Raw genomic sequence first — 288,358 nt, 5'->3', positions numbered from 1 at the left:
CCGGCACCACATAAAAATAAACAAAATAAAGGTCTTGTGTCCATCTCCAACTAAAAAGTGTATTTTTAAAAGATTTTAAAAGGTTTTAAAATTAAATTTCCTTCCCCACATGTAACAGGAAAAGCAGATTCATTTCTGGGATCTGTGAAACCGTGAGAAATGTCCAGTGGAGGCCTTACCAACATTGGAAAGCTTTGCATAATAAATGTTCTGGAGACGCAGCTGATTCTTTTTTACAAAGTAATTCCAATAACAAGTTGTCCTATGAATAATTTTGTTGATCTGTCTTTTTTTTTCCTGAAAACAGTCATTAAAGTTTTCCTCTATATTTATTTTGGTTTTCCCGCTTAAAATTAAGGGCAATCGGCTAGGCTTATTTCCAGTTTCTTGGGTAAGAACAAGAAATGTATTTAACATAGGAATTGGCCAGCCAGAAGGACAAGTCTCAGTCACAAATCTAATCAGTTGCAAAGGAGAACAAAGATGGAATTCCTATGCCCATTGAAAAGCAGAGATATATTTTTTATCCAATGCTGATATTTCTGGAACCAGGTTCGCTGTGCTTTCAATAATTTTCTGTGGTTGGAAAATGTAAAGAGAACTGGATTTGGGGGTTCATAACCCACTTCAATCTAATGTATGAAATATGATATGTCAAGAGCTTTGTAATGTTGTGAACAACCAATAAAAAAAAAAAAAAGAACTGGATTTGTGATCCCTCAGTAATTTGACTAGTTTGAGACAGAAAAGTCAGGTCTCCTACCATCATTGTGGCCCTTCAAATTAATTCATCTTTGCCACCTTAAGCGCACACACAGCAAGTCAATTTCCTGACCATAAGTAATGGCTCGTTGTCTGAGCAGAAACATGTCCAGAGCTGTCACATCCTACAATCCTCCATATTGTGATGTCTCCAATCACTTATGATCAATGAATGGCAACAAACAGTAAAACTACTATGTGTCTCCACCCACTTGGAGATAAAGTGTGCTCAGTTAAAAGAAGATCATGGGGATGGCGGGAAGCTACTTCAAGGGAGTGAGGTCTGACTCTACTTTCTGCATTGTGAGGGGATAGTGGAGAGGAGGGAGCAGAGCTTTTGACTCATTGGGAAGTGAGGAGTCCTATGTTCTAGCATCTAGTAGAGTCAAACATACCAACCCTGCATCAACTGGGCTTTAAAGAGCAAAATGCTGACCCCCCAGACTCCAAAGATGGTCAGTTAGACGCCAATCACTATTTCTGATACTGGGACGATAGCCATGCACAAAACAGAACCGTCAGAGATAAAAACACCTGCCCTTATGAAATGTAGACATTAGCCGAAAAAAGGCAATAAATCACAGAAATAAGTAAAAGGTATTCATAAAATAGTTCAGATGATGGAAGACTTGGGCAGAAAAGTAAAGCAGTGGAGAGGTCTAAGGACAGCTGGAGGTACGCAATTTTAGGCCAGATGACCTGAGAAGGCCAACTGATGAAGTGACATTAAATCAACAGCAGAAGCACAGCCCAGGTGGAGGGACAGGCAGTATGGGAGCCCCGTGGCAGAAACAGGACTTTCAAGCCAAGGAATGACATGACCTACATCAGGACATGGGAATTTTGTTAAGAATTAGTTAAGATTAACAAGGCACGGTGCTGTACTCAATGTCCCCAAACACCTCCGTGTCACTAAAGGATTGCCAGTCGTGTCTTCACTTTGCCCTGAGCCGTAAGCAGCCTCTGTAAAGTTGAGCAACTCCCCCATCTGTCCTCACAGCCCACAATCTCCCCCAGATGGCCTCCTCCCCAGGTCCAGTCCTTGAGCCTCTTTTCTTCTCTGTCTACATTCACTCCCCGTGTAATGCACATGGGTGTACAGGTTTGAAACACTGTCCTGGTCACATTCCTGCAGTTGAACCTGCCACCAACTCTGGTACCCAGTACTGACTTGATACCCTCACTTGCCTGCACTCCAGATGTCTCAACCTCAGAATTCTCCTTCTGCCTATCAAAATCTCTTCTTCCAACACTGCTTCTCTTCTTGATGAATGGCTACTCCATCTTTTTTCAGCCTCATACATCAAATTCCTTGGAGGCTTCTTGTACCGCTCTTCCTCCAACCCACCTCCCAACTGCCAGCAGATCCCTGTGAATTATTTTCCAAACATTTCGAGACTTCAGCCACCTCTCCATTTTGTATATCTGTTGTTGCTGATCCAGGCCACCACCATCTCTTTCCTGGATTATTGCAGGGGCCTCCAAACCAGACCCTTTGGTCCTTCTTGTGCCCGCTGTGACTGATTTTTATAACAGAAGACAAGGTGGACCTTTCAAGTTATTCCTCTCCTCACAGCTCCCATTTCACCCAGTAAAAGCCAAATCGCTTATAGGAGCAAGAAGGTTCTACGTGACCTTCTGTCCCCCAGCTCTCTGATCCATGACTCTCTGGGCTTCTCACCCTTATGCCACAAGAAAGGCACTCTCCCTGTCCCTGCTCCTGAACACCCAACCTTGCTCCCACCTTGGAGTGCCCCTTTTGGCTCTTTCCTCCATCTTTTCCCTTCTGGGCATCTGTGCGGCGGCTCACTCCTGCCCTTTAATGAGGGCCCCCCTCCCCACCACCTAACCAGCTAACCACACACTTCCCGATTTTCCTTACCCTGTTCCATGTTTTTCTCATGGTGTTTACAACCTTCTAACATTACTGAATACTTGATTTATGCATCATTTTATTTGTTTTGTAAACTTACATACCCAGCCAGATGGTCCTCAATAAATATGTTTTGAATGGAAAAAAATAAATGAATTGACTATGTTACATAAACACAATGATTAATTTCATCTCCAAATATATATTTACTTAATTGAATCCTTGTCAGATTTAAGAATGCTTTTATTAGAAAGATGAAAGTAAAAAATAAGACGTGGGTAAATTAGCCAGAGATTTGACTCACAGGCTTGAGGCAAAAACTGTGTATCTGATTAATAATAAACAGAGACTGAAGGATAGAGAAAACAAAAAACCACAATTTCATGTTTCCATTGAACTTCTCGTTTGTTCAAAATACTCCCTTAATAAAAGCAGGAGCCCGCCGGGTGTGGTGGCGCACACCTGTAATCCCAGCAGCTCTGGCTGCTGAGGCATTGGATGGCAAGTTCAAAGCCAGCTTCAGCAATTTAGTGAGGCCCTAAGCAACTTAGTGAGAACCTGTCTCAAAGTAAATTATAAAAAAGGGAGGAGGGGCGCTGGAAATGTGGCTCAGTGGTTAAGCACCTCTAGGTTCAATTCCTTTAGTTTTCTGCCCAAGTCTTCCATCATCTAAAGTAGTTTATGAATACCTTTTACTTATTTCTGGGACCTATTGTCTTTTTCTGCTAATTTATATATTCCATAAGGGCAGGTACAAAAAAAAAAAGTGGATGCCAAACTCATTCTAAAGTCATTTGTGTAATCACCATGATTTAATAATGTCTTAGTTTTAAAAATCTTAATGTCAATCACTTTTGAAAAAGATTATTCACTTCCCATGAGGGTCAGTTTTCCTAGAGAATTCCTCTAATGCATTATTTCCGTGGTCTTTAAGAGTTGGTATCTGTATCTGGAATGATCTAACTGAAACTTGCCAGGGGACTAAACAGCTCAAATTTAGACATCACCGTTCAAAAAAAGAAAAAAAAAAAAGGAGCAAATTTGAACATTAAGATCAGAACTACCACAGTCCTGCTCAAAAAGAGATGAGAGAATTCACAAGTGACTGCTTTGTCCTGACCTCCAGGCTCATAGGGTGAAGCTCGAGGAAACTTATCTTGAACATGGGTATCAAGACTCTGTGCTTCCCTTCAGAGCCTGGGGCTGCTGCTCAGGTGGTGTCGTGAAGACCTTCAGTGGCCACTCCTGAAGTTGGTCACTGTGGAGTTCGTCCAGTCAAGCAGGCAGCAGAGGGTGGGGACTATTTTCTGATAACTAAGGACTGAGGGTGAAGAGGACTTATAGAAAATGCTGATTGGCCCCAAATATGCAGGGAGAGTGAGGAGCAGGGAGACTAATCAGGAGCCCCAGGGGCGCCCGCATCATCCCATTCCTTCCTCTATGGCATAAAACCCATCCTCAGTTGGGTTCAGTGGGGCCAAGAGACTGGAGGCTCCAGTGCTCAGGGACTCAGTCCTTGCTGCCTAGGTCCCACTTTGACTACAAGTCTTCTGGGAGGGAGGGAGAGAAAAATCTTGACTCCCGGCTGAGAATGGGCTCAAAACTAGCCACTGACATCCACCCTTAAATCACAGTTAAGGAAGTTGTCAAAAGACGGTGGTCTTGGGCAGGGTCTGCAGTTATTGAAATTCAAAACTATCTACCCACCTGGGGAAGAGGTTATAAGCAGTTATCTAAATCTCAGTGACATTTTAGTGGGCATCATGTATACTCTGCTTTTGCTTTTTTGTTTTCCATGAGGGCATCATCCCCTCCCACCTGGGACTCAGTCACACCTGACATCAGAACCAGTCCTGGGGACTCAAACCAACCACATGTGTGTCCACAAGGCTCTCAGTATCACCAGCTGAAGCACTGAGTCTGAGCCAATCAGATCTTGGTTTCCACCCCACTTTACATAGCTACCATACGAATGGCAGGATGTTATATATGGAAAGTACTCACCTTAGGGGCTAGCAGGGAGGAGAGTTCCTTCGGATGATTACTGACAGCTACTGCTACTTTATTATAAATGTGCTAAGGAAAAATGTGTTCCAGACAAGTTGGAAACTCCCCATCCCTTACCACATTCCCATTATGATCCCATATTCAGCCTGTCTACAGGACAAGGAGTTAAAATTCCCCAGAGTAGAAAAGGAAGAATATAAAAACAATGAAATCTGACATGTTGTTATTGTATGCTCAGTACAGTAATACTGAACACTCTATATTCATTTGATCTTCACCCACAGAACCATCAACAGGCTATAATTAAAGGTAAGATGTCCAAGAATTTAAAAAGTTCAGCGAATGATGTACAGTCATGCAACAAATAAGTGTAAGAGCAGGGATTAAATGCAGGTCTGCATCACCCTCAGTCCTTAGTTGTCAGAAAATAGCCCCCATCTTCTGCTGTATACATGGAATAGCCAAAATGGGACAATAAGGTTCATAAGGGGATTTGGGACAATGGCTCATGGATAGTTTGCCTCAAGATCTGGTAAAAGAGCTGTTGCAGCCACAGAGAAACATACCTCCACGGGCAGAATTAATATTGTCAAAATGGCCACATCACCAAAAGCAATCTATAGGATTAGTGCAATCCCCATCAAAATACAAATGACATTCTTTACAGAACTAGCAAAAATGATCCTAAAATCCATGTAGAAGAACAAAATGCCCATAATAGCTAAAACAATTCCGAACACTAAGAGTGATGCTGGAGGTATCACAATACCTGATCTCAAATTATGCTACAGACTAAAGTAACCGGAACAGCATAGAGACACATAAAGACAGAAATGAAGACCAATAGAACAGAAGACTCAGAGACAAATTTACACAAGTACAGTCTTCTAATCCTTGACAAAGGAGCCAAAAACATGCATTGGAGAAGAGATAGCCTTTTTAACAAATGGTGGCTGGGAAAACTGGCTATCCATATGTACAGATCCTTATCTCTCACCCTGAACAAATATTAACACAAAATGGACCAAAAACCTAGAAATCAGAACAGAAACCTTGCAACTACTAGAAGAAAATACAAGGTCAACACTCCAACATATTGGCACAGGCTTCAACTTCCTTAACAAGAATCCTAAACCTCAAGAAATAAAACCAGGAATCAATAAGTGAGACGGCATCAAATTAAAAAGTTTCCGCATAGCAAAAGAAACAAAATCATGAACAGAGCGCTTACAGAATGGAAGGAAACAATGACCAGTCTCTCCTTGGAGAAAACAATATCCAGAATACATAAAGAAAGCAAAAAAGCTACCACCAAGATCCCAAATAACACAGTCCACAGACAAATGTTCTTAATAGACATTTCCCAAAAGAAGAAATTCAAATGGCAAACAAATATACTTCAAAATGTTCAATGATCTTAGCAATTAGGGAAATGCAAACCAAAACCACACTAAGATTCCATTTCACACCAGTTAGAATGCCAATCATTGAGATTACAAATAATGAGTATTTCTAGAAAGGAAGTGGGGGGAAAGGTACACTAATACACTGCTGGTGGGATTGTAAATCAGTACAGCCACCATGGAAAGCAGTATAGAGGTTCCTCAAAAGACTAGGAATGGAACCATCATACAACCCAATTCTCCCGCTACTTGGTATTTATACCAAAGAAATAAAAGCAGCATACTAAGGGAAATGTGCATTCCAATGTTTATTGCAGCACAATTCCCAGCAGCCAAGTTAAGGAACCAGCCTAGGTGTCCGTCAATAGAGAAATGGATATTTTAAAAATAGTATATATCTACAATAAGTTTTACTCAACCACAGAGAACAATGAAATTTCGTCATTTGTTGGTAAATGGATAAATGGATGAAACTCCCTCACCCCTGTGGCTAGCAATCCCTTGCTCCCTTGGTTCTTTTTCCTTTCCCACCCTCGGAGTAGATACTACTTCTGGATTTTAGTGAATTCCGAAAATACTAATTCTGAGATATGCTCATTCTAGATGTATGCTGCAAGCACCCATTCATTCTTCCCTACCCTCAACCAGATCTTTTCCAATACATTAGACCAAAGTTCTATATCCTACAAACATGATTTCAAGGGACTACATCAACCTGCAACTTGGTTTTCCCATTGGTAATACAATTTTTCCCACAAGAAAAAAAAAACGATAGCAATTATTACGTTTAATCTAACTTTGTATTGGAAAGTTCTATCTCCTGTGAAATAAGTGCACTTTTGAAAAATAGCCTGAACCCACTCACCATCAGCCAGACTCCAGTTCTATTCGAGCTCTTTCTTCCTCAACTTGCTACATTTCTCTAGTTGCTTTATGCAAAATGCAATAGCTACCCAATCTTTAAAAACCTCCCATTTTTCTTATCAGTTAAGACACAGGAACCCAGTGACTGATAAGCTGAAATGGACAAACAATACTGTTAACAAATATCACCTGCAGTTTTCACCGCCTTCTCCGGTATTTCAAAGATCTTTGATGAAGTTGTCTTTCCTGTTCTAATCTTACGGAGCTCACATTTCATTTTAATTACAGTTTTCCTTCCTTGGAGGTGAATACCTCAACAAAACCAACCCGCCTCCACCTCCCTGACTGGGTGGCAGGTCCCTCATTGCTGTCTATGGGTCCATAGATTTAAGTTCCCCACAATTGCACCTCTAAGAGCAATAGTACATACTTCTGCAATAAGTTTCACTGCTGACGCATTAGTGTCAACATTTTAAAGATTCTGGCACTTTCTGCAGAGTGCTTAAATGTACACCTAGCTCTAGGTGCATCAACATGCAATCCTCAGAGGCTGCCAGGAGGCTCAGAGAGGCTAATTACTTTACCCAAAGTAGTGGATGATACAAGGTAAATCCAGATTCCAAAGCTCCCATAACTGGACTCTTTCCACATGCCCCCCACCCCAGATGACCTGTCTCAGACGGTGGTAATAGAGATTTTATGGACACATGTTGCAAGTATTAGGATTCTGGATAAACCAAGCTTATTTATGAATGCAATTCTTTTTCTAAATGTTGGTGACTTTTGAATAATCAGGAGATGCCGTCTGCCCAAATGTTCCAATAAAGAGAGAGAACAGGAGCTTTAGATATGACCTGGCTTTTCTCTTACTGGCTATGCGAATTTTTGGCAAATTTCCTACCCTCTCTAAATTTCTTGTGCAAGGGATATTATTGTTAATATTAAATGAATGACCTATGTAAAATGTTGTCCATAAGATTAGTACTAGTGACTTTTTGCCTTATCACTATTTATCTTTTCCACCCAGTATGATTGTGTTTAAAATAAAAAGAAACCTTCAGATGTATTTGAAAAGATAGTACTATTGCTGGGCACAATGGTGCATGCCTGTAATCCCAGCAGATTGGGAGGCTGAGGCAGGAAGATTTCGAGTTCAAAGCCATACTCAGCGACAGTGAGGCACTAAACAACTCAGTGAGACCCTGTCTCTAAGTAAAATGCAAAATAGGACTGACTGGGATGTGGTTCAGTGGTTGAGTACCTCTGAGTTCAATCCCCAGGACCAAAAAACAACAAAAAAAAAACGATAGTACTATTAATAATATGTACCATATCTAAATGCCACATCTATGTCAAGTCAATAACAAAATTAGGACAACACTCCACCTTCAGTCTTTCTACTTTTGTATTTGTATCAAGACTCCAGTTCCCATAAGGAACCCAAATCATCTCTTCCCCTTATTTATGGGCACCTTGCATTAAAAAAAAACCTCATATAGAAAGGAAAAATGATGATTCCAATTACCTACTATAAAATCTTCATATGAGGTCCTCTGTCATTTGTTTTCCACTGCTAGGGAACGGGAGAAAATGCACATAAGCAATATATCAAACAGTTCTTATTGATGTGCCCAACATTGTATCTTTCAGCTCTATTAGAGATGAAAGAGATGATGAGACTCATTCCTGAGCTCTAGGAACTTAAGACTATGAAAAACAAGTGGTGGGGGGATGTAGCATTTTATAAATCTGCAAATTTGTGATTTAAACTGAGAACTTTTCAAGAATCAGGGTATTTTTAAAAATTAGCATGGATTACTAAGAGATTGTTAGGTCTTTACTCAAGATTGAATGATTTTTCCATCTTTCTGGTGTGTTGAGCTATAAATCTTCCCTAATTCTATATCTCCTGATATCTGTTAGCATCATATAAGTATTATGATAGCATCATTTAGAAACCTGAATGATCTCTGCTGTGAAATTTATCCTTCAAAAAGACCTTATCACTCACATTTATGTACTTGATTGCTATCAAGATTAAAAATGGTATTTTCCATGCTGCCAGCAATGTTGTTAAATCCAGGAGGCCAACATCCAGACAGGTCATCTAGGGTTAAGAAGAAGAGGTCACACTTGAATGAAGATGTGAGGAAACTGAGAAGCTCCATGGGTGGCTTCAGGAAGTTTCTGTTTGCAAAGGGTCTTCAAGATATGGATTTAAAGATGCCTGTTCTTGCATATATTTGGCAAGAAGATTCTAGCTCCAGCCCCTTGCAGGATCTCACCCCAGTCCTGAAGATCTTGAAAGATGCACCCCAACTATGATCTACCCATTAAAATGACTGCACACCTTGGAGGTGACTCTTCTTGAAGAAAATGACCCCAAACCAACAAAAGGCAATTCTTTCCCGGAAAGGCAGAACGACATCTGTGACAACTCACCATTCAATGACATGAAGGGAGAGATCAAAATTAGTCGAACTCATTCATTTGAGATAAGGACAATAAGTTGGTGCTTCTAAACAGCAAATGAATGACTGGAGTGTGTGTGTGTGTGTGTGTGTGTGTGTGTGTGTGTGTGTGTGTACATACACATGTTTGCAAGTGCTTGTTCGTGTTTGGAGTAAGTCCACATGTAGAAGACATCTTAGCTGTTCACCCATACTAAAATGAGCTTTATTATTGTCCAAAATGCTAATTACTCCAATTTTATCAGTTCATGCAATGTGTGTGTAGAGAGGTCATACTATACTCTATTAATATGTACAATAATTATGTTAATCAAAAAAAATCTTTTAACCTCACTAAATTGACAAAAACAAGATGTTAGCTGGTCTTCCCTATGCCTTGAAAAACTAGAAATAATTTGTTCAGACACTAGCAGTTCACAACTTGTGACAACCCAGAGTCCCACTTATGTCTGCTAATTCCTAGGAGACTTGTTTTTGCGTGATCCCCGTGTCTCAAGCTTCTGTGTCCAGCAGTCCCATCTCTGTTCTGCTGGGAAGAACAGGAGAGAGCCTCTTCTCTACTCTGCATGAGAAATCTATTTACACCAAATCCATCTACATCTAAAATGCAATGTGATGCTACAGATTTGTACATCACATGGACAACTTCACAATCCCCCACAGGGCTGCCTACCCCCCACCAGGGTTCTCTCTTGCTCCCATCACCCACCACCACCATTTTCTCCTAGAGGTGTTTGGGAGCACATTGGTGCATGCAATATGTGTGCTCATCCCACATCCACCAAGGTGCTAGGCAGCTGGAAAGGCTGCACCTCTATTAGAAAGAATCTGAAGTAGTGTCAGCAAACCCAATTTTCTCTGTCACCTTTACGTCTGCATGACCACCCTTCTCCCCACTTCTAGACACTTCTCTCTCCTGGCCTCATTGCTACAATCTACTAAACAGGTTGACTAGTATGACTCACTCCTTTAATCTCCCAAGGAGTAGAATTTCTCAAAAAAAAAGAAAGAAAGAGAGAGAGAGAGAGAGAGAGAGAGAGAGAGAGAGAGAGAGAAGAGAGAAAGAAAGAAAGAAAGAAAGAAAGAAAGAAAGAAAGAAAGAAAGAAAGAAAGAAAGAAAGAAAGAAATGTTCTACAAATACAAATGTCTGAATGGCTTGTAAAATAACCCCACCATGTATGAAAAAGAAGGAAACTGGAGGGGGAGTAGAGTTTCAACCAAGAAAATTCTAATGGAGCCAAATACATAACCTAGCTTCCTGTTTCTACCTCACCCCTTACCCCGGGGCCCTTTTTTCCTGACATTGGGCAGGAAATGAACTTACTGTAGTAAGTTACTCTACAGTAAGTTCATTCAGATCTTTTATGATTCCACAATGGGTGAAAAAAAATCTTCCTGTGTTCAGGAATTGAAATGGCTGATCCTGATGCTACTGAAGCAGTTAGTGGGTAAAGACTTCGGACAGCATACCCTCTATATGAAAAATCCCAAATCCTAAGCAGGCCTGAAAGCTCTTCCCCATAGCTCCTGTTCTGAAGTTCAGAAAAGGTCCTTGTTTAGTGGAGAGTTAACAGAGGTTCTTGACTTGCGGATTTGGGAAAAAGGAGTTTCATGGAAAGGATAGATTCATCTAGAAGAAAAAATAATTTTGATCGTTTATCTCTCTCTCTCTCTCTCTCTCTCTCTCTCTCTCTCTCTCTCACACACACACACACACACACACACACACACACACACCCCTGACCTTTCCTTCTCCAAAATAAAAGAATAGAAAATGTTTAGACAATGGTTTCTAGAAAACATATTTAAATCTTACCACATTTTAGCAAGGTTCACATGTCCTTCCCCAGCACTGGCAAGTCTAAGCAAAAGAATGAGCAATGTAGAAGCTAGAAATTGTGAGCTCTCAATGAAAAGTCCCTTTAATAGGTATGACAGCCAGTCTCCAAGATGGTCCCAAATAATCTGTGCCTCCTGATGTTCATTCCCTTGTACATTTTTCTCTCACCCTGTACCAGTGCGGGTCAGTGTGACAAATATAATACAGAATAAGTAATCACACGCCCCTTCTGAGACTAGGTTATGAAAGGCAGTAGTACCCATCTGGGACTTTCTGCTCTTGAATAGTTCAGAAAGAAAACAAGACATGTACAGCCACAGCATGTGATCCGGATAGAGATGCTCTAACACCCACAGCCATACAAGTGACTTAGAAGTGAATCTTCAAATCCAGTCCAGTCTTCTGAGATGACAAAGTGTGGCCAATAGCCGGTCCGCAACTAATTGAGAGATCCTGAAGCAGAACCACCCACCTGAATCACTTTCAAATTCCTGACCCTCAAGATCCATGGGAGATGATAAACTGCAGTATCAGCTGCTAAACTTTAATTTGCTCTGTTGAAAGAGAGATAATAGTTGTTAGAGTTGTCACTCCTTGCTTTGTGCGTTTAATAAGGATGTAGGAGTCGGGATATTTGCAAAAATTTAATGACTTGATCTTCATGGCTTTTATCCTGTTTACTTGTTTTTGCATTTTATTTCCCCTACAAAGCAATCGACCATTCAACTTCTACCCCTACTCAGCGGGTGTTGGTGCTGTCAGGAAGCCACATCGATTGTAACTCTGGGGTTTCTATTATCAGAAGAAACTTTTGCTCTTAGAGATTTGTTCCATAGCTCTTAAAAGAACTTCTCGCCCAGTCTAATCAGATAAAGTCCTTTCCCTTCTATGTGTCTGTTCTAGATATTTGACAGATCTCGGCCCATCTATCAGAAGGAAACAGATTCATCTAGTCATGGAAAATGTCTTTCCATTATGCTGCTTTGACAATCTGAGGACAGCAGTGGCATATGAGAGGCTCGGTGGGGACAGGACTCTCTGGACAATGAGAAGACCCACAAAGGGGTAGCAGCAGGTGGCAACAGAAAGGGCTTTCAAGAGGAGTGGGGAGGAGCCAGGGACAGGGTTGGATGGGAGTTCATGACTTTGGGCAGACAGTCTTGTCTTGAGATCTTCTCTTGAGGGGAAACATTCCTGTCGTGGTGGACTTTGTCTCTGAATCACCAAACAACTCACCTTATAATACAGTAAGAACATCAGAAGGAAATGAGATTCGTGGGGCCTATGATCAGTGTCTTGCTGGTGGAGCACCTTGGTTCTCTGGCTGTCTCAAAGACACTCCTCACCTTCTGACACTGTGAGATCATGAGAGCAAAAGCTGATCTGTAGGTCATGTTCTCATTCTTTCCACCTATTTAAAAAATGTCAACATTTTCCTTTATGGTGAGAAGTCTCTAAAAACTAGATATCTAGAAGTTTCTATCTGAGGCTGGTAAAAACTCAATGCCCTTCATTTGCTGACTTCTCCTGTTCTGTAAATACGCCTGACAGATGACCCTGAGATCAAACCCAAATACACTGAAGCATTCCAAGAAAATTTTGACTTAGGAAGAAAAGAGGATGGTAGAAGTGATGATCTCAGATAGTATAAACACACGCACTTTCAGGAAGCCCATTTAGTCATCCACTTAAAATTGTTTTGCTTTGAGATCCTCCTCAGTTCTATTGAAATCAGCTTCCCTGACTGATGACACGTCTTTTTAAAACAACAGTTTATTTGCCAATATGCTTCCTTGATACATATGTACCACATAATGTCCAGCAGGTTCTGCCCTTACGCCAGAAGCTCAAAACACTGGAAGAGTTGGGCAACCAAGTCATTGTAAAATAATGTACTTCTCACAACATAATGTTCAGTGAAGAAATTTTAAAATGTATAGAAAATCATCATCAATGAAAACTTCTCACATCCTAATACAAAAGAGATAATTTTCTAACATGCCCACATAGTGTCTGCCAGTCCTTTTCCTGATTGGGTTGATAAAATTCTTGTGTGACATATATAAAAATGTAGAGATATAATACATAGATACACAATATCAAATGCAAAATTTGTTGGGAAGTATAAAAGAAAGTAAATACCCCGTCACGCTTCTAGAGGGGAAGACTCAATTTTTTAAAACTTACAATGAATTTTTTTTTAATTTAACAGAATAATTCTAAAATTAAAGATAAAATAAAATAGAAAAATTAGGACTGGGAGTGTAGCTAATCGGTAGAGCACTTGCTGAACATGTGCAAAGCCCTGGGTTTGATCCCCAACACGAAAGAAAGAAAGAAAGAGAGAGAGAGAGAGAGAGAGAGAGAGAGAGAGAGAGAGGGAGGGAGGGAGGGAGGGAGGGAGGGAGGGAGGAAGGAAGGAAGGAAGGAAGGAAGGAAGGAAGAAAGAAATAGCAGAAGTGACTTCTAGCTAGTTCCCACCTTCAAAGTAAATAAGGAACACTTAATAAAAAGTCAGGTTTGCTTTTTTTCATATTATATATATTTATATTTCCCTTGGTTTATGATAGGGTTATATTCTGAAAATCCATTTCCTAAGTTGAAAATATAAAAGTAAAAAATGCATTCGGTACACCCAACTCATAGTTGTTTACCTTTGTGATAGTGTGATTAACTGGATGCTAGGGCTCACAGCCATTGCTCAACATTATGAGCGATTCTTCAACCCTTCTCCTAATTCTGGGAAAAAATGGCATTTAACCTAATTTAGACAATAAGTCTCCTTATTTTAAAGAAGAAAAGAAAGGAAATTATGACATAATGCAGCTATAGGCACGCAAAGCTCTTGTCTCCCATAGGGAATTCTTTCTCTGCCAACCTTCTGTAATCATTTAGACCCATTTTACAAATGTTGCTCTTCTGTTCCCTGGTGCAATTTTAAGCCAGATGGCCAATTGTCAACCATCTGTATTCCAGGTTGTCCTAGCATACATTGCCAAGTTCAAGGAAGAATACAGATCTTAATTATTCAGTTAGTGCTCAGATGACCCATGCAACATATAAATCACACGCTCACTTCTCTTGCACGTTTTATTTATTTTTTGCTCGAGAAACATTAAAATAGCATGTTTTGAAATCCAAGTCATATGTTAGCTATTAAGAGAAAAAAGAGGGAATAGTGAATAATTCCTCTCTTTATGGGAATAGGCATTTAAACAAGTAACAATGATAAAAATGTACCAGAAAGTATCAAAGAGAATATATAGTTCTCATTATTTTAGGATTTCATACACCAATAAAATTTTAGCAATAAAAATATCACTCAGAATCTGAGGCCTTCTGAAATAATAACAATAATAAAATCTTCCTTGCTCCTTCTAGGACTACTCTTCTGCCTTAGACAAATTAAATCCTTAGACAAATCAAAACACATATGAATGCTGGGCAAAGTAGCCAGGAGTCTCATGGCAAGGTTGAATTTAATATCCTTATTACATTAGGAGACTTTGTTAGTTAATAATTTTTTTTAAAATTAATTCAACCCACATTTTACAAAGGAAAAATTCAAATGACCAAAAAATGCATTCAAATATTCTAATATTATTTTTATAATAAAAATGCATTTTAGATACTATTTTGTGGCATTTTTCATCTACCCAGCTGACAAAAGTCAGAAAGACTTCCAATGCTTGACATCTGAGTAAATGAGTTAATTTTCCAGGATCTGTAGTTGATGGAAGGGTCAAGTCAGAGAGGAATCCTGTTTTGCTTCACCCAATCCCATCAGTTGAGTGATATCTGCTCAGAGAGCCTTTTACTCTGGGCTTTAAAGGCCAATGCTAAAAATGAAACAGGGAGTTTTGAAAGGCCTTGTCAAAAAGACAACAATGCACTTTCTGAAACTCGGCTAAAGTGCCATCAGATAATCTTCTTGGTAAAATGGATTGTATCAGTTAGATTTTTGTCCAAAATTCTCAGTAAATGACAACTGTGAGAGAACTAAGAAGTACAAACTCTGAACAAAAGGCACTTTAAAGAATATCAGCCTGGTGCGGTGGCACACACCTGTAATTCCAGCGACTCAGGAGGCTGAGGCAGGAGGATCACGAGTTCAAATTCAGCCTCAGCAACTTAGTGAGGCCCTAAGCAACTCAGTGAGACCCTGTCTCTAATAAAATATATATATATATAAAAGGGCTGGGGATATGGCTCGGTGGTTAAGTGTCCCTGGTTTGAATCCCTGGTTGGTAACAAGAAAAAAAAATTATATATCTTCACCCAACTCCCTCACTTCTCCAATGGTGACGGTGAGGTCTGGTGACAGGATGGCTAACTCATGACACACTCAGAGACAAATTCAGTGGTGAGCAGAGGTCTTCATTTAGTGCAGTGGACTTGACCTTCCATGCTCTTTCCAGGACACTACTATTCTGCCCAGGAGACTTCTAACCCTCCAATATGTAGGAAAATCACTTAAATTCTCCCTAAGTCGTAGATATCTTATCTCTAAAAAGAGTAGATTCACAAGTTTCTGAGTGATATAATTAAGATAATATTTTTTTAAAAACTAGCTTAGTGTCTGGCAAGAGTAGACCCTTAATAACTGTTATTAATAACTTAATAACCCCTTAATAACTGTTAATTTCCAACTTTAAAGACTTTATCCTAACTGCAGGCTAATGATTCTGGAGCTCAGATTATACTAGTTAAATTAGTAATTACTTTTCTTCTCCCATAGACAAAATAAGAACAACGGGAGAGCTGAAGAATGGGTAGTTAATGGTAGAAACTTACAGGGTGACTTTAAGGAAGAAGCCACTTCAGTTCTTGCTCGAATAATAGCACAAAGAGATTTTGTACTTTACCTAAATGTAGGATAATTTCTGCTCTGCAAGCTAAATCTTTGTCCTAATGCTAAAACTAAACCAGAATAACATTTTAAACTAAACATTCCTACATAGAGAGATGTTGTATTGCCTACAAAAGATACGCCAAGGTTTTGGGCTAGCCTCTCTGTCACAAGCATCAAACACCTATTAGCACAAGTTTGCCAGAAACAGTGCAGAAGTTGTCATTGGCAGTGAGCCAGCTTCATCCAAGAGGATGAGGCCCACAGACAGGAAATGGCAGGGCAGTGAACTAGAAGGAGCCAGGGATTCTAAGTGACCTCAAGAAGGAGATCCATCTACCATTCCCAGAGCGTTTGCCTATTCAAGCTCTGTTACATAAGAAATAAGTTTTTTTGTCTTGATTAAGCCACGCTCTTTGGGGGTCTTTACTTTCAATACTGACTAATGCAGAAGGCATCGTGTATACAGTGACTAAGGGATGCTAATCCAGGCTAACCACAGGAAGGACCCTGTGCCTGGGAAATGTTTACAGACTCCTCCTCATTTAACTTGTGCAGGCGTCAAGGTAACTAACCACAGAGATGATTAAAAAGGGGAAGCTGAAACTAATTTTGAATTTTTCATTTTTTCTTCTTCTTTGTGACTTCTCCTTCCCAGCTAGCCTTTTGAACTCCTGTTACTTAACAGAGCCTCTTCATGGTGCAGATACTTTGCTTCATGCTTGCTATAAACCCTGAACAATTCTGTATCTTGTAACATTTGACCCTAACTGCAAAGGAGTCTGCTTTCATCACTGGATTTATTCTGGGCACGTACATCTTGGTCCTAAGATCCAGCTGGAATGCTGCAGGTGTGTGAATAACTGTATGAAACTATGTGACTGTAATCACCATCTTCATGTAGCACCTGGGGCTTTTCTAACTTAGTGCATTATGTCGACTTCAAGTGGATTTAGACTTCAAGTATAAACGTGATGAAATGAGAATTATTCACAATTTATTTTTCATATTTCATATGATTTATCAGTAGAATGACCTTGAATTTGTGACAAAAAAAGCAAGACAAATCCACAAGATGTATCCATAAGCAACTGTGTCACTTTTCAACATCTATTAAGAATTTTGAAGCAGCCCAGCTTGGTGGTGGATGCCAGTAATCCCAGCAGCTTGGGAGGCTGAGACAGGAAGATCACAATTTAGAGACCAGACTTAGCAAATTATCCAGGCCCTAAGCAACTTAGAGAGATCCTTAATTAAAATAAAATACATGAATAAAAAGGGAGGGCTGGGAATGGAGCTTAGTGGTAAAGTACCCCCCGGGTTCAATCCCAGTACCAAAAAAAATTAAAAGAATTTTGAAGTACACAGAATGCAAGATTCCTGTCAAGTCCCTTGACATTTATACCTGGGTAGGAAGACACATGCATATACATGAATCAAGACTCAAAACCATAGTATAATTTTTTTTATGTTAAGGGATCTGAATATATTTAAAAATTTGCATTAGTAATGCCTAAAAAATGAAAATACATTTTTTAAAAAGAATAATTGATTTAGACTTGTAACTTTAGTGGAATCTTCATTAAGATATATAAAATTTAAAGTTATATGTAGCATTGGAATTCCTAAGAGAACTCAACTTTTTAAGAATGAATTCAGCACTTGAAAAGGTTTTAGTTGAAATACTTATGAAGGAACACCAAATACATTAAGTTTATAATGCAGTTTAAAACATTTAAAAATATTTAGTCTACTAAATTGTAAAGGGACAATCTAGTGTTAAAGTTCATTACAATGTGCTAGATTTATAAATGGCAGATATTTTTAAGCTGCTCTTCAATCTGTAATAATCTGGATTTTAAAATTTCTAACTTTGACAAAATTAATATTAATTGTAAGACTAAAATAAATCCATGAATTGTCTTTCCTGGCCTGAAAATTCCCCAGGAAGGCACTTGAAATTCATCTGACAGAGCTATCAAGGATATTCACAGGATTTGGCTACCTGCCCCCATATCTCATTACAGAGATAAGCCTAATTCACTAGTATTTACCATGGGGCTGCTCTGCTGTGACCCCCCCCCCAGCTCAGCAACACCCCTGTTCCTTTGAATCAATCAGAACTGCTCTTAGGGAGGAGGATTAGCATTGCGTGCATCATATTTGTGACTGATGCTTTTGTGTTGGGGCTGCACAGATCTACTTTGATCAACACGCTTTCCAGGCCTCAGTATATAAGGCACTTGACCCTTCTACTGATAGGCAGTGCCTCTTCCTCACAGTGCCACATCACACTTCCCAGGTAACTACTTTCCACCGAGAGGTTACACCGGCTTCACCCCAACTCTGTACTGAGAAAGATGCCCGTCCTTTCTCCTCTCTCTCTTGCACTCCTTTCTCTGCGCATCTCCTCCTCCCTCGCCTCCTGGCTCATCTTGAGTATCCTCTCCTTTCCCTCCCAGGCTGCCAACTGCACTACTTGGCTTCCCTTCTTCAAGTTCTGGTCTTAGTCTTTTCAGAGTTCACCAGAAACTGCTGTCACAGCTGTCAATCATATTTTCTTTTCTTTCCCCCATATTTTTACCTGGGGCATTATAGTTGTACCTAATGGTGGGATTTGCCATTGCCTATTCACACATGCGCATGATACAAGAATACAGTTTGGCCAACAGCATTCCCTGATATTTGCCCTTGCCCTCCCCTGCGATCTCCCTCAGTCCCTTTCCTCCTCTCTACTGATCTCCCATCTCCAATCATATTTTCTTTTCCAATGAAAACAAAAATATTCTTTCTTACCATGAATTCAGACTCCTGCTACAAATTTAGCTGGATATTTACAAGCTCAGAGAATATGACTGATGGAGCAGAAAATGCCTGATGGGTTAAAGGAGCGGTCCAGAGACCAGACTGACAAAGGACAGGTCTGAAGAGGGCTTCACAAGGTGAGCTATGAAGTCAGAGGCAACGGGAAAGCACCAGAAAGGTTCGGTGCTGAAATGCGTCAACTTGGATGTGGTTTCTTGGCTCTATCACTTAGTCATCTTTCTGAGTCTAAATCTGCAAAATAGAGTCAACAATGGTACTTAGAGCACTGCTGGCAGGATTTAGTGAAGTCCTGCAGCACATACGCTCCATAAAATTACACTTACACAGTCATCAGTCATAAAATTACACTTACACAGTCATCATGGCTCCTGTCTCACGGACACAGGCAATCTATAAAGGAACATGTGGAACCAGTCTAGGCGTCCCTGAATAGAAGATTGGATGAAGAAAATGTGATTGATATGCACAATGGAGTTTTACTAAACCATAAAGAATGAAATTATGTTATTTCCTGATACATGGATAGAACTGGAGACTATCATGCTGAATGAAATAAGCCAGACTCAGAAAGTCAATGTCCTCTCTCCTATGCAGAATCTAGGGAGAAGCGAGGAATTTTTAAAAAGGGGGCTGCACAGATCTACTTTGATCAACACGCTTTCCAGGCCTCACTACATAAAACACTTGACAGGCAGGGCCTCTCCCTCAAGTTGCCACATCACACTTCCCATGAAACTACTTTCCACGGAGGGAAATCTCATGCAAATAAAAGGCAGGACAATGGAGCAGAGGAAGAGGAATTGGCAGGAAAGGAGTCTGGGAAAGGAAAGGAAGAGCAGAATGAAATTCATTTAGGTCATGGGCATGTATGAACACATCAGGTTGAATTCCACTTTTATGTATAACCAGAATATACCAATTAAAATAAATCAATTTAAAAAAAAAAGAATTTCAGAGAATGTTGTTTTGACTCAGTAGAGAAGCTTTAATGAATGAGGACTCTATGCTCAAAAAAACATTTATTCACTCATCACTTGTAGAACACATGCTGTTCTTCATTATGCCTCTCTCTTTCTCCCTCTGCCCCACCACAGCCACTAGAATGTGCCCCTTGGGATTAGGGCATGTCTCTGCTGAAATGCAGCTGGGCACTGCAGACCGAACAGAGTTCCTTAGGTTCACATTGTAGTTTGAGTTTTCCTGTCCAACATCTGGATGAGAGAGCTATCAGCAGGAAATGGGCTTCCAGAATAGTGTTTCTCAACATGTGATTCCCATACCAAAGTCTTCAGAGTTGCCTGAGGCTATCTGAAATTAGGAGGTTCCAGGAAAACTTCCACTTCCCAGCTCAGCCTTAAGCCTCTCCAGTGCTGACGTTTTCCAGAAACAAAGGGAAAGCTTGACCCCGGTTGACGTAAGGCTTGCAAATTGCAATATCATTTTGAAGAAAGCTCGGAAGCTAAACCAACTTCCTCTTTTCCAAAGCTCACAGCCCTCTGCCTATACTGGGTCATTGGAGAGCATTGGCCTCTTTCCCTCTTGGAATGTTGTTACACAGGGTTGGGGGTCCTGAGGTGCTACAAGCACTATAGATTTCTACTTCTAGCAAGTGTCGGCTGGCACAGTGACTTGGCATCCTGGGTCCCTGGAGGCAGGTCTCCTGGAGCAGAGCTAAACTAGAAGGAATGCTGCTCATTCCCTGACTCTGAGGTAGTTTCCCTGGGCACTCAGCAGGCCTTCAGAAGCTATTCCGTACCCAGCCAGGGAACAGAACTGGTTGCAGGAATTGGTTTAGAAGAACAAAAGCCAGGAGATTGGTTTAGAAGTGCCCAGAGTGACAATGATTCCACCTGGAGTTCCGGAGCAGGTCTCTGGCAAGGTAGACTCCTGCCTGGATCCTTGGTGCCGCAGGTGGATGCCAACCTGCCTCTCTGGCTTCCCTCTCTGTGGCCCTTGTCCTAAAGCTTGCTCTTCCTAAAGTGACTCTGCCCTCTTCCTAAGAAGGTTCCTATTCACACAAGCAATCTGTCACCTCTCCTGTCTTCCTAACCAGCCACCGTACCTGTAGGGCGATTCTTCACTTCCCCACAGTGGCCTGCCTCTCAGTGTCCCCTGTGCAGCGGCCGCTGCCCTTCTCCTGCTCTGCTGGAGCGCCCACCCACACCTCCACCTGTCTCAGCAGACCAGCTTGCGTCCTATTCTTCGGTGATAATTACATCTACCTTTCACTTCACTTTTCTTCACCTCTGTCCATCCTTTCCTTTTTCCCATCCCTCTTCCCCTCTTCTCAGAATCTTATTGCCCCCTACCATGGTCTCCCTGCCTCTCACCCGCAGGTTTCCTTCATTAGACTCTTACTCCCGGTTCATAAGCATGTCCCAGTCTTCTGCCTTGCTACTCTAGAAAAGCAAGAACAAAGAAGAACGCTCTTCGCCTTGCCACCCCTCCACCGGACGCGAGGCTTGTTTTCCAACTCCCACTTCTCATTACCCACTGACTGCTTCACCCTGAAATCAGGTTATCCCAGCCTGCACTGTCTTAAAGTTATTCTCAGTGAAGGTTATTGGTCCCTAGACACAAAATCCAGTGGACTCTTCTTAAAGTCTCCATCCTCCTCAATCTGCCTTTACCACATTGTCCTTCGGGTTACCTTTCTATCTAGGCTCCCAGGACACTCTATTAGAACAGTCCTGTTACTCAGGACTCTGGTCACAGTAACAGTTCTGAAACACTAGGGCCTCTGTGATCATACTACTATTGTAATGGAGGCCATTTAAAACTGGAAGCCCCCAATTTTTCTCTTCTCTCCATATGCAGTGCATTGCTGTTAACCTGCTCCCTGGGCTATTTTCCCCAGACCACCTCCTCATGTGGAGAACGGACGCTGAGTGTCCCTAAAGTCCTGGCTTGGTGCCAGGAGGATGTGACAAAAGATCAGAATACCAGAATTAAGACCTTTTCCTGGCTAGCACAGCCTGGCTGAACAGACTTATGTGTATTTTCTGGCTTTTTAAATCTATAAATGGTAACATTTCTGTGGGATGGAGAAGGCAGGTAAATTTGTCTTCCCAGTTTGGGCCCCAAAATTGAATGATTAAATTCACGTTTCCTTTTTATATCGCTTCCTCTTTTTTTTTTCTGGTGGGGACAGACCACCAAATCCAGTTGGTGGGAACCCCAGCAACCTCTGGCCTGGGCCCTGGAACCCTGTTACTTAGGACACTGTAACCATAGTAACAGCTACTACATGGGTGGGGCTGTGGTACTGGCGGGAGCTGCTTCATTACTCCCGTGTGGTACTGAAAGGTTAATAAAATAGGTACTTGTCACTCCGTTTTTCTATATGCTTAACAAAACACTGTTTGCTATTCTTGTTCCCAGGATGTGCTGTCCCCAACTGTGAACTGTTTGCTATTCTTGTTCCCAGAATGAGCTGTCCCCAACTGCCAAACTACAAAATGTAACTTTTCTCCCTGCCCTCTCCAAGGAAAGTATATAAGCTCTGCTTAAGCTGTTCTCAGGGCTCTATCTCTCTTTGCTATAGAGAGCTCTGGGCCCTAGCATGCTGGTCTCCAAATAAACCCTCCCTTCTGCTGTTGCATAAGACAGTCTCTTGTGGTCTCTTCCTCCGACGTTTCGCCAGACCCTTACATTTGGTGCATTGGCCGGGAACTGCGCATCGCCGAACAGGGAGACCTCAACAAGACTCCTTTAGGGGGGTAAGTAAGGCGCCTTTTCTTCTTCTTCTCCTCCTCCTTCTTCTCCTTCTTGTTTTTCCTTTGCGATCGCTCAGAGTCTGGTTTTTGGCTCAGCGGAGAGCGTAAGCTCTCAGAGCCTTCTGGTTTTTTGGTTTGGGTTGGCAGAGTGTGGTTGTCAGCGGAGAGCGTGAGCTCCCCTGGCGGTGGTGGACAGACGTGTCCCTGAAGCCACAGGCCACATCTTTCAAGGGACGCCTTGAGAGACTCTGGGAGAGACGAAGGTGCTCTCATCTGGGAGGGACAGAAGTGCCCTCATCTGGTATATTCTGCTGCCAACCCGTCTGGTCTTGCCAGCAATTCTTTCTCTCAGGTTGAATTCACTGTCTGTTTTTAATCTTTGCCTCTGAACTTGTGTTACACGTTTACTGTGTGTGTCCGTGTTTGTGTCATGTTTGTATTATCCCTGTCTTTATTCAAGTAACTTTCATTATGGGACAGAGCCATTCCACACCTCTGTCCCTGACCCTTGATCACTAGACTGAAGTCCGCTTAAGGGCTTAAAATCTTTCTTTTTCAGTAAAACACCGGACCTGGCAGACTCTCTGTGCCTCAGAATGGCCCACCTTTGGAGTCGGATGGCCCCCAGAAGGATCTTTCTACTTCCCACTAATTTGAAAAGTCAGAGATATTGTCTTTGTCTTTCAGCCGGGACCACATAGCCATCCAGATCAACAGCCGTATATCTTAACTTGGCAGGACCTCTGCAAATCTCCTCCTCCATGGGTGAAGCCTTTCCTTGTCCCTGCCCCCGCTCCTACTCCTTCCCCCACGATTCTGTCTCTCAAACCCTCTGCTCCTCCTCCTCCTCCACCCTCTGTTCTCCCTAAATCTCAAGATTTGACTCTACTGGACTCTCCTTCCCCTCCTTATCCCCTGCCCTCGTCCCCCAACCCCCAACACCCTCTAAGTGATTCCCCTGCTGCTGACTCAGCTTCTCCACCATTGGAGGAAGCTGAGCTGGCCCAGTGCCCTCCAGATGACTCCCCCATGGCACACACAGCCCCTCCTCTCCTGGAGGAAACTGGCCCAGCTAAAAGAACTCAAAGAACCCACCGACGTTTTCACACCAGCCTACTTGGGATGACTGCCAACAACTCCTAGGGACTCTCTTCATGACAGAGGAACGAGAGAGAATCCTCCTAAAAGCTAAAAAAAATATTCTCAGGCCAGATGGGCGACCGACACAACTTCCCCTTCAACCAACCCAACTGGGACCCCAACACCTTTAAAGGTAGGGAGCATCTGTCCACTTATCGCTGGGCTCTAATAGCGGGTCTCCAAGCAGCCATTAGATGGCCAACTAATTTGGCCAAGGTAAGAGAGATTATCCAAGGGCCTAATGAATCTCCCTCTATGTTTCTGGAAAAAATTATGGAGGCATATAGGAGATATACTCCTTTTGATCCTCAGGCAGAGGATCAAAAGGCATCTGTTACAATGGCCTTTATTGGGCAAGCTGCCCTGCATATTAAAAAAAAATTACAACGCTTAGATGGATTACAAGATATGACTTTGAGAGATTTAGTCAGAGAAGCCGAGAAGGTATACTATAAGAGAGAAACTGGGGAAGAGAAGGAGCAAAGGGAGGATGAAAGAAGCAAAAGACAGACTGAGGCATTGACTAAGGTCCTGGTCACAACAACAAATAGGCCAGAAGTTAAGAGACAGGGAGACAGAAAGGGATACCTGGGCCCACGCCAAAAGCCACCTCTGGCCTCAGATCAGTGTGCCTACTGTAGAAAAAAAGGACACTGGGCCAAAGAGTGCCCTAGAAAGAAACAGCCACGCCAGCCAGCCATTCTAACTCTGGAGGATGACTAGGAAAGTCGGGGCTCAGATTCCCTTCCCGAGCTCAAGATAACTTTTGAAGTGGAGGGGACCCCAGTAAACTCTGAAATGGATACAGGGGCAGTATACTCAGCCCTTAAGGCCCCATTGGGCCCCTCTATCAACTAAAAGGTCTCTAGTTCAAGGGGCTAACGGCAGTAAATATCGGGCTTGGACAACTAAGAGGACCATGGACCCCATGGACCTGGGGAAAGGAAAAGTCCATCACTCCTTCCTAGTGATCCCAGAATGCCCAGCCCCATTGATGGGCAGAGATCTGCTCACCAAGCTCCAGGCCAGAATAACTTTTAACCCTGAAGGCCCCCAAATGAAATTTCTAAATCCTTCAGTAAAAACTCCTATAGTCATGGCTTTAACTATGTCAGTAAAAGATGAGCATCAACTCTTCACACCCCCCCAATACTGATCAAACAGGCAAGCTATCCCAGAAATGGATAACAGATTACCCAGATGCCTGGACAGAAAGTGCTGGGTTAGGCCTAGCCGTAAAACAACCTCCAATAACAGTGGAGTTAAAAACCTCAGCCTCCCCAATTAATATTAAACAATATCCTCTGAGCAAAAAAAAAAAAAAAAAAAAAACTAAAGATGGGATAAGGCCCCATATTCAGAAATATCTGGCCTTCGGGGTCCTAAGGCCCTGTCAATCGGCCTGGAACACTCCCCTGCTACCAGTAAAAAAGCCAGGAACCGGGGACTATCGCCCCATTCAAGACCTAAGAGAGACCAACAACAGAATGCAGGACATTCACCCCACTGTACCTAATCCGTACAATCTGCTTAGCACCCTGAACCCTGAGCGAAAATGGTATACTGTTCTGGACTTAAAAGATGCTTTCTTTTGCTTGCCTCTGCACAAAGATAGTCAGTTGCTGTTTGCTTTCAAATGGGTAAACCCAGAAACCGGAACGTCTGGTCAACTAACTTGGACCAGACTCCCACAGGGGTTCAAAAACTCCCCCACTCTCTTTGATGAAGCCCTCCACAGAGATCTCAACAACTTCAGAACTACGCACCCTAAAGTCACCCTGCTTCAATATGTGGATGACCTGCTACTGGCAGCCGGTACCAAGAAAAACTGTGAGTCTGGGACCCAAGCACTATTATCCGAGCTTGCTCAACTCGGGTATAGAGCTTCTGCCAAAAAGGCCCAAATTTGCCAGCAAGAAGTAATCTTCCTGGACTATTCCCTTAGGGGCGGTAAACGATGGCTCACTGGGCCCAGAAAACAAACCATTGTGAAGACACCACCCCCATCTAACAAGAGGGCAAATGAAGAGGCTAAATTGGCAGCCCTAAACGGAGTAACCATGTTGACACTTTCCACACCGGGGGAACATAAGGACACTGACACTGAACTCCTCGACGTTACTGAGCCCAGCCTGCAATTTCAGAAAGCCCTACACTACATTAAAAATGTACATCAACTCACTCACCTTGGTTCAAAGAAATTGCAGGCATTCCTGAAGGATCAAGAACAGAGTTTTCCACTAACCGGCTCACGGCAAAAGGAAATAGCTGAACGGGTAACAAAAGCCTGTCAGGTCTATCGATTGGTTAATGCTTACCCTTCCAAGCTTCCTGCAGGAAGGCGCCTTCGAGGAACCAGACCAGGACAATTTTGGGAAGTGGACTTTACTGAAATTAAGCCAGCAAGGTATGGACTTAAATATCTCCTAATCTTTGTAGATACATTTTCAGGATGGATTGAAGCTTCCCCCACAAAAAAAGAAATGGCACAAATGGTGGTCAAGAAGATCCTGGAAGATATTTTTCCAAGATACGGCCTGCCTAAGGTAACAGGGTCTGATAATGGACTGGTGTTCGTGGCCCAGGTAAGTCAGGGGTTAGCCAGGACCCTGGGGATTAATTAAAAGTTACATTGTGCTTATAGACCCCAGAGCTCAGGACAGATAAAAAAAATAAATAGAACCATTAAAGAGACCTTAACGAAATTAAGCTTAGAGACTGGCATAAAAGATTGAACTATGCTCCTGCTTTATACACTGTTTCATACAAGAAATACTCCCTCTGTTTCTTTGTGTAACCTCACCCCCTATGAAATTCCCTATGGTACCCCTCCTCCAGTAAGGGACCTAACCCCAACTCTAGGACCTAACAATTCCTTCCACACCCCCTTGCTTGACAGACTTAAAGCTCTTGAAAAAACTCAGTGATACCTGTGGAAACAGCTGGCCACTGCCTACCAACCTGGGGACGAAGGGACTCCACACCGATATCAAGTGGGAAACTTCATCTACGTAAGACGACATCAGGTGTCATCCCTGGAACCCCGCTGGAAAGGACCATACCAGGTGCTACTTATAACACCTACAGCGGTAAAGGTAAACGGAATCACTTCCTGGATCCATGCCTCTCATCTCAAGCCTGCGCCCTGTCCAGACTCTGGCTAGAAATTGAAAAAGACTGGTAACCCTCTCAAATTGTGTATTTGCCATGTGGATAAGGCTATGGACTCTCCCCTTGACCACCAGTAGTCCTAACCCTCATCAGCCCGTACAGCAGCGATGGCTAATCACAAATCCTACTGGACAAAAAGTATGATCTATCTCACATACAGCCCCCTTAGGGACCTGGTGGCCATCTCTCCACCCAGACATTTGTCAGCTGGCTATAGGTCTTTCCTATTGGGTATCCCTGATGAAGAGGATCCCACTAAAATTCCATTAAATCCCTTCCGTACATAGATAATAGAAACAAACATTATGGATGTAGGGACACGCGAGCCAGATGTAGGTTGGCTAACCTAGATTATTATGTTTGCCCGGCGGACTATCAAAGCCACAAACAGTCATGGCTGTGTGGGGGAAAAACCGACTTCTTCTGTAAGTCATAAGGATGTAAACATACAGGGGCTACCTGATGGAACCCAAACCTCCGCCGGTTCTCAGACCATTGCCCCCTTGCTGAAGTAACAGGTACTGAGGTATCTCTCCACCCATTCACTCCTCTCTTCTCCTGTCAGTGTCCACACCAGGTCCCACCAGGTCCTCTTACCAGCTAACCCAAAGCTCAAACCAGCTGAGGAGAGCCCTCAGACCCCTATCCAAGATGTAATAAAAATGGCCTTTAAAGTTGCTTTGTCATCACTGAAAACAGGTTACTAAAAATTTAAAGTCCCTCACAGGCTTTTTGGGATACTCACTCCAGTCTTCCCCCTCTACTCTACCTGTTCTACCACTCAAGTTTTTGTTGCTAGGAAAATCCCAGACCCCTTTCCCATTATTCTTTTACATCTATCCTTCCTCATTCTCAAATCCACGGAGCTGCTCTCAGCACCGCCTTCCCCGTCCTCCCCCTCTGTACCAGGCCCACAGAAAAGTCTTAACTGACCTTCTCCAGAAGTCTTCACCATGGCTGACTTTAGGACTTTCAACAAAAGAGTCCCTATAAAGGAGTTCAGTATAGATAAACTTCCTCTTTTCATGTTGCCCTGTTCTACTTGGCCACTGGCTGGAAAAATCAGCACTCCTAAGCTAGACACCCCCTTACTAGTTTTTCACAAAATATGTGAACAAGGCCTCTGGCCTTGAGCTGGGGCTTCACAGAGATGGCTACATTTCTAAGATAAAAAAGTTATCAACTGGGCTCCATGGTAACAGCTGGCAAGAAAAAAAAAAGTTCTCCCCTCCCAGGTGTCCTTGAAAAGTTAACTTGCTCAGAACAGAGGAAAAAACAGAAACAAAAACTGCTTTTTGTGAACTTCTGCAGACTGTGAACTTCTGAGCCCCTTCCCTTACATGTTGAGTACAAAATTCTGAAACTACCTAAACTTGGGGTTCAGGGGATTAATTGATTACAACAGAAGCAGTGCCCTCTGAATCCGGCTGCAACCAAATAGGACTGTTTCCCTGTCTTCAGTGCTATCTTAGGTGCCTTGCCTTGTCCGTCCCTACAACAGTATAATTCTACATACTTAAACGTTATTTATGTTTTCATAAAATGGTCAACAGATGTGATTAATTATGTAATGGTGCAGATGTTTCCCAGAGTGCTCTATCATGATGCAGGTTCATTTGAAGATCAAATAAGGGGACATACAACCCGGTTCCGCCGGGAACCTGTATCCCTCACTTTAGCCATCTTATTAGGAATGGGAATTGTTGCAGGGGTGGGCACAGGGACCACTGCCCTGGTCCGTGGGACACAACAAATGACCCAATTAGAAACAACAATGGACCAAAACTCAAAGATATTAGAAACCTCCATCACAGCTTTGCAGGAATCTTTAACCTCTCTCTCTGAAGTTGTTTTACAGAACAGGCGAGGGTTGGATCTCCTCTTCATGAGAGAAGAGGGCCTTTGTGCTGCATTGAGGGAAGAATGTTGTTTTTATGCCGACCATACTGGAGTTGTAAAAGAATCTATGAGTAAACTAAAAAGACGCCTTAAAGAGCATCAGAGAGAGAGAGAGAGGCCCAAAAAGGGTGGTATGAGTCTTGGTTCACACATTCCCCTGGTTAACTACGCTTTTATCAGCCCTGGCCGGTCCTCTAATAATTCTTATATTGTTACTAACTCTAGGACCCTGTTTACTCAACCGTGTAGTTTCCTTTCTCCAAGCCCAAAATTAGACAAATCAAACTTATGGTAATCAGACAACAATATACCCCACTAACAGACATAAAATGTGACACCCCCCAATGATCACTTTTATAATTAAAAGTAGCCAGAAGAAGAAGTGGGGAATGAAAGGTTAATAAAATAGGTACTTGTCACTCCGTTTTTCTATATGCTTAACAAAACACTGTTTGCTAATCTTGTTCCCAAAATGTGCTGTCCCCAACTGTAAACTGTTTGCTAATCTTGTTCCCAAAATGAGCTGTCCCCAACTGCCAAAGTACAAAATGTAACTTTTCTCCCTGCCCTCTCCAAAAAAAATATATAAGCTCTACTTAAGCTGTTCTCAGGGCTCTATCTCTCTTTGCTATAGAGAGCTCTGGGCCCTAACATACTGGTCTCCAAATAAACCCTCCTTTCTGCTGTTACATAAGACAGTCTCTTGTGGTCTCTTCCTCTGACGTTTCGCCGGACCCTTACAGTGCTCTATGGTAAGTGATATGCTCCACATTTTACAGGTTCTACTTAACTTTAATCTTCAGGACAACTCAGAGAAAGAGCTATTGTTTTCCAAATTTAGAGATGGGGAAACTGAGGCTTAGAGAGATGATATAACTAGCCTAAGGACACACAGCCGAAGTCAGATGTCAACCTCAAGCTTCCTGGCATAAGTGCCCAGAACATCAAACAAGGGCACCCACATCGAGTTGCCATCTCCCTGGCTCTCCTTCTGCCTCACTGACTTTCCAGCTTCCTCTCCACCTCCCTTCCAACAAATCTAGAAGGTTTCTGTGTTTATCAGTGGCACTCTGGCTCTCTACCTCAACACCTGGGGATCCTCCCCTCACCTCTCACATTCAACCCAGTGCTGAATCATACCGTTCCTAACACAGGTGCATCTGCTTCACAGGCGTTCTTATTGTCCATTGCCAGCATCCTATTTGGGCATCCATAACCTGGACCATTCCAGTGACCTCAGCCTTCCTATATACTCTCTGCTCACCTGATTCAGTTTCCCCAACATACGCATTAAAATGAGCTGGGGATCCCCAACTGTAATCAGGTTCTTTCCCAAGTCGAATAAGCATAAGATATACTGACGCTGGGCTGGGGCTGTAGCTGAGGGGCGGAGTGCTTGCCTAGCATGTGTGAGGCACTGGGTTCTATCTTTAGCACCATATTCAAATACAATAAAGGCATTCTGTCCATCTACAACTACAAAGAATATTTTTTAAAAAATATATATATACTGATGCTTGCAAACTATTGAAAATAATCCCCCCAAATCAACTAATAACAAAGCATTTTCTACTAAACCAGTCTGAGGATCATCACTTTCTTTTCCAGAGGCATGATTTTAACTAATAATTAGAACTATTTTACAACTTTTCAGTTCCCTGAAGAATTTCTCTTATCTATAGTTTTGCTAGTAATAAATTTTATCATATTTCATTTGCATAAAAATATTTTTATTTCACTTTAATTTTTAAAGATAATTTCTTTGAATATAGAATCATAGATTAATGGGTTGCCATTGGGTTCTTTTTTCTTTTTCTTTTTTTTAATTTTTTTATTTTTTTTATTTATTGGATGTTCACAACATTACAAAGCTCTTGACAAATCATATTTCATACATTAGAATCAAGTGGGTTATGAACTCCCATTTTTACCCCAAATACAGATTGCAGAATCACATCGGTTACACATCACATTTTTACATTTCTTTTTCATTTAGCATTTTAAAGAAGTTGTTCAATTATTTTCTGGTTTAGATCATTTCTAACAAGGTAGTCATTTTTCTTGTCTGTCTTCAGTTGTAGATAATGTATTTTCCACTCTTCCAGCTTAAATTTTCTCTATATCACTGGTTTTCAACACTTTGATTATGTCTTTTTTTTTGTATTTAATCTATTTGTGATTGTTGAGTTTCTTGAAATTATGGGGCTTTTCATCAAATTTGAAATTTTCCCATGAATTTTTATCAACAAATTTTTTATTCCTAAACCTTTTTTTTTTCATTCCTTCCAGGACTCAAATTGTATTTGTGTTCAATTACTTAATGTGGCCCCAGCATATATATTTTTTACTCACCATGCCTCTCTGTAGTCTCTTAGTCTCTAGCACCCTGTCTTCAAGTCCACTGATATTTTTTCTATGTAGCTTAATCTGCAGTTAAACCTAGCCAGTGACTTTTTCATTGCAGATGTTGTTTTCTAGTTATAGAGTTTTCATTTGCTTCATTTTTGCTTGTCTCCATTTCTCAATCAGATGCCCTGCATGAACTTCTCAAACTTAGATTGCTGTCCTCTCAACTAGCCAGCATACTGCAATTTTGTGTCCCTGTCCTTCACAGTTAAGAAATTACCCCTGGATACTTTCCTTTTTCAAGGTATACAGTGCCTTTTGTCCAAAGCCTGGAAGATTGTTTTTTCTTTATGTGCACCATTCAATTTTCCAATTGTTTATTGTGACAGGTGTAGTCTGGTATCAGCTACTCTGTGATGGGTGCTGAAGGACTAGTTTTGATTATGGCAGTCACCATCGCAAAACTAATTAATAGAACATTACTGTTTACAGAACAAAATTTAAATTACTTATCCTAAAAGTTTGATCCAATCTACTGTATTTCCTACTTCTCCTCTTCTCCAAATATTCTTTATAAAAAATAAATAAGGGACTGGGGCTCAGTGGTAGAGCATTTGTCTTGCACATGTGAGGCACTGGGTTTGATCCTGAGCACCACATAAAAATAAATAAATAAAAAATAAATAAATAAAGATATTGTGTTCATCTACAACTAAAATAATATTTTAAATAAATAAATAAATATAAATGTCTTCAATCCATGTATAAGAACCAAAGTGTTTGGTTCAAATCCTATCTGAGTCACATACTAACCATATCACCTTGGACTAGTGTTTTAGTCAGCTTTTTCGCTGCTGTGACTCAAAGACCCAACCAGAACAATTGTAGGGGAGAAAAAATTTATTTGGGAGGCTCATAGCTTCAGAGGTCTCAGTCCATAGACAGCAGTTTCCATTCCTGGAGGTTCAAGGTGAGGCAGGACATCATGGCAGAAGAATGTGGTCGGGGGAAGCAGCTCACTAAGCCCAGCTCACCAAATATATACCCCCAAAGCACAGCCCCAATGGCCTGCCTCTTCCAGCCACACCCTACCTGCCTTCGATTACCCCTCAATTCATCCCAATCAGGGAATTAATTCACTGATTGAGTTAAGGCTCTCATAACCCAATCATTTCACCTCTAAACCTTCTTGCATTGTGTTACACATGAACTTTTAGGGGATACCTCACATTCAAACCATAACAACAATTATTTAATCTCTCTAAGACTTGGTTCTCTAATCTATAAAATAATAATTATAACAACTCCTATCTCATAGATGTTATGAAGAATAAATTAAATACTTGAAGCCCCTAGTACAGTGTCTGTCATAAAAAAGAAACTTCACCACCAGAGGTGATTATGTACCTATCCTAGGTCCCCAACCAGACAGCAATTTCCCCAAGAACCGACTTACAAGGGTTTCGTCTTTCTCCAAACTACTAAATAGAACACAATGTTTAGACCACTGAGATTTGTTTATTCATTTTACAAACAGCAAATGCACTGAGTGTGTATCATGTGTTTAACTCCATGCGATGCACGAAGAACATGACTGTAAGCAAAAACAGCATGATCTCTGGCCTTGGAGTACTAACTGTCTGGAAATAGACATGAATCAGATATTTACAATAACAAACAACAACAGAAGATCTGCTATGATTTGGATTAGTGTCCCCCAAAAGCCTGTGTGTTTAAGTTGTGGTTGCCAGTCTGTGGTGCTCTTGGGAGGTGGTGGCACTTTTAAGAGGTGGAGTCTATTGGAGGGAGTTAGGTCCTTTAGGATTATGGAGGGATGGTCTCCTCCTCTCTTTCTGGCCACCCTGAGCTGAGCAGCTCCTTCCACCATGTGCTCCTGCCCTGATGTTCTGCCTTACCACGGGCCCAAAAGAAAGGAGTCAAGCAACCATGGACTGAAGCCTCTGAAACCATGAGCCAAAATAAGTTGATTTATTATAAATTAATTATCTTGGGTACTTTTCACAGTAGTAGAAAACTGAAACCAGGTAAAGCCTATTTATGGTTGTTCCTTCAATCCATTTTATATATTGTTGCCAGATGAATAGTCCGATCACATGGGCTGCAAGATGAGGGTGGAAAGAACCTGTGGAGTCCACTAAGTCAAAGTAAGAATTTTGATCTTTAGCGGAAGAGCAGTGGGACATGATTTCATAGCTGTCAGTAGGGAGGTTACTCCGTCAGATTGAAATGTATGAAGATAGATGGGATGGGTCACTGTTTCTGTTACTATTGCTGCAGAACCTCATCCCAAGACTCATCAGATTAGAACAACCTTTTGCTTAGGCCAACTAATATTATTTTTCTGGAATTTGGACAGGCCCTAGGGTGAAAGGTCAGCATGAGGAAAGAATATGGATGACTTTGGACTGCTCCATAGTGTCTGGAGGCTCTCGCTGGGAAGGATGAATAATGGGGTGACTTGATGATCAGGGGAGGGAATCACCCAAAGGCTTGCTCACTCACTTGTCTTGTCCTTGGCTGACAGAACCAAGAACTGCAAGCTAGAATAACTCCTTGTGGTTTGGCTTCCTAAGAGCATGGAGATATTAGCATCTCTGGGCTGCCAACATAAGCATTTGATCAGCCAGGGAAGGAAACCCAGCCTAAGGCTGGGGTGTGGCTTAGTGGTCCAGTGCCTGCTGACCAGGCACAAGATCCTGAGTTCAGTTCCCAGAACTGCACAAAAAGAAAGGAAAGGAAAGCAAAGCCTGCCTCAATGATCTCTTGCCAAAGTCAAAGGCATTACTTTAATGGTACTTCTTTGGCCAGTGAAGTCCCAAGAGCACCCAGATTCAGGGAAATGGAACCTGGGTCTTGCTACTCGATGGGAAATATCAGAGAACTTGAGTCCAATGTTTGAAACAGCAAAATCAGTCATAAAGTTGTTGCTCTAGAGATGGAGATGAACGAGGGGAGTTTGAACTAGGGTGATGGTGGCCCAAGTGGAGAAAAAGATACCTAAGAAAAAAATTACCAGGAATCTCTGATAAAATTAAAATGAGAAAAAAGAAGGCATAGCCAGGTTCTCAGTCCACCAAACTGGAATGGATGGTGAAGCTGCTGACCCAGCAAGGGACGAGGGTTTGCCTGCTGTATTTTGTGGGGAGGAGAACTTGAATTTGGTTTCAGAAATGTTGAATTGTGGGTAATTTAAGATATCAGAATTAAAGAGTCAAGAAAGCAGCTGAATATATGAACTCAAAAAATAGAACTGGGAGTTGTTAGTGTTTAAGTGATAACTCCAACCCCAGGTGTAGATGGGAGTCAGAGAAGAAAAGACGATGAGCATGAAGCTTTGTTCAGCTTTAATAGTCATGGAGGAGACCGGGAGGTTAGAGGTTCCTGGAGGGGCAATGGAGGAACTAATAGAAAACCAAAGCTGGCTTTCATCTCAACAGCCAAGGAAGAAGAGTTGAAGAAAGGAGAGCGTTAGGTAATAGCTCCAAATGCTGGTGAGCAGCTGGATGAGGAGAGGGCTAAGGATCTGGCATAGGGAGGTCTGTCCATCATGAGGTCGTTTCTATAGAGTTAATGGGTGCATATGGACAATAAGGAATGGACGGAGCTTGCTGAAACAGAAGTAGAAAGAGACTCAATGGCCACCACTGACCCCACTCTACCAAATCCAGTGAAAGATTGGTTCTCTCCCTTCCCCGTCCCCCTCTCTCACTGATAATTGCTGATAAGTACACTTTTACCGTCTCTGCTTTTACTAAAGAGTGTAACTCTGTTTTTATAATTTATTTTTTTTCTGAAAAACCAAATACTTTCCAGGGAGTTTTCCTGTTTTATTTTGCTGGCTGCCTCTCCCCACCCACCATCCACAAGCAAGCATCCCCTGTGACTGTCACAGGGTCGTGTCTACCCTCTCCAGCCACATTCTCTCCTTCACAGGCAGGCTGTCTCCACTCGCAGCCTCACTTACCTTGGGGCCTCCCCCCCTGCCTGGCAGGCACACATGTCCATCCCAGGTGACCCTTCCCCTGTCCAAGCCTTTATTTCTGGCTGTTTTGAAGATGGAACACAGAGGAGTTTCTTCCCGAAGTCAGTCGGTTTGCCTGGCGAATGTTAAATGAAATCACTCCTATACACTCTCCCGCCATTGTCCTTCTCTATTTCTAGTTCCCTATGTCTTGAACTCTGAGGTCATCTTCTGTTTATTTGTACCTCCCTGCTTCCTGCACTCCCCACCTCCTGGGCTCTGGTGCCAACCTCCCAACACTACCCTGCATTTCTAGTCTCCATCTCAGGAGAAGTAACCCATGTTCAATGTCAGACACATGTGGTGCTAAGGGTCTCATGCCAGGCTCCTTCACAGCAGGTTCTCTAAGTCATCTTGTAATGTGTGGGTATTTTATAATACAATAGGCTGATTTAAGTAGAAGGGAAACACTAAAGAAAATTTAAAATGACTTATGGATTCCAACTTGTCTCCAGCTCTGATCCCTTGGTAGTGGTTCCCTAGAGCACAATGTGGAGAAGAGTTCTGAAACCCAGACTTAGGGTTAGAGTTCCATGATTTGTTGATGCTATTTATTATAAGTTGAGGAGTAGAGCTAGCAGCCAAAAAAACAGCTTAAATGCAGTTCTGGGTAAGAGCATTGGACTGCATATCAATAGGCCTGGCATTTAATCTCAAAGAAAAGTCTGAACTATTCCATGCACATTCCAAAATTTCTATGAAATATGATTGCTAATGCATTTTAGGAAGTGGTATGGTTCAACCTAGCAAAGGTTGTTAGTCTATGTCCTTCATATAGCTATAGTTGGTTTTCAGAGAATACAAAGAGCTCTGAAAATATCGCCTGACACAGACATTTGAAACTAAGGATCAGTTATTACCCACCAATACTTCATCCTCAGGTTGTGACATTTCTCCAATTTGTGACTTGTGCATTCAAGGACATAAACAGAGAGCATCTGCCCCTTGAGGGCCAGGGGAGTAGCTCAGCTGTAGAGTGCATGCCTGCATTCCATCCTTAGCACCACATAAAAAAGTAAAGGAAGAGAAGAAGGGAGAAAAGGGAGTAGAAGAAGAAGGAGGAGCAACCACCTTGGGAAAATACACCTATAAAATCCTGAAACTCTCTTAGCAGCACCAAACACTTCTCAGCAGGTGATCATGTTTACCTACAAGGCAGCAGACAGCAGGATTTGAGAATCACAGTTAATTTTACAGAAAGTACTCCCAAGAGTTGTAATTTTGCAATATCATTGTGAGTGTTCACAGAGTTATACATATATTATGGACCCAAATTTGTTATAAAAACATCCCACCACAAGGGTTTTTGAAAATGTACAGAGTTAACAATATTCATGTACAAATTTTAATTGTATGGGGATCAATGCAATTGCTTTTGCTGTCAGAACAATAACTACTTCAGAAAAGTATTTTGTGTCCCTGAAAACATAAGGTGACCTCCTGGTTGACCCCTTAGCATTACTGGAATAGTTCACTTATGAAAACTCTTTAACAGACTTCCCAAAGTGTTCTTTGAGAACTTTATGGGATACAAATTGTACAGCACATAGCAGGTACCCAAAGGAGATGTACAGAAAACCAAATATGCTTTTTTAAAAAACAAGTTCTGCAATTTACTAAAGATGGAGACGTTCATCTATAGTTCAAAACACAATTTGAGTCAAATGTATGAAAGATGATATATCATGAACTATGTAATGCTTTAAATAATCAATAAAAAAAGACAAAAAAAAAGAATTAAAGAAACAAAAGAAATGAAAACTATAGATTTATCTCATCTATGAATATAGATGTATAAACAAAAAATAAAATGCTGGCAAACTAAAAAAAAAAAAAGAGAGAAGACTTAAAGAAGAGATTTTTATCCAGTCAATGTGGTAATAAGAGCCCAAACTTAGGGACAACTGCTGTAGGGCGGACACAAGGCATGGTCTATTTCCTTCAAATCAGATCTAAAGGTAAGTATTGCAGACACTTTATGGAATGAGGAAATTCAAATATAAAACATCAAGCAATTTGCCTAATGTCACACGTCTAGGAAAGAAAGGAGTTAGGATGTGAAAACCAACAGCCCAGCTCCAAAGCCTCATTTTAACCACTCTACGACACAGCCTCAAAACAGTCACACCTATCAGCAGATTGCACAGATTGCCTCAGCTAAGTGCTGAAAGTGCATGGAGCTAGACAGAAATGGTTAGTGGTGAAAGAGTAGAAGCAGATGTATAGGTAAGGAAGTAAGGAGGGGTCTTAAAAATTATACCCTCTGTTTAAAGAAGGTTAAAGTATGCATTAAAAAAGTATCCAAGGCCAGATGTGAGTAAGAATAAAGGATAGATTATGGGTATGACTGGATCAGAGGGTTCTGGAATGTTCCAGAAGGTTCTGCTGTGTTCCAGTGTGATCTGAACTGAAGTTTTGTGTGGAACCCCTTTATATGTAAAGAAAGTGTTTGTTGTTGCAAGCACAATACATACAAAAAAATTACTCAGGAGTAACATTGCTCTGTAATCCGACCTTGGTGAAATTGGCCAGGTATTCAATTCGCTCCACAATTTCAGGGGCAAAGCTACTGACTTGGAGAAGCTCTGGTCAACTTAAAGATAGTTTTTCATGTGAAAACAAGAAGTGACACCCACACTCGAGAACTTCAGCTGGTCTGATTCAGTTGGTTTGACCTCAGTGGCCCCAAGCATTCATCCTTCTCTGAAAATGTGTCCATTAATTTTAAATTTCTTTTGCCCAGGAAATGTTTCAGAACTTCATGGAAATGCAGGTTCCTAGACATTGTCCTCTATTTTTAAGTTAACTGTGTTTTGTCTGAATATGAAATGGTGCACACAATACATAAAAAATTTAAAATGAACACAAATTATAATATGTCATAATATAGAATCTAAAAGATAAAAAATAGCAAATACAAATTATAGCATACGCTACGCATAAACTATTATATGTCATAATGCATAATATATAAAACCCACAATGTAACATATGACACGTTATAATTTATAATATCCATAAACTCTAATCTGTCAAATTCATGTAAATAGAACATGCAAAGAACAAAAATCACCCATCACCTGCCACCATGCTGAAAGATTTAAGAAAAGTCTGATTAAGAAATGGGTCCATCTATACCGGCTCAACCTCTGCTGAAGAGTCGGGAGTCTGATGCCTCATGGGATCAGCCATGAAAAGGAACTAAAGTGGTGAGATTATTGCGTCTGAACAGCCCCCTCTTCCCTAACAGGAGTAGCCAGAAGTGCCCTCAACCCCAGGAACAGTGTGCTTACAATGGAAGCAGCCTCTTGGGTGAAGTTCCTACAAGACCACTTCCTTTCACTTCTGCCTGGGGAGCCCGTACTCCCCAGACCCCCCCTTCGGAGGAAGCCCCACCCTGAACCCACATATCCGGCCATGAAGTCCAAGCCGCACCTCATACTTTCTTCTCCCTTTTCCAGGGTTGGGTCCTGGCTCTCAGATATCCATGAGGTACCAAACCAGATGCCCCCTTGAAGAAGTGAAAGTAGAAACCCAGAAGTTTTAAAGCTTCCCCATCTCCCCTGCAGTTCAGATTTCTTTGTGAATTAAATACTGTGTGGCTTGAATTTGAGTTGGCCCTCCACTGTTTGTGTTCCTCAGATCAGCTTCACAGTCTTTCCCGGACCTCACCGTTCCTACATGACCCTGGGCTCCATCTTGATGGGTTCAAGGTGCCAATCCTTTCAGGGTTCTAGCTATTGAATACCTACAAGGCATCTGCTATCAGTCAAAATATGCACTGAATTTTAACAGTAAAACTAGATTGGAGGAAAAAGAGAACCTCCAGTCTTCCTTCTTAAACTCCAGCCTTCTTAAACTCCTTCCTTCTTAAACTCCTTGTTAGTTCTTCTGATTCATGGGGTTTACTTGCCAAGCCTGCAAACTTCGTGGCTATGACTATCTCCCCTGGGACAAGAGACCAATAGTTAATTGGGAAAGACAACTCCATGATCCCAGGACATTCATTTTCTAATAAATAGCATCCACTAGTGCTCAGCTCCAAGTAAGACAGACATAGCTTTGGTCCTCAAGTGCATCTGCAGAAGATTCACACAGGACATCAGATATATTTCTTCAACTAAAGCCAAAAATTCGTAGTCTAGCCATTTTCTCATCTTATGTTATGCCCAGTTACAATATCCTAACAAGCCAACAACAATGGAACAATAAACCCAAATGACAATATAATAATAACCAAATTCTAGGGGAAAAAAATCATCCCCAAATTAAATTGCTCTCTATTTATTAAAACCTCAAGGAGAAACTAAAGTTGCATGTGAATTCACTTTGAATTGACAACTGAAGATCCAAAGTATTTTCTCCTCACTCTTTAATTCTGATGCTCAACCAGAGGAACCTTGGGTTCCTTCAGCCTCAGTATTGCCCATTTCTACAAGAAACTCTACATAAAGTTTATTTTATTTGTGCATCCTGTTTTCTCTAAATGCCCCAGGATCAGAGCATTATCAACTCAGTAAACTCATTGGTACCCATAAAAGTTAGAAAACAAATGTAGAGAACTCTTCGCTCTATCAAACACAGTTGATTTTCAGATCTTGTTATGTATAGCTGTTATGTTATATAAAGTTGTCATCAACACTGAATTAGTGAACACTGAACCATCACTCCCAGGGGCAATACAGGATTAGGTTTCTGTGAGTCTCTGGTCACAAGTTACTCAACTAAGCATAACCTTGTTTTATGCACGTATCTGTTTAAAAACACCTTATTTAATATATATGTAAATAAATTATAATTAATTTTTTAAAGAGAGAGAGAGATTTTTTAATATTTATTTTTTTTAGTTTTTGGTGGACACAATATCTTTATTTTTTTTTAATGTGGTGCTGAGGATCGAACCCAGCGCCCCACGCATGCCAGGTGAGCGCCCTATCACTTGAGCCCTATAATTAATTTTTTAACATTGAACTCATGACCAACAACCAACAGCACTGACTTATGCTGGAAAGAAGTACATCTATCATGTGCATTTTCTCTAACACAACACATTACAGCATCCTGTGCTGAGGGACAGGGGACAGCACTTCAGCACTACACCAAGGGAGGTTTTAAACAGTAAAATCACCAACAGAAAAATAGAAAAATGCAATACAGTCCATTGAATGGACCACAAAAACGACACTTGCTCCTTGTATGACAGCTGAAGCAAGAAGACAGGGTACCTCTTTGGACCTGCGCTAATGACCTCCAACCTAAATAGACTCAAACCTTTTGTCCCATTGTGCATATCCTGGAATGACCACAAAAGCTTCCCTCTACTGATTTTGGGGTTTAAATAAATTTTGCAAACTTGCAAATATGGAATCCACAAATACAGAGGATTGACTGTCTGTTCTCATAGCTCAGTACATTCCAGAGCCAAATTGGGTTCCCTTCCAAAGGCCATGGGGAATGTCAAACCTGCCCAGAGGGAAAGGAGTAGAGCCGGAGAAAATGCAAAGGAAAGGAGAACATCTCTTGTTAGCCCTTTCAAGATGCCAACTAGTCTGTGCCCCTTGCCCTGTGACCTGGGTCTCTGAGCTTCACCACATCTGGATGAAATCTTTCCTCTAAAGACTGATGGTGGCACAATGCTTACCATATCCTGGAGGACAAATGGAACAATACAAAACAAACCCTCTGTACTTTACCTCTGCGCTCAGGGAGTTTTTGTTGTTGTTGTTGTTTGTTTGTTTGTTTTTTTGTTTTATTTATTTTCTTTTTGAAGTCTTATTGGTCTTGTAGAACACATATGTGCGAACCAGGAAACTGCTAGGCAGGTGACAACAGTGACATCTGAGCGACAAGGTCCTACGTAGCCAAACCCTACAACTCAGGTGGACAGCAGCAGCCAGGCTTCTAAGCCCTGGGAAAGCAGATCCCTGGGAATTCTTCCCTCAAAGTCTCACCTCTGAACTTCAGGGTGTGAGTCCACATGCTTCCAAAACCACAGGATGCGTGAGCAGGGAAGACCCTTCAGTGCTGTATCTGCTCCCCCCCCCCCAGTCTGAAAAGCCCAGACTGGGAGTCACCAGTGTGTGAGATTTAAGCAGAAACCCACCATTTTTCTTTACTTCATTCTGTTTCTCATCTAGAAATAACTGTAAGAACTCCAAGGAAAGTGTGCATGAAATTTTTCCCTCTATCAGCCACAGGATGGGGCAGGAGGTGGGGTTGGCAGCACTAGGTCATAGCTGCCCACATTTCATTGCTCTTCATAATAGAAGAAAGCACCTTATTGTTGGGACCACCTCTTGAGTTCAGGTGACTGCCTACAAGGCCTCCAGCAGACAGGAGCATTCTCTGCTTGGAAGCTTAATGTTCTATTTGCATCACTGATTGCATAATTTCTGATAAAGAGTGATTTCAGGACCCAACCTGTGGGTTCAACCACTTGGAGGTGGTTCCTTTTTATCACAGAACAGATAAAAAGTATAGATGACCTTATCACAAAGTAAGTCAGATATCTTTTGGGGTTAAGAATTTAAAAAATATATATATAAACTGAACCAGAAACCTAAGGGAAACTGGCAGTGTTTCAAAGAATGCTGTTATCTTGGACACTAAAGAAGAAATGGTATTCATTAAACAAACTAAAACAAAAAGCAAGTGTTGGTCCTGACAACACTCTATTTTTTTTTAATGAAGGTGGACACTGAGTTAGAAGAGAAGGATTTTTTTTAGGAGAAAAGTGGTAATCTCTGAGAACAGGTTAGAGCCTTATAAAAGGGAATGGAAAATGTACTGGGCCTGTTTCTAAAGATCAAAAAGGACTGTTGGCTTCCAAGGCAATGCAAGACCCAAGAGTGGTATGGAATTCCAGAGCCAAGAAGGGTGGGATATGTTCTCCTGAACTCAGATGGGTCCAAATATTGATTGTATTTTGGAAATTTCCACTTTGACCTCTTACAGATCTAGAGGGATGGGAGTAGGCAGGGTGACATCCCTTAAATGCTCTCAAATAGGTTTTGTGGTCACAAAGATGGGGTGCAGGGGAATGTCTCAGCCTGTTCTCTGAGAGAACAGGCCCAGATGTTTGTAGGTCAAGTTCTTCAGGGGAAGTTCCCAGGATGTAGCAATGAATTCCCAAGGGTCAAGCACAGCACCCAGCCCCAGCATACTACACAGATGGCCCCAGTCCTTCCAAAATTGTGTACCCACAAAGATTCCAGGAAGGTTGATACCTTTTAGCACAATACGTATTTGAAAAAAAAATAAAGTATAATTAAAAATTCTACAGGCAACACTGTTGGCTTCACTAAGTAGAGGAATTCTATAATGTATGCATTAAAAAAAACATGAACTTCAAATCCTACTGGGGCTATGTTATTTGAGATCTATCCAGATATGTAGTTTTTGTTAACAAATGGACGCTTTCCCATTACCAAGTGGGGAAAGACACTTGGAGGAGTTGATCTCATCTAAAGGTGGCTTTAACTCTGTTGCCGAACGTAAGAATGGACATAAACTCCTCCAGCCACAGAAATATACTCTTGAAAAGCTGAGGATTTTTTTAACATCCAAGTGCTTAGTGGCACCAAGACACTAGATAAGACATTAGATGTAGCTGTAGCCAGGTGGGTCCATAGCAATACTTCTCATTGTCTCAGGGACTCCAATGCAGCCATTTCATATATGTAAATCAAAGCTTTTTTCTTTTTTTCTTCTTTTCTTTTTCTGAGGTCTGTTGTTTTTCTCTTTCTTTGACTTTCCAGGGTTTTTGTTTTTCTTTAATCTACCCACAAGATATGCAAATACTATTACTTCACATTCAGCTCTCTGACCTATACTTGAGTCACCTCTAAAGATAAAATCTCTTACAGAATCTAACAGGAAATGTCTTTTTTTCCTTTTTATTGGTGCATTATAATCATGCAGGAGTGTGTTCATTGTTAGATATTTGTACATGCATACAATAATAATATAACAATATGCTTTGGTCGACTTTATTCCCAAGTACTTCCCCTTTCCCTTCCCCTGGTCCCTTTCCTCCAATCCACTGGTCTCCCTTCTGTTTTCATAAAATTCCTCCCAACACCTTCCCCCCCCTTGATTCTCTATAGCTTCCACATCGGAGAGAAAGCATGACTCTTAGTTCTCTGAGTCTGGCTTATTTCACTTAACGTGGTGTTCTCCAATCCTAACTATTTACCAGCAAATGACATAATTTCATTCTTTTTTGTGGCTGAGTAAAACTCCATGGGATAGATAGACATTGCCTTTTCCCATTCATTCATTGACAGATACCTGGGCTAACAAGAAATGCTTAACGAACTTGGCTTGGCCAGCCCCAGCAAGAACTAGAGTGCAGATGAGCACAGTGGTTACAAGATCCACACAATCTCTGCAAGAACCTCCTCACTGCTTACCAGCAGTGCAATCTTGAGCAAGTTATTAAACTTCTCTAAACCTCAGTTGCCCTATCTATAAAATGGAGACCTCCATTATGACTTCACAGGATTATTGCCATGATCTATAAGGAAATGTATGCAAAGTGCTTGGCTCCTAATAAGAGCCACAAATAGGAACTACTCGTCCTTAAGTAAAAGTATATTTTTAACCCCTAGGTGTTTCCAGCTGGTCTCTATTCATTTTGTGCTGTTACAACAAAGTGTCTGAGGCTGGGTTTTATAAAGAGAAGAGGTTTATTCAGGTCACTGTTTGGGAGGTCCAAGAATTATACTAGTACACACTTGCAAAAGAAGGACTCAAGGGACCGGCCAAGTTCCCTTATAAAAATCTGAATTAGGCAGAGGGGAGTAAACGGAGGGGAGAGGGTATAGGAATGGGAAGGATAGTAGAATGAATCAGACATTCATAGCCTATGTACATATATGACTACACCACAGGTGTGATTCTACATCATGTACAACCAGAAGAATGAGAAACTATGCCCCATCTATATATGATGTGTCAAAGGGCATTTGACTGCCATGTGGAGCTAATTAGAACAAATTTTTTAAAAAGAAAGAGAGGGAAAGAGGAGGGGAACAGGATGACCCTTAATTTTTCAACAGAGAAGTGTTAATGATCTCTTCTTAGAAGCAAGATTATTTGACAGATAAGTTGATTATAACCTTATCATTTAATATGCTCCATATCCTGTGATTTTATCAAACAAAGTAGTATAAATTGACAAAAAGAAAAAAGAAAACCCTGTCTCAGTAAGAGTATTCCCATGAGAGTTAAAAGTCCAACAAGGTAGCACTCATTCATCTTAAAGGTCTAACCATATCTCTTAGAGGCCCCACCACCGCAGTACGGTGACTTTGGGAATTAATGCCTTGACATGAGTTTTGGTGAGGACCAGTCACATTCAAACTACAGCAACTCCAACCGCCCTGGGAAATAGTCATTTCGTAATAGGACTTCCTTTTCTTTCTCTTGAGTGTGGTCAGTCAAGTGCCTCCTAAGAAAAGTAGTAAAATGAGTTGGCAATCATTATCCTAGCAGAATAACATAACTGAATTTTTTGTCTTCCTGGACTCTATGAAGGGAACAGGTTTCTGTGTAGAAACCTAATGGGTTCTTGGAGGAGAGAAGATACTGTATCCAGGGATTCCAAGTTAAAGAGGCAAGTTACAGGGCGGTAGAGTGGCCCTACTACACAAGACTCTCAAGTTATGAAGGTGGATTGTGGCCAGAGTCCCCAGCACAGTTGTGGTCCATCAGAAAATAATGACCACCTGGGTCTGGAAGTACAACTGGAATCGGGAACTGAGACCAGGGAGTGTATCCAGCAGCAGTGACCATAGCCAACAATAACCCACATGGCAGAGCAGAGCAATAGCAACATTTCCCTCCCGCAATTGATGAAGGCTACAGTAACGGTAGCAAGTGGGAAAGTGCTGTTATTGCTTTTTGTGCTGAAGATTGAACTCAGGGCCTCACTCACACTAGGCAAGTGCTCTCCCACTGAGCTACACACCCATCCATTAAACACTTTTTAAAAATTTGTTCTAATCAGTAATACATGACAGTAGAATCCATTTTGACACATCATACATAGGTTAGTATAACTCCTCATTCTTCTGGATGTACATAATGTAGAATTACACTGGTCATGTAATCACATATTACATAGGGTAATAATCCGATTCATTCTACTGTGCTTCCTACCCTCTTACCTCCTCCCCTCCCTTCACCCCCCTCTGTCTAATCCAAAGTACCTCTTTTCTTCCCTAGTGCCCCCTTATTGTGAATTAGCATCTACATATCAGAAAAAAATCATACGTTGGTTCGTTCAGCTTAGCTTATTTCACTTTGCATGTTAATCTGTAGCTCCATCCGTTTACCAGAAAATGCCATGTATGTTACACATTTTCTTTTTATCCATTCATTTGTTGAAAGGCATCTAGGTTGGTTCCATAGTCTAGCTATTGTGAATTGAGTTGCTATAAACATTGATGTGGCTGCCTCACTGTACTATGCTGACATTAAGTCCTTTGGGTATATGCTGAGGAGTGGGACAGCTGGGTCAAAAGGTGGTTCCATTTCAAGTTTTCTGAGGAATCTCCATGTGGCTTTCCAAAGTAATTGAACCAATTTTCAGTCCCCCCAGCAATCTAAGAGAGTACCCTTTTCCCCACATCCTCGCCAACATGTATCATTGCTTGTCTTCTTGATACTTGCCATCTGACTGGAGTGAGATGGAATCTAAGTGTAGTTTTGATTTGCATTTCCCTGACTGCCATAAACACTTTTTAATGGGAAAACATACTATTATCTAAGAACATAATTTTTAACTAAAGGCAAAAATCCATGATTTATTTAGCAAGGCCATGGTATGGAAAGTACTCTGAGAATTCCCCCTGTAGGAATTCACTGGGCCCCCAGGTCTGTGTCAAATCCTCAGTGCCGCAGTCAGACACTTGCACATTCTTCAGGTGCCCAGACCAGTCATCCTTGACCTAGGCACTCAGGATTGGAGACTCGCCCAGTCTGGGAGGAGGAGCTGCTGCACAGTGACAGGCTCCCGCCTACTGAGAGGAGAAGCTTGGCCTGGTGGGCACAGCTCCACCTACTGGAAGAGAAGTTAATCGAGCTCTTAGACTGCATTTATGAATTTTTGTTTGTTTGTTTGTTGTTGTTGTTTTTTAAAAAAATTTTTTTTAATTCATTTTATTTTTTAATTTTAATTCTCATTTATATTATTACCATTATTATTTTTTTAAAATCTTTTTAATTTTCTATTTTTTTCTCTTTCTTCTTTTCTTCTGTCTTTTCATTTCTTTTCAATTTTCTTATTCCCCCTTCCTTGAATTCTACCTGCTTACTCTCATTCTCTTTGGTGACTTCTTCCCTTCCTTTCTAATACCTTTCCTCCCAAGCATCAAATAAATTTATAGGAGTAAACAGTAACTCAGCAGTCAAACAGAACAAGAAGCAACATGAGCAGTATGAAAAAGCAAGGAAGAAAAGGAGTACAAACAATGCAGGACAGCCTAAATATTCAGGAGGACCTAGAGTCATCAGAAAAATGGTCATATAAAGAACTCAAGGAATACCTTAGACAGATGGAATGGAACCTTAAAGAGGATACGAGACAGCAAATTCAAGCAGCAAAAGAACACATTGAGAATGAATTACATAGACAGATAAAAGAAGAAGTTAAGCATCTTTATCAGAGGTAGAGATTATAAAAAAGAATCAAACAATAATCTTAGAAATGAAGGAAATTATAAACCAGATTAAAATCTCAAATGAGAGTATCATTAATAGAGTGGAGCAAGTAGAAGCCAGAACGTCAGATAATGAAGACAAAATATATCATCTTTAAAAGAGTCTAGCCAACTCAGATGGGCTGGTTAAAAATCACGAGAGAAACATCCAAGAGATATGTGATAACATAAAAAAAAACAAATTTAAGAGTCATCGGGATAGAGAAAGGGATAGAGATTCAAGCCAAGGGAATGAGTAACCTACTAAATGAAATAATTACAGAAAACTTTCCAGAAATAAAAAAGGAAACAGATATACAAATTGTAGATGCATACAGGACACCGATCATACAAAATTACAGTAGATCAACGCCAAGACACATTGTTATGAAGTTATCCAATATACAGAACAAAGAGAAAATATTAAAAGCTACAAGAGAAAAGAGGCAGATTACATTGAGGGGTAAACCAATAAGGTTAACAACGGATTTTTCATCACAGACGCTGAAAGTGAGAAGATCCTGGAACAACGTATTTCAAACACTGAAAGACAATGGATGCCAACCAGGAATTCTGTATCCAGCAAAATTAAGCTTCAGGTATGACAACGAAATAAAAATATTTCACGATAAACAAAAGCTAAAAGAATTTGCAGCCAGAAAACCAGCATTGCAAAGCATCTTGAGCAAAACACTACACGAGGAAGAAATGAGAAACAATAACCAAACCCAACAGTGGGAAGTGCCTCGGTAAAGACAGAGGACGGGGGGAAAGCTAATCATGGAGAAGCAAACTAAATTAAAAAAAGAGAGATAAATAATCAAACATGGCTGGAAGTACAAACCATATATCAATAGTAACTCTAAACGTTAATGGTTTAAACACTCCAATAAAGAGACATAGGCTGGTAACATGGATTAAAAAAACAAATCCAACAATATGCTGCCTCCAGGAGACACATCTGATTGGAAAAGACATACACAGGCTGAAGGTGAAAGGTTGGGAAAAAATATACCATGCACACGGTCCTCGCAAGCAAGCAGGGGTGGCCATCCTCATATCGAATAAAATCGACTTCAAGACTAAGTTAATCCAAAGGGATAAGGAAGGACATTATATACTGTTAAAAGGAACCATTCAACAACAAGATATAACAATTATCAATATTTATGCACCAAATACTGGTGCTGTGAAGTTCATAAAACAAATTCTCCTCAAGTTCAAGAATCAAATAGACCACAACACAATAATTATGGGTGACCTCAACACACCTCTCTCACCATTGGACAGATCCTCCAAACAAAAGTTGAATAAAGAAACTATAGATCCTCAAAAAAAGAAAAACCAACAAATAAATGAGCTCACACTTCATCTCAAAGCCCTAGAAAAGGAAGAGCAAAACAACAGCAAATGTAGCAGAAGGCTAGAAATAATTAAAATCAGAGCGGAAATCAATGAAATTGAAACAAAAGAAACTATTGAAAAAATTAACAAAACTAAAAGTTGGTTCTTCGAAAAAATAAATAAGATCGACAGACCTTTAGCCATGCTAACAAAGAGAAGAAGAGAGAGAACTCAAATTACTAACATACGGGATGAAAAAGGCAATATCACAACAGATGCTACAGAAATAAAGAAGACAATTAGAAATTATTTTGAAAACCTATATTCCAACAAAATAGAAGATAGTGAAGACATCGATAAATTTCTTAAGTCATATGATTTGCCCAGACTGAGTCAGGAGGATACACACAATTTGAACAGACCAATATCAATGGATGAAATTGAAGAAGCCGTCAAAAGACTACCAACCAAGAAAAGCCCAGGACCGGATGGGTATACAGCAGAGTTTTACAAAACCTTTAAAGAAGAATTAATACCAATACTTTTCAAGTTATTTCAGGAAATAGAAAAAGAGGGAGCTCTGCCAAATTCATTCTATGAGGCCAACATCACCCTGATTCCGAAACCAGACAAAGACACCTCAAAGAAAGAAAACTACAGACCAATATCTCTAATGAACCTAGATGCAAAAATCCTCAATAAAATTCTGGCGAATCGAATACAAAAACACATCAAAAAAATTGTGCACCATGATCAAGTAGGATTCATCCCTGGGATGCAAGGATGGTTCAACATACGGAAATCAATAAATGTGATTCACCACATCAATAGGCTTAAAGATAAGAACCATATGATCATCTTGATTGATGCAGAGAAAGCATTTGACAAAGTACAGCATCCCTTTATGTTCAAATCGTTATAAAAACTAGGGATAACAGGAACTTACCTTGACATTGTAAAAGCTATCTATGCTAAGCCTCAGGCTAGCATCATTCTGAATGGACAAAAGTTGAAGGCATTCCCTCTAAAATCCGGAACAAGACAGGGATGCCCTCTATCTCCACTTCTATTCAATATAGTTCATGAAACACTGGCCAGAGCAATTAGACAGACGAAAGAAATTAAAGGCATAAAAATTGGAAAAGAAGAACTTAAATTATCACTATTTGCAGATGACATGATTCTATACCTAGAAGATCCAAAAGGGTCTACAAAGAAACTACTAGAACTAATAAATGAATTCAGCAAAGTGGCAGGATATAAAACCAACACGCATAAATCAAAGGCATTTCTGTATATCAGCGACAAAACTTCTGAAATGGAAATGAGAAAAAACACTCCATTCACAATATCCTCAAAAAAAATAAAATACTTGGGAATTAATGTAACAAAAGAGGTGAAAGATTTATATAATGAAAACTACAGAACCCTAAAGAGAGAAGTTGATGAAGATCTTAGAAGATGGAAAAATATACCCTGTTCATGGATAGGCAGAACTAACATCATCAAAATGGCGATATTACCAAAAGTTCTCTATAGGTTTAAAGCAATGCCAATCAAAATCCCAACGGCATATCTTGTAGAAATTGATAAAGCAATCATGAAATTCATATGGGAAAATAAAAGACCCAGAATAGCAAAAGCAATTCTAAACAGGAAGTGTGAATCAGGTGGTATAGCGATACCACATTTCAAACAATATTACAGAGCAATAGTGACAAAAACAGCATGGTACTGCTACCAAAACAGGCGGGTGGACCAATGGTTTAGAATAGAGGACATAGAGACTAATCCACAAAGTTACAACTATCTTATATTTGATAAAGGAGCTAAAAGCATGCAATGGAGGAAGGATAGCATCTTCAACAAATGGTGTTGGGAAAACTGGAAATCCATATGCAACAAAATGAAACTGAATCCCTTTCTCTCGCCATGCACAAAAGTTAACTCAAAATGGATCAAGGAGCTTGATATCAAACCAGAGACTCTGCATCTGATAGAAGAAAAAGTTGGCTCCGATCTACAGATTGTGGGGTCGGGCTCAAAATTCCTTAATAGGACACCCATAGCACAAGAGTTAACAACAAGAATCAACAAATGGGACTTAATTAAACTTAAAAGTTTTTTCTCAGCAAGAGAAACAATAAGAGAGGTAAATAGGGAGCCCACATCCTGGGAACAAATTTTTACTCCTCACACTTCAGATAGAGCCCTAATATCCAGAGTATACAAAGAACTCAAAAAATTAGACAATAAGATAACAAATAACCCAATCAACAAATGGGCCAAGGACCTGAACAGACACTTCTCAGAGGAGGATATACAATCAATCAATAAGTACATGAAAAAATGCTCACCATCTCTAGCAGTCAGAGAAATGCAAATCAAAACCACCCTAAGATACCATCTCACTCCAGTAAGATTGGCAGCCACTATGAAGTCAAACAACAACAAGTGCTGGCGAGGATGTGGAGAAAAGGGTACACTTGTACATTGCTGGTGGGACTGCAAATGGGTGCGGCCAATTTGGAAAGCAGTTTGGAGATTCCTGGGAAAGCTGGGAATGGAACCACCATTTGACCCTGCTATTGCCCTTCTTGGACTATTCCCTGAAGACCTTAAAAGAGCATGCTACAGGGATACTGCCACATCGATGTTCATAGCAGCACAATTCACAATTGCTAGTCTGTGGAACCAACCCAGATGCCCCTCAATAGATGAATGGATAAAAAAAAATGTGGCATCTATACACAATGGAGTACTATGCAGCAATAAAAAATGACAAAATCATAGAATTTGCAGGGAAATGGATGGCACTAGAGCAGATTATGCTTAGTGAAGCTAGCCAATCCCTAAAAAACAAATACCAAATGTCTTCTTTGATATAATGAGAGCAAATATGAACAGAGCAGGGAGGAAGAGGGGGAAGAAAAGAGTAACATTAATCAGTGACATGAGATGGGAGGGAAAGGGAGAGATGAGGAAAATTGCATGGAAATGAAGGGAGACCCTCATTGCTATACAAAATTACATATAAGAGGTTGTGAGGGGAATGGGAAAATAAACAAGGAGAGAAATGAATTACAGTAGATGGGGTAGAGAGAGAAGAAGGGAGGGGAGGGGAGGGGGGATAGTGGGGGATAGGTAAGGTAGCAGAATACAACAATTACTAATAGGGCATTATGTAAAATTGTGGATGTGTAACTGACGTGATTCTGCAATCTGCATTTGGGGTAAAATTGGGGGTTCATAACCCACTTCAATCTAATGTATGAAGTATGATATGTCAAGAGCTTTGTAATGTTGTGAACAACCAATAAAAATTAAAAAAAAAAGAAAAGGCAAAAAAAAAAAGAAACTATAGAACTCAATATCACAATCAATAACCTAGACTTAACTGACATATATAGAATATATCAACCATCATCAAGTGGATATACTTTTTTCTCAGCAGCACATGGATCCTTCTCAAAAATAAACCATATATTATGCCATAGGGCTGCCAATGTCTTGGCTGGGCACAGAATCACAAGCCACTCAAGCAGGAACAAAACTTTATTTTTGAAAAAGCCGCCAATCCTCCGTACGCGCTGGCAAGCCAAAAACGGTCCACGCACGTGCGCCTACCGGAACCGGGGGGGCCCGGACCTCCCCCGGAATTCCCTCCTACTATCCTTCCCCAACCAATGGGAACTCTCCAGGAGTCCAGTAACATGAGTCCCGTAGCAGGCCAAGGTGAACAGCAGGAGTCCAATTTCCATATGAATGTAAATCTTAACATAATCATATCATCTCAGTGGCTAGCTGGCGTCACTTTACAACCAAAGGTGCCATGCATCATATTATTTGCTTGTGGCTCCTAGCATCTGCCCCCTTCTGTTTAATTAAGCAACAGGCAATGTGGCTAGGGACCGTGCCTGGTAGGTTGTCCAATTCAACATATGGTTCTTACCCGTCATGGGAGAACTGACCTTTAGGCATCAGCTTCCTGTCTTAGGTTGAATTCACTGCAATCAGATCAACCCGTCACTGACTACCGGTCCAGCATTCATCCATGCTTGTGGATAGGCCTATGCACCAGTGGGGGGGTGAGGTTCTTGCCTCACCTCTGTTGGCCCCCAAATTTAGCCTTGGTGCCAGTGGGGGGGGGTGAGGTTCTTTGCCTCACCTCTGTTGGCCCCCAAATTTAGACCATCACTAGTAGAAGGGAGGAGGATACAGAAATGCCACGACACCAAGCCAATTGATGGCTCCTTTGGAAAAATTGCGTCACTGGTGACACCATCAGCAAAGACATGCCAGCATTACCACAATTAACATGGGGTGCGCTGGCAAGGAAATTGCATCACTGGTGACACCATCAGCAAAGATATGCCAGCACTACCACAATTCGCTGCACCAGACGATATTTCACAATGCATGCAACTGATACATAGTCCAGGCAAGTTCTGCAGGCAGTTCAAATCGGAGGAGTCTATCAATATGTCCATTTCCTCCCAAAGTAAATCAAGTTCTTGATTGAGCATTACTTGTTGAGTTATATTCATTGATGCATCAGTTTATACAGTTTACTGTGATGGCTATCATAGAAGCTGTAGTTTGGTTTTATCTTAGTCTTCACTGGAACTGGGATGGAGATGGAAATTTTGGCAATGATGCTAAAGAGACATTATCCTGAACAGAATTATTAAATATAATGAAAAGGAAAGGTGAAAGTAAACAAACAGATCTGTTAAACTCCTTTAAAAACAATCCTTAACAGCTGTTTACCTAATTTAAATTAGTAAATAAACAGATCTGTTAACCACCTTTAAAAACAATCATTAACAGCTGTTCACCTAATTTAAATTAAACCATATAAATCACGTGAATAAAAAAAAATTCGGATCCATTTTTTCATGAGCGCTCCTCATATAAGAAATATGGACATACACACATACAGACATACAACACAAAACAGAAGTGTGCACACAACATACAACACATAAGACAATAGTAAATAAAGGCCTTGTAGCTATACCTAGGTGAAATCTCCATTGCAATGTTTAAAAACTCCACAGTCAAAAAATAAAACTGATCAGAAAAACATTAACCTAGGTTTGTATGAACTCAAAAATAAAATAGAACTTTATGATGTGGGGAAAATGCAATAATAAAATAGATATTGAAAAAAAAACACCTTGGTTAATCACTGTCGCAGATGTAAGAATAGCCAAGCTGGAGTCTGGATATCAGCTGTTATGGATTTGAGTCAAATCATCTTCTTTTTCTGTAGAAATTGTTTTGGTTAATCTCTCTGGAATCCAAATCGGCTGCTGTTCCTCCTGTGGAAAAACACAGACAGAGCCCCGACTCCAGACTATCACTGGATCAGGACCTTTCCATTGTCCTGTCAGAATATCTTTCCAAAGTACCTTAGGCTTATGTACATTTTTTGGATACAAATGTCTTTCCATAGCACTAAGTCCTGATGAATCCAAATTTAAAAAGTTTAGAGTAAAAAGGGTTATTTTAAGTTTATCTTTGGGGGATATATACCCCTTTCCAATTCCCTCCTTTTGTTTTAATAAGTACATTTTAATAGTTTGATGAGCTCTTTCAACTATGCCTTGTCCTTGTGGATTGTATGGAATTCCTGTTATGTGAGTAATGCCAAATGATGAGCAAAATTGTTTAAAAGAGGTGGAAGTATAACCAGGACCATTGTCCGTTTTAAACTGTTTTGGAATGCCCACAGTGGCAAAATTTTGTAAGCAATGAGCTATAACATCTTTAGTTTTTTCTCCGGCATGAAGGGAGCCCATCAAAAATCCAGAAGAAGTATCAACTGTAACATGTAAATATTTTAATTTTCCAAATTCTGGCAAGTGTGTGACGTCCATCTGCCAAATATGGTTAGGTATCAGTCCTCTAGGATTGACTCCAAGATTAACTTGTGGTAAAAATGTCACACAATTTTGACATTGTTTTATTATATGTCTGGCTTGTTCTTTAGTTATTTTAAAACGCTTTTGTAAAGTATTAGCATTGACATGGAACCTTTTATGAAAATTTATAGCTTCTTCTATTGTGGAGAAAATATGTATGTCATGTGTAGATTTATCTGCTAGTTCATTGCCCATACTAAGGGCTCCAGGCAATCCTGTATGTGCCCTGATATGTCCTATAAAGAATGGATCTTTTCGGTCCCAGATTAGACTTTGTATAGCGGAAAACAAAGAGAAAACAGTAGAAGAAGGTGAAATCCTACCAGCATCTTCAAGGGACACTATAGCATTAACTACATACTGACTATCAGAAAATAAATTAAATACAGAATCTTTAAACATCATAAAAGCTTGTAATACTGCATTAAGCTCTACCTTTTGAGCTGATTGTTTGGGTACTAAAAATGTAAAAGTTTGATCAGGTGTAACTATTGCTGCTGTACCATTATTTGACCCATCAGTGAATATATTTGGAGCATTCATGATAGGTGTTTTTCTTGTCATTTTTGGAAAAATTACAGGATGCAATGACCAAAAAGACAATAAAGGATTCGATGGTAAGTGGTTATCAAATGAAACATTAGATTTGCACATGATTATTGCCCAAGTATTTAACTCATTAGCTAATTCATCAATTTGATTCATAGTATATGGAGTAATAATTTTATTGGGAGAAATTCCAAATACTCCCTTTGCTGTTTTTATTCCTTTGAGTATTAATTGTCCTACAGCCTCAGGATATCTAGTAAGAATAGTGTTAGGAGAATAAGATAAATGTATCCACAATAATGGACCTTCTTGCCAAAATACTCCTGTAGGAATATTTTTTGTTGGTAGTACAATAAATAATAAAGGCAAACATATCAATTCTATCCAAATGCATATTTTCCATATATGTTTCAATGATTTTTAATGCTTTTCTTGCTTCAGGTGTTAACATGCAGGGTGAATTTGGATCTGATGGACCTTTTAGAATATCAAATAAAGGTCCCAACTCTCCTGTTGGTATGCCTAGATAAGGCCTTATCCAATCTATGTCTCCCAATAACTTTTGAAAGTCATTAAATGATTTGAGTTGATCTACTCGTATTTGAATTTTTGGTGGACGGACCATGGTTGAGGATAATAGAACTCCTAAATAATTAATTGTAAGATTTAATTGTACTTTATCTATTGCTATCTCTAGATTATAATTTTTCAATAAGTTTGTAAGTGTGGCATAACATTCTAGCAATGTGTTTTTATCTTTATGTGCCAATAACACATCATCCATATAGTGAAATATTTGTAGTTCAGGATTTTGATTTCTAAGTGGCTGGATTGCTTTATTAACATAAATTTGACACATAGTTGGGCTGTTAGCCATCCCTTGAGGGAGTACTTTCCATTCATATCTCTGATCAGGACCTTCATGATTCAGTGCAGGGATAGTAAATGCAAAATGTGGACTATCCTCGGGATGAATTGGAATTGAAAAGAAACAATCTTTAATATCTATAGCTAAAACATGCCAGGTTTTTGGTAAAGCAGACAATTGGGGAATCCCTGATTGAGCAGGTCCCATAATAACCATCTCATTATTAATGGCTCTTAAATCTTGTAATAATCTCCATTTACCAGATTTCTTTTTAATGACAAAAATGGGAGTATTATGGGGGGATACGGAAGGTTGTATATGTGCTTCCACTAATTGTTGTCTGACCAAGTCATGGGCTACTTGTATCTTTTCTTTAGTCAGGGGCCACTGAGGAACCCACACTGGTCTTTCTGATTTCCAAGTAATTTTGATTGTCTCAGTGGCCCTTTCTGAAAACCCAATCCATGTCTATTTATTTCTTGATCTATTTGAATAGGTGCTGTCATACCTTGTTCTTGTTCTCTTAATCTTTTTTCTTTCCTAAAGCCTTGTTTAGCCCTAGTAGTGGGCGCCTTAGGATTGATGTTATTTGTTAATGTCAATCCTAATTGATCTAGGACATTTCGTCCCCATAAATTTACGGGAAGATGATCCAATACATAGGGCTGTATAGTTCCTTCACATCCTTCAGGATCCCTCCAATCTAATACCATAGCACTTCTATGGGGATTTGTTACCACTCCTAGGCCTCAAAGCGTTTGAGTGGCTTGTTGTAATGGCCAATGTTTTGGCCATTCTTGACGAGATATGATGCTGAGGTCAGCACCTGTGTCCAGCAGCCCATTAAAGTCATGTCCTTGAATATTTAATTTTAGCATTGGGCAAGAATCTAAATTTAAAGACAGCATAGCCCAATCTACACCTGTGGAGCCTAATCCCTTGGAACCTCTTTCTACATTACAACTGGAAAATTTATCATGCAAGCTGGGTATTCTTAATAACTGTGCTATTCTATCTCCTGGTGAAATTACTGATATACCTCCTGGAGAACTAGCTATAATTTTTATTTCACCCTCATAATTGGGATCAATTACCCCAGGACTTATCATAAGTCCTTTTAGTGTAGAAGAACTGCGTCCCAATAATAAGCCTACTGTTCCCTGGGGAAGAGGTCCTTTTACTCCTGTGGGAATGATTTGAACTCCCATCTCTGGAGTTAGTACTGCTCTGGCAGAGGCACAGATGTCCAACCCTGCGCTCCCTCTAGTTTGTCTGATGAGGGATTTAATGGATAATGTGTCCTGGGCACTACCTTGATGGTGCTGCTGGGTTCCTCCATTGCCCCGTATATTTGTGGTTTTGGGCCCCGGGGCATTGGGCCCTCTAGTCCGTTTTTTGGCAATGGAGCCTGATACCTTTCTCCACGATATCGTGGGTAAACACTTGGTCCTTGTCCATTTTTAGATAATGGAATACCCTCTATGGTGGTTTGAGAACGGCATTCATTAGCCCAATGTTTCGCTCTATGGCATCGTGGGCAAATACCTGGTATTCTATTCCTTTGATACCTAGTTTTGTTAAACACTCCTCTTATGGGGCAACTCCTTTTAAAATGTCCTGTTTGATTACAATTTTAGCATGTTTTTGGCCTGGCATCTAAAGCCTGTTGTACTGCTGCTAAGACTTGCCCTTGTTCATTAATGTCTCTACATAATTTAATATATGTGTTTAAATCTTCATGTCTCCATGGTCTAATGACCTCTCTGCAGCAACAATTTGCTTGGTCATAAGCCAGTTGTTTTATAAATGGCATTACCTGTTCTGTATTTCCAAATATTCTAGAGGCTGTCTGAATAAGCCTATCTACAAATTCAGCGTAAGGTTCATTATTTCCTTGTATTACCTTAGATAATTGACCTTGTAAATCTCCATGCCCCTGTAAAGTTTTCCATGCCCTAACTGCATCTACAGCAATTTGTGCATATACGCCAGGGTCATATTCAATTTGCTGTCTTTGACCCTCATAAGGTCCCTTTCCTAATAACATATCTATATTTCTTTGAGGGTAACCGGCTTCTGCATTTCGCCTAGCTGTCTCCATGCAAAATTCCTTATTGGCAACCTTCCATAACAAATATTGTCCTCCATTTAGCACAGATCGACACATGTTAGCCCAATCTGCTGGTGTCATGTCCAAGTTTGTAACAGATTCGACCATGCTTACTGTGAAGGGAGCTTGCGGCCCATAGGTTGTTACAGCCTCCTTTAATTGCTTTACTGTTTTGAAATCTAAAGCATGGTGAATTCGTTGCCCTCCTGCCTGCTCAAGTACAGGGCATGCTAATCTTTGGGGTTCTGTCTCAGAATTCCGTCCATCAACTACGGGAGTTGAGGGCCGCTCAGCGGTAGATGGAGCTGTTGGTTGAATTACGCCCTCTGGTGATAGAACGGAGTTAGTAGCAACCTCCTGTTGTAATTCTCCACCTGATGGCTGTTTTTCCTCTAAGCTTTCTTTCTTTAAATTTTCCTCTGTCTGACTAGCTTGAGAGACCTTCTCTTTTGCTTGACCTAGCGTTTTTTCTACCACAGTTTGGACCTCTAACAATTTACTTAACAGTTTTTCGGTTTGTTTTTTTACTAGATTCTAATCTACTATAAAGTTAACATAACCCAATAAGATAGGATAAACAAAGCCGAAGCAGAATGAAACAAAAACGGAGCAGAGAATGGTTGTATCAATTTTCTCTTTCTCAGGGCCGAATAACTTCAAACCTTGAGCCAACCATTTTTCCCAGTTCGCCTGAGACAATTCTAGGGCTAGGGAGCTTGAAATAAAAGCAAAATAAATCAAAACAAGAACACATTGTTTTTTGAAATGGTCACCCATTCTGTCGCCTTCCCTCAGGGGCGAGCAATTTTACTCACCTCTAAGTTTCAGGCGTTCCCCGTCCAGGCCACCAATTGCCAATGTCTTGGCTGGGCACAGAATCACAAGCCACTCAAGCAGGAACAAAACTTTATTTTTGAAAAAGCCGCCAATCCTCCGTACGCGCCGGCAAGCCAAAAACGGTCCACGCACGCGCGCCTACTGGAACCAGGGGGGCCCGGACCTCCCCCAGAATTCCCTCCTACTATCCTTCCCCAACCAATGGGAACTCTCCAGGAGTCCCGTAACATGAGTCCCGTAGCAGGCCAAGGTGAACAGCAGGAGTCCAATTTCCATATGAATGTAAATCTTAACATAATCATATCATCTCAGTGGCTAGCTGGCGTCACCTTACAACCAAAAGTGCCATGCATAATATTATTTGCTTGTGGCTCCTAGCATAGGGAAACCCTCACTTAATATAAAGGGGTGGAGATAATACCATGCATTTTATCGGATCATAATGGAATGAAACTGGAAATTAATGATAAAAGAAGGAAGGGAAAATCCAATATCACATGGAAAATGAACAATATGTTACTGAACGATCAAGGGGTTACAGAAGACATAAAGGAGGAAATCAAAAAATTCTTAGAGAAAAATGAAAATACAGACACAACTTATCGGAATCTATGGGACACAGTGAAAGCAGTTTTAAGAGGGAAATTCATCGCCTGGAGGTCATTCCTCAAAAAAAGGAAAAACCAACAAATAAATGAGCTCACACTTCATCTCAAAGCCCTAGAAAAGGAAGAGCAAAACAACAGCAAATGCAGCAGAAGGCAAGAAATAATTAAAATCAGAGCGGAAATCAACAAAATTGAAACAAAAGAAACTATTGAAAAAATCAACAAAACTAAAAGTTGGTTCTTCAAAAAAAATAAACAAGATTGACAGACCTTTAGCCATGCTAACAAAGAGAAGAAGAGAGAGAACTCAAATTACTAACATACGGGATGAAAAAGGCAATATCACAACAGATGCTACAGAAATACAGAAGACAATTAGAAATTATTTTGAAAACCTATATTCCAATAAAATAGAAGATAGTGAAGATATCGATAAATTTCTTAAGACATATGATTTGCCCAGACTGAGTCAGGAGGATACACACAATCTGAACAGACCAATATCAATGGATGAAATTGAAGAAGCAATCAAAAGACTACCAACCAAGAAAAGCCCAGGACCGGATGGGTATACAGCAGAGTTTTACAAAACATTTAAAGAAGAATTAATACCAATACTTTTCAAGCTATTTCAGGAAATAGAAAAAGAGGGAGCTCTGCCAAATTCATTCTATGAGGCCAACATCACATTGATTCCGAAATCAGACAAAGACACCTCAAAGAAAGAAAACTACAGACCAATATCTCTGATGAACCTAGATGCAAAAATCCTCAATAAAATTCTGGCGAATCGAATACAAAAACACATCAAAAAAATTGTGCACCACGATCAAGTAGGATTCATCCCTGGGATGCAAGGATGGTTCAATATACGGAAATCAATAAATGTTATTCACCACATCAATAGACTTAAAGATAAGAACCATATGATCATCTCGATAGACGCAGAGAAAGCATTTGACAAAGTACAGCATCCCTTTATATTCAAAACATTAGAAAAACTAGGGATAACAGGAACTTACCTTGACATTGTAAAAGCTATCTATGCTAAGCCTCAGGCTAGCATCATTCTGAATAGACAAAAGTTAAAGGCATTCCCTCTAAAATCTGGAACAAGACAGGGATGCCCTCTATCACCACTTCTATTCAATATAGTTCTCGAAACACTGGCCAGAGCAATTAGACAGACGAAAGAAATTAAAGGCATAAAAATTGGAAAAGAGGAACTTAAATTATCACTATTTGCGGATGACATGATTCTATACCTAGAAGACCCAAAAGGGTCTACAAAGAAACTACTAGAACTAATAAATGAATTCAGCAAAGTGGCAGGATATAAAATCAACATGCATAAATCAAAGGCATTCCTGTATATCAGCAACAAAACCTCTGAAATGGAAATGAGGAAAACCACCCCATTCACAATATCCTCAAAAAAAAAATAAAATACTTGGGAATCAACCTAACAAAAGAAGTGAAAGATTTATACAATGAAAACTACAGAACCCTAAAGAGAGAAGTAGAAGAAGATCTTAGAAGATGGAAAAATATTCCCTGTTCATGGATAGGCAGAACTAACATCATCAAAATGGAGACATTACCAAAAGTTCTCTATAGGTTTAATGCAATGCCAATCAAAATCCCAATGGCATTGCTTGTAGAAATAGATAAAGCAATCATGAAATTCATATGGAAAAATAAAAGACCCAGAATAGCAAAAGCAATTCTAAGCAGGAAGTGTGAATCAGGCGGTATAGCGATACCAGATTTCAAACTATATTACAGAGCAATAGTGACAAAAACAGCATGGTACTGGTACCAAAACAGGCGGGTGGACCAATGGTATAAAATAGAGGACACAGAGACTAACCCACAAAGTTACAACTATCTTATATTTGATAAAGGGGCTATAAGCATGCAATGGAGGAAGGATAGCAACAAAATAAAACTGAATCCCCTCCTCTCACCATGCACAAAGGTTAACTCAAAATGGATCAAGGAGCTTGATATCAAATCAGAGACGCTGCATCTGATAGAAGAAAAAGTTGGCTCTGATCTACATATAGTGGGGTCTGGCTCCAAATTCCTTAATAGGACACCCATAGCACAAGAGTTAATAGCAAGAATCAACAAATGGGACTTACTTAAACTAAAAAGTTTTTTTCACAGCAAGAGAAACAATAAGAGAGGTAAATAGGGAGCCTACATCCTGGGAACAAATTTTTACTCCTCACACTTCAGATAGAGCCCTAATTTCCAGAGTATACAAAGAACTCAAAAAATTAGACAATAAGACAACAAATAACCCAATCAACAAATGGGCCAAGGACATGAACAGACACTTCACAGAGGAGGACATACAATCAATCAACAAGTACATGAAAAAATGCTCACCATCTCTAGCAGTCAGAGAAATGCAAATCAAAACCACCCTAAGATACCATCTCACCCCAGTAAGATTGGAGGCCATGATGAAGTCAAACAACAATGAGTGCTGGCGAGGATGTGGGGAACAGGGTACTCTTGTACACTGCTGGTGGGACTGCAAATGGGTGCGGCCAATTTGGAAAGCAGTATGGTGATTCCTGGGAAAGCTGGGAATGGAACCACCATTTGACCCTGCTATTGCCCTTCTCGGACTATTTCCTGAAGACCTTAAAAGAGCATACTACAGGGATACTGCCACATGGATGTTCATAGCAGCACAATTCACAATAGCTAGACTGTGGAACCAACCCAGATGCCCCTCAATAGATGAATGGATAAAAAAATGTGGCATCTATACACAATGGAATGTTACGCAGCACTAAAAAATGACAAAATCATGGAATTCACAGGGAAATGGATGGCACTAGAGCAGATTATGCTTAGTGAAGCTAGCCAATCCCTAAAAAACAAATACCAAATGTCTTCTTTGATATAATGAGAGCAACTAAGAATAGAGAAGGGAGGAAGAGCAGGAAGAAAAGATTAACATTAAGCAGAGACATGAGGTGGGAGGGAAAGGGAGAGAAAAGGAAAATTGCATGGAAATGAAGGGAGACCCTCATTGCTATACAAAATTACATATAAGAGGTTGTGAGGGGAATGGGAAAATAAACAAGGAGAGAAATGAATTACAGTAGATGGGATAGAAAGAGAAGATGGGAGGGGAGGGGAGGGGGATAGTAGAGGATAGGAAAGGTAGCAGAATACAACAGTTACTAATATCGAATTATGTAAAAATGTGGATGTGTAACCGATGTGATTTTGCAATCTGTATTTGGGGTAAAAATGGGAGTTCATAACTCACTTGTAGCTAATGCATGAAATATGATGTGTCAAGAGCTTTGTAAGGTTTTGAACAACCAATAAAAAATAAAAAATAAAAGTTACCTTCCAAAGAACCAAAGACATTTTCTCTGAAGCTACAACTCTTTTAAGTACTTAGCAGAGATTCAGATTCTAACTTTTCTTCTATAATCAAAGCACATACCAAAATCAGGATCCTGGATATTTTCACATGCACTAGTTTAGCCCAGAGACAGCTTCACAATGTCTTACAAAAATAAGTTGGGTCAGGGAGGAAGGATGCTGTTATGGGGAGTTCTGTGGCTCAAATCCTAGAAAGTTGCCACTTACTCAGGACTTTATATGTTAGGCCTCAGTCAAGCTCACCTAGAAGCTAAAACACCTTTATAGTAAGGCATTATCATTTTTGTTGTGTAAGAAACCCAGGCATGCAGAAGTAAGGGTCACATAGCAGGTGTGACAGCCAGGATCAAAAGCCTAGTCAAGGTGGTCTCGAGTAGAATGTGGGCTCGTCAGTGATGTCATAGCAACAAAATCGTTTCTTCTTGTTTGTCTTATTTTTATCAGTGATACCCTGTTGCCCTGAGTAGGTCACAGATTTAGATGTATTATGGGACTAGATAAGTGAACTTCTTGCTGTCTAGAGCTTTGCTTCCCAAGATAGATGAACTGACAGCATCTGCAGAGACAGACATCTCAAAACAAACACATGTTCTTAGACAAATAGAAATATCACGTGCCTCATAGAACAGACTGTTCAGGAAAAGCTTTTGGAGGCAAAAAGCCAATGTGTTTCTAGACAGGAGGGAGGTCCTAGGAGTCTCTAAGGCAGCATTGTCTGATCAGAATAATATGTTGACCCAATACCATAAGAGATTGTGAGATAGCAAAGATGATCTTACGAATTAATTAATTAATTAGGTAAGAAGTGTTAAAGTTTTTTTTTATATAACAGCATTTAAAATTAAATCATATTTTGGTTAAAAGAACAAAATTTCACAACTACATGTTGGAATGACATGTTAAAGGATGGAACATAATCTGTGAATATTCACATGAAGAGAGATGTGCAGAAAATAAAAATGGGAAATGAACAGACAGAAATCCTAACATGCAGCCATATCAGGATTCGGTATGTAAAATTCTAGCATTTTAAATATGGTTTAGCATTTGTTAAAGGTACATTATCTAAAATAGAAGGAGATAAAAGAAGTTTAAACTTTCACATCTCAGAGGAATCGTATTTGTTAGTTTGTTTCTCTCCAGCAGAGTTCAGAATACTGAGGAAGAATAAAGATTCCAGGAATTGTGGTTGGAAAGAAGGAGCTAAGTAAAGAAAAGAGAAAATGAAGAAAAGGGAGATAAGGGAAAGCCTTCATTTTGACCCACAGCAAAATCTAACCCAATCTTCCTTCTAACTGAACACCAGAGTCAGTTGAGTCCTAAAACCTTGTGACCACACAGAGGTGACCAGAGGCAGCCAATGAGAAGCTGGGATACCAGTTGGAAGGCTCCCACAAGAATCTCACCAGGAAGCGGTAAGGACTAAAATTTAGGGGGAAAAAAAGGTTAGCATGAAGAAAGAAGAAGAGCAAATTGTATTTCTGGGTTTAAAAGTAGGATGAATTGGATTCATTATTTTGTATTGGAAGGGGAAAAAGGAATTAGGACCACATTCAGGCCAAGGGGAATGGTGGAGGTTCACTCCCAGAGGTACAAACCCTGGAGGAGGAGGATGTGGGACAGAGGAAGCTATGGCCAGTTCACTTTGGATAGGCTGATTTTGAGGTGTCGTCTTGACATCAAGTTCTTGGAAATGTCAACTAGTCTAGTTTCACAGTCAACTAAATCATAGGTCCAGTACTGTCAGCATGTGAATTGTAGCTGATATCACAGGGATGACTGGGGTCTCTTGGGAAGACAGCAGACAGCCAGAACTGTAAAGCAAGGAGGCCTAGAATCAGGAGAATCTAGTAGACAACTGAAGAAAAGACACTTGTGAAGGGAAGTACAAAGATTGCCAATGCGGCAGTAGGCAAGGTGACTGGAGTCAGGGGTGAACAGAGATTCCACATGGTAATTAATGATGGCGGATGCATTCCTTAGGCAGGGTTGGTTCTAAGAATCTCGCAGAGGCCCCATCCGTGGAGTCTCAAACCCATCATATGAAATGGCCTAGCATTTACACGTAACCTATGCACATTCTCCCACACATTTTAAATCATCTCTAGATGACTTATAACAGCTAGTTCAGAGCAAATGGTGGTTACACTATACTTCAGAGAATAATGACAAGGAAAACATTCTGTACATGTTCAGTTCAGGTATAGTTTTTTTTTTTTCTGAATATTTTGACCTGAGGTTGGTTGAATCTTCAGGTGTGCAATCTGCAGATAAGGGCTGGTGCAAGCATTAGTAAATGCCACCAAGGGCTTAAGGCAGAGAAGGACAGAGACGTTTCCAACAGTAATAAGTACAGTCACCACTGACCTTATCTCAAGTGATTTCGGAGATATGGAGGGTGGCCCAGGCAGGAAACAGAGATGGAAAAAGAACATTAGAAGTAAAAACATTGAGTTAAGTTCAGCGAGGTTGGCTATTTGGAAAAGGCCACAAAAAGATCACTACCCCATCCTCTCACACCTTTAAAGTCAGGGAAAGGAGCAGCAGCATCCCCTTGGCAGACATAGTGTTCTCAGAGGAGAACCAGGTCTCAACTGAGTCAGGTTCTGGAAAGTTCTCTCTGGGGGGCTTTAGAGGTGAAGAAAACTGTTGACAACGGAGCAGGACTGCCCTCTGCCCTGCTGCCCCTGCACCCCATGCCTAGCCAGTTCCTCCTGATCCTTTAGGGTTCAGCTCACATGACTCCCACAGGAACTCTCTGGACTCACACTTTTTGTTTGCCCCCACTCAGTGTGTTCCCATACCCCTGGATGTGCCTGTTGTGCCACTCCTTCACACACACAAATTGTTCAATACGTTTCCTTCTCCTCTGTGAGCTCCATGGGACCAGGAAATGCATTCCCTACCTTCACTGTTATATCTCTGCATTATGGTAGATCAGCGACTACTTTGTGGAATGAATAAGTGAACCAATTAATCTATGAAGATTCCCCAGAGCACAGTGGAAATGGTTGGTCCAGAGAGCAATGGACAAAGAATACGTGTGGGAGATAAAATGGGGCAGTGTTGGAATGAAGGAGCAACGAGAGAAGATGACCCAGAGGGTCTTGGAGACGATGGGGAAGTCCTTGTTGGCTGTGGTAGAAACTTTATTTAGCTTTCGCTCTGCTTGAGAAGGTCGCCTTTAGAGACTTCAGAAATGTGAACTGATATCTTAGACAAACATTAAAAAGATGACACTGGCCGACAGATTTCAGTGTGTGTCAAGGATGGGAGTGGGTGGAGGGGCAGCTGCATATTTGGGGTCTGTTGTAATCATCTAAATGGCAGATTAGGATGAGGGAGGTAGAGGCAAGATTCCTGATAAGTGACTACATTCTGGAAATAACTGGGAAGTAAAGCCGACTGCATTTGCCATGGGATTAGGTTTGGATGGGAGGCAAAGAAAGGAAAACTACACGTTTTTAATCCACAGCACCCTAAAAGATAAAACTAAGATAAGAAGGCTGTAGGTAGGGGAGATTTGGAAAGAGGCTCCATTTTGAAAGCATGAAGTCTGAGATGTCATTAAATAGCTAAGTGGCAAGTTTGAGTAAACCAGCTAAAACATAGGGGATGGGTCCAGGCTAGAAATATAGCTTGAGAAGTTATCAGCATGTCAAATTTAAGTCATGAAACTAGATGAGATAACTAAGAGAAACTGGCAGATGTGACGTCCGGAGCCCTTGTATTTAAAAAAGTTGGGTAGAAGAAAAGAAACAGAAAGGGAGAGAGAGACCAGTTAGATAACAAGAAACCTCAACCCAAGCATGTGCAGCATCTGGAAGCCAAGGAAGAGATTTTTAAAAGGAAGTAGCCATCCACCACGTCAAATGCTGCCAGTAACTCAAATAGGAGGAGTAACGAAAAAATCACTGGATTTTGCAACTTGGGCATGGTGTTAGTCTTGAGAAGTCAGTGTTTGTGGATCAGGAGGGGTGAAAGCCTGTCCACAGTTTTGAGAAAGAGTGGGAGAAGGAAAATTAAACAATGAGGACATAGAACTATTTCAGGGAATTTTGCTGAGAATGGGAAGAAAACAAACATGAAAAAAAAAATCCAGAAAGGAAACGAGGACAAAGAGATGAGAGTTCGTTTCCACATAAGAAGAAAAATCACTATCTGCACATACGTATCAGGAATAAGGGAGCATTCTGGAGCAAACTCACTGGGCAAGTGAACCAGGATTCAAACTGCATTATCCATTTTCTCAGAAGACTGGGAAGAGGATCACCAGCTAAGAGTGAGGAGGGGAGGCACAGATCATTCCAGAAGAATTTAAGATCCAGGAGGTGAACGGCAGGTGGAGAGTGAAGCCAGGAAAAAAAAAAATCAAGATTGAGTGAGGATGGGAGAAAGAAATGGAATTGGGGTTTCTGGAGTGTGGTCCAGACGTTGAGAGCAGGGCCAACTAGGGTGACTCAAAGAGGGATGGAAGAAATTCTAAACGTAGCCCTGAAGTCTTTGAGATGATGGGGAAAGAACCCAAGAGCAGGTGGGAAGAAAAAGATGGGAGTGGGGCCTCCGTGCGATTCTTGGAGGCCGTAGAGACCACTTTATACCAAGAACCTGGGCCTCTCCTTGCCCCTGTTCATGGAAATCTAAAAGCGAAAGGAGAGGACTTTTTTTCTGGGTGTCACTTTCAGCCACCTGGTAGGCTGAAAGGCAGTCTACTCTGTGCAGGGGACTGTCAAGGCCATGTGGGTAGCATTCAGGGATCATTCCCAAAGGCAGCCTCCTCGGGTGTCCCCATGACAGTCACACCATCAGCATTCCTGGCCCAGTTACCCAGGCCTAAAGACCATTAAGGAAAATGTGTATTAAGAGTTGTGAAATCTGTCGTATCAGAAGGCGAGGACCTGGCATATAAGAGATGGTGAGGAGGAGAAAACTGGAGATCCCCTGAAGAGACCGATTTACAGCTGGCAGGCTGAGCGCAGCTAGCTCCTCCATAGAGAAAGTTGGGACAAGCAGGAGGGCTGGGTGATGCTCACCAGGTCTCTGCAAACTGAGCCGGGCCTGAAGGGGTGGCTGAGCAGACCTGACCACGGAGCTCACCTGGACTTCTCAGGAGGCACAGCACGGCTAGAGCCCTGGATGGGCAGGATGGCATTACAGGCTGGTGTCCACAACCAAGAAGAAATACCACAGCATTGTAGGTCTCAGGAATAGCCCAACCCAGTGGTCCAGTTCTCCACCATCCTCCCTGAGAAGGGTCTCCTTCTAGGGACCCTCCAAATCTCTACATCAGAACTGGGAACTGGGAAAGGATGAAAAGGATCCACAGGTGCTTGATTCTGCTCTTCACCAGTGTTTGAAAACCACACTCCTCTAGCTCCAAGTGGAAGCTCTGGGTTCATACTTATTAAAAGCAATTAAATTTCTCTACACTTGAAGAAGTGCTCTATTGAGTCAGTTGTGCCTAGGCCATGGGCCAACTCTCAGGGAGTGGAGAGTAAGATGGTAGCTAAAGGCCACAGCAGAAACACAGAGAGTGAAGTCACTCAGGGCTTGGGAGGTGGCCCTCCATGAAGAGCAAAAGTGCAGGTCAGGGTCAGCAGGACAGCCAGGGCTGCAGAGCCTCACTGGGCACAGAGCCCTGCTGGGAAAAGCCCACTCATCCTGGCAGAACCATGCATTCTCACCTGAGAACAGGTTCTTTGTGTACCACAGGCCTAGCAGGACTGGCCTAGTAGCCACATGAGGTAGCCACTGAAGCCAGAAGCAAAAAAACAAGTCCACAGCTAAGGGCGCCCCACCCCTGGCTCTGGCCAGCTCTTCCTGATGTGCTTGATTTCGTGCACAATAAAGTGGCGGCTCTTCTGAGAATGCAAAATGCCTCCTTTAAAGTTTTGCTGGAACCTCCTAGTTCCAGAGGATCCAGGAGCAATAAGCAGGTCAATCTCAATTCTCTGAATCCACGGTTCTAGGTTATTTTGACCCCCATCGAGAAGCAAATTGCTCTAAAGTAAATGTCACCGTCACCTGAACATTGCATTTTTTTCCCTTCTCTGTCACTGGTCCTATTATCAGCTACAGTTGGCTGAGTGACAAGTTTACCCCAAAGCCTTTGCTAAACACTTTAGCTCCATTGTCTCCTTTAAGCTCTGGGTAGGAAACATCCCCAATGTGCAGGTTAAAAATCTGAGACCGCAAACAATAAAATTAAGGTGTGTATCTTGGAGGAGGAGAATGAGAGGCTGAAACAGGTCTGACACCGTGGCTCATGCCCTTTTTATTGTCATCATTATAATAAAATATACATAGCGTAAAATTTGTTTTATTAGCCAATTTTAAGTATAAAGTGACATTAAGGACATTCATCCTGTTTGTTCACCATCCAACACCATCCATCTCTAGAGGGTTTTCATCATCCCAGACCAAAAGTCTACACCCACTGAACACTCACTCCCCACCTCCCCCTTACCCCGGCACTGGACAACCACTGTTTTCCTTCCGGTTTCCCTGAACTAGACTACTTGAGGTACCTCACACAAGTGAAATCACACAGCATTTGTCTTTTGGTGTCTGGCTTCTTTCATTTAGTGTGATGTCCTTAAAGTAAGGCAGAGCCATGGCAGAGGGGCTTTCAATGCTGCAGCCTCTGGGATGGGGTCTGGTGGTCTCTGGTGATCTCAGGGATCACCACGCTGCCCTTCTCCTTAAGCCTATGCCCCTGATGACACTATGGGTAATGTATGGACAGAAGTGTGTCCCCCCTTCCGTGTGGAACTCCTAACCCCTGATACACAGCCTAGAATGGGGCTGCATTTGAAAATGGGGTCTTTAAGGAGGTAATTAAGATGAGAGTCATCCTTTTAAACCACAGTTTTGCTTTCTAAGGTTCCATTTACCTGTGATCAACCATGATCCAAAAGTATCAAATGGAAATTTCCAGAGGAAAAAAAAAATCATGAGTTTTTGATTGCATAGCACTCTGAGTTGTGTGATGAAATCTCACACTGCCCCATTCCATCCCACCCAGGATGTGAATCATCTCTTTGTCCAGTTAGGATGCAGTGTATTAATATCCATCTTGGTGATTAGACTGTCATGGTATCCGAGTGATGTATTCAAGTGCTGTAGTTTGGATCTTAAGTGTTCTCCAGTGACTCGTGGATTACAGGGTTGGTCTCCAGACTGATGCTTTGGGGAGACGGTGGAAACTTAAAAAGGTGAGGTTTAGTGGGAGATATTCAAGTCACGGAGGACATGTCCTTGAAAGGGACTGTGGAACTGTCAACTCTCCCTTCATCTCTTTTGCTTCTTGGCCACTAGGGTGAGCCATCACAAGCCCAAAGCAATCCCCCTTGATCATGGACACCTCCAAAACTCTGAGTCAAAGTAAACCTTTTCTATTTATAAAGTTGATTATCTCTAGTAACATACTATAGAAATGATCCCTGAAAGTAGGGAAAAATAATACAAGGGGAAGAAATGAATTACAGTGGAGGGGGTAGAGAAAGAAGAGGGGAGGGGAGGGGAGGGGGGATAGTAGAGGATAGGAAAGGCAGCAGAATACAACAGACACTAGTATAGCAATTTGTAAAACAGTGGATGTGTAACCAATGTGATGCTGCAATCTGTATACGGGGTAAAAATGGGAGTTCATAACCCACTTGAATCAAAGTGTGAAATATGATATGTCAAGAACTATGTAATGTTTTGAACAACCAACAATAAAAATAAATAAATAAATAAAGTTGATTATCTCAGATATCTGTTTTGGCAAGGGAAAGGTAACTAACATATCAAGTAACCCATGTTTTACTGACTAATGATCCCAAAGTGCAAGAGTAGTGATGTTTATAGTCTGAATAAGCCAAAGAATGGCTGTAAAGTGCTTCCTTTAAGTAAAAAAGTAGAAGTTCTCAATAAGGAAAGGAAAAACAGCATATTCTGAGTTTGCTAAGAACTATGCTAAGTTACTGTTAAACTCTTACTGTGCCTAATTTATAAATCAACTTTTATCATAGGTGTGGATTATAAAACATAGCATTTATAGGGTTCAGTGCTATTCAGAGTTATAAGTGTCCACTAGAGATCTTGGAACATAATCACCAAGGTTAACTGGGGACTACTGTATATGGATAGGCCCTAATTTCTATATGACCCATAGGCATCCTTCTAAGACAGTGAGATACCAGGAATGTGCACACACAAAGGAAAGGCCATGTGAAGACACACAAGAGAGGTCTCAAAAGGAAACAACACCTTTATCTTAAACTTCCAGACTCCAGAACTGTGAGCAAATGAACCTCTATTGTTAGGCACCCTCATGTTAAAACAGTGCAATTCACAATAGCCAAGTTATGGAACCAACCCAGGTTCCTATCAGTAAAAAATGTGGTATAGGTACACAGTGGAGTTTTATTCAGTCATAAAGAAGGAAAATAATGCCTTTGTTGGTAAATGGATAGAAGAAGGAGGAAATTTTGGCCCTTTCTGGTAAATGGGTAGAACTGGAGAACATACTAAGTGAAGTACGCCAGACTCAGAAAGTCAAGGGTCAAATGTTTTGTCTCCTATGCAAAAGCTACAGCAAAATAAGGGGCAAAGGGTGAATCCATGAAAATAGAAGGGAGATCATTGAGGCAAAGGAAGGGGGTGGCAGGGGGAGGAGGAAAAGTGAGGAAAGTGATCAGATTATACTATGTACATATTTATATATGTAGATATATATAACTATATATTATATAATTATATATATAATTATACTATGTACATATAAAATTATATTCCGTGTAATGTAAACCACAGTGAATTCCACCTTTGTGGATGCTTAAAAAAAAATAAATAAAAGGAAAACCAATAGAATAGAGAAAGGGGACCAGAGGAAGGGAGTAGTAGGGGGAAACGAAAGTACTGGGGACTTAAATGAAAAAAAATTATATTCCGCGCATTATGAGTTTATCAAAAGGAACCCCACTATTATGTATAACTATAATGCCCTAATGAAACCATAAAACCCCTCTGTCGTTTAAGCCACCCAGTCTGTAGCACTCTGTTATAGTAGCCCACGGTGGCTAATACAGATGGGGTCTCTGCATCACAACATGGGAAGACCCAAGGGCACATACATACTGGCCTCTCTCAACTGGCAGCAATACATCCCCAATCTTATCTGTGTCATGGAAGACCGTGGACGCTGGATCTGCATTCACATGTCCCACAGAAAAGGAGGTGCGTTTTTAAGCCACCCCAGGCCGGGCGGTGGATTCACTTTCACAGTGCAGTTCCCACTAACCCAACACCTAAAGGGGGCCTACAAGTCCCTGGTTTCCATGCTCCCCATGCTCACCTTATTTTCAAGCCACACAAGTTCTCATAGCCAGCAGCACCTCAGAAACACAATGCCTTTGCCAACCCTGTGAATCATCCTCTCCACCCTGCTGCCTTGGGGCACGAGGAGAGGAAAAAGGACTCATAGAGAAAGTGGCCCAGCCAAGAAGAGGAGCTTCCGCCACCTGGAAGGAAACTCACCACCCTCCTTATTGAAATTGCAAGCCACTGGGCCTCAAGCAGGGAGGCATCCTCCTGTATTGACCCAGGTTTAACACTGTCTTAGGGGGTGTCAGGATTTACGTATGATTTTTGCTTTTCAGAAAATCAAGTAGGAAATTAATTGCCTTCTCTCCCTTTTCCCTCTTTCCCTCCCTCCCTCTCTTTCTCTTTTCCATTCTAAGATACACTATGAATCCTAAAATGCAGCTTCCGGGATGGGCTGGGGAAGCTGATGGCCTGAAGAAGAATTCAGCGGAGGTTGGTGGTGCACACCCATAATCCCTGTGGCTCAAGAGGCTGAGGCAAGAGGATCATGAATTCAAAGCCAGCCTCAGCAATGGCAAGGCACGAAGCGACTCAGTGAGACCCGTCTCTAAACAAAATACAAAAGAGGGCTGGGGATGTGGCTCAGTGGTTGAGTGTGCTTGAGTTTAATCCCTGGTACCTCCATGCCCCCACAAAAAAAAAAAAAAGAATTCAGAAGAAGGGAAGGGGCTCTGGGGTAGAAGTGTGGGCTCAGAGAAAGCCCACCTAACGTCATCCGGAGAAGCTGAGAGAACCACACACTTGCTTAGAGGGGCCGGCCAGGACACTCCATTAGGAAGTCTACACCCCAGAAGTGGTCTGGGAAAGGTAGAACCCAACACAGGGAAACAGCTAGAGTGGGACTGTCCCTCACTGGAAATGGATTTATGAATTTTCATGCAGATGGGCTCAAAAAAAAACCCATCATCCACATGGGTGAGCCACAGATCCCCAGGACAGATGTTTCAACTGAGAGCCAAAGACAGAGAAACTCAGGTCCCGGGAAGAAGGTCTTCATGCTTCAAAGACCAGAAGAGAAATGGTGGTGTTGGGGGTGGGGTGGAGCGGTGGTGATGAAGCCAAAGAGAACATATGGGTATAAAATCATAGCCTACAAATGAAAGGTGATGGGACCATGAAAAGGAAAAAAAAAAAAAGTCTTATTTGCAAAAAGAAGAGTCAAGAGGAAAGGAGCTACCACCTCCAGCAAGACCCGTCCTGGGATGGAAACTTCACACTTCCACACTAGTAGGAGGCCCTGCAACCTCGCAGCCAATAACAGGAATTGTCTGTGCATACGCTGGTTTGCACCAAGCTAGGCAGACAGATTTGAGAAAAGGAAACTGATACAAAGGATACAGTGGGAAATGTCCGTGAACTCAGGGTGAGACACTGCTCTCTGACCTTTGGATGACAAGGGGAGGCTACCCACCATCTACTGCAAAGGGACTTTGCATCTGGTGCTGGACCCAGGCAAAGGCCCCCATTTGTTCCTATGTACTCCCTTTTCTCTTATTCTGTTTTTCTCCACTAGCTAAATAAAGATTCATCAGCACAATAACAGAATGTACTCATTCGACTAAGGTTTCCTGAGCATCTGCCCTCGCCGGGCACTGTGTTCCATCACAGAGATGCAATGGAAATGGAATGGTACCAAGATGGACATAGTGTCCCTCCTCACAAATTTCACAGGAATCGAGTTATCCAACGGCAGCTGGCCCTTGTCTGCACCCCATACTCATGTCCTTCCCATTCCTGAAGCATCTTTTCAGATGTTCTGTTTGACCCAAATTGGAGAATTCATCGTCAAGGTCTCATTTTTTAGCCACACCACGTGGCATATCATCATCACCTGTTTTTCCCAACCCAGCGTTTCCCCGGGCTCTGCACCCACCTTCTCCCTATTCCTCATCCCCCTCCGAGGTGCCATGCCTCCTCTGCCGTGCTTAGCTCCTCCATTGGTGGCTAGATGTGACCTTTCCAACCTCCCAGACACTGATGGTCTCACCCTTTATATGAGTCTGCTGAGAATCACTTGTGACCTCTGTCTCCAGAGCTTCCCACCACTCATCTCTAAGAATGTTCTAGAGCCTCCTGCTATAATTGAAGCCTTCCTTGGTATTTACTATCTGATGCAACTGCTGCCCTGCCACTCTCCTTCCTTTCCTTGTTCAAGTTCTTACCAGAGAGGTCAACTCCAGCCTTTACCAACCCCAACACACCTACCCCTTGGGGCCGAGGATCAGATTTCTGTGGCGCTGCAGGACTATTAATTAAGGCTAAAGGGACACCTTCCAGCTGACGGGCTGATGGAGTCTTCTCTGGGCAAATCAATTCCCCACTGCTATCATTTGATGCAGTGACCACTTCCTCCCTGATACTTCACTCTTGGCCCCCCTGAACCCCACTCCATCCTTCCACTCTTGGTTTCCATGACATCTCCCTCCTCGGTTGGTTTCCAGGACGCCCCACACCATTCTCGGTTTCCCTCTCTTTCTTGGTTTCTGCTGCCTTCAGGATGCCCCACTGATTCCCCCTGTCGGCATTCTCTGAAGATCTGTGCTTATTTAACCTTCCACGGATTCCTACGACTTCAGCCATCAACAGATGTGGGTGCCTTGGAGGTCCGTTTCAAGAGGTTCTCTTCTAACACCTTCCTACTTCACCCATTTGCAAACTCATCCATGTCATCTCCACAGTGTCCACCCACTCTGTCACCGCTCACTGCCACTGCCCTGATTCAAGTCTCATCAAGTTTCACCAGGATGGCAGCAAGAACTCCCTCACTGCTCTCTGTGTTCAGCTCATCTCAGGACTCTCCATGTAATTTCCTGTATGAATGGAATTCTCCCCAACTATTTTCCATTCACTGTTAGTTGAAACCATGGATGTGCAGCCCACAGATGCAGAGGGTCAAGTGTACTTACCTTTTCAGAATGAATACCTAGAAATAGACCTGCTGGGTCAAAGGTTAGGTGCTTTTTAAAGGTTTATAATAGCTGCAGTCCTACTGACCCTCAGAGTCACCAGCTGACCCTCACCTTTCCACTTGACAGTGCTGACACGCTAACGTCACCACCTGCACCCACACAGATGCTGTCAGATCACAGGATTATAAGGATGGAAATAACCTAGAAGAGGGTCCTCACCAAGCCACAGCTGGACTCTGATTGGAACCAGCTGGGCATTACGTATTCCTTAAGCTCCGAGGTCATTCTTCTGTGCCACCAGGTCTGAGAAACAGCAATGACGTCCAAAGCCCTCCTCTCTCTCTTGGCTTGAGAAAGATAAGGGCCAGGCAAGGTGAACACAGGAGGAAGAAAAATGGAAATATAGCCAAGAGATAATGGATATCATACATTTAGATATTTTTAAGTCTCTTCTTACAAGGAAAGATGGAGGAAAACAGCAGGGATTCATAGGGATAACTATGCAAGCCTGTCATAGAAAAGCCACCAAAACAGCTGGGTGTGGTAGCACAGGCCTGTAATCCCAGTGACTCAGGAGGCTGAGGCAGGAGGATCACAAGTTCAAGGCCAGTCTCTGCAATTTAACGAGACCCTGTTTCAGGATATAAATAAATAAGTAAGTAAATAAATAAATAAATAAATAAATCTGGAGATGTAGCTCAGTGTTACAGAACTCCTGGATTCAATCCCCAGTACCACAAAACAAACAAAAAAGAAAGAAAAGGAAAAAGGACACAAAAAACACTGTTTTTAAACAAAAGTCAACCCTTGGTGCCACCCAAGTCATGGTTTCTTTGTGGAAAACAAAATTTCCAGTTGCAAATTAAAATACTTTCCAGTCATAATGAGATACTGTGAACCTGCTAGCTCTAAGACTTTTAGTGAATAACAGTAAAAACATTATTGGGTTTTGTATTTACTTTAAATTTCACTCATATCAGGCTGAAGAAAAAGTGCAAACTTGTGTGATATGTTGTGGCCCCAGACATGACCACATGCAGAAAATCAGGTCTGTGTGTGTGTGTGTGTGTGTGTGTGCGCGCGCGCGTGTGTGTATGCGTGCGTGTGTGAGGGGGCAGGAGGGTGGTGGGAAGCCAAGGAGCCACATCCAATATGCCTCCTAGAGCAGCTGAATTAGCAGCTGTGACCAATGGTTGCTTCCAGTCACCACTTTACAAGAAAAAGTGATTTTCACACTTTTTTTTCTGAGAAAGGAAATGTTCTCAGAAAGGAAAGAAAAAGTTTTTCACTGTATTATTTGCTGCTCTCATAACATATACCGCTTGTGGTTTTGAGAGTTTTAATTGCCTGTCACTAAATTCACCTTTCTGTCCCCTGTGGTGAAATGAAAAGCTATTTCTTAATCGTTGCGTGATTCTGCGGATGATCACCTCCCTGCATGGCTGTGAGCTGCACAAGACATGGCCTCCCACCACAGAAAGAATACAGAAAAAGAAGAACCTGCAGGCAGGGGTGCTTCTGCCTCACACTCAGCAGCAGCTGACCCCTACTCTAAGCACCAGTGTTAACCTTTTGCAACTGTGACCATTAAAAAGGTCTCCAGGCATCCCAAACATCCCCAGGACGCCTGGGGTGCAGTTACAACAGAGAACCACTGTCCTGAAGGACAGGTTTGTTCTACAGGAGGGTGTGCGATAGGCCCGTGAAGAAAGTTTTGAAGATGGGACATCATTGGGAGCAGAGACAGAGACTGGGGACGGAACTATGGTCAGCCGCGTTCTGAAGAGTCTTGGATGCTGCTGAGAACCAGGAAGTCAGCAAGAGCTGAGAGTCTTCAGGGTCCCAGGCTTTCAAGTTCATATCCGAGCACTTCTACAGTTGGTATATCATGTCCCCAGACCAGAAAACAATGGCAAAGCGGCATCCTCCAGGCCACCCAGCTACTGTGTCACCAGGTTGGGTCTCGAATCCAGGCCACTATGCTCTTCCTGTGGCTGTGACAAGCAATAGAAGGAATAATGATAGGCTGTGGAATTTTGAGCAAGAAATAGCAAACTGTGGTCACCATAGAAGGCCTGGAGAAGAGTGACTTGAGAATCAAGTGACATTCTTCTCACTCAATTTGGACACAGGCAATGGAAGCACAGTTTGGCATAAAAATGTAAATTTTAGGAAAAGAGTGTTCTGGAAGGGTTTAGAAGGCACAGATCCTATCAGAGTCCAATTCAGAAGCTCCAAGACAGGTGACATTTTATTTGTGGACTCAGTGTAGAAGAAAGAAAATAGAAACTCGGTGAATATTTCAGAATGTTTATTTCTTCTTCTGTGACGAGTGACCTAGTGGAGAGATACCCCAGCTGGAAATTGTGAGTGTGTGAGCCAGGGGTCGTGCTCAGATGTGAGAGAAGATCTCAGGGGATGGAAGCCAGGCTGAGAGAAGGCTTGGGATCCCTTGAGACACCACCTTATTCACGAGGTCATATCATTGGTATGGCAATGCCTTCCTTTGAAGGATGGGTAGAAGGACAGGTAGAAAAGAGTGATGGTCCTGGGCTGAAAAAGGAGTGGCCCCACACAGGGGAGGGGTTGGTGGCCAGAGACACAGAAGTGGGTGGGGGCAGCATGTACTCGCAGTTGCCCTGACCTGATGCCCACTGCCGATAACAGGATGTGCCCACAGCCCTCTCCGTTGTGTTCTGGGCATGCCTCCAGGGACAGCTTTGCTTGTGTGGTTGGCAGAGGACCTCCCTCAAACTTGCACCTCACTGCCACACTCTCCCTGGACCTTCTGCCAAGGAAATGGAGCCACCTGCCCATCCCAAGCACCTGACACTTAAAACAGAGTCTGAAACATTGGTTTTCTGAAGCTCAAATCCCCACCATCTCATGGCCCTGAAGTAAGAGCACCTTTACGCCCCTTGAGTAGTGAGGGGCAGGGGGTGAGAGAGGTTGGGAGGGAAGGGCCTGTTCACATTTGCTCTCTAGCAACAGATATATAACTGCACTTCCAAGTTATGTTCCAGGTACACTTGGCTCCGCCTAGTCCTGGAGACTTGGTAGCTGGTGAGTAAAGCAACTTGACAATGAACTGGTACTCCAGACACTGAAGTAGTCATGGGAAAATCGCCACCTTGCTTCTAATGCCAATTGAATTCCAGAAGTTGTGCCAAGAGATTGTTTAAAAACATCCTATAATCGGTAAAGAATCAATTTTCGGATCACGATGCCACTAAACTAGCAGTGATTAACAAAGAAATTGAATCCGTAGGAAAAAAGGAGAGACAACATTGGTTAAAATGAAAATCAAAACTTTAAAAAGTCAAAATTCAATGTCTCAATACTGATCCAGCAAAGGCTGGCAGAATACCACATACCAAATCTCTGAAATGCAGCCAAAGCTGTACTGTGGGAGCAAATCTTTAATTTGTAAAATAAAGTATTTTAATAAAGGTGTTAAGTACTTACCTTGAGAAGTTGGGGGGGGAGGATCAACAATCACAAATAAACCTAAAAAATAAGAGGAAGAAGGACTTAAAGATGAAAGAAAGAGGTAAGGAGAAAATGTTTGCATGGATAAATCCAAGCAGGACAGAGGGTAGCATGTAAAATAGAGACCTTTAGCTGATTAAGTCACAGAGGGGAAAAGTGAAAGCAAAAGGAAAAAAATTCAGAGAGCAAACAAAGAACACCAGTGGGCTTGTGTGGGGCATCTGTTGCTGTCAGAAGAAGTGACTTGTGTCTCTCTGCGGTAATTAATTTGAAAAGTAAGATGCATACACAACGTCTAGATATTTACATGTGAATAAAGAAAAATCCAAGTAAATCAATTTATGTGATAGAAGGTAAAAATATATATAATTTAAGAGTCATCAGCAAAGTAGTCCCTGACACACATGGTTTCCTGACACGGTTTTCAAACCTGTAAAAAAGAAACAGTAAACAGCCTCCATAAATGCTTTCAGAGCCTATTAAAAGATGAAATCTTCACAATTCATTTAATAAAGCAGGCAATTTCCAGACAGAATTAGAAAAAGTAAAGGTCAATTTTACTTGCAAATATAAATAAAAATCTTCCCTCCCCCCAAACATATAATTAAAATAGTTTAAAAATATATAAATTTGGTGTGTCCTCAGGAATGCAAAGATGGTTTAATAGCAGAAAATGTAATATCAAAAGGCTAGTGGAGAAAAAGCATATAATCATCATAATATTTGACAAAGACAACTACAACAAAACTCAACACACGAGTTTTAAAAATTTTGGCAAAAAGGCCTGGGTGATCATTTAATTTAAACTAATTTAAATTTAAAACACTTAAAAATTCCTAAAGAAAATTAATATCTAGCCTCATAGCTAAGAGTAAGACCCTAGAGACCCAGACATACTCTTATCCCTATGATATAAAATCTAGACACTTTAACAATTAGGCAACAACAAAAAAAAAAAAATGCCATAAATCATGGAAAGAAAAAGACAAGTTTATTATGACATTTAGTTATGGTTATCCATGCAGGGAAAAAATAATCAAATCGGATACAAATATATTAAAATTAATAGCAGTTTGACCATGGTAAAATAAAAATACAAAAATAGATAGAATTCCTTTAACCTGGAATTAAATATTAAAGGGAAAACTAGGGAGTGGGGAATCCCAATGGCAGCAACAAAATATTTCCTGAGAAGAAATTCTTTAAGAAGCTTAGTCCAGGATGCATAGAAAAGCATGAAATTATATCAAGACACTACAGACATATTGAATTAAGGGATACTATATTTGTAGAGAGGTAAAATATTATAAATTATTGCATAATCCCAAACAATTCTAATCAAAATACCAACAGAAATTCATCAAAACTTGATAGACCAATGGATGAGCAAGAGTCAGGAAAATGTTGCATAAAAAGTATAACAATATGGAATTATTTGTATTAAAACACAGATGTTAAAACACATTGTACAGCATTAAAATTGTGTTTATAGCAATATGCTAGGATTATGGGAGATTTTTTCTTTGTGCTTTTCACAATTTCAAAACTTCCAAGGATTTACAATCAGAAAAATCTTTGAAGATAAAATGCACTTCTAGAATCCCACGTCTTCCTCATTCCAGAAGGAACCCCAGGCATGAGGAAGGCTCCCACACTCCTCCCTCTGCTCCTCCTTGACCCCTTCCCAGCACCACACCTCTCAGTCCCACTTTCCTTCTATATGTCACATCTCAGGAAACTGGACTAACTACATCCCTGTGCTGCAAAAAGACATTTCATTCAGCCCTGCGGCCATGAAATCCACTAAGGGTGTGTCTCTGAGAGTCTGTCCCCATCATGATGCGCCACACGACCGTCCACATGATTTTGTGCTTCTTTGCTCACATGGTTTCCCCTCATCCTCCACCACACCTACCATCTCCATCAGACTCTGGCTTGCACCAGAATCACATTCTCCGGAAAGTTCTCTCCGACCTCCTGAATCCTGTCCTCTTGCCTCTTCTTATAGCACAGGGAAATACAGGAAGGGAAGAAATGGATGAAAGAAAAACATTAAGATCCAAGATAGCCTTCCACTGGGGAAGGGAGCGTATTTTATTATCTTGTAATGAAATCCGTTCCACTTATTTCTCAATCAGAAAAATTGAAAATAAGAAAACGTCTCAATTTTCAAGATGCCTGTCTTAATATAAAACCTTAGACATAAAACGAGTTTACTGATCTCAACTCAAAACACTTGCAAAACACAAATTATTCGGGGTATTTATGATCTTATTCTTCAGTCAGATTTCCATAATCTATTAGAAAGTTGGCATAAAGAAACTCAAAACACAGAAAGTTTTAAGGGTTGGCCTGAAGGGCCTCCACTGAGATCTCCATCACTGAATGAGTGCTCAGTAGTAGGCTTCACTAAAAGCTCCTGTTTTATTGTCCAATCACTACCTAGAAAAGTGCCTAGTGTGATATCTGCCTCTTCTGCTTGCTCTAGCATCGGTGACCTACATTGTTCCTGATCATTTTGATTGTCAACAGTTTCCTGTTGAACTCCCTGAAAGGGTATCTCATGATTCTTCTTCCTCTTTTACAATATTTTCTTGTTGGTTTTATTCTCCTCACTCCCAGCCTTTTTTTTAAAGAATATATTTTATTGTAAATCCAGCAGCTATCAGCCAAGGGAGCTAAAGAATCAACTTTCCACTCAGGAACAACTTTGAGTAAACAAACATGCCTTTTTACATGTGAATGCACATGTGGTGATGGTGGTAAGCAAATCAGGGCTTTCTGACCAGAAGACATGAGACAAGTAACTAGCAGAATTCTGTTATGTCCCTGTGGTCTGTCCTGTGTGTCTTGGGCAGCAATGAGAAGGAAAGGAAAGAGAAGGAAAGGAGGCAGAGAGGGAGAGGGAGGGAAGAGGGGAGAGAGAGAGAGAGAGAGAGAAGATAAACTTCATCAAGCTGATAATTCCAATACATGACTGCAGGCAAAAGATATACACAATTCTTACAGCTGTTCCAGAAAGCCACACCCCCTTCCAAAAACCAAAGCAAAGCCCAACAAATGAAGTCTCCACCATTATTATTTATGAAAAAGGAATCACTGAATAATGGTTTATCTAAACCCATCTTTATGTGGAGAGATCTTTTAAGATCACTCTTTACAGATCTTGAAGTAGCCTTTAAATCAGACAGTATTAGTCTGTATTTCACTACTATAACAAAATGCCCAAGGCTGGGTCATTATAAAGAATTATTTAGCTCACGGTTCTACAGACTCAAGGGCAAGGTGCCAGCATCAGCTCTGCTCTGATGAGGACCTCGTGGTGGATGGCGTCACAGAAGTGGGAGTCCATGTGGAAGGAAGAGATCACAAACAGAAAGCCAAAGAGCAATTCAAGGGTGGCACTTGTTCTAACAACTGGCTCTCAGGAGAGCTCAGGAATCCTAAGAGAACTGTGTTAATCCTTTCCCAGAGCAGCTCTTCCAGCGGCCTAAGGACATTCCATGAGTCCCTAACTTTTAAGGACTCACTGCCAGTCATCCCTGCCACATTAGGGACCAAGCTCCCGACACACGAAGCCTCGGACAGCACACTCAAACCATAACCTAGTCACAGCCCACTGGAAAAAGAGAGCTCGCCTCCCCGTTAGGATGTGTCCTCTGTGAAAAGGCAAAGCTGCAGCCACATCCATTGACACCAAGATGGGCTGTACTCACAGGCTGGACGTCCCTTTTCAGGACAGATAAAAGTGGAGGGTCTTGTGATCTTGATTATCCTTCTTATCCTGCTATTGGTCACCACAATAGAAAATGGACTAATAAATACAACAATCTTTCCACTTTGTCTCTTTGGGTGTCTTCCCATTACAGCTCGTCCTGATCCCTGTCTTCAACTGTCAGTGCCTTTGCTGAATTGTGCCCATCTCCTCTCCTTCTCCTGCATTGGTTCCTAGATGTGTAGTCAGAATAGGGTGATTGACAGCTGATCCCAGCCGCCGTATACCTCCCTGCGTGGCTCCAGGAAGAATACCGGAGGGGGGACTAACTCTAACACCTCAGAGTGCTGACATTTCACCTAAAACCTTCCACTCTTCCTCACAAGAAGATGCATGTAAAAGGCTGATGTCCCATACCAGGTAGGACTGTTCCTCTGTCCAAGGCAGAAGCTAAAGAGGGGTGTGGCCGAGGGCCACTGAGTGGGACATTTCACAAAAACTGGTTTCCCCCCTGATGACCACTAGAACTCCATCCTGATGGGGAGAAAGAGCAAGGGTCAACTTTGGACTTTTGGTAGAAGGATTTGGATTGTTCAAACAGCCCATTTCTTTTCTATCTCAACAGGGCAAGATCCCCAAGGAAAATACTCCTAAAACTCTGAAAGCCTGCAAGAGAGCCTGGATATTGAGCTCTGCTGTGCATCTGCTCAGCTGGTAGCTTTGCTGAACTGTCCCTGTGCCTCTAGAGTAGAGAAAAGTAGACTTGGAAGAGGTGAGCAGGTGGGGCACTGCCCAGTGGGGCAGGGCCTGGACACTCCCACTCTCACAAGGGGACATAGGTCAGGAGGGTCTGGCTTCTAGGTTAGGAAGAAGGATGCCAAGTGTCCCTGCAACCTGAGAGTCAGCCAGGACAGGAAGCTGAGTCAGGAAGCCAGGCATGAAGCAGCACAGATGTGACCAGTATCCAGCATGAGGGCACCCACTGCATGTCAGCAGAGTACAATGTCATCTCTCCAAGGACCATGTTTGCCCAGGGCTCTGCTCAGATGTGAGATCCTTACAGCCTGAGGGGTTGTCAGGGTCCCTCTTCCTGACGCCCTTGGCAGTGAGCTAGGAGAGTCGCTGTGGTGGCCAGGGAGAGAGAGGATGACCACCCTAAGCAGTCAAGAATGTGGACCTGGCCCTCCTCCATCTGCCACTGCTCCAACTGGGATAGGAGAGAGGAAGGAAGAGGACAAGAGTGGGAAGCACCCCCACACCCACCTTCACTCCAACTAGTGGAGGGTCAGCTTCGGTCTACTCCACGAGGGCAAGAGGAAAAAAAAAGCCCTAATCAAATGGTAGAAGTATTAGTATGGACCAGCAATATGTCCCCTTTCAACCCCAACACCTCCTCAAACTCCAAAAGAGTGACCACAAAGCTATGAAATCTAGCCCAAATATCAGCACAAGAGATTCTATCCAGTAGGAAAGAAGGCTTAGGACTGGGGGGAAATCATGTTTGTGCCATTCTCTTTGAGCTACATTACCTGGATACACCTCCTGTCTCCCACCTGCCACAACAGTCTTATGGGATTGTTTTGACAACAATCATTTTACACTTTTCCCACGTTGATGGCACGTCTCCAGAAAAATCTACCCAAAAAATGCTCACCCATCCAATCATAGAAGAAACCTAAGGTTGCGTGTTATTTTCAATTATGTGTGCGTTTGCCTGAGACAAGAAGGTGTAAAGTCCATTCTCAGCATATCTCCACTGCTTTCTGACAAATCAAGAATCTGCTGCAAAATAGGAAAGAAACGCCAGGGCGCCCTCTGCAGGACATGTGGAGCAATGGCGCCCGATCACATCCACTTCTTGGATTGGGGACACATTAGCTGTGCCACTACCAGGAATGGTAAAGTCAGGAATTTGACATTGAGATTAGATTAGCAGGTATGTCGGCAGGAGGCACGTTGTGACAGACAGACTCTCGGGGACTGACAGAGGGAGGCAGCAGCAATCCTGAGGACCAGGCTTCTTCTTGTTAGCTCCGTCCTCAGCAAACCAGGGTATCTGGAAACCCCTGTCCCAGACAAGCCACCGCCACCCTTCTCCACAGGATAGCAGGGACCCCCAAACATGTTCTCTGGGCTCGTTTGAGGCTGATATCACTAGATGACAAATTCACCAAGTCCTGAGTGAAAGAGCACACTAAATGACCTTTAAAGACTCCTTTGTTGGAGTGTTCAGCCTTGGGTTTAATTTAAACCAATCAACTCGACAAAGTGTGCAACCGGGCTCCAAACCCCACGAGGCCCCTGGCTGCAGCTCTTCCCACACGGAGGCCTGAAGGTCAAAACCAGATAGAGTGCTGAGGCTTCTTCCTTAGGGAAATCGCGTTCAGGTCAGTCACATTCTCTTGCAACTATTGTTGCATTTTTAAAAGATAAGCTCAAGAGAGAGCAAGAAAAAGAGAGCCCATGGGATTATCTGCTCTTCCATGATTTCCTTTGTTCTCATCTCTGCTCTGCATCTCCCACCTCCTCTCCCAGCCACCTTCCCTCCTGCTGCTGACTTATCCATTCATTCTGGGGTGTGTGCCATCAGGACAGAGACCAAGCTGATTTAGCCCTTTTTGTAACCTAGTAGGAGAGGCATTTGTTCCATGGGTGGTAGAAGACACAGTTTGGGGCATTTGTCAGAGCGTCACCAACTGACCACATGGGCTCTCTCATTGCCTCCAGAGGTGTCTCTGTAGAGGACTCCCATTCAATTTGAAAGGGGCGAAGTAGGGTAAACGGAAGTGTAGAACTGATCATTTGAGATCCCCAGCCACTCTTCTGCAGAGGTAAGATTTTCAGAAACCAAGCACACTTTTTGGATTCCCTGGCTCAGGCCACACCCCTGAAAGCTGGAGCTATCACAGCCTGAGGAGGGAGTAGCTTCCAAGGCCAGACTGCCCAGGCTTTGGGAACTGCATGGTACAAAGCCAACACTGGAACAAAAATCTGCCACCCATTTGGTGTTGACCTTCACGTGGCAATCTCGGATGGCAGATACAAATAAAATGGAAACAACCTTACCTTGCTTGGTGCAGGGGGAGAAATCAAGCTTGGGCCAGGGGAAGACCATAAGCAAATCTTATCATTGCTTTTGCATCCATAATCTCATTGTTCATTCATTAAACAAACCTCTGCAGAGGGGTCTAGCCAAGGCCCTCATGCTGGGGGTCTTCAACTCCAGAGAAGTCCATGGTTGTACCTTTTGGGGCATATATTGACTCTTGTAAGAATCGCAAGTTACAGACCCTTTATTTGCACACAGGGGCTACCTATTATTCATGCAGTCAGAAAAGTGTTGTGGGTGTTTTGATAACTCATCACCATTGCTTGAGCCAAAAAAAAAAAAAAAGTTGAAAAAGTGGGAAAGGAACCAATTTTCATGCGTGGAGAGTGAGAATAATTTTTCTGCTGTTTCCCATGCACTTGTTCCCAATTAAACCTTTGACTTTGTTGATTTCTTTCAATGCCTATTTTAAGACTTATAATCTTCTCAAGACCCCAAACATTCCTTTCAGAAATGTCTTCAGAGAACGTGTGTTCCCTGTATACTGATATGTGACATGAAATCACAGACGGTGGCATCAAAGCAGGGTCAGCTGTTACAGAGTGTGCATGGGGAATTACAGACCATCACACTTACTGAGCCAAATTGAAAGAGGGGAAAAAGTCCTCTAATGAGCATGCCAGCCAAGCGACTGGGAGCAGGCTAGCACCTCAAAGAATTCCCAGCACCTGAATTTTGGGAGTACAGAGTTTATAAAGGCAAAACCCACAAAAACCACAAGGACGTGGGTCAGAAAAGACCTTGTTGAGACAGATATTTTGATTACATGAGAGAATTGTTTTGGTTTACATTTCGGAGTCATTTTTGTTAGACATCAGAGCCATAATCAGCGACATGGGAAGGCCCTACGGTGCTGTCGACATAGAGACAGCTGTCAGGAGGCTGAAAAGAAAACATTTCAAGCAAGCACAAATGGAGTCAGGTCAGAACAAAATAGTATTACTTTGATTCTTTTCCATTTCACAGCTGTATCTCCAGACCCCAAGTGTTCTCTGAGTTTCACAGGATTTCAGCCTTCTCACCAAGGAGCAGATTTCTGTTACAGTCTAGGGAAGCAATCCCCTGTCTCCATCTCTTTCTCTCTGGGACCCCTCAGCTTTATCTCATACATGAGATCCTAAATGCAATAGACGCCCCCCAACAAAATATAATGTTGAGGCTCCCTAATTCCAAACTCTGAAATGCTCCAAAATCTGAACCTTTCTGAGTGTTGAAATGATACCACAAGTGGGAAATTCTACATCTGACCTCATGTGACAGGCCACAGTCCAAACAAAGGTGTATAAAAACTGTTGTATAAAATTACTCTTAGAGCCAGGCACAGTGACACGTGCCTATAATCCCAGCAGCTCAGGAGGTTGAGGCAGGAGGATCTCGAGTTCAAAGCCAGCCTCAGCAAAAGTAAAGTGCTAAGCAACCCAGTGAGACACTGTCTCTACATAAAATACAAAATAGGGCTGAGGATGTAGCTCAGTGTTACAGCACTCCTGGGTTCAATCCCTCAGTAAACCACCCAAAAAAAATTACTCTCAGAGTATGTTTATAAAATGCTTATAAAACATACATCAACTTCATGTTTGACTTGGGTCCCGACCCAACGTGTTTTATTATGTATATGCAAATACTCCAAAGTTCAAAAAATTCTGAAATCCAAAACACTGTGGTAACAAGTACTTTGGGTATAGGATGCTCAACCTGCAATAGCTTTGATTTGCCCTTGGGTGGGGTGGGGTGGGTAAGAAAAGGAGACAACACCAGCAGAGTTTTTGGTTGCTATTGTTTAACTAACTTTCTGCATCAGAGTGGTTACTAGAAATGACTAGATGATTCCCTTTTTGTTTTGAGTCTGGATGTTTCCTTTCTTCTGATAATGGCCTTTCAAGTTTTCAGGATGTGCCCAGAGAGTTGGAAACAGCAACCCAACTTTCAGGGATGCTCTACCACCTGAGAATATGCAGGGCCTATGCAACGTGCTAAGTGCATGAGATAGGAAAACAAAAGACTGGAAATTACATAACCCTTCCCAGAAGGGAGACTTGAATAACTGGAACTCAAGAGCAAAACAAATCCCCATGCCCTTTGATCATTTCTTTTGAAATGTACATCAATATAATAGAACAACAAATTCCCCAATGTCTTGCCATAATAGGAATCCAAACTTGATGCTGTAATTCTTCTCTAGAACACTTAGAATACTTCACCTTCTGGCATCTTCAGGCAATAGAGGTTGGACTCACAATCGGTAGAACTTTCTGGAGGGGAATTTGGAAGAATACATCAGATATCTCAACCTGGAAATTCTATTTCCAGTAGTCTATCCAAGGCAAATTATCAGATGAGTGTACTCTGTTTGCAAAAGTGACCAATTGGAAACAACAGAGTTCATGAGAATTCTGTTTGGTGAGAAGTTTTGTTTTGTTTTGTTGTTCTGTTCTGTTTAGTTTTGCTTGTATCAACTTGGCTGGGCCAGGAGATGCCCAGGATTGATTAATGGGTGCGTCTCTGAGGATGTTTCTGGATGAGATCAGCATTTGAATCAGTGAACTCAGTAAAGGAGATGGAACTTTCCAGCAGGGGGTGAACATCACCAGGCCACTGAGGGGCTGAATAAATCAAAATATAGCCCAGACTCTGACTTATGGATAAACCCATGTCCTTCCTGGTTTCTAGCTTGCAGAGAACAGATTATGGAGCATCTCAGACTCCCTGATCAATCTTGTGAGATAATTCGTGTGTGTGTGTGTGTGTGTGTGTGTGTGTGTGTGTGTGTTTGTGTGTGTGTGTGTGTGTGGTGTGTAAACCTCTTCTTGGTTCTGTTTCTCTGAAAAACTCTGACTAATGTAATCCATAAGTATAGGATTTTTAATAAATGAAGCACATATTTTGCAAGATTGAAATACATGAATAGTCATCCCTACACCAAAATGCTTATGTATATTTTTTTTTTGCATTTGACTATTTTTATGAATTTTTCTAATGAACAAATTCTCAGGCAGGAAAATTCACTTTATATTTTGAAAGCACACACACACACACACACACACACACACAGAGAGAGAGAGAGAGAGAGAGAGAGAGAGAGAGAGAGAATCTCCTTCTCTAGATTCCCTAGATTCACCTACTTTTTAGAGAGCCCAGTATTTATTTAACAAACAAACTTCTTTTTTTGTCTAAGTGTTATTTTTTTATTTTCAATTTCCTTTTTAACTACTTTATTTTTTAACCTTTCTTTGAAGAAAATTTCAGAAGTATACAAAAGTAGAAAAAGTAAAGTACTGTGAACCCCACAATCCTCATTCCTGTTTGATCAACTCTTCAAGGCCCTGAACATCTCCCTGTCCTGGATTATTTTGATGCAAATCTCAAATGTCATAGTATCACATCTCTGAATATTTTAAGGGTGTCAACTTGCTGAGAGCCATAGCTGAGTCGGAATGACGCATGGCATTTTTGCCAGAACGGATTGGTTGAGCCAGCAAGCCATTGAGATGATAATGGTTATGTTAAGCTGTGTATTCAGTTGTAATATTAGACCCCTGCTGTCCGCCTGGGCCTGCTACTTTGGAGTTCTCAAGCTACTTTGGAGTTCTCGCGGGGATTCCCAGAGAGCTCCCATTGGTTGGGGAAGTGCCGGAGGAGGGATTTTCTGGTTGGCGGTTCCTGGAGGAGCCCCATGGCGTTCAGGGAAGTTCCCTGGGAGCGTGTGTGGAGTGTGCTGGTGGAGTTCAGAAATAAAGTTTGTTCCTGCTTCAGTGGCTCGTGATTTGTGCCCAGCCAGACTGCGGCATCAACTGTCTACAAATTTAATAGTAATGCTATAACGTCATGAAACAGCCATTGGTGATAAAATCCCCCAGGACCAGGTCTATTTCTTACAACTTTGTTACTCTTGGGTATGTTACCAAATTTTGTCCATACTCAAAAATTCTTACATACTTAAATCTCTTATTTAGTTATTTATTTATTTTTGAATTTTGGTACTGGGGATGGAAGCAAGGGTTGTTTAACCACGGAGCCACATCCCCAGCCCATTTTTATATATTTTTTTTTTTATTTTGAGACAGGGTCTCATCAAGTTGCTCAGGATTTTGCTAAATTACTGAGGCTGGCTCAGCCCCTACCCCCCAAGCTGCTGGGATTACAAGCCTGGCTTATTTTTGGTTTTAAAATGGGAGAATACAGGATACTTGAGAGCACTAGTGAGAGAGTGTATTTAAAGATCTAGACAAAGAGGCTGACACATTGTAAATGCACTTCACTACAGTGCTGGGTCATTTGTGCTGTTAGCCATCTTTCCATTTGCTAAGCATTTGATGAGTTAGCCCTTATTTTGTAAATGTTCTGTTCATATTCCTTGGCCTTTTTTCAATGAGGCAGTAATGATAGAAAAGGTTTTTAATACTTATTCCCCACATTTATTCAATGTGTTCTATGCATTTCACTTTATTTGCAAGTATGTAGTAAAATGTGTCAATCTTCCCTTCCTTTTGCTCCAATCCAAGAAGTGATGTTTTAAATATGATGTGTTCCGCAGAGGCTTCTACATAGGAGGCTCTATAGTTAGATTATGAGAGCCGTAACCTAATTAGTGCATCCTAGTTTGAATGGACCAACTGGGTGGTAACTGTAGGCAGTTACCCAATCCCTCCCCGATGGCTTCTTGGCCACCATGAGCAGAGCAGCTTCCCACCATCATGCCCTTTCAACATGGTGGATGTTCTGCCTTAATTTGGGCCCAGAGCAGTATCAGTCAACCATGGACTAAATCTCTGAAACTGTGAACTCAAACTTATTTTCCTCCAAGTTTTTTGTGAGGTCACTGTGACAAAAAGCTAACACAATATAACATATAACTATGTTTTCCAGTGGTTTACTGTTTTTTTTTTTTTTGGGGGGGGGGGTCCATATAAACTTTAAGAGTTACTTTTAAATGAACCCTAGAATATTTTTAGTTATTATTTAAAAAGCAAAATATCCAGGCATAGCAATGCATGCCCATAGTCTCAGCCACTTGAGAGGCTGAGGCAGAAGCATCACTTAAGCTCAGGAGTTGGAGACCAGCCAGGGCAGTATAGTGAGAACTTGTCTCGATTTTTTAAAAAAATAAAGTCAAGCTGTAATCATTCTCTAATTTCATGTGCTTTTATATATTTTCTATAAAATTGGATTTTTCTTAAGTAGATACAGTCTATAAATAATTCAGTTATATAAGGCTGTCTGGCAACTGCCAAGTTCACAATACTAGCAATAATTAGTCCCTGCGCAGGATTTAAAGTACTGTTTATGGTTTAGATATAGTGTCCCCCAAAAGTTCACATGTGAGATAATGAAAGAAGATTTGGAGGAGAAATGATTGGGTTATAGCCTTAACCCAATCAGTGAATTAATCCCCTGGCAGGGATTAACTGAGTGGTAACTGAAGTGGTAGGGTGCGGATGGAGGAGGTGGGAATTGGCAGTGTGGCTTTGGGGTATAGATTTGTATCTTGGAGTAGTCCCTCTCTCTGCTTTCTGATCACCATGATGTGAGCTGTTTCCCTCCCCACACCCTTCAGCCACCCTGTCCTGCCTCACCTACAGCCCAGAGGAATGGAGCCCTCTGTCAACCTCTGAAACTGTGAGCTCTCAAATAAACTTTCCCTCCTCTACAACTTTTCTGGTTGGGTCCTTTTAGTCAAGCAGCAAAAAAAAAAGCAGACTAAAATAAGTACTTTTCACACACTGCATTTAATCCTTACAACCACTCTCTGGAGGCACTCTTACTCCACCTGGAGATGGAGCACTGCAGCCCAGAGAGGCCAGATACCTGGAACCAGGGTCCTCCAGCTCCCAAGCCTCCCTAACACTACACCACACTTACCTTGCCTCAGAGGGCAAGTCCTTAGAGCACCTGCTTCACAGAGCTCCCAATGCAAAAATGTGTGTAAGTCAGGAGAGCAATATCTGAAATGTTGTAAATGCATCATAATCATTCAAGCAGTAATAAAAAAATAAGTACAAAAGGATGACATCAAGAGGAAAAGAAAGCATTCCTAGGGGTGAAAAACCTCAAGAAAGAGAACAGCATTTGAAAAGCTCTTAATGAACATAACATGGGACTCACAGAGCTTGTTTCAAGATAATTATGAAAATGCATGCAATGTAGCAAGCACTCTGCAAACGCTAGAAAAATCTGAAATCAAAAATGCAAAAATAACAATGATAGTAAAAATATTAGTATAATAAGGATACGAATTATGATCTCAATCTGAAAATCCAAAATGCCTCAACATCTGAAAATTTTTAAGCACTGACTACACCTGAAAACTTTCACACCTGACCTCATGCTGTGTGCATCTATAAATATATCACAGGGAATTTCACCTTTATGTGTAAATAGCAAGGACCAATCAAAAATGGAATACATAGATGAACAAAAGGAAGATCAGTAGAGAAAGAAGAATAGGGGAGAGGGAGAAAAGTGAGGGGACATGAACTGAAATCAAATTCCATAAATGTAGGCATTTGTCAAGACCAATCCAACTACTACGTATAACCATAATGCGCTAATAAAAAATAAATACATCGATAAATAAAATCACCTTCAGGCTATGTGAATAAGATGCATATAAAACATAAATTCAAAAATTTTCTGAATTTTCTGGTCAGACAAATACAAGATAAACACATTTATATAGTTTAAAATCAAAACATTATATATGTAATATATTTAAATGTTATATATAAATATGTGTGTACATACAAAATCTGACACAATTCTGGTCCCAAGCCTTTCAGATAAGGGATATTCAATCTGTAATAATGAGTAAATGTCATTACTTACCAGTTATCCTACAATGTAGGTTCAGATGAGGAAACTGAGGCACAGTTTGTCACTTGTCTGAAGGGTTAAGAAATCAAAGGAAAGACAGTGGAATGAATCTGAAATAGTTTCCCCGTCTACATACACAAAAACCACAGTGAATTCCACCACCTCGTACCTTGGTAAGAGTGGGACTCAACAAGAATAAGATATATCCCATGTTTGTAAAATTCTATCAAAATGGATTCTGCTGTCATATGTAACTAAAAAGAACCAATAAAAAAGAAATCAAGTTTGACGAGGGTAACCCAGTGGTGGAGTTCTGAGGGGAGTCCAGGGCCACCATGCTCTCACTAGGACCCCCGTCCTGCCTTGGGGCACCACAGTAATACAGCCCGCTGACCCCCAGTCTCCACTAATGGGTCAGATGGCTGCATTTCATGATACCCAAGAATTTAAAACACAGTTACCTAATTATAAAATGGCACTACCCCGCCCTCCACAGCCTAAGGAGAAGAAAATACTCGTGGCCTGAAGTGGGAGACCCAAGAGAAGCTGACTGCATGCCCACACACCTGACAAGACCTGCTCTGGCTGCCTGACCAGAATGACTCCATGAGCCGCAGGTGGGAGTGCATCTCCCAAGTCGCCACGAGAGGGCGCAATGGCGCCGTGGGGCGGAATCCTCTGTGTTTTGACAAGTTAAGGTTTGAACAGTTTGCTCTGGGCTTCTTTGGGAGGAAATGATGCTTTTCTCTTTCTTGAGGTTTTTCACCCCTAGGACTGCTTTCTTTTCCTCTTGATGTCATCCTTTTACACAGGAAATTGTGTTTGCTTAAACCTGTGCTGGTGGGAAGACCTCTACTGCACTGTGGTCACTTAAAACAATAAACAAAGCTGATTGGACCGGAAGTTAGATAATTAAAAGAGCCATAATTGGTTCTTGATAAAGCCTTGTTGATGGAAGAACATAAAATATCATGATGGGATGGAGGGGAGGGAAGCACCAGGAAGCTGTGTTACTGTGTGTTCCAAGTAGCATTGGAAATGCAGAAGTCGGTCGTTAAACCAAGTTGGGCTGTGGCCAGCATTTTGTAAAACTGAACTAAACTGAAACAGAACAGGACAAATTACACAGGACAGAATTTTTTTTATTATTCTGTGTATGTGTGCACCTGTACACTGAGTCCAAAAATATAATGCCTTTCTGCCTGTTAGCTTGCAATTTTAAAAACATGAACTGCAAGGTGATGGATACCAGTAGCTAAAAAACTCGAGTCTGCACTCTGCACCCCTGACTCTATCTAGCGTACGGCCTTCCGTGGTACCCAGAGACAGTGAAAACGTGGTCTGTGTCCTGAACATTGTTTGATGGAAAGTCCTCCAACTCTTGTCCAAGCCTCTCTCCTTATAAATGCTTTTATTCTCCAGAAAGATGCTAAATGGAGTGGTGGATCAGGGGGGTAGATCTTAATGACAACAGTAAAGTGAAGGCAAAGCCAGATGGAAAGATAGGTAGTTAGTGTAGCTAGTAAATCAGGTCTGATATCAGGTCTAATAGAGAAAATGGAGTCTGATCAGGGAAATCCGAAACTGCACCTGGGAGACTGAAATGTTAAGTCCCCAAGGCCCAGGCCCATCCTAAAGAATTGTTAATGAAGCAGTTTGCCCTAGGCCCTTCCTGCCCAGTCACTCCCCCCCACCACCCCCATCCCCCCACCTTCTGTCATCGGGCCCTCACCTCCCCGGCCCCATCAGGGCTCTGGGGGCCCCAAAAATAGTTCCACGTGAGCTGCGAGGCCTCCAGCAATTCAGACTCAACTGCAGCTCTTAGAGCCAGAGTGGACCCAGAAGCTCAGTCTGTTCTTCCCACCTTTGGTCTTCCCACCTGCATTCCCCATCCCATGTAAGATAAAGGAAGAAATGTAGAAGGAGAAAGTAAACCTTAGGTATAAAAGGGATGGGACTTCCTCATCCTGTGGATTCTGCTTTTCCGGTCCCCTTCTTCCTGGGGAGAAGTCTGTTCTACTATCTTCAATAAAGCCTCTTACTTTCTTGGCTCAGTGTGCCTCTCTGTGTTACACTTCAGCATTCTGGGAAGCAGGACTCTGTCAAGGCAAGTGGTGGTATCAAAAGGAGAGAAACAGGGAGAAATGAGGAGGTCAGGGGTAGGGTGTAGGGACCACAAATCCCCTGGGGAGATAAAGCTTTGTTCTCCAGGGTTCCCAGACTAAAGAGAAAATGTGGCATGAACTTCTATTCACATTACCCCGACATCTTCCAGTAGCTAGAATCGCTGTGCAGATTTTACCAGTATTTCAATTGACTACACCTCCATAGTAGTGAAGTTCAGTTGATATCTATTTGAAGGTTGACAAGCTGATTGCTTGGCTGTAGGAAAAATAGATTTTCATTTTCTAGACACAAAGTTTTGTGATTTTTTTTTTCACATAGATGTTGAACAAATAAAATCGGGACTTGTTTCTCAAACACAAATGGAATCTTATTTCAGGAACTTTTGATGTTTCTAGCACTTACAGTTTAAATTTTCAATGCGAAGAGACAGGAAAGAGAGTCTATATGCCATCCGGGCACTGGCTTCCTGATGGGGTCAGCCCACCATGACCATGGTCACCTCACACTCACACACCTCGCACCCCATCCAGGAGCCCTCTAAGACTGAGCTCAGCTGGGTGTCCGAAATCCCAACCCCAGCCTCATTCCGCAGAAGGGAATAGATGGTATGCAGGAAAGAAGAGATTTAGGGAAAACCCAAAGTTAGCATCAGCAGGCCTTTGGCAGGCATGTGATCTCAAGCCCCATTTGGGGCCTGACATCAGGAACTTCCTGAGGTGGTGGGTTTGCTCAGAAACTCCTGAGAGAACAGGAGACTCTCACCTTGTGGTTCAAATCACCCGCCATACCCTGGGGGTTTCATTGCTCTGATGTTATGCGTTCAAGGGCGGTGAGGCCTCAAAAGTGAGCAGCACCCAGGAGGAGCTCAGAGGAAAGGTGAGTCCTTCCCTAGTGGGGAATCTCTCCCTTGGATCACTTGGGAGAGCAGGGTTTAATTGTATTTAAGGAAAGGTGGCATCCCGAAGCTCCCTGGGTATGGGTGAGCATAGCCATGTGTACACTAGAGTTCCCAGCTCTCAGGGGCCCCAGAATAGTTCCACTTGAGCTGTGAGGCCTCCAGCAATCCAGACCCAAGAGTCTGCAGCTCTTAGAGGCAGAGTGGACCCAGAAGTTCAGTCTGTTCTGCGTGGGTTGGTCATCTGTAGAATAGCCCCCGTTCTAAGAGGGAAACCAGAGAGGAATTTTCCACCTTCTTCATTTTCCAAACACACGCCCTGGATCCATCAACCAAACAAGCATGTGCTGAAAGAGAGTTTATAACAGGAGGCAGGATCAAGCTGAGGAAAGGTCGACTCTGACACAACAGGAAGCCGTCTGAGTCACGGCAGGGTCCCCACAGACAGGAATAGAAAGCACTGAGGCCAAGCCCTCCCACCCCCATTTCCCCATTCCCCAGATGAGTCCAACAGTCTATCAAGCACCCGCACATGCACATCGTCAGCTCAGTTTGGCTTCTGAGGAAAGACCATACCTGCCCAGACCCTTCACGGGATGTGACTCAGTCTCTCCTAAGCCTCCCAGGCAGAAGGGGAAAGGCCCAAACAAAGTGGGCCTTATTGACCACTCAGTTATTACCGGGAACCTAGGGACTCAGCACCTGTAGTCACCTTCTCTCTCACCTGATCCCCTTTGGCAGCCCCATGCTCAGGTCGGCTCCCGCCCCTCAGGTTGTCCCAGCAGAGTGCTAGGCTTCACTTCCAAGAAGGAGGGTAAGACCCTGTAGAACTGCGTCTCTGCACCAGGCCCAGCTGGTTAAACAGGAGAAAATCAATGGTGGTCTTCAGTTTTCAGATAACCTGTGTTTTTCTGAACTCATGGCTGGCCACCTAACCCTTCCTCCCTATGCAAATTTGGACACAAGACCATCAACTGGCTTTGGGGTATTTTGAGCCATTACCTACCAACCAGTAATGAGGCCAGGCTAATCCAATTATTTTTCTTTTGGCTGTATTGGATCCCTTCTACAGTGTTAAAAGTTCACGGGAATTTAAAAAATACAAGTGCCCCAGCTGGTGATAACGAAATGGAAAACAGCAGAACTGTTGAGGATTCAAAATGGCAGATACCTGGTATAAGGTATAATCTTGATTGTTAGCAGCTTGATTACATGTTCAGTTGAGACAAAGGTTAAAAAACCCCTACAAAATAATGGATAAAATTGACTGAGTTTAGTGGTTGAGTGAGAGGAATTCCTCTCCCCCCAAATTTCCATTGAGATTTAGCCATCTTTGATATGGCTATATAAAGATCCCCCACCCAACTCCCTTAACCACAGGAGATTTTTATTTCTCTCTCAAAGATCTTATTGTACTCTACTTACCCTTTTTGTGATGACATGAGAAGGTATTTAAAGGAAGTGCTTTACCACTTCTCGTCAGCATATCCAAATTGCTTAACAATATCACTTAGGGGTTATTATTAAGTAAAATAAAGATTGCTTGAACAGAATCACTGTGATATAACAACAGATCTGCTAACTCAGATGGCTATTAACTGGTGGGTAGCATATACAGCACAGATACACTGCACAAAGGGATGCTTGGTGGATGGGGCCATGTAAGATTTCATTACACTACTCAGAATGGCATACAGTTTAAAAACTTATGCATGCTTTACTTCTGAGATTTTTCCATTTAGTATTTTCAGATGGCAGTTGACCATGGGTAACTGAAACAGAAAAGTAAAACTGCCGATTAGAGAAGATTACTACACAAATGCTACCCCGGGTTCTTCTCAACTACCACCACCCCAAACAAAGGGTACCCCTGAACTGCTTCAGAAATTCTAGAGTGAAGCAGGGTCTTCAAGGAAAATTGGCAAGTTTCATTAAACTTGTGCTGGTATCAAATAATAGTAAGAAGTGAACACCTCCAGGACCTTAACACCTGCAAATCTCGTTTGGAATCATCGCTGCTGAAGGCCCAAGGAACAATTGGTGATGGTCTGAGGTGGTGGGACTGACTTTAAGGCTGGGGCAGGGGTGACCCTGTACTCTCTACTCCAGCCTAGTCCTTGGGAGGCCCAAGCTAGGGATGGCACTGTCAACAGCAGATGCCTATTGAAGGTTCTTCCTCCAAATGCTCCTTGGCCTGGGTTACTACCTGGCCGAGTGGTCGCTACTGAAAATTAGTCCTGGCTTTCAGCAGTATTTAGCATCTGCCTCCCAAGACTGGCCTTCAAAACTCCTTAAGTCCCTCCAATCAAGACCAAGTAGTAAGGACAATAATCAGAGGTTCCATCAGGAAAAAAGTCTCTTGAATATCCAGGGCAATCAGGAAAGACTGGGGTCCTTGTGTAAACAGGACAAAAAGCCACCAGCAGGCGAAGCTGGGGTGGCCTGGACAGCTCCTCCAGCTGAGCCCTCACAGTACAGCACAGCTGCAGATCCCATGGATCCAGATAGAGAGCACCCTGTCTTCGTGGGCTTTTTCTGTCTGACTTTGAGTAGTAGATTAGGATTTCCCCCACACCATAAGCTGCCTTCTGCAAAACATTCAATGTCTACTGATGCTTTTCTCTGTAATGAAAGCTTTTCTCCAAATAGCATGGGCAGAGTTGTTTCAAGTGTGTCCAAGTTGCATATAAATGACCACTACATATAATGCCCATACCGAACTTCAGATCTCATCTTACTTGACTCGCACCACCACAAAAATGAAGGAACTCGGAGAGGTTGATCAGCTTCTGAAGGGCTGCACAGGTGTAGTGTGGAGATGGTGAGTTCCAAACTTAAGTCCCCTTTCCTCTTAAAATCACCAAGCACACAACCTCCAGGTTCCAGATTCCTAGGAGGCAGTGGACTCTCTAGTCTAGGCTAGAGATGGACATCAGTTAACGCCAATGCATCCTGCTGGGGGGGGGGGGCTCATATAAATCAAAGCACGACTTAGAAGACCAAGACTGCCGCAGTCTGGCTGGGCACAATTCAGGAGCCACTTGTCAAGCAGAAACGAACTTTATTTTTAGAACACACACACCGCACCACACAGCTCTTCAGGAATTCCCTCAGAGGCCAACTGCCACCACCGGCTTCCAGAGCCTCTCAACCCCCACTCCTCCTGCTCTTGAGGCCGATTGGCTGGGTCGTGTGGGCGGAGCCAAAAGAGTCCCCCAATGAGCAGCTCCGTGGTCTGAAAGGGCGGGGAAACAGCCCAATGAGCACCACCAGCAGAGGAGCCAATCAGCTGGCAGCTGGAAGTTTGCTGGGGCCACTGTGAGCCAATCAGCTGGAAGTTTACTGGGGCCCCTTTGGCTGTGGCTCTCAACACAAGACACCTGTCCCTCTCCATCTCAGATTACTAGAGGCTTCCTGAGTCACTTCAATTCCTCAGGGCCTTAGTCTCCCCCAGGGTCACCTTGTTCCTGACACAGCCCACACAGAAGTGGAGAAGGCACCCTGGCTGACCAGGAAAGGCCTAAGACTCCAGACACACCAGGAAGAAATACAGTAGCCCCCTTATCTGGGGGTCTCACTCCCCAAGGTTCCAGCTATTCCTGGCCCACCCAAGCTTTGTGCCATCTCACATCCACTCAGGAAGCAGAGTGTCCAGCATAGTGAGATGTTTCATGGGAGAAAGAGAAAGAGAGAGACAGAGACCACATTTACTGAATGTTTATTGCAGTACATTGTTACAATTGCTCTATTGTATTAGTAGTTATCATTGTTAATCTCTTACTATGTCTAATTTACACATTCACCTTTATCTTGAGTAGGTATTATAGGAAAAAACATAGTGATACGGGGTTCAGTACCATCTGGAGCTTCAGGCATCCACTGGGATCTCACACTGTGTCCCCTGTAGATGACAGGATGCTGCAGCTCCGGAGACCTGTGATGCATGTGTGCCTCTGGGCTAGATCAAGTACCACTGAAATTGTCAGGCTGAGTTTCTTCTCAAAGAATATTTAGATCTAACTCGTTCACCCAAGTTGCTAATCACTGACCCTCTAGATAAAGTCCTCCAAAATTCTGAGATCAGGTCTTATAAAGATAGAAACAAACACAAAACAAAAGGCTAACACAAGCATCTTTACCCCACATCCAGGTCTATTGACTCACTAGAAGTTTCCACTGAAGAGCTTGAAAACACGTCAGCCAAACTTCTAAAAATGTAGCCAAGATTGTTTGTTTAACAGAGAGATGTCCATGGCCTTTATCAAATTATCACTGCTACGGGTAACCCTTACTAATCTTTAAAATATTTTAAAATATTTGTCCATTTTTGCAAATCTCTGAGCACAGCAATGAAATCATTCCACCTGGAGAACCCTGCCCAGCATTCAACATGTGAGATGTCGTCTTTTTGAGAAAGAGAGTTTTCACATGAGACACAAAATATATTTTAATAAAAGTAATATTAAAATATGCTAGTGTCAACCATTAAGATTATTACAGCTTGAATTAATAATATATATTGAATACTTTTAAACAGAAAGAAACTTTAAACCCATATGGGGTTGGGGGGGGGGATTTTTGACCTAAAAGTAAAGTTCTGGAATTGAATTCTCCAACAGGCCTGGGTCTCCCATAAATCAGAGGTTTTCCAAAAATACTTTTTCTTCTGATGAGTTCGATTTCTTTTCTACAACCAGTCTCAACTGAGGTCCAGTGAATGCCATCAGAATAAATAAGTAGTCACTGGAGAATTCATTTCCTGAAATTCACAGGCATACTAGGCGCCCCTTAGAGAGGACACACCCCAATTTGTCCCCTACTTCCTGAAAAGGACACTCCATCTGCTTTCCTGCCTCTTTTGGAGGAAATGACTGGGAAGGACAGGGGAGTTCCAAATCAGAACAAGGGGGATCCCCCAGATTCTCTACAAAGCGTGACCTGGTGATCACTCCCCAACAGGAGTCCAGATTTTCTGCTCCCTGAGATGAGTGCCCCCTGCTCCAAGCTGGCTGGCTGGTGTGGCCAGGTTCCAAGCCAGGCACTGTAATATGAGCTGCCCTCAGCCAGCCTGCAGTCCCCAGCTTCTCCAGGATTGGAGGACAGCCCTCCAGGACAGACCAAGACCTGGAGGGTGAGGGGATGGAATGGGGAACAGGTGCAAGAGGAAACGTATTGGACTTCAAATCCTCCGTGAGGAATTCTCATGTCAATGAGGTAAAGAAAGAAAGAAATGACAAGCATCTGATGAGAAGGTCCCTTGATAAGCTTCTTGCTTTTGAGGACTTTCCAGAAGTGGAGTCCATGCTCTCCTCTCACCCTCCCCACTAGGCAGAAAACATGTTCAAAGGAGGAAAGACGACAGGGGGCGCTGTGTAAGCACAGGATGAACCTGGAGGCGCTCTGCTCTGCGAAATTAACCAGCCACAGGGAGATGCATACTGCTCCACTGCACCTCGGTGAGGTCAGACTTACAGACCAGAAGAAGACTGGCGGTTACCAGGGTCTGGGGGTGGTGCTTATTTGTTGGGCACACCGTTTCAGTCTGCAAAGATGGAAAGGCTCCGAGGTGACTGGTGGTGACAGTCTCACAGCCAGTGGGCATGTGCTTGATGCCACTGAAATGTCCACTTAAAAAATAACTAGGATGGTAAATTTTTAGGTTCATCTGTTTTTGCCACAATTAAACTTTTTTAGAAGCAGGTGTTAAATAACAATACTGAATAGGGGCTGGGTGCTAAGTCACCTTGAAATGTCAATTAAAAGAATGGAGAGGGCTCTGGGGCACCTGCACCAGACACTCCAGGGGCACAGGCCTTCGGGACCCTGCTCCCTCCGGGCCACCCTGTCCTCCTTCCACGTGGGACCACTGTGGCTGGGCCTGGCCTCCTGTCCCTGGGCTGACTCACTTCCAGCCCTGGATAGCTCTTCCTTAACATGGGCCACTGTTTAAATCTTGGGATCATCAAACATGGCTTGAGAGGGTTCAGCTGTAACTAATGTCCTCAAGTTAGGTTTTGCAAAGTAGTGAAGAGGCCTGACAGCTAATCCTTAGTATTAAAAATCGTTGGCAAATTGTTAAATCATAAACTAACCTTTGAGAAGGGCTCACTCACTAAGGGAAAACACATGTTGCTTTCCTCAGACCAGAATTACTCCACCTCCTGTGTCCAAAAGGAAAAATTAAAAAAAAAAAAAATTCTTACTCCTTGTTAGGCATGATGACACACATCTATAATCCCAGTAGCTCAGGAGGCTGAGGCAGAGGATCACAAGTTTAAAGACAGCCTCAGCAACTTAGTAAGACCCTGTCTCAAAATAAAAAACAATAAGGGCTGGCTGGAGATGTGGCTCAGTGGTTAACTGTTCCTGGGTTCATTCTCTGGTTTTTTAAAAAAAAATCTTACTTATTTTGGTTTGGGTCCCCTGGGTGGGTGACCACAGGACACTCATAGTGGTACCCCTGGGGGTCTCCCACTGTTCTAGCTGACTGCAAAGTAGCTTCCAGGGACACCAGGCCAAAACTGTGGTGACACTGTTTGCCTGCCCTGGAGGAGCGAGTAAGGGGCATTCCAGCACCTCAAATACTGCTGAGGAGCAGAGCCCTGTGGACACTGGGTGGGCAGAAACACAGTGTGGTTCTGGCCAGTCTTCCTCAAGTCACTGGCTCCCCTCCTACCATCTCTAGGCTACCCAAGCTCCAACTTCAGAACTCACAGTCAAGCTTTCAGACTCTGTATATCCGCTTGACAGACCTCTGTATCTCATTCCCATGGGGCCGCAATGCCACATCCATCTCTTGCTCAGTGAGAGCTCACTAGTCTCCAGGACCCATTGAGTTAACGGGCCCTCCAGAGACGTGATGTCTTTCCCTAAAAAACTAAGTCTGATCAAGACAAACCAAACAAGCAGTACAAAACAGCAAGCTTTGGGGCAGACAGCCCAAATGAAATGCATCCTTGGCCAGCCACAAGATACCAAGAGGGGACAATTCTCAGTCAGCGGCTGATGAGCCCCATCTTGGTCTCCATTTGCCGGCTGGGAAATTGCAGGGTATGAGCTTCAGCCACTGGACTGGAGGAAGGCGGGAACCTTTTGGGCGGCATGTGGTATCTCACTCTTTTCCAGAACTTGGTCTTGGCACACTGAGATGACTCGGTGAGGTCCCCCTTCCACGGGATGGCCCCGTGCTTCTGTCTCATGTACTGAATCGACTCTGGCATGGTGGTGTAGTCCTCAATCTTCTCCAGTTCAATCAGAATGACCTTCATCCCAAGCTGGATGAGGGCGTTGTAGACCGCAATTTGTTCTTCTGACATGTTCTTTAGCAGACCAAAGCTGGGCGACTCGGGGACTATAATGAGGATCAACCTCCGGCACAGCTTAATGTTTTCATCAATGACATGGGCCACAGCTGGAAACAAAGAATGAAGACTCAGAAGAGCTCAAGATCAGAGCAGCCTGGGTGGTAACGCTACGGAGAACATTAGAAAGGGTCACTGCGGAGAGGAAATGGCCTTTAAAATCACCGGATCTGGGCAGGAATGGATTCATAAGACTTGAAGCCTTCCTGGCTCTCTCATGACTTGTGTTTGGTTTTGTTTGGGAAAGTCTGTTGTTATGTCAGTTTCCCTAGCTAACAAGTATTTATCATGCCTAGCTGTGTCTCCCCCCAGTTGCTGAAGGTCTGTTATCTATTACAGAATGAACAGATTTATAAAATAAATTTTAGAAGGACAGGAAAAACGTAGTTAGTTCAAATGTTGTGTTAGTCTGACATTTGTATTTTCCTTTTGTTCTTTACAGCTATTTAAATAACCAGAATTTATGTGACCAATTTAGAAACCAAATAACACCCACTGATGATGGCTTGCGGGGCGGGGGCCGGGGTGGGGAGGCGGGGAGCGTTCTCCAAACACCTGGCTCTGCAGATATTTGGTGGGCAGTGGCCTCCAAGGGGATATAAGAGTAGACTGTCACCTCCCCAAGGACTGGTTCTTTGGGTTTCTAGTGTCTGGACAAGTACACAGTGTATGGAAGAACTCAGTGATTAACTGCTCCATTAGCGAGCAAATGTATTTCCTAGTGAGTAAAAAACAGACAGCCAGGCGCAATGGCACACGCCTGTCATCCCAGCAGCTTGAGAGGTTGAAACAGGAGGATCATGAGTTCAAAGCCAGCCTCAGCAAAAGCAAGGCACTAAGCAACTCAGTGAGACCCTGTCTCTAAATTAAACATGAATATAGAGCTGGAGATGTGGCTCAGTAGTCGAGTGCTGGGGAGTTCAATCCCTGGTACCAAAAAAAAAAAAAAAAAGGATTTTAGATCATAGACATTTTGCTGCACGGCCCTCAAAGGAGAACAAAGGAGATGAGAGGGAACTTCCGTGTCAAATGTTGACACTGTCCTAAGCTCCCTACTGGACCCCACTCAGGTTAGTTCTCGTAGCGGTGTTAAAGAAACATCCCTATCCCCATTTTGCAGATGAGACAAGCAAGGTTCAGATACTGAATGAATTGCCCCAAACCTCATGCCAAAATGAAATGGGAGGAGTCTATTAAAAACTTCCACTTCTTTTGGATAGAAAAGGAGCCTATGGAGTTGAGCTTCATAAATCAGCTTTAACATTACCTGACTTGTATATTTAAACCAATTGGGGAATTCAGTAGATAGACTCAATTACAGGAGGTCAAATGATCGTTTTCTTCCTTCAGTGTTTTACCCAAAGCTGTGTTCCTGGCTACCTGTTCACATGAACAGGTAAGCTACATCCTCACTCCAAAGACGGGCTTGCAGGACTGCAACCAGAATCCCAGACAGGGGCATCTTGATGAGCCTGATGAGAGACAGCAGCTTGTTCCACCTGCCTGAGTTCCAGTCACGGCCTTCCCAGGGCTCTCAGGGCAAGGTGAGCAGAGTGCGCCATTTGTATGCAACATGAAGGCAGACAGGGATCTCCTTCCCTTTTTTCATTTACTATTGGGTACCTCACTTGAAACGCACCTTGTCCGGGGAATTCATCCCTGCCGAATATGAACAACTTGTATCTGCACTGTCTCTCCAGCACCTCGGGCAGGAGCTTCAACACCAGAGTGTCCACATCGTGCCTCTGGCTTTCTTTTTGAGGCTTGGGGTACAAGACGTATGCATCATACAGCTTCCCGTCTGAAAAGGAAATGGGAGAAACTCACACAGTGATTCCTACTGAATCCCCTTCGGTGGACAAGGCGAACACCTGAGCTGCTGCCATGAAGCCCTCTGTCCTTGGGTTCAATGACTTCTGTGTGCCCAGCCACCAACTTGGCCCTCACAGGCCACCGTAGCCCTACTATTTGAGAATGGGACACCAACCCATCCCCACTGCATGAGAATGAAGCTGAAGCAGAACACTGACTTCATTCTGCAATTCCTCAGTCCAACCCAAGTCCTCTGATTTTACGGACACCGCTGCCTTTAAATGGGGCCCAAAACAAGAAGAGACTGAGATTCTACCAACATCATCCTCAGTGCATGCTCCACCAGGGAAAGTGAGCCCAGTCCCTCTTGATTTAGACGCACCAGTAAATTCTGTCAGTTCCATTTTGCAGGCTGGCATTGCAGTGAGAGAACGAGCCTTTGAGTGGACTGCGACTGTGCCTTGCAGGGCTGAGAAGTCCATGCAAACAGCCCACATCACTATCATGAGAATGAGCAAGAATTCACTGAGAGCAGAACAGTCCCTCCGCTCAGTGCAAAGAGGAACTAGACACAGGACATAACTGGGCAGACCATTCACATACACAGAAGTAAAACAACCCGAGGCACTACAAGATGACGACAGCTAAGTGAACAGAAGAACCAGAAAGAAAAGAAAGTCCCCATCCTCTGGAGCTCTTAATAAAAATTGCAAAGGACATGCAACAGAGAGCGTTTTAAAGAAATGAGGGTCTGAGAGTGCAGGGTAAACAGGCACAAAGGGGAGCAGCTTAAGACGAGTGTGGGAGGGGGAACATTGATGGCCTGTTCAGGAATCCCGGGAAGGACACTGGGGTAGAGGGTGTGAGTGGAAGAAGAGCCAGTTACACCCAGCTGTGGGCATCTCATTGGAATAGGTGATTTCAAGCTTCAGGTTTTGGAAATTCAAAGCCAACCTAATGGGTACCAGGGGGACAGCCATTCTTCTCTTTTCTCTTTTTATGGGAGTTGGATGAACAGACTTGGAGCAAGGTGTGGTTCAGAAATTAACAAGTGGAATAAAAATCTCTAGTTTCTGTGTAACAGTAATTAAAAAGTCTATTTTGACAGTAGTTAAAATGCATACTATTCTGGGTGACATGTTGCCTTCTCTTGTTCCATCAATTCCCATACCAACACTGCCGATCTCCAGGAGAGGGTCACCATTCTTGGCCATCCTGTGGAGAATGACAAGGCATGTGTACACACACATCTGTGCATGCTCCTGCAAACACATGCTCAGGCACATGCCGTCATACACATACATGCACATGATGCAATTGTACCATGCTTGCACATGCATCACTTCTCCCCACCCTCGGCCATGAAGGACGCTGGGTGATATTGGGGACTCTGGCTCCCTGCTCTACCTTCAGCACCAGGAGCAGGACCCTGCTTAGAAGAGTGCCCGATCAGTATCGATGAGAATGTCTGAATGGAGTTCCGTTTTGCAAAGACTTAGACAGGTTACATCTATGTTGTTGGACAGGGAGATTCTAGATCATGGGTGGATTCAGCCTTTTAATGGATGGGATCATGGGACATTCATTAAGGGAACAATTAATTTGTGTCTAGAGATGACCAAAATCCAACACAACTGAACTTTCTGTGAAATCTTAAAGGTCTCCAGACTAGACCAGCATTGCAAATAGTGGATATTTTTCTGTATAAACTTTAATGTCCCACACTCAACTTCCTGAAACTAGAAATTTTTTATTAAGAGAGAAAAAATGAAGGAAAAAAAGAGAAAGATTTTGTAAAATGTTTATGTTTTTCAAAATTTTAGGAAGGAATTAAATTTTCCCATTCGAAAATTTGGTAATATTGATCCTTTTGTCTCTGAAAGAGGGTTGTTTGTGTTGGTGGTTTGCTCAACCCAGAGAATAGCTCCCCTGGTCTCTTAGCTATAGCTAACCCTCAGCTCCATCACCACTCTGTCCCAGAGCCTGCCACTGGATTCTCCCTCTTCTCATTCTGCTTCTCCTCCCCGCCCCCACTGACTCTAATTTAAAACAAACAAGCAAACAAAAAAATGAACCACTTTTGCTAAGTGTCCTCTCTTTGATATTCTGTTTCTAAACAAGCCATCTGAGGATACACATTCACCTTGCTCTACAAACCCAGAAGATATTTGGGTGGCAAGAACTCACCTTTCAAAAACTTTTTAAAATTCAAAATATAAAAATGTTCAACTTTTTGTTCATTTTTTTCTTTCTAAGTTTTTTTTTTCTTTTTTGCAGTGCCAGGAAGTGAACCCAGCATTTCTCACCTGCTAGGCACATGATCGACCACAGAGCTTCATCCCTAGCCCTCTGACTAATGCTTTTGAATAAAAATACTCTTTGCTGCCTTGTTTTAAAAAATGCAATGTGTATTCATCACTTTCGATGGACCGATCCATAATTTACTGACCAGTATACTAAAAGATCATGCAGGGAACGGCATAAAGCTTATTCCCAATCAACCTTGTGCAACTGTGACTGACTGTATTCTCCAAAGGCAGCCCTAGCCACATTTCTGGTCCTACATGTTCTTTCAGAATGTTGCCACACCCCTAAAAAGAGGGGAATCTATTTCCACATCTTTGAAATGAGGGAGGCCTCCATGGCTGCCTCAAAAAGTAGGATGTAGTGGAATTGGCAGTAGAAATCCAGGAGGCCTAGATTATACCAGAAAGCACAACTTTTCCCGGGTTCTCTTGCTCCTGAAATACTTGCCCTGGGAAAACAGCCACCATTCCTTGAAGAAGCTCAAATGTGACACACAGAGAGAAGACTTGAAGAAACTCTTGCAAAGAGGGGCTGAAGCCATCAGCCAACAGCCAGAGTCAGTTGCCAGTGGTCCAACTGGAACTGAGCTGGGCTGTCCCCACTGTGTCGTTCGTATCCCTGGTCCACAGAACCCAGAAGCAGAATGAAGGGCTATTTTACACCATGACATTTTGAGGTAATTCATTTCCCAGCCATAGCTAAAGAAACAGCAAATAACGATGGGCTGACCACATCCTATTTCATCAAGAGCATTTCAGACACACAGACCTACTGGTGAGCGTTCTGAGGACAATAAGCCCTGTGGACGCTCACACGGCCCATCCCGCTATACTGGGGAGGTGACGGTTTATCCACATCCTGGCCAAGTTCCTTTCATTTTCTGAGGAGATTCAACCTGATCTTCAATATTAAAGTTGGTGCATGTGCTCTTATTGATTGTTTGCCAAACACACACACAAAAAATCTAACTTTTATAAACTAGTGTTTATGAAAGGTTGCCTAAAAACTATTCGATTCTTGATTTTCTCTCAATTTGATATCGTTGAATTTTAGACTTGATAAACCCAGAGCAGAAGAAAAAACATCGGACAGATTCAATGTACCTTCATCTAAATGCCTTTAATGGTTTGGGGTATTCAGCTCCAGCATGCATAGAAGTCACTAGAAGGAAAGACACCTAAAACATGGTCGTACATTTACCACAGAAATGTCACAGACCGGGTTCTTTATATCACACCCTTTAAACAGAGGACATTCCCCAAAAAAATCTCCCTTGGGAATGAGTCCCAGAAAACACCATGTTCTCTCATGATGAGCAATTGAAAGGTGTTTATGAACAGCATATTAATAAATCTTGCAATTGCCTTTGCTTTAGCTTTGAAAACAAATTCAGCTTTAACAACCAAGACTTGTCATTAGCTCTACCTCCAGCTTATTTAACCTTTCTACCCTTTGTTCACTGTATCTGTTTTGTTTTTTTTCTAGTTCCTCTGCTCTCCATGCACATTCTCCACACACCTACCTGGAGTCTGAGGAGGCAGCTTCGATCCCTCCAGGAGCCTAGTAAACTAATCCCTCCATTCCTGTGCACACATGCCCACCTGCCAGAAGAGCTTTACAGAGGATATACAGAATTCTCTGACTTCAGCCGGGCCTGAGAATGACTCCTACGAAAACCACGAGTTAGACTCACCTACCTATTCACCATGTCACCCAGCTCGATGAACCCAGTTGGGGTAGATGACTTATTTTACTTATGCAAGAGAACATCATTTCTCTCTCCCTTCCTTGTCTCTGCCATCCATTACTCTGTTTGTTCCCAGATGGCTTAGAAAATATCCTCAAGGGAAACAAAGCCGTAAACGAGATCGGGGTGAACGTCAGAGTCTATCACCAGCTCGTGGTGAAAGCCAACACTTGTATTACCAGGTATAGAGGTGTAGACAATTTAATCACAAAGCACACACATTCTTTCCGGAATTAAAAATTAAAGGGACCATTGGCTGCCTGTCAGCCCACTCACTGGTTGTGGGGAAACTGGGCGACAGCCAGGTTTGGCAGTGGGTGGGGCTCTCTGAGTCTCCTCTGCTCTGCGTGTCTGCTTGGCATGAGTCACTGTTCCTTGTTTTCTTTTCCTGTTAACCTCAAATCACTGACAGTCAGCTTCATCAGGCACTCTGCTCCATACCAATAATTCACAGCCAATCGTGCTCCTGCGAGTTCCAGTGAGTCAGAGAGAGACAGATGCCAAGGAGTCGGAAAAGCTAGACCTTCCAGAAAGACCACGTCAGCCAGGCGATCCTGTTAGTCAAGACAGAAAGCAGCCGAACCACTCACATCTGTGTCAGAAGAAATAAGTGGTGGTGGACTAGATTCTCTTCTCAAAAAGGATGACAGTCACAAGCGCTTAGAGCAAACTCTGTGCTGACCGCAGCCAAAGCCAGATACACACCCTCCCAATCCATCTGCAGCCCTACGAGCGCTACATGCTGCGCTTGGCACACAAGGCCAGAGTTCAACATGGCACTTCATCACCCACCAGGCACCTGCTGCTTTCTATGTTGCTCAGGGTCTGCCGATGCTTCTCATTGTTCTATTTTCTTTTCTTTTTTTGGTACTTGAAATGGAACCCAGGGTCTCATACATACTAAGCAAGTGCTCTATCACTGAACTGCACTCCCAGCCCCTGTGGTGCCAATTTCTAATCCTGACTTTTAACTTGGAAGTTAGTCCCGGTTAGGACATCTATATTTTATCCAGTAAGTGGACAGTAACTTGTACCATAATTTTCATATGAAAAGCAGGCACTTAGAGTAAACCTTGCTCTTGTACACATTAGCTACTTATAAAAACATGCTCTGATCAGCTCTGCAAGTCTCTGGACTGGAAAGGTTCAAATATGCACGTCCCTACGCACGTCAGCTGTGCGGACTTCTCTTGGCTTTGTACCAATTTTTCCAAGCAACGAAAAAACATTAAAGCAGATTTATTACCTTTTTCAAGGTCACGTCCATTCTGAGACCAGAGAAAGAGAGAGAGAGTGCAGAGTCACAACCACACCACCCCTTGAGGGTCACCCTGAGGAATCTTCTTGTCAAATAGCTCTGGCAGGAAAGGAAACGGGGAACTCAAATTCACACTCGGGTCCATCTCTTTTCAACATTGAGAGTTGGACACGGAAACCCCTTTGGGTGACACATCCTGGACCTAAGAGAGGGCAGCTCCTACTCCCCATAATATAAACAGTACTCGAGTTGCCATGGTGCTGAGGACACTTCACAGAAGGACAGCACTTTGCTCTTGGAGACAAAAAATCCCGGTGATCGTGGACAGATCTCTCTGAAGCACTGTAAGTTCCAGGGAGTTCTAAACTTGCCAATAGCGTGAAAGTCAAGTTTGTGAAACACGACAAAGTCTATTTGAAATGGTTATGCTGACGACAAGATACCGATTTTAAGGCATTTCTCAGAGAATATACACACACTTACCTTCTCTGGCCTTGGTAGAACTGAAGGCACTCCGATACCAAAGTACAATGTCGATCTTAAAATAATTGTAGATGCATAGAACAGATGTGACCACAATGGCTAAAGCAATCAGCCCTCCTATCAGGTAAGCGCGGAAATCTGGAGCTACAAATGACAGCAAAAATAACATCATCATAATCCAGAGAGTTGATCAAACTCTTTATTCAGGGACATTATAGTATAAATTCCAAAGGAAAGTATACTCGACATCAATGAGGACACTACTTATTTATTTAAAGTTAAATAACAGGTATGGGAGTAGAATAATCTGATCTGGGCCATGGATTTTAGGGAGCAAATGGGATCTTGGGCACTAGGAAGAGGAAAACTGCAGAAGTCTTCCTTCTCGTTCCCACTGCAGGACAACTGCTTTCCAACTCTGCATGTCCTGGTTCTACGCGGTCAACACCAGACGCTCCAGCGGTTTGTTTGAAACTCCCCAGTGTTTACTGCACAGTCTTGATCCACGGCAGGTCCCGATTACAATCCTATATCACATTGCTCCCCCGTCACTACACACTGAGCAGCAGGACTCCCAAGCCTCCCCGGAAGCCATCTCTGCTGCCTGAGAAGGAAGCCCCCACCCAGGCCTCTGGGTGCCAGGAGTCCAGGCTGCGGCCCTGGGTGAGAGACAGGTTCTGAGAGGCTGTTCCAGTTCTGCTCTGCTTCCTGTGCAAGGATGGGGATGGACAAGCCCTGGGCAGAGCTGGCCAAGGAAAGGAGCAGTACCTCTGGGCCCACGTCCAGGGAGCAAGGTCTCCACCACCACCCCTTCCCCCACCCACACACACACGAAGAGGAAGAGCAGCGTCCCACCTCACCACAGCCAAACCTGGGCCCCCAAAGAAGGAGCCTCTAGGAAAGAGGGAATTTGGAAAGAGGAAGTGGGAGAGAGGAAGAGAAATCCTCCCATTCCGGCAACCCACCTCACAAACCACTTCCTCACAGCCCCTTCCTGATCCTCCTGAAGATGAAGGATCCCTCCCAGAGGGATTTCATTTAAAAAGAATATTTATTAAAGAGCTGCTCACAATCTTCCCTAGGCCACACCATGTTGTAAACATCATGAGGCCCAAGACTTTCTGTTTCCTGTTGCAGATCTTGAAATACGAGGCACCATAAAGCACAATAACAAAAAGCACATTCATGGGCTGGGGTCATGGCTCCGAGGTAGAGAGCTCGCCTGGTGTGTATGAGGCACTGAGTTCGATTCTCAGCACCACATATAAATAAATTAAATAAAGTCCTTTGACAATTAAAAATATATATATATATATTAAAAAATAATTTAGTTTAAAATAAAAAAGCACATTTGGTGCTCCTGCCCCCTAAACAATATATACATATTGATTAAGTCCCAATGCAGCCAGGTGGAAATGCTCCACACACTGGGGCCAAATCCCATCCTGACCCCATGTTATAACCATGTCAGCCCTTCTTTCTCCTTCTTGAATCAACACCACCCCTCTTCCTTTGGGAGAATCCGTGTCTAGGGAGACCTAATGTACAACTCAGGGGTCTTGGTGTGATAAGCAGCCATGATAGGGTGACGATGGCCCCAATATTTATCAGATTCAAAGAGCCCCTGTGTCAGGCAGCAGGAGAGATACCCCAGGATTCTTGAGTTGGTCATTCATTGCATTCAGGTGTGTCGATGCTCTATGCTCTGCCAGTGTGCTGAAAGATGACACTGGAATGAGAAAGTTCAAAGGGAGTATGGAGTTTGAAATAGGAGCAAATGGAAAACGCACTGCTGGAATGTCCGAAACCCTGTTAAAAATGGTATTTGTCACTCGAGTCCATGTGGCCACCATCAGCCTTTAAATTTGCCAATGGCATGAAAGTCAAGTTTTTGAAATATGACAAAAGTCTAGATGGTCGGTGAGGACAAGTGATCAAAAAATTTATGGAAGGGACAGATAATCTAAACAACTTTTTAGTGACTCTGTTTCAGACAAACTGGTAAGATTCAAATCTGGAGGTGTTCTCAGCAAAAAGAAGGAAGTCCAATGGAGAAGTTATAACCTTGACTTTGCCCCCAAGAAAACCAAGAAGCCTGGATTTAAGAGGGTGAGGTTCCTAAGAACTCAGGGCAAACAAAACAATATGCAGCTGATTGAAGTGGTGCACGCCTATAATCCCAGCATCTCAGGAGACGGAGGCAGGAGGATTATGAGTTCAAAGCCCAGTCTCAGCAAAAGCAAGGCGCTAAGCAACTCAGTGAGACCCTGTCTCTAAAGAAAATACAAAATAGTGCTGGGGATGTGGCTCAGTGGTCAAGTGCCCCTGAGTTCAATCCCTGGTGTCCCCACCAAAAAAAAAAAAAAACAAGCACATGACCAAAATTGCATTGCATATGAGATGTGAAATGAGTGTCAGGAGGAAGGAAGATGAATTCAGTAAACAAGAACTTCTCAACCTGCCTAAAAGGAAGAGACAAAATGTTAGATATGGAAATGAAAAACCCCAAAATAGTGCAGCCTGGGAAAAGGGAGTGAAAAAGAAAGCCATACACTGATAGCTTTCATCTCTTTCAAGATAAATCCTTTTCACAATCTTCCCTAGGCCACACCACAGGTGGGCCATTCAAACTTAGAATGATTCCTAGAGACTTGCAAGATAATCCTCTCCAGGTGCTGGCCACCAACCCCCAACCCTAAATCCCAAGTTCCTGAGTGCCCAAACTGTCATGCTCACTAAAACACCTCTCAGTGTAACCTACATAACCCCAAATTCTCCTTTGGCTAGTGGCTCATTTTCCACCGGGAAAGTAGGTCCGCTGAAAGTGTAAGCCCATTCCTGAATAAAAGGATGAAATGATCTGTGGATCCGTGACGTTGACCTCTGGGCCCGGCTAAGACAAAGGATCCTACCCACTGCCCCACGATTGACAGATGTTAATTGGGGAAAATATAGCACTAGTTCTTTTAATCCTGGATTTGGCCTCAGAAGCCTCTGAGCAGTGCTTCTGGGTAGTCCATACTGACAGGCTAGGATTGGCATGGAAATCTGTATTGGCCAGATTCAGGTGAGGTTACTAAACAAGGAAGTCAAACTTCTAGGTTGAAGCAGATTTAAGTGGTAACTCCAAGGCTTCTCTTCTTCCCCTCTTTTCACTGGGGTTGACCATGAGTTCCTGTCTCTGGCCTAAGCCAGTCTTTGGGTTCTGCCCTGCTCACCGCTTGAAAAGCAATTCCGCCCTCACTGGCTTCAAGGTCGTCTCCTTTCTCAAAACGTGAGGCCCAGGGAGGACCTGCCTTTGTCTGTGATCTATTTCATAGGGCAGACAAAGGAGACAACCAATAAGTTAGTGGGAAGAGGTAGATGGGGGGATGAGAATGCCAAGCCATGGAGGGTCGTTTTTATTCCACAGGGAAGGAGGTGGGACTAATGTCCAGGCAGGGGAGTGGTAGAGTTCCAGTCATCCTTGGAGAAGGTAATTCTACAACAGTCACCAGGAGATAAGTTGACCAGAGAAAGTTCTCAAAGCAAGGAAGTCATTAATAAAATTAATATGATCATCCAAATCCATAATAGTCAACCAGAACCAGGAGAGTAGTAATGCAAACAAACATATTTTTTTTTTAAGAATTCACTAAAATGTCAGGCTCTGTGGTCACTCTGCAAAATTATCTCTTGATTCTCTCCTACACTGTGATAGGCAACAGGGGTATGAATTGGTCCAATCGTATGGGAAAACAGTGTGACATTATATAGAAAGGCCAATAAAACACTCTCATTAGGCAACTCTACTCCTAAAACTGTAGCAGAGAGGATATTCTGCATGCATACCAGGACACACATCCAGGAAGCTTCACAGTGGAATTATTGGCTAATAGTCTAAACTGGAAACAACTCAAATGTCCATGTGCATATATAGTAAAGTGGATGCATGATGATCTAGCTGTTCAAAGGAACAGGACGCAGCAAGGAAAATGAATGAACTACAGCCACATCTACATCACTGAGGTACCAACACAACCCAGACACCTACGAGGAAATGAAAGTCATAGGAAGAATTCATACTATAGAATCCTTTTCCTATAAAGCTCAAAAACAGGCAAAACTAAACTGTACTTTTTAGGGCTAGCAACACAGATGGGGAAGAAGAACAATGACTTTCCTAAAAGTTGGAGAAGTGACTATCTAGGCAGGAAAAGGATGATTTGATCAGGAAGGAAGTGCCGAGGCTCTTTGGGTCTGGTAACGTGTGTTTGGTTGTTTTTCTTAATCTAGGTGGTAGCTTGGCATGAATCTGCTATGTGATTATTTGCTATGTAATATGTAAATCATATATGTCCTTTCTCATATGTGTGTTATGTTTCACGATTAAAAAACTAAAAACCGAAATTCCAAATCAGTCTCAACAACAACCCTCCGTGGAAGGTCCCGTTATGATCATGACAACGCTGTGGTCACACAACTCCTAAATGGCAAAGCCATGACCTGTGACCCTGGACACCTGGCCCCTGCTGTCCTGGGTTGGAAACACTCCCCGTCTAGGTTAGCAGTGGAAGTGGACAGGAAGTCTCCATAGAACTCGGCAACTCACTGGGCCTTGGCATGAGGGAAGAAGAGGAAAGGAATGAGAGGAACCTGAATTACCTGGATGACACGGGTACACCATCAGCAAAGGTAAGAAACACAGAGAACCAGGAGGTTTGAGACGGTAGGTGTGTTTTCACACTTTAGCCAATGTATCTGTGGTCTAGCACACGGGTGGGAAGGCAGGCTGCCACGGGGAAGGAAGGACACAGGGGAAGACATGGGTTCCTGCACAGGGCTAGCACCGAAGCCGTAGAGAAAGTGAGATGGTCATGGGTGAGGGTGCAGAGAGAAAGTCAGCACTTAGGACAGGACCTCAGGAAGGACACCACAGAGAGAGATGGGTGCACAAGACCCACCCAAGGAAAGTGGTGGAAACTGGCTCCTGATGAAAGGCCAACGAGAAGAGGAAGAGTGGGCAGTGGAGACGGATAAGCTCCAGGCTCCTCCCTCCTGGTGTGACCACAGTGGTTCCTCACAGGTCCAGGGAGAGGTGTGCAGCTGCTGTGTGCCCACGCAGAGCAGACACAGCTGGGAACAGAGGGATTCTGGCCTCCTGGTCACAGCACAGGGAGAGAATGCACACCCAGAACCGCAGGACACTGGCACACATCCTTATTCCCCACTATTCTAAGGAAGGCTGTGGACACACAAAATGTCAGGAGCTTGGCAGAAGCAGATGCACATCTGCTAGCTTCATACAGCAACCCCTGTGTTTTCTGTTAACTTCTAGAAAAACACTTCTGGAAGGGTTTTAGCTAGATGCATAAGAACATAGGTTTAACTGATTACTAAGGAACACTGGCCATTCAAGCTCTCTGTTGTATATGAGTTATACACACACACACAGAGAGAGAGAGAGAGAGAGAGAGAGAGAGAGAGAGAGAGAGAGAGAGAGAGATAAAAATGCCTTGGTAAACTACACAGCATTTTACAAGGTATCTCATACACTTCTCTTGTAGGTTGTCAACTTAGTTATCTCAAGGCTCTGATATCACCCTCTATTATTACTCTCTATTCTCTGGCTTTAAGACCTCCAATGCATCCTTTAAAAGCTCTATACAGTTGTTGAGTGGGGAGCATGCCTGCTCAAATATCAGAATCATATATAAATTTGCAAAGTTATGTGGTGAAAATATGCATAAGCATTTTATTTGCATATGAAATTATTTGTAACAATCTAAAAGCTGAAAATCACAACTAAATGGTCATACAAGTTGAACAATGAGGTTTTGTAGCGGAAAACTCAAGTTTCCTGGAATTTTAATGCATACATTATCAATATATATGAAGGTGGCATTTTCAAAGATGCTACTTTATCGCAGCCTTACTCCATGCAGAGTAAGAGAAGGCACCAATTCTTCCCCAGGTGACACACCTGGGTTTTCTACTCAATTCCACCGTCCTGTGTCACCATTGCACACGTGACTTCCCCTTCTCTGTCAGATGCGTTTCCTGCCCAGCACTTTGAACATGCTGAGCAGTGGGTGACACACTGGACCTTACCTGGGAGCGTTAGCATGAAGTAGGCTGTGGACACTCCAGCATGACACATGAATGGAAGTCCGTAATCTTCCATTTTCACTTCTAAGAAGGTTATGTTTACCGTGTAGAAAATGTGTTCCGGAAAAGAAACATTGGTTCTATAAAAGAAAACAGTTGAGCATAACACTTGGGTCAGATTAACCCAACATAATTCATAATGTTTTTTTCTGGAGACAAATTATGTATTTTCTCCCTGCCCCTGGAGAATACTTTCACCCTAAGAATTTTTTTTTTACCCTAAGAATACTTCACTGAGTGACTCCATGAGGTGTATAGATTATGTGGTTCCAAATTTGCATTTTCTTCTGGATAGTGGCAAGGAAGTATGGTTCTGTTAGTGAGAGACATGATCTCTGTGCCTAAAAGCCCTGATTCTCTAACTCAGCTCCACCTCTAGGCCCTGCACAAGCTCTATTGCCCTGAGGTCACGGGGCCCATTTTACACCACTCCAATCAGACCTCCATACATTGAGTTTATACTCAATTCACTGGGAACTATGTCCTCTCTCCCCAAGAACTCTTGCCTTGGCTCTTGTTTTTACTATTTAATCCTCAAAGACCAGTGGTTCAGGATGTAACTGAATAGGAATAGACTGGTTTCAAGCAGCAGTTGAGAGAAATAGACATTCTTTTACTGAGGCATGCTTCAGGTTTTGCTGCATAGCCCCTTAGGCCGGGCTCACCTCTCTGAGCCAGCTGCTTGGCCACACAGCACACTGCAATCTTCAAAAGACAAAGCCAAGAGGAGCGGTGGCTGAGCAGGTGGCGGGAGCTGTCTATAAGCAGCAGCAGTAGCAGCAGATAGTAGGTGGAGACAGTCTTGCTAGGTTTTAGAGAAGCCAGAGGAACAAAGCACCTACTCGATTCCCTCTCTGATGCGTTTGGATTCATTGTAGTAGGTGTCCACCAAAGTATTGTTGACCCTCCAGCATCGCAGGTTGGTGTTCTCCTTCGAGTCTGTTATGTTGCAGTCCACAATGAGAGTGGAGCCTAGAGCAACCAAATTCACAAATATTCAGTGAAAAGTTTACCAGGTTTCAGTGACTCAAATTGGTTAATTCCCAAATGCATCTTCTTTTGAGATTTGAGTATCTTGAGTGCCAGAATTTCCCCAACCCCGGGTCAGTCGGCTCTCTCTCCCTGGACAGAGATCAGGAGGCTTGAGTGGGCTTCCAGGGTGTCTATTGTAAAGAGAGTTGCACATGCTGCCGAATGCCAACACTTCAGATGATGTCCTCTACAATATCAGAGACACCAATACCACTTGTACTCGAGCTGCAGCCAAGAGCTCTACAGTTTACAAAGTATTGTATACGGATTTTCTCCCTCAGTCTTCATATCTTGTAAACAATCCAACAAGGCAGAAGAAAGAGGAAGAGTTATCCCCGTGTTAGAGATGAGAAAATTGAAGTTTCAGACAGACTGACTGATTCTCCCAAGGTCATACGTGAAGTACAGGGAGAGATGAGACAAACACAGTTTTCTGGTTCCAAATCCAGTCACATTTCTACATCAACAAATGGGGGCCCACACCCTTTGTCATCTCTCCTTTACCTGCTTCCACATACACTCACACATCTTGCTTAATAAATCCATGTTTTCATTTTACTTTGTCCAGAAGTCTCATAAATCGTACATGCAGTTTGAAGGATAGTTCTTTATTCTAGGTGGCACTTTAAAAATGTCATGGATGGAGCTGGCAAATATCATGCTAAGCGAAAGAAGCCAATCCCCCAAACCAAAGGCCAAATGTTTTCTCTGATATGCAGACGATAAGTCACCGTGAGGAGGGCGGACCAGTAGGGAAGAATAGAGGTACTTTGAATTAGGCAGAGGAGAGTGAAGGGAAGGGAGGAGGCAGGCTGGTAGGAAGGATCATAGAATGAATCAAACATTATTACCTTATGTGCATATATGACTATGTGACTGGTGTGATTCACATATAACCATAAGAATGAGAAGTTATACTCCATTTATGTATGATATGTCAAAGTGCATTCTAATGTCATGTATAACTAATCAGAACAAATTTTTTAAAAATTAAAAAAAAGAGAGAAAACACAAGATAAGGCTGAAGTTATTTTCGGCTTTCAGAAATAGGACACATGGAGGTCCTAGGAACAGGACATTCAATCGGGGAGAAGACACATTAAAAAGACTAAAACATTAAAAAATGTATTGTTACTATATATAAACACAGAGATAAAACCATGGAATCCAGTTAGTGAATTATGACAAAGCAAATATCCACCCCACCCTCACTCCATCAGGAAGGTAGTTTACTCCAGAGCCCCAGAAGTCTCCCAGGCCCCTTCCCGACTTCATATTTCATCACTTGCAAATTCATCCCTGAGCACCAGTTTCTACTGCTCATCCATGCTGCCGGAGAGGATGGAACACACTAATCCTCCTCTATTCCTTCTACCACGGCTGCACACCGTTCATAGGATTTCTGGTGTTTGTCTAGTATGCCTAGGGCTCCTAGGAACTCCTTCCTTTTCCCCAGTATTGGGAACTGAAACCAGGGGTGATCAAGCCCTGAGCTGCATCCCCAGCACTTTATATTTTTATTCGGAGACAGTTTCCTAAGAACTTGCAATTCTCCCTCCTCCACCTAGTGAATTGTTGGTGGAGGTGCCCGCCTAGGAGCTCCCTTCTGCATATCCCCTGGGGCACAAGCAGACATTCCACATACAACACTGGTAGATCATAGATCACACATCTCTTCAACTTCAGACAATGGTACAGCTTAGCTTCCCACAGCAGGGCAGGGGCCTTCTTATACTTCACATGCTCAACAGTAGCTGGGGTGCCCAGTCTATTTTAGTTTTGCCATCTTGTCATGTGCATGATGGTACTGCACTATAAAAATTAACATTTTAGCTGGGCACGATGGTGCAGACCTGTAATTCTAGCAGCTTGGGAGGCTGAGGCAGGATTATCTCAAGTTCAAAGCCAGCCTCAGCAACTTAGTGAGGCTCTAGCCAACTCAGTGAGATCCTGTCTCTAAATAAAATATTAAAAAGGGCTTGGCATGTGGCTCAGTGGCAAAGTGAGTGCCCCTGGATTCAATCCCTAGTACAAAAAAAATTAATGTTTTTGTTTTATTTAGCACACGGCTTCCATTATTCCTGTTAAAACTTCAATTAGCTGTCTTATTTCTGTACATAGAAGGGATTTTTTTTATTTCTTTCTTTCTTATTTTTAAGATTTTTTTCTTTGTTTTTGGTTTTCTACAATTTTGATATGTGTATCCAGGTGTAGTAGTTTTAATTTTATGGTCTTGCTTGGGATTTTTTGTTTATAGAATCTTTTGGATTCGTGTTCCTATCAGTTCGGAACATTCTCAGCACTAACTGGGACTATATAACATATAACATTGCCTCTGCCTCCATAGTCTCTCTCTCTCTCTCTCTCTCTCTCTTTTTTTTTTGGGGGGGGGGAGTGGGGGAGGAGGGGATACCAGGGATTGAACTCTGTGGCACACACTGAGCCACATCCCCAGCCCTATTTTGTATTTTCTTTAGACACAGGGTCTCATTGAGTTGCTTGGTACCTCACTTGTGCTGAGGCTGGCTTTGAACTCACAATACATCTGTATTTTCTATTCCTTTGTCTCTCTATGCTTAATCCTAAATTTTTTTCCACCTATATTTTAGCTTAGTAATCCTCATTTTTAAACAAGTCTAAAATGCTTTTAAAACCTTTATTGAGTTTTATTTTGGGGGGGATTGTACTGATAAGCTCTGAATATTTTATTTGTTCTTTTTCAAATCTGATCTGCTATAACTTTGCGTTTCAAGTTTTCTTTAGAAAACTTCAATCCTGTCTTTTCTTTCCTTAAACAGATCACAGACAATTTTTTTCTAAGATACGTATCTGATATTTCTCTATGTGAACCCCTGTTTCTATTGTATATACCTTATCCAGGTATATATTACTGGGCCCAAAGTGTATACATTTCTAACGGTTCTACATAGATATTGGCAAGTAAGCTGTTCATTCATTTCCCATTTAACAGCCGTTTCTTGAGCATCTGCTACATTCTCGTCTGTTTTGAGCCCGGGTGAATCAGCAGGGAAGAGAACAGACAAAAAAGCATGCTCTTCAGGAGCAGAAGCTCAAACAGAGCCAGAGATACTAAAAGAAAACTTTAAAAGTCTGTGAGAGTAAAAAATGAATTTATGAAAAGGGTTGGGAGGATAGGGGGTGGTGGCATGAGACTCTCTAACGAGGCGGACAGGGGAGCTGACTCCCCACAGAGCTGATGGAGGCCTGGATGTCTGGAGAACAGCACCCAAGCTGAAGGGGCAGCAAGCAGAACCTCTGAGGTGGAGCTGTGCTTGGGCTGTTGGAGCAGTGGGAGCAGGGGGGTGGGCTGGGAGGAGGAGGGTCGGGCTGAGGGCGAGAGCTCCTGAGCAGAAGGCGTGAAGAGACAAGCCACCAAATGCCACGCTGGGCCCCGTGAGGACTTGGACCTTCTTGCGAGCGAGATGGGAGACCTTTGGAGGGTTTCAACATGTTTTAAAGAGATGGCTCGTCTTCATAATCAGTAACGGGTGAGAAGCTCTTCACGTTACCCTTGCTAATAAATGGTATCACGTGGTTTTCAACCCTTGCCAATTTCATAGGTAAATATACTTTAATGTACACTTCTTTTATTGGAAATGAATCTTTTTAATATTTTTGGGGTTTTTTTCCCTTGTGTGAATTATTTATGGCCTCACTCAGATTCTGCAGTTTTCTTGATCTGTTTTTTTTTAAAGTATATAAATGATATTACCTATTTTCTGTCATCTTTATTCCAAACATTCTCTCCTACATTGCCCTTTACATTTTTTAGAATTTTTTTTTCATTTGTAGATGGGCACAATACCTTTATTTAATTTAATTTATTTATTTATTTAATGTGGTGCCTCACACATGCTAGGCAAGCATTGAGTCACAGCCACAGCCTCTGCCCTTTACTTTTTAAGTTTACTATTTTCTCTACATACAGATACTTGTATTTTGTTTTGTTTCTCACATTTTTAACTTTCAAATATTGAACAAGGAGTTTATATGTATTCAATGTACATAGTATGAAACACTTGATATACATATAGAATGTGTGTATGTATGCACATATATATATTATAATGTTCACTATGATCAAATTAAGAAATACATCCATCAGACTTCCAGAACTGGTTCATCCTTTTTTTCCCTTAAATATCACTCTTTATTTATTTTAAATTGGTGAATTTTATGTTATATGATTTTTAAAATTTTTATTGGTGCATTATAATTATACATATTAATGAATTCATTATCTATATTTCTATGTGCACATAACATAACTTGATAGATCTCAGCCTCTAGTATCTTCCCTTTCCCTCTCCTCCTCCCTCCCCTTGATTTGCTTGCTCTATTCTCATGATCTCCATTATTTTTATTATTATTATTTTAATTAGTGCATTATAATTATATAAATATAAAGGTGTATAGATGCCGGATATATTTTGTTACATTCATACAGGACATAGCATAATTTGATAGATTTCATTCCCCAGTACTTCTCCATCCCTCCCCTCCTCCCTGTTTCTCTCTCCCCTTCCTCTACTCTCTGGGTTTCCCTTCTATTTTCATGAGATCCCCTTTATTTAATTTTATTTATTAATTTCTTCTTTTTTTTCTCGCTCTCTCTAGCTTTCACATATGGGAGAAAACATTTGAGATATTTGCATATTGTTCCATCTTTTAACTTGCGATTCCCCCCCACACACACACTGGTTTTATGCATAGAAACTATGATATTCTGGTATTCGCTAATTTTATAATTCTTATGGTTGGATGAAAAATGGATCCAGAGAAAATAGAATCCATTTCAATTTAGTAATTACATGAAATAAATGTCAATGGGTGTGGGGAAAATAACCCTAATCATGCAAATCACTTCAAGATAACATGCCAAACATATTCTTGAAGGGCAATGCTGGTGCTCTGGAGATGGGAGATGCTGGGATCACTCAACAGCTGTTTGCCCGTACAGAATCACCTGTGGCAGTTGTGTCCCAAGAGAAAATAGGCTTCACGGGGCCTGTTGAAATAACCAACAAGGCTAGAGAAAGTATGTTAACATCAAGATAATATACTATTATTTTAGGCCTGTGAAATGATACTGGCTTTGAAAGTTTCTTTTGTATTGGAATAACCCCTACAGAAGAATTGATAGTGTTTATAGCATTTTAGATAATTAACATTTTTTTCTAAGTAGGTCATAGGTCACTTAAAAACAATTATATATTTATCTTCCTCCTAAAAGACTCCTGCTTTTTAGCTAAGTATGTCAGTTAGAATTTCCAGAGACAGGAGTGGGAAATGAAGTCGGGCAACCTTGTCTTCTAGGTGTTTATGAGATCTCCAAGGGAATCCATGCAGTGAATACATATACCCAAGCATCTACTATAGTGGGCATCCATAGTTCCTTAAAATTCAAAAGAACTTCTAAATAAAGGCCTAGGACCTTTTCAACAGATTTCATCTCTTTTCTGTTCATAGTTTCATAAGCTTCGCATCCCCAAGTCTTCTATTTAGGTTTCCTGGAATTTCGAGAGGGAGATTTCTGGAAGTTTACCTCCCTTCCACCTAACACCCATCAACTCTTCCACCCTTTAACCAACTATGGGATTTATCATTCTACTTTTTTTTTTCTTTTAGTATATTCGTATACTATAGTATATTCGTATACTATATTAGTATTTTCTACTTTTATCTTTTTTTCCTTAGTTGTTCTTTTTTTAGAGACATAAATGGTTATTTATATATTTTAATTATTTCTACACTTAATTATGATAATATTTAAAAGTACAAACTTGTTTAGAGTATAGTAGTGGTCACAAGCCAGGAAGTTCAATATGATATATTCTCACTGTCAGTATTTTCTAAATACTCTTGAACTCCAGCTTTGGTTTAATCTCTACCCAAGAAAACAAATAATTAGGAAATGAGTTTGTTGTTAATTTCTCTTTTATGAAAATTTTTAAAGGTTTTAAATGACAAATAATAATTATATGTTATAATACAATATTAAAATGTGATTTTTGATATGTTAATAATGTGAAATAATCAAATCAAGCTAGTTAAAAATTCCATCATCATATATTTAATGAGGGAGATTTTTTCATTGTTTTGATTTTAGTTATGACTTTCTAGGCTTACTGCATTTTGATTATACCATGTGGTCTGTGCAGTTTCCTCTTTGGGGACCCTGCATTTTTCACAAATATTTATGAGAGTGATCTATTAAATACATTTGCATGTGATTTTGCTGAAATGTTTTAGATTCTTATTTGCCTAATAAATCTGAGTATATTAAAATCTCCCACTACCATTGAAACAATAATATTGTCTTAATTGTATTGTCCTTAGATTTCTGAGACTTTTAGCTTTATATATTTTGATGTACTGCTGTTTAATACATAAAAGTTTGAATTTTAGGACATATTGTAATTTTGATTAATATAAAATGATTCAATTTGTCATGGGGGGAGGAATTCTTAAAAGGTTATTATAAGACTGAAGTCAAGCAACTTGATCATTCATGTTAACTTCTGCAAGTATCCTGCTTATGCAATTATTTTTCATCTTTTAGGTCTTGCATTTTTTCCATATGTATCTTTTGAAAAGAAAATGTTATTAAATTTACAAAATTCTAATTAAATTTTAATATTTGATTCAATCTGAACACCTATGTTTTAATGGAAACTTTAACTTGCTTTTTCTTTTTGAGAAAGTACTTAAGGTTTTTTTTTTTATTATTTTACTAGTGACTTCCTTTATGTTTCAAGGAATAACTTGAACCACCTTTTCTCTACGTAGAGAGGCAATTTTTTTGTTCCTATCCTATAAAAATGAAGGAATATAATATGATCACTTCCACCTTAATGTTCTTCCAGTATTAGATAATAAAACCCAGAATTCCCAATCAACATTATTTAGTTGTAGTTTTATATTATGTGTTGTCTTTTTCAAGAGTTATCTTTATATTTTCATCACCTCTACACAAACAGATTTACAGTAACCATCTAGAACTACAGTGATCCCCCGACCCTAAGAACTCCAATATTGTAACTTCCCCAAGCCCCAGCTCTGTTTGTTTTTATTTTGATGCCTCTCCTGATCAGCAGGTATATCCAAAGCCAGAAAATGGATGTGTATGGGATTTGTCTCCACGATCGAAATTCAGAATATTCACTAGACAAAATATGTGGACATAGTGAGTTGAGCCCTCGGTGATGTCAATGACTTCCATAATTTTACTCACCAAGTTGTACTTCAATGGAATTGTTTTTTGGATAAATTATTTTAGGAATTCTTCTTTCATTTCCAACTCTTCCTGCTAAGAAATCAAATCCACAGTAAATGGCATTAGAATACTATATGATGCATTCCCCAATACCATAATATAATAGCAAGAAGCACATCAGAGAACAGATCAATAAACACTGGTCAAGAAAAGACAAAACCTATGGTGTGAAAAATTATTCCATAAATTTATATATATTTTTTTTCAACTGGGAATAACTAAATTGCTGAGGAGGGAAAAAAACTAGAAGTTGAGTTACCAAAGGAATTTCCCTCATTGTATATTTGGTATAAATGTAAACTAATGAGACGGTATAATAAAAACCTCATTACTTATTAATCCAAACACACTTTTCAAGTTCTGGCTAGTTAGAAAGGATGTACCCAACTTATCAGTATCTTCAGTTCCATTCCTCTTTCTTTCTATCATTTTGGTGTTCTTTTCAATCCTTTTCTGTCATTTTCTAGCTCTTTCATCTATACCACTCCCACTTTATGCTTGTTAACAATCCCCTGCTTAGTCCCTCATTCCTTCTCTATATTTGGGGTAGGATGTGGAAATGTAATGAAGGAAGCTAGGGGAGAATGCAGAAATACATGCCCTGTATGATGGTCATAATAATTGTGCATTCTACAGACTATTCCAACTCAGTATCCCCAAATAGCAGCTATCGCCAGCTAGTCCCCATACCCCCACTAACTGGATCACACACGTGTCAAATCTGGAAGTCCTTCTAGGAACCGGCTTTTCTTTCATCCTCCTCAATTTCATCACCAGTGCAACAAATTTTACCTCCAAACATTTCATAGCCTGTGCCTCTGTCTCCACTTTTAAGTCATCTTATTCTCTACTCTTTTCCTGGACAATCTCATCCACACTTGCGATTTTCAGTTACCACTTCCAATGGCTTTGAAAGTCATTTCTCCAGACCTTCCTTTAAGCTCCAGACTCACAAAGGACATGGCGTTCTCTACATCTCCTTTTGGATTTCTCAAAGGTACCTCACACTCAGCCTATTAATGACCAAACTCATGATCTGACTCTTAAATCTGTTTTGTTCAGCCTCATGACTCTGTGCTTGTACCCACCCAAAAGTTGTTTAATGGCAACATGGTAAAGCTTATGTATAAATGGCCCCTTGAGCTTGCCCCTGTTTAACTCCATGTCCTTAGTTCTCTCCACTCCTCATCTCAGACGTACTTTCATTCAAATGAACTTCATTACAGATGCAACATAAACCATGACATTTCACACTTCCATACTTTGCCTTATGCTGTTCTGCCTAGAGATCACTTCTTATTTTTCTTTACATTTATAAAATCTATTCATCTTTCAAAATTCTGCTGAAAGAAAACTTGAAATGGAACCACCATGTGACCCAGTAATTCCACCTGAGCATATACCCAAAGAACTTCAAATCAGCAAACTATAGTGATATAGCCATATCAATGCTCATAACAGCTCAATTCCCAATACCTAAGCTATGGAACCAACCTAGGTGCCCTTCAACAGATGAATGGATAAAGAAAATGTGGTACATATGCACAATGGAATATTACTCTGCCATAAATAAAAAATGAAATTGAATCATTTGCCAGTACAAGGATGGAACTGGAGGCTATCATGCTAAATGAAATAAGCCAATCCGCCAAAACCAAAGGCCAAATATTTTCTCTCTGAAATGTGGATACTGACTCAAAATAGGTGGGGGCAGGGGAGGGGAGGGGATGAATGAGGTTCACCAGATTGGACAGGGAAAAATGGGGGGAAGGGAGAGGAGATGGGTATAGGAAAGACAGTAGAATGAATTGGACATACCTTGCTTGCATTCATATATCTGAATACATGACCTAAGTATAACTCCACATCATGTACCACCACAGGAATGGGAAGTTATACTCCATGTGTGTATGAGATGTTAAAATACATTCTACTGTCATGTGGAAGTAAGAAGAACAAATTTTAAAAACTGGGAAAAAATTTGACTGAAAGCTAATTCCTCCTAAGAGCCTCCCGAGACCAATTGCTTGCCACCTTGTAGCTCCTTCTGTTCTTTTCTGTGTCCCTTGACACCATGAAAAAGGTGAGGCTTAGCATATAATGTTGAAAATAATTCATTGATATCTTCAAATTCACTACCACCAGGCTGGAGTTTCTCCATAGAAGGAATGATGTTCCTAAAATTTTAAATTGTCAGGGTGTAATGAAATCCTGGGCATATGACAGATCATACACGTTGACTGAACTGGCAGGAACTATAGACTCTTAGACCCCATGACCTCTTGAGGTATGCTTTCCCCCCCCCCTTTATAAATTTCAACCTTCTGAAAAAGTTTCCCATTTACTCATGCAAAACGGAAGCATTTTGGTAATCGGCTAGTCATTTGGTGAATAAACAGACCTATGCTTTGACAAGGCCAGACACTGAGCTTGGTGCTTGGGATTCAGCTGGGAACAAGATGAGGACAGAGAAATTCCCAGCCACAGGAAACCCAAGAGCACGAAAATCATGAAATCTAGCTCCACTTTTGCTTTCTTAATTAAGTGGCCCTCAGTGAAGGAAGTAAAAACGGAAGCCACCCCAAAACATCGAATCACACGCGTGATTTCAGCAAAGAGTACCGGAGGACACAGGGGGAAGAACAGGCTGGAAGGCAGGGCATCACTGGACTCCAGGAACCAAGGGACCATCCTGGATTGACCTGGAGCCCTCCAGAGGGGCGGCAGGGAGTCACCTCTGCTCAAAGGACCCTCTAGGGAACAACACCATCAAGGACTGGCTAGGTATCCCCCAGAACTAGAAATTCATGACCAACATGAAGGTCCAAGTCAAAGAAATATCCAGCCTTTCATCCTTTTCCTTCTAGACGAGTAAATACAGAAAGTAACTCTCTACTGAAGAATGAGCAAAAAGGGACAAGAAGAAATCTTTGCCCGGTGTGTGTAGAAGGAAACGGGCCTGCTCGGGCAATGAAGGCCAGGGCTTCCGTCCTATCTCTGACATGAGTCAGTTCTGTGAATTTGATGAGTTGCTCTGTCCTGAGCCCTCATAAAATTCATGGTCTGAGCCAAATTATTTTGAGGATTTCTTTGAAGATTCTACTTTTCAAATCTCCAGGGCATATGTTCCACGAAACTGGCTGTTCTGGGTCAAGAAATGAAATCTCATGAACAACTGGTTATTCTAGAACTCTGGCCGGAAACACTGAACCTTACAGAGCCCAAGACAGAGAAGGCCAGTGCTGGAGTGGCCCACAAATCGCTCCCAACAGTGAAGGCAGAGGGAAATCAGGGTCAAATTAATAATACCCACGATGCACTGAATACCTACACTTTGTCAGGCACCCCAACAGCCACCCTATATACCTGATCTCATTTCATTTTCCCAAATCAACCCAAAGTTTTGAATATTCTGGTTTTGCTTTGATTTTTGTTTTTGACAGATGGGGAGAACTAAGTTGCTCATGCCCTTTTGCCTCACTCTTTCTACCCTCTGATCTATCAGTGGCATATTTCAAAGCCTATTAATCTTCAAGAAAATAAAAATCCAGATCACTTCGGCCCAAAGCCTGAAGCCAACCGGCTCAGCTTCGTGTGAGGAAGACCAGGCAACAGGTGTGAGCGTACTTACCGATGCTCACGTTGATGCTGTTCAGAACCCTGTATGCTCTCCCGGCATGTGTCAGCTCGGCTGCGCACGCATAGCTCCCGCTGTCCTCTGCAGAGACATCATACACAATGAGCTTCATTTCCACAGGAACAAACCGTGTCTCTGTGATCTCTTTACAATCCTAAATAAAATAAATAAATAAATTCCAGTTAGCATTTGGGGGTACCAGTTACAGTCCTAATTAGCCCCATCCTCAGAACTGTGGGAAGATAAGAAATCTATGTGAACCCTAAACCTTAGATCATTTACAATCTAACTAAAAGACCAACAGATGATAGATGATTGATAGATAGAGAGACAGAAAGAATGGATGAAGATGATAAGTAGACGAATGGATGGATGGAGAGAGAGAAAAGAATAAATGATAGACAGGTGGATAGATAGAGCAGGAATTCCTTTGTGGAATTCGCCTGTGGATGCATGTCGTGTGTGTGACATAATCCATAATCTGTATATTTATATCTGTCCATCTCCATCTATCTCCAGAAGATTTGACAAAGTATTTCCTAGGCTAAAATGAGTAACACAAACAATGAGTCCAATAAGAATTGAGAGGGGAAGGACTTGTGTAGGCTAGAGAGAAGACTTCATGGAGGAAGACTGGGACTATGTCATAAAGGATTTTAACAGAAGAACAGGAACAGGTAGGAATGTCCTCCATTGCAAGGCCCATTTCTCCAAGTGGAAACTCATCTAATGGTAGGAAGCCCCTGTGCTTTGTAAAGCCCAGGGGGATGGTAAGACTGTCAGTCTAGGTGAATAGTGATTGTTTCTACCATGTTGCAGGCCCAATTATACCTTCTCTACTTATTGGGGTTTTATTTTACAAAATCCAAAATAACTCTTCACAAAAAAATCATGTTTGGAGGTGTAAAAAGTGGTAAAAGAGCACTTTCCAATCCACAGAGAATAGCTATCACATGACTTCTCATGTCAGCCAGGCCGCCACCAAACTCCACCAACCTGAAGCCAATTAGTCTCAGGAATGCCTTTCCCTCTAAGTCACCCTTGGCAACCACCCAGAGGGCAAGCCTCACCATTCACTTGTCCTATCAGAGTCCCTGCTCTTTATCAGCACTGTGTGAGGCCTTGGTCACTCAGGAATAAGGTGTAGTCTCTGTCCTCAGGGAGCTCACAGTCTAATAGATGAAGAAGACATATAAATTGAGTCCTCCTGATTGACTTGTTCTTCCTTTCAAAATATGCAAATATTTGATAATATTAATTATTGGCCTTACTAATTGAGGGTGAGTCTTTCCCTTTAGAGTGAAGTGGAATGCCCTGTCTGATCCAATGGAAAATTAGTTCAGAGTGTAAATTCTCTGCAAGGCTTCATCTTTATTTTAAATTTTGAGAGTGATGTTTCACTATCAAGATTTATGATTAAAATATGAATAAAAAGAGAGCCAGTATTTGAATGTCTTATATATTCCAGGTACCAAGATGAACACCCCTAACCTGGCATGTACAATGTTTCAGAGACACAAAATAGCCCAGAGCATTCTGGCTAAGATACAATGGGTATAAAAGACTGATGGAGATGAAACTAGGGAGGATGCAGGAGCCAAATTAGTTAGTGGCCAAAACAAAGGCATAACTAAGGTCACTGAGTCTAGCAGGTGAGGCAGTTTCAGAATGAGCCTTTCCTCTTATACTGCATGCCTTCTATGCCCTCCTACCTCTTAAGCCCATAGGTATTTTTAAAAATGAAGAATCTGAACCTCCATAGATGCTCTCATAGAGTGGAGAATAAGGGCAAGCATCTGATTTTTTTTAAAGGTCCATAGATAAAATTGGATGCCTACTTGAGACTGTTAATCACAGCTCTGACTCCATCTCCAAGTTCTATGGAAATTTAGATCAGACGATAATAAATGATTAAAACACTCCTACATTGCTAATGACTATCAAAGACTAATCACACTGGAATAGAATAGATTTTGTCCTCAAGATAATATTCTTGTGCACTAGCAAGCCTTCTGAAATAACATAGAATAAACTTTGCCTTTCAAGTGCGGAAACTAAGACTCAGCATACCGGGGACTTGACACCACCAAGTTAGTGACAGAGGTGACTCTTACATATCTACTGTCTACCAATATCAAGTGCTTTCACCTCTATAGGTCACCAGTCAGGAGAAAAGAATTGTCAGGAGAGTCCTTTTGTCACGACTATAACTCATACTTCCGGGGGCCAGGAGGTGATGGTTTCAAGGTTGCAGGTGTGTGACAGGAAGCCTGAGGTGCAGTCTAAAGCGCCGCACAGAGGAATGTGTGAACAACATCCTGAGAAGTCCACAGCTGGCTTTGAAAAATAGGTGATACTGAAATCAAAGCCAACTGAGGCTCAGGACACTGTGGCTGGCAGTCAGTGCCTTCTGAGGGAACAGAGCTGTCTTAAATGCTAAGGAAAATGTGACCGAGCACGCAAAGTCCATAGCACCCATCCTAACACAGAGCAGATATATCAAAACATGTAGAATGCATCTGAAACTCGGTTCAAAGTGAAATCACAACTTCAAATGTGTATATTAGAAAATGAGAAAGGCTTATGATAGAAGAATGATAGGAGAATCTATTTCAGAAAGTTAATAAAAAAATTTAAATTAAAAGCAAATATCAGAGGGGGGAAAACTAGATGAGAACAGAAATTAATAAATCAGAGAACAAACTAATGAGAGAATTAACAAACCTAAAAATTGCACTATAAAATCACTAACAAAAATTGCTAAGTTCCTGCCAAGAATAATCAACAAAAAAGGAGGAAAAATGGAAATATACAATATTAGGCATGAAAAAGAAAATAAGACAAATCCTACAGACCTTATATAGACATTAAGAGCATATTTTAGCAATATTATCTTAATAATTTTAAAATTAATAGATGAAGCACAAATGTGTGCACAAGCACATCATACTAAATCTGTTATAAGAAAAAGTAAATATGAACAGTTGTTTAACTGGTAAAGACGTTAAATATGTAGCTGAAAACTTTCCATCAAAGAAAGTTTCAATTCCAACTGGCTTCACTGATAAACTCTAAAAGCACATTCTAAAGAAATGAAAACCAATCTTATTGGCACCAAAACAGACTGGTAAACCAATGGTACAGAATAGAGGACACAGAGACTAACCCACAAAATTACAATTATCTTATATTAGACAAAGATGCCAAAAACATGCATTGGAGACAAGATAGCCTCTTCAACAAATGGTGCTAGGAAAACTGGAAATCCATATGCAACAAAATGAAATTAAATCCCTATCTCTCACCATGCACAAAACTCAACTCAAAGTGGATCAAGGACTTAGGAATAAAACCAGAGACCCTGCATCTAATAGAAAAAAAAGTAGACCCAAATCTTCATCATGTGGGATTAGGCCCCAAGTTCCTTAATAAGACTCCTTTGGCACAAGAATTCAAATCAAGAATCAGTAAATGGGATGGGGGGCTGGGGATGTGGCTCAAGCAGTAATGTGCTCACCTGGCATGCGCGGGGCGCTGGGTTTGATCCTCAGCACCACATTAAAAAAAAAGAAGATGTTGTGTCCACCGAAAACTAAAAAATAAATATTAAAAAATTCTCTCCCTCTCTCTCTCTCTCTCTCTCTCTCTCTCTCTCTCTTTAAATAAATAAATAAATAAATGGGATGGACTCAAAATAAAACGTTTCTTCTCAGCAAAAGAAACAATCTGTGAGGTAAATAGAGAGTCTGAATCTTGGGAGCAAATCTTTACCCCTCACACATCAGACAGAGCACTAATCTCTAGGGTATATAAAGAACTCAAAAAGTTAAACACTCAAAAACCAAATAACCCAATCAATAAATGGGCCAAGGACCTGAACAGACAATTCTCAGAAAATGATGTACAATCAAGAAACAAATACATGAGCAAATATTCATCATTGCTAGCAATTTGAGAAATGCAAATCAAAACCACTCTAAGATTTCATCTCACTCCAGTCAGAATGGCAGCACTTATGAATACAAACAACAATAAGTGTTGTCAAGGATGTGGGGGAAAAGGTACACTCATACATTGCTGGTGGGACTGCAAATTGGTGCAGTCAATATGGAAAGCAGTATGGAGATTCCTTGGAAAATTGGGATGGAACCACCATTTGACCCAGCTGTCCCTCTCCTTGGTCTATACCCAAAGGACTTACAAACTGCATAGTACAGGAACACAGCCACATCTATGTTTATAGCAGCACAATTCACAATAGTTCAACTGTGGAACCAACCTAAATGCTCTTCAGTAGATGAATGGATAAAAAAAAATGTGGCATATATACACAATGGAATATTACTCAGCAATAAAAGAAAATAAAATCATGGCATTTGCAGGTAAATGGATGGAGTTAGAGAAGATAATGCTAAATGAAGTTAGCCAATCCCAAATAACCAAATGCTGAATGTTTTCTCTGATATAAGGAGGCTGATTCATAGTGGGATAGGGAGAAGGAGCATGGGAGGAATAGATGAACTCTAGATAGGGCAGAGGGGTGGGAGGGGAAGAGGGGGGCATGGGGTTAGAAATGATGGTGGAATGTGATGGACACTATTATCCAAAGTACAGGTACAAAGACAGGAATTGGTGTGAATATACTTTGTATACCATCAGAGATATGAAAAATTGTTCTCTATGTGTGTAGTAAGAATTGTAATGCATTCCGCTGTCATATATAAATAAAAAATAATTTAAAAATTAAAAAAAGAAATGAAACCCATCTTAAGAATTTCTATAAAAAAGAAACATAAACCTCAATTCTACTTATTTCATAATACCAGAAAATCCTTCATATCAAAATCTGACAAGGACTTAACAAGAAACCAAAGTTATGGACCAGTATCACTTACAATATAGATGCAAAAATCCTGAACAAATATTAGCAAACCAAACCTGGAAATGTATAAAAAGAATTATACACCATTCTGAGTTATATACACTAAGGCAAAATTGATACAACATTCAAAAACCAGCCTTGTTATTCAACACATTAGCAGAACAAAAAAAATCATACAAAAAGTAAAAAGGTGTTTTATAAAATTTGGCACCAATAACTAATAAAAATCCAAGTAAACTAGGGAAAGTTCCCTCATCTCATAAAAGACATTTGTTAGTATCTTAAACATCAGTTAATGGGGAAATTTTCCTCCAGTATAAAGATATAAAAATGCTACAGTTGCCATTTTTGGAGAGCTAACAAAATAAATGTCAAATGTCTATAATCTACTAGAACAAAGTAATAACCCTGGAATGTAATAACTTCCAAAGTGTTCAGAGATCCTGGCTAATAAAATAAAGGAAAAGACATAGAAGTTGCAATGAAAAAAAAGGAATGAAGGAATGAAGAATGGAAGGGTGGGAGGGAATGAAAAGTGAACTGTCATTAATCTGAAAACATGACTGAATGTGTAGGAAATCAAAAAAAATCTGCAGATCTATTATTAATATAAATGAATGAATTTACCAAGGTTGCTAGATATAAGGACAATGTACAAAAATAAATTGTGTTTCTACTTTACAGCAATAAACAGATGATAATAACACAAAATCCATAATAAAAAACATCAAGTTGCCAGAAATAATGCTAACAAAATAAATGTCAAACATCTACATAGAAAATTATAAATCCATCCTATGAAAAACTACATTAAGGAAAATTGAAAGGAGGGATATGCCATGTTTATCATTTAGAAGACTCAAAATTGTAAAGATATCAATCTATGCTAATTTTACTCACACTTCAATCACAATTAAAACTCAGATATTGTTTTTTTTGTGAAATTCCAAACACTCTTTCGAAAATTTTTATAAAAATTTGAAGAACTACAAAAGATAAGACAACCCAAAAGCAGAAGGACAACATGAGAAAGGAAACTTTACCACATGTCAAATCTGAACTATAAATTCAGTAAAATTACAATCGAGATTCCAAAACTTTTTTGTGCGAAAATTAGCAAGTAGATTATAAAATTGTATATAAGTGGAATAAGAATAGCCAAAGTAATATTTAGGGAAAAAGAAAAGTTTAGAGGACTTAAGACTCATAAGACTTGCCCAATGTCACAACAACTAACAAGAATAAACAGAACAATGCCTTACAGGACACTGCAGAGAGTTCCCAACCATACCCACATGCAGATAGCAATCAGATTTAAGTCAGCAAAGGTGTGCCAAGCAAGGTAGAAAGGACAGGTGAACTATAAAACCACATGGAAAAATTAAATTTAACCCTTAAAAATTAATGGAAAATATGGAATTTTAAGAAGATAATAGAAAATATCTTGTTTCTTTGGGATATAAAAATATTCTTCAGTAAGTCACAGAAAGTTCTGATTACAAAGGAAAAATTAATAAACTAAACTACATTAAAATTAGGAAGTGTGGGAACTCATGAAAACAAAAACGAAAGTCACCAACTAGAAGGATTTCTATAACGAGCATATAAAACTAACCATTACTGGTACCCAGATATAGAAGAAACTACTACAAAATAGCACAAAATAGACAAGAGGCCAGCAAACTACCCATGGACCAAGTTCAGCCCCCTGCCTGTTTTTTTTTTTTTTTTTTTAAGTAAAATGTTCTAGAACACAACCACACCCATGCATTTCCTAGTGATCTACAACTGCTCTCGTGCTACCAAACAAGAGTTGAGTAGTTGAAATAGATTATCTGACCTGCAATGCCCAAAATGTTTACTATTCTTACTCTAAACAGAAGACGTTTGAGAACCTCTGGACAGGACAACCAAGCAGAAAAGTAGACAAGAGACTTCCACAAGCGCATCACAGAAAAAAATTACACACACACAAACACACATACACAGACCAGTCATATCTAAGAGCCAATAAGCAAACTTAAAGAAATAAACGTCACTTATCAGGGAAATGTTAATTGAAGACAAAAGACTAGGACTCTAGGTATAGCACAGTAGTAGAGTTCTTTCTTTGCACGCACAAGACTGAGGGTTCCACCCTCAGCAACACACACACACACACATACACACACACACACATGCACATGCACACAAGCAAAAAAAAAGGGGGGGGGCTATTACTACGATGTGTTGTCGGGGGAAAAAAAAAGTAACTCTTTTTTTTTTTTTTTTTTTGGTACCAGGGGTTGAACTCAGGGGCACTTGACCACTGAGCCACATCCCAGCCCTATTTCATGTTTTATTTAGAGAGGTTTTCATTGAGTTTCTTAGTGCCCCACTTTTGCTGAAGCTGGCTTTGAAATCGCTATCCTCCTCCTCAGCCTTCCAAACTGCTGGGACTACAGGTATGTGCCACCGTGTCCAGTCAAAAATAACTCTTATACACTGCTGATGGAACTGCAAATTGCCACACCAATTTGAAAAAATAGTTTGGCACTTTGATTACACATTCTCTGAAGTATCACTTATGCAAAATGTTTCAGAAAATTGCATGCATAAGTGAACCAAAAAATACATATATATGTATATATACATATGAATGTTTATATCAGCCTTATTTCTCATATCCAAAAATTGGAAATAACTACAAAATTCAATAATAATAATGATGAAATACTACACAGCAATGAAAATACATAAGCTAGAGGAACATGCAACAACCTGGTTGATTCTCACAGGTTTACTATAAGTTTACAGGAGCTGTACACAAAACACTATACATAATGTGATTCAGATTAAATAAAATTCAAACACTGGCAAATACAATCTGTAAAGGTGTTAAGTCAGAGGAAAGTCGATCTTTGGAAACAGGGAAGCACAGTATTCGCAGGCTAGCATGCCAAACACGGGTACCCAAGATGCAGAAATATCTCAAATATCCTATAAGTCACCAAGAAGCAGGGATTCAGAAATGGTAATTAAACATGAAAAAAGTTGTCAATCTCACTAATAACTAAGAAAAAGCAAACCAAAACAACAATAAGAAGATATTTTATACTCACTTGTTTTGTAGAAAATTAAAGTTTATAATACAAAGTCCTACATGAGGTTGTAGGGAATCCTGGTGAGTATATAAACTGACGTAAAACTTTGTAGAGTAATTTGACATCATTAAAGTAGAACATTTCACTCATATGTCTCTCTGGAGCTAGTGATCATGTACCCCGAAAAACTCATGCTATCAGATGTCCACTAGAGGAACTATATGAAGATATTCATATCCACATTTCTCAATAAAGAGGAAAATAGAAACAACCTACATGAACATTAGAAATTTAATAAAGACTATCAACAAAAGCAAAAGGTAGCTTTTTGAAAAGACTGAACTCACAAGTCTCTTGTGAAATTAAATGCAATACTTATATTTGTGTGTGTGTGTGTGTGTGAGAGAGAGAGAGAGAGAGAGGAGAGAAACAAGAACTAAAGTTGAACTCAGTGTAGAAGCAGACATGGAAAGAGATGAAAAACAATGTTCCAATATGTATAAAATCATGAACAAAATGAGCATTTTCTTAGGGAAAAAAAAATCTTCCTGAAACTGACTCAATCTTACCACTAAAAAAAAGAATCATGAGATGAAAACCCTCCCATAAAGGAAACTCACCGTCCAGTACTGGTAAGTACAACCAAGAAGTTAGGAAAAAGTAATTTCAAACTAAAATAACCAGCCTGTGCTCCTCCAAGCCAAGGATTGCCTTCCAAGTGGGCAGGTGCCAGTACAGTCATGAAAAGAGGTAAAAACATGAGCTGCAGAAGGATGAGCACAGCAGGCACTGTCTGCATAAACATGGAAGCGCGAGACTATACCCAGGTGTGTGTTTGGGTGGCCTTACATGAGGGTGCCGGAGGAGGAGTGGGAAAAGGCATTCCCTGGGGGTCCCTGTATAATCTGTAATCTTTGACCCACTTTCATACAGCAACCATTTGAACAAATTAGTGTTAGGGAGAAAAATGATACCCTGAAAAATATGGATAATTGCAGGGATATGGATGATACAAATAATAAGATATTAAAAAGTCATAACCAGAAAGTTTAAATACTACCTAATTAGCTAAGTAATAATATCAATAGCTAAGACTAACAGATCTATCTTAGGCACATGAATCTCTTTTCCCAATCTGCCTTAAAAGAACCAACTTCATCTAGAAAAATCAAATGGATTTTTTTTAAGGAGGAAAAAATATCATTAGGATTTTTTTTTTTTTTACCTTATACCACATTATTGGACCCAAAACACAAGTCTCTGGAAAGTACAGATGACAGGTCAGACTGTCACTGGGTCCGATACGTAATATTTGTTGGTAGTCATCTGAGAAGTTGGGTAAACTCCTTCTGGAATTGTCACACCAATGTTTTTCAAAAACAGTTAGGTTCATCCGTATTCTGACACAGTTGTTGGCATTCCTGTAAGGAAACAGCAGGCTGAAACCCACAGTCTTAAGCAACCACAAAAATCAAATGATTCGGGTCATCTTCTCATTTTTCTATCATTTTCAAGGCACCAGACCAATCCTTTCTTAAAAGAAACAGTTTGCAGCCTACAAAACATTTATGACCCAACAACACATGACATGTATACAGTAGAGAAACTGGACAACATCTTAAGGAAGAGATCAAATGGAACTCAGCCTCGGAGGGGCAAAATGGACACCATGCGTTTCTCCGCAGAGAACACAGAGCACTCACCCAGCATCCCAGACAAAGAAACACGCCCAAACCTAAACCCAAAGGAAGGAGATATGATAAATTAATTCCCTGGGCTCCTTAAAAATATCAGAGTCATGAAAAATAGAGAAACTCCTTCAGATTAAGAGATGAAAGGTTTATGCAATCAAATGCATTCCATGGTCTTGGACTGAATTCTTTTCTGGAAAGAAAAGGAAAAGTTGTACAGTTCACTGATAGGACTCCCTGATAAGATGAGACTAGAAACAACAAGTTAAAATATGTATGGTTACATTTTCTGAATTTGGTAACTACGCTATGATTATGTGAGGGGATATGTCCTTGTGGTTAAGAAATATACATTTAAATATTATGCATCAAAAGGGGTATGCTATGTACAACTGAAATGGTTTAGAAAAAATATTGTGTGTAATATACACATACACAGATATTATGTGGAGACAGAAAATTGTAAGGAAAATATTATTATACAAATAGAACTCTTGAGGAAGGGTAGATAGGATTTCTCTATATTATTTTGCAGTTTTATGTAACTTTGAAATCATTTCAAGGTAAAAAGTGAAAATGTACATATTATATATGGATATTACAGATCTGGGAAAATTCATGTTTATTCTTTTCCACCACAAATAATATCTTTGTTTAATTTCTGTAAAAGATGATTTTTATTCATTTCATGACTTCCAGATTTAAATATTTTAAATCTGGCTCCAATATCCCTAGTAATTTGTGTGGCACATAATCTCCAACTGCAGTTATAAGTCACAGCCTAGACTATAGCAGGAGAGCAGAGTTCCATGAGACCTCAGCAGCAGACCCCTAGTGACCAGCGCTGGGGAAAGGAGCCAGGCAGTGACTGACCACTTCCACTGTACACCACTCAGTCAGCGGTTCTGTACACTGAGTCTGTCTGTCTGATATATGGAAACAAGGAATCTGGCATGACTCTAGTGGGTCATGGGTAATCCTGAGACCCAGAAAGGTGTCAGCAAATGCTACAGAACAAAACAGAGGGAGAATGGAGCATAGACTTCACTCAGGAGTTCAGTTGATTTCCACTTCACCTCTGCCAAGCCAGTATCTCTTCCATTTTACAGAAAAGAGATCCAAGTTTCAGAAAGATCAAATAATATATTACTATCATACAAGTTAGTCAGAGTGAATCACAGAATGATGACCCTTGATCAAATGTGGTCCACAAATGGATTTCCTTCACATCTCACATAACTTTACAAATTGAAAAGTCACACACACACACACACACACACACACACACACACACACACTCAGATCTCAAATAGACAGCTACCTTTGGTAGCATATGCCCTTTCTAGTTGATCACAGGCCCTTCTAGGCTCAGTGGCCTCCTTCCACCTTTATTTCAAATGTCCAAAAATAGGAAACAATTCAAAAGTCCCACCAGACCTGTGTCCCTTATCAATTTATTTCCTACCATAGCACCTTGTGTGGGTTTGGAAAATACTTAATGCTTACTGACTTTTAAATCCCCACCTTAAACAGATCCTTTATGAAAAGAGCTCGAAAGAGGTTTATCCTTATCTGGGTGTGCCGCTTGTCACAAAAACTTTTGGCATTCCAAGAAAGATGGCAACAATAATATTATACTAATATTATACTAATAAACACACTTTGTAAGTTGGTCTGGCCTGAGGCATCACTTCAATAGGAAAAAAAGTATTTCATGTTCTAATAATGGTTTACAAATCTATCATATTTTAAAATGTGTTCATTGGAAATCATTGTATAACAACCATAAAGCTATACAATATTATTTGTCTCATTGCATTTTCTATGTTTATTAAAAATTTCTTAAGAGATATATATGCACACATAAAGAGAAAGATTCATATGAATTAGTTCCACTTTAAATGAAGAACTTACTTTATAATACATAGGTAGATGCCTGAGTCTTCCAGTTTCAGGGGAAGAATCAAAATCCAGGTGTGTTCCTGGTGAATTCTAGACTGATTGTCTTTGGAAATAGGAGCTTTGCTAGCAGCATCATACCACACTACATTTACTTCCCCATATGTGAGTGGAGGGTTTGTACAATTGAAGGCAAAGGGCTGGTCTGCTGATGTTGCCTCATGATGCATATCCCTGTCCTTGCAAGTATCTAGGAAAAGAAAGGGAAAAAGCAAGAATAATTAGCCATGGGGGTGGGGGGGTGGAGGGGGTGGACACAAGAGTCGTGCTGATTATTAGTGTTAATGAACACCTCTTCAATTTTCTAGTCAACTTGAAATTTTATCTGAGAGTTTTCTAAAAAAAAACAAAACAAAACAAAACAAAACATCAATAGCCTACTGATTCAAAAACATAATTCCAAGTTCATCAAACCTATCCATCCTGGGTTCCTTCTTCACAAAGGCCTCTCCTATTTGGAATGATTTCCTTCTTTCCCTTCTTAGACTTAATTTTCTGTCCTCCTCCTCATTGTAAGGGAACCCGCTTGGTCCTGTTTTCTTTTTACTCTGCCACCTAATTACTACATCTTCAGTAAAAGGCATCCCACCCCCAAAATGGGTTGTTGTTGTTTTTTGTTTTTTGTTTTTTGTTTTTGTTTTTGTTTTTTTTACCAAGCTACTTAGATTTTCTTAGAAATTTGCTCTGTTGAAGTGTCCTTTGTTTTTAATCCTGCATCATAAAATAGCCCTTTGACCTGTAAGTAGACAGTGCTACCTCCATTTAAGCACTTTCACCCAGATCTTGACTGGCATGTTTATCTAACTTCTTCCCATCCCCAGGATAACCTGGAAGCTCCCCTGTGACATTGGGGGGCTGAGCATCAGATAACTTTGCCATTTCCCCATTCTGTGGAATTCTGAAGGGCCTTCTAGGGACAGAGTAATTCACAAGGCTCAGACCCCAGGAGGTCTGCCCAGGGGGGCTAGCGGGGACTGGCTACGCTGGTGGGCATCCTCTGAGACCCGAGGACTCAGAACGTACCTGCTCGGACAAAAAGTGGAAGAGCGATGGACACTCCGCAGAGCAGCCAGGACGGCGTCCTCATTTTGGGCTGCGGGGAAGGAAGAAGAAGCTGGGCGGGGGACAAGCACACGGCGCGGGCGCCCGCGCCCCCAAACCCCTCTCCGGCTTCAGAGCCCTGGGGATCCCAGAGACCCCGACCCGGGCCACTTCACCTGGAGCTCGCCACGTTTTCCCCGAAACTGGCCCCTTCCCTGCCCTGGAGAATGCGGGAGCGCGGGGAGAGGCCCCCTGGTGGCGTCCCTTTCTGCCACCTGGCAGCGAGGCAGGGTCGGTGTCTAGCGCGCCCGGCCGTCTCCGCGGGTCCCCAGCGTGGCGCCCCGGGAGCCTCCCCTGGGTCCGGGGCTCTGAAGCTAGACCCCCAACCCGGGCTCCTCGGGCAGAAGCCAGCGCAGGCGAATCTGGCCAGGGCCGGCAGGAAAGGATGGAGGGACTCTGAGCGACACCGCCACCAGACCTGAGGGATAACGCAGGCTCCACCCCTCGGCCAGGTCCCGGGTCGCCTCCCCCAGGTCGGGGAGCGCCCCGGGAGTCCTGATCTCTGGCCTCCCAGTCGTGCGCATTTGGGGGTCGTCTGTCACTGCACACCTTTCCCACCGTCAGCGCGCCACCTGCGCCGGGCCCGGCCAGTCTACCTGCCTGCGAAATCCGAGTGAGCAGGTCCCAGAAGAGAGAAAACAGGTCCCGAACCCCGTCACGGCGTTTTGATTCCTTGGCACATCCTGTCCTCCGCGGGAGAGGTAGCCCTCTCTTCCCCAGTGGAGGGCAGGAAGGAAGGGGAAGTGGGTTAGAAATCCTTTTGCCTGATTACCCAGCAGACAGCAAGTTCTCCCTCACTAGGAATGTCTACCTAAATCTTCCAAATCGTCTCTATAAATGAACTATTCATTCTTTCAAATCCCATGTGAGCAGTTATTAACACGCCCAGGTTGGCCTATATGGAAGCAATTGGAAGCCACCCAATGGCTTCTAAGGAATGTTCTTAATCTGCCTGAGTCACGCCCTTTAACTTCTGTGAAGCAGGCATGGCATGGTAATCCTCCATACCCTTGAGTCTGAAGACTTTTGCCTAAAAAGTTCTCAATAGATCATGTCAACAGGGACCTGTTAGCTTGGCCATCAGGAGTCACTCCCAAGTTATCCCATGGGCACTGAAAGAGAAAAACTTAAATTGTAATTTCCATTCAATGGATTCATAGGCAAAGCTATTTCTAGTGGTCTTTGTGGGATTAAAGCGAATGAGGATGAATTAAAAGAGTAACCATGGGAGCAGAGAGAATGCAGTAATTGCATTAACAGCAAAGCATCTACACATAGAAAATATTGAGAATTTCAAAGCATTTGCTTGTGTGGGTTATGCCTGCCAATATTACTATACTTGAAATCATAAAGAAAAACTCTGAAATACTTACTTTCTCATTAATTTTAAATAATGACCCTATTGCATGTTGAAATAAATACATGCGTTTTATGAAAATGACTATACTATCAAAAACAAACTTATTGAGAAGAGTGTGATTGCTCTACATGCTTATAAATTTTTTGAGTATCTGGCTTAATAAAAGATTAAGTGGATCCTCCCATCTGCTTCTGTATCCAGTCTCATGATATATTATATCATGTCATCTATGAAAAAGGCCACCTTACACTAGTGAGAATTTAAAAAGTCAAATGAAGTCTTACTATGGTTATGAAAAGAGTTTTGATTTCACAGATCTCTTTAAAGGGTCTCTGGGAGTCTCCTAAGTCTCCCACACTTAGAGAACTTCTTTCTTAAGCTCTAAATGAATATCTTTATTATTTTCCCCTAACATCAGCATTGAATGAGCCTTGTCTGTACATATTCAGGGTTTGTCTTCACCCTAAGCAAAACAAACATGTGACTATAAATAATGTGATTCGAATAGAGAACTGAGGCAGGATAGAAGAAATAAAATTAGATAGAAAGGAGACATAAAGAAAATATAATTTTAACATATTTTCCAGGCCTGCCATTCCCCAAATCATTCACTTTTTCAGGACTGTCACTCTCAAATATCTGGGAAATCTGTAACTCTATCCTGTGTACTGTTAAAGAGACATACAGGCATATTTAAAAAAAAAAAAACTGCAATTTAGGGGACTTTTCAATGTTATTGGGATCATGGAGACCCCGTGTCAAATTAAGGCTCCTCAGAATATGCAGAAGACCAGAAAATGTCTTAAGATCACTAGACTAATGTCATCCTCTTATACCTTCCCATATCACCCCCTGTGGAGTGTCTTTTAAAACAAGAGTCAGGGAGACAAAAACGTGTCTCTCAAATCTCCAGATGTCCCACATTCTCCTTTGAATGTCTATTCTTTGCTTTAAACAAATAAACAAACAAACAAAAGTCTTCTGTCTCTGCCAACATGTGCTGAAATTTATTTCTGTTGTATGTCAAGGACCCTGCTTGTCCTGAGTCGAGTTTTCCACTCTTGAGGAACCCTCTTCCAGTGACACTTTTTTTCTCTAGTGAACTATTGCCATGAGCAGTGTTGCAGATTATTTCCGAATCTCTTTATTTATGCTCCTTTTCCATTTGTACCTCCTGAATATATGCACTTGTGTCCTATCTTGTTTCTGGGATGTGAGGACTGGCATGTACACCTATTCCATTTGAAGTGGATGCCACAAAGTTTGTGAGGTTAGGACAGTGAACCCTCCTGTAGTGACTGGTTCTTACTGGACCTTACTGACATTACACTTTGCTAGTGACTTTAAGGATCTGATTACACTTTCAGGGATGGTCACATGCATTTTCTGATACATGGAGAATGAATTGTTTGGTTTTTGAAGACAGAACTGATTTGGGGATTGTAAACTCTGCAATGAAAAACAACATTAACTTAAGTGAAACAAACCAGACACACAAAAACTAGTACTGCATGTTCCCTCTCATAGGTGGAATTAAAAATAATAATAATAATAAATCAACTTGAATGTAGAATAATAACTAGTGGGTTGAGAATGAGGTAGATGAAGGGAACCTGGATTTGATCAACTCATGCTGTATTTGTATTGAAATATCACACTGAACACCATTCATATGTACAATGAATACATGCTACTTAAAATTTTTTTTAATTAAAAAAAGGAAGAAACTGTAACATTTATTGCAGGTTCTCAGTTGCCCTGAAGCTGGATAGCATGGTTTGCCAATGAGAAAGGGGAAGAGAGAAATTCAAATGAAATTTCTTTGACAGAGGCTCCAGGTGGGCAAGTTTAGTTTTGCTTTGTAACGCACTTGAGAAAAGTTGCTTTATGCTAAAACTTCCTGGATTCAATCACTCCATCTTCCATTCTATTCTTCAATATTAAAATTTTCTCCTGAAATGTAGATCATGTAATATTTAAGGGCTACAGAATTCAAAACAAGTCATAAGTGACGTTAGCAAGGTCCAGCTTACAATCAATATTCATCCAGTTTCCTGTGTATATTCCTCCCACTCCCCAAACTAACTATCCAGACTTGGTGCTTATCATTCCTGTGTATGTGTGTGAGTGTGTGTGTGTGCACATGCGCATGCATGCTCCTTAAGCAGTAGAATATCCTATTGTATGAATATGTCCCAATTTATATGTCCATCTCCTTTGGACAGTTTGTTCCAGATTTATATTTTGCTTTACAGGTGTACGGCTGTGACAATTCTTGTGTCTGTATTCGAGTGCAATTGCAGGATCAGCGTGAGGTAGGATAAAAGAAATGTTGTAAGAAAGGAGACAAAAGGAAGCTGTAACTTTCATCTGTGAACCCTGTGTTAAAGTTTCTCATTCCAGCCCCCTTCACTGCCAGATCACTTTTTCTCCCAGACTTGTTACTCCCAAATGTCTGAAAAATCTACAAATCTTAAAGATACTTAATTCCACTCATTAATAAAAATTGCCCTGTGCACTGTTAATCAGCCCATGTAATGTACTAGCACATATGTTTTTAAAATAGATCAAGTTAAGTTTTTACCAGGACAGAGGTCTTAATACTCACACCCCGAGTTTGAGAGGTGGACCTCAAACCCAGGGTGTGAGTATCCCTGACATCATCGCAAGGACATCAGAGGAACTTCAAGACAGGTCAAAGTGAAGCACAGATTAAATGTATTGAGGGAAAGAAAGGCATGCACACTCTGAGAGACAGGATAGAGTGTGGACATCGGAGAGCAACAGGCCAGCTCCATCTCAGCTGGGCATATTTATACACATAAGATCAATATTAAGGGACAAGAGCTAATAGTGTGCTTCTCGTTCTCCTTTGTGTTGGTATCTGGGTGTGTTGACAATTACCAGGACAGAAGGGGTCATTTCCTGACATGACGTTATCAGGATGGGGGTCATTAACTGATGTGTTGATCGTTAGTAGGATGGGGGGTCACTTTCTTCTTTGTTTTCTACATGTTCTGCTTTCTGAAAACAGTGCTACATTAGTGTACCTGTGGAAAAGTCCAATGGTTGATTTAATTGTGCTGTTTGTGGTCAAGATATGTAAAAGTAACTCTCAGATCTGGAGTTTAAATAGTGGTTACTCCTGTATTGAGCCTCATGTCTCCTTTCTACCTATTTTTATGTCTTCTAACTCAAAAAGAGATACAGGAAGGAGAGAGTCATCATTTTACAAAATACATGTATGAAGATGTGAAAAAAAAGAGATATAGTATTTTAAGAAATCTATAATACGGGGTACACTCCAAATATTACCTGTTGACCTGGTAGAGGAGACATTAACTTAAATATCCTGAGAGTCACCAGACTACCATAAACCATCTTATGATCACCAGAAGGGTATCATCTCCAAGTACTTTCCCATGCTTACCCTTCACAAGGTTTCCTTTAAAAAGAGGAGCCCATGCCTGGTGTGGTAATGCATGCCTGTAACCCCAGAAGCTTCGAAAGCGGAGGCAGGAGGATCGCAAGTTCAAAGTCAGCCTCAGCAACTTAGTGAGGCCCTAAGCAACTCAATGAGACCCTGTCTAAAATAAAAAATAAAAAAAGGCTAGGGATATGACTCAGTGGTTAAGTGCCCCTGGGTTCAACAACAACAACAAAAAACCTTAGACCCTAAAAATGCATGTCACTCTCAAGGTCACCCACAATCTCCCTTGAATGTGTACTCCTTGCTTTCCTGAATAAATCACTGCTTGTGCCTCTACACATCTTGAAAAGTCTTGTCTGCAATATATGTCAAGGACCCATCTGCAGTCCCCACTCTGGGACCTTCTCAGACTCCCTCTCATGACAATTGAACAGAGGCATCTTCAACTACGTTAACAAATTCCTAGTTTTTTCCACAGTCGTATTCTTTAGAGAAGAAGAGTTTCATTTCTTCATATTCTTGACAATATTTGGTAATGTCCCAATAGTAAATATTGCAAGTTTTGCCAGTCTGGTGGTATAAAACCTATCTTGTGATTTTTTTCCACTTCCTAATTACTAGGAAAGAGGAACATCTTTGCTTATGTTATCAACCATTCATATTATATCCTCCATGTGAAATCCCTTTCATGTTTCTCCCTTAACCCACTTGTCTGCATGCCTTCATATCACCTATCTGCAGCAAACCCATTCAATTCTACCTCTAAAATCTCATGTGTTTGCCTTCACAGGGAGGCACATATGTCTCACTGTATTCTCCCAGCAACACCCCTTATCTCCACTTTGATCATTGTAAGATCTCCATCAAGCCCTGTCAGACCTGAAAGAGATATTTGACAGGCATTGATATTTTATTCTGGTGCCCCCAACTCCACTTATCTCATTCTTTCCCATTTTGGCAGTCTGAATATTCTTAGCCAGTCCTTTAAAAGCACCATTCACTAGGTGAGTAACTGACATTTTCTATGGATTTATGTGTTTATAATTCAAATCAACTCCCTCTAGAGATTCATTCTCTCCTTTTAAAAGCTAGCAAAAGCAGGTCATCTTTGTGTGTTGGAGGTGTTGAGGGATTCTGATTGGCTGACTTTTACCTTCAACATATTTAATCCTCAGTCCAGTACATGATGCATATTCAGAAGATATTTTTAGTAAATATTTCATACAAAATTACATTTTACCTGATGCATAGTGCCTATATACATAATGCAGGTTCACATCGGTTATGTGCTGGTGAGGATGTGGGGAAAAGGGTACACTTGTATATTGCTGGTGGGACTGCAAATTGGTGCGGCCAATTTGGAAAGCAGTATGGAGATTCCTTGGAAATGGAACCACCATCTGACCCAGCTATTCCCCTTCTTGGACTATTCCCTAAAGACCTTAAAAGAGCGTGCTATAGGGACACAGCTACAACAATGTTCATAGCAGCACAATTCACAATAGCTAGACTGTGGAACCAACCTAGATGCCCTGCAATAGATGAATGGATAAAAAATGTGGTATTTATACACAATGGAGTATTACTCTGCACTAAAAAATGACAAAATCATGGAATTTGCAGGGAAATGGATGGCACTAGAGCAGATTATGCTAAGTGAAGCTAGCCAATCCCTAAAAAATAAATGTCAAATGTCTTCTTTGATATAAGGAGAGCAACTAAGAACAGAATAGAGAGGAAGAGCATGAGAAGATCACCACTAAACAGGGATGAGAGGGGGGAGGGAAAGAGAGAAAGAAGGGAAATTGCATGGTAAAGAAAGGAGACTCTCATTGTTACACAAAATTACATATAAGAGGAAGTGAGGGGAAAGTGGGAAAAAAAACGAGAGAGAGAAATGAATTACAGTAGAGGGGGTAGGGAGAGAAGACGGGATGGGGTCGGTTTTAAGAAACACAAGAATTCAGAAACAAGTAAGTAGAATGAGGGATATCATTTAACAATGAAAAGTGTTGACAAAACAAAGAAACAAGCAAAAATGATGGTCTCCATCCATAGCCTTAACGCAAATGAGAAGCCAGGGCTGGCTCAAAATAATAGGATAACCAAACAAGATGGCTGAGGAGAGAAAGTGGAGCTGTGGGCAGTCAGAATGAACCACACAGGCAAAAGAGAAGTGGATTCCCACATGAGCTGGGAAACATGCAATGCCGTCTCACTAACAAAGTCTGAGGAATCTATGCCCAGGACGGTTAAATTAAGAAAAAACCAGTGAACACCATGGGAATGGTTATCAGTGAAGCCCTTCCCAGACCCGGAAGCAAAACCCACTTAGGCTCACTTCCAAGTCAAATGTTCTAAAACAAGGCAGGCGTGCACTCCTGTAATCCCAGAGGCTCAGGAGACTGAGGCAGGAGGATAGCAAGCTCAAAGCCAGCCTCAGGAAAGAGAGGCACTAAGCAATTCAGTGAAACCTTGTCTCTAAATAAAATACAAATAGAGCTGGGGATGTGGCTCAGTGGTTGAGTACCCCTGAGTTCAATCCCACCCCCCACCCCCGGCAAAAAAAAAAAAAAAAAAAAAAAAAAAAACCAGTTCTAAAAATGTTCTAAGACAGATAAACTTCATAGACTTTCCCTTTGTGATTAAATTAACTTCCCAATTGGTTAAGCACAGCACCAGAGAAGTCAACAGGATCACAAGAGCCCAGATTCAGGAGATACCAGTTCAACTGGTCTAACGGCTGCAAATTTTAGAGACTGCTGAGTTAGAGACTGGGGTTCAGATTTAAAGTAAACATACAGGATTTATGTACCTGAATCAGCCAACCAAACTCAGGAGAACCCCGAGCAACACGTATTAAGATGAGCAAGTTTTGGCTTTACTCATAACCACCTATTTTCTGTAATTCTTACTCTCCATAATGTTCACACACACACACAGGCACACACACACAGGCACAGGCTTTCATACATTTTTTATAAAATAAATGTTATTACATCCCATAAAATTCCCTTTCATGTGTTTCCCCCAGGTACATTTTTAAGTGCACTCTTGTTTATTTTATGAATTCTTGCTATTGTAGTGGTGCATTTGTTTTATTTTATTTTAGTAAAAGAAGAACTTTTCATTTTATCTGTACTCATCCAATGGTAAAATTAAGGAAATATATTTTGAGATTCTATCCCAGGTACTGGATAGAGATTTTCTACATAGTAACACCTTATAAAACAGGAAGTACACTTTTACAGATGAAAAAACTGGATTCAAAGCAATTGAGGGAATGAGGTGGGAAGGTAGACCTCCTATAGGATGACAGGAGAAGAGTCTCAGGACGGAAGGAGGGGAAGAGAACATCATGCCATTTTGCAAGGAGACGTCAGGTCCGGAGGACATCCTGTTACTTGCTGCCCCGACAGCTCCAACTGCAAAGACTCCTTAACACCTGCTACTGTTCCTAGCAGCTTCAACCATAATCTCTCTTTCTTAGGGATTCCTACCCCTAGCAAAAGCTAATCAACAAATCTACCCTTTTCTGTAGCACTCTCTTCTCCAAAAGACATCCCCAAACACAAGATTGGACCCATCCTCTTAATTGTGTAAATAAGGTATTAAGATTGTGCACTTGTGATTGGCTTATTAAACCCAGAGCCTAAAGAGCTTGATAGGTCCAAACTGGCATTCCTCATTAAAATAGTTCCCACCAATCACCTGTGCTCGGCCATCAGGTATGCCTTTAAAACTCCCTAGACAACAGACACTCATTGGTACCCTCCTCTTGGGACCCCTCCCTCTTCAGGAGCTCTGCTTTCTTGCTTTCTTGCTTTCTTTCTTTTTTCTATTACTCTGATAAATCCTTTTACTTTGCTCTCACCCTTGTGTCCCTGGATTTCATTCTTCAAATTTGTGAGACAAAGAACCCACCTGACATCCACACTCCGTGTTACACAATTAGGTGCTTTGCCCTAGTTTCAAAATTGAGACAATTCAGGAATTTATAATTCATGTCTCTTTCATCAGATGGGATTCCTTTCAAGAAATAATTCAGAAAGAGAATAAAATTATAGCTTTTGCAGGTAAATGGATAGAGTTGGAGAATATCCTGCTTAAGTGGAGTAAGCCAATCCCGAAACCCCAAAGGCGGAATGTTCTCTCTGATAAGTGGATGCTGATTCATAATGGTGGGGAGGGGTGTGGGAAGAATGGAGGAACTTTGGATTGTGGAAATGGAGGGGAAGTGGGGAGGGGGCATGGGGGTAGGTAATGATGGAATGAGATGGACATCATTACCCTGGGTACATGTATGACTGCACAAATGGTGTGATTCTACATCATATACAACCAGAGAAATGAAGAGCTGTGCTCCATTTGTGTACAATGAAACGAAATGCATTCTGCTGTCATGTATAACTGATTAGAAAAAAAATTAAATTTTAATATAAAAAATACATCTGGAAATGTGAACACCATCGAATTAGCAATGGATGTGTCAGTGCATGGGGTTATGGACATTTTCACTATTGTTATTATTTTACAATTTATCTATAATGATTATGCACTGTGCTGATATCATAAAATAATTTAATATTAAAGTAATAATTTTTTAAAAAAAGAATGAATGAATTCTGGAAGATTTCCCCTAGCGCCTCACCGCCCCCCCCCCACCAAAAGCTATTTTCCATTTACTCACAAAAAAATTATCTGATCAAGAAAGGGGAAAATATGACTCTTTAAATGATTGTTAGTTTTTTTCCTAAAAAATTTGCTAAAAAACATTAACTGGTTAAAGAACAAAAAATGATGGAAAGCTCTCTGAATTATATTGGTGAGAAATTCAGGATAGGCAAACTTACCAGATATCTGCTTCCTCAATTTTTATAAGTTTCTGCATTGTTGATTTTTATTGAAGGATTTATTGAAACATCACTCAGAAGTATGTTAAATCTGTTTTTATTTAGACCACTAAATATCCTTTCACATTTGGGGCTGTGGTCTGTGCAGGGCTCCAGATCTCAGCGTTGCAAAATAATTCAATGTGTCCTTTGTCCTTATTTTTAGTACCTCTTAGGGTCCATAGCCACATCTTGTTTATAAATCCTTTCTATCCATCCTGTTGGCAGATTCTAATAGGATTAAAGAGAACCAAGTTAATTCATAGAATAGCTACTAAAAAAGCCACCATTTCCTAAGGTCCTACTTTATGCTAGGCACTGTGCCTCTTGTAATCCACTTAATCTTTCAATCCTTATGCAACTCTATGAATTAGGAATTATAACCATTTTATAGGCAAAGAAACAGGGTTCAAATATTATCTAAGGCTTCACACCAGGTAGATGGAGGTAGCATTTCCAGTGGAATACGAGACTCTAGGTCCACCTGGCACCTTCCATTTCCCCCAAGGTACTGACAGAACCACCTGCTCATTGGGAGTTCGGGGAAGTTTAAGAACAAGGAGGTACTGACCAGATGTGAATGAGCTCTAATCACCAGAGTTTATAAGCTTCAGCACATGCATTTTGGACACCTAGCTAGCCAATTTTGTCCAACTCCTGTGTCAAAGAATATAAATAGAGACCCTGTGTAAAATGTTAAAAAGTTCATACAAATGTTGCCATTATCAATTTTTGGATAAGCAAAATTTTAATAATAAGACTCATATTTTAATCTACTTTAGAAGTAAGCAAACTGAGTACAAATGAGGCTACAGAATGCAGCAGAGGTCAGGGCTCAATGTATGGCCTGCGACCTCTGAACTCCATTCCCCTTCTTGTGGCCCACCACCCCCAGAAGGTCTCTCTGAAGAAGGCGTGCTCACTCTGCATCAGGCCTGGGAGTGTGCAGGTATGCTGTGGAAAGGGCAGGCAGAGAAACAGATTTTCAATAATATTCAGTTCAAAGTTTAACAATTTTATTGGAAAACAAGAACAGTCTATTGATCAATGATGCACACTGTACATAAACTTGGTGTCTTAAGATATAAAAATACTTGGCATCTGCTGCAGAATTATACAAACAATTTACAAAAAAATAAAACCCTTCATTAACCAGCACAAACATAATTTATCAAAAATGTCATTAAAAATGGCTCAATACCTTGGCTTTCATTGCAAGTAAAATAAAAAAAAAAAAACGGGGAGGGAAATGTGGATTCTGCTAAATCAGTTTTAACCACTGGTAATTAAATATTTTGTTGCATTTACAAACTTTTCTTCAGCACTTAGACGGACTTAAAAGCATACCATTGAAAAGTGCAGTAATATTTAACTAATGGGGGAAGCATGAAAAGAAGAGCTTTAAAAAGTGTTTGATGGAGAAGACGACAATCCAAGGGCAGGTCACAGGGATCAGGAATGTGGCTTCATCCTCTGGGATCCTCCCGAGAGAGTTGGGGACTGACACTGTGCATTCCTGTCTGAGATTCTTGTTCCTGTCTAAAGTCTAAGTACTAAGCTACTTGTAATTCTTTGCTGTCTCCACCCTTACCCCCTGCTTTATGGCCAATTCTAAGTTTCAGAACTGGCTTGCTTTCTTGGCACGATATATGCTAGATGATAGATAAAAATCATCAGCAGAACTTCTAAAGTATCTAGCAGACCTTGGGAGTCATGAGACATCCTTCTCTCTGTATGCAGCCAAAGAAACTGAGCCCAATTCTTTTAAAACATCAGTTCCCAAGCAGTACTGTTATTCAGTGCTATGGATCAGACCCAGGAGAATACAGGTAGAAAAGGAAGAGTCAAAATATTAAACTATGGTTTTGTCTAGCTCTGACTGTTTCAGGGGAAAAATATCCTTCCAAATAAGTGTTTGTCTTCACCCATAATAATTAGGTAGTCAAAGAATATGAAAAAAAAGAAGACCTGCCCTTGTTCATTCAACTTTGAAAACCATGTGTGTGTCACGTGAACTTGGCTTTGTGATTTTCCAGAGTTGCTCTAACTATCGTAAGAACTGTGAGCAAATTTTGAAGCATTTTTTTTCTGTACAAAAAAAAAAAACCCATTCTTTGCTTTCATTTTTAATTGGCTGAGAAATGCTGACCTTTAAGGAAAGAACATATGGAAATAAAAATATTGTGCATAAAAACCTAAACATAATTTTTATAAATTCCAACACTGAAAATTATCAAATTTATTTGTGATGTAAAAACACTCCTGGACTCAGTAGTCTCCTATAAAGCAATCCGTGATGGGTGAACAGTTAATGACTTGAAATGAAGCATTCGAACATTGGACTAGAAGCCGGGAAAATACAGGTTCAAGTTCCAGATCCAACAGAATTAAGAGAGTAATTTTAAAAAGAGTCATTTTCTCTCTACATAAAATTAGAATAATTGCAAAAATTAGGTATAATTACCCAAAAACATTTTTAAAGAAAATAAAGCACTATACAAATGTATTTCCCATGTGCAAATTGCTTATGGAAGGTAGCAAGGGACAGAGAGAGACATATGGTCTCTCCTCAGCACAGATTCCGGCGAGGGGAGCCACTTTGTAAGGGGACCAGCAACAGGCAGCACTAGCTGACTGACTGGAGGGACAGACAGAGTTGTAAGGGTGGCAGTGTCTTAGGGGAAGGCTCCCAGGAACCAGAGTGCTGAAGTCAACTCTGACTTTGGAGAGCTGGTCAGCTGGAGAAAACGCAAGAAGGACTTCCGGTGAGGGGAGGAGAAAATTCAGCAAACATGGAGGCGCCCAAGCAGATGCAGAGGCCCAGGAGGCTAACCTGGGCCTCACATCACAGGACAGTGAGGGGACAGCTTTGAAAACAGGCTGGGAGACTTGGTGGGGTGACAAGCACAGCTGTCTTTCCAAAGAAGCAATGAGCCAAGTAAAGTGAAGAGGAATGTGGAGTTCAGGTCAGTCATTCCAGGGAGGAAAGTGTAAATAGTGGTGGAAGAGGTGGGTCAATTTCTGCTTCTGTTGCTTTTACGAGTCTTTGTCTTCTAAAGAAAGCTAAGGGGATTTCACAGCCTTGGAATCCTGGAGAACCCCCTTTTTCATTTTAATGATACCTCTCTCAAGGTCTATAAAATGCAATCTGGTCTTTGGAAAGTGACAACTCATTGTGGATGTGTATGGAAAATGCAAGCCGTGGAAAGTTCTCCAAGAAGACATCTACCTTCCTCTGGGCGGTGTCAGGCACACTTCATCTGCAGTGCTGCCCAGAAGAGACTCTCCAGGGCCAGTGATCCTGCAGCATCCCCAGAGATGGCCAAAGCCCCACCATCAGTCTGTGGATAACTTATTAAAATTGTCTATAGATGGTGAACATTCCTTTCATGTTTTTTTTTTCTTTTTTCTTCTTCCAACTCACTGTCTCAGTGCCTTTTTCTCAGAAGTTCAACATTCAGAGAGGGCCTTTATAAAGGCTTTCCCAAGCCCTCTAATCTGAGTTGCCCTGGCCTGCCATTGTCACCAAGTCCTGCTCCCTTAACTGTGTGATTCCAGGTGACCTCAGAGATTAGGTCAGCAGGAGGCTCAACACCCTAAGACTGCATGCACCCAAAAAATTCTTGGCCAAGCTTTTCCATGCTACCCGAGAGGCAGGTGAACCTCCCTTTGATGCTTCTCCTTAGAGTCTGACTCATGGGCCATGGACAATAACCGGTGTTTGGATGAAGGAGATCGCCGCTGGGCTGGCATATGGTACCGGACCTGTTTCCAGAACCTGGTCTTTAGAGACTGAGGTCCCTCTCTGAAGTCCCCTGACCAGCAGATAGCCCCATGTTTCTGCTTAATGAATTTAATGGATTCTGGCATTTTCTCATAGTCTTGGATTTTTTCCAGCTCAAGCAGGATAATTTTAATCCCCTCCTGGATGAGAGCATTATATATCACTATTTGCTCTTCAGATGAATGGCCCAGCCAGCTGAAGTCTGACATGTCTGTCACCAAAATGATGATCAGTCTTCTGCTTTTCTTGATGTTTGAATTAGTGACCTCAATAGCATCTAAAAAACATGAAGCACAGTACAGACAGTCAAATTACTATTTATAATCATTTTCTCTGGAAGCAAAACCTTACAAGTTTCTTCCCACTCCGTCCCTATAGCTCCTAAAGTTTTTTCTTGCCTTACTTAAGATTAGAAGTCTTTCCCATTTTATATACTCACTTACAAACTGGCCTACAAAACTTGAATATTCACTTAGAACTCAGAAAACTTTAAGTCAAAATTTTAAAAGTTTCTGGTTAAATCATTTGATCTACACCACTCCTATATTATTATATCCGTTGTAAAATTAACTACTAGGTCTAATTAATCAGTGTGTTTTCCAAAACAATAAAAATCAATTAATTATTGATCTAATAAACTCTGGGAGAAGTGAATACATTTAATAAATGTGAAAATCACCATCATACATGTCTGAAGAGATTCTTAAAATTGTAATATATGTACACCTGTGTTGAGACCTCTAGAAAGATAGGTCCCAGATTTAGCAACTAGTTTCACAACAGTCAACCTTTTATTCTTTTGCATTATATACATACCTTCTCCAACATAATCATCCCTTCCATAAATAAACAGTTTATATCCCAACTGTTTTTCCAAGACCTCAGGCAACACTTTAAACACAAAAATATCTGAGTTCGAGGTGGACCCTTCCCCAAAGGTCTTTGGATAGAGGATATATGCATCGTAGATCTTTCCATCTGAGGCTAAAGGAAAAATGAAGAAATGTAGTGCATTTAGAACCAATACTTTTTTAAGTATTCATCTCTTAGGAGTTTCCGATTCATTGTGCTTTACTACAAAACTGTTCTTATATTGCATTTATTGGCCAATTTTTGTACATTTGGTATAGAAATATTCACAGCTCCTTGTTTTTATATTCTTCCCCAAATGTCTCATCCCAGAATTCTATCTTTTCTTAAATATATATATATATATATATATATATATATATTTTATAGTATTTTATATGTTATATATATTATTGTAGTATTTTTTGCAAGTCTGATTTGTGAAAATCTAGTCATTTCTTTCTTTTCAAAGTGAATTTTGAAGTGATGTATGTCCTACACAGCATAAAGCACGTCACTGACTGAATTTATTGACAGATGCTCTAAATACCTACTTACTCCATCATATAAATGCTAAAGGAATAACTAAAGTAATAAGGCATTCAGCCTAGTCAGTTGTGAAACAAGAATTATCCATAAGAATAACTACTATTCTTGTACATGCTACCACATATCATTTTGAACCTTCAGTAAAATTCCTATTAGTCATCTGCTACCTCTCCTAACTATGCCCTCTTCAATGAGAAAATACTTCAAAGAATGCAAAAATTATACCTTTGGGGGGAAGGAAATCAGAGCAGGAATCCCTGTACCAAAGCACAATATCAACCTTGAAGATTTTATAGATGAAAACAGAGCATGTAATTATAATTGTTAATGTAACAAATATTCCAATCAAGAGCTTCTGGAAATCAGGCACTACAGTAGAAAAGAGGAGGGGGAAAAGTATTAGAACCAAAAAGAATTAAAAATTTGGGCATAACAAATCAAACATTTTCATTGTAGCAAAAGCATATTTGGGATTGTCTTTGTATTTGGGTAGTATTAACTCATTCATTGTTATCACTAAAAATGAATACTACGCAAAGAAATGTGACATGGAAACTACCTAACACTAAGGTTCATTCTATTAAGTTTCCAGGTAAATAGCATAATATACAATGACAGAAAAAAAAATAGAACAGAGTACTTTATAGCTTTATAAAGAGAATCACTCAACAGCCTATAAAAGGTCCCTGAAATACAAAGTCAGCTTTGGAAAAGCCAAAAGCTGGGAAGAAAAAAAAAAGGAGGTTTATGGAGTCTTTTCACATTTCTACATTCTCCTGGCCTTGTTCTAATTACTCATCCAATGATTACAGAAGAGGAGTGAGAGGTGGGGAGAACACTGAAGAATCAAAATTTAAAAACTAAAAGAAGAAAGTGCCTTCATTGTGGGAACCCAGAAAAGAGATCTTAAAGTTATAAGAAAATCTTCTAAAAGAGTATCTAAAAGTTATATTATTTTACTTTTCCAAGTTAGATCTTTGATCCATCTGGAATGATTTTGGTACAAAGTAGAAATCAAGACACAGCATTTTCCAGGGTAAGGTCCCAATTGATCCAGTGGATAGTTCACATTTATAGTCCTCCTTAATGTAACTTCATACAAGATCATGATGTCTGTTGTATAAATACTCCAGATTTGTCATTTTTATTTAAGACCATCTTTATTATTCTTTTTTAAAAATAATTAAATCTAAAACATAACTCTGCATATAGCATTTATTTATTTGTGGATGGACACAATACCTTTATTTTATTTATTTTTTTTCTTTTTTTATTGGTTGTTCAAAACATTACATAGTTCTTAATATATCATATTTCACACTTTAATTCAAGTGGGTTATGAACTCCCATTTTTACCCCGTATACAGATTGCAGAGTCACATCAGTTACACTTCCACTGATTTACATATCGACATACTCATGTCTGTTGTATTCTGCTGCCTTTCCTATCCTCTACTATCCCCCCTCCCCTCCCCTCCCCTCCCCTCCCCTCTTCTCTCTCTACCCCCTCTACTGTAATTCATTTCTCCCCCTTGTATTATTTTTCCCTTTCCCCTCACTTCCTCTTATATGTAATTTTGTATAACCCTAAGGGTCTCCTTCCATTTCCAAGCAATTTCCCTTCTCTCTCCCTGTCCCTCCCACCTCTCATCCCTGTTTAATGTTAGTCATCTTCTCATGCTCTTCTTCCCTACTCTGTTCTTAGTTACTCTCCTTATATCAAAGAAGACATTTGGCATTTGTTTTTTAGGGATTGGCTAGCTTCACTTAGCATAATCTGCTCTAATGCCATCCATTTCCCTCCAAATTCTATAATTTTGTCATTTTTTAATGCAGAGTAATACTCCATTGTGTATAAATGCCACATATTTTTTTTATCCATTCGTCTATTGAAGGGCATCTAGGTTGCTTCCACAGTCTTGCTATTGTGAATTGTACTGCTATGAACATTGATGTAGCAGTGTCCCTGTAGCATGCTGTTTTTAGGTCTTTAGGGAATAGACCCAGAAGGGGAATAGCTGGATCAAATGGTGGTTCCATTCCCAGCTTTCCAAGAAATCTCCATACTGCTTTCCAAATTGGTTGCACCAATTTGCAGTCCCACCAACAATGTACAAGTGTACCCTTTTCCCCACATCCTCGCCAGCACTTGTTGTTGTTTGACTTCATAATGGCTGCCAATCTTACTGGAGGGAGATGATATCTTAGGGTGGTTTTGATTTGCATTTCTCTGACTGCTAGAGATGGTGAGCATTTTTTCATGTACTTGTTGATTGATTGTATGTCCTCCTCTGAGAAGTGTCTGTTTAGGTCCTTGGCCCATTTTTTGATTGGGTTATTTGTTATATTATTGTCTAATTTTTTGAGTTCTTTATATACTCTGGATATTAGGGCTCTATCTGAAGTGTGAGGAGTAAAGATTTGTTCCCATGATGTAGGCTCCCTATTTACCTCTCTTATTGTTTCTTTTGCTGAGAAAAAACTTTTTAGTTTGAGCAAGTCCCATTTGTTGATTCTAGATATTAATTCTTGTGCTATGGGTGTCCTATTGAGGAATTTGGAGCCCGACCCATAAAAATAGGAAAAGAAGAACTTAAATTATCACTATTTGCAGATGACATAATTCTATACCTAGCAGACCCAAAAGGGTCTACAAAGAAACTATTAGAGCTAATAAATGAATTCAGCAAAGTGGCAGGATATAAAATCAACACGCATAAATCAAAGGCATTCCTGTATATCAGCGACAAACCCTCTGAAATGGAAATGAGGACAACCACTCCATTCACAATATCCTCAAAAATAATAGAATACTTGGGAATCAACCTAACAAAAGAGGTAAAAGACTTATACAATGAAAACTACAGAACCCTAAAGAGAGAAATTGAAGATCTTAGAAGATGGAAAAATATACCCTGTTCATGGATAGGCAGAACTAACATCATCAAACTGGCGATATTACCAAAAGTTCTCTATAGGTTTAATACAATGCCAATCAAAATCCCAATGGCATTTCTTGTAGAAATAGAGAAAGCAATCATGAAATTCATATGGAAAAATAAAAGACCCAGAATAGCAAAAACAATGCTAAGCAGGAAGTGTGAATCAGGTGGTATAGCGATACCAGACTTCAAACTATACTACAGAGCAATAGTAACAAAAACAGCATGATATTGGTACCAAAACAGGCAGGTGGACCAATGGTACAGAATAGAGGACACAGAAACCAACCCACAAAACTACAACTTTCTTATATTTGATAAAGGGGCTAAAAGCATGCAATGGAGGAAGGATAGCATCTTCAACAAATGGTGCTGGGAAAACTGGAAATCCATATGCAACAAAATGAAACTGAATCCCTTTCTCTCACCATGCACAAAAGTTAACTCAAAATGGATCAAGGAGCTTGATATCAAACCAGAGACAAGGCATCTGATAGAAGAAAAAGTTGGCTACGACCTACAATACCTTTATTTTATTTATTTATTTTATGTGGTGCTGATGATCGAACTCAGTGCCTCACACATGCTAAGGCAAGTGCTCTATCACTGAGCCACAACCCCAGCCCCCATCTTTATTATTCTTGGTCATTTACACTTTCATATGACTTTTAGACTAAATCCATCTGTCACCATAACACAAACACTAACTTAACTTATGCAAATACTGCTGAAATTTTGATTGTAATGATTTTTAAATTCATTTTGGGAGAAATAACATCATTATAGCATTGAGTCTTTCAATCTACGAACATTGTATATCCCTACATCTATCTGATCCCTGATAAATCTCAATGATATGTTTTTAAATTGTTTCACAGAGGACTTGAATAGCTTTTGCTATGTTTATTCTTAAGTATTTGACTATTTTTTTGAAACGACTATAAAGGTTATCTTTTAAATTTGGTTTACCTTTGCATGTTGTTTATATTTAGACATACACTGAAATCATACTAAACTCATCTGCTTCGGCAGAGAACTGGATTAAGGGCAGGAGTCAGATCAGAAAAGCTTCTTATAAGAACAGATAGCTCAGCTGAGAAATAAAGAGGAAGAAGTTGTTCAGCTGAAGAGAAGATGAAGATAGTTCCAGGCAGGGGAAAACAGCATTGGAAACTCAAGGTCTTAGATTTTTATGAGAACAGAAGCAACAAAAGATTGCATTTCAAATAAATAAGTTTGTTGTTTACCTGGAAGGGTTAATCGTATGTATGCTGAGTATATATTAGATTTACTGTTGACCAAACAGGTAAATGGATATAGATAAAATTGACTTTTGACTTTTGAAATATTAAGCGTTATAATGTGTATAGTTTTTCTATTGGCTGAAGGACTGTTCACCCTGTTCAAGAGAGAGGATAAATAAAATTGTGTAAATAAATTGTACCAACTACACATAAGGATGCATGTCTGGTTTATTTCTTTATTTGTAACATAAACTGCAGCTGAAATAATCACCAACCACTGACTCAGCAGACTGCTGGCCATACCCGGGTGGGACTCAGTAACAAAGACATCAAGTTAAAATTACCTGCTTCCAAAAGGAAAAATATAAGCTAAGCATTTTGGTATCCATGGGGCACAGAGAAGCATAAAACAAGAATAGTTTGTTCATTAAACAACACTCATCTGGGGCAGGTGATAAAGTGCTTCCAAGACAATGATAATGGAAGGGATGATGGGGAGCCAATAGCAACTTGGAGGTAGAGTGTCTGCTTCCTGACTCCACTCCATTAGTCTTTTCTAAACTACTTGAAACAACAGGAAGAGTAACTCAGGATACTTGCTTCTTTGGAATGTCGCAACATGTATAACTGAATTTAAGAGAAAGGCTTCTACGTCGTCCAGAGTTTACAACATAATGACATGTATTTTTTTTTACCTTAAAGGTACAAATCGTACAAATCTGTTTAGCTTACTTCTCGAAACTCAAAATGGGCAGCAAAGGATTAAGAACAAGCAACTTGCAACTACTCTTCAATATTAGATTAAACTGTCAAGGTTACATATAAAACTACGACACAGACTTTAACATAACATCGATTGACACACTCACAATTCAAAGTCTTCCACCAGGATTGGATCATCAGGTGAAATGAGTGACCCATTCCACTTCCAGTAGACCAGGTCAGTGAAGTGACCAGTGACATTACAGACCAATCGGACGTGGGATCCTGCAAAGCAGTATATTATTAATCATAAGACGAAGTGGGTTTTCATCTATTTTAGCAAATGCCTATGGAACACAAATTTTAAATGCTAGAAAAGCACAGAGGAAAATTGCCTTAAACTCACCACCCAGAGATACCCACGATTAATAACTCTGTGTGTCTCATTCCTTATCTTCTCTGTGCACCTAAGTAATTTTTATAAATGAGACTTTATTGTCCACTATTTTGTAATTATTGTGGACTGGGAATTTCAGGCTCCATGATTAGTCCTCCAAAATAGACTGTTTTGTGGCTGCTTAGTATTTAATACTATAAATAGCCTCTAATAATTTCCTATTGCTCAACACAATTTGTTTCTAACTTTTCATTAATATGATTATTATTCCAGAGAATATCCTTGTTTATATATCAGTGTTTGTACATATCCTGAAATATTACCCCGAATAAAAAATAAGGAAGTAGAATTGAATTAAAGGGCCAGACTTCCTCTCTCAAGGGAGTCTGCACCAATTTGCTTGCTCTCCCCAAACTCCCGGATAACATATGGTCTTGCTTGGTCATTACCAATGGAGAGAAGGAGGAAAATAAATGCACTTAAGTTAAATTTTCATTTGCATTTGTTTTTTCTTTCCTTCCCACCCCCCTGCCTTTCTTCTCTTTTGTGGTGCTAAGGATCAAACCCAAGACCCTAACATGTTAAGCAAGTACTCTACCACTGAGCAACATACACCCCCAGCCCATCTGCATTTCTTGAACTCATGGTGAATTAACATTTTTCATAAGCTTAGTATTTCGTGGATTCTTTTAAGAACTGTTCCTTATGTATACCAACCATTTTTAAATTATTACTATTTTTACTGGTATATTAAAATTTTATGTAATAGGGAGATTCATTATACTGTATCTGCATATGCACATAATTTGATCCATCTCATTTCCTATGAAGACCCCATCCCCATTATAAATTCCTTCCCTTCCTCTCCCCATGGTCCACTTGTACTACCAACCATTATTTAATCTCATGTTCATATTACTGATGTGCAGGTTCTCTGTATTCACTGAGGATTTTTAACTTTTTATAATACACACAAAATGTTTTAAGTAGTTTTCTAAGTTGGTTGCTTCCACATTATTATTGCTTATGGGAATTCTTTGATGTAGATCTCTTTATTTTTCATTTGGTCAAAATAGTTTAAAAAAATTTTTTTATCTGGTTTCACTATAGTTTTTCTAAAAGTCCTCTCTGGCCAGGCTTGATGGCACACACCTGTAATCTAGCAACTGGGACAGCTAAGACAGGAGGATCACAAATTTGAGGCCAGACTGGGTAACTTAGCAAGACCCCATCTCAAAATAAAAAATAAAAAGGACTGTGGATGTAGCTCAGTGGTAGAGCACTTCTGGGTTTAATCTCCAGTGCCTGAATAAATAAATATTTTTAAATAAGAAGGTGCTTTCTACCAACAAATCAGGAAAATATCCATGTACATTTTTTTAGGTATATAAGATTTCCTTGTTATTGTTTTATTTTTATTCTTTGATCTATCTTGAATACAATTTCCTACAGCTCGAGGGAGAGTTTTCACTTAATGTTTTTATCCAAATACTGCTCATCATTCCAGAAAGACCCATGGTTGATAACAATTTTCCTCCTCACTATTTCACAAGGCTGCCTTTATCATAAAATAAATACTCATTTAGTTTGAACTTTCTCAATTAATCTGAATGGGTGCAATCATGCCAACGTTACCACATTCTTTTAATTAATGAAGTTTTAAAGCAAAGGCTAATATCATTTTTTAGTATTTGCTTCTTACTAATATTATCTTAATACCCTAGTGAATTTTAGAATATATGAAAATTTTTAAGTCCACTCACATTTTTAAATATTTCTCCATTAAATCTATAATGAATCTCTCCATTAAATCTGAATGAATTTTCATTTACAATTTCTAGTTTCTCATATAGGAAAAACATACTTGTCTATATTACAATTTTCCTCAATCAGTGTTTCTTAATATGGTTTTCATTTTGCCCATATATATATATATATATATATATATATATATATATACACACACATACATACATACATATATATATAATTTGTTTCCTTCTTTGTAAATTTTTAAGTCCCTCTACATCTCTGTCCTTCCCACTCTCCCTCCCGCTGTGGGGGATGCTGACTGGGATCAAATCCAGAGCTTCCTGAGTGCTAGGTAAGCGCTCTATTACTAAGTTACAGCCCCAGGCATCCCTTCTAAAATTTTAATAGATATACAGTCTATCTGTTGATGTAGATTTTTTCACTCCTAAGAGTCAATTTCCCCCTATGAAGACCCCACCCCCATCATAAATTCTCAGTTTTTCTGAGCTTTATATTTTGAGGTTTTTATTCCTCCCTTATAAACATCACACATTTTGAAAACATTTTAAAATATATTTTTACAGACATTTGGTATTAAAATGGAATCTCTTTTCCCATTACATTTTCTAGCTGGTTATTGCTAAATAAGTCTAATATTTTAAAATGGTAATTTTATCATGTCTAATAAATAAAATATTAATTATAATTAAATTTTCCCAGTAATTCTCTTGGGATTTGCAGATAGATGATTATGTGATCTCAAATTAATAATTTAAAAAATCTTTTTTTCCCCTTATAGTAAGCATCTCTTGGTTTCTTCTTCAATCACATTTTTGGTACTTTAGAACTATGTTAAATCATGCTGATTAGGCAGGCACCTTTGTCTTTCTGTTGGCTTCAGTAAAAATGTCTACAGTGCTTTGCATTAAGAATGTTGGGAACTGCTGGGCACAGTGGTGCAGGCCTATAATCCCAGCATCTGGGGAGGCTGAGCAGGAGGCTCTTGAGTTCAAAGCCAGCCTCAGCAAAAGCAAGGCACTAAGTAACTCAATGAGACCCTGTCTCTAAATAAAATATAAAATAGGGCTGGGGATGGGGTTCAGTGGCCAAGTATCCTGAGTTCAATCCTCGGTACCAAAAAAAAAAAAATGTTGGTAACCACTGATTCACATTGATTATATTTATTAAGTTAAGGAAATATTCCCCAAATCTTATTTTTTTAAGTCATTTTATTGGGAATTGGTATGAATCTTATTAATGGCTGTTTTATATCTGTCAGAATAATCCTATGACTGGGTAAAATGTGCCTCTGATACAACATGATATATTAAAATAAGTATCTCCTAAAATGAAGCTACTTTTGGATCAATGCAATCTAGACTTTAGCGCTGTCCATTTTATAGTGTACGGCATACTTTCTCAGCATGACTATGGCCAACAGAGCCAAAGGAGTTCTTGGAGAGGGGAGCAAGAAAATCTGAGGTGTATGTTCTGTCACCCTACAAGGGCCATAGCACATCAACAGACAAGCAAAGCAGCCACGGTACTGAAATTCCTAAAAAGAGAAAAGGATGGGGGCGGGGTGGTTAGGCCCTGAAGGAGAATAATTTAAAGGAAATTTGAAGGATGGGAAAAACTACACGAAATTCTATTTGCCTATATTTAGAGTACTGTCATCTCTGCATCTTTGTTGATATCTAAGAATGTCTTTCTATTACTTTCCACTAAGAATGACAAACTTGGCAAAGCACAAAATTTACAGGTTACAAACTCCTAATTTTTGAACAACTGTTCATGGCCTTCCTGCAGTTTCCCTATGAAGAGAACTGATCCTCTGAGACAAGAATCTGTTTTTGTGTCTGGTCTACAACAACAGAAGTCACTGGTTATTATTAATGCCTTGAAATAAGGCAAATGTGGTGGGGGAACTAGTTTTTAATTTAACTGAATTAAGTAATTGGCTTAATTTAATTCTATATGTACACAGCTACATGTAGCTTTATTCTTGATGTAAAAAAAAAAAAAAAAAAAAAAAAAAGGTCCATTAAGTTGCAAAAGTATTTTTTTCTTGAATAACTATCATCTTTTTGACCTGGAGTCTTACCCTTCTGCCTAAAACTTAGCTCTGGTCATAAATCCTGTGCCAGGTAGATGGATGATGACAGTTCTTGTTCTTAATTTGAACTTCGCCTCTGCCTGGGTTTTCATGGGAAAGGAGAGCTGTGCAAACCAGACGTGGCTAGGTTTTTTGCCATAAGAATCAAAAAACAAACAAAAATAGAAGGACACCTTTGGATATAACTCGTGCCACTTTTCATCTGAGTTCACAGGAATGATTTTGGCACATCCGACTAGGGCCTACTCACCCAGCTCCACTTCCATGGTCCCGTTTGTTGGACTTTGAATCACAGGACTGTCGGGTTTGATTTCCTCTGAAAGAAAAAACACCCACAGGGCTTCTCAGTCTCTTATACATGAGAATCACAAGTAATGACAACACTTGGCAAAACATACTAAATCACACCAGGCCAGACGGTGAATAGACAATAGGAGACAGGAGGTGACGGGGGAGGCAGGGAGCCCACAGAGGCTGCGGCTACCTGAGCATCCTCACCAAATTGGACCCTGCCAACCCATACACTCAAGATAATGCTCTCTTAGAGCAAATCAGGAAAGGCGAGGAGAGTGCCAGGCCTACTTGTATTTAGTAACACTGCTAACACCAACAGTGGTGTGCTTATGGGTGCATATGGTTATTGACAGATGCCAAGCACTTTGGTGCAATTTATTAAAACAGGCAGAAAGTTGTCAAGAGCCTCAGAAATTGATCTAAGCCTTCTTTACAGTAAGATCGATTGGCTTTCAGAGTTGATCTGTGGCCAAGAGAAAAATGATCAGAAATGATGAACTCGAATTTCCAGTAATCCACTGCAGGACAGAATAATATCTATTGCTTGTTGGTTGGCTTCCTAATCTATTCTTAAAACAGTTCTTGGCACACAACGCATATTCAAAAAATATGTTTTATGAATGAAAAACATTAAGCCTCATTGGGTTGCGTCTGGAGGAAAAATAAAATATTTACTCATCTGGGTAAAGTATATTATTTCTACAAATGGGATCAGACAAGGAGACAGAAGAGTATTTAAGACATACTTGATCTATTTTTAAAAATTCCTAGTGCCCGTTCTCCCTGATTTGGTTGCTGTGTAAGGAGATCAGAGCTACACAAGAATCAGGAAGGCTGTTGAAAACCCAGAAATGTGGTTGTGATACAAAGACCACTGAAAATTAGGATTTCGGTGGTGCTTGTGGGAATTAATTGTTATTCAATAACATTACTCTTTTAAAAATTAATTATCATAGAAAAATGTTGCTGTGTGTTGTGTGATCATATTCTGGGTTGTCTGAGATAGTCTCAACTTACACCTGTTATTCTAACATAATAGACACCCTTTAACTTGCAAAACTTCCAGTTAGATTAACTGTTCTAGTCTTCAAGCCAACATTTACAGAAAGCCTGAGTGTCCTGCCCATTTTTAGGTGATCTATAGAAGTACATTTTGCTTCATTTTGTTGTCAAATAACTTACTATGAAACACGGTTAATACAGAACTGAAAGCCCAGAGAAAATTAAGAACAATCACAATTAGCTGCACACCTGTTTTGCACTTCACACCGCTTTGTATCAGACACATGAACACAAGCTGCACATCCTCAAATCTAAGCTTCCCAATGACCTTGGGAGGTGGCGTCATGTTACAAAAGAGGAAACAGCCTTAGAGAGGGCAAATGACGGGGCTCACACAGAACGCACAGGAGTAGCTCCTGGGAGTATAACTTATCCCAAGGCTCATTTGTGGCAATTATTCTTGTTGAGAGACACTCAGAGACTCCTCAAGGGCAGGCTCTCAGCCAGGGGAGCCCCAGACGTCTCCCAAGAACATCTTTAGCCATGTCAAGCAACAGGGCTCCTAGGTGAGTTGAAAGCTTAGCTCATAACATCTCTGTTTAATTATCACTGCATCTAAAATGAAAATGAAAAACGTTTCCATTACATATTCAGGAACAAAAAGCTAAACTAAAGCCATGGGACCTTTGTGGAGTCATCAACCTTCTCTTAGATTTAGTTCCTCTACAGACAACGAAAGTAATGTTCAAGTCATGGTGTCTGGGCCTCTCTAGATCTAAAAGCCTGGGGCTGGAGTTCTGACTCACCTAGAGTAATAAATTCTATTGCCCGGGTAATATGATATTGCTTTCCTGAGTACATGTAGGAGGCATGACAAGTGTACTTCCCTCTATGGCCCTCTGAGACATTCATCACAATAAGCGTATTTGTGACTCCAACGAAGTATACGTTGTCAAGAATCAGAGGTTTGCAATCCTAGACAAGAGGGAGAAAAGCAGCATTGAAAATTAGCTAGTTACTTTGCCCAATATACCTAAAAAATTTTCTTTTTGCAAAAATCATTAAATTTTTTATGTCGGAGCCTTGTGCTACAAACACAAGTGAAGGGCAAATTAATTAAGCAAGAAAAACCTGTTTGAGGAAAGAATGTGAACACTGTAATTTCTTATCAATGCTGTGCTCTCTTTCTTCACTGATACTATTTTGCTTTTCCTAACCTCCAAAAGATGATTTCCCATTAAGTTCTACCAGATGAGGTAGGTTAAAAGTGCCAAAATATGATATGAAATGCTAGTCAAGCCACTTTTCTAACAGTTACAGAAACTATCAAGTTATTTAAGGACCACTTAGTTTTAAATAAAACATGGAGTATTATAGGTTGTAATAGATAGTTATCTTTTAAACACCTCGCTTTATAATCAGTCTTGTCCTTAAACAGGTTTCATTTATCCTGTTATTTTTTTCAACTATATCTTATTAAATAAATACAATGATAAGTAAGATTTTAGTTAAGCTTCAAATTAAATGAATGCAATCTTACGATTCTTTTTAGATTCCCTATTAACCTTCACAACGACAGAAGAACACAATCTAGATATGGAAAAAACATTTTGCAGATTCATTTTGTGTCCAACACAGAAAACTATTTCATCTACTAGATAAGTAAAATGCCATATTTAAAATAAGATTACCTTATACCATTTTACTGTGGGAAACTCATTATTTTCATCTTTAAAAAAATCCAAATGAGGGCACACAAGTCTTCCATCTCCGGCAATGCGTAATTTCTGTGTGAATATAGCTTCTGCATTGTAACACAAGTTAGGTTCGTTTTCCACAAACTTGGCAGTTATTTTAATTTTAAGGCAGAAAGTTGAATTTCTAAAATAAAGTGAAATAGGGAAATTAAAAATTATTTAGAGATTTTTCTGTCCTCAACTATTGTATGTACTTGGAACATGTTTGTAACAGAGGACTCTCTTACCTTACTGAACAGTAGTAATGTCCTGAATCCTCTACCTTAGCGGGGACAAGCCAGAGTTTATCCTTTTCTTGATGAATCCTGGAGTCTTGCTCCGTTGATATAGGTGTCTTGCTGTCATTTTTATACCAAATCACCGAGCCTATGTTTTCATTTGGGTTAAGAGGACAGGCGCGAACATCAATTTCATTTGCAGATGAAACTAAAAGGACTGGTTCTTCACGTATCTTACATTCATCTTTGAAAGGGAGAAAGGGGAAGCAACTTCCATTAGAAAATTTTCCAATGTTTCTTAATGTGATAGACACACATAAACACAACAATCATTGAATACATTGATTCATACTACATATAAAAGTTTTCCAGTCTTATGCTTAAGAGCATCATCTTGGGAGCCTGGAAGACTTACGTTCAGTTCTATCTGTGTGTCTTATTACCTGTGTACTGTACCCTTGGGCACATTACCTAACCTCTCTTACTCCTTCTTTGTTCATATAAGAAACAGGAATAATGTAGGAGAGGAGACAGCTACTTCAGAATAACATGAAACAATGAGGACTGGATTCACCTTCCCAATTGAACAACTAAAAAATGAACAAAGTTTATAAAACACACTGTTCAAGGCCCCGAGAAGGAAGGAATAAAGCACAGAGATCTCAGGAAAATTGAAATAAAGGAAGGGAGCAATTATCCAAAGTTAACTGCCCAAATTACTGCCTGGCTATGACACTGCAAAGAGGAAACACAGGCAAAGTCCAGTGTCTCTCTGAGTGGAAGAGATGGGGTTGGGAATCTGTGTAACTTCAGAGTTTGCAGCTCAAAGTACCCATGTGGTTATGGTGGCACACATAGAGTGTTTGCAGATCCCCAGATAGTCCCCTGGAGTTTTTAGCTAAGTATAAATCAGTATAAAAATCAGTTTTTTTTAAAGAGCCAAATCTAGAGTCAAAATGCCAAAAGAATAAGAAGGAGCACACTTACAGCCCTAAGGGGAAACCTCATTCATCATGGGGCAGCAAGTAGAATGCCCAGAAGGTTCTGACTCACTAGTTGGAGAAAATTAGGATTCAAATATATACTTTTCTGATTCTCACGAAGCTTAAAAGCAAGACCTGAAAGTATAAAACCACTTCCAAATAACAGTCCTGCGGCAGAACAAAGATCACGAACATTTTTATAAACAGAAAAACAGACAACATGGTAAAATCTACAATGTCTGGAAAGGTTGTGGAGAAAAAAAGAACACTTTTACATCATTGGTGGGACCATACATTAGTGCAACTGCTCTGGAAATCATTATGGAGTCTCCTCAAAAGACAAGGCATGGAACCACCATACGACCCAGGTATACCCCTCCTTGGTATTTATCTTAAAGAATTAAAGTCATTTTGCACAGTGATCCATGCATACCCATGTTTATAGCAGCACAATTCACAACTGACCAACTATGGAATCAGCCTAGGTATCCATTGATGGATGAATGGATAAAGAAAAATGTGGTGTATAGACAGAGTAAAATTTTATTTAGCCATAAAGAAAATAAAATTATGTCACTTGCAGGAAAACAGATAGTACTAAAGACAATCATGTTAAGTGAAATAAGTCAAACTCAGAAGGATAACAGTCTTATGCTTTCTCTCATGCAGAAACTAGAAAGGAATAAAGGAAAACAAAGGTGGGGGATGGATCTCATGAAAATCAAAGGGAGATCAGTAGAGGAAAAGGACCAAGAGGGGAAAAATGCTAGGGAGTGATACTGCCCAAATTATATTGTTATATTATGTGCATATAGAAATACGTAACAACAAATCCCAAGAATATGTTTTAAAAAACTGTTAGGCATGCAATGAATTGATAACATGCAATCACGAGGAAGGGAAAAAAATCAACCAACCAAAACTGACCCAGAAATAACAGAGATGATAGACTTAATATTGACAGGATCTGAAATAGGTGTTTCTCCTGAACTCCACGTGTCCGAGATGGTAGAGGAAAGACAAACCATGCTGAGTAAAGACGCAGAAGAGGTTAAAAACACTTTTACAGATGGAAAATTATAATATTGAGTTAAAAAAATACACTGGCTGGGTGTATAGTAGCTTTGACATTGTAGAAAAAAAGATTAATAAGTAATGCTATGTCTTGTAATACTGGAAGACACAGCATTACAACCTATCCAAAGTTAATCACAGATGGAAAAATAATAGAACAAAACAGATGTGGCATTAGTTAGCTTAGGACGACATCAATATGTATAATATGAATTGCTGAAGAAAAGAAGTAGGCAAAACAAAAATATTTGAAGATGAATTTTTTTCAAGATATTAATGAAAATAATGAACTCACAGCCCCCCAAATCATAATAAATCTCATGCAATGGAAACATGAAGAAAACTACAGCAAACACTTAACAACCACATTGCTAAAAACCAGCAGCAAAGAGGAAATCTTTCAAGTATCCAGAAAAAGGGGATGCAATTATTACAGGTGAACAAAGAAATACACTGCAGCCTTCTTTCCAGAAACAATTCAAGTCAGAGAGAGAAGAACAATATCCTTCCAGTGAGGAAAGACAAGTAGACTTCTGAACTCATTGAAAATGTCTTTCAAAATTAAGGAAAAATATTTTTTTTCAGATTTTTTAAAGCTGTAAGAAGTAATTACCAGTAGACCTATACTATAAGATATACCTTCAGAAAGAAAAGAAATATTATCATAAAAACCAATCTTCACAAAGGAATAAATAGCATCAGAAATGTTAACTATATTATAAAATAATTAACTTCATTATAAAACAATTTCCCTATTATTCTAATCTCTTTAAAGAGAACTGAATCCTTAAATTAAAAAATAATGTCCTAGGAGGTCTGCACCATATAGAGGAATAAGATATATGGAAATCAGAGGGCAAAATACAAGCAAGGATGTATAGCATTAAGGATCTTATATTTCACAAATTGTACAGAATCACTTGAAAGTTAACAGTAATAATTTAAAAGATGGATACCTAAGGCTTAGAGCAGTTATTTAAAAACCATATAACAAAGAGTTGTGATTAATTAACCAACACAGATGAAAAGTGAGCCATTAACATTCTCAAGTAAAATAAAAGGCAGCAGAAAGAGGAATGACAGAATTGATGGGAGAAATGAGAAAATAGAAAAATCCTAAAATTAAACCCAAGTCTACTAATAATCACAGTAGTCTGAAGACTCCAGTTGAAAGGGAGAGATGGCCAAGCTGAAAAAAGAAATAGAAAACTATATGGTGCATAACACACACACACATACTCATACACCATTTCACTACAAGGACAAAAGTAGGTTAAAAATAAAAAATATATGCCACATTGACACTAACCAATAGCAAGCTTGATTCAATTAGCTTGGTTTACCCATTTCACAATGTATACATATTCCAAGACACTGGACACCATAAACTCACGACTTTTGTCAACTACGCTGCAGTAAAAAATAAAAACAATGAATAAATAGCTTGAGTGGCATGATCAAAGTAGACTTTTATAGTATAGAACATTAGCAGGGAGAAAAGATAATTTCCCATTAATAAATATTTATGCATCTATTAACAGTGCTTCAAAATACATGAAACAAAAACAAATGCCCGATGTGGTGGTGCAGGCCTATAATCCCAAGGGCTCAGGAGGCTGAGGCAGGAGGACCACGAGTTCAAAGCCAACCTCAGCAAAAGCAGACACTAAGCAACTCAGTGAGACCCTAACTCTAAATAAAAGACAAAATAGGGCTGGGGATAGTGGTCTGAGTTCAACCCCCAGAACTCCCCACCCCTTCCCGCAAAAGGCAAATAGAACTGTAAGAACTAGAGAAACCAACAATTTTAATTAGAGATCTCAATATCCACTCAGAAGGATTGACATAACAAATAGAACAACTGAATAATTGACAATGATATGGAAGATTTGAAAAACACATCAGTCAATTTGACATAATTGATATTTACAGAAAATTCTACCCAACAACAGCAAAATATTCATTCTAAATACACATAAAACACCCACTAACCTATATTATATTCTTCCTCATAACCCAGGACTCAATATATTTGAAAGAATTCAAATTAAACAAAGCATATTCTCTTGTGATAATTAAATTAAATTAAAAGTCAATAACAGAGATATCTAGGAAATCCTCATGGATTTGAAAACTAACACTCTTCCAAATAACCCATAAGTCAAAAAAAAAATTAAAAGGAAGATTAGAAAGTATTCACGCCTGAATGATGTATGCAAAACACAGTAGGCCAGTACTGTGGCATTCAATGAAAGCAGTGTTTAGAGAGAAATTGAGAGCAATAAATTCAACATATTAAAAAAAAAACCCTCAAATTGATGACTTCATATTCTATGTAAAAAAATAGAAAAGGAACAAACTGAAGTAAGCTGTGAGCAGTCTCCAGGTCTGAGTCTTAATTCAGCAGATGACTGATTGAAGACACAGAGAGGCTAATGCTATTGAAGAAGCTGTTATTGCTGACATTCCAGAGAAGGGGCATCCATATCACAGGAGACTGGAGGAAGAATAACCAGGTTTAGTTAAGGGGCAGAGCAGGAGGGAGGGAAGAGCCTAGGCCAAAGCCACTGTTTAAGTTCCTACAGGAAAGTCAAGGCAGGGCAACCAGTTTAGGGTTGGTCAATTTCCATAGTAGGGGCTGTCCCTAGCTGCCAGGTACCTGGTCCTGGGTTGATTTATGGCAGTAGCAATATTGGCTTGCTGTGTGAGAGTTGGATAATGAGTTGGATGGGGGCCCAGCCCAGGATCCAGCATTCTTCCCATGCAAAGCAGCTCCGGCCAAGCTGTCCACAACCCTGTGTTAGTCACCTTTCCATCACTGTGACCAAAATACCTGACAAGAACAACTCAGAGCCCCCAAAATTATTGGGGGCTCACAGTTTCAGAGGCTCCATCCATGCCTGGCAGATTCCATCACCCTGCCCAGGGTGAGGTAGAGCATCATGGCAGAGCAGGATCTCGGAGGAAAGCTCAGCTCATGGTAGCCAGGAAGAAAGAAGAAAGAACAAAGAGCCAAGGACAAAATATAATCCCCAAGGTCACACTCCCCAGTGAATTATTTCCTCTAATCATTCTCCACTCACTTACAGTCACCACCCAGTAATTCCTCAAAATTATTAATTTTTCAAATTCATCAAACCACTGATTAGATTATAGCTCTCATAATCTAATTGTTTCACCTATAAACATTTCTGCATTGCCTAATATGAGCCTTTTGGGAGACACCTCATATCCAAACCAGAACAAACCCCTAGGAACTACCTGTCCCTGGGATATATATATATAGGTATATATAGAAGAAAGGAAGTTTAGTAGGGTAAAGCAGAAAGAATAGGGGGAGGGAGGAGGGAAGGAAAGGGGGGAAAGGAAAGGAGATTGAAATAAAATTCCTTGCACGTATGATTTTGTCAAAATAAACTCAAATACTATGTATAATTATAATATTATAATATTCAAAAGGAAAAAATGAAAAAAAGACATCAGTTCTCTGAAAATTTATTTATATTCAATCCTAATCATAATTGGATCAGAGTTTTTCATACAAATTGATAAATACATTCTAAGATTCATACGGAATCCAAAACAACTTTGATTTAAAAAAGAAAGAAGTTGGAGTTACATTGCCTTAAAATCAAGTTATACTTAATATAATAAAGATATAGCAATAAATATCTCTATTTTATTCCAGCAATATATTCATCTTTATGCTAATATTATTAATTAATAGGGTAATATTAACATAAAGATGAATATATTGCTGGAACAAAATAGAGATCCTGGATGTAATTCACACAAATATATTTAATCAATTTTTGACAAAAGTGCAAAATTAACGCAGTGGAAAAAGAAAAGTCTTTTTAACAAATTATACATCCTTGTGCAAAGAAAAATATTTAAAAGAACTTCAGAGACAAAACTCCAAAATGCAGAGTAAGAGTCTCCAATCATTCCTCCATAAAAACAACAAAAGGACTGACTTTTTTTTTTTTTTAATGAAAAGCTTGCAACTATCAGAATACTTATTTAAGAAAAGAAAATCTGCTGAACCAAGGTAGAATGGTAAGGCCTCTGGCTTTGTAAACTACACCACTCCCAATCCCCTCTATCGGGCCATGGAAACCAGAATCTTTGCAAACACAGCAGCTATGAAAAGAGTAGACTTTCAAGAACAGATCAGGTTTGTAGGTCCTCAGAAAGTCCTAATGAACACTGCCACTCTTTGACCTGACTGGCAGTTCCTGGAAGTCACATTCATAGAGTAGTGCTCCACAGGAAATGCCCTACACCCAGGGTGTCTGTTGAACAAACTCAGGGCCAATTGTTCAATATGATGGCAGCTTAAGGCCAGTTAGGACAAAGAAGATCCATAGTCCACAGGGGCTTTGGAAAGCTCTGACACATTCCTAGGGAATCAAGAAGAGTGCTCACATAGGTAGGGCTGTTCACATGCCCAGGAAAGGTACCAGTCTCTTACATCCAGATAACTCAGAGATCAGACATAAGCAGGAATTGAAGGCTAAGACATAGTGGTAAGGCATACCCAAATCTTAAAACCCCTTGGCAAAGGGTATAAAACTTATCAGGTCAAGGAATTTAAAGAAAGGCCAATCATTAGCTGACCCTGAAATTAAAGAAGTAATAACTACAGTGGTCACTTACTGCAGGAAGTATGGATTTTGCAAGGTTAACCCACAAGGATGAACTGAAAGACATTTACACCTAGGTACATCATAGTCCAATTATAGAAAGACAAAAATAGAAAGTCTTGAAGGTGACAAGAGAGAAATGCCTCATTACATACAAGGGATTTTCAATAAGATCAACAATGGGCTCTTAGAACCCACAGAAGCCAGGAGGCTGCTGGATGACATATTAAGACATGTCATCCAGTTAAAAATAATATGACTGTCAATCAAAAATTCTATATCTGGAGAAACCATCCTTCAAAAATGATGGTGAAATGAATACATTTACAGATAAACTAAAACTAAGAAAATCCATCATAAGCATACCTACCCTGAAAAAATAAAGTGCATAAGACTTCAAGCTGAAAATAAAAGAACCCAGATGATAAATAGAATCCACATAAAAAAAGAAAAAAATACCAGTAACTACAGAGGTAAATATAAAACTACATAGATAAAATTTTTAAAAATACATAGGTAGTTTGGGCATGTAGTTTCTCTTTTTTCCCATATAATTTTTAACTGCATGAAACAATAATTACAAATCAATAAAAAGGAATCATAGGCTTAAATGTAAAACTTAAAACTATTAAACATCTAGAAGAAAATTTTATGCCCTAGGATTAGGCAAAGATCTTTTTATATGCAATACCAAAAGCACAATTTATACAAGGAAAAAAAAGGCAAATTAGACCTCAACAAAATTGAGAATTCTATTATTTGAAAGATACCATAAGCAAATGAAAAGATAGACAGGAAGAAAATATTTACAAACCACATATATGATAAAGGCCTTGTATTCCGAATATTTAAAGATTTCTCAAAACCCAATATGAGAAAACAAGTAATTAGAAAAAAAATGGGGCTAGGGATATAGCTCAGTTAGTAGAGGGCTTGCCTCGCATGCACAAGGCCCTGGTTCAATCCCCAGTACCACCAAAAAAAAAAAAAAAAAATGGATAGGTGATTTGGAAATTTCACCAAGAAAGATAAATGTATGACAAATACTCACATGAAATGAAACTCAACATCATTAGCAAAATTCAAGTTAAAACCATGATCAGATATCATCTATCAGATTAGAATGAAGAAAGATTGGTGATAGCAAGTGGTGGTGAAGATGTGGGGGAATTGGGACTTCCATGCATTGCTGATGAGGATGTAAAATGGTACAAGTTTAGGAGACTCTGAAATTTTCTTAAAAAATTAAATGTGCATCCCCTAAATGATCTAGCCATTCTACTCCTATTTACCCCCAAATTATTGAATGTCTCATTCAAAAACCTGTACATCAATGTTTATAAATCCTTTATTTTTAATTCTCAAAAACCAGAAATAGGGCCAGGGTTTTAGCTCAGTGATAAAGCATTTGCTTAGGACACCAAAAGTCTTCGTTTTAATCACCAGCACAGCAAGAAAAAAAAAAAAAACTAGAAACAGCCAGAATATCCATCAACATGTCAGCAGATAAACAAATTATATTTACATAATAGAATACTACTATGTAGGAAAATAATCAACTATTAATATGTTCAACAACAGGAAAGAAATCAGATTCCCTCCCTCTCAAAGGAGCATATACCATATAATACCGTTTATTCAAAATTATAGAGAACACAAACTAATCGCTAGCCATAGGAAGCAAATCAGCAGATGCTTAGGGATGAGGAAGGAGATGGGGATGGATTGATGGAAAGGAGGGATTCTGAAGGATGGAAACTAGAAAGTGATGGCAGTGTTTATTCTCTCGATTGTGAGCATGGCTTCAGAACTGTCTATGCATGTCAACATTCAAATTATGCACTCCAGCTGTGTAAGGTTTATTGAATATTGATTATATTCCAATCAATATTTTAAATATTTAAATTTTTTTTAAATGTTTAAACATTTTAATCTTTTTAAAATATGCCTGGAATAAAAGTAGCTAGGCACTTAGCATGGCCCCAGCACAGAGGGAGGACTCCTAGCTAGGAGGAGCAGCTGTAGCAGCAACCATTGTGTCTCCTCAGTTAGACCCACGTTTCCATTGTGTGAGATTTGTCCCACTCCACCAGCACTGTTCCAACCAAAGCCACCCGTGACTTTGAAGTTGCTGAACCAAATACACGACTCTCCCACACCGTCCCACTTGACAAATCTTCAACTGACAGGTAGATCCTCTGGCTCTGTCATCCTGAAGTATTTTCTTGACTTGACTCTCAGGATACTTATCTGTTTCTCCTTCCATATTTCAGGGCCTTCCTCTTCCTCCTCCCCCTCCTCCCATTCCTCCTCCTCCTCCTCCTCCTCCTCTTTTCTTTCTTCTCTTTCTCCTCTTCGTCTCCTTCTTCTTTTCTTCTCCTCTTTCTTCAAGGTGCTGGGGATCCAACCCAAGGCCTCACTCACGCTAGGCAAGCACTTTGCCATTGAGCCACCGCCCCAGCCCTCAGCTCACCAGTCTTTGCATGGCCTTCAAGTCCAGTCCTTGAAGTTGTCATCTTTCCTAAACACACTCGATGACCATGTTCAGCTCATGGTTCTCAGGTCACCTGCTGCTGAGTCATCCAATTTTACATCCCAACTCAGACCTCTCTCTCAAGCTCTGCAGTGCTTTGTCAATGTCACCATTTAGACATCCAAGGGACAGCTAAACTTCCCATGCCCAGAGTGACTGTCCAGTCCCTTCCCCACCGTATCAGTGACAGTTCCACCTTGGTTAAGTCAGGCCAAAACCCTTGGAGTTGTCCTTGATTCTTCCCCTCACACCTCACAATCGATCCATCTGAAAACCCCTGTTGGGTCTAGATTCAAAGTCTATTTGAAATGTGGCTCCTCCTCACTCCTTGCCACTTACAGATAAGCCTCATCATTTCCTGCCTAGAGTCCGTCACCAACTAACTTGCCTGTATTATCACAATGGCTTCTCAATTGGCATCTCTATTTCTGCCTTTGCTTCCTTAGGATTTGTTCTCAAAATAGGAGCCAAAAAGAGCCCATTAAAATATAAGTCAGATCCCCTCTCCGGTTTCAAACAAAAAAACCCTGCAGTCTTTTCATCTCAGTCAGACTACAAGCCAAGATCCTTAGATCTTGCAAGGATTTATACAAACAAACCTCTACCATCCCCCCTTTATCCAAATAACAACACCTCTTATGACTTCCCTTCTGCCACTATGCTCCAGCCATACTGGTATTTTAGCTTCTAGAATATGCCAGGCACTCAGCCTCAGGGTCTTTGCACATGCAGTTCAGGATACTTCCACCCCTCCTCCACATAGCTTTCTCCTTCCCCTCCTTCAGGTTTAAATCAAAAGTCAACTTCTCGGTAAGGCCTTTTCTGACCACACTATCAAAAAATTTAACCTTCTGCCCACTCCAATCCCCAAACTATACACCCTGCTTTCCTATTTTGTTCCCCCCTACCCTTGTCACCAAATGACACACTGTATATTTATTTATCTAATGTATTCTCTCCCCTAAAGGAATGCAAACTCCCTGCAGGCAGATACTTCTGTCTGGAACATTCACTGCTGCGTCCCCAGAACCTAGTACCTGGCATATGGAAGGGGCCCAAGAAACTCACATAAGGGATGGGGAAGGAAAAAGAAAATGAAGGAATAAAAAAAATAATATCTTCTGAAGGATTGTAGTAGAAAGCTCTTAAAGACTGCATAACCCCTCCTCCAAAGACAACCAAGATTTCCTTATCTCACTCCAACCAGCGAGACCCAGATTTGAGCTCTTGCCCCTTGACCCTGGGTTATTAACCTCCCTAGGCCTCGGTTTCCCAATTGTGAGTGACAGAAAAAGTGGTGAATTATCTGAAGGAAATTTCTAGCCACACAGATCGCTGACCAGGACAGTCCCAGGAGACAACAGAAACCGATGAGAAAAAAAAAAAAAATGACTATTTATTAGAGAAGGTTCTTGGTGTCTTCTAAATCAGTTTTTCTTAGTAGACAAGAACACAAGGACATGTTTAACTTACCAGCTTCTAAAGAAATCAGTAGAACTGTGAGACAAACAGTTCTGAGTATCACTTTCATATTCTCCTGGAAAAATGGAAGAATGGGAAAAAAAAAGACAAAAAACATTACTATTCCAGCAAGTCTCTAAATGCACTGATGCCCCACCTGTGCCTGGCCCCAATCCCACCAATGGATACGTTCCTACATCACTGATGTTAGCATGTTGGGCTTCTGGTTAGAAAATGGGAATGGGGAAAGATTTGACAGAACTGGAAGCAAACTTGACAATTTAATATTTAAAAATTTTCCATCATCTGCTCCAGTAGACATTTCTAGTCTTGTATCCCCCTTGTCTTCCCCCCAGATCTAATCTATATCAAAGTAGACTACAATCAGCTCTCCATATCCACAGGCTCCACATCTGCAGATCTAAAATACTTAGGGGGAAAAAAGTGCATCTGTACTGAACATTTACAGACTTTTTTCCTTGTTATTATTCCCTTAACAATACAGTAGCATAACTATTTATGTGGCATTTACATTGCATTAAGTGTTATAAGTAATCTAGAGATTTTTTTGAACATATGGGAGGATGTGCATAGGTCATATGGAAATACTACACCGTTTTATTAAAAAGATGTGAATATGTAAGTATTTTGATGGCGGGGAGTGTTCTGGAACCAAGACCTCTTCCAGGTTGCTTCCACTTGTAAAGGTCCATTCCCCACCTGGAATGTATCCCCCTGCCAGGACCCACTTGCGAAAGTCTTTCCATACTTCTACGTCAGTACAAAGGTCATGCCTTGCTTTCATCATGCAAGAGATCAAATTGTTTCTACAATATAACATAATGCAGAACAGCACTGAAAAGACTAATAATATATTAAGATTAGGTTGGTTTTTGTGGTCAGATTTCTTCTTCTCTGAGACTTTTTAAACTTTCCAAAAAATGTATAAATGAGCTTATACAAATGTTTTCACAAAAGTAAAAAGAAAAAAAAAAACCCCACAGCCCCTCCACATCAACACAGCATGAGCTACAACAGATTCTGGTCAGCAATTGGGCTACACAATAAACTGAGATTCTGGTCATTTATTATTAATGGCAAAAGACTTTGTCCACTTCCAAGGAGGGAAGTGTAACGCGAGATTAAGTGCTTGCCTAAGATAGCAAATCAGGAAGGAGAACGCACTCATTGCAGAACAGTCACTAAAATAGTATCAAGTGAATTTGAAAGAGAAAAACAAACATTTCCCACTTGCCTACCCTTTTAACCCTCCCAAGCCCAAAATAATGCCTCTTTTTCTCTCTGAATGTTCCTATTTAACACTCCTGAACAGGGACCTTATGGTGACATGCAGTAAGTTCCAGCTTGTATCTCCAGCTAGCTTTGGCACAAATCCTCTCAGGGCCCATGAGTACCTCAAACTCCATAGGCTCCCCAAATGAAACTCATTCTTGTCCCAGCAAAAGTTCCGTCCCCAGTGCTGCTCCGACAGGCACACCACAGCTCCAAACCTACGTGGGTGTGTACCCAAAGGAGACCAAGGATCAGTGAACCTGAGGCTGCCACCACTCCACCCACCCTCTCCCCAAGCCTCACCATTCTGTCTCTGCAGTCACCAAGCCCACCCAGGTCGCTCATGACCATGGCTGGTGGCACAGTAGCTCAAGCCATCTCCAGTCCTCGTCTGGAGTTATTAGGGCAACAGGCTTCAAATCTGTCTTTCTGCCTAGGGACTGACATTTGCCAATCAATCCAGAAAGCCTACCAGCTATCAGTCACCAAATGATCTGTTCAAAACACCTTCCCTGGCTCTCGGGTGTGCCCAGAAGGCCACGCCCCTAGCAAAGCACAGGGGTGCTTCATGCCAGGCTCTGACTTGGGTCTCCACACACCCCAGACCCCCTGGAAACATGGAGGACTTCAGCTGTGGCCTCGCCAAGTGTGCCAGCCTCTTAGCCTTTGCCACCACTGTTCCCTCTGTCCCTGTCTTGGCCCCTTCCCACTCCATCAGCCTCCCACACCCCAGAAGGCTGCTGAGTCTGAGCTTCTCATGGGTCCTTCAGTGGACCTGAGCCTGGCTTCCTCCTCTGGGTCACCCCAGCAACTCGTGCATCTGTCCTGGCTCTCAGCACTTTCCTGCAGTTATCCTGGCAAGGGAAACCCATGTGGGCAGGAGCCAAGGCCCGCTCAGCATCTAGCACTGTGCTTGAAACCCCGTCACCCCTAGTAATGTCTCACGGAATGAACAACAAAAACAAACAAACAAAAAACCCATACAAAATAAATAGCTATCCCCTCCATTAAATATCAGGGGAGACCATGTAGTTCTATGCTTTGAAAAAAAAAAAAATCTGCCTCTTTTTTTTTTTTTTTTTAACAGTACTAGGGACTGAACCCTGAACTACCATCCCAGCCCTTTTCATTCATTCATTCATTTTTATTTTGAGGCAGGCCCTTGCTAAATTGCCAAGACTGACCCTGAACATGCAATCCTCCTACCTTGGCCTCCAAAGTCAGTCATGGAATTATAGACCTGTGCTCGGCTAAAGGTGCCTATCTTCTTATTTGTAGCTATAAGTAAGTAAATACACAGGTACAAAATATTTTAAGATGATTCTCCTTCAGACTTAACACAAGCAGTCATTGGAATGTTAACTAGAAAGTGTTCTCTTTAAGAAGCTCAATCAAAAGTTACAAAAATCCTACAAGATTTTCTAAGCATGCAAGACACACCTATTCAGATTCTCGTTACTTTACTCCCAGTACCAGGATGATGATCCTGAAGTCTGGCTCAAGCCTTGAAAACCAGTCTCAGACTAGTTAAATTGCATTCCTTAAATATCATGTGCTTCTGACACTTTATTCAAGTAAATTGGCCTTATCCCAAATTGGTCTAGATGAATGGTATTATTGCCACATATACTTGAAACTCCATTCGGGTTATGAAATAAGGTAGAAGGTTTTGGAGCCTGGTAGCCTGGCTTTTGACCTTTCTCTGGGACTGTATGGATGTGTGTTTTAAGTCCTCACAGTAGGAACAAAGAGAAGAAAGTTACCAGGAACTGGTAAGTTTCCTGCTTACCACTTCCGGGCATCACTACCACTCACATTAGTTGATCAATGACAAAATGAGGGCATTATGAAATCATCTGAGCACAGCAGCTGGTGGTTCACTGAGGCACAAGATCAGGCTTGTCTGATCATTAGGCAGGCAGAAGATGCCAAAGTATCTTTTGGAGAGAGCGTGTCTAAGGTATAATTCCAGATTGATCATAGACAAACAACCCTGATGATCATACGTCCAAGACCAGTGATGTCCACCCCTGGGCAGTGTGATCTTGGATGACTCCTTCCTGGACCTCACGTTCCTCGTCTGGCACGGGTGGGCACTGAGGCAGATGACGTTAGTCGTTCCCTACTCAAACAGTCTCTGAAACAGGGGTGCCAGGCTTGACTTCTGCCCCAAAACTGGAATAAAGAAAGAGGTGGGAATAACCCCCTTCCCCTCACCAGGAGCCGTCCAGAATCCACATCAGTCCCTAGGACCCAGGGGTCAACGGGTCAGCACTGAGCCTAGAGATGGGCAGTAACGGTCACATGACCAAGGGGAGTGAAAGCATCAGAGAGGAACTCACCCAGATGTGTTCCCAATAAAAGTCAACACAAGCCCCACGTGGTGGCACAGGCCTGTAATCCCGGCATCTCGAGAGGCTGAGGCAGGAGGATGGTGAGTTCAAAGCCAGCCTCAGCAAAAGAGAGGCGCTTAGCAACTCAGTGAGACCATCCCTCTAAATAAAATACAAAATAGGGCTGGGGATGGGGCTCAGTGGTCGAGTAGCACTGAGTTCAATCCCTGATAATACACCCCCCACAAAAAAATCAACACAAACCCCATGATACCCTCAGACAACACAGAAATTCCAAGGTAGAGCTGACATGGACTGGCTTCCTAGTGCCAGGAGTTGAGAGGCTGTTTAAGCCGGGGATCCCCAAACACAAGGGCACCATGGATAGAAGTTCAGCCTCCATGCCTCAGTGCCCCCAAATGACAAAGTGAGGCTGATGACAGTATTTGTCATTGATGGTTGCTATGAGGATGAAATGAATCGCCAGAGTGAAAGGGCTCAGAACAAACAGTATCTGCCAAGGTCCCTCTGATGTTAGTTATTCTGAATCGCATGGCCAGTCAGAAGACAAAGGCAGGTGTTGGGGAAATGTTGTTGGTTATCTATTCATTTCTCTATTTAGTTGCTGCCCCACTGAGCAATTATATCATGACTATCTTCACGCCTGGGTCCACATGGGATGGTGCCAAGAGGTGCAACTGGAGTGTCCCAAAGTGCCCCAACATGAAGGGTGTGCCGAGGAGCTGGACGGTCATTTGAAGATGGCAGAAAATCACTTCATGATTTTATATTGTGCAGTGGGCTGTGGCTAGGTTTTCTTTTTGGAAATCTTGGCACCCGGATGGAATATAACCTAGTGACAAGAGCGGGGGACAGGCTACCATGAAGGTCCACATGAGAGACGAGAGGGCAGGCCATCCAGCAGGGAAAGATGTGTGCCTGGGGACAAGGGTGGGGATGGCAGGCTGACTGGGGGCCAAGGAGGGCTGCCCAGGTTAGGAGGACAGGCTCAGGGACCCCCAGACAGCTCAGAGGAGATCAGAGGATGTCACTGGTGCTAACCAGGCCCAGATCTCCTGGGACAAGGCCAGCAGTGTTGTCTCTAGCCAAAATCAAAACTTCAAACATAGCCAGGTATGATCCCAGTTACTCAGAAGGCTGAGGCAGGAGGAATCCAAGTTCAAGGCCAACCTGGGTAACTTAGTGAGACTCTGCCTCAAGATGAAATTTTTTAATGTCTAGGGATGTAGCTCAGCAATAGAACACTTTCCTAATCCACATGAGCACCTGAGTCTATCCCCAGTCCTGCAAAAAGAAAGAAGAAGAAGGAGAAGGAGAAGGAGAAGAAGAGGAAGAGGAGGAGGAGGAGGAGGAGGAGGAGGAGGAGGAGGAAGAGGAGGAGGAGGAGGAGGAGAGGAGAAGAATTTGGGTGTAAAGTGAAAGAAAAGTGGAAAATGGACAGGAAGGCCTGGAATGTTGTAGAATTGAGGAAAGCTCTGTTCCCACATTGGGAATCATCATTTTAGAGTTCACAGCTGCAGTGGGGCTTGGGTGACCAGAAAACATGAGCAGACAGTGGCTCTCAACTGAGTCATAGACTCCTTCAAATATCTGATAAAATCTTCCTCTTACCTGCCCTGTCCCTTCCCTTCCTGTCTCTCGGGACCACTGTCTTGCTCTTTCTTCTCTGAAATCAACTCTTTTAGCTTCTATATATGAGTGAGATCATGCAGTGTGTGTCTTTCTGTACCCAGCTGTTTTCACTGAATTTCATGACCTCCAGGCCCACCCAAATGATAGGACCTCCTAAATATATACAAACATTCAAATGCCAGTTACAAAGTAAAACTCAATCTGATAGCACCACAGAGATTCTCCCAAAGAAAAGTGGGCCAAGAAATATAAATTATGTTTGCTTAGAGTACAAGTCATGTCAGCTTCACCTTGAGCTAAGGGTGGAGGGCTTCAATAATTTATGAGAAAAAGCAGGGGGATCCCGGGGGGGACCCAGCCCTGTTACCTTGGAGAAGGCCTTTTCCTGTGGGAAGTGGTCCGGCTTCTCAGGAGGGAGTCACCATCTTTAGGGGATGTGTCTACCTGGGGAAGAAAGAGGACAGGATGAAGTTTGAATCTAGAGGCCTGATGGACCCACAGCTGCTGCCAGGACCCCAACAGAGGTGGGAAAGGCTTCTGTGCCCACAAAAACGAGCTGAATGTTTAAAAGATCTGTGTCCCACAGCCCTGAGGACGGAACCCTTTTAGGAAATGAAGTCACAGATGTGGGGAACACAGAGGGTCTTACAACCCTGAACTATTTTGAGACACACGCACTTTGCCAGACATGGATGCAGAAACGAATCAAATGTCCTCTGGGGGTGTCATAGCTCACTACCAGGCCTCAGGCCTTGCCAGAGGCCAGAGAAAATGAACAGCCCCTTTTGAGACCAGCACACTTGTTTTCCAAGTCCTTGATCTTCCTTATATCAAGTGTATCAGTAGACCTGCACCCCATATTGCATAATTTAAAATAACTTCATAAAAGCTGATTTAGATTGCCCTGCTGTTCGGTCCTATAGATTACCTCACCATCATCCCCTTGTTTTTCTTTTAATATTTTGTAGACTGATTTTTTTTTTCATGTCTGAGTCATTTCCTTGGGCCCATAACAAACTTGTGAGGCCACATAGACCTTTTAATATCCATCCAAAAAGCAGCCTGACAAATTCAATGCTAAGCACTTTGCTGAGACTAGACACACTAAATCCCAACCGATTGTTCCTGTTATCCTTCGGAGACAGTAGGTACATCGCATTAAGCCATCAGAACCTCAGTGGCTCATGAGCATGAATCCTATCACAGGGAAGACTCCCTGAAATTCCTGTTCCCAGCCCTAGGACAGAGCCTTCCCATCTCCAGGTGGTGTCCCAGACACCTCTGCAGCTGAGGGTATTATATAAAGTCACAAGGGAATTAAAGATTGGGGGAGAAGAGAAGGCTGACGAGGGATGAATTTATTTGGCAGGTTCAAGAAAACTCGAACAGAGAGGCTGACTCCCCACAGTCCAAACCTGCTTCACTTTTCTTCTTCGTTTTGGACCCAGAAACTTCCTTTAAGAATTTTTATACTCACTATCGCCAACTGCTTACCCACTGCTGAGCCATGCACACCCACCCTCCGTGTTTATTACTCCTCTGAAATGCACTGCCCAAACCTCCAGCCTTCCCAGTTTCTCCATGCCAAGGACCCTAGGACAGAGCCTTCCGCGTCTCCAGGTGGTGCCCTAGAGACCTCTCTGCAGCTGAGGGAATCATACCGAGATTGAGTTTCCATCTAACTGGACGTCCCTGTGCATATGACGCACTCCCCACCTCCATCCTCTTGATCCTGGGATGAGGTCAACACTCTGCCCGCCCACTCTCCTATGGTCATCTTCCAGTTTGTTCTGTTCCTTTTCAGCTCTGGTCCTAGCTCTGGTCCTAGCCCTGTCACAGTGCCCTCTAGGATGTCTCCATTCAGTTCTCCTCATCCAGTCCAGTGGCATCTGGGACTTCCAACCAACTCAAAGTTGACTCTAAGAAGCAAACAAAGATCTGGGAGGAGGGTGCCATCACACTTGCATCTGGTAGGAGCTCAGTAAACACTTATGGAAGAAAGGAAGGAGGGAAGGAAGTAAGCCACCCCACCCAACCGCCATCTTTGTATGGGACACATAGGGACGGAAACGTGGCCTAGAGTCAAGGAAAGCAAGGAGTATGGCTACTGAGTATGGGTTGGAGAATAGAAATGGCACTGGGGTCGCTGGGGTCTAGAGATAGACCAGAAATCACACAGGAAAAGGTAGAATTCTTCTTAAGGAGATAAAGGGCTCATGCCCAGATGACTGGCAAAAGAATTGGTGATGAGAACAACTCTGAGGAGAGAGCTGGAGACCAAGAACTAACTCTTCCTTTCATTCGTTCATTCTTTGACACTTTGATACTGGGGATGGAACTCAGGGGCACTTTACCACTGAGCTATATCCCCAGTCTTTCTTATTTTTCTTAATTTGAAAGAGGGTCTCACCGAGTTGCTTATGACCTCACTCAATTGCTAAGGTTGGCTTCGAATTTTGGATCCACTAGCCTCAGCTTCTTGAGTCACTGGGATTACAGACATGTGCCACCATGCCCGGCTGGAAAACTGTTAATAGGCAAAGAAACACTGGGTAAACAAGACCTCCCTTATTCAGGGGCAACTGATCCATATCCATCGTAAAAGCGGTTTATGGTAAAATGCAAAATATTATCTTCAGAAAACATCAGCAATAAATACAAAGTCGCAGATTTAGTCCACTGTGTTATTTTTCAAATTGAATTTACCACACAAAATAAAATAACCAAGGACAGCAAAGAGATTCAGTCACCCAATAAATTAATACACCATAATATCCTGCGTACAAGGTCTACGACATAGATGACATGAATGTACTGGAGAATAACCTCTGCACAGCAGCTTTTAGCAAGGTCGGGGGAGGGGGACACCAAGACACTGATGGCTAGCCCTCTGGGGCCTTAGGTAACCAGAAGCCCACAGCTAGTCACCCTCCACCCCAACCAGCCTTGTTGGTTCACTGAAGTGTACCCCGATTTGTTTGGCAATCACACACAAGAAAGCCAACAGACAAGTATGGTTCCCATTGTTCTTTGCTGACTATACCACATCTGGGAACATCAGTGTATCACATGATGCAGTGGCACATGGTACATACAAAGCTATTGGGCATTAAATAGAAAATACACATTTGAGGCATAAAGCAATTTCCTCCTTGCTATGGTTCCAATATGGTTTGTCCCCTCTGAAACTCATGTTGAAATCTGATGGCCACTGTGGCAATATTGAGGGACGATCCTTTAAAAGATGTTAAGAGATCAATGCTGCTCTCATAAGACTGGGTTAATTCTCACAGGAGTAAGTGAAGTCCTCTTTCTTGTGGAACTGGATTAGCTGCCCTGAGAGCAGGTTATTATAAAGCGAGGTCCTCCCCCATGTCTTATCTCCTCTACATGCAGTCTCCTGAATTTCCACTTCTCTGCTGTTACGAGGCATTATAAGGCCCTCACCAGATGCAGCCACCTGATCTTGGACTTCCAGCCTCCAGAACTGTAAGTTAAATAAATTTCTAATGTTTATAAACTACCCAGTCTCAGGGACTCTGTTATAGCAACTTAAAACAGACCAAGATACTACTAGCTTCAGGATGAGAAACTGAAAACATAAAACATGAAAGCATACAAAACTAGAAATTAAGTATAAGAATTAAAAATGAACAACATATTGGGCCTCCCCCAAAACTTCCCTTCCAGGAAGAACTGACTCCATCCAACATTTTCTGTCCCTCTGCAAAAAACTCCTTCCCCAGTGTAGGCACAAAAAAAGTGACAAGTGGGGACAGAGGAGCTGTCACAAGACCCCAAGCCTGTTTCTTTCATGGGCAAAGGACCCAGTGTAGGGGGAAGGGGCATTTTTCCCAAGTTTGTGTTGGTGGCCACATTGTATCCGTTAAACACCTTCTTATTCCTGAGGAATTTCCCATACTCTTGAGGAATTCCCCCACATTGTGAGTCTGCCTTCTAGAACAGAAGTCAGGCACCAGTGAGATGCTACACATCAGACATACCACAGATGATGTGAAGCCACGTGCAGGGTGATGTCAGACATGCTGAGGATACACAAAGCATGGATCCCCTGCTGGAAGCCTGGCACAGAGGCACCCAGGGCTCGGTGTCCAAGCACTGGCTGAGCTCATGCTGTATCGAGCTACTTCCTCTCCTTCCTTTTTTCCCTCTCGTGAGGGGCCCTGAGCATGCACACACGTAGACATGCCAGTCTGCACGTCTGAGTCCTTTCTCCACACAGCCCTGCTTAGCCACTCTGCAAATCAGTCCGATACACTGGCAGTGGAGTACATGGAGATCACCTGGAAAGAGACCTGTATAGCTCTGGAACTGGAATCCAGGTTGTTTGAAGAGAGGATTTCAGGGGTCACAGCTACTTGAAGCTTGGTCAAGAGGGTTGCTGGTGGGTCCAGATTCCCAGTAAGCACATCTTGCCCTATTAGACTCCTCACCATGCCAAGGGACATACTTGTTGAGTTGCATAGCAGAACCTTCCCAAGTACAGGGTCTACCTCTAATTTAAATCTCAACATAAACCCAGGAAGAGTGAGTAGACAGCAAGAGGAAACTCTCTCCTCCCCAGGATCTGAAGTAGGCAATCCCCAAATATGAAATTTGTAAGAAAATCTTAACCATACTTAGTCCATTTTCTGAGACAACAACTGAATATCTGAAACTGAGTAATTCATAATGAACATAAATTTATTTGGCTTATGGTTCAGGAGGCTGAGAAGAAAGAGTAAGAGCATGGTGCCAGCATTTACTAGGGAACTTTGTGCTGTCATCCCATGGTAGAAGGTGGAAAGGCAGGAGGGTAGGAGTGAGCAAGCAAGCAGGAGAGGCTAAATTCATTTCCATCACAAATCCTCTCCTGCAATAGTGAACTCACTTCCCGGATAATGACATTATCATTCCTGAGAACAGAGCCCTGGGACCTAATCCTTCCCCTTAGACTCCACCTCCCTACACTGTTGCATTGTGCATTAAGTTTCCAACAGGTGAACTTTAGGGACACACTGAAACATAGCACAAACTTTCCACATTGCCATCTCATTCCAGTGTACACTTCTACCTTTCCATAAATACATATTCAGCATCATTTAATACAACCTCTCAGTCCAAACATTAATGGTATGTATAGACTTGGTATAGTGGAGAAATATTCAGGGAATGAGGTTGCAACTAATTTGGCCAGACCTCAGAAGAGACTGAGAGTGAGTCATATTCTTTAGCTTATGAAATGTCATAAGCTACATGTTCTGTTGAAAGTCACTGGAAATGCAAGGGAATGAATTATTGTTCTAAAACTAAATCCATAACTATGACATTTTACTGTTACACCTTTGTTTTGGATTCATATTCAACAGTCTTCAACATTGGAGACCAAAAACATTCATTTGAAAGATAGAGCTAAAAGGAACATAAAAAGCCACAAACCATCTATCTGTAGATGTTAGAATTTGATACTTACACAAGCCCCTGATTCTTAAACCAGAATCCACATATTGCAAGGAGGATCTACAGACAGCCAGGAATCCAGTCTACTCTCCTGGACATCACTTTTACTTAAAGAGTTCTTGGGAGAGTTATTATTTTTATATTAGAACAAACATGGCTATACTGTAAAGTGGGAAGAAAAAGGCTTTAAAATCTGCCCAGGATAAAACAAGAGGCATCAAAAAAATATCCCCCAAGCTGAGCTACTTTGGAGTACTAGGTAAAGCATATGCTTCTCACTTCTCAGAGTGAGTCCTTGGATGGTAAAATGTAAGTGGTGCTATGCTAAATCAATGCCCAGTCATCTCTACACCATCCCATAGAAACAGAAGCATCAGGGCCCTTTGAACTCATACCCAGTGGACAAGACAGACAGAGTAACCTAACTCCAACTACCAACAAGTCCATCGCGTGACCAGACTCAGAATGGAGAAGGAGGAGGTGGGAATGACCAGGGAAAAGTCTGAGGACCACCATGGTGTGCTCCAAGCATAACAGGACCATTTCCACTCTGGACAGTAGGACACATTGTCATTCACAGACATTCCAAAACTCCAGTTGCACTTTCAATAGGATAGGCACAAGAATCAGTTGTACAAAATCGTGAGCAAACAAAACCACTTCAACAAGAGGGAAAAAAGAACTCATTTGCTATTTCAGAAAGCCCAAGATTCACCCAGATTGGTGATCTTCCTATCAGCAGATGAATCCAAAAGCCTAGCTGATTTGGCTTATTAACCCATACAAATAGAAAAAGGAAAAAAAAAATTCTATCATCAAGGATGCATAAAATAAGAAGATAACGTAAAAATTGCCAAAATGGTTTCAGGAGTTGCTAAGAAATCTAATATCAGCTATCACAAGTCTCAGAACCACAAGACTTGCAGTTTCAATGAAGGCACATGGGTTTTAACGGCAAATGGGGAAAATGAGGCACAAGAGACATGGTTTACTGTCACAAGACGCCGCAAACAAGAATGGGTCAGACCCTTCCAGGCAGGCAAAAACAAGCTCTGATTCTCAAATTGGGATCTGCAGAGTCCCAGAGGACCCAGCATTCTCCACAGGAATGTCCACATTGTTTTCCATTGTATGATTTTTTCATTGAGGGTAAAATGTACATATAGTGAGACACACACGCCTTATGTGTACAATTGCATAAACCAGACAACTGTATGCACCTGGGATACTCCACCAAGACAGACCACAGCCGCCACCCTCCAGGGTTCTCTCCTGCACCTTCAGAGTCATTGCCCACGCACGCGGCTCCCACCATATTCTGATTTCTATCACTTCTACCTTCCATCCTTTAATCATGACCCTAAGTGCATCCTGGAAGGCTAACTTCTCCCCTACTCACCAGTGCCCTGCTTCTTCAGGACCCATGTTTCTCACCACCAAGTTATGCAGGGAAGCCTCCATTCCCAACAGGGCAGGCATGACCCCCAGGGGAGCATTTCAGAAACTGTGGGGAAGGGGATACTTTGGGGGATCACAGTACATTTGGTGAGTGTTGGGGGCCATGGATGCTAGACATCTAGAATAGCACAAGGCAGCCTGCTCACAGAAGCCTTGTTTCCAAGTCCCACCATAGATGTCCCACAGACATTCATGCCAACACTTTCAGTCTAGCTCATAAATCAATCCATATTTATATAAAATGTATACTGTTGTGTTCTATCATCAAGGAGGCATACAAATAAGAAGATAACATAAAAATTGCCGAAGAGTTTTCAGGAGTTGCTAAGAAATCTGATATCAGCTATCACAGAGTCTCAAAACCATGAGACTGGTGATTTCAACTAAGGCTGGTGGGGTTTAACAGCAAAAGGGAAAAATGAGGCACACAAGACATGATTACTGTCACAAGATGCCACAAACAATAATTGACCGATCCTTCCAGGCAGGCAAAAACAAGCTTTGATTTTCAAGTTGGGATCTGCAGAGTCCCAGACCCCAGATACTGTTGCCATAATTTCCATACATACTAAATTTTTTAGGAATGCCACTACTGTGAAGTTAAGAAAAGACTGACCTTTGACTACCATTCAGACCTTGACCAAGGTCATCACCTCCTCACTTCCAAGGACTCTGAGCTGTCCCATGCTACCACAGAGTGAGTCTGCATAAAGCACTGGGGGACCTCACTAGTTTCTAGTTAGGCTCAGTCCAAGCATCTACAAGCTAAAGTACATACTTTTAATGCAAATTACTTTTATTTCTTCTTTACATGTAGGTATTTATCCATTTTTAAAAATTACAGTAGAGGTAAGTTTTACATATCATTTCACAATTGTTAATGGGTGTTAAAAATATTTGCATTAAGAGGAGGGTGTTGGGTTTTCAATGAGGTAAGAAACACTGACGGGAAGTGACAACATCTAACTTTTTACTTAACTCTTGTGCAGGAGGCATTACTGTACTTCTAGGTGTCCAGAAGTTCCTCAATTTGGAAAGCCAGATGAGCAGAGACCAGGCTGGACAGACCCTTCCTGTTAACACCCAGCCAAATCATGATTATGGAACTGAGCTTTCCAGGCAGACCATTTCAAGAGGCGGCCTGACAGACATTACTGTATGTATGTATGTGAGTGTATGACCAATGTGATTCTACAATAAGTACACTCAGAAAAATGAGAAATTATATCCATCTATGTATGATACATCACAGTATATAAGTGCATTCTACTGTCATGTATAATTAAAACAAATTTTTAAAATAAATAAAGATACTATGTGTTTAAAAAAAAAAAAAAAGGTGGCCTGAAATTTGCTCTTCTCGCCTCTTTAATGAAGATCTTCAAGAAAAAGTTTCTACTTGACTTTGTATCAAGAATGTTTTTATTTCTCCCAAACATTTTCCGTTTATCTTGAAAACACTGACAGCTGAGACCTTCCAAATTCCTACTGCCTGCAAGAAAGCATATTTACCTCCTCAATCTTTTCTACTATGAGAAGAACCTGCAGGGTTTTCAAAATACCAGTGCCTAATGCAGCCTGATGCAGATCCTGCTTGGCTTCCAATCCTGCATGTTGAGGAGTGTCTCTGGCAATACTGAGGTAGGAACATGCAGAACTGAGACACAGACTTACCTTGGCAGCCCCGCTTGGAATACTTTACATGCAACTAAGTCAGCAAGGTGTGCATGTTACATTTCTAGCCTGATTTCAGGTTCCACTTCATCTCCACTCTTGTTTTTCTTTCATCCTATTTTTAATCTGTGGCATCTTGTAAATCCTTCCTAAAACAGGTGGAGATGGAAAAGTGTCCCCATTACTCTGCCACATGTGTGCCTGTGGTGGAATATGCATGAAGAGGAGACAGCACAGAATTCAAAGGTATGCTGGTGAGCAGAGACCTTGAAGAAGCCCAGCCCCTTTCAACACTCAATGAGATCACTTGGTGCCAGGGTCCCACTAGCATGCTCCCAGGTGCTGGGTGTGCCCAGGAGACCGCCGCAGCATGTTCTCAGAGAACAAAGCTGCTGGTGCTGCAGATCCTCATGCCACTCCACCAGCCCACCTGACAACCACAAAGAGGAAAACGCAAACCAAGCACCAGCCCTGTGGGGCTGGGTCACAGCCAGTGAGACAAAGGTACCCCTGATGACTTCTCCCCTTTGAAGTGGGGCAAGTTCATAACGGACCCTTGTGTTGCTTAAGATGATGAGGATCTCTACGATTCCCCATCCCTGGGGCTATGGTAGCTTCCCTGCAGTGGTAAGTGCTTCCCCTTTGTCAAATGAGATCCTCCCTCTACAGAGTCTTGGTTGCAGGTGACAGACACATATCTACCTCCTACAGATATTTTCCAATGGCGTGTTTTCATCTGTCCTAGTCCACATACACAAGCAAACCATGGGATACATCTTGGCACCATTTTTGTTCCTTGGGGAACCACAGAGCTCCATCTGTGATCACCTCCTCACCCTCTGGTTGGAGATGCTGAATAGTGTCCCCTGCATAGTCCAGGTACCCACACTCTGGGTAGAGAAGAAGATTTCTAAGAACCCCTTTCTGAAGAGAGACTCTGGATGTCCTATTAGTTGCCAGGAGGACATACATCCACCAGAGGACAGGAATTTTCATTTATTCTTTTCCTTGTTTTAGTCCCAGAACTTGCTAGAGTCCCTGACATAAAGAGGCATTCAATAAACATTTGTTGGATGTGAACTGGTGTTTTTCCAATGGTGAAGAATTTGCTCAAAGGTGTTATACGTTTCAGAACCCTAAAGAACATCTTGAGGCCATATTATGATACACAGGGCACAGAGAAGCCCATTAGAAATGATTAGTTTGGTCCTGCCCTGCCAAGGTCACATCAGAATTCAGGTCAAACATCCTTTCTCGAACTGCACGGCAACCTAGGAAGCAGTGACCATGGGGAGTTTTCCCTTCCAGTGAAGCAGAATGACAGCTCAAAGAGACTAAGTCGGGGTCCACCTCCCTTCCCCATCAAATCCACCCCAAAGGCACTATGTTTCTGCTTAGCCCAAAAGTTGGCACAGGGTCTGAATACAGAATGATGTAAATGGCATATTAAATAGGATACTAATAAATTAGAGTGACTGAAAAGAGATGTCAATAGCTACTTAGTACATTCGGTGGGAAGAGATAACAAATGTCAAATGTCCCCAGCACCACCCCGACTTTCCTTAACTCATAGTCACAGAGTCCCATTTTAAACAGAAGCCCAGTACTAAGCCAGTTTCCAGACATCACATTTCAATGATGGATGAACCTCAGCTCCCCTTTTCTCTATACCATCCGTGGTCCAGTGCATGGGATCCCTTCTTAGTTCCTAGGATGTGGAGATAAAACCACAGGAATGCGCCCATCTGATGAGCACCCCAGGCCCCCAGGAAAACACTGAGACACGTCCATGCCACGAGTTCATGTTCCTCCTCAGTAGCCTCTCTCCCTCCTGGCAGTGCAGAGGAGAAAGCCCTGGCAGGCAGGGACTGCTAGGGGCCAACAGAGGGTAATACAGAAGACACAGGAGTTTGAAGACCACAGATGGTAGGCTCCTTCAGGATGCCAGAGCCCCAACAAGTTAATCACCTTTCTAAGCTTCTGCTTTCTCCACTGTAAAACAAGGATGATCGTCCAACCTTCTCTACAAAACTACTGGGAGGATAAAAGGACAGTAATATAAAGGCCATATAAACTCTGAAGTGCTGGGCACACTTGCTGTAAACAATGAGTGTCTGCTTACCGTCTACTTATTTGTAGCTACCTTGCCCAGGATCATCTTTTATCTGGGGAGGACAAGTTGCCCCACCCCGTGCATTTAGAGCATTCACCCCTAATCTTGCTCACTGACTGACGTCTGATCCTAAACCCCTCCTCCAACACCAGTTGAACTTGACCGGATCACAACACCTGGAAGCAATTTACAAATCCCCACCTAAAACAAACTTCAAGAAGGATCCGTGGGTTCCCAAAAGCATTCGAATTTACTCCTGCTTTTCACACAGGAAACACACACACACACACACACACACACACACACACACTTAACCATTATCACCTTCTTACACACAGACTTTCACAGCCAAGGTAAGAACACCAGTGTCAAGGCTACTGCCCCTGCCACCCCCATCTACCCCCAGGGCTGTCCTGGTCTCTCCTACCTGGGCCTGCCGCCGTGCCTGGTGCTGGGACCGGGCCGAGCCCAGCTAAATCAGAGCCCTGGGAGCCGCGCGCGGGGTGCTCCGGGGCGCGGACGCTTGGCGGTCACATTCCTGCCGCTCCGGGGGGCGCACGGGGCAGGCCGGCGCCTCCACCGCTCCTCCGGGCCGGGGCTGCGAGTGGGCTCCGGGCGCTGGGCGAGAGCTCCGCCCGTCCTCCCGGCCCGGAACCGCGGGCGCGGCTCCAACTCCAGCCCAGCGGCCGCGGGGGCGTGGAGCGGGCGGAGACTTCTCGGCCGCCACCCGGGCGGCTTCCAGTCTCGGGGAGCAGCGAGGCTGCACAGCCCTTTCCGCACGTTCCCCGGCCCTGGGATTCCCGGGTGGTCCCCGCGCCCCTGCCGGGGTTCCGCGGGTGCGCACTCCCAGACCTCCGCCCTGCTCCTGGATGGCCACGGGCAGGGGGTCCCACAACATTAAAATTGACAACTTACCTAGCCATCGCGACCACACTCTACCACCCATGAGAACTGAGCTGGCGACTGGTTGATGCCGAGGCCAACGCTCACGTTCCGGCTTCAGAGTCTGGAACCTGGTCAGGTTTCTGGGACCGGTTTTGTGAACTTGGGAGTAGTCACCGCATTTTTGGATCGCGGTTGCCTTTTCTGTGAAAAGGGATCCTAACAGCCCGCATCTGGTGGAGTGGTTGGAGAGAGAAAACGGGCTAATACCTAGAAAGCAGTGCCAGGCACATAATCGAAAATACGCCGGCGTCATCTGCTGGCTTTATTGTTATTGTTAGGAACCCTATAATCTAGCTCTGATCTAGATGCCAGAATGAGTACTCTTCTAAACTTCTCACTCCCACCAGCTCACTTTGCAAATGAGAATTCACACCGAGAAAACTGCAAGAAGCCTTTCAGGACTGCGTGGGGGAGGGGAGGACACTTGGGGAGCTGGGACAGTGCCTAGCCCATCAGCGGGGGAGCTTGAAACCTGCTCAACTTCCATTCCGCATGCCTCCAGCAAGTGTCTGGACCCTCCAGCTTCTCTCCAGGTCTTAATGGACCACTCTCCCATGAGACTGTTCAGTAAATGATTCCTTCCTTCCTTCCATACACACCACCCTTTCCTGCCTCCTTTCCAAACAGAACAGGTTCTTGTTTCCCTAGGTCATCTCTTGAAATACTCCTTCAGGAACCCAAGAATTGGACATAAGGAAACTTACAGCCATAATTCATCATGAAAGCTGGCATGATGCCAATTGCTCATTTCTTTTTCTATTCCCATAAGTTTAGATGACTCCTTTTTCTGAAAAAAAAAAAAAAAACAGGCTAAAATCTGGTAGTGACATAGTATTATGAAGATCCACTAATTGTCCCATTCCTCAGTATTCATCTAAATAGAGATGGTTCTCACATTCTTCACTGCACTCAGACCAAGCAGATCTGATACCTTCATGCCTACATCAGTCATGTCAGAATTTCTGGGGCTGAGGACTAAGTGTCAGTGTGTTTAAAGCTTCCTGGTGATTCCATTGTGCTGTCAGGGTTCCTTTCAGCTCCCACAGTGATTCCGGTACACTGAATAGTCCATCTTGATTGGCACTTCAACAGGCATGGTCACATGGTTTAATCAATGAAAACTAAAGTAGGTAGGCCTGGGTTGATGCCGCAAACCAACCCAGAAGCCCTAGGTTGGTAAACATGAACTTGCCTTACCATTTATGTAGTGAAAGACTTTTTATAAAATCAATTTACAAGTAGAAAGTGAAATTAATTAGTGTAATAATCTAAAAATAAAAATTACATTTCTGCCAGGTACCGTGATACCCTCCTGTAATCCTGGCAACTCAGGAGACTGAGGCAGAAGGATCGAAAGTGCAAGGCTAGCCTCAGCAATTCAGTGAGGCTTTAAGTAACTTAGTGAGACCGTGTCTCAAAAAATAAAAAGGCTAGGGATATAGCTCAGTAGCTGAGCACCCCCTTGGTTCAATCCCCAGTCCCCAAGGACAAAAAAAAAAGAACTAAAAATAAAAATTATACTTTTTATTTGTTTTTAAGCTAGGGTCTTGCTCTGTTGCCCAGGCTACCATTGAACTCCTGGGCTCAAGGAACAAGTGTTCTTCCGACCTCAGCCTCTCCAGTATCTGGGGTTACAGGCACATGCCATTGCACCTGGACTTCCTTTTTATCAGGGTTGACCCCTCCCTTCCCCAAATATCCTGCTAGACATTCAGGCCTCTATACCCAGGTGGGACTCCTAGGTACCCACTCCAGTGACAGGATTTGAAGACCTCCCTTTCTCACCTGATAATGTTGAAGGTCTCATCTGGGCTCTTGAAGCCACCTCCTCCTTCACAGAGCCACACCAGGCCCTTTCCCTGTCCTTCCCTTTGTTTCCTTTCCCAGACACCTGGTACAGGCACATGCCTCACTTCACCTCTGACCTGGAGTCCCGCGGAAGGGGACACCATCACCCCAGTTTCACTCTCTGCGGTGCTCTCAGCTCCACACATTGTTCTGACATCTTGATATGCCACCTTCCTTAAGAGAGACCTCATCCCCTGAAGATTTCCAGCCCCTCTCCCACCTGTCAGGCTGTTGGGTCCCGAGCACCTCTGTGGGAGGAGTCTCTAATAATACACCTGAAACAAAATCACACTGCCAAGGGCATCAGGATCTGATGCCTAGCCGCAGAGCTACCTGGGCCTAGGGGCAGGCTGCCCCACCAAGTCCAGGGCATCCCAGAGTGAAATAGCCAAGAGTCACCAAACCCTCCAAGGGGGGTTATGAAGGGCCAAGAGGATCAACCTCTGGAAGAATTCTTGCAATTGAGACAGTCAGGACAAACATGATCTCAGCTGAAGTTTATAAGACCACAGGGTACCCTACACACCTGAATTCCTCCCCACAGAGCAAGACAACCCCTTAATCACCTCTATCTCCCTCATCCTCACCACCCTCAAAGATAGGAGGGGAAAGAATTCTGAATAGAGTGTGTCATTACCCCCAAAGACACTGAGCAGAAATGAAACGACTCTTAATCAATGAGATTTTTTGTTTCTGCCAACAGATGGAAATGGGAGATCATAAGCAAAGTTGACTTCAGTTGCAGATAAATAAAGAAAATTACATCACACAGGGCCTCTATGATTCTTAACTTGCTGCACCTATTTTTGCTATTTTGGGAGCTACCAGTAATCTCTCACAGAACCACAATGCAGATCTAAAACCGCTGTCCCAGATGGATTTCCTTCTGCAGCCCAGTTTTTCTGCTTCTCTCACAGTTTCCATCCACTGACCTCCAAACCACTACTTTCTCACCGACATCTGTCATGACCTCCTCTCCCTACAACTTCTCAGTTTAATCAGTTCTTCGTGGGTTTCTACAATCATCTTTCTAATCATCATCCAAATTCCTCTGATTTTTAAGCCCTTCACCAAACAGAAAGCCACAAGTGAAACAGAGATGAGAGCAGATAAGAAAGTGTAACATATGCCATGAGACCGTCCAGGCAATGGGTCGTTTCTTAACCTCCTTTACAGGAGGAGGAAAAAAAGATGGCAGGGACAGACAGACCAGCTTTTTTGTTCTACTTCAGCTTTAATCTTGCTCAATTAAGGCAAGTGACTAAAAAAGGGGTTTTGCACCCATTTTGCATCCCATATTAACACAGAAACAACACAGAGGCCGTAGACTTGGTAAATTCTTCTACACCTAGCAGAACCAGATTGTGGCCTCACTATCTCTTATGCCAGCTGTCTCCTATTTGATGATTGCTGTAACGTATAAAACTTAGAGCACCAATAACAGAACCGTCAATTGCTACCCCAAATAGCCCTTATCAGCTTTTCCCGTGCTATCCAAGATAGCTATTGAAACTTTTTTGCTTGGACATATTCCAGACCTCTAATAAGAGCATGACTCTCCTTAAATCCATTAAATTTTTATTTTGAGACAGGGTCTCACTAGATTGTTTACAGCCTCACTAAGTCGCTGAGACTGGCTTCGAAACTATGATTCTCCTGCCTTGGCCGCTGGTATTATAAACATGCACCACCAAACCCAGCAAATCCATTTAAATTTAATACTCCTTTCCTTGTAATTCTAGATAGTCTTACCATCTTTGGGCCTCTGCAATTTTCTGTAGGTGGTCTCTAAGTTTTATCACAAGCACCTTCCCAAATCTAGACCTTCATATTGAAGCCTCTCAAATCTTTGATCCTTTCTGAATATAATTGTGCATTTATTTTCTCTAAATGATTTTCCTTTAATATGATCACTATAGTAAATTAAGGACAATTTCTGCTGAATTTAGAGATGCCATATTTAGTTGTTCCTCCTTCAATTTAGAAGACAAGTCTAATTTTCCTCCCTTGAGCCTGGGCTAGTTTTAGTGATTAACCAATTGCAACCAATAGAAGGAGATGAAATGAACTTTCTGGCATTTTTGAACCCAACCATAAAAATTTCTCAGGTCCTTCCTGGGCCTCTTGAAATACTCACCCTCAGTCTCCAGAGTTGCCAGGTAAAAATTATTATCCTTAGACTGCCAAACTATTAGAAAGCCCAAGTTACATGGAGGGCATGTGCAGGTGCTCCAGTGTACAACCCCAGTTGTCAGCAAGAATCAAATGTAACCATGGGAGTGCACCATCTTGGATGTCAGGCCAATCAACCCCAGCCTGCAGATATCTGATTACATCCACCTGAGAGGCCCCAAATGCAAACCATGCCACTGAGCTTCATCAGCCCACAAAATCATGAGAGATAATAATACATTATTATGTGGTCTAGAGCAGAGGCTGGCATGATCCTTGGAAGACGCCAAGGCCTCTTAGTCTTGAGTCCTCCTGGGTGACAACAGTGGAAGCCCATAATCTCAATGACTTATTAATATAAATGACTCAGGATCCAGATTGGACCAGATTTGGGGCAAGAGACCCAGACAGACTTCTGAGTGGGCTCTCAGGAAGGAGCTAAAAGGATTCCATCTCTTGTTCCTCTAGATCTATGCCAGCCAATTCATGTAATCTCTAGAGACATGTAGCTATTTAAATGATTTTAAATTAAATAAAATTAAAAATTCAGTTCCTCAGGGGTCCCAGCCATATTGAAATATTTAAGAGCTCAGCAGTCACATTGCTAGTGGCTACCATATTGGACAGAGCAGACAAAGGACAGGCCATTGCTGCAAAACATTTTGTTGGATATTGCTGCTTAAAGCCTGACAATTCAGGGCCTAGAACAAAGATCCCTCTCTGAAAAGACAGTCTTCATCCAAAACCAACAATCTGTTTATTTTAAATCTCAACCGGAACAAGAATCTTCATCACTCCCTTCCTCCTTCCTTTCAATCAACCATGTCAGCATCCCATTCCTTTTCCATTGCTCATCTAAATCCTATCTGCTCACACAATCCCTCTACATTTTAGGTACATTGTATGTTATTACAATTACCTTCTATTAATTAATATAATTTTTGTAAATTTATTAATATATTATTTTATATAAAATAAAAAATTTATTTGTCAGTAAAAATAAATGCAAAGTCTTCAGAGAGAGGAGCCTCTGTATTTGCAGAGGATGGAGAATCTATCTCCTGTCCCTAGATGCTCAGGCACAACTAGGTAAAGAGCCAGCAGGTTAGAAGTAGTCAATTGACCAGCTAAAGAGGAGAGTGTAAAGCATTTTTTTTTATTATTATAAATGTTACCCCAAATGTCCTCACAGTGATTTTTAATAGGGGCAACACTGTGGTTGCCAGCCACAGGGTCAGGAAATCTGCAAAAGAACACTTATTACCCTTCAATTAAAAATAACAGACCACAGGTGGAAGATATAATTAGGTCGGCAAATAAAATTCTAAAATCTTACAGTGCTCTATGTTTTTGCCATTCCTTTTTGTTTATTTTTTAAGAAAAAAAATCATTTATGGTGCCTTGCCCTTTGGCATATTGCCTATGTGTTTGTCAGATCACTTGATGATTTTTCAACTAATTCTGGGCATGAAAGTAATGGCACAAAGAAACAGTGTCTAAGAGAGCAGATGCATACTCAGGACCTCAGCTTCCTAAGAGCACCAAGAACCAGGCCCAGCATGGAAAGGCCTGAATGAGAAGAAAGCTACAAGTCTCCTAGAATGAGAGTGTTTTGCTATGCTAAGTAAAAGTAGGAAATTTCAGGATAAAAATGGCAACCAAGAAGGTATGGAGTACATTTTTTTGCTTTCTCAACCGTGTGTGTGGAATCAGTACTGGAGGTGTCTGGAAAAATCTGTAAAAGCCAGTTATTTGAGAAAGACTCTGAAACAGACTCCACAGAGTGAGCAACCTAAGCCAGGGGGTGACAGGAAATAGAGGACACCAACAAGGATAGGGCCAAGCCCACTGTGGGTACCGGGGCAGAAGAGTCTTGGCCATCGCCAGCACCTCATGCACAGTTCTTGCAAATCTTTGACAGATTTACTCTAGGTTTCTCAAACTGATGTCCATGTAGAAGAGTATGCATACACACCCAGAACCCATTCAGGCACACAGTTTTTTTGCTTTTTTGTGTTTTTTTAAAAATTTCAGTTCCTCAGTGTCCATTGTCCCTCTATAGATGTACAACTGATTTTGTATATTGTTCTTGTAACCTGAAAAAGTCACTTATTAGTTCTGATAACAATTGTATAGATTCTATGAGATTTTCTACATAGGGCACCATGTTGCTTGCAAATAAAGAGAGTTTTCTTATATTTCTTTTTCTTGGATTTTTTTTAATGAACTCAATCCTTTAGAACAATGTTGAAAAGAAGTGAGGAAGTGGCCACTTGCATTGTCCCTGATCATAGAAGAACAACATCCATTGAGTATAATATTTGCTGTAGGACTTTCTTAGATACCCTCTATCTGTTGGAAAAGACTTCTTTCTCTTCCTAATTGGCTGAGAGTTTGCATCAAGAATAGGATGTAGGATTTTGTCAAATGCTTTTTCTGCATTTATTATTATATGGTATTTTTTTGTTTTAATAATATGGTGAATTATAATTATTAATTTTCTAATACTAAGCCAATCTTGCAATTGGGGAGAAAAGCCTACTTTGCCATGATATATTTGCCTGTTTATGTATTATCGGATTTTATTTGTTAGTATTTTGTTTAGAATTTTCATGTCCATTTGCAGAGTTGCAATATCAGTTCTACCCAAACTTTTCTAATAAAATCTTCTCAATTCGTGAGTTCTTCCAAACTCTGTGAGGTAGCAGTATCCCTAGATATCCAAAACGACACAAGACACTAAAAGCAAAGTCTAGACCAATAGTCCTGATTTAGGAATGTTGTTCATGTTTATAAAACACAAAAACATAACCCAGAATTCGTCAATGGTAGCCAAGATCAGGCTTTCTGAAGAAGGATGAATGATGGCAGGTTAGAACAGCCTGAGGGCAGTTGGGTCCTAGAGACAGACCCTTTAGGAAGGGAAAGGAGAGTTGTGAAGGAAGAAAGAAGAAAGAAAAAAAAAAAACAGTAGGAGAAAGGAAGGGAGGGAGACATTTGAAGGCCAAAAAACTCAATCATTCTCTTAGTTTATTCAAAAACTAAGATACTGGGCTGGGGTTGTGGCTCAGCAATAGAGTGATTGCTGTGCACTTACGAGACCTGGGTTTGATCCTCCGCACCACATAAAAATAAATAAGTGAAATGAAGATATTTTAAAAAAACAACAACCAAGATTCTGTTTTTTTGAATCTTCCTTCAAAAACTCAAAATTTTTGAAGGAAGAATCAACCATTGGCATTTGTTATTGATTGAACAAAGGCATCAGAAGGGAAACGTTGAGAGGGAATTCTAATAATGCTCAAAAAATTTATTAAAGTTGGCAGCACTATTCATATGTCATATGAACATATATAAAATCAACCTACGTGTTCACCGACAGATAAATCAATACATAAAATGGGGTATTTATACACAACGAAATATTATTCAGTCATAGAAAGGATAGAATTCTGTCATTTGCAGCAACATGGATGGAACTGGAGGATATTATGTTACATGGATTAAGTCAGGCAAAGAAAGATATGTTGCCACATGTTCTCATGTATATGTGAAAGCTAAAGATCTGATTACCTAGAAGCAGGTAAGGGGAAAGGAACAGGCACAGGAAGAGGAGTGTTAAGGTACAAGGGTATGGCTGGGTAGGAAAGGGACTTCCAATGCCATATAACGCAGTAGGGTAAGTAGGGTTGGTAAAAGTTAACAGTTTATTTCAAAATAACCAGTAGAGATCTGGAACATTCCCAACACAAAAAAATTATCTCTCTCTGAGGTGAGAGACACACCAATTACCCTGATAGGATCATCACACATTCTATACATGTATTAAAATATCACACATTGCCCCACAAATATGAACATTACATGTCAATTCAAAATAAAAATATTAAAAAATATATTAAAGAGAGGGCTGGGGTTGTGGCTCCTTCGTAGAGCATCGCCTAGCACATGCGAGACATTGGGTTCTATCCTCAGAACCACATAAAAATAAACAAGTAAAATAAAGCCTAAGATAAATGTTTTTAAAATATATTAAAGAGAAAAAGATACTCTATGCTGTGGTTCTTGAAGGTCCCTGAGACCCTTTCAGAGGCTCTTCAAGATCACAACTACTTTCATCATCATTCGAAGACGATATGCATCTTTGTCATACAGATTCTCTCACAAGTATACAGGGGAGCTTTCCAGAGGCCCCATGATGTGTAAAACCTCAAAGATGGAATGTAGAAGCAGATAATGATAATTCAACTGTCTTCTGCCAAGCTAAATATGAGAGAAACTTCCAGAACAATGTAAACCATGTAAAACGATGCCACTCTGCTCCTTTGTGTTTGTTTTAAAAATATAATTATTATATAAAAAGTAGGTTTTTTTAATGAACAGCTAATGAGTTTATTGATTTTTAAATGATCCAGAAAAAATTTAGTTCTTCAATTTCTCATTTTTAATTTTTACTGAGGTGAATATCTATAGCATTCACCATGTAGACAAAAGCTCTTTGATATTTTCAATAATTTTTAAAAGTAGAAAATGTCCTTAGACAAAAATTTTGAGAATTTCTGCTTGCTTAAGGCTTTTGCAGCTCTATAGAGACTGCAAAAACAGAAAGAATCTTCCTAGGGAAAAAGGACAAAAGACGAGCCAAGAGGTCAGGAGGGAGAGTCACCCCCACACCAGTCTCTTCACCTGCTCCCCAGACCTTGAAATTATACTTCCCGTGAGCCTCACCCAGAAGGGATTGGGTCCTACATAATCACTGAGAGTATAGCTGCCTGAATTCCCCCAAGGGCACATGAAATCACCAGGTTGACTTGACGACAGCTATCTGAACTGCCCCCTGTCCTGTGCCCAGTAATCAATCCTGTGTGTCGAGATGAACTGTGCCTTTGACGTGATGGAGCATGAGTTAGATCCTTGAATAGGCCATGGCACCTAATGCTCAGCACACCGTGAAAGGTATCACTACCCTTCACCCAGCAAGGTGAAGGACCTCACCCAAGAACTGCACAATGAGTGCAAAACTGAATTGAATTCCCCTCACTCTCCAAAGCTGGTGGTCCTTCCCACTCACACTGCTGCCTGACTGTTCCACCATCACCCGCGGCTGCCTGGTGTCATTGCTTATCAAGTAAAAACGCCTTATAATAGGTACCAGCTGGAGGTCTACTTTCTACAGCACAGCAGGGTGTTACTAGCATAGATGACAAAGGCCAGCTGACCCTGTTTATATCCCAGCTCTACCATGATGCATCTATGGGCCCTGAGCAAGTCACTTAGTTCTGTTGTGTTTTAGTTTCCTCAGTGGTAAACCATACAACAGTCATGTGCCACCTAATGACATTACAGTCAACAATGGGCCACATATACAATGGTGCTTCCAGGAAATTACCTCACCTAGGGACATGTAGCATCTTAGTTTGTGTGTGTCCACCCCACGATGCTCACACAATGCGAAGTTACCTCAGGATGCATTTCTCAGAACATGTCCCCATCGTTACAAAAAGGCACAACTTAGTAATAATCCCCACCTTGTTGGGTTGTTGTGAGGACTGAAGAAGTTGATTCATAAAAAGCCTTTAACTGTCTGAGGCATAGTCAGCGGTAGAGAAAACAATTATCTGCCACGCATTAATTACATCTGGGTAATTTATTCAGGCCTTTTGAATCAATGAAATGGATATAATCATACCTGCCCAGTTAACTCAGAGTTACCGAGAAAATTATAGAAAGGTAGCACACTTGAAAATACTTTTCGCTAAATAAAGTTATGCGAATAAGTATATATGACTAGAGTTGTATTAGGCATAAACTCGTGGAAATGAGGTCATTTTGGAGTAGAGAGTTTTCTGGTAAAGTGTGGCTGAAAGAGTATACCACTCACCACAGCCGACAAATTCCTCATTCCAAAAACACCAACCAAAACCACACTAAAAAAGCAGGGTATTTCCATACAAACACTAAGTTCTCAAGTAACCAAGTACGAAATGCATAAATAACTTGATCTCTGTGTGACAAAACAGCGAACTAGTCAAATATTCTGAAGAACTATCAGGAACTGAAATCTAAACAGTACTTGGAGATAATAAAAAAGACTTTAAGGAAAACACAAAGGTCACCTTGCAATGAGAAGTTTCACAACATGCTTTACGTAAACTCAGTAATTACTGTTTTGCCAAAGCGGTTTTGTTTCTCTCCATTTTTCATTGTTAAAAAGTTTTGTCCAAACTTGAATCATTTCCTGTCTTAACAACAGCAATATGTCTTTCTCTTTCCTCCTAGACGACTAAAGTTCAAACACTACTGCCAAGGAATTTTCTTCTCCTGTTGCCAAATGCATATCCAAGTCATTAGCTGTTGCTGTTAGATGTCGAATGCATGCACAAACTCTGTGTGTGGTATGTATGTGTGTGTGTGTGTATATGTGTGTGTGTGTTCCTGCTAGCACACATACCCCTCTCCCTTATCTGAAGTCCTTACTGGTGTTTCATGATACATGTTACTGTCTAATTTACACATATTATTATTAATATTATTAGTTCCTTTTTCTTTTTTTTTATATCAGGGATTGAACCTAGAAGTGCTTAACCACTAAGCAACATCCCCAGCCCTTTTTATTTTTTATATTGAGACAGGTTCTCACTAAGTTGCTTAGGGCCTCACTAAGTTGCTGAGGCTGGCTTTAAACTTGTAATCCTCCTGCCTCAGCCTCCTGAACTGCTGGGATTATAGGTGAATGCCGCCAGTATCCAGCTATTGTTAATTCTTAATATAATTTATTAGCTGCTTATCCCCATTGGAATACAATCTCCATGAGGGTAGGGCTCTGGTCTGTTTTTATTCATTGTTTTATATCATTGTTTTAAAATAAAGTCTGGCAGGTGGACATGCACTTTAAATATTATTGAATGGATGAATGAATCACTCCACTCTGCCCACTAAAAGTCCACATGGTTGGTTGCAGTATTTTCCAGTCCCTTCCATTTATTAATATTTTCTGTTCTCATCCCCAGCTCTGCTCCAACCCATTACATTTCTCCCACCATCTTTATTTCCTCTCACCGTGTGTGTCCATGAATATGCAGGTGTTGACTTTAAGATGCTCACCAGTTCTGGATCCTGCTGAAGGTAGGGGGAGAACCAACTCAGCCAAAGGGAACTCCAGAGATTAAGACCTGGAGCAAAGTGTTTCTCATCCTTAACATGACAGCGAGCAGCGCAGAGGATGGAGAATGCTCAAGTCTGCATCACCAGCCCATGGTTTCTCTGGCTGCCACATCCAAGGGTCCACAAAGGTCACGCAGGATCGTAGAGCATCTCCTCCAATGCTTACCTGTCTTCTAGACTAGAAAGTGAATCTCTGCAAGGACCAGGAAGAGAACTGACACCATTGATACTGTGCACCGAAACACAGCTCCTCAAACTCTAGCTGGACAGCCACTTGACCCAAGACAATGTAAAGGGCCTGGTGAATCAGAGGGGTGCATTAGCTCCATGGGCCCCACAACTGGCCAGGCAGCAGGGTCTTCTGGACACTAAAACCCTACCTGGGCAGAATCTCTAAAGACAGTGCCTGGGAAGCCTGTTTAAAGAGCTACCAACACTTCCTCAGACCAACAAGGCAAGAAGATCCCTAGGGTCTTTCTATTCCTGCAACTATGAGATCTAATGGGTCCCTATGGGATGGCATGCCTAAACCAGTTGCAGATATAGCCAAGGAATATTTCTGGTTGTCTGTATTTAGTCAAGAATTTGGGGCTGCTAGAAATTCTGCAATACACAGAAAAGCACTGTAGAATACACTGTCCCCCATCCTACACATTTTTCAAATACTTCCCTGACCTAAATATAGATGTAATCAGAACCTGGAACCAAACTCTTGTCATGTAAAGTTTTTTGTATAATTTTAGTGGGTAGTAAAGTTTCCAGAAATGCAGTTATTATGTCAATCAAAGGGAAGTTGAGCTTAATTTTTTCTGGAAATTTATAAAAGATTTTTCACCACAGGAGAAAATCCTATTACTGATGTCAGTGTCACCCAGGATATTTGAAGGTCCTATGAGGCATAACATTTCCCCATCATTTGTAACCGCAGAATTACAGACTTCTCTGTGCAGCTGCAAACATCTGACAGCTTCTCTGTCCCTCCTGGTCCAGCCACATGCACTCATGTGGACAAGTAAGAACTTCTATTTCTTCTTTACGTTACAGTTATGGTAATTAAATTTTTTATGTCATGTATAGGTGTGTACCAATGAATTTTATTTTAACATAGTAAAGGGGAGGTTATAAAATATTTATCAAGAAAAAGAGCATGTGCTGGGGGGTGTGGCTCAGTGGTAGAGTGCTTGCTACGTGAGTGAAGCCCTGGGCTCAACCCCAGCACCAAGAAGGGAGGGAGGGAGGAGGAGAAGAGAGGAGGGGGAAGAAAGAAAGAGAAAGAGAGAAAGAAAGGGGGAAGGAGAGGAACGGCTGGGAAGGGGGGTAGCACTATGTTTGAAGTTAAGAATCCCGGAATCAAATCTTCTGATTTGCCCCTCGTCACTGTTCTCTCTGCCTCCTCTTGATCATCTACTTGTTCACCATGGCCCTTCCTAGGTTTTTTTTACCTATTCCAACCATCTTCCTGGGAGACCCACTTCTAATCTCAAGTCTTGTTGAATCCCCAGCAATCACAAAGGTCTTCTTTCACGAAGGGGCCTTGGGAGACCCCTGTTACAGACCTGCTTGTCTTTGCTCAGCTCTTCTGTGAAGCACAGACAACTAGAGCTTTCTCCTTAGTTTTTACTAATGTGAGCTCTGCTTTGCGCTATCACACCCAAGACCACGAGGAGGACCTGACCCAGGTGACACCTCCGACAGTAAGTGTCACAACGGGGCCAGAACAGCTTAACATCCCGTGGCTCCTTTCTCCCTCTTCAGTCACCCCTCTTCTTCCCACTGCCTCTCCCACGTGTCACGGTGTGCATTCTGACGGAGGAGTGTGACATCATTTTGAGCATACCTTGGTGACTGTTTGTGACCCAAGACAGAAGCTCTTTCCTCCCCTCCTTGGAGAAGCAATAAAGTTACCAAGGGAATCAAGAGAGATGTCCAAAGAGGAGACATGGCTTGTGCCAAACTAAATCCAAGCTAAGAGTTGTTCTTGAGACAGGGATGACGAAGGGATTTGTAGAGTCAACCCTCTGGTGTGATTTTCCTACCAAAACATTCTACAGAGAAAAGACATCACCTGGCCAGCAGATGGGTGGGAGTACAGGAAGGGTCTCTGGCCATCAGGGCAGAGGGAGCCACAAGGGGGGCCACTCTGCCACCTCCTGCCCTGTCTCCAGAATAGTGGAGGCCACCTCTGGGCACTCACTTGGGCAATCTCACCCAACAGGCCCCTTTTTATCTCTTTCCTCCTACTCCCATCCTCCCTCTTTTCCTCTCCCTCCTATTTCTATCTCCCTTGGCAGTATCTTCCAAACCACACCCCTCGCTTTCCATCACCCAAGAAAGAGGCACTCCACAGATCTCCATCTTATCATCCACATTTTTGGTAAATTTTATTTTTATTTACCCAAATTTGTTTTGAGCATGAAACTCTGGTAATGCTTCATTCCATCATAGCTCAATGTGTTTATAAGAAAATTCAGCCTGCTTCTCAAAGTGGGCTTCATAACACTTTTCCAAATAAGACACAGACAGGTTTCACCTGTAATAAGGATGGCACCGAATGGGTGCATCCATGGCTAAGGGTGTGATATGTCGTCCATTGAATCCATACTCATTGGATGGGAATGCAATGCCACCTTAAGAAATGGAGGATTATACTGCATTTAGACTTCCTCTGTTTATAGATGCCTGTGGATAGGTGCCTACTCTGCTAATATCATACCTCTTTTTTATGGGAAAGTAAACCGATCTCCCCGACCCTCACCTCCAGCCTATAGATGTAAACTTGAAATACACTTTTGGATAAGATCGACTGGGCCAGGAATATTCACTAGACTTAAAGCGAAAGCATTCTCATTCCCTCTCCTGGGAATTTTACATCAACACTTAAAAGCAAAGTGCTAACTCCCATGTGTTGCAGATGGAGTCAAACAAAATATTGTTCAGCTTTGAAGAAGCAGAAGAGACCATTTTCCTCCAAAGAAAGTCAGGTTTTAGAGAGAGAGGAAAGCAAGAAGAGATGGCGCCCCGGCTGCTCCCAGCCCTTTAGCCCCCTGCCCCCTTGCTCTTGCATCCCAAGAGGCATATTGAACAGGGACTATGATACATTCCCTGGACAAAGCTAGCCCGTGCCTGGTCCTGGCACTCGGATTGTAATTGCAAGGCGCCACATAGTGAGACCCAGCTCTGGCGGAGCCCGGGTGCTGCTCCTGGAGCTGACAGAGCAGGGCAGAGAAGCGACCTAATCTCTGGGCCCAAGGATGGGGATATAGAGGCAGAGAAAGGACCAGCAGAGACCTAGAGGGAACAGGAGGATGGAGCCTGGGGTCTCCCTCTTGTGGGCCCTGGTGAAGTCTGTGGCTGTCAGCTCAGGGCAGCCTGGTGAGACCTTTTACACCACACACAGTCACATTGCAGGACACAGCAGTGACCCAAAGGAGACATCACCATGGATCTAGAAGGACGAGGCATCCCTCCCGGGGCCAATTTCACCATCGCTGGATAATAGGGCCGATGGATAATAGGGCCAGAGAGGAGAAAGGGGAAAAAACCTGGAAAGCTGTTGGCCAAGATTCATTAAGATTTAAAGGACACTGGGACCCAGATCATAAAACTTTCTTTTGAGCCAAACATTCTGGAACTCACTTATTCTTAATCTTTAAACAAATTATATTAACCAGTGAACAAATACAAATTTTACTGTGCACATACTAAAGTAGATTGTGTTCCAGGTACATGAGGCGTATCTGAAAACAGATGAAAGGCTACTTTCTGTGGGGTGGCGGCAAACAATAAAAGATCAACACAACAAATAGGGAGTTAGGGATGAAGTAGGTGAGAAGGTGGATGTGGGAGGAAATCAGTCTGCCGCAGGAAGGCTGAGCTGGAGAGCCCCACACGGCATGGCGGAGCTGCCTCCTGGTAATGCCAAAGCACAGAAAAATGGATGAATCTAGGCCCACCCTTGAGTGAACTCCTAGTCATGTCTATGCCAGGTAACTTGGCAGTCACACAACACACACAATAATATGACCCACTCACATACAACAGACATGCTAGACAAACACATCCAACAATATAACATACATTCACACAACAGACACACACCACACACTGTACACACACTAAATACATTACACACACGGCATATAAAAGACACAATAGGCACTCACAACATGCTCATGCCACATATACACTAGTTCAACATACCACAAACTCAGCTCGTACACAAACACACATGCAACACAACATACATAAAACACATAACACAGTGCACACAACACACATACTCCCAAAGCACAACACTCACAAGCAAACAATATACACTCACATTACACAAACGTAAGAAACGCACACCGTGCACATTCATACCACATGGAAAATACATACAACAAACATAACACCGACACACATATGGCACACACGTACTCACACAGCATAGGTGTCAAGGCTGAAGTACATTCACTGCCAACACCCCTGACAGATGTGGGCTGACCTGGCAATGAGCACTGGCAGTTAATTCTACAGGGCAGCAGATTAGACTTCCATACCTCAGGGGAGGCTTTGGGATGGAACCACTTTAGGGTGACACCATTTATCCACACAAGTTGCAGAGTTCTGACAGGGGCTAATGACGTAAGATTGATTTGCAGAGTAGAACGGTGGTGGCGTGGTCTGGGCAGAGGCAGGAGAACAGGTGCAAATTTGCAGTTGTACAATGAGTGAGTTCTGGGGACCTAATGAACAGCATGGCAGCTATGTGAGCCATCTTGTATTGTACACTTGCAATTTGCTAAGAGAACTGGTCTCAAGGATTCTCACCATAAAAGAGAGAGAGAGAGAGACAAGGGCAACTATTTGAGGTGGCAACAGTGTCAACTAGCTCAGGTGAGGTGCTCATTTCACAGTGCACACGTATCTGCAATCATGCTGAACACCTTAAATAGACACAAGCTTTATTTGTCAATCATACCTCAATAAAGTTGGGAAATAAAATGAAATAAAATCTACGTATGCGGCCAACTGTTATCGGTCTGGACTTTTGTAATTTCCATGAAAGCTCTTCAGACTAAATCCTTACCAGGCTGAGAAAGCCACCTGGCACCAGGTGTACATCTTTCCCAACATGTGGCACTTAAATGAATATTAAATTACATTCTAAGACTGTCATTGTGGTCTCAGTTCATGCAGTTAATCTCATGCAATTAAGTTTAAAGCAATAATCTACCGACTGCACAAGATTTATTTTCTAATTCTCAGCAGACCAAAGGAAGTGCAATCTTTTTTCCATACTAAATTTCCCAACCTCAAAAGTCAACACAATATATTTTGGTAGGGAAAACCTTCCATAGACAAAGAGATGTTTTTGAAGCACAGTGAGGAGCTTGTGTTGTAAAGAGGTGTGCTTGCATCATTGAAAGAAAAGCACTACCCCACTTCAATGTTAACATTTTTACAATATTTATGCCACCCATATATATTTTCTTTGCTCCTTGTAGAGTTGTATTAGCATTTTGAACAATGTAAAAATATCTGTAAAAAAGATTTAAAAACCAAGTATTTTTTTCTTCTCTGTATTCATGTCCAACACACTTCTATGACCAGATGAATGGATGTGTTTTTCCACCACCAAGCAATTCTCTGACACCAAGTGGGTGTCCTACAATTCAACTGTGATAGTAACTGATATTAGGACAGACCCCACAGGTTAAGGGCTCAGTCCCACAAGACTGGCCCCCACTGAGAATACCAACAACAAGGGTAGGTTGTCACCTGTACTTCTGACCACTATAATCAGGTTCCTATAACCCCCTTCTCCCATTCAATAATTTGCTAAGACAGCTGCAGAACCCAGGGAGGGAAACGACTTTGCCCACTTGCTATATAATAAGGGAGATGATGATGGAAAAACAACCAAAAGAAGAGATACACAGGGCAAGGTATGTGGGAAAGACCCAAAGCATCCATGTCTGCTCCTGGTACTCTGCCCCACAACGCGGTCAGCAAATCAACAACTCTCCAAACCCTACAGTTTGGGGATTTCTATAGACCCTTCTTCATATGGGCATGATCAGTTATTAACTCAATTTTCAGCCCTTCTCCTCTATCAGAAAGACTGGGGGCAGGGGTTGGTGTTTGCAGGGCCTACAGTTCCAAGCTTCTCATCACAGCCTGAACAGTGACCAGTTTGCATGGAGGAGCGCAGCCAGGGTCGCCTCTTTACAACAAAGACACTCCTATCTCCCAGAAGACTGAGGGATTGGGAGCTCCATGCTAGGAAATGGGGGCAGAGACCAAATGTATCTTTTTATGTCACTGTGTCTATTTTTCTGTCACATTCTGCATGCCAGAGGACGGATTTGGGTGGAAAACTCCCAGGAGGTAGCAGCTCTGGTACTCTTCCAAGGTCTTCCTAAGTGAAAGCAATTTTTGAAACTCAAGTGCTGGGAACACGGGACAGAGTAAGTGCTTTCTGCTCGGCTGTGTTCCCACACATGCAAACATCATTTCTGAGAAATCCATTTTGCACATCCTTAAGGAGACCTCAAACAGCACAATCATTGCAGAGGTGGTCTCCAGTGCTGCTCTTTCCAGAGGGACCTTATCAACCTCAGTCCCCTCGTCTGCTCATGGGGATGATAAAGCCCACCTTTGGGATGACAAAAATATAGATAAAGTGCGTATTGTGGTAATTGGCACCCAAGAGGTGCTTGTTGTCGTTATTATTTTGTAACCCCAAAGAGAGGCAGAGAAGCTGCTACCATTTCAAGTACATAATACATAGAGTAAGGGTGTCTTCTCATTCCAAACCAGACATGTGGTTTGATAAGAAAAAAATGTAATGGGACAACATTGCTCATATTTCAAGCCAAGACATTAAAACTAAAACTTTCTTAGGGCAGAGTGGGGGATGAAGACTAAGACCTTTCAATATTTTATTTTCGTACTTAGTCATGTGTCTGAGATTTATATGTAATGAGGCATCTTTTAAATGTGATTTTTTTTTCTTCCCTGCTTATATGAGATTCTTTCCAACTTAGCCAAGCACGTCACAAGGGAATTGTGAATTAATATGAGAACACTAGGAAGTGAAACTAAGAAACTAGCCACATGAAAATTTTATCTAGCAAAATATTAGCCTTGTCATAAAGGAAACCCTAGAAAAGGACCCAATGTAGAAAATTGGCCAACAAGATTACACCCATTTCCCCCAATGGAAAGAAAAGCAAATCAAGAGGGAAAGAGGTTTTTCAGGACCACCATATTTCTTTTCTTTTTCCTATCCACTAATATTTCAAAACAGCACAAAACATGCAACAAATACCTTTTGATGACTTAAAATCAGACTTCGACAAAGTGATCTCAGCTATAGGAAAGTCCATGTCTCTCAACTTCTCTTCTAGGCTGAATCACCAGCAGTGTTCACAGGCTTCCTTACAAAGAAGATTCTCACAATACATTGCATTTAGATGAATAAAATCAGTCCAAAAAACGCCATTTACAGAAATCGTGGCTGTTTTTGCCCAAATCTGGTTGACCCTTATACTTTATCTTGGTAGTATGAAAAATAAATAATAAACAAACAGCAATTGCCATATGTACTATTAAGAGTCAAAGTGGACCCAAATTGCTAAGTCCATGCTGTGCTTACATCGAAAATCTTAACAAACTTTTGCTTTCTGTCGTCAGGGTTTTGCTGTTACTCCTTTTGACACCAAGATTATGTGGAGGCAAAAGAAAAGCCCTTCAACTTCTCTTGCAGGTGGGTGACTAAGGAGGGACCAAGAAAGTGTTAAAGTTAGAGAGAAGGAGAGATGAATGAGGGCAAAGGATTAGAGGGAGTCTGATTTGCCCGGATGCAATTTGCCCACCTCGTCCAGGCAAAGCAGAGGATGTGCACCTGGGTAACCTACCTTGACTTCTTTTTCACGTAATTAAATTGGACAAAGGAACCAACCACCCCCCCCCTTTTCTTAATAATCCAAATTAGCTGCATAAATTGTGCTGAGCAAACTCTTTACTTGTCCTTTGCCTCAACCTCAGAAGTTAAAGCCTGCCACCTGGGGTTCCCCATTGGCTCCCCAGTAAAGCCGAGCCCGCTCACTGGTTTCAACCCTCCTCTCCCTCACCGGACCAGTTTCTCTCCTGGTTGTCCTTCCAAGCTTTCCCCGCCTCTAGCTTTTTCCCTGCCTGTGGTCAGAATACCATCCTTCTTTCTCTTCTAGCTCAAGCCCGCCCGTGGCCCTCTTCCCTCTTCAAGACCCATTCATATAGGGTACCACTTTTTGCTCAGGATGATTAGACTTTCCAAGCCCTTCCACCAGCAGAAACTAGCAACTCTCTTTCCCTCCTCTGAAACACTGCAATTTTCATCTCCCCCATCTGATGGCACTTGGCAAACCCCTATTTTGCACTGCTTGAGTTCTTCTCTCCCTGGCTACTGAAGATGATTAAAGATTCCGCTCTATCTGGCTCTATCTGATTGACTGTAGCTTGAACACAGCAGTTGTTTAAATATTTGCCCAATGAATGAAAACAGCTACATTGACATTTCTTAAGCCCCACGGTGCCTTGGAAAATGGGAGGTACACTCAGGAGGTAGAGGGCCTTTAATAACTTCCAGGGACAAGGTTTTCTGAGAAATGATCCTACATGCCCCAAGCAGGTGGGATCTGGCAATCTCTCTGAACAAGCTTGATTTAGCCAGCTTCTTGTTTACTTGGGTGATTTATTGAGTTGATGGCTGAATACTTCCTGGGTCAGCGGTTCTCACCCACATTATGCGGTATTAGCCACACAGTATGATCATCAGGAGAGTTTTGAAAACCGGGGCTATATGCGGATCCACCCTATCAGAACCCCAGGGTTCTGAACTCAGGCCTCAGTGTCGTCAAGGTTCCCCAGGTAATTCTACTATGCAGCCAGGGTTGAAAACTACCACCTACAAAATGGAGACTTAATTCTTTTCAGCAGAATCTGACCCTATTTGCAGGCAGCAATGCCCATTTTCTAGGCATTCTTGGCAGACAAAGCAAGGCCTGAAGTAAATTTGGCTTCAGGGACTGATTCACACCCACCAGATTTCCCTAAAACAACAATTTTTGGTATGGACATCAGCTGCAGATTAAAGGAAGTGCCTGTCTCTGCCCCAAAGCCCCAGTGTTATTCAATGTCCTGTGAACCTGGTTTTCTATACACTCTGCCATATTACCTTACCAAATTTTTGACTGTGGAAAAAGTTTAGAATTCTGATCTCGCAGTTACATAAATCTCAGACTTTGAGGTTGATGATCTATTCAAGTATGGTGAGTGATGTCGAATGTAATTTCCCACATTATTACAATAGCAAAAATGTAACCTCTCTTTTTCCCTCTGAGTCAGCTCAAGAACCACGAGGCTAATGTAGAGAAAGACTTAAGCCCTGAAGACAATTCATTAAAAAAGGTAGTTATGTCAAGTTCACATGAGATTTTTTAAAGTAAGTTTCAATACACACACCATCACTGCCTGCTAATAGTCATGTATTTTCCCTCTCAGAAAGAAATCCTGTGAATTTTTGCATATGGTTTTATAGACTATAACAGAAAGATGATGCAATTTGTAAAACCAGGTTTTTCCCACCTGCTTCCAGAAGAATCTGTTTTAACTACTCCAAAGAAATAACTACCGACTTCCTATGACACTTGAATGTGCACGTCAATGCCATATCTATTTCATTTGTACTTGTTTTAATTTTCAAAGACTCTCTACCTGATCATTTTGTAGGCTTAAAAAAAATCAAGCTTGCATAAAATGCCTCTTCTTAAAACTAACTCACAGTTGGGTGCAGTGGCATATATCTGTAATCCCAGTGCCTTGGGAGGCTGAGACGGAGGATCACAAGTTCAAAACCAGCCTCAGCAACTTAGTGAGGCCTTAAGCAACATAGCAAGACCCTGTCTCCAAATAAAAATTAAACAGACTGAGGATATAGCTCAGTGGTTAAGTGCCCCTGGGTTCACTTCCCAGTACCAAAAATTTTTTAAACTAGCTTACAGATAACGTGGGCCAATTTAGATGATCTCTCGGAGGTGGTGGAAGGAATTGAGAGTCTCAGACTTGATGTGAAGGAATTCCGAAAAACTCAGGACCCATACCTTCAACTTCAAACAGTCCCTAGTTTACAATGATTCAATTTATGTGTGTGTGTATGTGTGTGTGTGTGTGTGTGTGCGTGCGCATGCAAACATATGTGTGTGTGTTTTATTTTACAATGGCACAAAAAGTGATACCCATTCAGTGGTATCACTGGGAATGTGAATTTGCATCTTTTCCTGGGCTAATGATATGCAGTGTGACACTCTCTTGATGCCGGGTGGTGGCAGTGAGCTGCAGCTCCCACACAGCCCCACAATCACCAGGGAGAGCAACCAACGCTCCACAGGGTGCTGTGCTGCTGAGTGATGGTGCTCATAAGAGGACCAAATGCATTTTTAGGATAGTTTCAACTTACAATGGGTTTCTCAGAGCATAACCCGGTTGTAAGTTGAGAAGCATCCAGACCTCTTACAAGCATTGTTCCATAAACCAGTGTTTTCCTAACTTGGGTTATCTTGGCATTGCAACACGATGACACGGAAAGAGGCTTGAGAGTCCGAGGGATTCACATTCAAATCCCAAGTCTGCTATTTATTTGCTGCAACCTGAAGAAACTTAGCTACTCAGCCTTTCTTTGGGACAAATTGGTGATAATTATAAAACCTGGGTGGGAAATACGTAATGTCCGTAAAGCTCGCAGACAGAGCAGGGAGGAGACTGAAGACTACTGATTCTTGTTTGTTCTGGAACTGCCATGTGAGCTGCCTGCCTTGCCAAGGAGGCTGAATGCTGTGGGTACAGCCCCCAAGACAGGGTGGCCGCAAATCACTGGTATGGCTTCACATCAGCCTCGAACAGAGCCCGAGAGAGGTAGGGGCCAGAAAATAAAATCACAGGCAAGAAAATGCCTAACAATAGTTCTCCCAGGACTTCCAGTCAAGTGCTACCCTCTCACTAACTCCGGGAATAGAATTAGGGAAGCCACATCAATCTCTGGGGGCATAATTATGGCTTGGGGATATGTTGGTTTTGTGGCTGATGTTAGACTGTTATTGGTTGTGAATGTCTGAGCGACTCCAGCCATCAAAAGCAACACTGCGCCTCAGAAAAGAAAGAGACCAGTGTTGAGAGGTTCGGCATCTTTACGAAAAAGAGAGGGGACAGCTCACAAGAGTGTTCATGTCCAATAATTTCCCCTTGACGAATAAAAGAAGGCAAACATCCACAAAAGACATCAATGTGCCAACACAAATGCGCTAGTTCTATAACATTGTCATCATTCATTTGTTCCTTCATTCTTGGAGCATTATAAAATTCTGCTAAACTCCCTACTGAAAGTGTGATCTTTAAAGCCAACTGTGCTGCTCTCCTAGACTGATCAGACAGCATCTGAGTCCGTTCAGGTTTCTGTAACAAGTTGGACTGGGTGGTTTGAATGACAGACATTAATCTCTCATAGTTCTGGAGGCTGGGTGAACAAGATCACGATGTCAGCATATCCAGTGTCCGGTGAGGGCCCACCTCCTGGTTCGCAGAGAGCTGATTTCTCGTTGTATCCCTACATGGCCAAAAGAAATCAAGCTAGCTCTCTGTCCCCTTCTTATAATGGGGTTGATCCCATTCAAGAGGGCTTTGCCCTCACAACCTAATTACTTCCAGAAGAAACTTCACATTGGGATGAGGGAGTCAACCTATGAACTTGGGGGGCACACATTCAAACATCCAGGGCAAACAGAGAGAAAAACCCAAAACCTAAAACTCTCTGATTCCTAAAGTATTTTTCTCAATTATCATCGCAGGCATATTTCAAGTTTTATAAATATGTTTCTGGACTTCTTTTTTGAAATTACAGTCTGCCCTCTGCATCTTAAATTTCACATCTATGCAGTCAGCCAATTGTGGACTGAAAATATACAAAAGAAATAAAGAATGTGTGTCTGTACTGAACATGTACAGAATTTTTTTCAATCCCTACTCCTGAAACAATATAGCATAACAACTATGTGTGAAGCATTTACACTGCATTCGTTATTATGCAGAGTAATCTAGAGATGAATTAAAGTATACAGAGGATGGTGCACAGGTTCTATGCCAGTACTACACTATCATGCATCAAACTTGAACATCCTCAGATTTGGGTGTCCACAGAAGATTCTGGAAGCAATTCCCTCCAGATAATGAGAAACAACTACATTCCTTTTGCAGCCTTGTTTACCCAGCAAGTTCACTGGACAACCTGTACCATGTGGAGTCTGATTGGGGCAATTTGGACTGAGCCATTCACCTGTGGAGTCACTTCTCAGAGGCAGAGCCTGCTCTCTTGTCCCTGGTTCAGGAGGTGAAGGTCACTGAGTTATAAGCTGACCTTGCAGCCTACGGCTGTCTCCTGGTCCCCAATCCCTGAAGGACTCCCCAACACCAACCAGCCCACCCCCACCAGCAGAAGATTTACCAGTAGCTCACACAGAAAGCCAAAATTCTCATGTAGAACCCCAAGGTAGGTGGGCCCTCCACTCCCTGCTTTCTTTTTTATTGTGGACATTTAATTTCATCTCACAACTGAACTACAAGCTTCTCTGAGTTTTCTAGATCTTTGTGTTTTCCTTTCTACCCCCTCTTCCACTCACCATCACCAGCATCTAGAACGATGCTCAGCAGAGACTGGACATAGTAATCACTGGGCAAATCAGTGAGGGTTGGGGAAGTAGCTCAGTGGTAGAACACTTGCCTAGCATGTGCAAAGCCCTGGGTTCAAGCCCCGGAATTTAAAAAAGAAAAGAAAAATCTACTTAGTATTATATGAAATAATGAATGAAGAGATCTTTGCAAATGGAGTTTTATTTCTGGGAGAGGTAGAATGTACTTTTATAAAACGGCTCCACAGCCCTATGGAGGTAAAGCTTTTGTCACTTGTCTCACAATGAGCACAGGGCTGGGTGCCAGCCCTACACCCAGCGTCATGCCTGTCATGATCTCTTTATGGCAAACACAACAAATCAAATGTGCTAAGCGTAGGAACCATGCCTCCCTGATATCATCCAGGTGGGCAATTGCAGTCTACTAGGTAAATAATTACAGGCTCTGGTTGTGTCTTCCTAGCCTGGGACTGAAGTCTACCCAAAACTTTCAATAAAATTCTACCTCCTACCTTGGCCTGAAATGCCCACCATGATCTGGCCTCCACCTCTGCCTCCAGCTCACCTCCAAGATCCCTTCCTCTCCCTCCACCAGCCATAAAGAGACCATTCTGCTTCTCACACAAGTGTCAGGCTGCTGTGTCATCTGCCCTCTGCCTCCTGGATCCTTCTCGTGTTTCAGACCTCAACCTTTCCCCCAAGGAATTCTAATCACCAGAGCAAGGTGGATCTCGGCCCATTAGTCGCTATCTCAGTGGCCTGTCTCTTTCCTGGTGCTGTTAGTTGAATTAGTAAATGATGATCAGAAATGGGTTTAAGCCAAGTGAATGGGTGCCCAACCTCAGCCATGATATGAAAGGAGAAATTTAAAAGCACACCAACATCACTTCTTTCTCCTTCAACACTACCAGAATTTAATAATAACTCCCCTGACATCATACAACATCGACAAGCACATATTTCTCAAACATCTCTGGTGAGAGAGTTCATTGGTATAAGCTGGTTAGAAAGGGATTGGGAAATCTTGACAGATGTCAAAATCACAAATGTACTGTATGAATATGTCACAATGAATCCTACTATTATATATAATCATAATGCATCAATAAAAAACATTTTTTAAAATCACAAATACACATAGCCTATGCGCAACTACACTTTCAGAAGTTTAGCCAACAGATATACATTCTTGCACTTTTGCAAAATGACATGGGCAGGCTATTACTCATGGCAACACTGGCTATAATATCAAGACTGCAAGCAACTTAGATGTCCAGCAAGAGGTTAAAAATACAGTACGTCAGATGCAGAAATGGAACAAAGTGCAGAGCAGTACCCACCACTAGTGAGAGAGAAGGAAAGAAATACAAGAAACTCTTAGTTGCTTCCAGTGAAGAAGAGGGAGAGAGGAGGCTGGGGAAAGGGAAGAGAGGGAGTCTTCACTGAGTAGCCTTTTCAAATGTGTTATCTATGCAAAAGGAACTCAATCATGCATCTACTCCAAAAATTTAAGAATTCCAAAATCTTATGGAAATTTTTAACCAAAAGATAAGTAAAATTCCTTTTTTAATTACATCCATATCCCCATTTTACAACTGAAACAACTAAGCAAAGAGAAGATAGGTAAGTTGCCCAGGAGAAAATGAAGCTGGCCTCCACTCCCAAGCCAGCGTCCACCATAGTCACCCTACCCTCCTCTGAGACATTCTCTGCACTTTCTTGGTAAAGATTGGGGGCTCAGTGGATGGGAAGTATAAGGAAAGTGTTTCCACCTATTTTAAACATCATCATATCTGGGTTGACAAGGTAAATTGGATGGTCCTGCCAGGGAGGATTGGGTCTGACCATTTTGCACTAACTCAGGTAGATTCAAGGAAATTGGAGTGGAGCTCTCCCCAACCTCCAAGTGAAAGGGTGACTTGGCTGAGTCTCCAGGCTCAGAACTCCAAATGCAGCAGAATTGGACTCTTAGCATCTTTTGGATGGAAGAACCAAGGGCATCAGCAATCACTCAGTTGTCCAAGCCAGTGTGGCATCTGGACTTAAAAGCTAAATGAAGTTGGTGGGAATTGATGGATATTTTTTCACTAGCTGCCATCTTGGACATCTGGGCATGGCTGGCCTTAGATCTGGAATATGGCTGAACTTCTCAGGATCTCAGCATGATTGCCCCTAGATGATAATGAAACCAGTTGACTATCCTTTATCTGAATGCTTGGGACCAAAACTGTTTCAGATTTTGAATTCTTTTTTTTTTTTTTTTTTTTTAGATCTTGGAACATTTGCACATACACGAGTTATCTTAGGATGGGATCCAAGTCTAAATACAAAATTCATTTATGTTACATCTATACACATTATCTGATACAATATTTTTAATAATTTTGTGCATGAAGCAAAGTTTCACAGTGTGGGATTTTCTACTTGTGGCATTGTGTTTGTGATCAAAAAGTTTCAAATTTTGGATTTTTGGATTAATGATGCTCAACTTGTACCAACCTTGCAAGGTTGTAAGAAAGATGTGAGATAATATATATCAAAAACCAAGAACAGTTAATGTCCCTTAAGGGAGACTCAATAGTGGTAACTGTAGACCCAAGTCAGCAGCCCAGACATCAGCAGCAGCACTGAAACCACATGTCATTGTCTCCAAAGTTCAGCTGGACCTACCTTCACAGGCCCCTCAGCTCCACAGTGAGACTCTGCACTCGGACTCCAGCTCTGTACTCACTACTCAAGTGACTTCAAGCAAATCACTTCTCGGGTGCCTCCCTTTTCTAATCTGCAGCATAAGATCATAATAATGAATACTTTGTATGTTAATGTGAAGTACTTAGAGCCAGGTCTCACATATAATAATACCCCATTAAGTATTAGCTATTACTATTATTCAGAACCAAGTTTGAACCATTCCTAAATGTCAGTTTGGCCCTGATTTTTATTTACCGTAAGGTCAGAGTAAAAATCTTTGTCCCTCTTTCCTTAAAGACTTTCACATTCTCACCACCTCCAGGAGACTGGTCCTTGGCTCTCCCTTTTGCCAGAACTACCCTTGTCTTACCTTCATTTGCTTCATAAAACTCATTCAGAGCTTTTAAGAATTTACCCATTAGAAACTGAAATCCACCTAAACTAAACTAAAACAATCCACTTGCCCTTAAAAAGCTCCATTTGGGTTGATTTTTAAAATCTTCTGTGATTCCTGTTTTGGAATGTTCCTCTTCTGCAGAATTGGGTTAACATATTTTGTATTTCCCTTATATTGACTCATTCACAAAGAGTTTACTGAACTCTCAGAGCGAAGGGCCCCACACCCACCCCTGAGGAGGAAAAACACATGAAACCTGTCCCTGTCCTTCAGAGCTGTCAGAACAGGGACCAGGGTAATGCACAGGAATGACCACAACGTAGCGTGAAGAACGTGGCCCATGGTCCTGGACTCAAGTGGAATAAGTAACTAGCAAATCAGAAACCATTTTTAATCTAAAGTATTCCATGTGCTACTGGAACATACCAAATGCTGGCTGCTGAATCTAAAACCAAGAAGCATGTTGTCACTCAGGAGTGCACAAACACACAAACGCACACATTCATAAACACACACCTGCACATGTATAAACACACCCCCACACAGACACACACATTTTCCAAGTTTAGAATTAGAAGACATCATCAAAGTTTTGGTGTGCTGCTCTTCAGAAACTATATATATTACAGAAAGTAAGACATAAATAAATTATAAGACTTGAGCATTTGCAATCTAAACATAAAAAGAACAAAATGCTCCAAAATCTGATATTTTTTGAGCACTGATGTAATAAAAAATGTTTAAAATTTTGGAGCATCTTGGATTTGGGATTTTCAGATTAGGGTTATTCAACCATGTACATGAAAAAAATCTGAAAAACTCTGAAATAAATCTGAAACATTTCAGATCCCAAGCATTTTTGGATAGGGATACTCCGCATGTAGTAATAACAACAATAATGATAAAATCACTTTGCAATTGCATTTTTTTCCATTAATAGAAAAAGGTCCTCTATCCTGCTGCTCTATATTCTCAGGGCAGTTTGTGACATGGATAGAAGAGTCCTTGTCTCTAACTTTTTTTCCTTTTCTTTTCTTTCTTTCTTTCCTTCTTTTTTTTAAGAGACAGGGAAGGTGTCACTATGCTGCCCAAGCTGATCTCAAACTCCCTGGCTCAAGCCGTCCCCTTGCCTCAGCTCCCGAGTAGCTGGGACTATAGGCATGAGCCTCTGCATGGAACTTCTCTAAACGTTACAACTAAAAAAAGAGGAAAAAAATCATAAAAGTGAGGTTTACCCCAGGTGGTTCATCAGAACAAAATTAGAGCAAAAGCCTCTGCTTCACCACTCTGAGCACACTTTCTGAGAGACATCAAATGAGGCCGCAGACCTCAGAAATTAGGTTGACACAAGTTACGATAAAAGGTGAAGCCTCCGGTGATGAGTAACCAAGAAGTAAGAAACCAAACCCAAGGGACAAAAGAGGAAGCCAGGAGGTTTTACTAAGGGTTTCTTAAAGTAAACTAGGACAACAAAAATAGCTTTTGCCGGTTATTTCAGGTTAGAACAAGTTGTTTTTTAAAATGGTAAAACCCAATGCTGATAAACATACTAGAAAATGGAATTCAGACATTGATGGTGGGCATATCAATTAACAGCACATTCCCAGGATTAATCTAGAAGTTGAGTTCCAGGGCTTTGAAAATTCTCATGTCCTTTGACCCTGCAATTTTACCTCTAGAAATTTATCCCCAGGGAATATTCATAAAGCGATAATAATCAAATATCTGTCAAATAATTCAATAAATTATCTATGCAATCTAATTTAAAAGCAGTGGTAAAAGGAAATTCATTGCCACAGCAAGATGCTCACAATATATTGCTTATATTACAACTAAAATATATTGCTGAGAGGTAAACGTATGTAACAAAACAGCGTGCACAGGACAAGTATATTTCTTCAAGATGTGAATACATTCAGAGAAAAAGATACCCACCAAAATGTTAGTATAGGTTCAGTATCTCTTATCCAATGCTTGGCCAGAAGTGTTTCAGATTTCAGAGTTTTGTAGATTTTGGAATTTTGGAATCGATTTTCCTAATTAAGCATTACTGACCCCAAAATCTGAAATGCTCTAAAATCCAATTTGGACTATTTTGGACTTAAGATCTTCCGATTACGGTTGATCAGTGTGTAGAATTTCTCTCATAGTGATATGTTGCTATTTTTTATCTTTTTAAATTTTCTAAATATATTCTTTTTAAAAATTTTATTATTTTGACCATGAGCATGTGATATTGGTGTAGATTTTTGAAGGGCATATTTTAAAAGTGGGTCTCCACCATTCCTTGACCTGGCTGTCAAGTTTTTCTCCTGAGTAAACTAACTGGGCTTGTGCAAATAGGGCTCATGGGTTCAAAGATGAGCTGCATGTTGTACTGGGAATGTCAAGTTCATCTCAGAAAGCGTTCCTGCGTCATTCTGGACAATCACATCTTCTTTCTTCCAACAGATCAACCCATGTATGATGAAGAGACATCCCAGGCACTGGACACACCACCACTGTTCCCAGTTGCTCTTAGTGAATGTTTGACTCTCCACACCTGTCGGCCACCAGCTGCTCCTTAAAAGGAGCATCCTTTTCCACCATCCTTCAATTCACACTCTCACAAACACAGTGCGAAAGTAACATTTCGCCCAAGAGCAGCAGAGAGATATAAACTGAATTGAAGTGAGTGGCATGGATAGAACCTCATTCTGTCCTCTTATTTCCTTCCCTTAATCTGTCCTGTTCTGTCTCATTTTCTGATTCTTTCCCACAACAACACGCCGTTGTTGGGAATCATAGTGGTGAAGATGCCCAATAAGAAAGGCAGTTTCTAATCCCCACAGTCTTCTCTACAGGTCTATGTGTGACCTTTGCAAAGCTCCCTACAATAAGTCATCCTGTGCTTTTCGTGTTACAGTTTAAGCCCTGATCAAAGGAATCATGTACAAGTCTTGCCAGCACAATGCATTGTGACATCATCATCATCATTATATACTGAGAATTGAATGCAGGAGCACTTTCACCACTGAGCTACATCCCTGATCCTTTTTATTTTTTTGATTTTGAGACAGACTCTAGCTAAATTTCGGAGGCTGGCCTTGAACATGTGATACTTCTGCCTCAGCCTCCTGAGTCACTGGGATCACAGTGCATTATAACCGTGAAGTCTATTAAGCCTCCAGCAAAATTTTGAGTGAGATTATGCCCCTTTAAAACTGTAGATGCTTAACAGATAGTGATATATCTTAATTCTAACATCCACACCAGCATTATAAGAGGATCTTATTTAAAATGCCCATCATTTATAACCCTCTATACTTCCTAAAGTCACATAACTTTATGGCTTATCAGTAGTATATCGTCACTAGTAAATTTGCCATTAAATAAAGCATAGGTGATCATAAGTGATCTCTTAATATGGCTCATACACACACCTGAAGGTTTAATGTGCCTACAGAGCCACACCTAACTCCAAGAAACTCCCCCCTACCACCAACAGAAAAAAAATAATAAAACCTAAGAAGCAATTAATCATCTTACCGTTTCTGTTCATCGTTGGGGCATTTGGAAATGGCTGGCCTCTTAGGAAGCGGCTGCTCTCAGGATAATTCAGCAAGTTTTCTTCCCCCAAATGAAGCCTGCGGGTTGATGCTGGTTATTAAAAACAAAAGCACATTCTGAAGTCAGCCCTGGATAGTTTTCCTAATGCTTTTCTCCCCCTTTTCCAAAGAGCCCTGAGTTAGGGTCTGTGTCACATGAGAATGACACCTCGTATCTTGTCAGACACCCCAGAGAAAGTGGGCTCCTCGTGACGCCTATGTCAGGGACTCTGAAGGCTTTAATCCTTCGGCAGTGACACATCTGGGGAGCTATGAACAGGAAATCCAGACCTGGGCAGCCAGCCAGAATCGTTCAGCAAACGTGCCAAGCCCTTACGAAACACCAGTACCCTCACTGCACATTAACCTCCAATGTTTCACAAGGCTGTTGACTCTCTCCTCACGACCTTGCGTTAGACCTGCACCAGGCTGGTGACAGTGGCCTCACCATCAGGGTCCTGACCACTCGGGGCCAGGCCTGGAGTCTTGCTCCTTCACTCTCAGCCTCGGTGAGCAATTGCACTGAGGGACCCTCCCCATTCGGTTCTGCTCACGTTCCAGACATCCAACCTCTCTCTTAATGGTGCCCACCACCTCTGTCGCCTGCCCTGGGAACACTGGAGTCTCTCTTCTCTGCATCCTGGACGCCAGACAGCCCTCCAACACTCCTCGGCTCAGGACTGATGCTCCAGAGCAGCAAGTAGAGCAGGCAGGGCATGGGGACACGGGAGCCATAGCTGGACTGATCTGCACTTGGGAGGCTAAGCTGGCAGGGTACATTCTCATGTCCTACAGCCCCTCATGTGCCCGGCATTGCTATGAGTGTTCTCAGTGTAATGCAGAATCCAGTCTGTCTTGGTGCTAGCCAAAAACCTCAGCGCAGGGAGGAAGTCAGTCAAACCTCCTTTTCCAGCACTCAAAGCCCCCATTTGCTGGTCTCAAATGCATGTCCACTACTGCTTCCATTGCCCTTTCCCAGAAACCTTTGCACTGACTCTAGAAACATCATTTACACCTTCAGTCCTACTGTTACCTCTGCAGCTCCTATTCTGCCATTTTCTTCCTTACCCTGTGGAATGTGAACCTACCCAGTGCACCTCCCACCACCTCTTTGTCCCTCTTCCCATTTTCTGGTCTTTGCCCCTGTTCTCTCAAGCACACCTCCACTGCTCCCTGGGGTGGTTCCTCCTGCTCTGAACCCATGCCTTCTCTCGGTGCTATTAACAGGGATAGCAAGTGATCTATGCCAGGACCTCTTCTAGGAAATTTAAATTATTTGATCCCATTCTACAGATGAGGAAACCAGTCGAGTACCCTTCTCTAGATCCCTTAGCCAGGCAGGGATGGAGCCCAGGTGGAGTTCAGTCCAGTGCAGCTCTTCAAGTCTTACCTGAGATTCAGCACAATTTATTTGGGAACAGGGCTTATCTACTCAGGAACTGTGCAATTTCCTAGCAGTCAGTCTCATACTTCTTGGTACCTTTCCCAGAGGAAAACCCATTCTAGGCAATGACCAAGCAGCTATGATTAATTGGTAGATTAATTACCTCTTATTGAGAGCACAAATGTTCCAATTTAGCCATGGACAGGGATGGTAACAACATTAATAAGTACAATGGTCCTGAAGTTCAAGGCAATATTCCAAAAGAGGTTTTGCTGACAGTTCTAACCTATCTCTAATGTGGATGTTCAAATCTAAGCCATCTGGTGAATCAACAGACGGCTGAAGACATAAACACATTGAGACACCTGACATGTCTCTCAGAGGTCAGGTGGAGATTTCCACGTGCCTCCAAGGTGGAATCTTGGGAGGGACAGGCTCCACCCCAACCCCAAGGGCAGCCCCTCTGGTCTGAGCCAACTTGGGTAAACCTCCTTTCTGTCCAAAAACACCAAGAGACAGGCTTGCCCAGGGCAAAGCTCATCAGCACACAGAGTGCTCCTGACCGTGTCTGTGGGTTCAGGGCTCCTGTTGGACAGTGGTGGGGAGCTAACCTCTAAAGAGGACAGCTGTTGACACCCTTCTTAAGACAAAAAGGGAAACAGCTTGAGGAATAAGTCCATGCACAGGGAAGGGCTTCTAGAGAAGTACAGGGAAAGAGCTAGAAACTAATCCAACGCATATTATCACTGGACTGCTCAGGGATGGATGCCAATAGATCCTCTTTGGTTTTGGATTTGTTTGTTTTGTTTTGTTTTTTAAGTCAGGTCATTTGGGTCAGGTTTTCAATCATCTGCAACCGAAGTGTCCTGGCACCCTCAGCAGAGATTAAGAGCAGCCGAGGAAGCTGAGGGAGGGACATTGTGCAGGAAAGAGTACGACCTACTTCTTTGCACAGTTCGCCATACTCTTGCCTCTGGCTCCCTGGTACCTCCTCTTCCTCACCCTGCTCCTCCCAGTCCTCCTGCGCCGCCTTCTTCCTCTTCAACTCCCTCCCTCTCTTTTGATTCCCCTCCCCTCCCTTTTCCTCTCCCTGCTCCTCCTCCTCTGCCTTCCTCTCCCTCCTTCTTCCCCCTCCAATCCCTCCTCCTGTTCCTCTTCATACTTTTTTCTCTCTTTTTTTGATGTTTCCTCCCATTAAGAAAGAAAAACAGCAGAGAGGCTCAGAGAAGATGAGAAGAGGCCAGCAAGGAGAAGCTGTCACAGTGGTGGTTTGCAGCTTTGTGACGATGCCTCCTAGTGAGTCCGCGGTCACTGGTCACCGGAATACTCTCAGCAATAAGCAGTGTATCTTCCCAGACCGCCGACCCACAGCAGATGGTGCTAAAGGCTGAATTCATTCCAGAGATGCCTCTGGCTTCCCAAGGGTTGCAAGGCCCCCGAAGAGTCACAGAGATCTGGAAGCCCAGCCCTTGGTTCCAACAAGCTTGCAGTCTAGTCAACAGTGGCCTAGACACAGCCCACCACAGGCATTGGCCTCCTCAAGTAGAACTTTGTCACCCCAATTTTTCTTAAGCCATTATCTTTACTGAACAGTGAAAGGGAAAGATTTCATATCAAGGATTTTTGTGTTCCTCTTTTCTGCTCCATACGCTTTTTTCTCTCTCTCTCCTTCCCACTTCTCAACAAAGAGAAAAATGTCAGGAATCAGCACACTTTCGTAAATAGGTGTGACACACACATATGCACACATGCATACACACTCACTCCTGCCTGAGTTTTCTCAGCACTCTCTTCCCTACAGAGTTCAGGGGAAACAAAGAGTCATCGTTGGCAACAAAAATTCAATACTAGAAGTTAATGGAAAATCTCCAAACCTCCAGGGTCCCTTATGAGTGCTACAGGATAGAATTCACTGAGCCACTCCCAGAGCTTTTAATATTAAACTATCAAGAGACAACATCATAACACAATTTCATTGGTAAACGTGATCTTTAAAGAACTCCAGAATGTGTGTACTCATACACGAAAGGTCAGCGGTAACTCATCTATTTTCCTGGGAAAGTTTTCACATTCAGAATTGATTTGCATTTAAGAAGATGTTTAATGTAATTAAAATGCATGTGTTTCCTACATATCACAATGGGGGAGAAAGGAGACTGAAGACACACGGACAGTCCAGCTGCTCATGTGTGTGTGAGCGTGTGTATACGTGTATGCACGTGTATGTGTGGGAGTGCCAGCGTGCATGCCCTGAATCTAGTCTTGGCTCTCCCTTTAAAATGCTATGGGTCATCAAGAAAGGGCCGTCAGCCTGTTTTACGAGGTCCCGCAATTCTGTAATTAAATTAGGCAGTCTCTAAAAGGCCTTCCAGCGACACATTCTATTAGTTTAACCCTTGTCCCTGTACACAGAACAGTCATCACACTGTGCCCGATGGCCGCCTTGTAACCTTGGCGGTCAGCCTGGAGAATCAGGCTCGATGGCCTGCCTGCGGATTTCACTCCTGTTCCAGGCAATGACACATGAGCCATGCAGACCATCCTGTGACTCCCAGTCCACCAGACTACACCGTGTCCCCCAGTTTCTGACCGGAGGATGCACCCTCATCCTCCATTCTTTCAGACAGACAGATTCCACGTCCATTTCTGGGTCTGAGGGGGTTTCGGTCACAGAGGGTCTAGTCTTCCGGTGCTTCCTGGAGCCACAATTGCCAAGGAAAAGCACGAATTCACTAAACCAGCCAAGTCTGGTGAAGCTCATTCAATCTTTTGTCCGATGTGGAGATTGGGCAGAATGCTGTAAAGCTTGGTGAATCAGGACTTCCTGAAAGCACTTGAAAATTCCCGTCTTGTGAGAAAAATGGACCATGTGCTTAGCCAAGTTAGATACACATGCAGCCTCCCATATTCTGTGATAAATGGTCGGTTGGAAGAGCGGGTTCTAGTGGAAGACCTCAGGCTTGGTGCTTGATGGCACCCTGCTTCCTCTATGTGCAGCTGACCGCTCCTCTCGGGAAAGAGGCAGCCAGGTGGGTGTGGACAGGGTCATGGTTATCCTTTGGCTGTAGAATCCACAGCAGAGGGATGCAAGAGAGGAGAGAGAGCAGGAAGGAAGAAATACATTTTCAAAAAAATTTTTCAAGGTTCTATGATTCTGATGTGATTTGTCCCCCAAGGGACATGAATGTAGAAAAGAATATCTCAAGACCAAGCCAGAGATGGGGGAGGAAGCAGAAGTACAGATCAGGTTCCTACAGCATAAGGGCAGAGCCAGGAAGTTCACCACATCCTGGAGGACCTGGAGTAAAATGGACTGTGAATTCCTTGAATCCCAAAAGTTCCATGGTTCCATTAGAATGGAACCATGAGCCAAATGTAACAAATGGAATTTAACATACATCTAAAATCCCATTCTTACTTTCTAAACCTGATTTCATAAATACAGGCTAGGGCATCCATAAAAGCAAAAATACAGATAGAAAAACAAACAAAAGAAACAAATGCTGGGATCTTGATTAACTAAACCACTATGGATGACATGTGCTTAGCTGCCTTTCTGAAAATGTGACTTCTAATACAACAGAGAGTGGTCACTGTAGGGTTCAGGGTGGTACTTTCCAAGAATTTTCCCATCATGGCACTCAGAAAAAGCCATAGCAAGGGCTTCTTGTTGCCAGAGTAGAGCAGCAGGCTCTCCTCCTGCCCCCAGCCAGTGGACCGAGAGGATTGCTATCTGCACACCTGGGAGCCATCCAGCCATGCTTGGGGTCAAGTTGCCCCACCTCAGAGATGCAACTGGAAAAATTGGGTAGAAAGTTCAAGAGACGAGCATAAACAAGACCCTTTTAACAACAGAGTTTGGTAATGAAATGGGCCAAACCTAAAGATGGTATTTTCCGCATCTTTGAAGCATTCCAACCATGACCACTTAGATGGCCATGACAATCTAATGGAATTGCTTCCTCTGGCCTCTCTGATTTGGGGGACTTGGTTTTGGGGCTCTATGGTTTTGTTTCACTCTCATAATAAATCCATGTGTTAGCCAGGCAAAGAATTTTCTCATCGTTCACATTTTGATATAAGAAACTGAAGTTACTAAGGTCAAATCCAAGGCCAAACTTTAGATCTACAGACTTGGAATTCTTTTCCTCTCAATCTTTCATGGTATATTTCTGTAAACTTTGGATGCTGTGTTAGTCAACTTTTTGTCACTGTGACCAATATACCTGACAAAAATAAATCAGACAAGGTAAGGATTATTTTGAGCTGACAGTTTCAGAGGTTTAGTCCACAGTGGATGGAGTCCTCTGCTCTGGGCCCATGTTGAGGCAGAACATCATGTCAGTAGGGCATGGTGGATGGGGAACGCTGCTCTGTTCACTGTATCCAGGAAGCAGAGAAGGACAAGGGGAAGGGACCAGGGGGAAAAGGAAATCTTCCAGGACATGTCCTCAGTGACCCAGCCATGCCTCAGCAGCCCACAGTCACCATCCCGTCCTGTCACACTAGGATGACTGATTAGGTTACATCTCTTGTAGCCCAATCATCCCTCCTCTGAACATTCCTGCATGAACACAGGAGCTTTGGAGGGACCCCTCATAGCCCAAAACACAACAGATGCCATTTTTCAGTTCTGTCAGTGAATAAGGAAGTTATTCTTTTTAATAAGGGAAGAAGATATATGACTCGTGTTCTTAGGTTTCCAGCTCAAACATGAGTCACAGTCCAATAAGAGTGTCTAATTTATCGTTAGATGACATTGCATTGTCTACAGCCGCTTTCTGACCTAGTTGACTGGCACCAATAAATTTATAGGAAGATTCAACACTTCTGATTAATACAGATTTTAAAAATACCTTTGTTTAAAAAATAAATGACACAGAAGATATGCGGGGGGGAAAGGCAATAAAGAGGAGATTTTAAAAACACTCAAGATCTTGCCACCTAATCCCCATTGGTATTAGCATTCTGGAATATTTCCACCTCTTCTTTAAACATAAGTCATTGTAACCTTTCTTGGCTTCACTCTCAAGTTCCCTGGATATTTCTGCAGCTGCTGTGAGTTCCTATTCCAGCAAATTACCCTTCTTTGAAGTCTTAACTCTCTTTATGACTTTCATTTTACATTTAAAAAGGAAAGCAAGAGCCAGACACAGTGGTGCATGCCTATAATCTCAGCTACAGAGATTGGCTGAGGCAGGAGGATTGCAAACTGGATTGCCAGCCTGGGCAATTTAGGGAGACCTCTCTCAAAACAAAACAAACAAACAAATATATATATATATATATATATATATATATATATATATATATATATATATATATATATATATAAAAGACTGGAGATGTTGTTCAGGGATAGAGGATCTTGGATACAATCCCCAGTACAAAAAAATGGCAGCGGGGTGAGTTTTCTATCCACGTATTAAATTTCAAAAGTCTGGAAGGAGAAACGCCTCTAGAGTTCTCACAGTGGTTGAATGGGGAGGAATGCAGGGTTGCTTTCTTTTTTCTTTTCTGCATGCTGTGGATATTTTGCTCAAAGTATGCATTACTTCTAATGAAACTCTTTTTAAAAACCTATGAAATTCAAGTCTCTGTCATTACAAGTTGAACAGTGAGGAGCTCCTGTCTCTTCTGTGGTTGATATGCTCGAAGCTACATATACCATGGCACCCAATCCAAAGAAATCAATAGAAATGTTGTAGCCTTACTTTCTTAATTTTCATCAGTTGTCTGGGGAGGTTGGAGAGTGCAAAGTAAGAAATTTTCCATGTTTAGTGTTCTCATAAATGAAGATTTTGTGAGCAAAAAGAATCCTCTTATGTGCGTATATGGATAACAATAAATCCTGCCTTTATGTCCAACTATAATGCACCATTAAATTATGAAAAAAATGTTCAGCTTACTGCAAACACAGCTTCAGTATAGAGAGATCACGAAAATAAAAAGTTCTTTTAGAATCTGCTTTTAAACAAAAATCCTTAGTGGTTAGCGAAGGGCTTTGTGAGTCTGTGTGTTTATTCTACTACTTACTCAATTTCAAACGCAGTTCTTCTCTGGTAACAAATAGTTCTTAAAATATCACGGTGTCATTTTCTCCATCCTGTTTTCTAAGGGGATGCTGTTCAGTAAATCTGACTTCAAATGATTCTTCTGGATTCTCTTCAAACTGCCTCTCTAAGAAATTCCAAGACTCCTTTTGTCTAAAGGATAGTCTACCCTATGCATCACCAAGAAAGAAAGAACTTTTACCTGGTGTGAGAAATTGGATCAGTAGTGGCGCACACCTGTCATCCCAGTGGCTCTGGAGGCTAAGGAAGGAGGATCATGAGTTCAAAGCCAGCCTTAGCAACTTAGTGAAACCCTGTCTCTAAATAAAATATACACACACAAAAAAAGGGCTATGGATGTGGCTCAGTAGTCAAGTGCCCCTGGTACCAAGAAAAAAAGAAAAGAAAAAAAAAGAAAGAAATTGGGTCAGTGGACCTCCACAGGTCTCCTTTCCCACGCCTCACCACACTGTTCTATAAAACAAGGCAAGAAGTTAAGATGATACACAGAAGTTTCTGAGCTAAAAAATAGCTGCAGGCCAGATGTTATGGTTCAATGACTTCTCTGGTCTCTGCTTAGCCCTCAAAATTCAGTCTACCACTTAGCAGCGGGGTGGCCCTCAGCAATTTCTTACCCTCTCTGGATCTTAGGCTTCCATCTTGGCAAAACAGATTTGTGTTTATTTCACTGGGTTATGGAAATTTTTAAGTGAGATAATACATGCAGAGCACTTAGAAACTTAGAACGGCATTTGACATGTATGGTGAACATCTGTTGTTATCCGTAACTTCCTCTGTTCTTTTTAAAAAGTAAAGCACTAGATAAATAAATAAATAAATAAATAGATAGATAGATAAATAAATAGAAGCATTCTGCAACCACATTAAACCAGATGTTCCTGTGGGAGTGTTTGGCTCAGTGTACAATCTCCTGCTCCTCTGGTTTCCTTTGCCCTCTCTGATTTCTTCTCTTGTTTTCTGAAGGTGCTTTCTCCTCCTGCTTCCAGTCACCGGGAGTCCTTGAGACTCCACACAGCTGCCCCCACCCTGCTCTGCTCTTAATCATTGACCTGCCTCTTGATTCAACCACCCTCTGCTGGGAGGGTGAGAATTTAGACTGTCAGAGCTGAGGACATTTGTGCCCTAGCTGGTCCGCCTGGCACTCATGGATTGCAAATTTGGGTCAGATGCCCCATTAGGCCCTAGAACACAGCCCTAAAAACCTAGCAGTGGAAGCCCACAGGATGTCAGCTAGTGGGTACCAGACCAGGCAGTCTGGTCGGCCGGGCAAGTTGAGAGCCAAGAGCCCTCACACCTACCCTTCCACCTGCCTGACCTAGTTAGTCCCTGAAAGCTGCAGAACTCACAGGGCCGGAGAGACCTAGGTTCTCTCCAGCCTCTCCAACCTGTGTCCCCCTGGGGTGAAGTACTCTCAGTTTCTAATTTTCCATGAGTTTATTAGGCCCAGTTAAGTCTTGCTGCACTCTATAGGTTTACAAAGACCCACCCACGAACTCACAGATCTGAGTTTCAAGTTCCCATTGGCTCCACTGCACTGTAGTCTCAAGATGGCACATGGATGGGCTCTCGGTGGATTGATAAGGTGCATTTAATGAGTTAAACAGTTTCTCCTTCAGCTAGGGCAGACTGCCCCTCCAGCCTGTGGATTTTTCACTCTGAGCCTCGAGGAGAAGTGGTATTCTTGCTGCTTGAGTTCTGGGTAGCTGAGCTAGGAGAAATGCTGCCTCCACTAATCCACCATCTTGCTCCCCTCCCATACATCACATATAGGCCCTGTTTTATCACGACAATGTGATTAAGTTAGAAAGAAATCAGTAACAAAGACATGTATCTAGAAAGTAAGCAAACATTTCTACCCAACCCAAGGGCAATAATGGCAATGAGAAGACACTTAGAATGAAACACCAATTTTTAAAAACTATGTTTCAAAACTAATAGTCCACGAGGAGGAGGTTTATGGCCTTGAGTGAATATATTAGAAACAAAAGGTAAAAATTAATAAATTCAGCACTCTACTTAAGAAGTTAACGCAGAACAATTCAAAGAAAGGAAAGGAAGAAAATGGTAAATGTGAAAACAAAACAAACAAAAAAATAAGACTTGGAAAGGAAACATAAAGTCTACCAGATAAACAATGTCCCAAAAGTGACTCATAAAGCTGAGAGGCCCCAGGAAATAATGATAAAAGAAAAAAAATCATAAAATACTAAGAGTGAAAGGACTGTGGATATGGCAAAAGTTAAAGGTAAAGAAATACCAAGAAACACTTTGAGCCAATAATTTTGAAAATTCAAGTCTAAGGAACAAGTTCCAAGAAAAACATAATGTATCCCAAGTGCCTAAAGAAAAAAATAGAAGATCTGGGTTGCCTGATTTAATCCATATTACCAACTACTTTTACAAAGAAAATGCTTTTCATAAATTATATTTTGAGTGAGTTCTGCCAATATTAAAGCAATAGGTAATCCCAATCTAATACAAATTCTTTTAGAGGATAAAAATTTTAAAAGAGGGGCTGAGGTTGTGGCTCAGTGGTAGAGCTTTTGCCTTGCATGTGTAAGGCACAGGGTTTGATCCTCAGCACCAAATAAATAAATAAATAAATGGTATTGTGTTATGTACAACTAAAAAAAATTTTTTTAATTTTAAAGAAACATATTTCACATATTGTATGAAGCTGAAATAACACTAAAATTTTAAAAATCCAACATAAGAAAATAAAATTTTATTTTACAACCTAGAGATACAAATCCTAAAATAAAACAAAATTATCAATGTTTAACCAGTGGGGATTTAAAAAAGAAATGAGAAACCATAACCTTTGTGGAATTATCCCAGTAACATATAGATGATTAAATTTCAGGAAATCTATTAATATTATTTGCATATTGGTAGGTAATTAAAAATGAAATTAATAGACCCCAAAATAGCTTTTCATGATACCCAGTATTCATTTTTCATTCTGGGTGCTTCCTTGGTAAATCAGGAAGAGACTTTATTTATATATTTATTTATTTATGAATGTTACCAGGGATTGAACCCAGGGGTACTCAACCACTGAGCCATATCCCTAGCCCTTTTTATTTTTTATTTTGAAACAGGGTCTAAGTTGCTAAGTCTGACTTTGTACTTGTGATCCTCCTGCTTCAGCCTCCTGAGGTGCTGGGATTACCAGCTGGCTGAAGAGATCATTCTTGACCTGATAAAGAATGTCCACCAGAAACCTACAAGTAAATGTCAGATCCTTAAAACAGTAGTTCTCTCTAAATCATCAGCAAGACAAGAATGATCATCCAATTTTCTCTTGAATGCTTTGCTGAAGATGTTAGCCAAGGCAGTAATATAATAAAATAAACAAAAGCAAAGAGTACTGTAATAAAATGACCAAAGTTGTCATTATTTGATGATAATATGACTTGTCTGAATAGCTACTGATCAAAAATTAGAATTATTGGGGGTCAAGTATGAGAATTAATAGAGAATCTAGCAAAATTAGTAAATACAAACTTACTATTCAAAAACAAACTATTTCTACACATGCAAAAATTATGACATGGGAATAAGTCTAGAAAAATATAGACACATTTGTAAGAGAAAAATCATAAAACTTTGATTTAAAAACCTTAAAAACATCTAAGTAGACAAGGCAATAGCAATCAGAAAGTTTCCCATCCTCTTCAATAGAGACTAAATAGACTTAATAAATTTAATAACATAATCTTATAGGAGTACTTTTATGGAAATATACAGGCTGATTTTATAAATGAAAGTGATGGGGCCAAAAATACTTTTAAAAATATTTAAAAAGAAAATTAGATGGGAGACTTGCACAAGCAGATAGAAAAACTATTGTAAAGCTATACTAATACGAAGTACGATTACAAAAACATGCAAATAGACCAAGAACAGCATAGGGATTCCATGAAGATGTTCATACTTAATTGATGTGGCTGAGACAATAAGTGCTCATTAAATATACATATGTATATTTACTACCCTCCCTTGCAGTATGGTTGGACCAGGTAACGACCCTCAGCAAGTGGCTGTAAGCAGAAGGTCCTGGTTCACTATGGTCCCAGTCAGATAAGAGCAAAACCAAGTTCTCCATCATCCTTGCTTTTCCATCATGTGGGAAGCTGGCAGGAAAAGACTCCGAGGTGGTAGGACCTCAGAAGGGAAGCAGTGTGGATCCCTGAGAGAGGTGCCAGTAGAAGAGAGCCGCTGACATCAGACTTAGCAAGGATGGGAAAGAAGTGTCCGCTGCTCTATGTCCTAGGGTTAAGGTTCTGTTAATGCATTGGAGTGTTTCCTATCCTGACAAATGGCAGAGGTGGCCATGCAGCCTGCTCACTAAAGATTTCTCAGACAATTGGTAAGGTCCATGCTGAGCCAGCAGAATTGGGGCCATGTGGAAGAAAGAAAAAAAATAAGTCTCTTTCAAATGGACCTCAGACAAGGCAAAACTTCCCATCTTTTAAAATAAAATGAAAAAGAATATTTAGAATAAAATAATATGGATACCCAAAAGAAGTCATAAAAATACTCAAAGGCCTTTAAAAGCTATGATGATTAATCATTTTGCCTACATTGCAACTGAGAATTTCTCCTCAGTAAAAGACATCATTAAACAAGTGAGAGGTATTTGTAACACAATTACAGAGAATTGGTATCCAATGCATGTAAGGATCTCCTAGGGTCAGTCAGAAAGAAAGTGGCAAACAAATCTTAAATGGACAATGAAGATAAAGGAGATATTCTACAGAAGAGAAAACTTATAAGGGTAATAAAGTAATGAAAACTTTCTTAACTTAAAAAAACAGGAAAATTAGAGACACAAATAAGATACTATTTTACATTTGCTTTATGGACAAAAGAGTTTAAAGTCTAATAAACCAGACGTTGGCAACAAATAGAAACTCCTCTTGATATGATATACATCTTTATAAACATTTTGGAAAACAATTTGAACATGCCTACCCTGAAATTCAGCTTAGGAATAACACTGTTTTAGTTAGCTTTATCACTGCTGGGACTAAAAGACCCAATCAGAACAAGTGTAAAGGAGAAAAAGTTTATTTGAGGACTCACAGTTTCAGAGGTCTCAGTCCTTAAAGTCCGGCTCCAGTCCTCAGGGTTCCAGGTGAGTCTAAACACCATGGTGGAAGGGTGTGGCAGAGGAAGCAGCTCACGTGGTGATCAGGAAGCAGAGACAGAGAGATACAAATGTATACCCCAAAGCCTTGCCCCAATTCCTACCTCCTCCCCCACACCCTACCACATCAGTTACCACTCAGTTAATCCCTATCAGAGGATTAATGACTGGGTTAAGACTCTCACGACCCAATCATTTCTCCTCTGAACCTTCTTGCATTGTCTCACACGTGAGCTTTTGGGGGGACACCACATCTCAACCAAAACAATCACACCAACACATGCTGCGAGAAAAGTACAAGAAGGCTCAAGGAAGCATTTTGCATAATATGTTTGCATAATAGCAAAAATCCAATAAGATCCCCAAAGCCCATTTATAGGAAAATGAATAATTATATGTTCACACCATTGAACGTGACACCACAGTAAACACCAAATACAGCTACATGTATCATTCGAATATAACTTAAAAATAAATTGTAAGATGAAAATTGCAATGTAACATAGAATTTTTATAAAATTAAAAACAAATGAAATAAAATAATGCACTTTGGATATGCAAACATAAATGCCAATACTATAGAAATACTGAAATGCAGGAGAACAGTTCTCTCTTGGGGAACAGGGAGGTGGGATAAAGGGTGTGCAGAAAAACCTTTAAGGTGTTAATGTTCTATTTCTCAAATTAATTAGCAAACACATTGGTGCATTTTTTTAACTTAAGGTCTTATCCATTACATTTCTTTTGTGTTAAATTTCAAACATTCCTTCATTTAAAATTTAAAAAAAAAAAACTTATCCTCTTGTTTTTAAAGAAAATATTTTGTAGCAAAATGTCATCAGGTTAAGACAGAATTTATTTAAAAAAGGGGGGGGGAGGCTTTCCCCCAATGGATAACTGGTTTCTTTTTCTGCATTCTTTATCATCACCGCAAGGGCTTTTACCACACACAAGAATTGGGTGTTTAGTCTTTTTCCCATCATTATCCCCCCAAAAAATTATATGTGTGTGACTCAGGGGAAAAGACTGGTCCATGATGTGGCAATAAGAATAAGCACTGTGTTGGGGCAGGGGCTTAAAGGTCAAGAGTTAAACTGCCCAGAAACAGCTGTGGGATGCCTGCATTTTGCCACAGGCGAAATCTATGAAACCATCCCCACAGCCGAGATGGGGCACATGTGTCCTCCACACAGACATTTTCTCACCCTTTTTTGCAATTCATCCTTCCTGTTCCCCACATCCACCCCAGGCCAGCCCTCTTCTGTTTCCCTGATACCATGGACTGGTTTGCATTTCCTAGATTTCTGTGAAGAGTTATACTAATACGTCTATGTACATACACACATATATACTGGATGTACACAGGATATATGTGGGTGGTGTGGAATATGGATCCAAGTTTTCATAGGTGTTTAATTTTGCATATAAATATCCAATCATTTCAGCATCACTGTTGAAAAGACCTACCCTGTCTCCATGACCTTTTGAAATCTTGCTGGACATCAGTTGTCCATATGCATGTGCCTTGATTTCTAGAAACTTCTTGCTGCTCTTTTGATTCTCTTTGTCTGTCTTTATACCAATACCATATTGTCCTGATTACAGTAGATTTATGATAAGCCTTAAAAACAGGCAATTCATAATGTGGCAATAAGAAAAAATTGCTGATGAGGGGAAGGGGAGGTCAGGTTTGAAGGCTAAGCTCTTGGAAAACAGCTGCTTTTCATCCACTCCATTCCCAAGCTCATGTGAATATGTGTATGCTTGTGTTCCAGGTCATCAGAAAACTGACTGCTATGACTTTGCTAAAATATTCTCATATGCACCATCACTGTTAAGCCTTAATAAATAAAAAGAAGTTTGTTTTAAAGAGCACTTGAGAAACAGAGTTTTCTATAATCAGTCAGGAAATGAATATTAAAATATGGTCATCAAGAATCTCTGCTTCTGGGCTGGGGTTGTGGCTCAGTGGTAGAGCGCTCGCCTCACACGTTTGAGACCCTGGGTTCGATCCTCAGCACCACATAAAAATAAATGAATAAAATAAGGATAATGTGTCCAACTACAACTAAAAAATAAATATTAAAAAAACAAAGATCCATTGACAACTAAAAATATTTTTAAAAAAGAATCTCTGCTTCTGGAGAAGACATAATAGATAAAGGTTATAGGAGATCTTACCACAAAAATTGAACAAACAGGAATAAATTTAAGAAGTTGCATTTTAGAAAGCAGTAGAGAGCTGGTGAGAAGGAAAAGGAACGGAAGAGGAAATAGGGAATAGGAAAGCACGGTTTTCAGAGAACAGAGAGTGATTAGAATGTGAGCTGGGGACTGTCAGCCTTTTCTTTTCCCCTCTGAAGGCACTTAAAGTTCTGGCTGCAAGATAAGGGCTGGACTCTGTCTGGATCTCTCCTGAGGAGAGGAATCAGCAGAGCTATGGGGCTACACTGACAAAGCAGAAACTTCAGGAATCTTAAATAGATGATTAATTTGCAAGTGTGACATTGCTGAGTTCTGAGGTAGTGCAGGTAGCTGGAGAAGGAAGCAGTGCAGGTAGCTGCTTTTAAAATGCAGAGTAAAATCTGCTGAACTCATAAAATAATTATCAAAACCCTCTAGAAGGGGAGGCCCTGCCTCGAGCACAGAGCTGCCTTCCGTAGGGCAGTGCCTGTACCACCTAGGTGGAACAGAACACCCAAGAGCCGGGCCAGGAATCTCTGGAAGGTAGAACTAGTTCTCCAGCAAGTTTTCAGAACTAAGGCAACAGAGACTCACCAGGGTCTCCATGAAAAGCCCAGAAATGGAGCAGGGCAGGGTCTAACGTAAAACTGAAAATCCTGAGTGACTTGAATTTGCCAATACCCCATTCCATCAGCTGAACATCAAGAGCTGAAGCTTTGGTGGTCTTCTTATGACGGTTATCTGGCCAAATTAAAAACTTACTGGGGAGACAGAAAAATACAAACAGTAATCAGGAGGGGGAAAGCAGACAATAGAAACACCTAGGAAAAAGCTGGCAATAGAAGCACCCTCCAGAAGATGGAGAAAAACACAATCTAAGTAGGTAAAAGGATAAAGAATGTCAACAAGGAATTGGAATCTATAAAAAAGGGATCCAATAGAACTGAAAAATAGAGCATCTGAAACAAAAATTCAATTGTTGGATTAACAGCTGATAGAATGCATCAGGGCACGGGATTAGTGAATGGGGAAGTAATTGGAAAAAACATCAAAGCTAATGCCTGGAGAGAAAGAGCACCATAGAAAACAGCATACAGGCATGGGAGCCAAATATTCTAACATAGGTATAATTAATCTTAGGAGAAGACAGAGCAAGACAGGAATAATATTTGAAGAGAAAATGGCCAAAATTTTTCCAGAAGGAACGAACCACATTTTCATGATGCTCAGCAAGCCCCACATGGGCGGGAAAGTAACATGGGATCTGACGCATCTGTTTGTTTTGCAATAGCTCAAAGGAAAACCTTTATGAGGATTTATGTTCCTGTGATGATAGGTGGTGGCGGGAGTGGAGGAGAAAGAGAGGACAAAGGGCTAGAAGATCAAATTCTTTAAAAAAAAAATGCATAAACCAAAGGTGACTACAAGTAGACACATCAGAATAAAGCTGTTGAGAATCAAGAGTCATCCTTTAAAAGCAGCCAGAGAAAAAGGCATATGACCTTCAGATGAAGAGTTATCTCAACAGGAAACGAGAAAACAAGGAAGCGATTCAGTTACAGTGCGAAGGAAAGATAATTACAAAGCTGGGATTTTACACCATGCAAACATGTTCTTCAAAAATGCAAGTGACTGTGAGCGGGTGCAGAGGTTGGGATATAACAAGAAATCCAAGCAGCCATAACCAATACATTAAAAGAAATAAAGACATATGTTCAAATAATTTTTAAAGATACTGATGCATAAACAGTATCTTGACAGAGAAATGGAAGTTATATGACGTAAAGAACAGCCAGAAAAAAATTAACTGAGATTTAAAAATTTACCAGGTAGCCCCAGAGCAGATTAGTAATGAGAAAAGAAAGAATAGGAGTGCTTTAAGATAGATTAGTAGAAATTATACATTGGAAGAACACAGAGAATAAAAGATTGTAGAAAAATAAACAGAGCTCCAGGAACCTGTAGAATAATATTAAATTACATATATATATGTAATTTAATATTAATAATATTAATAATATATGTATATATGTAATTTAATATTATTTATATATGTGATTTAATATTGAATATAAATATATATGTATGTATGTATATTTATTTCATTTTTTTAAAGAGAGAGAGAATTTTTTTAATATTTATTTTTTAGTATTCGGCAGACACAGCATCTTTGTTTGTATGTGGTGCTGAGGATCGAACCCGGGCCGCACGAATGCCAGGCCAGCGCGCTACTGCTTGAGCCACATCTCCAGCTCACATGTATGTATATTTAAGCACCTAAAGAAAAATGAAACTATCAACTAAGAATTCTCCTTCCAGTGAAAACACCCTTCAAAAATAAATTCCATTATTTATAAATGACATGATTGTATTTCAGGAATATTCAAAAGCACCTAAAATTAATAGAATTAATAAACAAATTTAGCAAGGTCACTGGATAAAACATAAATCAATGGAATCAGTTTTATCTCTGTCAACAAACCAGCAGTATAGGCAAACCCTGGCGATATTATGAGTTCAGTTCCAGACTACCGCAATAAAATGAAAATCAAAAATAAAGACAGTCACACTATTTTTTTTCTTTGGTATCCCAGTGCATCTAAAGTTATGTTTAGACTATTTTGTACTCTATTAAGTATGCAAATCATTATGTCTTTTAAAAGGTGCCTACTTTAACTTTAAAACACTTTGTGGTTTAAAAAAAATGCTAATGGTCATCTGAGACTTCAGCAAGTCTTAACCTTTTTGCTGGTGGAGGGTCTTGCTTCAATATCAATGGTTGCTGACTAATCAGGATAGTGATTATCAGCACGTCACACTTGCTAGGCAAGCGCTCTACCACTGAGCTACAATCCCAGCCCCTCTGTCAATTTCTTAAGACAACAGTTAAGTTTACCGCATCAGATAACTCCTCCTTTCATGAGACATTTCTTGGTAGTTTGTGATATTATCTAATAGCATTTTTACTTGAATCAAAGTGTGAAATATGATATGTCAAGAACTATGTAATGTTTTGAACAACCAACAATAAAAAAATTAAAAAAATAAAATAAAAAAAATAAATTAAATGTGGTGAGATTCCACAGGTTAAAAGCAAAAAAAAAAAAAAGAATTTCTTTCAAAACTGGAATCAGTCCTTCAAATCCTGACATTACTTTATCACCTAGGTTTATTTAACTTTCAGAATCTCTGTTATCTTTCAATAATGTTCACAACTTCTTCACCAGGAGTACATTCCATCTCAAGAAATCACATTCTTTGTCCATATATAAGAAGCAACTTCTCATCTGTTAAAATTTTTTCATGAGGGGCTGGGGTTATAGCTCAGCAGTGCTTGCCTTGCACATGTGAGGCACTGAGTTTGATCCTCAGCATCACATTAAAAATATAAATAAAATAAAGATATTGTGTCCATCTTTTTTTAATTTTTTATTTATTTTTTATATATGACAGTAGAATGCATTACAGTTTATATTACACGTATAGAGCACATTTTTTCATATTTCTGGTTGTATACAAAGTATATTCATATGAAGACATTTCGTGTCTTCATACATGTACTTTGGGTAATGATGCTCATCACATTCCACCATCATTTCTAACCCTATGCCTTCTCCCTCCCCCTCCCGTCCCTCTGCCCTATCTAAAGATCATCTATTCTTCCCATGCTCCCCTTCCCTACACTACTATGAATCAGACTCCTTATATCAGAGAAAACATTTGGCATTTGTTTTTTCAGGATTGGCTAACTTCACTTAGCATTATCTTCTCCAACACCATCCATTTACCTGCAAATGCCATGATTTTATTCTCTTTTATTGCTGAGTAATATTCCATTGTGTATATATGCCACATTTTTTTTATTCACTCATCTACTGAAGGGCAATATAGGTTGGTTCCACAGTTTAGCTATTGTGAATTGTGCTGCTATAAACATTGATGTGACTATGTCCCTTTAATATGCTGTTTTTAAGTCCTTTGGGTATGGTCCGAGGAGAGGGATAGCTGGGTCAAATGGTGGTTCCATTCCCAGTTTTCCAAGGAATCTCCATACTGCTTTCCATATTGGCTGCACCAATTTGCAGTCCCACCAGCAATGTATGAGTGTGCCTTTTCTCCCACATCCTCGCCAATACTTGTTGTTTGTCTTCATAATGGCTGCTATTCTGATAGGAGTAAGATGAAATCTTAGAGTAGTTTTGATTTGTATTTCTCTAATTGCTAGAGATTATGAACATTTTTTCATATATTTGTTGATTCATTGTATATCGTCTTCTGAGAAGTGTCGGTTCAGGTCCATTTATTGATTGGGTTATTTGGTTTTTTTAGTGTTTGGCTTTTTGAGTTCTTTATATACCCTAGAAATCAGTGCTCTATCTGATGTGTGATTTATTTTTTTCATTAAAAATAAATAAATTAAATAAAGATATTGTGTCCATCTTAAAAAATATCTTTAATTTTGTTATCATGAAATGGTAGCAATTCAGTTACATCTTTAGGCTCCTAATTCTAATTCTAGTTCTCTTGTCATTTCCACGATATCTATCATTACTTCCTCCACTAAGTTGTGGGTCCCTCAAAGTCATGCATGAAGTCAGCTTCTTACAAACTCCTGCAGATATTGATATTTTGATTTCCTCACAGGAATAACAATATTTTTAAAGAGAGAGAGAGAATTTTTAATATTCATTTTTCAGTTTTCGGCGGACACAACATCTTTGTTTGTATATGGTGCTGAGGATCAAACCCGGGCCACACGCATGCCAGGCGAGCGTGCTACCGCTTGAGCCACATCCCCAGCCCCAAATAACAATATTTTTAATGGCATATAGAATAATGAATCGTTTTCCAGAGGTTTTCAGCTTTGAAGATTCCACAAGAAGAATCTTATCTATTACCTTAAAAAATGTATTTCTTAAATATCAGACATGAGATTAATGCTCTATCTGAGGTACAGGTGGCAGGGATTTTCTCTCATTCTGTAGGGTCTCCCTTCACGTTCTTCATTGTCTCCTTTGCTGTGAAGAAGCTTTTTAAAGTTTACAAAGAACTCAAAAAACTTAACATCAAAAAGTCCCAAACAATCCAATCAATAAATGGGCAAAGGAACTGAACATACAATTCACAGAAGAAATATGATCAGTCAACAAATATACAAAAAAATGTTCAACATCACTAGCAATTAGAGTAATTCAAATCAAAACTACACTGAGATTTCATCTCACTCCAGTCAGAATGGCAATTATAAAGAATACAAGTAACAATAAATGTTGGCGAGGATGTGGGGGAAAAGGTACACACATACATTGCTGGTGGGACTGCAAATTGGCACAACCATTCTGGAAAGCAGTATGGAAATTCCTCAGAAAACTTAGAATGGAACCACCATGTGACCCAGTTATTCTATTCCTTGCTTTATAATCAAAGGACCTAATATTAGCATACTCTCCTGTCTCAGCCACATCAATGTTTAGAGAAGCTCAATTCACAATAGCTAATCTATAAAATCAACCTAGTTGCCCTTTAACAGATGAATGAATAAAGAAAATGTGGTACAATAGAATAATATTAAGCCATAAAGAAGAATGGAATTATGGTATTTGCCAGTAAAGGGATGGAACTGGAAACTATTGTGCTAAGCAAAATAAGCCAATCCCAAAAAAAACCAAAGCTAAATGTTCTCTTTGATATGCAGATGCTGACTCAATGGGAGAGGGGGTCCTGGGATTGGATTGGAGAGAATAGGGGTAAGTGAGGGAGACGGGAATAGGAAAGACAGTAGAATGAATCAGACATAAATTTCCTGTGTTCATATATGAATACACAACCAGTGTAACTCCACATCATGTACCACCACAAAAATGGGAATTTATATTCCATGTGCATATGCTATGTTAAAATACAGTCTACTGTCATGTATAACTAAAAAGAACAAATAAAAAATTAAAGTTCTGGTAAAATAAATAAATAGGTATGTATGTCTCAGCCTTGAAAGTAGAAATTACTTCCTGATCCATGAATGTTGTGTTAACAAGAATAAAAATAACATTAATCTCATGTTCCACCTGGTTGAGTAGGCACGTTATTAACAAGTAACACTGTTTCGAAAAATATTTTTTCTAACCAGTAGATCTCAATAGTGGGCTCAAAATGTTCAATAAACCAGACTAGAAACAGACACACTATCATCCAGACTTCATTGTTCCATTTATAAAGCACAGGCAGAGTCGATTAGAAAAATTCTTACAGGGGCTAGGATTTGGGGATTGGTGATTAAACACCAGTTTTAATTGAAAGCCACCAGTTGCTTTAGGCCCCAATAAGAGCCATCCTGTACATTGAAGCCAGGCACTTGCCTGGCTTCGCTAGCTCTGAGGGTCCTCAACGTCATCTCGTTTCAAGAAAAATCTGTCTTATCCACACTGAAAATCGATTGTTTAGTGAAGCCAGCTGCATTGGTAATCTTAGCCAGACCTTCTGGAAAATTCCCTGCAGCCTCCACATCAGCACTTGCTGCTTCACCTTGCACCTGGGCATTATGTAGCCAGCTGCCTTTCTTAAATCTCATGAAACCATCTCTGCTAGCTTCAGACCTTTCTTTTGCAGCTTCCTCACCTCTCTTTGCTTTCATGAATTCAAAGAGTGTCAGGGCCTTGCTCTGCCTTAGGCTTTGACTTAAGGGAAGTGTTGTGGCTGGTTTCATCTTCTACCCAGACCACTAAACTTTTTCCATATCAGTAATAAGGGTGTTTCACTTTCTTACATTTGGGTTTCACTGGGGTAGCACTTTTCATTTCCTTCGAGAACTTTCCTTTGCATTTCACAACTTGACTAGGTGTTTGGCACAAGGTTAGGTCTAGCTTTGGTCTGTCTTGGTTTTGACATGTCTTTCTCACTGAGATTAATTGTTTCTAGCTTTTGATTCAAAGTGAAAGATGTGCAACTCTCCCTTTCACTGGAACACTTAGACACCAGGTAAATTGCTTAATTTCAATATCAATATGACCCAGGGAATAGACAGGCCCAAGGAAAAGAAGAATGATGGGAAAATCACTAGTTGGCAGAGCCTTCAGAACACACACATTTATGGATTCAGTTCTCAGTCTTATATGGGTGAGGCTCATTGTGCCCCAAAACAATTGCAATAGTAACATCAAAGATCACTGATAGCAGATATAATAATACAAAAATTTGACAGACATGAAGGGAGAAGATACTGTTGAGAAAATGGCAACACGTGGTTACCACAAACCTTCAGTTTGAAAAAAAAAATTGTTATATCTGTGAAGCTATGAAGGGAAGTGCAAAAAAACAAAGTATACCTGTAAATAAAATTTGAAGATGGCATCAGGTGCAATCTCATTAAAAGCATCTAAAAGTAAATCTAATGAAAAATATGCAAGTTCTCTACACTGAAAAATCATGGAAATTACCAAAAGAAATGCAAAGAGTGTCTGTGTAAGTACAGATGTATATCCTCTCCAATAAGTGAGAGGATCAATGTTGCAAAGATGTCAATTCTTTCCAATCTGATTTATAAATCCATTGCAATCTGAATCAAAATCACTGTAGGTTTTTTATGGGAACTGTCAAATGATTTTAAAATTCATATTGAAATATAAAGTGCAAAGAGTAGCCCAGGCCATCTTGAAGAAGAAAGAAGCCAAAGAGCTTCCCCTACCAGATATCAAGTCTTATTTTAAAATTACAATAACTAGAATAACATGGTATCAAGGCAAATTTAGACAATCTGATCAATAGACTAGCATAGACCCAAAAGTAAATGAAAAAGAGAAAATACCAAATGCTGATAAAGACTTCTGGCAACTAGCACTCTCAAATGTTCCTGATGGGAGTACATATTCATAAGCCCACTTTGAGAAACTGTAGCAATATCTTCCACCAAAGAATATATATGTTTCCCGTGACTCACCAGTTTCACACCGAGATGTATGACCCTAGAAAATGTAAAAGTACTCACTGAATAACATGTACAAGAATATCTCTAGCAGCTCTATGTTTGTTAGCTCCAAACTAGCCCAATCAGCAGCACAATGGACAACAAATTAAGGCACATTCACAAAATTTGAGTTTGTGAAAATTTGTTGATCTGTCCATGGTGATCCCTTTTTCTGTATGTGTGTATTTTGTACTTCCTTTAATTTGTAAAAAATTGTTATATGTAGGACTGGTTAGATTATATAGGGCGATAAAATCATATCATCTTTGAGAATGATTTTCATCTAGCATCTGCACTAATCCATTGCTTCAGATTAACCTCTAATATTACAGGGTTTTGAACTGTCTGCATGGATTTCAGTTAATGATTATGTCAAATCAAACCATAAGTCCTGCCTTTTAGAAAATGATCTCGTGTGGTACTAAAAGAATCATGCATTCATTATTTTGCTGCATCTCCATGTTTAAGACAATGTCTCATTCTCTAGAATTCCTGGAAATCAAGGAGGAAATGCACACAAAACACATCAATCGGCTGTGTTCAATTTAACTTGGCTTAACTTTAATGGGTTTCCAGGGTCAGGGTTTTCACATGGCCTCTCTCATCGGAGCCTCCTATTTCAGCTGCTCTCTCTCAGTTTGGCCAACAAGGAAACTGAAATTCAGAGTCTCTGTGAGGCCTCAGCCAGGCCACAGAACTAAGTGGCAGGGTCAAAACAAAAATTAGTATTTGGCCAAAGTACATATTGATATTTCCAATTTTATAAAGCATCAGCATGCCTTTGTTTTGGAATAGCCAGTAGCTATAGTTATAGGTACTTGAAGAAACTGCTTAAAAAGCATCACGACCAAGCATGAATCTATTGAGCTGTTGGGATCTTCCCTCAGATACGGGACCAGGGCAGGCAGAAGGTGGAGGAGCCCTTATCTGCTGGAGTCAAGTCAAGACTACCTCAGATATCATCCTTGACCACTCAGGCTTTCCGACTTTTATAAAAAAGAGCTAGGCGGATCATACACGGAAAAGTGATATTATTTCACTCGGTGACCCCAGGAGTTTGGGAAACAAACTAACCATTAGGGAGAAGATGGCTACCCAGAAAGGAATAAAAGTTCTACTCTAGACATGGTGGGCACGAGTCACCAGGGAGTGATATCCATCTTGCATTTTCTTTCCAACCACCTACCCAAAGTGTCTTCTGCCGTGTGGAAATGAGTCAGGGCATGAAATTTACTTTCCCTAGACAGCAAAAGAACTTTTCAGAGACTGCAGCAGGACAAGATGTCCTCAGGAAGCCAGTCAGTAGGTCCTCTTCAAAGCCACGTCAGAAGCCGGCCCTCCCAAAGCTGGCGGTCCCTTGGAGTGGCCCCTGAGATCCTCATGACCAGGAGCCCTGATGCTTCTGACATGATTCCCGCTCACACAGAAAATCACTGACGTCCAAAGCCCCAATTTTCAGTATGATTCCTGAGAGGAAGTTAGTGCCCCTACATGAAGCTCTGGTTTGATGACAGGGTTAGTTGTTAGAAAACACTAACAGTCTCCAAGAGTCACTCACTGGTCAGTCATGCACTGACCAAAGAACCATCTTCAACACCTCCCACCCCTAAATACTCCCTGTACAGACAGCCCTGCTAACAGCATGCTGGCTTGAAGCATTAAAATAAGACACAGTTCCAAAAGGAATGCTAGGACTCTCTGCCAGCGGGGGTTCTTTTGGGTTAAATAGGAAGATGCTGTGGTTGGGACAAGGCTTGAGTGTGTTCCCCAAGGGCTCAAAGTTTGGAACCTCTGTTCCCAGTGTGGCTCTCAGTGGTGGGAGGCAATGGGATCTTTCAGGGATGGAGCCATTTGGGAGGTGATGAGGTCACCAAGGACACTGCCTTTGGAAGAAATCAATGTAGTGATGTGGGGACCCTAGCTGGTTCTCACAAGAAGGTGGTTGTAAAAGAGAAAGACTGGCCCTGTGCACACCCTGGCTGCCTATCTCACCCCATGTGGTCTCTCTCACACATGCTCCTGCTGCCCAGATGCCATCTGTCACAATGTAACACAGCCCAGGTGGGGATGGGGCTCACCAGAACTGAACTTTCCAAAATTGTGAGCAAAACAGACCTCTTTTCTTTATAAGTCATCCAACCTTAGACATTTTGTTAGAGAAACAACCACCACCAAAAGAAATAGACTAATATACTGTGTTCTCACCTACCTCATGTTGAGCGTATGGGATTATCACGACGACACCATTCCTGAGAAACTACTTTTACTTGACTCTGATTCCAATTTTTTTTTGGTGGGGGGGAGAGGTACTGGGAATCAACTTCAGAAGTGCTTTACCATTGAGCTACATCCCAATCCTTTTTATTTTTTTTTTTTTGTTTGTTTGTTTTGTAAAAGGGTCTTGGCTAAGTTGCTCAGGCTAGCCTTGAACTTGAGATCCTCCTGCCTTAGCCACTGGGATTACAGGTGTGCACCACGGTGCCCAACCAATTCCAAATTTTCTATGTCAAGGAAATTAAAGACGTTAAAAAATGAAAAGCAAACAAGGGTCAAGTGCCCTGCTTCAATATAAAACATCCCGAGATGCACTACACATTTTTGGCTTTAAGACCAACAAGACACTCATATCTGAAAAGATATCATTAAAAAAAATCCCCTTCTGTTTTTCCAGCAAAATGGACTACATGGAAAAATTCTAGAAATGACATTTCAATTAAAGGAATGAATTTAAAATCTAACAAAAGCAATGTATAAGAAGAGAAACAAAGACAAGACGGGTGTAAGCCAAGAAGAAATTTGAAGAAGGAGAAGGAGGAAGAAGTGAAGGAAATCTATGAGTGGAGACTCCTCTCTTCTGCTTTGGAAAACCCAGAGGTGGGATCCAGGAATCTGCACCCTCCAGATGATTCTTAGGCAGGCTAAAGACGGAGAAATACTGAACTGAAACATTCCGTGACCCATGCTGTAAGGTCTTTAAAGACAGAAAAAAAAAAATGTGTTTTCTCTCTTTTGTGCACTTTCAAAGTATCCCAGGCAAATGAGTCGTTCATAACAATGAATGAGCTGGGGCTGGTGGTGCTCGCCTGTAATCCCAGCAGCTGGGGGGCTGGGGTGGGGGGTGCTGAGACAGGAGGATCTCGAGTTCAAAGCCTCCAGAAAAGTGAGGCGCTAAGCAACTCAGTGAAGACCCTGTCTGTAAATAAAATACAAAGGTGGGGGGCTGCTGGGGATGGGGCTCAGCGGCCCAGTGCCCCTAAGATCAATGCCTGATACCCCCCCCAAAAAAAAAGTAAAAAAGAAAGAAAGAAATGAATGAATGGGTAGTTTATATTATACAGCTACTGAGATAATCAGAGAGGAAGCCGCTATAACTGCTCCTGGCTAGTGAACCCCCTATCCTTTACCAACCAGAGGCCATTACAATTTCCAGGGTAGACAGTATTTGGCAGCACAAAGGTTTCTGCATGCTCCCGGATACACACAGGAGAAGCAAGCGGCCCTCCGTGCCCCCCTCACCCTGGGCTTCTACAAAGGGGTGGGAAGTCCACTAGACTTCTTCTTGGCAGGAAGCCGGATTACTCACGACAAGTGAGGTGCTTCCCAAACCCCTGACCCAAGAACAGGGAAAGAGCTGTTATTTCCTGTTAATCCTCATGCTTAATTCTATTTTGAAAACTTGATTATTTGCAGGAAAATGCCATTGTTTTAGCCAGACTGGGTGATGCTCGGGTGTGTTGCAGGTCGAAGATTCTATCTGGGGGTCTCCAGAGAGAGAGAGAGAGGTTAAGGGCATTGAGCAGGGTTCAAATACTCCCACCCCAGCCGGTTTCAACTAGCTCAGCCCATTTCTACAGAATCTTATAAAATCTCTACATTTAGAAATAGATGTCCTATACATTCTTATTTCTTAAAAAAATTTTTAGTTGCAGACGAACACAATATCTTTATTTTTATATGGTGCTCAGGATTGAACCCAGTGCCTCAAACTTGGTCTTTTGGGACTGGCTTCTTTCACTTAGCAAAATGATTCAGTGCTACATTCTTTTTCAATATTCGGTGGTGTGACTGTACCATGTGTCGATCATTCATTCATCAGTAAATGGGCATTTGGGTGGTTTCCTCTTTTAAGATATTATGAGTAATATTGCTATGAACATTGGTGTATAGGTTGTTAGTTACATTGGGCATATTCCTAGGAACAGAATTGCTGAGCCATTGAACTTTTCAAGGAAAAACTGTTTTACAAAGTGGCTGTACCATTTTATATTCCTGCCAGCAATGAATGAGCATTCCAATTTCTCTACAGCCTTACTAACATTATTATTTTTTGTCTTTTAAATTGTAGTCATTCTAATGGATGCAAGGTGACACCTCTTCATGTCTTGATTTGCATTCTCTTAATGACTAACAATTTTGAGCGTCTTTTCATGTGCTTATTGGCCATTGGAAATGTTTTTGGGAAAATGTCTATTGAAACCTTGTGCCTACTTTCTAATTAGGTGGTCTTTTATAATTCCTGTAGAAGAGATTTTCCTGTATCATTTATATAAGTCTCTTATTATATATATATATATAAATGTATATAATTTACAAATATATTCATGTTATGAATTTTTTTTACCTTCTTAAGAATGTGCTTTAAAACAGAAAAGCTTTAAATTTTGATGCAGTATAATTTTCTATTTTTATTTTATTGCTTAGGCTTTTAGTGTGATATTTAAAAAACTATTACCTAATCCTGTGATAGTAGGAGCAAATGTGACTCCATTTTGTTTTGTGACTTCATCCTGTAAACAACCATGCCAAGCAGAAGAGTCATGACTGGGGCAAGATGTTCTTTTCCTTTTGCTATAGAAACCTTTAAGAACACGGGACTACCTAATGGGGTATTGTTTCTGTAACTAGGGTAACGGGGCTCTGTTTCTGTAACTGGGGTGACTGGGCTAACTGTGATTGGTTAGGCTTCCCTCCGCTTGACTGCACTGTCCCGCTTCTGTAACCTGGCTTGCTTGCATTGGCTAGACCCCCTGAACATCCCTTTTGCGGTTTTCAGGCTTATAAGGAGTGCCCTTGCAATTGTTCGGGGCTGATCAGGGGAACAGCTTTATGTTCTGGTCAGCTGCCACCGGTGTGCTTCAATAAAGGCTTGATTCGATGATACGTGAGTGGTCTGGAAGTCAGTTTATGAAACCCTGGGACGAAGCTTTAACTATAACAATCCAAGGTCACAAAGATAGATTGATACCGACGTTTCCTTTCAAGAGTTTTATGCTTATACATTTATGTGTACAATGACTTTTGAATTGATTTTTGTACCTGGTAGAAGGTAGAAGCACAAATTCTCTCCTTGCATGTAGAAATGTCCCAGCACCATTTGTTGACAAACAGTTCTTTCTCATTGAATTATTCTGATATCCTTGTTTAAAATCAATTAATCATAAGTCTGATTCTGTTTTCAAGTGATTTCTATGTTTATGATACAGAAACACTACACCGTCTTGAAACAGTGCTGCTCTGTGATAAGTTTCAAATTGAAAGGTGTGAGTCATTGAACTTTGTTCTTGTTGAGTTGCTCAGATATTCAGATCTCTTGCATTCCCTTCATGGATTTTACAATCAGCTTGTCAATTTCTGCAACCCATGGCAACTTGTATTTTCACAGGGATTGTGATAATCTGCAAATCAGTTTGAGGATCATTGCTGCCTTTAAAAAAAAAAAAAAAGTCCTTCTTAACCCAACCATGGAACATTTTTCAATTTGCTTAGATCTTCTTTAATTTTTCTCTATAGTGTTTCATAATTTTAGTAGTTATGTTTTTAATTCTTTTGTCAAGTATATTGCTAAGTATTTTTTGATGCTGTTATGAACAGAATTGTTTCCTTCGTTTCACTTAGTCTTATTTTAATGTATAAAAACACAGTTGATTCTTGTTTATTGATCTTGTGTCTTGCAACCTTCCTGAGCTTGTTTATTAGTTCTATTGGTTCTTTGTGGACTCCTTAGAATTTTCTATATACAAGACTGCGTCAGCTGGGGAGTTGTCACGGTTGCTCATCATTAGATTGAAAGCTCTGTTCTCTCCCTCATCTGCTGATGGTTCTTTTCACCATGAAAGGGGGATGGTGCTTTGTCTGCATCTATTGAGAATACCACTTGGTATCTGTTCTTTATTTCATTAATTAATATGTTGTATTACGCCCATTGGTTTGTGGATATTGGAACAAGCTTGTGTTTTTAGAACAACTCCCATTTGGTCAAAGTTTATATTCCTCTTTGATGCTGCTGTATTTGGCTTACTAGTATTTTCCTGAGGATTTTGTGTCTGTTTTTGTAAAGGATATTGGTCTTCATTTGACTTCTCATTGATGCCTTTGGTTTTGGTGTCAGAGCAATAATGCCATCACAGAATGACTTGGCAAATGTTCCCTCCTCTTCTGCTCTTTGGAAGAGTCTTTTGAAGGATTAGTGTCAATTCTTTAAATGCTTGGTGCAATTCTCTAGGAGTATTCTCTGGGCCTAAGCTTTTTTTCATGAGAAGTTTTGGACTGCTAATTCAATTTATTAATTACTTTAATGATATTCTGGAATCCATTTCGGCTAATGACATTCCGGGAACTTGTCTCTTTCATGAAGGCTATTAAACTTGCTAGTGTACAGTTTAGTTGTTGTTGTTTTGTTGTTGTTGTTGTTGTTTGTTTGTTTTAATATTTTTTAGTTGTAGGTGGACGCAATGCCTTTGTTTTTATTTATTTATTTTTATTTGGTGCTGAGGATCAAACCCAATGCCTCACTCACGCTGGGCGATGTGTTCTACCACTGAGCCACAGTCCCAGCCCCTAGCATGAAGTTTTTTATACTATTCCCTTATAATTTGTTTTATTTTTTTAATGTCACCAGCAAAGCCTTCCCTTTTGTTTTTATTTATTTAAATTTTTTCTTTCATACTGATCAATCTAGCTAACAGTTGGCAAATTTTGTATGTCATTTCAGAAAACCGACTTTAATTTTGTTAATTTTCTCTATCCCATTCTCCATTTTATCTATTTCTACACTAATCTTTTTTTTTAATGTAATTCCTTCTGATTTTTTGATGGTTAGTTTTCTTTTTAATATCTTCTCAGGGTGTAAGAATTCAAGATCTTCTTTTTTTGTTTTTTGTTTGTTTGTTTGTTTTATTGATTTTTTAAAAAATAAATGACAGTGGAATGTATTACAATTCTTATTACACATACACAGCACAATTTTTCATATCTCTGGTTGTATATAAAGTATGTTGACACCAATTTGTGTCTTCATGCATGTACTTTGGATAATTATGTCCATCACATTCCACTATCCTTGCTAATCCCCTACCCCCTTCCTTTCCCTCCCACCCCTCTGCCCTATCTAGAATTCATCTATTCCTCCCATGCTCTCCCTCCCTATCCCACTATGAGTCAGCCTCCTTATATCAGAGAAAATATTTGGCATTTGTTTTTTGGGGGGATTGACTAACTTCACTTAGCATTATCTTCTCCAATGCCATCCATTTACCTGCAAATGCCATGATTTTATTCTCTTTTATTGCTGAGTAATATTCCATTGTGTGTATATATGCCACATTTTTTGAGATCTGCTTTTTCAATACAGACATGTATATCTCTAAATTTCAGCACATGTACAGCTTTGCCTGCATCCAATAAATTTTATTGTTCTTTATTTTTTGATTTTAAAGAATTTTATAATTTCTTTTATTTTTTGACTCTCGGTATTTGTCATGGTTCGTATTCCTTTTTGATGCTGCTATTTTTGACTTTCTAGTTTGATTCCCATACTTTGTATGATTTCAATCTCTTTGTATGCGCTGAGCACTGTTTTATGACTTGATATGGCCTGTCCTGGAAAATGTTCCATGTGCAGATGAGAAGAATGTGCATTTTGCTATTCCTGGGTGGATTGTTGAATATAGTTAGTTCTCACTCAACAAGATAAAATTCATGTCAATAAAAAAATCTCCAAGTATGCAAGAAGCAGGAAAATATGACCCACAATATAAAGGAAAATAATCCACTGAAGCTAATTCAGAAGTAACTCATATGGTATAATTAAAAAGTAAGAATGTCAAAACAGAATTATATTTCATATGTTCAAGGTGCTAGAGAAAGTATCAAGCATGTTCTGTGCAAATATTAAAAAAAAGATATTTTTTAAATATCTAAAACAAATTTATTGAGGTGAAAATTGGCAGATCTGAGGGAGTTGTCATTTTGTTTTACTTTTTGTGATACTTGGAATTGAACTGAGGGACACTTTACTACTGAGCTGCATCCCCAACCCTTTTTTTATTTTTTGTTTTGGCACAGGTCTTGCTAAGTTGCAGAAGCTAGCCTCAAACTTGGACCCTTCTACATTGGTCTCCCTAGTCACTGAGATTACAGGTGTGTGCCACCATACCCAGCCAGCTCTAAGATTTTTAAAAATATGTTAGGTGAAATGAATAACATAAGAAACATTCTAAGACACAGCAATTAAAGGTATCAAAAATTAAATAGGAAAGGAAAAAAAGATGGGAAAAAATGAATAGAGCATCAGTGAATTATGAAACAATGTAAAGTAATTAAATACACATGCAATTAAAGTCTCTAAATCAGAGGAGTAAGGTAGAGGTGATAGAAAAAATATTTATAAATAATGGTCAAAAAATTCTCAAATGTGAGGGCAATCACAAGCTCACAGACCCAAGAAATGCAGCAAACTTTTAGAAAATAATTGTGAAGAAGAATACACCAAGATCTACCACAATCAAGTCTCTTAGCTTCTAGTGAACAGTGGAACAAAGAAAGACAGCTGATTGCTCACCAGAAACAATGCAAGATAGAAAGGCTGGAATCAGCATCTTTAAAATAGAAATAACACCTGTTGACCTATAATTCTTTACCCAATAAAAATCTTTTGAGAGAGAAATTGAAATAAAGTCATTTACCAGATATATAAGCTGAAAGGATTTATGACCAGCAGACCTGCCTATAGGAAACGTTCAAGAAAGTCCTCCAGATAAGAAGAAAATTATAATGAATGATCTAAAAACAGGAATGAAAAGCAGCAGATATGGAAATTATATGGACACATACCTGAGTTGTTGTTGTTGTTGTTTTTACTTAAGTTTCTTTGAAAGATAACTTAAGCAAAAATAACATCAGTATTTCATAGGGCTTATAACATACCTAGAAGAAAAATGTGTAGCAATCATTGCACAAAGACCAGGAGTAGAGAAACGAAAGTATTATAATGTTCTTTTGCTATACATGAAGCAGTGCAGTATCACTTGAAATTAGACTGTAGTAAGTTTTAGATGTGCACAATAAGTTCCTCCATGACGTAGATCAGTATATTAGTTCTTTGATCCACTGCCAATAGATCGATCTTAAAGCCAGTTGTGCCGCCACTTTGCTGGGTGGAAATTCAAATGGTTCCTGACAACCATCCTCAGCAAATCTTATCTTAAACTATATTTCCTTTCTTATGTTCTAAAATGCTCTTTTTATTTCCTGTAAAGAAATTAATCTCCCATATCTGGGCCTCCCTCCTAGGGACACTTGTGGGAAATGCAGTAGGAAATCAGAAATGTGTGGGGTAGTTTTGCATCAGAAACTTATACCTGGTAAGTAAATTGAGGAGTTTCCAACAGTCATGTGGGAGAGATCCAGGGAGACTCAGAAGGAAAGGCCTCAAAGTGCTACGATTGCTACACATTTTTTCTTCTAGGTATGTTATGAAGCCTGTGATACACTGCTGCTGACCAGTGAGAAATCATTTTCCATTGTATGTACTATAAATCTTTCTTTTCTTCATATAAATCAGTTACATGTCATGTAAATTGGGGTTCCAGGATCAAGGACTTAGAAATTTTCTATATATTTGAATGAATAGCTCTGTTAATGTAAATCTGATCTTATTAGAAAGATCTGGGATTTATGTTTGTATGTTTTTTTTTCAAACAGCTGATACTTACCTCTTCAACATTTAAATTTTTATCTTCATTTATAGCTGTGTTTTAACATTTGTTATAATTTTGTCCATATCTGTGTCTCACCTCCCAACTCAAAAGTTCCTAAGGATAGGAAGTCTATACCAAGTCCCTCTCAGTGCCTATGTGTCTGATACAGAGTCAACATCACAACATACACATCACACTTACTTGTTGAGTGGATATGTATATTCTTCTGCAAACTGATTTGCAAAGTTTTAGTAAGGAGGTGTTCATTGACTCATCGGGACTGGATGAGGTCAAACAAAGAATTGCAGGTATGGCAGCTGGGGGTCTTGTGAAGTCATCTAGTCCACTTCTACCACCATAAGTCTTTTTCACCTACAGAGTAATTCAGATGTCACCACGGACTTTGCCAAATTCCAACTCAGAAAACAAGGGGAAAAAATGTACAAGGCATATAGATACATTTATACATACCTACGTGTACATGTGTATATTTTTTAAATGAAAATGACATTGTTCTAATTATAAAATGATACATTTAGAAATTTCTGAAGTGCAGAAATTTTTAGTAAAGAAGAAAATAAAAGTCACCAAAAACTCCTCCATCTGGACCAGTTCATATTTTAAATGAAAACAGAATTCCTTCTTTTACTAAAATCAGCATACTACAATGATGCAGCCACATCAATGTTTATAGAAGTTCAATTCACAACAGCTAAACTATGCAACCAACCTAGGTGCCCTTCCAGATGAATCTATAAAAAAAAAATGTGGTAAATATAAACAATGGAATATTACTCGGCCTTAAAGAAGAATGAAATTATGGTATTTGCATGTAAATGAATGGAACTAGAGAATATCAGGCTAAGTGAAACAAGCCAATCCCCAAAAGGCCAAATGTTTTCTCTGATAAGGAGATGCTGACCCATAGTGGGACGGGGTTAGGGAAGAATGAAGAAACTTCGGATTGTATAGAGGGGACTACAGGGAGGGTTGGGGCGGTGGTGGGTGGGAGGATGGTAGAATGAGACAGACATTGTTACCCTGTATGCATGTGTGACTACACTACTGGTGTGACTCTGTACCATGCACAGCCAGAGGATGAGATGTTGTGCTCCATTTGTGCACCATGTGTCAAAATACATTCTATTGTCATGTGTGACTACTTAGAACACATTAAACTTTAAAAAAAAAAACTTTAAAAAATTCCTTCCTTTATTACTTAATTGAATGACATTATAAAAAATAACCCTAGTGCTCTACTTAGCAGAATACCAGTGAGAGACATAGGTATTCTTTATTGAATATTGCAGTGGGTTTTTAAAGGCTGAAAAGTATTTGTCACTGTCCCCTTTTAAATGTGAAGTTGGTCTCCCCACCCCCTGAATTTCATGTGACTGCCCTTCCCCAAATGAGGCCGAGAAAGTGGTGCCATGCTAGCTCGGGGCCAAAGCCTGCAAAGGTTTTCTTCGGCTTCTACAGTGTTGGGAGTCCTAAATTACTGTGTAAGAGATGAGGTCCTCCACTAGAGAACACATGGAAAGACAGTATAGAGGGACTCTGAGGCTACTTAGGAAAGTCACAGGAGGCCATCAGAGCCCAGCTTCCCAGCTCTCCTCACTAAGTGCCATCACCTGCGTACGCAGTGTCAAACCTCACCAGCCTGAGCAGCTTCCACATGACTGCAACCAGACAGTACCACATGGAACCCCAAACTACCTGGTTCACCCAACTAACCGAATCATGAACAGAAATAAAGGGTTTGTTATTTCACTGGATATTTTATTCAGCTTTGTGTCATTGTGACCAAAAGACCTGACAAGAACAACTTAAGGAAGAATCTATATTTTGTTTTTTTTTTCACATATAGCATATTCATTTCATAAACTGATATAAGATTCAATGAAAGACTTCAGCATTATTAATGTACGTTTTATCAAAATTCCATTAAGTCACAATGTAAGAAACAGTATTAAAATTTTATATAACTAAAGGTTTTTTAACAATGAGCTATAGGCACCCTAAGCAAGTATGTGGTTCCAATTATTCATTTACTGAACTTCATTCATTCATAATATAATAGTTGATAAAAACCACACATCAGAGAGTCTGTTTTTGAAAAAATTGTTTGGTGAATTACTAACAATGCAGCATGTAATTGTTATTTATTATTTGTTCATCGTACCCACATCTCACCCACATAATAAGATTGTTATGATACTCAATAAGTTGTAGCTAAAAACATGAAAAACCACATACCATATTGTACAGATTATATAAATGCTCTTTTTGTCAGAAATTTACTATATGCTAATTAGAATTAAGTTCATCCTAATTATTTCAGATATTTAAAAAAAACGACAAGACCCCATTTGAAAAGGGCAAAACATTATTCACTAGAGAAACAGTAGTTACTTCTGAAATCTAGAATCGTATATTTTGACTCCTGGTTTCAGAAGTTCGGTCCACGGTCAGCCAGTTCCATTGCTCTGGACCCCAGGTGACACACCACATCATGGCGGAGGGGTGTGGTGGAGGAAAAGCAGCAGCTCACGGCAGGACACCAGGAAGCAGAGACCTCTGCTCTCCAGGGGCAAAATATCAACGCCAAAGGCACACCCCTAGTGACCTACTTCTTCTAGCCACCCCTACCTGCCTACAGTTACCACCCAGTCAATCCATATCCGTGGATTAATCCACTGATTATGTTAAAGTCCTCATAGTCCAATCATTTCACCTGTGAACATTCTTGCATTGCCTCACACGTGAGCTTTTGGAGCACGCCTCATATCTAAACCTAACACTGGAGTTGGAGGTGGTGGAGGTTAATTATGCGATAATAGATAAGGCAGACAGGAAAACTCTTCAGTATCTGAGATTCTTTGAGAAGTCCCCAAATTCAGTCCAAACGGTCAATCTCAAGGATGGTGTCAAGCTGCAGGCCGTGTGCTAAGTCATCCCTGTTGAATTGAAAAGAACCTGAGGCTGGGGCTGGGGCTCAGTGGCAGAGCACTTGCCTAGCATGTGTGAGACACTGGGTTTGATTCTCAGCACCACATATGAATAAATAAAAAAATAAGTGTCCATCAACAACTAAAAAGATATTGTTAAAAAATGAGGTTCAAAGCTGTGTGACTGTCGGGGGAAGATTGAGCTGCTCTTGAGCCATCTGACCTGGAATAAGCCCCCAAACCATTTGTTCTTTCATCCTGTCATCATCAAACAGAGGCATGCTGATGCCCATCTTTGAGGGTTCCAAGAAAGGGACAAGGAACCCTCTAGCAGAAGGTGTTTTTTCTGAGTAAGGTAGGCTTAGTTTTTCCCTCTTCTCTCGTCTTTGAACTCAGAGATAACTGAATGACATTATGAAAAATAACCCTCGTGCTCAACTTAGCAGAATGCCAGTGAGAGACCTGGGTATTCTTTATTGAATATCGCAGTGGGTGTTTAAAGGCTGAAAACTATCTGTCACTCTCGCCTTTTAAATGTGAAGTTGGTCTCCCCACCCCCTGAATTTCATGTGACTCCTAGAGGGCTTTGAAAGATGACTAAAGCAAAAATCACAACAGTGTGTCACAGGGCTTATAACATACCTAGAAGGAGATTGTGTAGCCATCATTGCAAAACCCACCAGTGGATTTTCAGAACAGTCTACTAGTGTCTCCTACTTCAGAAAGGCAAGAGGATGTCAGATTTAGGTTATTTAAGAGGTACTATTTGATCCATTCAGCATCCAAGGAAAGAGCCCTGAGGGTGATTCCGGTGCTCAGAGTTTTAAGTGATTTCACTGAGATTCCATGAAAATCGGTAGGTGTTCAATACAGATGCAGTTGTTTTTTTTTTTTTTTTTCAAAAAAAAAAATTGCAATCTGTGGTTGGTTGACTTCATGGATGTTGAATCTATGGACACAGAAACAACTGAACATGGAATGTGAGAAATATTGTTAGTCATATAATAAGTGGATCACGGAGACTTAGGAAATATACAAAACTCCTCCCAGATTCTTCACTTGAGTAGGCAGTGTTCTATCATGTTGTTTGAAAATTTTACCAGGTACAAAAGAAACAAAAGTCTATAGTACATGCACCTGAGTCATGGAAGACATTTGACAAGTGTCTCATGGAATGACAGAATGATTCTTTTCTCTGGGTTCTAGCACAAATGACTTGTCTTTGTTGGGCCCCCTTTTCCTCTCTGTCTAGAGGCAAGCACACCGACTCCAGGGGTTGGTGGGGAGGCTGAGGTGACATGCTTTGTCAAGGAGGGTCTGTAACTAGAAGGGAGCAATGGAGAGGGTGGCCAACTGGCACCCTGCTGGGTTGGTCATGAACCCCGGGTGACTCAAGGCAAACCTGCCCCCAAGGACTACAGCAACCGCCCTCAATCTTATCTCCCTGGACCGCACATCCTCCCCTGTGGCCAGGCTGCCTTATCAGTGTCCCCACACATGGGGCACAGCCAGCTTTGTGCTTTGGTTGTTACCAGGTTCCTTCTCCAGAAGGACCTCCCAAGTTCCCCCCCTCTCGTAGCCAGAATGCACCCTCCCTTTAAAGTCACCTCTTCAAAATGCCTTCACACCTCCCTCCTTCCTCCCCTGTGCCCACTGCCCCCCATCCCTGGCAACAAGCGACATTTCCTGAACTGTGCTCCGACAGGAGGCCAGGTGCAGGAGTGAGCCCAAAAGCCCAGGTAGCCACCAAGATGATTTTCAAAACTTGGATCTTAAAAACCTTGACAGTTAAGTCTGCCACCTGAGACTCAAGAATGGGTTAGTTCTAATTTTTCACTTTTATTTGTTGGAATTCTAGGACATATTCTCATTTGTCAGGAGCCAAACACCTGGAATTCTAGAGCATAGATTTCACATCATAAAACAAAAAGTTTCTGCTCCAAGGAAAACATACATCCAAACCAGCACATGATACAAGAAGTACTGATGGCTCAAGAGTGGGTTTGAAGGAACCTGTGGTCTCCATTTTCAGGCTAAGGAGATTGAGGGCCTCATATGGAAGCTCCTCATCCACAATGAGGAGAAAGTGCAGAAAGGGAGGCAGATGCCTGGGGAAACAGACCTGCAGGAAGTCTCAGAGTTCCAGCAACCCCAGTTGAGCTACAGAAGGGCTCTTTTCAGCATGTGCCTCTAGAGACCAGGCACAAGTAGGATGCAGGCAAATTGAGAATCCAGTAGCCAGTGGTCAGGCTGATAGATGTCACTGAACAGCTTCCAGTGCAGACCACACCCAGGGAGGGAAGGGGCGGGGAGGAAAGGATGGAAGGGAACCTTGAACTGGTTTAAATCCTTGGTCATGTGCAAGATCAATTGACACAACCTAAGCTACCTTGAACTGGAAAGACTTAATTTTTCCACTGCTGGCAGAAGTAAGGATTCATGAGCTAAGTTAAGATCAGTAATAGAGAAATCAAGTTTCATTTTGGTGACTCCATATCACACTGCCATTCCTGAGCTGTCTCCCATATCTGGTGACCTTTTTGCCTGGTACTCTCCTGTTTGTACTGTAAGTCCTACAGCCTGAGAAATCCTTCCCTTGCAGACAAACTAGGATGGCCGGTCATGCTACTCAGGTAGCATCTATCCAGAACATTTCAGTTTGATTTTTTTAAGATGTTGATGGACCTTTATTTTATTCATTTATTTATACATAGTGCTGAGGATTGAACCCAGTGCCTCACACATGCTTGGCAAGTGCTCTGCTGCTGAGCCACAGCCCCAGTCCCCCAGTTTGATTTTTTTAAGTGGAGTAAGGGTGAGGATCCTGCGACATTCGGACTGTGTCCTTTCAACCAGCAAAAGTGAATACAGTTGTCACTGCACTGAGTTCTGATGGGCAAGAATGACTCTTAAATAAACAACCGAAATACAGTGTGATAAGGGAAAGCATAAGCCAAAACAAGAAGAGGACACTGCTCATTTACCAGAATGGCTAAAACTAAAAAGATGGACAAATGTTGACAGAAATGTGGAGCAACCAGAATGCTGGTCCACCACGGGTGGGAGTGCACCAGGGTGCAGCCCCCAAAAGAGCACACTCACTCTGCTCCATGGACATGGAACTCTAGAAAGAAAACCTATTCTAAAATGATGAAAATTCGACCAGTGGTTTCCTAGGGCCGGGATGGGGGAAACTGACCAGCAAAGAGCACTTTTCTGGTGTTAGAAATATCCTATGTTGTATCCTTGGTGGTCTGTTACATGAAAAAAAAAAAAAAAAATATATATATATATATATATATATATATATAGAGAGAGAGAGAGAGAGAGAGAGATTTATTGAAGTGCAAGACTTAAACATGGTGCATTTTCTAATTTGTAAATTATACTAAAGGAAATTGATTTTCAAAAAAAAATTTAGGGTAAGATAATATAATATGATAGACACTATGAAACAAGCACACAGGTGCACAAAAGCCCAAGGAAGACTTCACCCAGAGGCTGGGATTGACAATCAGAAGTACCTGAAAGGACAGAGAAGAGATAGAAGGCCAGGCTGGGCAGAGACCACCACCTGTGCCACATTCACCAGGAGGAAGGTGGACAGTGAGCGCCAGGGATGGCATGAGAAGAGGGGGAGGGCGAAGGCCACCAAAGGAAAAGACAACTGAAAGGTAGGGCTGGAAAGTTGAGGAGAGACCTCCTCCACTGGACTCTGCCTCTGAGCCGCGTTACTCAACGTAGAGCTGTGTGGCGCAAGTAATGTGTAACCAGTTAGGATCAATGGAGGTGATCCCTGCAGTCTCCCTGTCCCCCACCTGCAGTTTGTTGTGTTTTCTCAAAGGGGAGTGAGAGAGGAGGGGGAGTTGGGGACCAGGAGTGTCCAAGAGAGGGTGCTGCTCTCTGAAGGATTTGCCCACTGCTACCGGACACCAAAGGGTCAGGGACACCCTGCTGTGAGGGTGTGTTGTTTTCCGCCCCCAGAAATGTCTGTCCAAAGAGATCTGTGCTTCAGAAGAATGTCCCATCTCCCAAGCTGGGAGAGGACTGGAGCCGGGCAACACCAGGAGACCAGTCAATGGCCTAGGACAACAGCCCCCAGGCATGACAGGGTTCTGGTTTATTTAAGGCCATGGAGAGAAATGTAAATTTAACATGGTTTAGGAAGCACTTAGTAAGGTCGCGTGCACTGGGAAGTTGGGATAAACCTTCAAGTGTTCACTTCTTGAGGGGACAAATCATCCCTCACAAAATCCAAAGGAGGAAAATTTGGGAGAGGAGCAGATTCACATTCAGCAATGCTATCAATAGTGCCCCATGTTCATGACCTTCTCTGCCCCTGACCAAAGTCACAATACCTTTCCTTCAGGCTCTCTGCTTGGCCCATGTGCATTACAACAGGTTTCCCGGAAACATTACCTCTTTCCAAGTGCACCCCTCTTCCTACCCCCACTACCTACTCCCCTCTCTGCAAAATGAGGGTCTGAGACCAGAACAGAAGCACCAGTGGATCCAAAGGGTCTCTGGTTCTCCTAGGGTCTCATGACCTCCTCTCTGCATATGCGTGGTTTACCCCAAATCACCCACCCACCCCCCCCCCTGTGCTGCAGAGACCTGGTCTAATGCTTCTTAAGAAATCCACTAAAGGGCTGGGGTTGTGGCTCAGCAGTAGAGCACTCACCTAGCATGTGGGAAGCCCTGGGTTTGATCCTCAACACCACATAAAAATAAAGGTATCGTGTTCAACTACAACTAAAAAAATGAATATTTAAAATTAAAAAAAAAAAAAGAATGAAATCCACTAAAAACATCTACCTGCAGTAACTGGCACTATTAGAAACAAGCAATTCTGTAGGGGACTAAAGCATGTGGCTCTTGCTTCAGGGTGAATATAAATAAAGTCTGACACACTCGAGTGATGTAATCAGACTTTCCCGACTCAGAGTTTTCTGGAAGCCAGGTCACCGTCCAAACAGCCGCCTGGTTATTTCCACATCATGATTGTGCAGCCCTCCTTGTGGAGAGGAGAACCAATAGAAAAGGGTGAGATCTTCAGCAAATTCAACTTTCTTGGCATATTTATAGTAAAATAAAGTTATTTCCCTGAGAGTAGGGAGACAGCAAGAGCGTCACAGAAACACACAGTTTGCAGTCCATCACCATCTAGAAAAGTCTAGACGCCTCATAGCAGTGTTAGTGTTGCAGAAATGTGTGTGTGTGACCCACGTATCACAAATAATTCCCAAGGAAGAGATGGGTTTCCAAGTGAGAAGCCAGAAGGTAGGCCTCAGCTGGTGGTCCTCAGCCCTGAAGCCCAGTCCTGGCGGTACCTATCAGAGCATGCCCTGAGTCACAGCTGCTTCTGGCATCTCAGAAAACAGCAGCTCACGGTCCCCTTGATTCTGCTTTCCCCTCTGTTTTTATTTTCTTTAATTTATTTGTTTAGTTATTCTAATTAGGTATATGTGACAGCAGAATGCATTTTGAGTCATCGTACACAACTACAACACAACTTTTCAATTCTCCGGTTGACCACGATGTAGTGTCGCGCCATACATGCAGTCGTACCTCTACCTAGGGTGATAATGTCCGTCTCATACCACCATCTTTCCTGCCCCCATGCTCCCTCCTTTTTTCCCCATCAACGTTCCTCCATTTTTCCCATGCCCCCACCCCCATCATGGATCAGCATCCACTTACCAGAGAGAACATTCCGCCTTTGGTTTTGGGGATTGGCTAACTTCACTTAGCGTGATAGTCTTCAACTCCATCCATTTACCTGCAAATGCCATAATTTTATTCTCTTTTAATGCTGAGTAATATTCTATTGTGTTTTCTTTACCACGGTTTCTTTTTCCACTCATCTATTGAAGGGCATCTAGGTTGCTTCCACAGTTTAGCTTTGGTGAATTGAGCTGCTGTAAACATTGATGTGTCTGTGTTCCTGAGCCTGCAGCCACCCAGGGCCCTGGCTCCCGAGGAAGCTGTCACCCTGCGTTCCCCTTCCTCAACCCCATTGGACTTGGGATACAGTAGATGAAGCTCCCCACTTTGAGTAGGGGTGGAGCACCCTTTGGGGAGTACCATCTACAATCTGGAAGTGCCCCTGACCTGACCAGCCACCTGCAAGCTGGAAGGGGTGGCCACCCCGTCCCTGGCCCCAACTTCTCCTCTGGGATATTTCTTTACTCCTTTCTCTGGGGCTAAATAAGCAGCCAAAAGCCACCAGTATGGCTCTGCAGCAGCCCGGAGACAGATGCTTTATGGTGTGGATGTGAGTGTCCCCCAAAAGCTCATGTGTGAGACAATGCAAGAAGAATTGGAGGTGAAATGATTGGGTTATGGAAGCCTTAACCCAATCAGTGGGTTAATCCCCTGGTGGGGATGAAGTGGGTGGTAACTGAAAGCAGGAATGGTGTGGTGGAAGAGGTGGGTCATGGTGGCATGCCTTTGAGGTTTATATTTTGTATCTGGTGAGTAAAGTCAGTCCCCCACCCCCCTCTCGGCTTCTTGGTGCCATTTTCTCACCTGTTTTCTTCCATCAGACTCTTCCACCAGGAGGTCTTGCCTTACCTCAAGTCCCAAGGAATGGAGCCAGCTGTCTATGGACTGAGACCTCTGAAACTGAGTTCCCAAATAAACTTCTCCTCCTCTAATTGTTCTCGTCGGGTCTTTGGGTCACAGCAATTAAAAAAAAAAAAGACTAAAACGTCTCTACTGCAATGGTCAGTAACAGGAACTGAGTTGAGAATTAAGAAAAGGAAACTTCAAACTCTCCAAATTATAGTTAAGTTTTATCTATTAAACAAGAATAGCTGGAATTACATTGTCAGGAAGATTAAGGGAAACAAATTTCCCTAGAGAGTCACGGCCTTCTTGCTTATCATGTAATTCTCTTTTAAAGTCAGCCTGCTGTTTTCCTGGACTGGCATCTCACTGACAGCCGGAGTCCTCCAGGCAGCTGAAATGCGGAATCTGGGAATCAGTCTGCGAGTTCCAAGACCTCAGACCCACCCAGGGGCCTCTGCCTTCTGGGGACCTCAGGCAAATTGTGTCTGTCCTTCAGTTTCCTCATCTATAAAAGAGGAATGATGAATGATGGTGGTCCCTGAACCCCCCCCCCCAAGAGTTCCTATCGGGACCACTGGTTTACTCATACACTCACAAGCACCTACTGTATACAGGCACAGTTCTAGGTGACTGTGCTAAATCAGTGAAGAGAACCAATGCAGAATCCAGCACTGACAGAGACAAGAGGGAAGAAATAGAGCAGGAACTTGCAGGGGCCCCAGATTTAAGATGGCATGCATACTGTGGGGACCCCTCACTCCCAAGAGTTCCAGAGTGACACAGAAGGCATCTGGGACTAGGTAGAGATGGAAGGGTAAAAACTTCAAGGCAGTTGATCAAGGTTAATCAAGTAGCTAAACCTTCTTAGCTACTCATAAGAGTAAACAGGAGGAGGAGGAAGGAAAAAACTCCAAAAGGAAAATATAAATTCTCAAAGGTTTCAGCAGGATGGGGCCACCACTCGTGTTGGGAGAGACACCTGGTACACCTTGAAGCACCAGTTTTCAGTGCAAACTACAACTGAGCTCAGCTTAACACAAATCAAAACAGAATCCTGGGGCTGGGCATGGTGGCATTTGCCTAGGGTCCCAGCAACTTAGGAGGCTGAGGCAGGAGGATTGAAATTTTGAGGTCAGCCTTAGCAATTTAGCAAGGCCCTAAGCAACTTAGTGAGACTCTGTCTCAAAATAAAAACAATGAAAAGGGGCTGGGGATGTGGCTCAGTGATTAAACACCCCTGGGTCCAATCCTTGGTACCAAAACAAACAGAATCATTGAGGCTACAAGCAGCAGCTGCCCCAGAGACACTGATTCGATTGATCTTGGATGGGGCCCCAGCACATATTTAAAATGCTCCTGCAGGGGACTGGAACATGCAGCCAGGGTGGGCACTACTGCCTTGGGACAGCACGGCACTTTGACCACAAGAGTGGCCTTCCCCCAGTGGGGCTCACTGTGGGCCAGTCCTAGGCCAGTCTCCCTGGAGGCAGGGTTACATGGATTATCTCAGCCCCCTGCAATCCCACAGGGTCAGTACCATTGGCCCTCCTTATCTGTATCCACAGGTTCCAACAACCAAACATCAGAAATAAGAGGAGAGCCTAATCCCAGCAGCTAGGGAGGCAGAGGCAAGAAGATCGTGGGTTCAAAGCCAGCCACAGCAATTTAGCGAGGCCCTGAGCAATTCAGCAAGACCCTGTCTCTAAATAAAATATTAAACAAGGGCTGGATTTGTGGCTCAGTGGTTAAGTGCCCCTGGGTTCAATCCCTGGTACCATAAATTTTAAAAAGAGAAAATATTGAATCTGAACTGAACATGTACATTTTTCCTTATTATTTTCTAAGCAATATAGTATAATAACTATTTACACAAAATTATACTGTATTAGATATTATAAGTAATTTAGAGATAAATTATACAGGTGTATAGGCAAAGGGTGTGTGCAAATATGGCCTCTTTTTTACTTAAAAGACTTGAGCATTTGTGGAGTGGGGCATCCCTGAGTGGGTTCTGGAAGCCTCCCTGGTGGAGAGTGAGGGATGGGGACTTGGAGTACTATTATGCCCATCCACAGATGAGACTTTAGAGACCTCCAGGTTTCATGGGCAATTCCTCAAGGGGGAGAGTTCAACTACCACCTTCCACACACACAGTAATAGTGTTGCAAGTTCTCAGGGGAGATTCAATGTGCACAATGAGCTCTAGCTAACAACACAAGGCAGAATAACCTATGTTGTCAAGATTAATGTGTAAAACAGTTACAAGTTCAGAACAGTGAGCTCTAATTCCTGGAAAATGCACCTAGCAGCACATTCTGAAATGATGCCCAGAAGCGAGCTGTGTTTGCTCTCCGGGATGAGTCAGGAGGAGGCAGGGCAGGGACTCCTCATCGCTGACACAACCACCTGGAACTCAGAGCACTGGTCTCTTCTCTGAATCCACAAAGGGAAAACTGTGTTTCCAGAGGGGAGCTAGCGAGGTTACAAAGGAACCACTGAAGCTGAGAGGCCACACAGGAAAGAAATTACCGGAAAGACAGAAGCTTCTGGCCACCGTGTTCTCATGCAAGGCCACAATGATAAACGTTGGCAGCAGCCCCGAGAGAGCTCAGGAGGAGGGGCAGGCACGACAGAGCTGCCTGGCAGTTCTGGAGGGAGGGCGACCCGCGGAGAAGCGGAAGGCTTGGCCAAGAATTGAGTCTCTCATTTATTCCTTTTTCTAAACTGCAAAATCCCACACACTAGCTGGGTGACCTTATCAAATCACTTAACCTTTCTAAGCCTCTATAAATGATAGCTAATGTTATTGTTTATGGTTATTAAAAAGTAGTTAATCTTTATAGGATCGTTCAACACACAGTCATTATGATATAGCACCAAAGTAGGCAAACTCATTGTCCAAAATCAAATTATAAGTATTGTAGATACTGTGGTCCAAAAAGTATATTATAGGGGGCTGGGATTGTAGCCCAGTGGTAGAGCGCTTGCCACTCTATGTGTGAGGCACTGGGTTCAATTCTCAGCACCACATACAAATAGATAAAATAAAGGTTCATTGACAACTAAAAAAAAAATTAAACAAAAGAAGTATATTATATACTTTTTATTTGGTATATATAAAATATATATTAGATATGATGTTTATGCAGGGCCAACTGTGTGTATCATCTGCAGATTCACCAACGACAGATCAAACATATTGATAATAAGGAATGATGGTGTAGCTTAGTGGTAAAGTTCCTGCATAGCATGCTCCAGACCCTGGGTTTGATCCCCAGCACCACAAAAAAATAATATAATCGAATAAATTTTCATCTGTACTAAACATGTACCAAAGGTGTTTTATCTTGTCATTATTCCCTAAACAATATCACTATTTACATGGCATTACATTTATTTCATACGTCATCTAGAGATGATCTAAAGAATGCAGAGGATTGGTACAAATCCTTTGCCATTTCTTATAAGGGAGATGAGCATCATTGGATCTGGGAATCATAAGGAGGCCCTAGAAACAAACCCCACACCCCACTTAGGGAGGGTTGACCATAGATAGAAAATGTAGGTCCATCTATAAAACTGGCCTAGAAAACAGGCCCTGTCTGCCTGTGTCAGCCCACCACCCTCTCCCTCGAGACAGTTGGCCGGAAGTGAGTCTATGAAGTCACCAATTTCCAGACTGAGATTTGAGGCTCATGCCTGGCTGTTTTATCAAGAGAGTGCTCACAATGCAGGTGGTGACTCCGGGGGCCCTGGGTAGTGGCAAGATGGGTCAGTCCTCTGGCAGGGGAGGCAGGTGCTGGAAGCCAAGTGGAGAATGGGGATAGGGGTGGACACCTAGGCTTGGGTTCCACAGCTCAGAGTGCTGGGCCTGAGTCCTGGGCTAGACAAACAGGTGACAGGCCATGGTTGGCCAGGGTCCTCAGTTTGCTGACCCTTGATATAGTGTGAGGGACATTCATGTGTCCCCCGTGTAGGTGGGTGAAGTGACAGTGAGTAGCCCCTCAGCAGCCTTCCTGGGATCCCAACCCATTAATGAGTTACAGAAATACTGCAGCAGGTCACAGATGTCCCCACCAGCATCTGTCCAAACCAGGACACGTGGATGAAGTATATCCAGGCTTTCCTGTCTCCTTATATGTGGGACTTCGAGGCAACATGTCTCTGACTGGGGGTTGGGCATCAGGCACTGTTCAGCCTTCTGTATACCTTAAAGAGGTTTCCTTACCTGTCCATCAAGTAGTCACCAAGCCCTTCCCGTGAACCTAAGGAAAGGCTCCTTGACCAACGGGTTGGTCCTAGCCTTCAGGTGACCCTGAAACCTATCCACTGAGTACCTTGGCAGAGAGTAAAGGGGGTTCCCTCACATACTGAGGGAATGCAGACTCCCAGGAGGATTCTAGAGGCAAGCCGGTCTCTGGTAGCACCCCCAGGTGCATCTCACACACTCATCACCCACAGAGCATCTCAGGGAGACGCCAGTCCAGCAGTTCTCGGACTGTGTTCGAAAGAACCCTGGGGTTCCACAAGGGATTTGGGAGAAGCCTAAAGAGCCTCTCTCCCTCTGACTTCAACTGGAGTGGTTTCGAATTTTCGTTTTTTATATTTTGAAGTGACATGAAAATTTCTTCAGACCAAAGGGCTCCAATTCTAGAACATTAAAAAACAAAAAGGCATGTAAAACCATCCTTTTTGTCCAATGAATTTTATACCCATAAATACCTAAAAAAAGATAGGCACATATGGAGGGGGCCTGCGCCCCCCTCCAGTTCCTTTCCCCACCACGATGGAGCCGCTGAGCTGGTTCTGCCCTGCGAGTGAGTCCCAGGGGACACGTTGAAGTCACACTAAATGATATGATACTAAGGACCTTGAAATCAAGGGAACCAGACAAAAACACATGTCATGGCAAATATTGGTTGAGAGGCAGCTGCTGTCTGTCCCCAGTATCACTTATCCCACACGGTGCAGGCACAGAGTAGCTGAGGACTGCTGAGGACTTTGGCTTCTGAAGTCCTCTCTGACTCTTGAAGAGTTGCTGTCGATCCGAGAACTATTCTACAGCAGACAGAAAGAGGGGTCACAGGCCTAATCCCCCAGTGACAATGACTTGGATCTAGGTCACGCCTTCTGGGAGTGGGGGCAGTGGCCATCTATGCTCCATCTCTGCAGCAGGATGAAGGCTCTTTGGGAAGCTGTGGAGGTAAAGTGACTCAGGCTCCTCTGCTCCCAGCAGCCCAGCCCTGCAGCTAACACAGGGGAAACTGCTTTAGGATGGAGAACAATAATTTAGAATTCAGTTATCCTGACTGTTAAAGCAACTCTATTGTTTTCCCCTATAATTGAAGAGACTGAGGTTCTCAGAGATCACCTGACTGTCCAAGAGGTGTAAGAATGGGGTGTAGAAGGAGAGAGAGAAGTGCTCTTCAGGTGTGAGGGAGGGAGATGTCACTTAACATTTGTTGACTGTCTTCGGTGACAGGAACTTTCCATGTTTTATCTAATTCTGTCAAAGGGCAAATGAAAACAATTTTAATATTTTAATTCACTTTATTTTGACCCTAGAATCCAACAATACTTCATTATATAAAATGGAATGGGAAAAATGGAGGAATTTTGATGGGGCAAATGGGAGGGAGGAGTGGGGAAGGAACATGGGAGCAGGAAAGATGGTGAAATTACATGGACATCATTACCCTAGGTAGATGTACGACTGCACATACAGTGCAATGTTACGTCATGAACAACCAGAAAAATGAAAAGTTGTGCTGCAATTGTGTACCATGAATGAAATTTTTAAAAATAATTAATTAATAAAAAAATAATATTTAAAAATGATCCTATTATAGTGGATGTTATGCTTTGGACATGGAATGTTCCCCAAAGGCTCATGTACTTAACAGGTTGGTCCCCAATATAGCAATATGCAGAGGTGGGTTTTTAGGAAATGATTGGGTCAGGAGGACTCTAACCTCATCTGTGGATTAATCCATTTAGTGGATTGTTCAAATTGATTATCAGGAGTTGGGGCCTAGTTGAAGGAGGTAAATCACTAAAGGTATGCCCTTGAAGGATTTATCTTGTCCCTGGCTCCTTCTCTTCTCTTCTATCTCTGCTTCCTGAATACCTTGAGCTGGGTAATTTCCTCTGCCGTTCCGCCATGATGTTCTGTCTTACCACAGGCCCAAAGCAATGGACTTCTGAAGCCATGAGCCAAAATAAATCCTTCATCCTCCAAGTTGAGTGTGTCAGGTATTTTGTCACTGCAAAAATAAATAAATAAAATTGATGGACACAGTGAGAAAAGGGCAGGTTTGGTAATGAGAAGTCCCTTTGTAACTGAACACAATGGGTTTGCAAAGCTGAGCAGCAAAACCAGGAGGTTAGAGAGTGGAGAAAGTTTAGATACTTGCAGAAAGTAAGGAGTGCACCAGAGCCACTCAAAGTAGCACCTCCCTGAACAAAGCCAAGGGCTTTTGTTGGGGAAGCTCATATTGGTACAAGAAAGACTCATCATCACAGGGAGGTGGGCACATTCCTGAGCATGTAGAGCTCAAGGTCATGCATCATATGTTCAAAGAGATGGCTGAGGGGAGTGCCTCTGAGTGAAGAAGTCAGTATCGTAATGAGCAAAGTTTACTCCAGTTACTTAAAAAGAGTGAGGCACAGTGACTCTGTGGCTTTGGCTTCTCTAGATGGCCTCATCTTATACAAAACCCAGCAATTTTGAGAGTGTCATTTAAAGGGACAGCAGTAACTCCCCATCTCAAGCATAGGTGATCACCCCTGAAAGTACCTGTCCAGTGGCTAACACCTTCACCTCTCAACCTTTGATTCCTCATTGTCAGAATGGAATGGCAACCACAAGTTCCACATGGGCTTGGTGAGAAGATCCAAACAAGTGATATCTGGCTTATTGTCATTGGGTCTGATGCCTGCCAGCAGACCTAGGGGGGTCCAGGGAGTCCTGAAGGATGAGTGGCGTCGGTGAAAAGATGAGACAGGAGTCGTTCTGTTGGAGCCATCTCCAGAGAGAGAGCTAATGCAGCTTTCTCTGGGTCATCTTTTATTGCAATTTTTCTCACCATTATAGATTCATTATATAATTATATATATATATATATATATATATAATTATATAATTTAAAACTTTGCCAAGACATGACGTTTCCTTAACCATGATTAGGGGTACAAAAAATGTAACATTAATTTACATTTTTTCCAGGATATGACCTTTAGTTATTTAATTATTAAAAGTACTGAATCATTAATAAAATGCATCACTAATTTACATTTTTCAGATTTTCCCAAGATTTACTATTTTCTTATTAACTAATGCGAAACTACGCAACCAGACTCTAAGTCTCCTAACCTATCATTAACCTTTAAGTTTAAAGTACACCTTTACTTTATTTCTAATCTAAAATTCCCATCTAAAAAAGTCCCCTTAAATCTTATACTTAAAATATCCTAAAGTTTATAAATCATTCTTAAAATATATCAGAAACCCATACAACTAAAAACTTCAGAATTTCTAAATCCAAAAATCTAAACAGGACAATATTTCTAACATTATTCTAAAAATATATCTTATAAAGCTACTTTAATTAATTCCTAAATTTATTCTCATAAAACTGGTTGAGCTGCTTTCTCAAAGAGTTTCTTTGTTTCTCAGTCAAGGTGCACTAGTTCTTATATCTTTATAATCTTTCTCAATAGAAACTAAGTTCTAAACATCAGTCTACTTTCCGCCAATATTAACTATGCTCATCATAAATCCCTATGTAAAGTAAAAAGAGTTTATAAAAAGAGAAGAATATATCTTTATATGTTTTAACTTTCCTAAGTGTATAATATAACTTTCCTCAATCAAGAATGAGACTACATATGGTGAACTTTGTGAAATAAGCATAATGATTAGGTTTTCTAAGAGGCTGGAAATATGGGCTTGGGTTCTAGTTGATATAATCAATGTGGCGCCTAAAATTCTCGTGACCTTTCAGAGGATGATTGTTGTCCATTATCAGATTTGCCCACAATGTACTGAGATAGAAGAACAGCCTTCTACTTGGTCCTTGATATGCTGAGGGGTAGTAGAACAGCCTCCAAGGCATGAACTACCTGTTATGTTCTAGCCATCTGAAATTTAATTTGTTTGGCATTTAACATACTCATGCCTCCTGTCAGGAACCTGAGCATGAAAATGAAAAGTCCCAATTATATAAAAAAGGGTCTCATGGTTTCAGTTTCCCACCAACCAGTGCGGCTTTGCCAGCCTTCATCCTCACTGTCACCCTGTCAAGACAGTGAGTGGGGGATCGCCTTCACCACCTAGTCATCCCATGAAACCAACAAGGGCATCCAGCCTTGCCTGAGAGCGACAGGTGGTGAGGACAAGGGTCCTGCTGATTCTACAGGTATTCTCTCATTTGATCATCACAGTCACCCTGAGGGTGTGTACAGCTGACCAACACCATGAAGACACCAGAAGCAGGCAATTTTGTAAAATCATTAAATGTAGAACAGAGGACACAGCTTCATCCAGAAGAGCTCCAAATCTTGAAATTACGTCTTGTCAAGAGACCTGGGGGCCAGGGGCATACACAGGCCACCCACACCCCAACAGACCTGGAATGGGCTTCTGTGTCCCCTCGGGCTAGCTGGGGGCACCAGCAGTCCCAGGCTGACACTCGGCTGGTATCCAACTCCAAGCAGAAGGGAGACAAGGAAGGAAGTGGCCCAGGGAAAAGACACTGGGTTTGTTGTGGAATTTTGAAATATAGGTTTGGCTGTTTCTTGGGATCCTGCTATAAAAAGAAATGAGGAACCTGCTGGGAACCCTCATACTGCTGTCCTTAGCCCACCTGTGTGCAGGTAGGCATCCCCGTGTCAACAAAACCAGAACCACTTCCAGCCAACCTTCCAGTAATCGCTATGCCTCCTGGGAAGGAAGACCTTACAGTTGCAAGGAAGGGAGCTTCAAAGGCCTTTTTGAAAGGGGAAACCGATAAGGTGCCTTTGAAAAGAGGTCAATGTCACTTGAAAGGAGGGCAAAGGACATTGGAAAACACAGGGAGTGACTGTTTGTTCAGAAGCACACAGGGGAGCATGGCCTGGAAGACCCTAGAGGGAGGCAAAGTGTGTTCAAGAGAGCAAACTGAAAGATCTTTGTACTTAAGTGAAGTTTTGGGGTTTTTGTTTTTGTTTTGTTTTGTTTTGTTTTTTGTACTGATGATTGAACTCAGGGTTGCTTAACCACTGAGCCACATCCCTAGCCCATTTTTTATATTTTATTTAGGGACAGGGTCTTACTGAGTTGCTAAGTGTCTCGCTAAGTTGCTGAGGTTGGATTTGAACTCAGATCCTCCTGCCTCAGCCTCCAGAACCGCTAGGATTACAGGGGTGCGCCACTGTGCCCAGCTTAATTGAGTTTTTAAAATTTAGGATGTACAGAGCAGAGATCTGTTGATTATGGAGGGCCCAGTTTCCCAAGGATGTTATGAAAATAAATTCACAAAGCTGTGCACCAAGGTGTCTGAGATTGCGATGATCTGAGCTACCCTGGAACGGTGGCCAAGTGACTCAGGAGACACCTCAGCTCCTCCACTGCAAACAGAGCCTGCCACCCTCTCAAAGTGAGACCAAGCTCATGACATCATTTTAAGCCTTTTGATAGTTAAGAGATCATATTATTCATTTTTTCCAATCAACTTTTTTTCCTTATCTTTAAAAAAAAAAATTATTCTCACACAAAGGGGGATTTCAATGAGAAAGAATCCATGGGGCTCTCGAGTCACACAGTCCGGAGAAAGCGATGACTTGCATGGATTCTCCAGGGGCTTTCCTATGCAGGTGAGCGTCCCTGGTGATTCTGACCCCTCACTTCTGGGAAAAAAAAAGCACCAGCCACAGGCCCCCCAGCCTTGGTATCAGACCCAGAGTGCATCAGAAATAGCACAGAGGCCATCAAAGTGTCTCATGGAAAAGCACTTGACCTTGATTAATAAGAGACGGGCTACAAACATTTGGGGATTTTCAGGAATAAATTTCCAACTTTTCATTTCAACCTGGTTTCTACTTTGGGCTCTGCGTGTAAGAGCATAGGCTTCAAAACTCTGGAGCACAACGCTGCGCCCATGCACGCACGCGCACACACACACACACACACACACACACACGCACCCCCATCCCCCTCCAGGGACGTCAAGTACAGGATGGACTGAAATCAAGGAAACCAAGAGACGGCTGGCTTCTTGCTATTTTTAGAAATGAGGGTACTGGGACATCACCCCCACCATTTGAGTTCTACATAGAAGGGATGTGGACACGTCACCCAGGCCTCATCAATGTGATTGTACCATCCACCCAGTCTCAGTGACCCATTCAGACAGGAACACAGAACACACTTGACATGGCAAACTCGTCCTAAGGCGTTTTCAGCCAGAATTATTAGGGAGGATTTTCTTTTCTCGTGTGGGTTGCTGAGGAAACATAAGGCCCACGTAAGCTACCAAAGCTCATATGCCAACCATATGATGAGAATGCCAAGATAAGAAACCCAGGGAGCCCCAGGATCCAGCCATGCCTGAAGCTGTTAATTTCTGTTTCTGGATCTTATGAATTGTTTTATGAGCCAATAGATAATTCTCTGCCTCTCCCCCACCTCTTGAGTTAAGTCAATATTTAGAAATAAGAAAAATTTACTAATACTCGTTAGTTATAAGGAGGGGGATTATGTGGTTTTTTATGCTTTTATGTCTCTGTGTATTTTTTAAATAATCAAGAACCAAAAGTAACCTAAATGAAAACCATATCAATTAGAAAATGTGAAATATTAGTTTTATAAATATGTTGATGAGGAAAGTTTCCTGCTCAAGAGAAATTGCCTCCTCATCAACTCTATATTATATAGTAGGATTTTGTTGAGCTGAATGCTCAGCCCTTCCATTCAAGAAGAGAAAAAATGATACTGAAAGCTTTAAAAACACTGCCAAGAAGCTGCAGTCAAGGGCTGGGCTTGTGGCTCAGCAGTAGCGTGCTCACCTAGCACGTGCGAGGCCCTGGTTCGACCCTCAGCCCCACATAAAAATAAATAAATAAAATAAAGATATTGTGTCCAACTAAAAAAGTGACTTAAAAAAGAAGAAGAAGAAGCTGAAGTCAAATGTTCTCTGGAAAATCTCAGTGCTGGTCTGCACTCACTCCACTATTTTGTTAAAAGCTCTGAAATCTTGACTCCAAGCTTTGGTCTGCTGTCACCCCAGGACAAGATTCTCACACCATTCTCAACTCGCTATGGAGGGTGTTAGAAACAAGATCTGGGCTACTGGCTCTGAGCCACACTGGGAGTCAGGTATTGATATAGGTGAGGTACCAACTATAACCTTGAGAGGTAGATATTCAGAAAAAGAAATTTCAAGAGGGTAAATTTAATAGTTCTGTAATCAAGTTCATAAAGCTACTCAATGGAGGAGGTAGAATTACAGCTCTTGGTGTGTTCCCAGCCTGATTGACTGTGAGTCTCATTGGGAAATTATGTGGAATATCAGCCCCTGAACCTTTGCCATCCCACCTCTGTGTGCTCAGAATGGACTTGTGTTGAGAGCCACAGCCCAAGGCGCCCCAGCAAACTTCCAGCTGCCAGCTGATTGGCTCCTCTGCGGGTGATGCTCATTGGGCTGTTTCCCCGCCCTTTCAGACCAGGAGCTGCTCACTGGGGGACTCTTTTGGCTCCGCCCACACGACCCAGCCAATCAGCTTCAAGAGCAGGAGGATTGTGGGAGGTGGAGAGGCTCACAGGAAGCCGGTAGTGGCAGTTGGGCTCTGAGGGAATTCCTGAAGAGCTGTGTGGTTTGGCCTGTGTGGTTCTAAAAATAAAGTTCGTTTCTGCTTGACAAGTGGCTCTGAATTGTGCCCAGCCAGGCTGCGGCAGACTTGACCCAAGATCCATCTCCACTGAGGTTCTATTGCCCAGTGATTTTAAGTCATGGACCGTGAGCTTCGTAGGACTGTGGAGTTCACTTAGGACATCCTTTTTCTACAGAGGAAAACAGAGTCCCGGGGAGTGAGGGTGATGTGTCTCAGGTCACATGGGCACCCCTGGTGACGAGGTTCAGACAAGCCTGACCTCACCCACCCGGAGAACACACTGCCTCCTGGGTTCTCCTCTTCCCGAGAGATCGCCCTCGGCCTGCTGTCCAGTGGTGCCAGGTGTGCAGATCCCATGGAGAGACAAGGGCAGGCTTTGCCAGGTCCTAAGTCCCCAGAACTTTACAGACATGCATTACACTTATAAAACAGGGATTTTCCCCATATTCCTTTTTCTATTGTATCCATCCATCCATCCATCCATTCACAGCACTGGTGATCAAACCAGAGCCTCATTCTAGGCAAACTCTCTTCCACTGAGCTACTTCCTAGCCCTCAACTGCCTGTTGCTGTAAAACTTGGTTTTAACGATTTGGGGAAACAATTCTAAAGACATCTTTTCAAAGTAAGTGTGAATTGATTTCTGTGTGTACATAAATAATTAAAAAATACTTGTACATACATTTATATACATAGGCATAGAAATTTATACACACTTGTATATAAACATGCATAGATCCATACATACATGAATATACACGTGTATATATGTATATGCATTTATCTATATGTACACACACACAAAATAAAGGGAAAAGGCAAATAGATCATGTGTCGTAAAACACTGGTTAACCCATTCAATGAAAGTGCTAGAATTAAGCTCCTCTCTGCTCCCCGCTCCAACCCTCCCCCCAACCTCTGGCCAACTTTTAAGGAATTGCTTACATCCCTCTCTGTGGCTCACATTCAAGGTGTGGCTCCCTTTACTCGCTGTGACTGTGGTTTGCATGTTTTTTGTGTGTCCCTCCAAGTCTCATGTGCTGGAAGCTTGACAACCAGGTGGTGGTGATATTGAGGATGGAGGAACCTTTGGGGGGGCCTGGTTGGTGGGATGTCCTTATATCAGTTGAGGGTGCTGCCCTTGATTGGGATTGAGTAGTTCTCCTGCGATCTGTGGAAGTTCTCAGGAGTCGGTAATTGTCAAAGCCTGCAACTGGCCCCACCCAACACTCTGGCTTCCTGTTCAGGAACATGATCGCTCATCCCCTCATGCATTTCTACCATGCATTTCTGCCATGAGGTGATGATGCCACGGTGGGAGCCCTCACCAGAGCCTGTACCCTGATGTTTGGACTTTCAGCCTCCAAAACTGCAAACCAATCAACCTCTTTTCTTTATAAAGTTAGCCTGCATCTAGTATTTTGTTGTAGTAATGAAAAGCCGAGTCTCCAGGGGCTGTCCCGAAATCCCCTGGGAAGGTAGGTGATAGGGTTAGCTTTCAGCAGGTACCCAAATAAGCCCAACTCATAGAATTTCTTCTGGGTTCTCTGTCCATGAACTAAACTCTCTACAGTGATTACAGGCTTATAATAAACCAAGAGGGTGAATAAGAAGAAAAACCAAGGAACAGCCTGAACAAAGCTTTGGGTGAAAAGAGAGGTGAAGACTGGAGGACGCAACTGCTGAGAGCCACAGCCGAGTCTGTATGGCCCCTGGCATTTTGCCAATAGTACTGGTTGACAGGTGAGGCGTTACTATCCGCCTCAGCAGCAACTTTGGAGTTCTCGTGGGGATTCCGGGGAATTCCTGGAGAGTTCCCATTGGTTGGGGAAGTGCAGGAGGAGGGATTTCCGGAGGAGACATTTCTGGTGGCTGGTTCCTGGAGGAGCCTCGTGGCATTCGGGAGAATTCCCCGGGAGCGTGTGTGGAGTGTGCTGGTGGAGTTCAAAAATAAAGTTTGTTCCTGCTTCAGTGGCTTGTGATTTGTGCCCAGCCAGACTGTGGCACTCAACTGGCAAACAGCAAGCTATCACCATAGGGAAAGTGTCCTGCACAGTAGCACCCTTGTCCAGCACCGGGAGGAAGACAAATGGACCTTCAATATCCAGGGGTTGTAGGGTTTCATTTCTAGTCCAGTGAGGTCATTTAAAGTGCCAAGAACCAATCCTGAAGGTTTTGGGTGGGAGCATGTGTGAGAGCCATGCTCACAGGGGTCCAGGGAATCTTTCTTCATTGAGCACTCTAAAGTTCACCAGGAGATTTCCACCAATCCCCACATCAAGCCGGCTGCTCTTTTATTAAAATGGGAGTTTTGAGACCCACCTTGTGGGGCAGTTCATGACAATGCATAGTGTTTGCATAGGCGGCTGGGTCAGACAAGGAAGCCAAAGCACGTTAGACTTCCTTGTCCCCATCACAGAGTTGGCAAGTGAATGACAGAATAATCAGCTACTTCTGAGATTCACACTAGGCTCCCTGATTTGAAAGCCTCAAAGACTGAAATGAGAAGGCAACCGAGGGTGGTTTGTGGTTGTCAAAGAATTCACACATTGGAGCCCCCAGTTAACAGTGAAACCTTGTGACTCCTACGGATATGTTTGTTATTCCCCCTCTCATGGAACTTACGCAAATATGGAATTAAATGTATTATTTCAACAAATCATTTGGTTTTCCCTTGAAAGAGCTCTCTTTGGGTAATTGAAATTTTTTAGAAATTGTCCTGGGGTTTGGTGCAAGATGGCCTTGGAGGCTGGGTGGGGGGAAGGTAAAAAACTATCCCTCCATTAGCTTGGGAAGAGCCAGGCACACGTTCAGGTACCACTCTTGCACCTTCATCAAGTTCCAAGGGGGGAGGAAGCTAGTGACTTTGACATGCAGGTCACCACCACATATAGGCACATAAACACACACACATACACATTCACCAAACCATCCTCCCTCGGCAGGAGACTGCAATTGAGCTGTCAATCACAAAGACTTCCTAGAGCCCGCATCATAGCAGACCCATTGGAAAAACCCATAACCACCCAAGAGATGACAGTCTAGTTTCTCTAGCCCTGGAGTCTAGTTTCCTCCCCATTCTTTGTTAGCTTAACTGAGAACTGGCTCTGCCACTCTGAGTTAGTTCAGGAGAACACTGAACTGTTCTCCTGAACAACTCCAGTTGAGGTCACTTCTAACCAAAAAGCACCCAAAGTTCACCAGGAGATTTCCACTGAGCCCCACATCAAGTTGGCTGCTCTTTTATTAAAATAGGGGTGTTGAGACCCACCTTGTGGGGCAGTTCATGGCAATTTTCACATTGTCACACAGTCCCTGTCTCCAGATCCTGAGTGGAGATTTACGAGCATGGGTCCCTCTCTAGGGGCCACATGTCATGGTGCCCATGTTCTGGACCTAGTCTCAAAGGCAGGATGACTGACAAGACTCGGCTCTGTTGCTTCTCTTACCCAAGCCTGCCCTGCTTCTGAATGTCACCAGAGGGCCACCCTTTCTGATGATTTTCTTCAGTTTTGTGGGTTCTTCAGTCTCTTCAATGGCTCTTCACATTACTGACCTTCTACCTACTTCCAGAAGCCACTTTGCATTTTAAAAGAGTTGTTTTTAATCTTCTCTGTATTAGAACATACACAAGTGTCAGATGATACATAGGTTCCTTTGCTAGAGGACCAAAGAACCAAAGTCTTTTTTTTTTAAATCAAGGTGTTGGTAGTATTTTACTTTTTATTTTATTTTTTACTTTTTAGTTGTAGATACACACAACACCTTTATTTTATTTATTCATTTTATGTGGTGCTGAGAATCGAACCCAATGCCTCACACGTGCAAGGTAAGCACTCTGCCGCTGAGCCACAACCCCAACCCAGGACCAAAGTCCTTTTTAAAGAGACCAAAAAAAAAAAAAAATCGGGAAAGGATCAAACTACCCATAACAAACACAGGCTCTTGGATCATCAGCGACTAAGGGGACACTGGAACACTGGAGACAGTAAAGAAGACCTGCACCAGAACATGGAGGGTCTTTCCAGGGACCATGCTGGACGTCAGCCCAGAAAGTATGTTCTGCACCTACAGGGAGAGCTGCCTCTCAAACTTCATCTCCTTGTGCTGCAAGCAGCTTTCACTTGGCATAAGGACATTTTGCAGAGGGCATTAGAGGAGCCTAACTTAAAGGAGGAGAGACCAGCTCCAGCCTGCAGTATTTGACAATTCGTACAGCAACCAACAAGAAAGCAAAGAAACTTGCATCCAGTCCTGGCAATAGAGCTTTCACCCAGTCACCGTGTAATAAATGCAACAATGAGTGAGGGTTGAACAAGCGCACAAGGATCTAGAGTGCTGGAAATACAGTTAATGGGACTGTGGGACTCTGCAGATATATTCTGGCCAGTTAAAGATGATTCTTGAACAAAAGGGAGAGAGGCAGAATATTTTCACTTCCATATCAGCTGAATTAAAAGAAAGAAGCAGAATGAATGATGTAAGATACAGAATCCCATCAGCATTATCCAAAGAGAAAGATCTGGGGAAGGATGGATACCCTACCAGTGTTCCCCAGAGTACCAAATGTCCACAGGCATCTGATGAGGAAGTACCGGTAGTTGATGTGAGGATTCCATGGGTACACGCCTTCTTATAACTAATTAGATGTACACATATTCATGTCAACACTTAACCATCTAGATAAGGTTCTCACCTTGATGGTTATTATGAATTCCTGAGTCCAAGAACTTCTGCAGGAATTAGTGAGGAGGTGTAGCTGTACCTGGGGATGAAGGATCTGAAGGCAGAGCACAAAGGACAGTCCAAAGACGCAGCCCCCTCAAACATAGGCCTTGAGTAGCCCCAGCTGAGGGCTGTGAATACCACGTTGCACTAGGGATATAAGGATATCTGCAGTAGCCAGTCTCCACGACAACTTCCTCCAGCCCATAATCCCCACCTCCTATTTATGACCCTGCACATTGAATATTAAATCAGAATACACCCTCAGAAATGAGTACAGGTGGGCTGGGGATGTGGCTCAAGCGGTAGCACGCTCGTCTTGCATGCGTGCGGCCCGGGTTCGATCCTCAGCACCACATACCAACAAAAGATGTTGTGTCCGCCGAGAACTAAAAAATAAATATTAAAATTTCTCTCTCTCTCTCTCTCTCTCTCTCTCTCTCTCCCTCTCTCTCTCTCTCTCCTCTCTCACTCTCTCTTTAAAAAAAAAAATGAGTACAGGTGATTCTCGTGGCTAGATCATAAAAGTCAGAGCAGCCTCCTCTGCAGACTTTGGGATCAGACCCAGAAAGCCAGTTGCCATGTCATGAATACATACTAGCTGCCCTGTGGAGACTGCATGTGGCATGAACTGAGGTCTCCTGCCCACAGCCAGCCCCAATTTGCCAGCTATGAGTCATCACTCTGCCCCACTCGAGCCTTGATTGACAGCTGTCCTGGCCAAGATGTTGACTGCAATCATATGAAAGACCTAAGACAAAACCACCCTGAACTGCTGGCCTTCTGAAACCATGAGCTAAGAAATGGTTGTCTCACTGTGAGCCTGCATATCATCAGTGTGTTTCCAAATTCGACTTGCTTGGTTTGTTAAGAATGCTATGGTACTGCCGGGCATGGTGTCCCTGCCCATAATCCCAGTGGCTCAGGAGGCTGAAGCAGGAGGATTGTGAGTTCAAAGCAATCCTCGGTAACTTGGCGAGGACTTAAGCAAGTTAATGAGACCCTGTCTCTAAATAAAATACAAAAAAATATGGGCTGGGGATATGGCTCAGTGGTTAGATGTCTCTGGGTTCAATTCTCAGTACCAAAAAAAAAAAAAAAAGAATGCTTCAGTACTAACCGTGAACACAGCTTGTATGAGTGGCACTGAGGACAGCATGTCAGATGACGAAAATAATGACGGTGGTTCCGAATCTTCAGACCCAGAAGTCCGCATTCTGCAAGTCCATATTTTGCTACACTATAGTAAATTTTCTCATGTTTATTATTTCAACCAAAATGCACCAATCAATAACAACTAATGTGTTCACTTTTTTCAGGTCAGAAAAATGTTCTCTAAACTGTCATGAAGAAACCATGTTCAACAATTTGGATTATTGGATTTAAACTATATTCATAAGTATTTTGTGCATCCTACTTCTGCATCAAAGACAGTTTAGTAATTAGCAATTTTTAAGTAATATTGCACCTTTTTAGTAGAAAAAAAGCTTCACATAATGGTGACAACCCACTTTTTTGCAAAACTATTTGGCATTAAATCTTCAATGATTATGTGGTGAAATCTGGTAGGAAAGACAAGAGGTTCTGGAATAGAGAAGGCTGAAAGAGCTTCCTTTTATGAAACACCAAAGACCAGTGTTCAAGGTTGGTCTCAGCTACAGGTTTCATAACCTTAGGATCCCACCTCCAAGCATCATTAACAAATGAAGATGGAGATTAAGTTTCTAACTCGTGAAACTTGGGGGACATATTTAAGCCATAGCACCTCTCACGGAGATATTTTAAAGTTGTTTAATGTAAACCTAAGAAAACTATGTTTGAAATCCTACCCATTCACATCCAGGGCCTGGTCAGCACTCACGGGATCCCTGACCCCAAAACCGTAGGAATCTTCCCTCCCACCCAGCCAGCATGCTGGGAGCCCAAGATGTAGCACAGCGTCCTGGGTAGGGAGAGGACAACATCAAGCACCCAAAGAGCCACAGAGGGCAAGCTCCCCACCCATTCCAGAGCCACACTTTCCTGAGAATTTCTAGGAAGTTCCAAACTACATCCTCTCAACAAAGAGGAGGAAGGAGACGCAGTTATTTATTTAGACTCCCACTTTGGGTGGTTTGGGACAGTCCGCTTTAAACAAAAGCAACTTTCTCTGGATCTTAAGAGGAGGTTTTCCCCTCTACACAGCATCCTCTGGCTTGGAGGGGTCTAGTTTGGCTCAAGCAAGCTACTTCTATAATTCCCTCATATTCAGTTTTGGTCCAAACTTTAAAAAACTTACTTATAAGATTCATAATGAATCTCAAATGAGGTCTTTGGGTTTCAGTGTTTAGATCACTCAAGCTTGGGGCTTTGGGCAGTGGCCCTCCTTCTATGCTAAGGACAGTTATGACTCCAGGCATCACATTTGCTGTCTTTGGAGGATACTCTTGGAGAAGGCCAGCTGTTGATTTATCACAATTCCCTTGGGCAGAGTGCAGTGGATAGGATAGAAGCATCCAACATTTACCACAAATTCCCTTTGAATCAGGGGGTTCTATCCTTTATATTCTTTAATACCCCTCATTGGAGGTTTCCTTGGCTAGGAAATTATATCCCTAACTCATCTGCACATGATCAAATTGAATTCCTTCCACCCTTATAAGTATTAGGCTATGCAAGGGTGAGGAAAAAGCACTAAATAAAAGGATCAGGCAAGTGAAATTTTGCCAACTTCATAACATGAGCATGGGTGCCTTGGTCTCCCTATCTGTCCATTCCATCCTTCCAAAGAATAAAATGCATACTTAGTAAAGGGAAAATCTGATCATCCCACTTATTAACCCCTTACTGTTACTCAATGTGTTAGTCAGCTTTCTGTCATTGTGACAAAATACCTGAGATAACTGACTTAAAAGAGGAAAGATTTATTTGGGCTTATGGTTTCAAAGGCTCAATTTATCATCACTTGCACCATTGCTTTGGGAATCTCGCAGCATAACACCTCATGGAGAGTGTGGAGCAGAGGGGGTCTGTTCCCCTCATGGTGACCAGGAAGTAAAGAGAGTACAGGAAGAGGCCAGAGTCCCCAGTAACCCCTTCAGGGGCATGCCCCCAGAGACCTACCTGACTCCCATTAGGCCCCACCTCTTAAAGGTGCCACAATCACCCATTAACACCACAGGCTGGTAACTGTCACAAGCCACCCATGGGTTACATGTGGATCACCGTGCATTGAAGCCTAGTGGATAAAAACATCTGGTGTCTGGGAATG

General features: G+C 41.4%; 2 protein-coding genes across 11 annotated transcripts; both read right to left on the bottom strand.

The window, feature by feature from the left end:
• Positions 1 to 98,749: 98,749 nt before the first annotated feature.
• Positions 98,750 to 141,313, bottom strand: IL1RL2 (interleukin 1 receptor like 2; the record flags this gene model as incomplete). The annotated part of the gene is given in 12 exon segments (XM_081263871.1): positions 98,750 to 102,403; positions 103,993 to 104,154; positions 109,961 to 110,104; positions 116,051 to 116,187; positions 116,950 to 117,079; positions 124,395 to 124,469; positions 128,068 to 128,227; positions 137,264 to 137,459; positions 139,644 to 139,878; positions 140,712 to 140,781; positions 141,208 to 141,267; positions 141,269 to 141,313. Coding segments are annotated over 12 exon segments (1,830 nt in total). The 3' UTR covers positions 98,750 to 101,987.
• A 9,931-nt stretch (positions 141,314 to 151,244) lies between these two features.
• IL1R1 (interleukin 1 receptor type 1) lies at positions 151,245 to 226,507 on the bottom strand (the record flags this gene model as incomplete). Of its 10 annotated transcripts, XM_081263875.1 has the most annotated exons (14): positions 226,436 to 226,507; positions 226,208 to 226,318; positions 222,262 to 222,373; positions 184,421 to 184,497; positions 178,787 to 178,850; positions 168,087 to 168,321; positions 167,794 to 167,983; positions 166,909 to 167,077; positions 165,057 to 165,122; positions 160,709 to 160,826; positions 159,843 to 159,994; positions 155,879 to 156,022; positions 155,072 to 155,239; positions 151,245 to 154,532 (listed from the first exon to the last, which is right to left on the bottom strand). In XM_081263875.1, the coding sequence occupies exons 5-14, from the start codon at positions 178,842 to 178,844 to the stop codon at positions 154,114 to 154,116; spliced, it is 1,719 nt and encodes a 572-aa protein (XP_081120001.1). In that variant the 5' UTR covers positions 178,845 to 178,850; positions 184,421 to 184,497; positions 222,262 to 222,373; positions 226,208 to 226,318; positions 226,436 to 226,507. The 10 variants fall into 10 exon arrangements, with proteins under 10 accessions (XP_081120001.1, XP_081120003.1, XP_081119999.1 ...); XM_081263877.1 differs by lacking the exon at positions 222,262 to 222,373; XM_081263873.1 differs by having other exon boundaries at positions 226,208 to 226,501.
• Positions 226,508 to 288,358: the final 61,851 nt, after the last annotated feature.

The sequence above is a fragment of the Spermophilus citellus genome (genome assembly GCF_964194105.1).
Source record: "Spermophilus citellus genome assembly, chromosome: 13".
Lineage (NCBI taxonomy): Eukaryota > Metazoa > Chordata > Mammalia > Rodentia > Sciuridae > Spermophilus > Spermophilus citellus.
The sequence above is the reverse complement of the archived record's forward strand: the minus strand, read 5'-3'. Positions and strand labels throughout refer to the sequence as shown.